The following is a 219,369-nucleotide window of genomic DNA, read 5'->3' on the forward strand; positions in this document are numbered from 1 at the left end:
TCCGGGGGGGCGGGGCTTCCGCCGCGCCCATTCATAGCCCGGCGGGCGGGGGGCGCCGCTGCCGGGGTGGTGCTGAGGGTTCCCGGCCGGTGCTGCTCCCGCGGGGTGGCAGCCAGTGAGCCCCGCCCCGGCGGCTGCTTCGCTCCGTGCCCGGCCCGCTGCGGCCCCCTGCCAGTGCAGCGCTCAGCCCCCGGCCGGGGGTGTCCCGACCCCGCTCTTCGCCGGCAGCGCCGGCGCCGCCGCTGCCGCCCCCTGCCGAGTGTGGCGCCGCTATGCTGGAGCCGCCCCGAGTGAAAAGACCCAAAACCGGGGCTGAGACCCAAAAACACTGTTATGAGGCGCCTGGTAACAAGCGTTCTGTGTGGTGCGGATAGGGCCTGGGACCGTGGTCGCGGCCCCTCTCCTCGGCAGGGAAGGCTTGAAGAGGCGGGGACGTGGCTCCGCTGCCAGCGCTGGGGCTGCCCTCGCACCCCGGCGCTCCCGCTGTCGCCGGCCGGGATGCGGTGTGGTCGGCGTCCCTCGGGAGCAGGCCCTCCGCACCACTGAGGCGACTCTTCGGGGCTGGCAGACAGCAAAACGATGCTGATTAACGAGTGGTCTGTAGGGAGCTGCTTAAGCGCCTAGCCATCCCTGCAGCTACGGGTTTGAGCTTAACCTCATCCAGCCCTTGGCATTCGGTTCCATCGCCAGCAGCCTGTGCTCCGGGAGAGCCCTCATCACTCAGGCAGGGTGGTCTGTACCGTGAACCCAGGCCGGGGGGATGGCAGGAGCACAGCTGGGGCCCCCAGCTTGCTTTGGCATCCACAGTGCTGGAAGGGATGATTGCAGTGCCGATGAATGTATCTGTTTCAGTCCTGCTAGCTCAGCAAATAATAGTGGGGAAATTACCTGGGATGGGCTTCAAGGTGCTTTCACAAGACCCTGGATGTCAAGTAACTATCCAATGCTAAATCCTGTCCCAACGTGCCTTCCTTGTCGCAGGTATCCAGCATTAAAACTGTAATGGATTTGCCTTTCCTGGGTTGCAATCCCTCTCTTCAGATATAGAGCTGCCAGATGTAGAGGGGTCTTACACCACCTGAGGGACAGAAATCCCACGCTGGCCAAAAGCTTCCCCATCACTGTGCTCTTCCATGCACATCCCAGGAATGAGCTGAAGGTGCTGTCGTTATGTCCTTTCCTCTTCTGCCTGCACTGATGCTGAGTTGAGGAGGAGAAACGGACTGTAATGTGTGTGAAGATAGTGTCTCTTCAGAAAATGTGGTGAGAGCCTACTGTGGAAGGGTGCATTGTGGATAGAAAATGAGGGTCAATCCTGTAGTTGGAGCCAAGAGAAGACAATTCTCTTCAGAAATAATTTGGCTGTGGGGAGGACTGTTGCAGGAAGAAGTTGGGAATAGTAAGAAGTCAGATTCTGAGAACAAAGTCGTATCTGTAGCTGGTGTAGATTTAGGTACAGGGGGCAGAAATTTTGGACAATGACCCAATAGTGGGGAAGTGTGCTTAATCTATTCATTAACCCTGTAGTCTTTCTCTGAAGCATTTGCCACAGTCCACATACCAGAACTGGGATGCCGTTCAGGAAAAGAGGTCAGCTTCTTGAAAGGTGAACCAAGGCAGCTTGCAGAGGCACCTTCTGTCGGGCGCAGGAAGGTGGAATCCCATTACTGCAAATTTGCTCTGCAAATTAAGCCTCTGGGGACCAGTTTCAAACAGAAAAGGAAGGCTGTGAGCTTTGCTGCCTGTGCCAAGGATGGTAGCTGTCGCAAATAGATTTTGAGGATGGGGTGCTGATGAGCCTGTGGTACTATGGTGCTGCTCCTGATGCCTTAAGAGGCCTTCTAGAAACAGAGACCAGACAGGAGTAAGGGAATAAAAGTAGCTATTTATTTGAAAGGCCTTCAAAGGTACGCCCTGGGGAGCCAGAGTCTTTCACCAAGATGGACCCCAAGATGGATGACAGGTCATGAGTCCTTCACACTTTTATAGGTTTGGTTCATAGGTTCATTTGGTTTATAGGTTTGGTTTGCATATCAGGGTTAATTCTCCAATTAAAGCTTCAGTTAATGATGTAGTTCCCCTCAGCTTGCCCCTCTTTAGCGGCTTTTTGGTTTATACTTTTTGGGCCTAGGACGGTCTGGGTGTCCTTGGAGAGCAGGCCTGGAGAGGCTTTGTTATCTCTACCTGGCATGAGAGAGCAGAAATTAACAGGCTACAAGAAACTTCAGAGTTACACTCTAGGTAGTATAGGATTTGAAAAATATAAAAGTTAAAACCTAAGGCATCACTCCCTGCAACAGGGAAGTGTAGGAGGGAAGTGAAAGCTGTTGAGTTTCCAGCTGAACTGCCCTGCACTTGAGGTACCCACACTGTTGCTGACTTCACAGCATACTGAATACTTCAGGTTTGAAATGTTTGGATCTGGAAAAAGGCAATGAGGTTGTCATTTTAGACCACCGAGAAATAAACCTCTACAGATCACTGCTAGCAGGTTTTGTCTGTAGGATTCCTGAGTTACAGGATGATTGCTCCAGAGAGATCTGGATCCCATCGTGCCAGGCAGAACCAACTTCAGGAGATGTGTGCGAGCCTGTAACTGAGGAGAGAGTGGCTATGGTGATCAGTTGCCTTTTTGAAGATGTTTCCAAACCAGCCATCACCCACTGTTTATAACTTTCCTGTGTCATGGACTGAAATCAGCCTGTGTCCATCCCACTTTATTGCTGCTGCTCAGGCCCTGTGGGCAGCGTGGCAGGAATCACCCAGCCAGCCTTCAGCTCTCCAGCTGGAGAGTGATCCGCAGCCTGGGCAGGCACTGGAGGCAGAGCGCTCAAGAATTGGAAGCCTACCTTTCTCTGCCTGCATCTGCTATCAGGCAGGTAGATGGTGGAGCAGAAACCAGTGTATGATAGAAATTCTGCCTGAAGATGGGGAAGAATCAGTGGTGAAAGGGTATTTCAGTGTATCCACATGGCAAGAACATAAGTCACACCCCCCGGTTTGCTCTGGCCACTGCTGCCTGCTAAGGGTCTGCAAGTTTGCAGGTGGCTTTTGACTCTGGTTCATTACCCATTGCACTCTTCCAAATAATTTATATCTTCATGTGGCTGGCAGTTGTCTGGGAATCTGTCCAAGCCTTCAAATGAAGGCCAGGAGAGGGAATTGGTTTTCTATTTCTGACTTTGCAACTTAACACCTGCCCAATCTGTGGCAAGTCACTTGGGGCCAAATTTTTAGAGAGGTAGTTTAGTGTGGACCCCTCATTTTTGGGTCTCTCTTGGTGTTCAGCTGTAGCTTTAGATGCCTTCAAAATTTAATTCCTCAGAGTTCCCGGCTCAGTTGTCACTTAAATCTTGAGGTACCTGTTACAGTGCAGATACTGCAACACACATACCAAACAACAAGGCCAGTGGAAAAGAAATATATGTGGACTGATTCTTGATAGATGTTTCAGAGATGTTTATTTCTCCAGCCGCATGGCCGGGGCTCTGCCGAGGAACTCTTACAATCCCGGGGCCCGAGGGTCCTTGCCCGCGCAGGGGAACACAAAACAACCGATGGGGAACGAGGCTGAGCAGGGGCAGGGAAACCCCGTGCCTCCCCCCAGGGCTCCTCTCACAGGACCCCACGGCAGGGGGGAGAGGGCCCCAACAGGTACCTTCTACTTTTTTAATGTGAAAAATTTCCTACTGCTTCACACACTTGGATGCATGTTAGTTTTGGTGCTGTTGAGTAATGTCCTTGACTGATCCACTGGGCATTAGACGTTTCTCCATCTATGGGGTTCAAACGTGAACACAGAAACTTGATTCTTGCACTGAAATCCACTCAAAACATAAAAGAAAAATGCTCTCACTTGCTTACCTGTCCCTATCCCCCTTTTTTTTAGATCTGGTAACTCTGTGCTTAAAGTGTTTGTCCAAGTAAAAGACCTAAAATCACCCCCGCACTTTCCAGGAGAGCATCCTCTCTGAGGGGGTAGAATGACTCCCCTCCTGAGACTGGCTTGTTATAGGTAACTACCTGGGGTAATCACTCTATTAGACTACCTGTGGGTCTTACATTTCCAGCTAAATGGGATTGATAATGTTTTCTTGGCTAATAGGACAGCATAAGAGCTGATTTATCACCACTGTCAAGAGTGTCATGATCCTAGGGAAAAAAGGATAAAAATACAATGGAGCTAAGATGTTTGAAAGAGCTTGTTGACAGGCACATGTGCAGTTAAAAATTGTTACTCTGTTCCTTGATTAGCTTAAACCACCATCCTTTGTGCCACACACATGCTTTTCCCTGGCTAAGTGCAACAAGGATTTCCAAAGAATAAAGCAAAGCCTTGCAGAACTGGCAGCCTGGAGCTCCAGGCTTGGCTCTGCATTTATAAGCCTGGTTTCCACAGATGCCAAGTACCTGCAGATGCCACTTTGGTTTGGGTGATCATATGCAGATTGAAGAGCAAAGCTTTTAGCAGAAGTCTTCACCTGAAGGCTGCGGGAGAGGAAGTGACTCCTATTTGATATTTGTTCGCCTTCTGGTGGGAGGCAAAGTCAGTGCTCTCCCTTTATTCAGTGGTCAACAGTGCCAGGTTAAACTTTAGAAAGCATTTTTTGAAGTCCACTCCCCAGTCTGGAAAGATAAAAGCTGCCTTAAAAACTGTCTCTGCCTTCGAATTGCCTTTGCCTGGGGTTTTGTTGCTTTATCAAAAAACAAAGGAAGAGGGGAAAGAAAGGGGGGGGAAATGCAACAGGCTTTCAAATAGTTGTCTGTGGAATGCTAATTTTCTGTTAAAATTATTCCTCATTGGGGCAAATTAAAGTGATTTTTGCTCCACAAATTAATACTAATGCTATGGTTGTTTATCATGTCTTGGTAATATCACACGGGAATGAAAATATTGTCTCTTATCCATTAAAATAGCAGAGATGTAACTGTTTGAGCTTCAACATTGCAACAGCTGTTTCTCATGTCCTCAGAAATAATTGGCTGTTTAAATGTGAGAAAATCACAGTGGTTTTATAATTAGTTTATTTTAAAGGAAAAATGGAACTGCCCTTTGTTAAGAAGGTGAGATTTTCAGGTGGGTTGGAGGGATAGTGGTGTAGGCATCTGATTTACCATGATATTAAATGGATAGTAAAACCAGAGGCTTATAAATATTAAGATCTTAATCTCGCAGCAGAGCTCTGCTGGGGAAAAGCCAGAGACAAACAAGGAGTTGCCTGAAACTTGCTGTAGGGTCAGGGCCTTGGTGTGCTGGGTACGGAGCAGAATGGCTTTGCTGAGGGTCTGAATACAAGCAGCTGGCTCTGACAGTAGCATTGTATGAGATTCGTGTGAGGGCTTACCACTCTGGCTATTTTGAGTGCATCAATTCATAAAAGTCTCTCTTTGGGTCCAACCTAATTTGGAAACAAATCCACAAACATCTAATGTGGTGGGGTGGGAAAGCTCCCAGGCTTCCTGAATGCCCACTCCCAGGTGTGGCCAGGATTGGAGGTGGCCTGGGGGCAACCAGTGGCAACTTTCCTGGGTCCCACCTGGCTCTCCCTGCACAGAGCTGGTGGCCCAGTTCTCCACCTGAGTTTAACTTTTCCCTCCATATCCCCCAGGAAGAGACTTGGCCAGCAACTTCTCTGGGGAAGGGCCTCCCCCTACACTGTCCTGCAGGGCAGGAGGTCTAGCAAAGGGGGACATGGGCAGCAGGAGAGCAGCCAGGTGGTGGGCAGCATCCTGCCAGAAGCCCTGCAGAGGTGCTGTGCCATGGGTTAAATCTCCACCTCCAGTTTTGGGAAAGAGCTGGCAAACATTTTCACTTGGTGAGTTTGTCGCCAGCGATCCCCAAGGAGGGGAAAGGGAGGCATTGAATGACTGCACATGACACCACTCTGTCCCCAGTATTTCATAAGGGCTTTTTAAATTAGTGCTCTGCCTATTGCTTCTCCTGGCATGTCCCTGGTATTGCTGGTTCTTCCCTCCGTTCCTGTGCTGGATGGGGAGCACGTGGGGGCTTGTGCAGCCTGCAAGGAGCCTGCATGTAGCCAGCTGGGCTTTGGCTCCGAGCCTCACTGGGACAAAGGGTCAGCTCCGAGGGCTCCTCAGACACGAGCCGCAGGGCTCTTCCCACAGCGTGTGTTTGCTCTGCAGGCTGCCTAATAATAACTGTGTCACTGCAAAGGCAGGCTGGTGAAGGGAAAGCTCCTGGGCGGGTGCTATCCCTGAGAGCACCGGCAGCCTTAGCAGAGCCTATTTATTGGCGCTTCTTTCTTTGAGGAGTAATAACTTCCAGATTTACTCCTTTCTAACTGAGCATCTTTCAAAGTGGGTGTCGAACTATTTAAATAGCTTCTGTGGAGGTGGGATGAGAAATTGCTCTTATTCCATAGTCTGCAATCAGCACCAAACAAGCACTTTTCTCCACTGCACACACAAACAGGAAAGTATCTGCCAGCAGCCTTAGCACTTAAGATCTGATTTTTCTGCCTGCTGGTGTAAGACCCAAGGAATTCCACTAACATTAACAGAGTTTCAATAGTGTAGTTTTATTTTATTTTATTCTAAATCCAGTTAAATTTCCATATTGTTTTCAGCCCAGGGACTTTTCAGTGACTGTGCTCCAGGAGGAAATGAACCCCCACCCAGGTGCAGAGCCAGTGCAGAGCTGCTGCAGCCCTTGCTTCCCAGCATAGCTGGGCTATGGCATGGCTCTGCACAGCCCTTTGCCTGGGTTTTGGATGGGTCAAGGAACAGCTCTGTGACCCACTTCTTCCTGGACAGCCAAATACATCCTGCTCTACCAAAGAGAGGAGCTTCCCTGGAGGTGGAGGCTATGGATGTTCTGAGGTGCCCTCCAGGAATATCTATTTGGCCTTTTGCATTTCCTGCTCACCTGTGGAAAGAGCCTCAGATCCAAGGGCGGCCAGAACAGGCCTTATGAAGGATAAAGAGTGCAAGGCCCCAAACTTCTCCCTGCTTGGGTGGAGCAGAAATGCAGTGGGGAGCAAGGAGTCCAAAGAAGTCCCAGGCCTTTGGAGTTGCCAGAGGGGAGCCAGGCTCCCTGGTGGCTTCCAGAGAGAGCTCCTGCCCCTACCACGTTGAAGTGTAGCCATTTACGCCAACAAACCGCAACAAAAGTTCGGGTCCTTGCTGAATCAATTCTGTAGCTGGAGATGTGTGTATTTTCGTGCATGGCTTTTCTTTTGGTGCAAACATGGGTGGCAATCTGATTAGCTTATGATTCATGCTTTGGCTAATGTCCCTACTTCCCCCAGTCCCCACCTGCTCAAATAACTACTACTGTAATGTAGGCTGTTAACTTGAAATAACTTTCCCAACCCCTTTGGTAAATGAGCTCTGGAAACTCTTTAAGTTTTTGTCCAGAGGCAGAAGTCATAATAATTTAACTTAAATGCTTTTCAAACCAATTCAACCTGGTGCAAAATTCTATGTGAGCATTTAGGAAGAAACAAGCTCACTTTGAGCTGTTTCTATTCAACTAGTGCCATCATCAGATATGCTGTTCTGGGAGTGCCTGGTTTCCAGACCCTAGTGCTTGGCACCACTTCTTGCCAAAGCCCATCGCCCTCCCCAGCTCTGCCACGCAGAAATACAGCTTCTCACCCAGCCCTGCTACCAGGAGCCAGATTAGCAAACCCTCCCATTCAAGGAGTCACAGCTGATCTGGAATACTGTGCCAGAGCAGGGTGAGGAGAGGCTGCTCCAGGCAGTTTGACAGTCAGACCCCAGCAGAGCAGAGGGAAAGCCTGCACAAGCAGCCATGGTGGATTGAGGCTGGTGACTTGAGCCACCTCTGCTACTGTCACAGGAGCAGGCCAGGCACTGCTCCTTTGGTCACCTGTCCCGTGCCCATCACTCACCACTGCGGTGAACCCAGCCCAAGGGGGATAGAGCAATGGCTCCATATGCCCTTTGCACCAGCTCAGACAGATCAATCAGGCTCCGGACAACTTCCCAAAAGCCTTAAATTATGTAAGCAATACAGTGCAATCAAAAAAAAAGAAGGAAAAGAAGGAAGTAGTGGTACTGAACTCACCAGAGGATTGATTTAGTCTATTCCTCAGCTGGCCGAGATATTGCTACGTAAAGGTTGGATAATTCTGAAGCACACATGCATTTCAGCCTTGGTGCTTACAACCCTCAGGAAGACCATCAGGCAAATCCTCATCTCACCCAGTCCTCTTCTGGCCATGAGTTCCTCTGCACTTGCCTGCTTCATTGTCTGCACAGCCCTCACCTGCTTGTTTGGTGCCCTGTAGTGTGTTTAGCTCTCACTTTCTCCATTGCAATGGATGTCTAATCCTTCTTCTGTAAATCCACCCTTCACTGGTGGCAGGTCCTCAGGCTGGGTCATCATGAGCACAGTGAAGAGCCTCTGAGCCTCCCAAAACCAGGTGGAAGGCAGCAGGGAGAGGAGCAGGTGTGTGACCATGGTGCTGCAGTCAGCACCCAGGTTTTTCACCAGGGTAGGCAGATGCTTTGCTTGTGGGTAAAAGCAGTAGGTTCACCAAGGAAGTGCCTCTCCATAGGTGGTGTGCTGATTTCACCCCTGGCAAACAGCATTAATATAATACATCAAAGCAAACCAAGAGAAAGGATTTGCTATACATGCTAGCTACTTTTCAAATGCAAATGTCTGTTTTAAATCAGATTAAGACAGAAGGAAGCCTAGAGAATGCCAATAATTGATACATGATAAAGGAATAAACATCCAGGGCATCAAAAGGTAGAACACAATCACCAAGATGAAAGTAATCCATCTTCTCCACACAGCCTGCTCTGCTGCACAGAGTAAGTGGGTGTGAGCCCCCAGCCCCACTTCCATAGATAGGTGGTGAATGTAAACCCAAAGAGGCTGCTGAGGAAATGAGAAGGCTCCTCAAGCTCAGCCGGGAAAATGGAGAATCCTTGGGTTGGGCTGGGCTTGGCTTGGCTGGGCTGAGCCCAGCTCAGCCCAGCTCTCCAGGCTCCCCAGGTTCAGTGAGCCATGCTGCTGCAGAAAGGGAATCTTTAGCAGTCACTTCTATTCACTGGCATGACCTTGGTCCCTTCAGGGTGTGCACAGCTGGCTTCTATGGTTTTAAACCAGTTAGAAAGGTGATGTTTGGGATCCTCACTGAGCCTTGAGTAAACCCCAGAAATACTTTGTCCTGGGTTCTTTTCCCCATGTGAAAAGCACACAAACCTCTCCCTCTCTCCACTCTCTCCCCCCTGCACATCGAGTTACAGTTGAGGTTACAGCAGGACCCTCAAAATTCACATATCTCCTCAACATTCAGTTTTAAAAGAAGAGAAATAGGAAACTCAAGGGAAAGTGGTAACAAATTCTATCCCCCTTTCGTATTTCTTACAATTCACATGGTGCTGCCATTGGACCCTGGCAGTGCCTTGTGCTTTTACTTCTTTCTTCAGCTTATGTTGGAACAGCAGTTCTTACTCTGTCTTTGCTAAGCTTGCCCAGGGCACCAGACTGTATCAGGCTTTGTGTACCAATGGTAGCAGAGACCAGCAGGCCCAACCAGCCCACAGCCCCTGCATGTGGGGGGCGAGCTTCGCTGAAGGAGTGAAGAACAGACATCCTGCTAATGTTTGGAAGTTCCTGTTCACCAGGGAGCAAGAAGCCCTTTGGCTGCTGGTTTCACTGACTGGTCTGTGTACCAGTCCCTGGATTTGGAGGGTACTTACATCACCAAGCAGTTGCTTATTTTCAGCTCTAGATACCAGAAGAGAAACAGAAGTATCTTCCCAGACCTCTTAGGTGTTGCATTGCTGACTTAAAGGTTTGCGAAGTGCCCCCAAATCAAAACATGGCCAAATCGTGGAGCGACAGAATGGTTGGAAGGGACCTTCAACAAATAGCTAGTCTGCCCCCCTGCCACAGTCAGGGTCATCTTGCAATAGATCTGTTGCTCAAAAGCTCAAAACCCCATCCAGACTGACCTTAAACGTTTCCAGGGGTGGGGCACCCATAACTTCTATGGGAAACCAGTTACGCTGTGACCACCCTCACAGTAAAGAATTTCTTTCAATATCTGTATTGGGTTTGCATGGCAAGACTCTGGTAGCAAGGGGGCTATAGAGGTAGCTTCTGTGAGAAGCTGCTGTAAGCTCTCCCATGTCCAGCAGAGCTAATCCCAGCCAGCTCCAGGATGGACCTGCCGCTGGCCAAGGCTGAGCCCATCAGCAGTGGTAGTAATGCCTCTGTGATAACGTATTTTAGAAGGGAAATGAAAGAGTTATTGCATGGAAGTAAAAGCAGCTAGAGAAGATTGGAGTGAAAATATGTGGGACAAACAGCCCTGAAGCCCCCAAGGTCAGTGAGGAAGGAGGGGCAGGAGGTGCTCCAGGTGCCCGTGGTGCAGACCATGGTGAGGCAGCTGTGCCCCTGCAGCCCATGGAGGATCACAGGGATGCAGAGATCCACCTGCAGCCCCTGGAGGATCCCATGCTGGAGCAGGTGGATGCCCAAAGGGGTCTGTGATACCCTGGGAAGCCTGCATGGAGCAGATCCCTGACAGGACTATGGATCCATGGAGAGGAACTCACGCTGGAGCAGGTTTGCTGGCAGGACTTGTGACCCTGCGAGGGACCCACATTGGAGCAGCCCGTTCCTAAAGGACTGCATCCCACGGAAGGGACACATGCTGGAGCAGTTTGTGGAGAACTGCAGCCCATGGGAAAGACTCACACTGAAGAAGTTCATGGACTGTCTCCCGTGGAAAGGACTCTCCCTGAGGGGGATCAAGGGGCAGAAACAGCCTGAGATGAACTGACCATAACCCTGCGCTGCTGTGGGGGAGCAGATTGAGAATAATGAATGAAGTTAAGCCCAGGAAGGAGGAAGGGGTGGGTGAAAGTGTTTTTAAGATTTGGTTTGCTTCTCATTATCCTGCTCTGATTTTGATTTGTAATAAATTCAACAATTTCCCCCAAACTGAGTCTTTTTTGACTGTGAGGGTAATTGCTGAGTAATCTCTCCTTGTTCTTATTCCAACCCACAAGACTTTCTTTATATTTTCTCTCTTCCTGAGGAAGAGAGTGATAGATTGGCTTTGGTGGGCACCTGGTATCCAGCCCAGGTCAAATCACCTCATATCTAGTCTAAATCTATCAAATACTCAGTTTAAAACCATTATGCCTTATTCTGTCACTACAGGCCCTGGTAAAAAGTTTCTCTCTGTCTTTCTTGTGAAACCCCTTTAGGTATTGGGAGGCTGCTAAAGGTCTCCCTGGAGCCTTCTTCTCCAGGCTGAATAGCACCAACTCTCTCAGCCTGCCTTCATAGGAGAGATGCTCCATCCCTCCGTTAATTTTCATGGCCCTCCTCTGGACCTACTCCAACAGGTCCATGCCTTTCCATTACTTGAGGTCTCAGAGCTGGATGCAGTACTCCAAGTGAGGTCTTGTAAGAGCAGAATAAAAGCTCCTGCATCACCTGCTGGCCATGCTTCTAACGCAGCCCAGGATACGATTTGCTTTGGCACAATATTCCAGGTTGAAATCACTGCAACAATTACAAACTGAAGGGTAGGGATACTCTGGGATTTCTTTCACTTTGTGACTCACTTCATATGGACAAAACCGTCCTGCTGTCCCTTGAAAGCCCATGAACACACTCTTAAAAATAAGCTGAAAAAATCATAATGTTTGCCACATGCTTCTTTTACATTTCTCTTTCTTTCTCATTTTAGTTCAAACCCCACATTGGGTTGAAGGGAGCCCCAGGCTAGGCCACAGTGTGGACAGATGGGCAGTGTGGGCAGTTGGCCCCTTGCACCTGACACGGCAGGGAAGGAGGTTACTGCCTCCATCACCCACTGATTTATCTGTGCTTGCTGCCAGCAGAAGCAAAGGCAGTTCCAGTCATTCTGGGAGAAAAGCTGGCTGCAGCCCAGAGTGGCCATGCCATCATGGAATTAAAGAATCATTTAGGTTGGAAAAGACCTCTTAGATCAAGTCCAACTGCTAACCCAGCACTGCCGAGTTCACCACTAAACCATGTCCCTAAGTGCCACACCTACAAGTCTTTTAAATACCTCCCAAGATGGGGACTCCATCACTTCCCTGGCCAGCCTGTTCCAATGCCTGGCCACCCTTTCTGTGAAGGCATTTTTCCCAATATCCAGTCTAAACCTCCCTTGGTGCAACCTGAACCCATTTCCCCTTGTCCTGTCATTTATTACCTAGGACAAGAGACCAACCTCCACCTGGCTACAGTCTCCTTTCAGGGAGCTGTGCAGAGTGATAAGGTCTCACCTGAGCCTCCTTTTCCTCAGGCTAAACACCCCCAGCTCCCTCAGCTGCTCCTCATCAGACTTGTGTTCCTGTCCCTTCACCAGCTCTGTTGCCCTTCTCTGGACACGCTCCAGTACCTCAATGTCTTTCTTGTAGTGAGGGGCCCAGAACTGGACACAGGATTTGAGTTGTGGCCTCAGCAGTGCTGAGTACAGGGGTACAATCCCTGCCCTGGTCCTGCTGGCCACAATTTCTGATACAGGCCAGGATGCCATTGGCCTTCTTGGCCATCTAGGCACACACTGGCTCATGTTAAGTCACTGTTGGCCAACACTTCCAGGTCCTTTTCCACCATGCAGCTTTCCAGGCACTCTGCCCTAAGCCTGGAGTGTTGCATGGGATTGTTGTGACCCAAGTGCATCACTGCGCTTCTGCAAGGGCTCCTGCTTTCCTGCACTAGGTGTGGTGTACATCACCGTTATCGTCCTTCCTCAAAGCATCCTCCAGGTACCTCCTGGAGGTCCCCCCAGTGCAACTGGAAAGCCTTACAGCACAGGCTGGGCCTCTCACAGGGGTGGAAGAGCAGGCTCCCAAAGGTGAGGTCTCTTGCTGAGCCTTACAGTGAGCTCTGTAAGTTCAGCAATCATTGCTTGCATAAAAATCAGAGAATCACAGAATGACTGAGGTTGAAAAGGACCTCAGAGGGCATCTGGTCCAACCCTCCCACTCAAGCAGGGTCATGTAGAGATGATAAAATATGAGCGATGCAGTCAGTGACTGTAGTGGTTGGGCTCTTAACCACGGGTAATGACAAAAATCCAGCCAACCCTCATTGGCTGATACTCTCCCACCAAACCAGTGGGATCAATCAGAGGGATTGAACAACAACCAATCAGTCCTTGTCCAGCCCCTCCTCACTGCAGAGTACCCTGGCAAGTGTGCAGATCCAGATGGTACCAACTCTGCTGTCCGGGTTGCATGAAGAGGAGATGCCAGTGCCACCAGCAGCACTGATGGAACAGCACACACATTACTCCCTTTCTGCCAGAAACTTTGTTCTGCAGAGGCCAGTGAAGCAGCCAGCAATGTCTGCAATCAGTAGTTATCCTTTGGAAGACAATCTGGGTCAGCAGAGAGGACAATCCTTTGGATTTCTGAGCAAGAAGAACATATCCTCTTGACCAGTGGTTATTCAGGCTTCATCATAGCCCTGTTGACAATATCAAAGCCTTCTGGCAGATTGCAGATGTCAGCATGGGCTCTGATCTTTGGTTGCTGCCCAGAAAAAATTATTAATCACTTTGACAATCACTGGCCTAAGGAAGTCTAAACAAGTAGTGCTCCAGCATCAGGATTACAGGTAATATCAAAGCCGTAAAAGGTCGGAATTTGGTCTTGTCCTCCCAATAGTTTGATCCGACTAATGAATGTAATCACTGTCACCAAGTATTGTAGAAATGCTTACCAGCCTTGGTCAAGGGGATATCTGAGGTGAAAATTACCCAGGGGTGGTGCTGAAGGCAAACACTGCTTCTAATACCTGCATGTACTTATAGGAACTAGAAGTGGGGTTTGTCCTCTGTATGTGTAGGTGATTACCATGTGCTGGACTAGATTACACAGAACCCTTTACCTGTGTGTGTTGGGGAGAAAATGACCTATTGAGGTCTATTGCAATTTTGCCCTTGATTTCAACAGGACTAAAATCCCACTTGGACAATTCCCACTGGGGACTGGGCTGCTGTAAGGAGCAGCCAGCCCCACTCCCTGCTGGCCTTGCTGTTGAACCCATATGGTTTCACAAGATAGCATAGTCTTCAAACCCAGCATTTATCAATTCTAATGCTATTAAGCAAGTAGGGGTTTCAGTGGTGAAAGAAACCAGCAGAATCCGGTTTGGGGACCCAACTTCACAAGCAATGAACTTTTGCTGTGTTTTTCCTGTAATTTTCACAACTGGAGGGAATGAGCTGAGTTTCACAACATTTTAGCTTCTGATTGGACTTCCATCACAGGCAAAGGTGATATTTGCAGGTTGAAGTACAGCCCTTATTTACCTTAGTAGCACATCTCCACCTACCAGGAAAGAGTTTTGTCCTCGCTGTCTTTCACTGGCAGGGGTTTTGTTCCCATGGTCAAGTCAATAACCTTCCCGTTCACCTCCAGCCCCATGGCGCGTGCTCGAGCAGCACCCTTGCTGTGCTCCCTCTCATAAATAGCCTCTTGTTTCGGATTGATTTCTGCCCTAAACAATATTTCTTCTTATAACTTAATTTTTACTTACTGCCTAAAATTCCAGATTAAATGCCATCTCCTAGCAACTGGTATATTTTTGTACCTAGTCTGCTAACTTTTAGTGTTTGACTATTGCTCTTCATTCATTTTGCTGTCTCAGAGAGAAAACACTGGTTTCCAGATACCTACTGGTATGTACATTTGTTTGTTAAATTTCTAAACAATTGAGTCAGTTAAACAGATAAATTTATATCCACCTGTTTGTTGACTCCATGGAGGTGCTCCAGAGGGAAAAAAAATACACAGTGTAGTCCTCCTGCATGGTGCATCTTTAGAAGAGAGACATGGGGCAGGAGCTGCCTTGAAAGGGGTGTCTCACCTGAGATGTTTTGGTATGGGGCTCTTTTTCCCACTGTGCAAACCCTTGACTTCTCTTGGCATGCTAAAGAAACATTGAGAAATGAGCTTTCCACCCTCTGCAGACAAACCACGTGTGGCCTCCCAACAGGCCATGGCAGAAGCCCATGTTGGCTCTCAAGAGCAGCACAGGACTGGGCTATGCTCACAGTAAACCTTACATGGACTCATATTAAAAATAAGCCATTTCTTTTTTGGCTGTTCAGCTCAGATTCTGCGATGTGGCTTTTAAAGGTGTGTGAAGAGGCATTTGCTGCTTTTATCTTCATAGGTAGCATGGCAGGATCTCAGCATACTGCAGAGAAGGGCTCATGCATCAAACTAGGTGTCTCTTTGGAAATTCTTAAAATTTTTAGGGACTTGTCTATGAATCTGTCTTCAAGAAGCATTAGCAAGTAGGGCTCCTTCGTGGTTTATTAATTTTAGTAAACCACAGTCTCTATCTGGGCTTTCTCAGGTGGTCAAGAGAGGGAAACAGCAGCTTTTAGGGTGTGTGTCAGTGCTGCAGCTGCCTGCTGCAGGCTGGGATGGGAATCCCCAGGCAGAGCCCAGACACAGACTTTGCAGATGGTTAGTACTGGTCAGGTGGATCCCTCTAACACAACAGGGTGAAACCCATCCTTAGATTCAGTTTCTTGTTGTCACTTTTCTATCCATGCAAACTTGACTTTAGCTATTTTTCCTGTTTGCAATGGCTATAAAAGGAATTTACATGTAACAAAAGGTGCTGTCCACGAGCATAGAGGAACAACTGATAATTCATGACTTTTATTTCTGTAACTTCTCACTTCCTGAATATTTATTTGACGAACTATGAGTCATATACATTGGCTTGGACAGATATGCTTAGCTCTGATTTGTACAGTGAGATGTAAATTATCAGTTAATTAAATGAAAATTTTCTCTGTGAACTACTGCTCCCCCTCTCTCCCTCTCCCCCCACCCCCCTCCCTTCTGCTTTAACTCACCAGTGTTTAAAGCCACAATGCCATTGCCTGATAAACTGAAAACATGCCATACACCTTCTCCAGCAGCACTGCTTCCTTCAGGACTGCTGGCGGGTATGAAGACTGAAGCCGCCCATGACTTTCTGCAAAAACAACATGGCATCAGGACTAGTTACAAACAATGGGCCATTTAACTTCACATCTCTGCTAAAAAAAGTACTTTTTGCCCCCAGGCTTCAGCTGTGCTGGCTCAGAGAGATGGGTACTTAGGACACTCTTTAATAACGCTTTGTTTGCCTGCAGAAGCCCCTGAAAGGTACTGGCCAAAGCTCTGCTTTGGCAGACGGGCCTCAAAGGGCAGATTTGCATCCTGCTAACTCTTAAAATTAGTGAAATATCTGTGTGAGGAAGGGTACGTGCGAGTGATTCCCTGACAGCTGAGTGGAACTGTAGATAGCTGTGATCACCTGATGAGAACATGAATTTTATCAGATCTTGCTGAGCTGGTGGGGTCTTGCCTGCTACATGTGATGGTCTCATTAACACCTACTAACAGATGTTTTCCTCTCAGTTTGGCCAGAGGTGCCTGCGTGTCAATAGGCAGCGCTGAGCAGAGAGGTGTGTCAGTTTTTGGCAATTTTATGGAGTTTGGCTCCAGAAGGATTAAACTCTGCTGTAACATAAAGTAAGGTAACCTTGTGCAGTTGTGTAGAGCAGTATTAGGTTAAAAAAATTCTGTGCACTGAGGCCTTGTAAAGAGGATGTTTGTCAGTTTTCACGGAGCAGGAGCAGTGAAGGCAGTAGATTCTCCTGTGCGTCCCTTCCCCTCACTTACCTGTTACCCCAGACAGAGCACACACACACAGAGGGCAAGGAGCTCTTCTCTAGAAAGCAGAGTCTGGGCTGAGCTACCCCATGGTCTGACTTTTCCTGCCTGCTCCACTGCTGTGGCACCTCCTGTTCTTTGCCCCAGCTCTCCCCTGTTCACAGTCCCATGATGCGAGTCTCCTGCACTGAAGTTTTTCAAGAAGGACAAAGGGTATTAAAATACAGGCTTTGTCTAGATGCAAATTGTACCACACTGTTGTATGCCTTGAAATGATATACAGACATTTAATAACTCACATGAATGAGTTATTAATTCCCTGCACAAGAATCCAGTGACAAGAATCTGCCACTGATACACTGTGTTGGGTTTGAGTGGCAGGGTTTTGGTAGCGGGGGCACTACAGGGGTGTGGCTTCTGTGAGAAGCTGCCAGAAGCTTCCCCCATGTCTGACAGAGGCAATGCCAGCCAGCTCCAGGGTAGCGAAGGTTGAGCCCATCAGCAATGTCAGTAATGCCTCTGTGATAATGTATTTAAGAAGGGGGGAAAAAACCTCTTCAGAGTAACAGCAGTGGAGAGAGGAGTGAGAATATGTGAGCAAAGCAGCCCCGTAGACACAGGGTCAGTGAGGAAGGAGGGGGAGGGGGTGCTTGAGGCACTAGAGCAGAGATTCACCTGCAGCCCCTGGAGGGCCCCACACTGGAGCAGGTGGGTGCCCAAAGAGGCTGTGACTCCATGGGAAGCCTGTGTTGGAGCAGGCTCCTGGAAGGACCTGCAGACCATGGAGAGAGAAGCCCAGGCTGGAGCAGGTTTGCTGGCAGGACTTGTGACCCTATGAGGGATCCACATTGGAGCAGTTTGGTCCTAAGGTACTGCACCCCATGGAAGGGACCCGTGCTGGAGCAGTTTGTGGAAAACTGAAGCCCATGGGAAGGACTCATGTTCGAGAAGTTTGTGGAGAACTGTCTCCCATGGGAATTATCCCACACGGGAGAAGGGGAGGAGTGTGATGAGTCTTCCTGAGGAGGAAGGAGTGGCAGAGACAAGGTGTGATAAACTGACCACAACCCCCATTCCCTGTCCCCCGATGGGTGTGAGTGCTCTGAGAATCTTTTCATTTAGCAGCACTGATGTGACTTAGGGTCCCTCCATGTGAATTGGTGCTACACCACATGAGGCTTTTTCAGGAAAAAAGAAGGGGATACAAAAAAAAAGGTAGCAAAGCAGGCCGTGAGAGGCTGGAGTGAGCTGATACCAAATGGGATGAACAGGCAAAGGTAGGTACTAGGAGGAACAGGAGATGTGTTGGTGGAAAGGCAAAAGTGAGAGCCAGCAAGGAGACACAGGAATGGCAAATGATCTTTGCGGCAGCGATTTGAATGGACATGTGCCAGGAAAGATTTCATTTGTCAGGGGCAGAGGGAAGAATGCTGCGGTGAGATGTGAGATGATCTGAAGTTTATCTGTGAGGATGGAGGGGAAGGCTGGGTCTTAGCTATGGTCTGAAGGAAGAATCTGAAAGGCTTCAGCATGGCCTGGAAGCAATTGAGGGATGCCTTGTGGCCTCTCTTATGTACAAGGTCAGATAGATATTCATGGTAGTCCCTCCTGAGTTTAGCATCTATAAATCTGTGAAACAGAAGCTTTAAACCATGCTAAAGGCCTGAGCCCTTGGAGCGTCATTTTGAAAGCCCAGAGTATCCTGAGATATTGGCTTTAAAACTGGGATTTGGGGATATAGGAAATCTATTTCAGGATTTTTTTTTTTAATGGTTTATTTCATCTACCTAGTTTTACAGGCAGAGTATATTAAAAAACCTCTAATAAAATATTTAAAGCCCTCTAAATATCCCTAAAAGAGCCTTTTCATAACATGTGTTGCATAAATAGGCAGGATGCTGCTGGTATGTGATATACAGATGTCATCACTTTGATAGTTTCATAGATTTCACAAGCAGAAGGCACCACCATGGTGGTTTCCTCTGCCCTCCTGCATAATGCAGACCATGGAGTTTTGCCCAGCAATTCCCACACCGATACATGAGCTACATCATGTAGAAAGACATCCACGCTTAATTTAAGTATCTTTTGGGGTGATGGAGAAGCTACCATGTCCCATGTCGGCTCCTCCAGCGGTTAATTACAAGACCATTAAAGAGAAAAATGTGTCTCTCAACTTGATTTTTTTAGCTCCACTCCTCCTGGTTTATATGCCTTTGTCTGCTAGGTTAAGTAGTCTCTGGTACCATATTCCTCCTCCATGTAGAGATACTTATAGATCAATTAATCTCTTATATTCCTCTTGGATGATAAAAATGGATTGTGCTCCTTTGGGTCATTGTAAGATACGCTTTCAATCAGCCTTACAGCTCTTCACCCAACCTTCCTCAGTGTTACAACATGATTTTTAAGTGTTGACAGTTGAACTGGACTCGTTTTGTCTCATTAATGTCATGTATAGAGCTAATATATTCCCCTACCACTCAATATTCCCATTTATACATCCTAGGGTCATATTAACCCCTTTAACAAGAGCATCACACATGGAACTCATATTCAATTGCTTATCTGTTGTGACCTTTTAGGTAAACAGCCAAGAACAGCTTCCCGGATATTCCCTCTATAAAAACTCCCATGGGATCACTCTTCATTTGCAACTTCTCTTTGGAGACTTGTCATTTAACTGCCTCATAATCCATTTTAAAAGTGCCATATTGATTTTTACAGTGCTACCATTCAGAACAAACTGAATGGCAGAATGCAACCCCCAGCATCACTCTGATCTTCCCAAGGACCTATTTCCATGGAGATGCATGCCCACGGCTTCTGGCTCCCTACAGCAGCTCTGTGCCTTGGCTGGCAGTGAGGGAGCATGCGGCCACCCCAGCTCCTGTTTCTGGTGGAGGTCTGCTGCTGCTTCAAATCTATAACTGGAAACATAGGAAATTGGAGCAAAAGCACCAACCATGAGCTCTGAAACATCCAGAGAGGGTAAAACTTATTTGCATCTTGCAGAGATGGCAGAACAGTTACTGACATGTTTAGATACCAAGGCTTCTTGATGGTTTTCAGGGAATATTTTGAGACAATATCCTACTCTCAGGAGGTCCCAAACTGGCCTGTGGAGAAGTATCAGTCTGAAAATCCCATACAAATGCCCTGCTGCTAGTGCTTAAAACCACACTGTTTTTAGAGTGGTTTTAATTTAAAAGGGAGGGGTGTGTGACTTGTGACCCAAGAGAAATGCTGAAGGCTGAGGGTGGTCCTTGGTCCGACATGTTTGGATAATATTCCAGACAATCTTGTTTTTCCTGTTGGTTGCCAAGTCCCTCATGGGATTAGCAGAACACTGTCCAAAAGGTTAATATTTTGAGATTAAGAGGCAGATTGTTATGGGACTAATAACATGGAGAAAGAGGGGAAGCATGAAGAAAGCCTAGTTTCCCCTGCGTAATACGACTCATGGAAATGGAGGAGGGCAGGAGAGATACTGCCTGGGGGTAAAACAAGCAGCTGTTGTCCCCAGGTGGACTTAGACAGTGGGAGCCTTGAATCCTGCAGTTTCTCACGTGCCTGACAAAAGTTTTACCTGCCAAGAATTGCCAAAGCCAGGCTGAGTCTGGGACCTGAGGGACATGGACAAAACCAGTTAGCATAACACTACCCTCCATGCTGTGGATTAAACCTTAAACAGAGGCAGAAATAACCCTGCAATGTCCCCAGAGTACTAAAATTTCTTGCTGTAATGACAACACGCAGGGGCTTATCTGGCTTTCCTGCATGTGGGAGCGTTTCTCTTGTGCAAATGCTCGCAGCTGCACTTTTCATGTGGGGCAACTGTTGCAGCTAAGTAAAATTGTTAAAATGAGTTAATCAGCTTAGTACAATGGTTTCCAATATTTTCCATAAAACAATTTGCCTCCCACATAGTCTGCTCTGTCCCATTTCACAGCACGGAGGAGAGCCAAAGCACCCCTCAGGCTGAGCATCCGGTGCTCAGCACCAATCAGGCTCTCCCGTCTCGCCTGGAAAGTGCCAGAGCAGAGTGTTCAAGCTGAGACTTATGATGTGCCCTAAAGTGCTTCATTTCTCTGCAGTAAAACTCCCCAGTGAAGGAAAAGCAGTTTTCCTAATCCGCCTAGAGCTGCTGGTGGAGGCTGGAGGTGGCCATGCACACCCCCTCAGCCTGCCCTCTGTAATGGATGGCTGAAGCTCTCAAGGCTTCAGCCAGCTGGCTATAAAGTGGTGCCTTTCTTCAGCTCAAACTGGGCTCAATATAATTTTTTTGGTTTGTTTTAACCCCTAATTCCAAGGCTTTTCTCTACCTATCCCTAATTTTCTGATGGTGCCTAGCAAAGACCAAATGAAAGCCTGGATGCAGGAGCTGGGCTGACCCTGGTCCTGCAGGGTGCCACCTGTTTGGTGTTCTCAGGTCTCACTGAGTGCTGCGTTTGTCACTGCACAGCACAGGAACTGGGCTCTCGCTCAGCCTGGTGACTTTGGATGGGAAGGTGGGCCCGGTCCCTGCTGTCACCCCAGGCTCTGGCTCTGCATCTGAACTGGCCACAGCAGGGGACATGTCCCAGTTTCTCAGATGACAGCCTGAGGTATTGACTTAAATGAGTCTGGAATTAGTCATAGCTACATAGCAGCATGTTTTCACCTGGAAGAGGTAGAAAATGAAGATGCAGTCCCATCTGAAATGTAAAATAATGATAATTAACAGTCTTTGTTTCCCATTCAAGTCTTACACGCAGGAAAATTGAACTGAGAAAGAGATTTTGGTAGACAACTCAGTCCTGTAGTACCAGAGGGTCAGGATTGCTGAGGCATGCTCGTCAAAGCTATTCTCCATCTCTTTTAAGCAGTTGCTACTGCTTCAGCATCCCTGTTCCTAAAAAGGATTTTTTTTGTTGTTCTTAGAAAGTGTCCAGTGTGCATCCTTGCTGCCATTTTAGCCTGCTGTTCCATCACTGACATGGAGATGAGGTTAATCCCCGTGTTTCCCTAAAACAAACCTGTAGCAATTCATTTCTCTGCTTTATCTCCTCCCAAGGCCAGTGCCTTGGTGCCATTTATTAAAAGGAAAACTCTTCTTTTTGACAGTGTGTTTCTCACATGCAATAATTCAGTGTATTTCCCATGTGATGCTAATAACAGTAGAAGGCAAGAAATCCCATCAGGTGCAGAAAAGCAGGAAGGCAATGACATGGCAGTGACATGAATGAGACAAAGGAATGCACAAAGGAGAAACAGACCTCAGACACGTTGAGAGGGGGATGATGCAACACCTCACCCATGAAAGTGTCATTGCATGCACAGATCGGCACCTGGGGACAGGGAGAGGGGGGCATCGGAGCAGCAGGAGCTGTGGATGGCAACTCCTTTTCTCCCAAATAAGGTGTCTCTTTTGTACCACACTGCCCAGCCTGTTCAACTTGTAACACAATCTCCTTAGAAGACTTGTAGTTCCTCTGTTGACTTTCAAGGTTTAACCGTGACAGATAAATGCAGTTCCAGTTCTACAGATAAGGAGATGAGACATGAAAAGATGGTGTGAGGAACTTGTCCTTTCACAAACAACAGGTCATGTGTTTCTAGGGTTGCACTTCATTCACCGGACTTCACTATGGACTAAGGACATGTGCTCACATCAGAAGGCTTTGCTCAAATCAGCACAGATCTGCTCAGCTAACATGATCTTAGTTCAGGAATCCAATTTTTGGACAGGGACATAGCATTGAGCCCAAGGGTCCAAGCAGCACAACTTGGGCCTGCAACCCCTGACAGACACTCAGGGTAAGGGATGTACTTGGGTATAACACAAGGTCAAGCAAGTTCCATCTTCATCAAGGACTAATTGTCATTGGCAGGAAAATGACCAGGAAAAACAAACTGTACAACTGGTTGCTCCACTGATGGCTTCTGAGTAACAAACTGTGTGTAAAGAAACTGCAACCCCATCCCAGAGATTTGTAACGCAAAACCTGTATGAGCACAAATGGAAACACACCTTGTCCACAGCTTCAAGTAACTATTTTCTCTGTCACCAGGGAGAAATATTTCATGATCATGACAGCTGCTGTTTCATTATAAAGCAGATCTGGCTTAGGTGGCATATTGTTTATAATGGAAATAACCCTAGTGTGCAGCACATATAGTTGTAAATATGGCACCACTGTAACCCCGAGGGAGACCCTGATTGTGAAAAGGGTATATGACATAGCAACTTTTTCTTTACTTGTATTATTGTTCTAATTTCCCTCAGCCCAAGAAGTAACATGCACAGATCTGTTCAAAACCAGAACTTTTCCTGCTAACATATTCTTCTCACTGACAAAGTTTATGGAATAGAAAGCTTTTAAAAGATATAAACAGAATTTAGTAAATTGCAGTCCCATCATGAGATGTTACAATAAAAAACATGATTTATGAATTTTTTTAGATGACAATTTATCTTGACTTTGTCAGTTATAGCTTACACGGTATAATTTTTTTCTATTATTTTGTATTAATCTAGTGTTTGTGTTTGACCAAAACATGTCATCAGTCTCTACCTTACAAATATGAGAATATTCAGAATTATGGCTGAAAAGAAAAAAAACCACATATATGGAAGAACATAGTACCATGCTGGAATTTCAGCATTTTTCTGAAAACTACCTAATCCATTGACTTTTAAATTGCTCACGTGCCATAAATACTGAGAATAAATGGGGTGGGTGGGATGGGAGTGAAATGCCTCACAGCATAAACAGTCTAATACTTGCTTCTTTTGCGGTTTGGTTCCCTTAGAGGATGCTTCACTGCTGACAAGGGCATCCCCCAAGTCTTGAGAAATAAGGGCAGTGAAAGGAGAATTCTTTCTCACCATGTGCTGTGTCTGCTCCCTGTTGCACTGCACTAAAGAAAAACCAGAAGAGTTGGTCTAGATTCACACGCAAACCCAGCCCAACAGAGCAGAGCCCTTTGCTCAGGTACAGCCTTCTTTGCTGCATTTAGGCAACCCCTGCACCCTGTGCAGCAAAACACTGCACAGACCCAGGGACTGCAGCTGGGGAAGGAGACTTGTGGGTGGGCAAAAAGCTCTGCCCACCTTCAGGTGCTGGAAACCACCCGAACGAGAATGGTCAGACTGTCAGGTGAGAGTTGTCGCTAGAAAAAACCTCTGGGTTTTTTCTCCTCCTGTTCATGACCTGGATCAAGCTTGACCTTGTTAAAATCAAACAAAATACTTTCAGTGTATAATAAAAATTCCATGTTTTAATACATTGCCATGCACAAATGAAGTCAAACAATGCAGAGTACAAAATTGTCAAATATACAAAATGATAAAGCAGATACCCAAAGCTTCCAGAGATCATGCCCAAAGATACCAAAAACTTGATATTGATTTTAATTTTATTGTTTAAAAGAACTCCTCCTTCCCACCCAGGCTTTATTTTTTGTTGCTTTTTGAAAACAGAAGGAAGTAAAGACTGAATATAAAACTGTAAGGTGGAATTAACAGTGATGGCCACTTTGTATACTAAAAATTAGATTGCATGATAATTTCTGTTTTGGGAAAAAAGCACTGCTCTGCAGCTGAACACCTTAGATGCCTGGGGGAATGCAGTGTACATCAAACAAAAAGGCACACTTTTGTCTCATGCCACCTCAATTGGCTCCATCATTAAAAAGTTCAGACACAGATGTACTGGGAGTAACAGTGTGTCACTTTATAAGCATTAGAGTGCTGGCATCTTCCTAGATTATCAACCAAGTTAACATTAAAAGGAGATCACTGGCTTAGAGTATTTCCTTAGTGAACGTCAACCAGAACTGAGTCCAAAGGCAGCAGGACCAGACATGACTTGCTGGCTTCAGGTGACTGTTTTGACCATGACCATGGGCTTGCAGTCAGCCTTTCTGCATCCAGCTGTTCTCCATCAGGTGACCAGATCTCCCAGGACCTCGATCCCAGTCTCCCTCAATCCCAGTCTCCCTCTCACTCCCTGCAGCTCATGTCCCTCATCAGCGGCCGATGCGCCTGGCACAGCCTGGCACAGCCTGGCACAGCCTGCCATCTGATTCTGTGCATGGGCTCCTTTTTGGGAGGCCACCTTTGGAGACAACTCAGGTGCAACTGCAATTCCAGCTGTCAGCTGCCTGCTTTCCTCAGGGTCATGTTCAAACAACTTTAAATTCAACTCCCCAAAATAGAGGAGCCCAAATTTAGAGCCCCCTTTGCTGGTTTATGGTGTCCAGAGCCAGGCAGGCATTCCTCCCATCTTACCCAGGCAGTGAAAAAGAAACAATAATTTCAAGGCAGGTCCAGGTAGCTGCAGTCCCTACAAGAAGCTGAAAGCAAAGCCCAGCACATCCCAAAGCACTGCCCTGCCACTTTCAGATTCTGCAGTAACTGTGAGAAATTTAAAAATACACCTCTTAGCCTTGCCAATTATCCCTGCAGCTTAGTGCAAAGCAAAGGACTCCTCTCCTCAGAGCATGCAGCCTTTTTGGGGAAATGCTGGTCATTCCCATTGCCAGAGTATTGTCCAGTCCTGCCAGGTCATGTCTCCTGCCGTGGCTGCAAGAGCTGCTCAGCACAGAGAGAACACTGGGCCCTGCTTGTGGGTTAGCCCAGCATGGCTCCATTCCTCCCCTTGGTCAGTGGTGTTGGATTCAGGGGAGAAGGATGAGATGTGGGTCTCATGCGGAGATGCTTTGCATAGGCTGGAAGCTCCTGTCCCTCTGTGCTTTTTCTACTGTCACCTGATCTCTTTTCTACCTTCCTCAGAAATGCAGAGAAGGAGCCTCTTACAAACAAAGGAAGCAGACAAAGTGCTAAAAGGACTCCAAACATTACTTTAGCTATTTGGTCTTGAGACCAAAGCCTGGCTCAGTAAGGAAAACTTCTGCCTAGATGTAAAGCTGCCCTCTCAATATTGAAAAAAACCCAATCAACTGATCGAGTCCCCTAAGCATCTGATGGGACAATTTATGGTTTTTTTTCCTTCCCTGCACAGCTTCTTATTGCTTACATGCAGTTTTGCTGCAATACCAATTTCCCTGCTTTAGAAAAAAAATCCCTGTGTTTTGCTATTTAATTTGGTGACTTACGATATTAAATAGATAAATTCAAGGCAAATGCTTAATAGAAGGAATGTGATTACAGGTGTAACAACTATAGAGGATGGGTTTTTTCTGAGAAACTATTTAGATATATTTGGAATTAGTATCAGAAAGGAGCTTTTTGTTTCATTCTTAGACTGAGCCTGGTCTGAGCCTGAGCTGTGCTGTGATAAAGCTGTCAGTCCTACTCTTACGGCAGAAGCAGATGTTACAGTCATGTGCAAGTTCAGCTTCGTCCCTGCCCCAGCCAAGTTCAGCTGGCCTCAGCCATGCCTGTCACAGAACACTCTCCTCCAGAGCTGCAAGGCGCCCCAGCAGCATGAGGACACCTGTAAGTATCACACCCCAAAGCCAGGGACCCCTCAGAATTTGGCAGGCAGCATATACCAATGTGCTTTAAACCACAAATCTAGTCCAAACTCATTTTGCTAGGATTTCACACTGGATTAGAGCAAGAATCCCCAAAGATCTCTATCTTCATAGCTATGGCCATAGCTAGTTCCTTCTTGTTTCAGCTCCTTGATGTTGATTCAATACCAATCTGCAGTAAGTATTGCTTTTATAGTTTCCCTTGTTTGTGTGAACTGTTTACTCTTTAGACCGCACATCCCAGTTTGTGCTTTTCCCACCACTTGATGAAGCACATGGAAGATGACTCCAATGGTTCACACTTGCCTTGCACCCTTTGACAGCGGTTTTGTGAAATCTGAATCAGACACCAAGTACTCCTCTGCTTATTTCCGAAGTACAACATTCAAACCAGCCAATGGTAACAGGACCCAATCTGGCAAAAACCCACTGCTGGGAGCAGCTGTCATTTCTCTGGGTAATCCCACTGATGTCATTTCACTTCCAGGGCTTTATTAACCAGCTCCAATGGGGCTCGTCATGAGAGCAGAAGTTTGCTGTCTTTGAAGCAAGGAACTTGTGTACAGTGCTCAGCTGCACAGCGATACAATCTCCCTCTCCATCAGCACTGCAGCTTCTCTGCCAGTTGTTGCAGGCAGGAAAATCTGTTTCTTGCCAGCAAGATGCTACCTCCTTAAGAGGCAAATGCACAGCTGTTATTCCTTGCTTTGACTACACATCCACATGGCCCCATCATTTGCATACAGCATTTTGTCCCATGCTGCTATCAGTGAAAGGCTACAGACTCTTGGTATGTCCAAGGGTTTTGTTGTCCTTTCTTGTCCATTTCTCTTCCCTTAATTATGTGCAGCAGAACCTTACAACTGTGAGCAGACCTACTGATGCTCATACCAAATCCACAGCTTTCCACAGAAGCTGTTCAAATTAATACCATTTTGTGGGGGAAATTAGGATATAGATTGCCCTGCCTTCCTGTAATATTGGAAACTTCAGGATATTTTTAATTCAGAAGTTTACATCTGATGATCTAGTCTAATCCTTGCATAACACATGCCTAGTAACTTCATCCAGTGATTGCTGCCCCAGGCCTGGATTTCAGTTTGAGGTAGAGCTTATTGACTTAGAAAAATACTCTGCATACATTTAAAGACTTAATGTGAAGGAGAACATGCCAAGTAACTAAGTTGTCTCCATGGGTAATCATCCTCCCTGTTGAGTATTTGCACTTAATTTCTAGCCTGAAATCAGTTTCCAACCAGTAGAGCACATCATTCCCTTTTCTTCTAAACAGAAGAGCTACGCCTTCAAACAGCACTTCCCTGCCCAGATAGAAGAGTGTGATTGCAGACGGAGATCAAGTCACCTCTTCAAATTGCCTCTGATGGATTAATAGCTTGAGCTTCATTAGTCTGACACTATAATAAGACCTGTTTTCCTGCCCTTGAATGACACTGGGAACTATTGAAAATAATCTTTCCAAGTTGTCGATACCCTTTTTGAAAGACTGACAGTGACCAAACAGACTGGAATGGCATCAGTATTGCCAAGTCCTACATCCCAGCTAGCAAGAGCATCTCTGGGGCTGATGCTGAACGGATAATTTATGACTCTGTATTATTGCAGACATATTCCCCATGCTTCTAATTTGGATTTGCTGCCATCTCTCCTGGATTTTTAACTTTTCTGTCCTCCAGGTTATTCTTCACCACTGACCTACTCAGATCATTATTTATTCCCCCCCTGTTTTTGTCATCTCTGGCTGTTGCCAACAGTAATTTTCTCTTTCTCTGGGGGGGTATATTGAAAATAGAGCATGCCTTGGGAGGAGCTAATCAGAAATAGTCTCACTGAGAATAATTCATATTTACAGATATTTTTTGTGATCTAGCCTGTAACCAGTTTTAATCCACTTAATATAGGCAATATTGATTTTGCATTGTGCTATTTTGTTCTTTATCAGATTCAAATGCTCTATAGGAGGCTGAGTATAGTATGCTAGCAGAGCTTCTTAACAATCCTTTGATATCACAAAAATAATAGCAAGTTTATTTGGCATGATACAGTTTTATAAAAATAATTTGGAGGGATTTATCAATTTTTAATAGCTCTAATGATTACACCATATAAACTTTTCCATGATTTTGCCTAAGACTGATTGGAAGCCAATGAGCCTGTAGTTTTCTGGATCAAACAACTCCTTCTTTGGAATTATTGTGGGTTTGGTGTCATTTGAAGCTTCCTTTATGCTTTCTGGTTCTGAGGAGTCCTAGGCAAGTTTTTCCTTCACTTTTGGATTCAGTTAATGGTTCTACAAATTTAAAATTATGTTTGGAGAGTTACTGCTTAATATTACTTGTAATTACTGATGGAGTAGGAGGAATTACATTTTAATGTGTAATCTGACTCTCTCCTTCCACTGCTATCAAATACAAAACAAGACTATTTGTTGGGTTTCCAATGTAGTGTGAGCAATCTCTGTGCTGGGCCTGTCTAACATCACACTTAGCTTTGCTATGACAGTATTTATTAGGATATATGTAAAGTCTTTGGTGTAACCTAACCTATTTGCTACTGACTTCCCATGCATTTTTGGCTTCCTTCATTAAGCATCTACTTTTCTTACTTGCTGATTTATCCTCATGAGCCTGCCTAATCACCCATACATTATGTTGGTAGGTTTTTTTGCACTCCAGATTACTTTTCTGAATTTTACTATAGGAGGTTGCAGGTAATGCTGGTAATATTTTCCCCTCACCCATCAATTTTAATTATACTAAAGGACCTTCTCTTTTTAAATTAAAATCTTATTGACAGCCTATATATACCAGGGTCAATTGCAGTCCTGCAGCAGAGCTGTTCAAGGAGATTCTGATGGCAGAGATGGTAACTCTTGAAGGGGACCAGTGTGAAAGATGCAGGGTTTTACTTTGCTTTATTTTGAATAATGCAGATCTTTTGGCTTCATGGCAGGTGGAGGGACGTTCATTTTAATGATGACACAAAACCCCACCTCAATGCTGGCTCCCTGGCTGGCACTAATCAACACATCTCTGGCGACTGCAATAGAGTAGTGCCAATGTAAGTCTGCTGGGATCTGGCATGAGGTCTTCTGAAAACTCAAGGCAAACCCAGAATTTTGTAATTCTTAATGGTTTCATTTCCTCAATGACATTTGTGCTGCCCGTAAAAGCAAAACCAAAGAGCTCAAAGAGCTTTTTCAAACTCCCCTCCTGGAAGGCTGCCTTGCCCTCAATAGAATAAATGGTGGGTGTTCAGGCACAGAAAGCCACACAGATGGAAAAAAAATGAGGAACAAAACAGTGCAAAGGATGCTCTCAGCTGCAGCGTGCTCTGTGGGGTGAGCAATTCCTTCAGGCTTCTAGTGAAGGACTTCTCATGGTGTGAAGCACTTGGAATGGCTGAGTTTCTGACAGGGACTCTGAGTGGAGTTCGATGCTGCAACCTGGACACAGAGAAACCAGGTGAGTGTGGAGGCAGGGGGAGGCTCCATGGTGGGAGGAAGGCTGCAGGTCTGCACAGGGAACAGGGTCCTGGTCACAACCCTGCCTCGTCTCAGAGATAGTAACTGGTGATCAGTGTAACAGCAGCATGGCCTTTATGAATTTATCTATCTCCACAGGCTGATAATGGCTGCTTTATGAAAATAGCATTAGTCTTCCACTCTTTTACACTGAACTAATGGCTCTGAGCATATTTCAATTCACTTCCTTTGCCGGAATAACTTATTTGCTCCCTTTCATGTTGACTTGGTCTTTGGCACTCTCGACATAAATGATTTATTGACTAGAGATAAAGCATTCTTTCCCCTGAACTGTTCCTGCGACCCAGGCAAAAGCGGATATGTCTGCTATTAATAAGGTGTTCGGCATAAAAAATGCAATAGACTTGATTGTCTGCACTCAACAGCCTTTCCGAGAACACAGTACCTGCCCCCATTCATAACAACAAAAATCTCTCCCACATGTTTATTTATATTAAAAAGTTTTCAGAAGAATACGCTGGGATCCAGATAGTTGTTCAGGAGATGTAGAACAATTTCATAAATATCCCTGAGGAAGCATGGCCTACTTTGGGAGAATAACAGTGATTAAAAAAACCCAAACACAATGAATAGTTAAATACAAGCCAAAAAGTACAGTTATTTCCTTATGGCTCTGGCAGACAGTTACACACGTGAGAAGTGTCACGGGGCTCGGGGGAGCTATGCTTGCAGTGATCCACATGCATAGGCTGGCTGCAGGATGGAGACCTACACCAGCTTCAAGGGAGGTTTGTCCGGTAGGCACCTACAGCAGACTTCTCTTGGAGTCTGGCTACTCAAGGGTCTGGACTTGATTTTCACATTTCTCAGGGCCTATAACACTGCTTTTCTAGGTCACCATAGCTAAAATCCTGGGAAGCTTTTAAAACAAACTGTTTTAACAGGAGAAGTGCACACATCTAAATTCATGCCCATATACTGGAAGATGTTCAAAACTAACATTGATACAAAAAAAGCTTCTAGTGGCTCTCTGCCTAATGCAACTTCTTCTCACACACCCTTTTAAGATAACACTCTCTGATAAACTCTTCTTTTATAATTCAAATTATTCTGGATTTTTTCACTGGGTAGTAAAATAAGAGAACTCATATTGTAGAAGTATAGCAGTCTCCTTTTAATTTAACATATCAATCAAAGTATTTTGTTTTTCATTGCTTTACCCACATGAAATTGATGTCAATTGTCAGAATGCATTTTTAAAACCTGTAGCAGAAAGAGCTGTAAAATTTGCTGAAGCTTACAGCGGACCTGTGCCATGCACATGGCCGGCTCTATTGGTATCAGATTCCAACCTGCAACCCTATGAAAAGCTCTAAAAAGTGCAAATGTTGCAATTGGCAAAAATCCTTATGTTTTAAGGAGAATTTTTACATCAATTAATTTGAAATTAGGGAGCAGGATTTTCAGAAAGAGAATGTAGGAGCTTACTGCTCTGTAATTCTTGGGAGCTCCATTTGAGAATCCATTGAAAGACCCAAACCATTAAAAATCACTAGCAACTTCTGAAAATCTTGGTCACCAGTAAAAATAATTTGCTTTTGGACTGAATACTACAGAAGTATCCACTATGCTGAATCTGAGATGGGTGGAGATCTGAAACCTAAGCCCATAACCATCTGAAAAAAATGAAACCCTGAAGATAATTATCTGTTTGTTGTACAGGCACCCTCAGTGGTTGACCTTCCATTCTCTAGCAATGAACTGCACAATAGTTTTTAAGAATTATAACAGAGGAGCTTCCTCCAGAAAGGTGCCTTTGACTTACTCTAGCTGCACATTCTCTCCATTACTGCATCTTCACACAACATTGTCTCACCCAGAGTTTGGAATAAATGCTAACAGCAACTCTACAGTACCTGTTTATCAGGTTGGAGAGAGTGACAGTCTTTAAGTACACAAAAAGCTACCTTTGATTTTGAAGAAAGAAGGAACAACAGAGGTAAGCCCCCTCAGTATGTTGATGACATCAGTTCATTATAAAGAGTGTGCCAGAAGGTCCTGATGTAAGGGACAGACACTAATTCCACTGAGTCCCCATCGAAGAAACAGTACCACAGCCAGCTGTGATACAACCAGTGATGAGGTCAGCCATTCAGAGACTGAACAAAAAACAACGTTCAGATTGAATGCAACAGTCTTGAGCCTGCTACAGTATATTGAAAGGCTTATTGGAACCATTTACTTATTTCCAGTTCCTACCAAAATACTGTTTTGAGTAGAAAGCGGAAAAAGTTAATGAAGAAATCTGCTGTCTCCAAAGGGAGTGTCTCACTCCTTAGAAGTATAGTCTTACACTTTACCTTTTTAGAGAGTTTGGTTTGGACTACAATTTCCCAGCCCTGCCCAAAACGCAAGTGGTGGCCAGCATAAAGAACCTGAATTCTTCCAGTTTATTGTGGTTTTATTGCAGACCAAACCCAGGGTCACACACACATCTGAGAAAGGCTCTCTCCCTTGCCTCTCCCTCGCTGAGTTAGAAAACACACTGGCACACCAGAAACGAGAACTGTTGATATTTGGTGGGTGAGAGGGAGAGCAGACACAGTGTCCTACAGCTCATTCAACCTACCCTGTTCTTGGCTACCTCTGTGACAGCTGTTCTTGAAGTCACATAAAAGAAGTCACATCTCTGCCACGTGCAAATCTATCTACACAACCTACTGTGAATCAGTGAAGGGATGCTAGTACTGGGCTTCAGTTTGGATGCAGTCTCAGCACAAACACTGAAACATATCCTCAGTATTTTAAAAAAAGACCATTATATATATATATGGACTGTGCTAGTTCTGTGAGAAAAGCACATATGAAGTGCTGATATTGTTTAACAGAATGCCATTAGACTGCAAAACTAACACATACAAGACATTTACATTCCTATCAGGGTGTAATATTGTGAACATATCCACTGAGATTGGACAATTGTTATAAGTTTTTCCTAAAACATCATGCCATCTGCATACATAATAAAAGAATCCAGTAGTTGCCATGCTAAAACAGGACTTCTAGTGAAGGGCATAGACAGTCCCCTAAAGGGAACTCAGAAGTTATGCACAGTGATGAAGACTGGAAGAAATTTTCCAGCTAAAGGTCTGTCAATGACCATTTTCAACAAATTAGCACTGGATGTTTTGCACCACATATTTACTCCACAGCAAACCAGGTCTCCCCAGAATGTATCAGCTGAGTGGGCTGATTTTACTTCAAGTTTGTCTTCCATCCTCCACAGCCATCTTCTGGCAGCGCCATTTATTGTGTTTTTTTCATGAAGGAAAGTTCACTTTCATATCAAGTGGCAGGACAGCAGCTTTAGAGGCTGGAAATGTTTATGGAGAGCTCTCTGCTGGGGCTGTAAGAAACAAAACAGAAATCCAAAACCAGACTGTGAGTATAGAACACAGCAAAGGAATTATCATGCATTTAACTAAAATTTAAAAAGTCAGGTTTGAGCTTAGTAAATGTACTCCCAGAATATATAGTGGGACCCTTGTACTTTTTTTAATCAACTTTACTCACCAACCAAAAAGCTCAGTGCTTAATCAATTCCTTAGATAAATATAAAGTGCAGACCAGCAATCATTTGCATGATTTAACAAATCCTACTTGAATTTTATTGCCTCATGTGAAAGCACTGCTTATTCTTCCTGTAGTCTGAGTCCCAGAGAGCAGGGCTCTTCTGTTTGGTTGGATTTGCATTAACTACTGAAAGCTTGATAGCCAAAGGCTGGAAAGGCTCTGTCAAATGCCCAAGTAGTATTTGATGTTCCTGCACCCTTTCTGCTGGTGAAGATCATAAGAACTGGCTACTGGTGCCCAGAAGATAAGAAAACAGCTCACCCATATCCTTCCCCCCTTCAGACCCCATAAAATAATGAGGAGGCTGCAGAGTTTCTCTTTTCCCTGCTAAGCAGTACAGCACACTCAGTGTTGGTGGCTGCTATTCTGTGCCTGAAAGCCCTTGCAGAGGTGTACAGTCATCACAATATGAAGGAAGAGAATGTGGAAGTTACTTGCAACTTCTCCTCCCCTTCAGCCAAACGTTTCTTTGAGAAGCACAGCAAAAGGACAAGAGGCAATGGACACAAGAAGCAACAAGAGATATTCCAGTCAGATGCAAGGAAAAAAATCTTCTCAGTGAGGGTGGTCACATCTTGGACCAAGTTGCCTGGCCAGGCACCTACAGCAATATCTGCAACTCAACCAGATGAGTCCCCACACAGCCTGATTTGGCCTTGCTTTGAGAATAGTTTACTGGAACCATCTCCTGAAGCCTCTTGCAACCTAAATATTTTTTAGCTTGTACATTTTCTGATGGGGATTTGTGCTCCTTGTTCTGCCTTTCTGAACAGGAGACGAGTGCCTGTGCAGAACTGCTCATGCTGAAGCACATTCAGTTGTTAATTCAGTGTGTAGCAAACAAATGCTTGTAAACCCATCAGAGGCTCAGGCTTCTGGGGCTGAGGAGCCATGCAGAGACAAGTTCACCATGTTATTCCATGGAATGATAGAATCATTTAGGTTGGAAAAGACCTTTATGATCATTGAGTCCAAGTGTTAACCCAGCACTGCCAAGGCCACCACTAAAATGTTTTGGGATGCAGCTTTGTTTATCACATAGCCCTCACCCATCACCAGTTTTACAGACCAGATCTCTGACCAGGGCAGTGCTGGGATGGGACTCATCAGAATGGACTTCGCACCCTTTCCAGCTGATATCCTACTTCTTTCATGAATGCATGTATCTGTATGTGCGGGAAGAGCTGGATTGTTGGGGTTTTGGGGCCAGATTCCTAACTGTGAAGCTAACAGGATACTGATTCTGCTGCCAAGCCAGCATTCACATCAGCTGAAACTCAGGCTGACAGTGGATTTCTGTGGGGTGTGGGCTGACTGCCTCTGCCAAGCTGTCACTTCGCCCGTATTTGCCTCTCCCAACTGCAAGCTTTTGTAGCAATGGACATGAAGGTCTGACTGAGCAGAGAAAGGATGGGATGATAAATCAGTAAGTATTGCACAAGACTAAAAAAACCACCCACTCCCTGCCATGACCACTTGACCCCTGAATATAAATATGCCTTACGAAATAGAGGAACAGTAAAAACCATTTTCCTTAATTATTTCCCTCCTTATGTGGGCATATATACCAGATTATGGTGCTACTCTTGATTTCTGTTTTTATAGCGGCTTTGCTTTTATCCTCCAGGTTCTCTAGGGCAACATTCCAAACACCACCTACTGTCATCTACTACACGAGATACCCACATCAGTAGTGGCCTGAGAAAGATGCACAGTTGGGACCCAGCAACTGGTTTCACTCCATGGAAGAACATACAGGAAGGCTTTGGTCTAGACAGACAGCTGGTCTAGACAGATAACTGACTGCATCCCCCAAGACACAAAAGAAAGCAGTGGTGACATCAAGCAATTTTGAAGACAAAGGGCAAATCTATGGGGAGGTTTTAAAATTGGAGAGCAGTAAACATGTACGTATCTCAAAAGTGTTTGATTTCAAGTGAACTAGAGGATGTCTCCCATCTGTGTAGCACCAACAGAGACGGGCCTGTCCCACAAAGGAGAAACAGGACTTTCTTTGAGCTCATCTGCTGCAAAGAAGGGAAAGTCTGAAAAGCTCTCCCAAGCAATGGAAAATACCTTGCCGAGCCACAGAGTTGGGGGGCTATAATAAAATGGTACACTGGCTAATTACATCAGGTCAGGCCTCAGGACTGCACTTATGCTGAAATTCCCCAGTCATCCCCATTGTCTCAGTCATTAGCTTGTACTTGTACTTAAGTTTGAAATGAGCCAGCTGGCCCTTCTGACAGAAACCCATGAACAAGGAGAAATGGAACTGATCCCAACCTGAGCTCCATCCACACCGCAGAAGGAGCACAGCCACTTCGAGCCATACAGGGCACATTGCAGAGGTGTCTGAATACAACTAGCAACACTGAGCAAAGGGACAGCAGTTCTGTCAAGCTCTGCATTTAGAGCAAGCAAACTGAGGATTTAGTGGTCATCTAGCCTGTTCTGTTCTCACTTTGTCTTTTGAGGACAGGGTTTTAGAAGCATCTATTCTTCCTCATTACCTGCATAAATTTTCATGCCCAGCTAGAGGCTCCTCTAAGGACCCTGGTTTTGTAACAGTACATATCCAGTGTTTTCTGAAAGTAAAGATCTTTGTAAAAGGTATCACAAATGAGCAGCTGTCTTTGAAAACCTTTCCTGAGACAGTAAGCTCTTGAAACAAAGACAGCCCTTTGCAGGGGGTGTGTATGCTAACCAAAACAACAATGAACAGATCTAATCTCACATGACATTTTCAAGAAGCTGATGTAGAAAGACAACTATAATTTCAAAGCCGGAGATTTATTTCAGTTTTTGAGTATCTGTGCTGTGTGATTTTTGTCTAACTGAGAAAGGGACATATTTTACATTCATTTTAAACACATGTTAATTCAACTCAACCTAGAGGTATTACCTATTTGTCACAATTCCGTAATTGAGGGATTCTGATAAAGAAAACAAGCATCTATTATCTTTACTAGGTTTACTCTCCTGGAACTAATTTTACACTGTATTTCTAAAATCAGCACATTTCAAACATAGAATTATAATGAAAAATGCCTACTTCCAAATATCCATCTACCATCTGTTCCTTGGAGTCTGTGAAAAATTGCATTCAGCTATATTTAGTAATATTTTTCCTGTGTTAGAAAGGCCACAGGTATCTCACTTCACGCATCTCATGTCACTTGAGACATTATAATATGCTGTACATTATTGCAAACTTGTTGCATCTTGCTATTAACTAATTAGAGTTCATATAACTGTTGAATGATTGGGGTTGGGAGGAACCTTAAATATCATCTGGTTCCAACTCTCCTGCGTGGGCAGGGAACTTTCCACTAGACCAGGTTACTCAGAGCCCCACCCACCGTGGCCTTGGCCACTGCCAGGGATGGGGCATCCACAGCTTCTCTGGGCAACCTGTGCCAGTGCCTCACCACCCTCACAGTACAGAACATCTCCCTAATATCTGATCTAAACCTGCTCTTTTCAGTTTAAGGCTCCTTGTCCTGTCACACCATTGTGAAAAGTCCCTCTCTAGCCTCACTGTACCCCCCTTTAAGGTACTGGAAGGTGTTATAAGGTCTCCCTGGAGCCTCTTCTTTTCCAGGCTGAACAGACCCAGCTCAGCCTGTCTTCATGGGAAGGTGTTTCAGCCCCCTGATCAACTTAGTGGTTCTCCTCTGGACTCATTCCAACAGGTCCATTCTTTCTTGTACTGGGGACTCCACAGCTGGACACTGTACTCCAGATGGTGTGTGTATCTCCAGCTCTGGGGTCCCCAACAGATACCACTACCTTTGAAGAATTTTGGACACTGATAAAAGAAAATGCCTGGCAGCCCATTCATAGATTTACCCTTTTCTTTATTGTTCATTGAATTATTATTAACACTGAGGTGTGAGAGAATGAGGTGTCTCTGTAAGGCTCATGAAGTTCATGTAAAAACAAAGTACCTTCTTGGGGAGCTGCTGATCCCAGTCAGTCACTGTGGTGGAAGGAGGATTGGCAGGGGCTGGGAAGTGCTGCCATGGGGCAGTCTTGGCAGGGACAGGAACCATTCACCTCAGTACTTTTCAAATGAAGTTGTACCAGCATTTGGTTTCACTCTATCACAAAGCCATCCCACTCCTGCTCTGGGTGGAAAACAGCACTGGTTCTTTTAACCTGTACATAAATGCAGCTATTGCTGCATATCCTCATTACGTAACAGGTCACTGATAACCAGAGTCAACAATGCCAGAGATCCGAGGTTACCTCAAACAATTGCATGTGTGGAGCCAGCTGGAGCCAGCACGGAGGGGGTGGCAAAGCACCGCCCCCGCAGTCAGCCCCATCCACCCACTGACCCCTCCTCTCATCGGAGCACAGCACAGGCTGCAAGTCAAGCCTCAGGGCTGCACAGAGAGAGTGCCACAGCCCAGCAGCCTGTGTTAAACAGTGACACATAAATCTATGGACTGAATGCAAAACCCAGCAGGCGAGAGAATACAGAGATGTGGATGCTTTTTGATAAAGCTGCCAATTTTGTTTTGATTCCCAACCAATCATGTCTTAGTCTGACTTGTCTGATTTTCCCCTCATTACTAAGAACTGGTATCTGATACAGTATTGAAGGTAATTTAATGTTGTTTGTCAAATGCAGTTGTCAATATGGTGGAAAAATACCAAGGGGGAAGGGAAGGAAGTCTCTTCTTACTTCGATTTTTTTATTTTGTTGCCAAGCAGGAAACCAAGATTTTGGTTTTGGAGCAGCTTGACAGAAAAGGTAGGTCTATGAGCACAACACCTAGAGCATCTAACACAGTAATCCTAATCCCAAGTACTTAATATTCTTTAATGAGTCCATGCAAAATAACTATAAAAGCCAAAAATACATAGAATTAAATGTTGTTTTCTCTTCACACCTACTTTTTTAGGGGACAGGTAGGACATATTTGTCATGAACTATAAAACCCAACCATGAAACAAGACATTTTTTGTTGAAATGGTCAGGGACATTGATGTACCATCACAAGATTCCAAGAGCAGAGTCTTTAAAACAACGAGCAGCTGACACATTAATTGCTATTTCTGCAAGGATAAATTCAAGGTTTCTTTTTCTACTTCTGGACAACTCGCTCCCATAAGCAGGTACTCTTAATCCTCCTGGATAGAGTTTTAATATCTGTTGATACCATCACCATAAATACTCTCCTGAATAAATACTCCCGCATGAGATCTAGGGAAGAGGATGACGTTACATGCAATAAACTCCTTGGTGTTATTTATGTATTGCTGTGCTGCTCTCTAAGTGTCCCAGGCCCAGACAAGAGCTTTGAGGGGCAGCTGGAACACAGCGTGGCACAGCCCGCTCGGGCACAGCGCTGGGCAGGCGCTGTGTGGAGGACACGACCAGCCCCAGCAAGTACGGGGGTATGTGGGATCCTGGCTCATCCCAGATGTGCTGTCCGGATCAATGGCACATCTCATCTCAAGGAAGGCTTCAGGGTGGCATCCAAAGGCAGTTTAGACAGGATGCTCAGAGCTTCAAGACAGATGATGAACATTCAACAAGGTCAGGCAAATCCCATCCTCTATGTTCTGCCTCAAGAGATAACTCCCTTCTTTCCTGCAATGCTGGGCTCTCCAGCCTGCATCAGGCAATTTTGAGATGAAACATTTCTGGGAGAATGGATGTCGTGGCAGATGCTCTCAGCAGGTAACCTTCCGAAAAGACAATTAGTCAGAGGTTATTGCAGCTGCTGTGTGGAACACAGTTGGTTCACACAGAATGGGTTGAAAATGTAGTTGTCCAAAATGTGTTTTGCTAAGCTATTCAAAGCCCTCAAATAGTCAGATTAGCCAAGAGTGTCTTCATGAGTCACACACAGCCCCAGCTTCCTTACCAAAGAAAATCTCTCAGCAACTTTACTAGGTTAAACAAAATGAGGACATGTATTGATTCTGTGTACAGATGATTTATGCAGGAATTTTGGTTCTTTGCCCTTTCCATCAAAAATCAGAGTTCTTGGTGGACAACCCTCTAAAGGGCCTGAGTTCACACTCTAGCCTTGTTCTGAAAAATATCTTAAAAGCCTTTTACATCTTCTGAACTTGATTTTATAGTGGAATCTGAAAACCTCAGGACAAAAATCTGTCCCAAGAGATTATGTCCTTTTTAGGCCTGTGCCTAACTAGCTTGTGAAATTTCCCAAGCTTAGAAGTTTGGTTCAAAAATCAGGAAAAATCCTAGGAGACACTCCTTCTTCTTGCAAAGTGGTTCATTAATCTCAACTCAAGATGCTTCATACATCCCACTACCCACCTGCTGCTGCAAACATTCAAAGAAAACAGAAAAACACTTGCATTCAACAGATTATGATGCTATTCTTGAACTAACAAACAGTTAAAATATTTTGAAAAAGTACATGCAACTGCTTCCTTAATGCTTATGGATTCTTTCAAAGAATTCTCTTGATCTACTGCACACCTACCTATCATTGTGAACAGTGAACTGGCTGTCCTGCAGCATTCTGCTCAAGAAATGCAAATTGTAGCAAGCAAAGGTTTAAAGGAATGTGATGCTAAGGTGTCTGATAGTCTCATCTGGTGCTGTCTGAAACTGAAAATGCATATGAGATTGCTGACTTAATGCCTTATCATGCGTCTCTCTCACTGCCTGCTTGTAATCAGTTGTCTCCCAAGCTCTTGTGGGGTGCTCTGCAGGAAGTGAAAAAGGTTGTCACAGATGAATGGCATTCCCCACGCTGTGGCTCTGTACAGCCATTTGCACTGCATTGTGAGCCTTTGCATATCTATTGCTTTCACCTCGAGAGACAGGATTTTAAAATGAAGCTCCAGGAACTGCACAAACTGAGTGAACTCAAAGAAGACATAGCCTTTAGTGGTATCTTCAGCATGCACAGAAGGTGCTTAACCACAGAGTCCCTGGTGGTTTGGTGGCTGCTCTGATCACAACCTGGAACTTGTATCGGCATTTCTTCTGCAGATTCTGCAGGACACTTTCAAGCCTACCCCACTCAGAAGTGTGCAGCAGCATTTGGGAATTATTCTGTGCATTATCAGTTCTCCTGCACCCCACATTATATCATCCTATTACTTGCTTTAGGATCCACAATGAAATATGCATTAAGAAACATATTCAAATGAAACTAAAGAGTTCACTGGAAAAATCAAAGTATTATGGCAAAAGGGTTTGGAAACTCTCTGGAGCTACAACTCCCTCACTGGTTATGCAGAGCTCATACAGAGCTTATGCAGGATTAATACGTAGAACAAACTATCCACCTTTAGGGAGATATTCACTGTGAGATTCCCTGAAATGAAAATTTCCATTCTGTGATGAACCAAGCGAAAAGGGAAATTATACCTACTAACACCACCTAAAAGACTGCACACATGCACACACACATTTACCACACAACAAAACAAAAATGCATCATGAAGCCTACAAAACCAGTCCCCACCCCTTAGTTAGCTGAACAAGCAACTCTGTTTAGTTTTTTGCAGGAATGAATCAATATATACCCTTTACCTGTATGACACATTGTGTTATCACTGTTTTCTCCAAGACCCTTGCACTGCTCTGAGAACCAAACAGACAGAATGCAGACAAAGAGCATTTTGGAACCATTTGCTACTTGCTTTATTCTTGCAGTTCAGCATGTGCCCCACCACCTCATTTAATGCACAATGTCCAACCTCTATCTGGAAAAAAATATTGCTATTCTCATGGACACAGTGTCTAAACATGTAACCAAAAAAGGCCTTAATTTCAAAATACCTCAGTGAGAATACATGGCCTTATTTTACAGTTCCTAGTTAAGGACAGAGTTACAAGGCTGCACTGGTGCTGCCTGTCCAGTCTCCTGTCTCCAGCAAGAAGTGCTTCAGGCTGTCAGAGCCATGTGGGGCTCCTGAGGAAAGGGGATTTGAGGAAGCTTCTGGAATACATACTCCAGAATGCCAACGATGCCTTCTCATAATCCGGCCCAAAGTCTGATTTTTTCTCAAAATTGTACTTTACTGATTGTCATCTGAAAGTGAAATTGCTGGACCATCAATGTTACAACCCAGCATGGCCCTCCACAGCCACTGGGTTGTACAGGAAAAAAGCAGCCACTATTTTAGCCTCATCAATCTGTTTGTGACCAAGTCTTCCCAGGCATCCTCAGAAAGGTCTACAGAACAATTAGCATGTTGCATACACCACTACTGTTTTAAAAATAAAATCAAATAGAAGGCCCCTGGTCTCATTCTCCCAGCTGCAGGACCAAGTTCAGGGAGAAAGCTGCAGTGAGGCCAGGTCCCATCTGAGGCAGAGATCCTCCTGCACTCCACAACAGATGCTGTGTCGAGGCAGCAAGGAGGGCTCGCCCTCTGCACATCGTGCTTCATGTCTCTGTCTAAACAGCTGGAAAGTGAACCACAGTGATCAAAATGAGTTACCACATTTGAAGAGTCCCCTAGGTGATTACTAAGACTGTATCTGCCTGTATGCCCAAAGGAGAGACCCTAAATACCAGTAATGCTGCTTTGGCAGAACTGCTTGATAAACAAAGGATGGGCAGTTTGCATCAAAGAAGTTCTTAAGTCATGCATCAATTCTAAGCACTGAAATTATGTGGGCTGTACTGACCACAGAGCCAAGCAAAGAAATCGGTCATGAAAACCTGACATGTATGAAACAAAGAAAACCAGTCTTCAGAATGCATGAACTATTCAGTCATTCAGGGTTTTGGGGAGTTCCTGCTCAGCACAGAGATTCTTTGATTGGTTGCAAATTGTGCTTTACTCTGATTTGCCTGTTTCCTATCATTTTAATTTGGAAGCTATCCAAAGCACCTGCATATTTTTCTGTCTCTTTTTGAATCCTGCACATGTTCCTGAAAAGACGATTGCACAGAAATGTATACAAATGGTGACAGACCATACTACGCAGTGGCGGTGATGCTGTGTGCGGTTGCTGCCATCCCAAGCAAAATGCCACGTAATCTCTCCCTCTGCTCAAACTAAGTGGTATCAACCATGTCCTGTGGGACAGTTTACAGGACCTGCCAGAATTCTCCTCATTGTCCTGTCTGCCTCCAAATCCAGTTTTTCTTCCCAAGGAAGCCCAGGCCCGGGAGGATGATACACTCCCCATCCTCACCCTCACATGCCATCGTCACTGGCCAGGCTGGGCATCCAGCGCCCAGGGCTGGGGCACGCTCTCAGGTGCTGTAGCAGAGGCATACCCAGTGTAAATCAAGGACAGGACCAATGTATTTGGTGGTAGAAAATAATTCAATACCAGGGAGAAATTGACCTTTAAAAGTCAGACAGAGGGGCACTGCTACACTTTAAGGAGAAAGGTTTGGGGCTAAATGTCATATTTGGGAGAAAGACTTTGATTCATCATTCAGATTCCTTCCTTGCAGAACATACCAGTATGGACTGATGGATGCAAGAAAGTGAAATATGCATCAGAGCAGCATCTCAGTGGTTAAGGCGAAGGCCTCATCTGCCATATCACAGATCACTAGACTGCCCTTCGCTGTCTAGTTAAATAAATACGTAATTGTTCTGCAAAAACTGGAGCAGCATTAAAAAAAAGACATACAGCATATCTCTTTCCCACCCAGAAGCTTGTCTTTAAGGTTAGAGATATAAACAAATAAACCTTGTGTGGATTTCTGAGATTATTCACTTTAACTTCTGCAGATAGACTGATTAAATCCAGCTGGGTATTTCCACACATAATTGCAGACTGGAACCCCAGATAAATACAAATCTCAGACAGAAGTGGGATGGGAGAATCCATCCCTGCCTGTGCTGAGCTATGAGAAGTAATTTGCTGTGCAGAGCACCAGCTCACTTGACTCTGAAGTTTGTGAGGTGGCTGAACAGACAAACTCATTCCACCCATCCTAGACAGGCAACCAGCCTACACTGTTATCTGGGCTTCTTCCAAATGCAGTGGAGAAAGACAGGGCCCTTCAAAGAGTGACCCACCTACCTACTTGTCATATTAGATAAACGATTCCTTGGCAGCTCCTCTCTTCTCTGATTACCAAGAAAGATGAATGATGAGCTCAGAGTAGTTATCCACCAATTAAATGGCAAACAAGAGGTGACAGGAATTGCAACTTCATGCTTAATTTGATTGTTACAATTTCCAATTAGCATGTGAAATGTAGGTACCACAATGTTCAGGATTAGCATGTTTAATGCTTACATTTCTACTGATATCAAGAATGATACAGATTCTGGTGAGGGATAAGAGCCCTAAATTCCTTTGAGGCCTTGGATACTGGAATTTGACAAGGAAATTACACACCAAATAATCTTCTTAAAAATTCATACACATAACTGAGATAATGAGATGTTTCCTGCAAAAAACCCACAAAGTTTTGTAGAGGAATTATTTACTCAGCACAATTGGTATCATTTTGTAGCTGGATAATTTATTGTGCCTATGCTGCCAAATTTTTTCGATTTGCCACTTATTTCTTTTCATTTCCACTTGCAATATATGAACAAATGGAAAGAAATTCACATAGGTAAGTAAAATTTGAGTAAACAAAAAAAAAATGGCTTGTTCGTTATTAAACACCTTTCATACTTTAGCTGTGGTAGGAAATTAGGTTGGTAAGAACTTGTAACTGGAAAACTTCTACCATTTTATCCCAAGCCAAACAGTTTATCACGATTCATGTGCAGACAAACTTTCATGCCTCCAAAGTCAGGGAAAAATATGTAATGGGATGTGGTAGTTCACTCCCAGTGCCAGAACAGTAAGCATCCCAATTAAATTTTTGCTTCAAGGAAGGAAGAAAGGAAGGAAGGATTTCTGTCACTGGAGCATAAAACAGATTTGGGCTAGAAAGAAGATGGACAAGATATTCAAAAACCCCCAAGTAATTTGCACACCAAAGTCTCATTAAAGTCAACAAGACTTTGATTTCAAAGTTACTTGTGAAAATTTTCTCTGATGATACCTACAAGTCTTTCAACATTTATCTCAAACAAGTGCTAACATATCATTCAAAAGCAGATCTGGGGTAGCAACAAGTTTTGGTAACCCCTCAAGACATTTCTAATGCCTCACCCACAAGAAACACAAAACTTCTGGCATGTCCATATGTCTGGAATTTTCAGTCTGCATCATGCATTTGTCTATTTAGGGTAATTAAGGGCATGCCTCTGTGAACACAGTACTGTGAGGGAACGGGCGTCTGGATTTGCAGCAGAACAGATGCTCTGCTGTAACCGCCCATGTGCCCTCGCCCTGTGGTAAACACAGGGCAGCGCTGTGCACTGCCACTGAAGAGGAGCAAGTTACACGTGCTCAGCATTCACACTCCATCTTCCAGTGGCCTCACTGTCACCTGGCTCAGGTAGCTATGCTGTCAGATTTGTTTCACAAGCCCGGCCACTGTCACACACTGCCCAAGAATAAACACAGCCAGATCATCTTTTGCTAAGCCATTTTTTAACTTGTTCTCCATCACCTCCAATACACCCTTCAAGGATTTTGTATTTGGTGCTCATCCCCACTTAGGCTGCACCAGGTTGGGTGCATCATGAAGAAGTAGATGCTGGCACAGGTTGGCTAAGAGGTTAGCTGGGAGGATCCATGCCCTAGGTTCCTGAAGAGACAGTATTTAAACATTGCTAAATGTTTATGGCTAAATGGATATAAAAAGGAAGCTATGATGTTGCAGAGACTGCAAAACTGAACAGCAGCCTTATCAGAAAAACAGTGTGAGATGCTCAGGAATAGCCAGTTGGTTTGCCCTACTAATGAAGGGGTTTTTTCTGGAAAAGTCTCAGATTTCAGGATTCTGGAGTTTGGCCCTGAAGGGTATGGGAACTGGGAGAGCTGTAAATGTGTTAAATATCAACTTCTTAATGACACTATCATTCAGCTTCTACTTTCCATTCTGAGATTACAAAGAGAAGTGATCTCACCTCACTAGGGCGTAACTACAACATGCTGCTGCAGCTCAGGTCTCCCTGTACTTTCCAGTTTTTTTCTGGTTAGAGAATCCCACAAGATTACTGTATCTGTGGCCTTAATGGAGCATCCTGGAGACGTCTCTGTGATCATTGGGAGCTGCCTGCCAACAAGAACTTTTGCCTAACCTCTGGGCCCAGATTCCAGATGAAAAATTCATTCTAATGTCTCAGGAAATTACATCTTCTGACATAGATGAAAGGTATTTCTTCATTGCATACAACTATTGTTCATTGCAATTATACAGACCAGGCCACGCCAATAAGCACTTCTAAATCCATTGGTACAAATCCACCCCAGATTTCAATCTAGCAGATACTAATGCCTTTATGTAGAAAGAAAGAAAAAAAAAAAACTTCTAAAAAAGCCTTTTTGCTTCTGATTCAGTTGCAAGAATTTCACCAGGAGATAACCTGTGAAATCACCCGTAAAAGGTAAGACTTCTGAATCTGGTATATAAAAAAGGTGATCCAATAGCTACCCTTCTCACCTAGAAAACAGGTTTTTATGTCTGTTCTAGCTTCTTATGCTAAACAACATGTTTTATACAATGCCAAGACTGGGAATATCCCTACCTATGCAAATTCCTCATGGCATTTTGGGGTCTCTGCTGTTAAGACTGTGCACATTCAGTGCTCCTTGAGGGTGCCTAATGGGAGTGTCATGTTTTAGCATAGTTTGGGTTTTTAGTTTAAGAGGGCTCCATCAGCCGCGGAAGTGATTCTTTTGCAAAGAGGTGCTTACAGCTTCCTCTAGACCCGACAGAACCGATCAACCAGCTAGTGTGAATAGCGGCAACTTTCTAAAGCCACTTAAGCTTGACACGCCGCTGTGATCCACATTTAAGAACGAACAAAGCCCGGGAAAGCTCTCTTGCTTCCAGCTTTCGGACAGGTAACTTGGGGGCCGCGGTGCGACCCCGCAGGGCCGGGCCGGGCCGGGCCCTGCTCGGCGCGGCTGAGATCTCAACCTCTTCTGCTCGCTGGACACCCGGCGCAGCCGGGACACAGCCACCCCGGAGCCGTGCGGCCCCGTTCCAGCCGCGGCCCCGCTCCGTGCGGGCCGGGCCGGCCGGGACACAGCCACCCCGGAGCCGTGCGGCCCCGTTCCAGCCGCGGCCCCGCTCCGTGCGGGCAGCCCAGCGGTGCGGCCGGGCCAGGCCGGCCCTCACCCAGTGCGGCCGAAACTCATCTGAGGCCGCTGCCCGGCAAAGATCATGTGAGCAACAGCGAGAGGCGAATTCCAGCTGCGGAATTAACTCTTTTAATGTTGTAAGATTCCTCCAGAGCAGATGAAGCCTGCAGACATCAATCCTCTCACAAGTCAGTGGAAGAGGGAAGGTGAAGGCACGTGAAGAAAACACCATAAAGACACCAAAGTCAGTGAAGAAGGAAGGGCTGAAACCGTGAGGGAGGAGAAAGAGGAGATGCTTCAAACTTAGAGGCTGAAATTCTGTTGTAAAGCTGTGGTGATGGACTATGATACATCAGAGTACACACTGTAATTTCATGAAAGCATGGGGGGGTGGAGTATTCAAATTGCAATTGTAAAAGTTGCAAAAGTACCTGTGCTGAAATAAGAAAATGTTGAAGTAGCTGTGATTTGATGAGAAGCTTGAACAGGGAGAGATGAAAGTGATGAAGACCCTTGCTCCCAGGGAAGAAGAAGACCTCTGTTCCTAGAGATGAAGATGCTCCCGGAGATAGGTGAAGAGAACCTTTGCTTCTGAACAGCTCATCCTTAAAATGGTACCCCATTAGCAAAGATTGGACCCTTGAAAACAGTTGTGGGGAAAGCTGTAAGACGAGGGGAGGGACTTTCACATGTGAGCAGAGAACCAACCTGGGCGGCTGTGTCGCTGTGACATTGAAGCCATGAGAGAACTGTTTCTTGTGGAGATGTCTCCATAGCATGAGCAAGAGAGACTCCTCTCCCTAAGTGAACTGAAAAAGATTATTATAGAGGTGGCATACTGACTGAAAATCTCAAGGGTTGTCCTTTTATGTTGTCAGTGGGAGAAGGGAGAAAGGTGGGGGGAAGAGAAGTGTTCTGAAGGTTTAGTCTGACTCTCACTTTTTTCTTTCTTTTAGTTCTGTTAATAAACTTCTTTATATTCTTTTAAGTTTTGTGCCTGCTTTGCTTTCTCCTAATTCTTATCTCACAGAAGAAAATAAGTAAGTAATAGTTATTTTGAACCAAACCATTACAGGGAGTCATTCTGTTCACTGCTAAACCAGCTTTCTTTTTGCACCTTCAAGCAACAGAAAGAGATTTGCCTTCTGCCTGTGGGCTGAAGACCATGGCTGTGCTTCCAGCATGCACACAGTACTGGGAGCACAGTTCCGTGTGATGAATCACTCAGTGGTGGAGACAGTTCTCCAGTCTTTCCTCCCCTTCCTCCACTGCCCTGCTGCTGGCCCAACGCTGCTGCACAGTACAAGGGACCTGTGAAATAAGCCCATCAGAAAAGCTAGAGCAAAGCTTTAAAGCAATTCATTTCCCAGATCTGCCTCAGAGCTCCACCATGGCTGCAGCGGTCCTGGCAGGGAGCGCAAGGAATGACTGTGGGCAGCAGCAGAAGCCCCTTCAGCCAGTTCCGAAATTTGAGTGTTCGTAACATGGAGTCCTGGCTTGTGTCTCCCCAAATGCTGACTATGGTCTCTCAAAGAACACAGATGTTTAATTAGATTTAGAAAGGTAATACAGAATGAAGCCAGCAGGCTGCAAATGGATGGACTGTGCTCTAGATAACAGGCACAGCTAATTCTGGTTTTAAATAACAATACGGGCAGCAGACCCACTGGCAACAGCCAGAGCCATTTCTTCAAATTATGCAGTCTCTGACTTTTCTTTTGCTACTGGAGGGCCCAACTCTGCAAACTATTTTTAGTAGTGTTACTTTGTCAGTGCCCAGCCATGAATTCGGGTTCCACTGTGCTATTCAAACACTTAAAGGCTGGTTTCTGCCCAAAGACTCTGAAATCCAACTTAAAAAAATCCCATAGGTTTAAATGGCAGAAAGAACTACATTAGCAGTAATTTGGTTTATTGTCTTTTATTATTTATTTTACTAAATATTATTTATTTCGTTTGCAGCAGTTGGAGTAGAATGATGAAAAAAATGTTTCCAAGCAAAATACTGGAACAACTCTGCAGTGCTGCTAGTGAAATAACAAGCCCTTTCAATGAAAGAAACTGTAAGCACTGAACAGCCCAAAATGGCTTCTGAAGAGCCACAGCAGTATTGTATGCAAATATGTAATTTAGTTGTTTTTATGTAACCTGGCTATTTTGTAATCACGGAAGTAGAGATTAGACAAATGGGGCATATGCCATTTGTAAAGAAACTACATGGGGAAAATATGCACTGCAGTTACAGTCCAGATATTTAAAATTAGCTACTCTAAAAACACATTGCCAGCTAACAGCAAATTACTCAGTTTCATTAATGATACTGATTCGGAGTAGAGTACACAGAAATGAAAGTCTATATATGTACATGATCCTAAAACAAATTTTAATGAACAGTGATTATTTTGCTTCTATCGAGTGCTGTTCATCCAGGTGTGCTTTACAAACCAACTGCACAATCACATACTCATTTGCCCATGAACAAAGGAGTTCACCGTGTCTATCACTAGACAGCCATCATCTCTGCTGTGACAGCATGAGATGCTCGGAAGCATGCACAGCACTTTAAAAACACTTTTTGCACAATAAATGCAAAATATAGAGAGGTTCTGTGTCTAGAATCTAGACAGGCTATGTGTCTACGGTAACTCTAGCTAAAATGTCACGAGAAACATATATATATACATATATATCACACAAAATCTACTGATCATGACTATATATATAATATAACCACAAGTGATTATGACTAAATACCTACACTCTACAAACCCAGCAACTCATCCATATCACCATGCCGAGATATCATTTGCAACGACCTTTAAAGAAGATGACCCCTATTCCCAGAGAGCAGACTGCCCGCAGGACAAGTGACTAGGATATTAGCTCAGGACTGAGTGGCTAATATCTTTACACAATTCCAGTTCACCTGATCCAACATGAAAAACAGTTTTCAGACCATGTTTTTGCCCCCTATTCAGACATTCGGCTTCCAAAACATTTGCAGCAGCTTTTAAGAGGTTTTTGGAAAGCTTGATAACCTTTTCCACTAAAACTAAGGCATTCTGACAGCCAAAAGTTTAATTTGAGCTCCTGAAAAATCTTTAAAATCTGTGGTAGGGATCTGGATCAATTCTGAAACCAAAGCCCAGGACAGAAGCACCACTAAAGGTGACAGCAGCTGATTGTTTGAATTACCTGTTCCCCATTACACAACATTAGCTACTTATATTATGTAACACATCCAACCCAAAGTCTACCTACCACACTTGGTATTTTTGGGCTTCTGTACCAGCAAAGGTCTTGCAAATGAAAGTGTGGCCCAGATTTATTCAACTATTTTTAGACACCTACTGCTGTTAACTATTTATATCTCCAGACTGTCTACAGAGTGCAGAGCCAGGCCCTGCCTCTGGTTCCCAGCACCAAACCTGACTACTCTCAGGAGATCCTTACTGCTGGCTACAGGGGACCACCAAGAAATCTGGGACATACCTGCAGGTAGATGGGACCTCAAAATTTGACTTAGTGATGCAGAAGAGCAAGGTTTTCACTGAAAGCATACTTCAGTTGGAGGGGACCTACAGTGATCATCTAATCCAAAGGCCTGACATGTCCAACCATAATCTCAGTTACCACGTGAAAAAATGAACTGTGAGCTGTGGTGCATCTGCAGAGCTGAGGGGGAAAAAAGTAACAAAACTGTTTTAGTTAGCCAAGGCTGAATGCATGGATCTCAATACACACAGGGAACAGGTTGAGTAACGCAGAGCCATTTTTACATACTGATGTGTAACAGCACACTCTAAAAATGTTTTATATGAGTTATTGTGAGAGACAGAATTAGTTGGGAAATTTTGCCTTTTGAAGACCATGACAACCACTAGAAAGGTGAAAAACAGTCTCCCTGAAATGGAGGTTTCTGATAGTAGCTTGCATGGCAGCAGAATTACTGACTTTCTTGGGGAGGGCCAAGATTCCTTGATTAAATACCAAGTTGTGATAAATCACTGTTAACTCTAGTGCTGGATATAAATTGTGGTAACATTTTATTCGAGATTTTAACGACCATACAAAGGATTTGGAAGACTGGAATAGAAGTTGTGCCCTGTTGACCAGTTTACCTGTTAATTCCATACAGGTTCCTTGATTGTTGGACCTCTCCTTTCTCTAAATAAAAATCTGTGAGGGTCTGATATCAGCTATCTGCCAGCAGTTAAATGTGCTGCTGTGACTGCACAGCAAATTACCTCATTCTAGTCTGACTGGCACTGATGGAGCTCTCTTCACCTAGAAGCACATCCATCCTAAATAGAGAGTAGCTCCCAATCCTCTTAGTTTTTTGGACTTTATAATCTTGGACTTTATTATCTCCCCATGCCATAGCACTTGCTTAATGTAAGAAAAGGACAAGACTAACACATAGAACTGTGTTTGTATATATGCAGACACTATGAATGAGGAAATAAGCAACTTTTCCAGCAACTCTGGGGGATCTAAAAGCATCCCCTGCAACCCTGCTGCATCAGAGAATAGCCAGAAGCTGTTTCTAATGTCATCCAACACCCTTTCCCCACATTACATATTTGGAACAGTCTGCAAACTTAATATTGAATGAAATCAAATTATGTAAACAGCCAGTCTCATTCCAGTAGCAACATTAAATTCAATTTCAAGGTAGGATATCTAGATTGGGGAAGATTCCATTTGTACTTCTAGAGGTTTATTCCCCAAAACAAAGGCCTTTTAATGCTCATGGTTTGCCCCAATTTGAGTCATTGGTGGCCAAGATGAAAGGGCCAGAAGAAGGACAAAAATACCTCTGAACATGACATCTGGGCCTATGGCATGAACATTGTACTTTGTACAGACAATCAAATCTGCTTCTTATTGACACCTGTCTATGTATCTATCTATCTGGATATCAGATTTTTATCTTGTCTCTCTGTGTTGGCACTGATTACTGTATACACCCACCTTGTCAGCAGCTCCAAACAAAAATATTTTTCACTCTTCCAGCTTATCCTTGGTGTGTCACGATACATGCCAGACTTACCTCTGAAAGTCTGTATTTAAGTCCTTCTGTTTTGTCTGAGTAATACATAGGAAATTTGCTCTTTGATTTCAAGGTAAGACTAAAATGGACTCACAGCGATACTTAACCAGGGATGATTTATTTAAAAACATACTGTCATCTCCATAACTAGCCCGTGCAAGCTAAATGTTTTAAAAGACTACTTTGGCTATTATTAGTGCACCTGAAACCTACTGCCATTTTTTTAGATTTTCTGCGATGTTTTTTCTCTTTAAGTAAGCCAGTCTCAAAACAAAACAAAATCCATCATAGGCTCCCACAGAATGGTAGAGAAAAAGGACCTAATTTCTGATTTGCAGAGATGCTCAACTGTGGCAGCCTCTTCCTTTCAGGAGAAAGGAAGTGAAAAAACAACCCCAAATATAAAAGAGACCAAGCATAGCTGCATATATATATATATATTAAAAAATAGACTGGTGACAACAGAGTTCCATCATTTAAGTTTACCTAAAAACAAGTAAGTAGAAAAATTAAGCAGATGTATGCTCTGTGTATACATTAATGTTAGTACTGCACATCTACAAAGTAACTCCCCATTACACACTCCTTAAGCAACTATGAATTTGGTTGGCATCTGCATGCCAGTGGAAGGAATGAAGCAGACAGTGATATGAATTGTTGTTAAAATTCTATTTAAAACAATTATATATTTATGCTAGCTGAAATTCTTTACTGTCCATCATCAGCTTTCAGCTCTAAAATCCAAGTCTCCAGGATACATACATAACTTACATTACACTGTTAGGCTATGGCTGTAAAAGAATATTAAGGAGGAACCTGTGCCAAAGTAATACTAAATAATTCCTTTCTAGTTAAGGTTAGAATTATAGCTAACAGAGTAGAGGCTTGCTAATTCATTTTAAGGATTGGGAGATCCACTGCAAATTACTGAATTTTCCAACTAAGTGAGAAACACATTAAAAAAGCAAGTGTAATTTATCACAAAATGCACTTTGCTCATTTATTTTGACAACTGTTATTTAAATTATTTATGCCCTTCCGTCATGTACTAGTAAATGTACTGTAGCCTGTTTTGTAAAAATAGTCATCAGTGAGATTAGAGTAACACAACATCCACTATTACCCTTTGCTTGGAGGTGAATAGAAACCAGCATTTTGTGCCCTGCAGGCACAAACAGGGTTTCAGAAAAGGGCGGTCATGGTGGTTCTTGGGTTTTGGTTTTTTTTAACACAATGCTAAACCTACAGCAGCTACCACTGTTTCAAACATTTGTAAGGAAACGTGAATGTTCACAGAAGTGGGGCCACTTATTTAAGCATCTTATTTAAAGGCTTAATAATGTGGTACTAGCTTTCCCTCACTGGAAATTTTCACTGGTGCCCAGGAACAAGGTTCTAAACCTGAAAGCAGTCATAGGAGCTTTGCTTGAATGGACTGATGAACATTAGTGAGTATCTACCTTTGAAGTAGTGCATTTCTTTAAAGGAAGAGAAATTTTGCCTTCTCCCTGTTCCTGTTTCAAGGCTATCTGGAGGAACAAAGCAGAAAGCCACACCTTCCTCTCCTGAGCTGTGGTTTGAATTTACAAACTTGGATCACAGGCACAAAATCGAAGTAAGTGCACATGAGGAAGGAGAAAAGTAAAAGCAGATTTGGCTCTAGTCATTCCCGGAATCAAGTTATGTCAAGACTGTGAAACACTCAGGGTGTTGGCAGGGGTTGCATCACAGTCAACCTACGCTTACGAACAGCATGTACTCAGGAAATGAGGGAGCTGGGCATCCCATGAGGATTAGCACAGCAGGCTTGCCAGTGCATGTGCTTCCAGCCATTCTAGCAAGTACTGCTATTCTGAACAAGGAAGGGACGCCCCCCCCCCCCCAACACCCAGCTTCCTATCCCCCTAGTAAAAGATTAACAATTGTGAAAGATGGTGGACTGACACCTGAATTAGGGATGTGTGGGGTTTGTGAGGGGTTTAGGCATTGGCAGCTGAGCAAGGTACATTACAGGAGATCTTTGGACGGGAGCTGGAGAACTTCTTGAGACTCTTTTCCTCCATTACACACAGAAATCAGATCCACCAGAGTCTAACCTTACAGTTGCATTCACCCCACCTAATTTATACCTTAACTAATGGTGATTATTAATTACCCTTAATTACATGAGATACCTGAATTAATGATGGTGCTTCTCAATTAGAAGTGCAGTTATCCTTGGCATTTGGTGCCTCAGCAGATGCTACAAATCCAGGTCCTGCAGTATTATTTTGAGTACACACACTCACGACCGAAGGTACTGAATATCCTTTCTGTGCAAGGCTAAAAAATAACCTTGAAAATGCTTACTGTGAAATGAAAGTTATTCTCTCCTGAAGCTAATAATTAGCAAATGAGTTTTAACATGTGTTTGGGGCTTTAAAATCTGCCTCCAGCCTATGGGCATGTAGCTCTGTGCCTCGCAGGAGAAGAGAGCTGACCTCTCCGCAGGACAGGGAGATTTTGGGCTTCAGGAAAGCAACAAGCTTTAAAAAGCAGAGTCATTAAACTGTAATTTAGGGGAAGAGGGGGAAAGTGGAAAAAGAGATTTACAGATAATCACATCAGTCATGTGCATCAGCTTCCAGTATGCTGACTCACCCTTAGCTGTTTAAACATGTTTCCTTCTACTTTTTCTTTGGGTTTTTTTTTTGTTTTGGTTTTGTTTGTTTTTGTTGTTTTTTTTGTTTTTTTTTTTAGTATTGATTTTACGGTTTTTTTTAGTGGTATAAACTTTTATTTACTTAATATGGTAAGATGCAGTCAAAGACACTCAGGCCTTCATCCTGAGTTCATTTATTCTTTCCATTTTTTTCTGCCTCCCTGGATCTGCGGAAATTTAATGTTTCCTCTTCAATGTAGCCTGTCTGAAGGGCATCCACAGGCAGATGAAGCAAGTTTATGCCATGCACTCCATTCAACCTGATCCTTCTGTGTAGAAAGACACTTTCAGATAAACAGGTTTCCAAGCAGGAGAGTTAAATTTAACAGCTGAAGGGTGGCTGCAGGAAAGTCAGAGGTTCAAAGCAGTCAGATTTCCATGTCAAACTGAGAGCAGCCTCATGAATGAGCTTCTCAGCCATGAGTCACATTTCTGTGCCATTTACAACAAAAAACATAACAGTTAATGTTCCTAGGTCTCTTCCTCTGCTCTCTTCCCATGTACAAATAAATGCAATTCAGTGACTATTTACTAGGTAACTTACACTTCTGTTGTATAGGGTGAGACAGCTGTGGATGTACCAGAGCTGTTTGCCTTCCCAGGTGGGACCCTTCCTGTCGGAGCAGGACTGAGTCCTCTTAAACCAGGGCTGAAGGCAGGTCTATTACCAGTGGGGACTATCAGATTAGTCTTGCACCATGGCCAGATGTTTTCCTCCAGATTTAGTTGAAAGCTCAGTTTTTCAGCCCGCATCAGTTTGTAGCCTGAAGCCTGGTGGCCACAGTCAGTCTTGTCTTCGTTACCTCTCACCAGCCCTCCGTAACAAACCCCAGCTCCCAGAGGCTGCAGCCACTTCCCAAAGCCCTGCTTTGAACAATAAAATAACCACATCAACATTTCTGGAGCGTGTGTGTGTGTGCATGGAGGGGATATTGCTCTTTTAACTCCTGGCTGGATCTCATTAAGATCAGGCTAAGATTGCAGTACAGAATCTCTAAAACAACCCAGAGAAAAAACAAAGATACTGTCCACTACTATAGATAACCTAGGATTGTAGCAGTAGTTTTATGCACCTAACAGAAAATTATTAAACACACTTCAACTATAGATATGAATAGAGAAGCAAATCTTCTTAAGGTCTGCAAGACTCAATCTTAAAATTTTAGGTGCATTTCTCTAGTCAAATTACAAAGCACTAAACCTAACATTAACTTGTTCTGGGCAATCTTAAAATAGTAGATTGCTGGATCTAAGCTTTTGGGTGTTCTCAGTTAACTGCTCCTGAAGAAATATAAAAATGGTTTATTACATCTATAATTATAGCAAAACTTTGCCCTGTACTTTTCTCTCCTGGCTGGAGGAGACAAGTTTGGATGTATGATGTGAAACCAAGCAAAAGGACAGGAATCTTAAAGTGCCTGAGCAATCAAAGGTCTTGAATTAAACTCCATACAGCCTTATCCAGGACTGTGCAGGTTTGTCTCTTCTTCTGCAAGACCAGTTGTGTGTACAACCACACACACATATGTATATATGTATATATATGTGTGTATATATACATACATATATATACACATACACTTGTATGTACATCCACAGTTACATATGTAGAGATAAATAATCCAGCAGAAAAGGAACTTTCAGGGCACATTAAAAAATAGAAGCTCTTGCAGACACAAAAAATTGCTTTTCAAAGTAGTCACTTTTTTTCCGTATTTCTACCATTGCTTTGTCTATCAACAGTTTTGTTTTTGTATAAAATTTGGAACTCTGATCTTGATGATACACATGATAAAATACACTGCCAGAGATCACAGAATATTGACAATATTGTCAGTCTCAGCAGAAGATGAGTCAGACTCCCCTCCACAAAACCACAAGGCTGGGTGAAAAATCAATCTGAGAGATTGACCCGCTTTCTGATTTCTCAGTTGTTACGAGTCACATTTCCAAGCTGTTCTCTCCAAACCATGAAGGGGCAGAAACTTCTTTTTTATTGCTTAATGAAAACTGAAAACTAATAATTTCACATGACTTCAGAAGCAGTGGCTCAAAGAGAAATAACAAATATTGTCACAGTCATGATAAAACCATACAATTGGTCACAGTTTTAAGATTTTGAGAGTTGAAATGCTACCTTCAGCAGCAACTCATGCAGACAGACTTTTAAACAAGGCAAGAGATGTAAAAAAAATCTGGAAAATAATTTTTTCATAAGAGAAAAGAGAGAATATTGCTATTCTATAAAGAAATTCAATACTGCATGGATATTTTATAAACTTTTCTGCAGGGAATGCAGCAACCACAATTTATTTTTAAATTCACCAGCTTTAACCCAGTACATGTAGAAATATTTTCAGGTAGGAGATTTTTCTTGGAGGAAGTAATGCATATGATATCCCATGCTCTTTCATGGAATCAGATGTAGTTCCTGGTTCTTGATTGCATTGCTACTGTATTGCAACATTTTATGATTAAGTCAGTAAACTTTACAATATTTAAACTACTGTTCTGATTAGAGATTTTAAAATATGTGGAGAGTAGGGGGGTTACTTTCAAAAGCACTTGGCTTAATTTTTCTTCCGTTGTAATACACAACTGATTTACAGAAGTAACACAGCAATACCAGGTATTTAGAACTAAAAAAAAATTAAACCCCTTCTATTTGCCCTCTAGTGCTTTTTCTAATATTCTCCAGCCTCCTGATTTCCTCAAACTTTAAAAAATTTCCTCTCATAAAGTGACAATTTGGACAAAAGATTTGCAATATGAAAACAGAAAGAGCCATTCCCACGAATATGCAATGCAAAATTTACAAAAAATGTCAATACTTCTAAAAGATCAGCGGACGCTTCTGTTGACAAAAATGACTTTTAGGGTCAAGACTGGTTCTGGAGAAGTACCATGTTTCTCTTACAGACTACTTTAATATTGAAGGCAAATTTTAAAATATTAAAAAGGAAGTAAAACAATAACAATCTAGACACGTAAAGACTCCTCTTTCAAACTGCTATCTAGAGAATGAGTCATATGTTCATTTACAGCTAAGCTTGGATTGAGCAGTGGATCTGAAAGGAGAAAAATAAAACCACAACTACTGTCCAAAGATTCACTTCTCAGAGAAAAAGTAAAAGGATTTCACTATATATCTCCCAGTGTTTGCTCTGTTAAGAAAAATGAATTATGAAGATGATGAAATTTTAGAAAACATACCTAATTTTTAAAAAGTTTTTGCTAGAACTTGTTTTATCATATAAAGGCCCTGTTTCCTGAAATGCACCAACTGCTTTACATTATTTTACACAAGAAATAATGCATTCAAACACCTGTTCTGCAAACTGTAATTTCAGGGACAGCAAAAGGTTGAAAAGCATTCAATAAAGAATTTCAGACCCATTCAATTCTCCATAGCCTGTGCCAGGTCTGGCCAAAAGGGGCAAGAGATGTCTGAAACATATTGATCTCAACCTATGAGAATCATAGAATCATTGAATGGTTTGAGTTGGAAAGGACCTTAAAAGATCATCGTGTTTCAACCCCCTGCCATGGGACACTTCCAAGGTAGGAGCATCCACAACCTCTCTGGACAACCTGTTCCAGTGTCTTACCACCCTCACAGTCAAGAATTTCTGCCTAGTAGAATCGAAATTGTTCCCTGTATTTCAGTGGACAGAAATGAAGTTACAGAAAATAAATGCTAAACCACAAAAAGTTTCAAAACTTAAAAGAAAATACTCAGTTGCTTTTGCCTAGGGATTGCATAACTCATTTAATCAGAAACTCACAGGATAAGAAGAGCTTGATCTAAATATGAGGTTGCACATTTGCACAAGAATTTACTTTTTGTAGTATCAAGATATTTTCCCTTTCATCATTATCCTTTGACAAAATGACACCAGGCAGCATTTCACAGGCACTGCAGGTGAGGTTATATGCCATTTGCCAAACCCACTTGCACAAACTGCTCCCAGGGTTTCTTGTTTTCACCAGATGGTGTTAGGGTGGGATCGGTGGCGAGCACCAAACCTGCCTATTTCTGTACTGATCCCTTCTGAAAGACTTGCTGACAGCAACATGTGAAAAGCAGAGCTGTGAAGTCGTGCCTCCTGTGCGTGAACTGGGTTTTTCACAGCATCAGTCAACTGTCTGGAAAAGATAGCCATCCCCCGTATGCTCCCCGTCTCCTTCCCTGAGCCCCTTCCAAACAGTTAAAAACAAGTCCTGACACCAGACAACATTTTTTTGAATATATATTATCATGCCAAGAAATCTTCATTCTTTGGGTTTTGTGTTACATTTCAAAACAATATACAGCAACACTGGTCCTGGGACAGTGAGCAGTGCATGTATTCTTTCATTTATAACAGACTTGCTACATAAAGATTTATCATAGATTTTGTTTCAAGGAGACCCAACAGAAAAGACAAGGCTTGTCAACACAGTGATGGACTTGCTGTGCAATTTTTGGGAGGGTTGTAAACAGAAGGTGACATAAGATAGAAACCTGATTTTAACTGAAATTACTCAGGATAGGCAAAAGTAAGCTATTCATGATGCATCATGCCATCATCCTAGATTAACTTTCAGCTAAAATGAAGGCTTACTGGGACTGTGAGTAATTTTAAGCCATTTCATCATGAGAGCTTCCTTAGGTAGAAGGCATTCCTTCATCACACTTTCAGAAGGCAAACTACTGAGTGTGTTTGGGCAAGTCTGAAGAAGGGACACCTTTAAGCCCTGCTAAACAGTTTTCTTGGAGAGCTGATATTCTCAGAGAAATATTTGGCCCAACTATAATCTAACATATTTGAGTCTTTAATAGCATACAATGCCTATGCATCTTAATATTTCTGACAATAATGATCTTAAATATTGAGCAGATGCTTATTCATAACCCTTTTGACTCCTTTTATCCTTTTTTTTTTTTGTCTTCTCCTCTACATTGCAATTCAGTTCATCTGTTTTCAAACTTCAGTTAAGCTGAAAACACACAAAGAAAAACCTGCCTGCGCTTGCTCGATACTATTTTGCAGTTAAGGTAAAAACAATGAGAGGTCTTTCATTGTATGAACAACACCTTCACTTGGACTGAACATGTCAGACTGCCTTCGAGCACTGGCTGTGAATGCCAGGAAAGCTGTAACATGGTGATTGCAGTTTTTGGGAGAGCTGCAGTACATTTGAGCTTATCTGGATATGAACATGTATCAGCCAAAAAGTGTTCTTTAAGTTTTTTGAAAGAAAAAGCTTGCAGAAAGAGGAGGTAAAAGTTAGGTACCCAGCCACACTATTTTTGGATCTAAAAATGACCCAGCATTAACAAGGATGGATCACTCCCACATTCCACCTCATGGAATGGCACCCACAGACTTCCAGCACTTGGAGGCTTAGGCTTCTTAATCAGAAACTTCCATCTGACTGTGAGAGCCAAATGTTGGCAGTTTAGCAAACGAGTTCCTGGTCTGCCAGTCTAGAGAATTACAAGGTTTAACAACATCATGGGAAACAAGTTGATCCTTTCATTTTATCTAACATTCAATGTATTCTGTCCACCTCTCCTTAGGAAACAAACCAGTTCCAGTGAGTGTCACAACCTGTTGTTTTAATGTCAGTCCCATGACCTTCAGCAAAATAAAGCACAAAATACGGCCTCCAGGGAGGAATAACTAACCCCAGGCACCAGGACACAACTCAGGCAAATGTCAGCAAAGCAGCTTTGCAGATATGGCCCTGGGAGTGCTGGTGGACGTCTAGCTGACCATGAGCCAGCACTGGGCCCTTGCAGCAAAGGTGGCCAGCAGCCTCCCAGGCTGCATCAGGCAACACTGCCAGCAGGGCAAGGGAGGTCATCCTTCCCTTTGCTCAGCACCAGTGACACACCAAGGTTGGGAATGCTGTGTCCAGTGTTCAGCTCCCCAGTACAAGGGAGACAAGGACTTCGTGGAGCAAGTCCAGCAAAAGGCTACGGAGATGATTAAGCGACTGGAGCTACGGTCATACAAAGGAGAGACTGAGAGCTGTGCCTGTTCAGCTCTGGTGAAAAGAAGGCTTGGGGGAACACATGCCTATGTCCAAACATCTGATAGAAGAAGGAAAGAAGATGGAGCCAGGCTCCTTTAGGCAGCATGCAGTGACAGATCAAAAAGCAATGGGCATGAATCTGACATGGGGGAAATTCTATTTAAAGGTGAGAAGAGACCTTTTCACTGTGTTGGTAATCCAACACTGGAACAGATTGCCTGAAGTGGTTATGGAGTCTGTATGCTTAGAAAGATTTAATACCTGAAAGGGCATAGTCCTGAGTACCCTGCTCTAGAGGACCATATTTTGTGCAGAGGGCTTGGACTAGACAATCTCAAGAGACCCCTTCCCACCTCAGCTGTTCTGTTTTGCAATTCGTTTTTCTAACAATGCAAATTAATTTAGGATTTGTAGCTGTACTTTACTTAAAAGCCTCTTATTTTCTAAGTGAAACAGTGTGATATTTTAGGAATTAAATAGGAACATTTAATGCTGATTCAACTTATCAGGTACCCTATTGTGCGCTTATGGTTGCACAGTTTCCTCAAGTCCTTATTCTTTCTGTATCATCCTCCAACTTCATAATCTAGGGCATTTAGTCATGCAATTCAGCATCTGGTCCTCAATCTACAGATCTGAAATTGCTTAGAAATGTCTTCAGAAAAATTCAGAAAGAGAACTTACAAACCCTATGAGACCCATAGGAGGCTTAGGATGAGACCCGAGACAAAGAAGGCCAGGAGTCAGAGTGTGAATGTGGAAGACAGTGACCAGAACTACAACCCAGCCCTCGCCCCTGCAAAAGCTATGCACACAAATTTTAGTCCTTATCACACAGAGATACTCACAAATGTTACAGTTAAGTGCTTTTTTTTGTGCATGTTATGCAGCTCCTCACTTTTCTGCAGCATTGTTTCTGTGCATTACTCCATGACCACTGAGTTATGAAACATCCTGCAATTGTGAATATCAATGAAATCCCACCTTGACCAGTGCATTGAAACATCTTTTCATCTACAGCAGAACTGTGCTTTGGCTTAAATTCTGAGTGAATGCTTAATAAAAAAAATTTTTTTTTTTTGAGCCATGACTTATATTCAGGAAAAAGCATTTTTCATGTACAAATGACTTTTTCTAATTCACTTGCTTTAAAAAACAAGCAAATCATTTTGCATGTTTAATGTAAACTCTCAAAAATGCAGATCTTTACAATAGCACTAAAAACAACTTTATAATTAAGTCCATTCCAAACTTAACTCACATTTAGAAATTTATGTTAAATCATACTTAAACAGTAAATGGATTCAATTCCTACTAATTCAGTATTCAACTATCAGCTGAAAGACTAACTTAAAAAAAGTAATGTTAGTCCTGATATTTGTGGTTAAAATAAAAACTTCTACTCTACAAGTATAATGAATGTGGCTAAACAGCTGCTAGAGCCACTGCTGGAGGAAAAAAAGCAATTTAATAAGGAGTAAAAGGATAATTATCCAGTATCCTGATTCATTTTAAGATATAGCATCTTCAAGCAACAGAACACCCATACTTCCCTTAATTGATAACTGAAAACATTTCCTTGGGCTAACTAAATATCTAGTTGACTGAATTTTCATTTAAAAAAAATGGTGATACGATCCCCTGGGGAGAATGTTCTTCAATTATAAACAGCCATGCTTCATTTTATATTCTCCTCTCATACCTTATTGAGAAGCCCACATTAAGCTCATGCCATAAATCTCTTCAGAAGCAGACAGTGTTTACTATCATTCATACTTTTTCCAGATCAAGAATAAATAAGAAGCCATTCTCCACATCTGGACAGCATCACACGCTATGTATTACCAGCACTACTAAAGCTCAAATCTACCCTTAACAATCTTCCTCTATAAATGGCATCAGCCACATTTCACAGTTCACAGGGAACATATTTGTTCTGCACCTTCTAAAAAGCTGGTAGAGGAAGTGCCCTCAGGAGGTGACCTCCCATTATGCCACAGGCATAGGAAAGAGAAAGCAGGGCCAAAAGGACATTCATGGCAAATTATGGTAATTGTTTTTGTTCCTGTCTCATTCCTCAAGGTTTTTTTTTCTGGGTGTAGAGGGAATGTAGCAAAGGCAGAGGAATTAAGCTCAATGATCTCTCCCTGCCTCATTTTACCTGTGTGCTGCTCTGTCAGTTCTTCCTATTGCTGCCTCCCTTCTTAAATTCCTGTTTAGTTGTGCAGCTCTCTTAGTGACAGCATTTGGTGTCAGCTTTATCAGTGCAGATCCTGCTGATCTATTAATCCATATGCTGTCAACACTGAAATTTATCCTTCACTCTCTGACCACATCATGCCTTTTCTGCTCACCACCTGCTCCTCTTCCATTCCTACTGCCCAGCAATTTCCTTGTGCACTCAAAAATGTTGCTGTGGGGGCCATCATCTTTATATACCTCTGGCAGCTCCACCCTCGTACACTCGGTATCTCATCCTATCACTGACTTTCCCAAGTGGAGATGCCCTTGTGACCTGCAAAATGTGCCTTGAAGAGATCTTTCAACTTAAACACACATTTTATCCTGGCTTGCTTTTCCCCCAGTGAGAAACTCATGGTCTGAATGGAGAGAGCACCAACAATTGCCCAATGCCAGGGCTCTTTTTAGCATTAGCCATAACTCCTGTTGATCAATACCATTTAATAACAGCCAGGCAGGTGGTAACTGCCATTTCTCTGCCTGCTGCTTCTGAGTAGATCCCTGGGTGGAGCAACTCCATGCCCAGGGTACAACTCTTCTTCCCCCAGTTCTCACTCACCTGATTGCCTTCAGGCTGTAGACTCTCTTCAGCTGCCATCTACTGATTTGTCAGTCACTGAAGCTGACTGCCCCTGGACTGGTGCTACAAACACCTGTGTAGCTGCTAACCCTAGTGAAGAACGAAAGGACAGCTGACACCTACCTGGCACTTGTGTGCTGTGGGGAGAACTGGAAGCAGAGCAGAAAGAGGCAATATAGACCAGTTCAGAAGAGACACAAGAAATGGAAAGGTGAAGAAAGCGAAGCAGGAAGAAAATCTGTCATGTTATCTATCATAACAAAACTTTTGCTGCTTTGTTCTATAAACCTTTGAACAATGGACTTTGGGAGCAAAGCCAAGCATTAAATTAGTACTATCCTTTGTGTTGATCTATGCCTGAGATGAACTGTATCACCATGGCCCAGTTTATAATATAGGGCAGAAACATGTTATAAAATGCACCTGGCACACAATTATCCTGTGTTCAGTTTTGGGCCCCTCACCACCAGAAAGACATTGATGGGTTGGAACTTGTCCAAAGGAGAAAAACGGAGCTGGTGAAGGGGCTGGAGCACAAGTTTTACAAGGAGCAGCTGAGTGAGCTGGGATTGTTTAGCCTGGAGAAAGAAGGCTCAGGGGTGACCTAATCTCTCTCTACAACCACCTGAATGGAGGCTGTAGCCAGGTGGAGGGTCACTCCTCCAAGCAACAAGCGCTGGGGGCAAGAGGAAATAGTCTCAAGTTGCACCATGGGAGGTTTAGATTGGATATTAGGAAAAGTTTATCTACAGAAGGGCTCTCAAGCGTTGGAACAGGCTTCTCAGGGCAGTGGTGGAGTAACCATCCCTAGAGGTGTTTAAAGATATGTAGTGGTGGCACTTAGGGACATGGTTTAGTGGTGGACTTGGCAGTGCTGGGTTAAGGGTAGGACTCGACAATCTTAAAATTTTTTTCCAACCTAAACAATCCTATGATTCTATAATTATTCCCCTCTGATGGCCAACCTGAGGGGCCCACTGGAGCGTTCTGTGATGCTCTGCTACTTGGGCTTTCTCTATATATAAACTGAAGTTTTTGGGTCTACTGAAAGAAGGAAGTAAGAGCCTTCCACCACTGTGGAGCTGAGAAGTACCTAGACCCAAGTGCTGGAAAGCGGTACCAGATCCCCCAATATCGATGCAGTATAGATACCACCAAGGTTATTAGTGGGCAGAGAGGTTCGTATCAATGGATCACATAGCAGGAAAGTAAGCAAAACAGTAATTAACATACAACCCCTGTTTATTTCAAGCTGCTTGTGGAGTTTTCAAAAGTGCTTTTTGGCATGGGCTTGATTTAAAAAACTCAGCTGAAATAAACCCAGTAATAGATGCAAATCATATATTCAAACCATAAACCCATTTAAAATCTAACAGTAGACTTTGTTCTTCCCATAAGCTTTGATATTCAGATGCTTTAATCTCTGCTATGAAGCCTCCTAGGACATGCCCTTACAGATTTACTTACTTACTTTCAATACCATGAACACAGTTATTTACTGACCGTTTTCAGGCCACCATTCAATCCCCTTAGGAAAGGTTTCATTTAGCCAACAGCAGCTCTCCACAAAGCAGAACAGCCAAGAGGTCAGTGTCTGCCTTCCTTTCTTCCACAATAGAGGGCACCAGGTATTTCTGGTGTGTAGCTCATCTCATTCCATCTGGAGGTAGACATTTAAACTAGGCAAGATGTAGGTCCCGTCATTAGGTCTACAGCTAGGACAGAAGAGCCCAAACTTAGTCTTTATCAGATCCAAGTTCAAACGTGCTTCCCTGTGCCAAGTAGCTCCTATGGGTAAGAGCTTCAGAAAACATTTACTAGGAAATACAGGGCTTGTAGGAAGAATTTAGGCTGTCTCTGTCTGGGCTTTTCAAGTGTAACACATCACTAACCATGTAACATAAAACTGTAATAAAATCCAATCTCTTCATCAAGTTTTTGTCAGAAATGTAGTGGCATTGTTGCAACCACTGCAGCCACCTTTGCTTGTATTATAAAAAAGAAGTTATTTTTACAAGGTCCTGGAATTACCAAATACCCTCCAGTCATCCATTTTGTGTCAACCAACTGCACAGACATTGATTAAGGAAAAAAAGTAACAAAGTTATGTGTCTGGAACACAAGAGCAGATCCTTTAAAATACTTACAATGTACTTCATTTGACAGAGGCACTGCTGCCACTCAGACCTGCTTGTTCAGCCACCCTGGCCCATGGCAGCTCATACCCAGAGCCCCATGGAGTATTGCAGAAAATCTGCTGCTGGCACAGGGGAGCCCGGGGCTGCCTGCCTGCCTGATCCCCGGCAGCTTGTCGGTGCCGGATAAGGAGGTGTCGCAACCTTCCTAAAAGCGTCTCCAAAGCGAAGCCGCTCGGCAGGAGCGCCACACACACACGTGCATGCACACACACACACGGACAGCTCCTTGAAATGGGTCAACAGCAAAGAGGCAGGAAGGGTCTTCGTACAGTGTTCCATGGGAGAGGTTTATTGCAGCCACACGTGTGAAGGATTCCAGGGACGAAGACAAAGAACATGGGAGGGTCCAGGTTTATATATGGGAGCGGATTGAGCATCCAGGACCAATGATCTGAGGGCACGGGGGCGGTACGCAGGTGGAACCAGGGTAAAGGAGACAATGGGAAAACTCTGAGGGAGTGACGATGGGGCAGGGCTAATGGGGGAACACGGAGTGGAGAACCTTCTAGGGCATGGGACATATAAGGTACCAAAGGGCAGGGAGGCCAACGGGCCAACCAGGGAAGCAGAACTGGGGTACATTAGCATACCAGAACAATGCATCCTGGGGGAAGCCTCTTCTGTTCACCCTAACCTGGGGAGGATCTTTTGGTACTAGGGACTGTCCCACCAGTGGACTCTCTTTGTCCCTTGTACCACAGGCCCACCAGCCGTCACACCTGCCGTCACCCTCCCTGTTCTAACAGGATCTATCACAGTCAGATCATGCTGAATATCCCTTCTCCAAAGGTTTTTCTGAGTGTGGGGAAGGAAGCTCTTGTGGACACTGCCATTAATTTATATGCAGTAGGTGACTATTTTTGTTTCTAATCTTCTGCACCTGTGCCCAGCATGTTGGATTGGTGAATTTTAAATAAATTACATTTTGCATACTCACCCCTTTTGTGATTTTATTATGCAAATAATGCTCATCTTTTCACCTCTGAAACCATCCACATGCCACAATTTCAAAGTCAGACTAATTTATAAATACGCTGAGAAAGGCAGATCTTTTTTAAGTACTCAATACAATAAGAACTGATTTCTGTTACTTTGTAATCTGGAGGATAAATGGGAGAGCCCACTGTTTTCACGTGGTTTTTCTCTTTCAGAAAATAGAAGTTTAATTGTAATTTTTATCTATGGTTATATTCGGTTCTCTCCAGATTTTTGCAAGTCATCTTAAATCCTGCCTGTTCAACTGGCTGTGGCTATTTTATGATTTTATGAGACACAGATTGCAATTCTGAAAGCAAAAACCACAATCATTTCTTCACATGGTTGGGGATGGATGAATTCCCAAGGTAAGGAGGGCCAGGCAGGGGAGGAGGAGAGTAGGACAATGCAGAGGACAACAAGAGGGAGAGCTGGCAGTTTTCTGAACATTTGGATTGCTCTCTGGAGGTTGCCCTGGAAATCGGTGGAGTTTGCAGCAGGATGTATTGGAAAGATATTGAGCACATAATCCTCAGCTCCTTCATAAATGCTGATCCACAGCTGGGTCACATCAGCTGCTGCAGAGCAGAAGCAGTAGTAACAGATGTCACCAGTACGAAAATATGTTGGCTTTGTTAAGCCTCATCTTTTGCAGAGGCAGACACAGACTGGTCCCACACATCATGCTCATTTTTGACTCCCTGTGAGGTTTGAGTGGAGAGGGACTCCCTTCACTACTCATTTTATCTACAGATTCAAACAGCAGAACCCGGTTTCTCAACATTTGGGACCATATTGCCTAACTGCAGGCATTTATTACAGGCTTTTGATGTATGCATACTGCTTATTTATCACTCAGAGCAAGGGTCGATCATTCTTGGCTAGAAGATTATGAATATTGCTCAATGCTTTCTTGACCTTAGTCTCAAGAATTAAGTGAGTCAGCTGTCTTGGTCGACTGAATACAGTCCTGCTCTAGTGGAGCTGGTCCAGTTCCAACTCTTGGAGGATGTTTTTCTATTTCATTGGTTTCACATACTTTTTACATTTGAGCCTCTCTTTTCAGCCTAACTAGGAAAGTAAGTAGTCAAAATTTCTGGTTAGAAGTACTTTCTTCATTATTGTCTTCAGTTAATACATTCGCTTATTTTCTCTAATGAGTGCCCTGTCACCTCTGTGTTATGCAAGACTTCTTTGGTACACCCAAACCAACCAGTAACTACCAACCCCAAAGACACCCACTCTAATGATGACTCCAATAGATCAGATAGATATAGAAATAATTCAAAGGAGTCATTAGCAATCTTAGCTTGCACAAAAAATAAATAAGGAAACACAATAATAAAAAAGTGTATTTGATCTGTTCACATTTAGCATCAATTATAGAGATAACGTAAAGTCAACAGATTTCAAATTTTAATTACCTTTAAATTTGCATAGTGGTTTACTAAATGTCTTTTTGTTTAAGTCTGTTTAATATGGTATTTAATTAAATCTCATTCTAGGTCAAAGTAATTTAATTAAAAAAACTTATTGCCTGTAGGTCCTACATAAACAGTGTTGAGCACACCTTGTGCTTGGAAGCCCATATGATCATCAACAAAGTTGCTTCCTTGTTCAGGAATGAGCTGATTACTTATAAACCTCAATTACTGGAAATGGGGAAACAGGGAAATGCTTTGCCATTGGTAAATCCCAATGCAAAATACAGTTGTACCACAGGACAGCTCTTCTCTACAGAGTGGCTGTTGTGGTGTAAGTGGGATACCACATGAAAGCCCAGCACACATATCCTTCTCTGAGAAGGAGTGAAAGGATACAGTATTTTAAATAATGCTCCAAAGATTTTACTACTAAACACTGAAAAAATCCCAAACACATACATTCCTCTTCTCCAGGGTGCACCTAACATGAAGCTTGGATAGCATTAGGATAGCTTTAGATATCTGTACCTGACCCAAAGGATGTAAAATTTGATGAACAACAATCCAGTCATCAGTTTAAGAGTTCAAACAGTGTTCCGCCAAGGATCTGGGCAATCTTGAGCAGATTAAAAACATATTTAAGTCTTGGCAGTATTTTCCTCTTAGCCTTACAATATTTTTCATTTCCAAATGGAAATTTGTCCAAGCTTGCGGCTATCTTGAGAAACAGGGTCCATCAACTGTGGGTTGTAACACTTCACATATTCTCCTGGTCCTGCTTTCCCTCCACTCAAAATGCTGCCATGGAGACTATTTTGTTTCCTTGCTTTGATGATAATGGATTCATATTTGCAACAGCAGACTCACAAATGTCTGAAGACTCTCAAGGTCCCTCTGAGCAGAACCTATCTTTACCCACCATTTCTCATTTGTTACTGAGCTGTTGATCCTAACTCTGACAGAGATACCTGCCTCTGCTACCCAGTCAAAGAAATCTCAATCAGACAATCAGATTTTCCCCCAAGAGGCTCCCACTTCTGGGCAGAATTTGTTCATAACACCTGTGAGGCCACAACTTATTGTCTTCTTAAAAAAATCTTGGAAGAAATCTAGAAAGATTTCCCTTCAGCATGATGTCTACAAAAAAAATGACAAGATTTGTTGGGATCATGGCTTACTTTAAGAGAGAGCTACTGTCTTATTTCTCTCTCATATCTATTTGTTGCATTTACCTGCTGCTTTCTGACATAGTTAGCATATGCAATCTTTTGCAGTCTTTGCAGTACATACCCATAAAGCACTGAGTGCAGCGGGAAGGGCCCACAAGGAGGGCTTCTGAAATGCTGTCATAATATAAATAAGCACAAAGAAATAACAACAGCATGTGAAAAGGATTTATTTTACCCTCTGCTTTCATCAGTGAGAAAAAGAGGACTCTAATATCCAGACAGAATAACCAGTGCATATTGCACACAGACTACATGTACCAGTCAATGTGCAAAGGATTTCACAGGATGCCTGATTACCTTCACAGGGAATCAGCTGCATATCTGCAGAAGAGTTTCACACTTCATGATGACACCATAAAAGAGAGTCCAAGCTGAAGCACACTTAAGTACCGTCACATCTGATTTGCCGCATTCTTGGTTCCTTCACTGCAGTTCTCCACTAGGGGTGGGGACACAGGTATCCCAAAAGGTCATTCAGCTCCACATCTGGATTTGTGCTCTTTGGTTCAAGATTGTTTAGAAGCGTAGGTTAAGGATATTTTCACAAGTGGCATGCACTGTCACACAAGCCATCTCTCTCCTCTATTTATCCTATTCTAAAACTACCTAAAATATAGTGAAGAAGGGAAAATATGCACTTGATAAGGCAGACTAGGAAGTTTTGAAGGAGCATGGTTGCTGCTTGATTTTCAGAGGTATGAAGCCCCCAGAAGATCTTTGCAGGCCTTGACTCTCAAAATAAACCTTTAAGTATTTAACACTGATCTTCTGACACCTTGAGGAAACCAGGCTACCCCAGGAAACACGTGTATAAAAGCAGTCACTATTTTTTGTAGGCTATGTGGCCATGTGCAGCTGCTTATTTAAGGCAAGCTTTGAACTGTGAATGAAATGCAGAGATAGAAAATCTTGCAACACTGTGGCAAATTATGTAAATAACATACACAAGGAAGCACTCTCAAACAGTGATCTTGTGTTCTCTCTAAATTTCCATCAGTTGGATTCTAACTAAACACTGTTCATCTTGTGTTGTTATTTGGAGAGAGAACCCAGTGGGAACTCTGCTTCTCTGAACCATGTCCTCGATCTTTTTAACTTAAAACCTCCACCACCCACATCCCTGGACATTCCTACTTTTACCTGCAAATATTAACCCTTAATTCTGCTCTACCTTCTCAGATCCCAAGGCAATTGGTTACTAGGCAACCACGCCCTATTTTCCCTAGGCTTGCTTTTAATTGGAGCCTGTGCTAAATAACATCACAAAAGAGGAAAGGCACTTCCTAACGGTGAATAGCCATTACTAAAGTCATGGGAGAGATTTGGTGTGAGGGGGATGGGTACAGGAAAGCAGCCCCTTCCCTAAACTGTGCTGTTACCACCACCAAACAATTGCTAAATGTACAAAGAACTTTTGTCTCTTTGTCTTCCAAGCACAAAAAGAGGCCCACATGAAGGTGAGCTCTGTGATGTCTGGTGACCTGCCCCAGGGTTATCCCATCATTCCTTCTGCCCACTGGCCCATTTCTCATCCACATCACCTGACAGAGCCCTCTGTGGATGGAGGAAACCACTGACCTGCTCATCCTTCTCTGGGAAGAGGCCAACACCTGTTTCACCACAGACAGAGCCTGCAGCTGATCTACCCTGTCTGCCTCCAGAACAACAGGATACAGAGGACCCTCGGGAAGCAAACTGAATTGACAGTGCTGCTGGTGTTACAGGGATAAGCCACTCCACCACTGGAGTCTGGATCCACCAGACCCAAAATGAGTTCAGTTCAACAGCAAGTATTTTGGCACAGATTTTCAAAGAAGGCCAACTCCAGCATGCTCCATTCCCACACCAATACACTGCACATGCAGCAGGGTGGTCTGGAAACAGAGGAATTTTTGCAGCTATTTCTGAAAGCTCAAATACAAAAGGTGCCACCTTTCAAAAAGTACAGGTCCTTCTGCCTTTGGCAGTACTGTCTCAGAGGAAAGTGGGAACATGCACCAGAAACCCTACAGTTCCACACTCCAAACAGAACATGAACAAGCCTGTGTGCATGCAGGAGGTGAGAACATACTTGCATGATGCGAAGCGTGGTAACGATGAATGTTTCAGTACACAACCCCTCTAATGCTTTAGTAGTCATTAGTTTTTACAGTGACTATTTTCTGCCCAGATCAGCTCATTAAATCAGTTCTCCACACTGCTGTATGAGTCCCAAAAGAAGAGTTAGAAACTTGAAAGAAGCTGGGATAGACAAGCTGCAGCAGCATCCACCAGATGACATTAAACTGCTACAGAAACATCTCAAAAACTGAACTAATCTACCAAATATTCCCATTGTTGTGTTACATGGAAAGTAGTGATGGGAATTTTGCTTCCACCATAGACATGTCTACAGCAGCAGGGGCACAGCACTTGAAAGCAGATGCTGACTAGACCTGCTCCAAGATGCTGACCTGACCTGGCCTCACAGATGAATTTATGCAACAGTCACAGCGGAAATAAAAAATAAATATATTATTTTCCTTATTTAATGAATGGAAAATGAATGATGCAATTGATTTTTTGGAAGAGTGTTTAACCAGAGAAATGACTGACCTAAGTATTGGGCAAAGGAGTAGTGGTACCAAACACTTTCATGAAGTGAGAGCTGTGGAGCAAGCTCTTTTCTTCTAAAGAGAGCTCTGCTAGCTTCTCCACGTAACTCTTCACTGCCTAGAAGCCAAATGGTCCAAGCAAATTCAGCCAGGCTGCAGAGACAGATCTCACAGGCTGGCTTCATCCCACCAAACTGAAAGCATTTAAATAAATTACTTTATAAATTTACAACCTGATTACTTTATATTTACTGGAGGAACAATACTGCCTCAAATGTGAACTTCCCTCTGGAAGCCTATCTGAATCGGTGGATTAAAAGGGGTTTCTTGACCCCCAACTCCAGATGTAAAACGCAAGTCCGGTGGGAAAACCCCGGGCGGTACTATGGCTGTGCACCAAGTAAACAGTTCTCCATTGTGCCTCATTTGCTCCTCTGTGCCAAGAGAGATTTTCCTAAACGATAAGAATGAAATACTTCACTCAAGATCTTCAGGAACTCAGAATTGGTTTGTGATACCTGAAATAGCACTACTTTTACAGTTCCTTTATACCTCATCCTGAGTCGTGACACATATGTTCATGATATCCCCTGCCAGACAGCCGATAAGACTTGGTCCAGAATATCCCAATGACTAATTGGTAAGACTATATCTTAAAGAGAATGACTTCTTCTAATTTAATTATGTGTTTGACATCTTTATATAAGTTTTGTGAGATGATAAATACATTTTCACCAGGTTTCCACTGATGCCATATGGTGGCTCACAAAAAACTGAACAGATGAGGTGTAATGAGGCTCATAAAATAAAATAACTAACTAACTAAACAGAATAATAATAAGAATAACAAGAGGAAGACCTGCTATTAAATTTTAGAATTTGCAAGATGATGTACCATGTACCTTTCTCCTCTGGTATTTCTGGTAGATGGCCAGAAATGCCTCTGCCCTTGTCAAAGGAACCAGTGGACTTGTGAAGAGAAGCAGTCCCAGGAACATTTCAAATACGAATAAATGGCAGAACAGAAACACCTTTCACAAAACAGGTACAAGCCAAACATCTTTTCAAGTGGGAAAACTGTGGGAGATGCCAGCTGATGGACATGGTAATACTGACTTAGAATGAGGTAACAGCTTCAGATGGTCAGGTGACTAGTTAGTCAAAGGCACCGGGCCAGAAGTCCAGCTGTTGTAGTAGGGTGAAAGAGCTACAGGCAACAAATGGGAAGAAGCTTCAGATGGGATAGTTGCTGCCTGTCCTCTCTTCCCTTGAAAGTGGAGGAGGGTCAGAATATGTCTTGATGCAACAGAAAAAAACCTCAAACAACCCTGAGTACTGCAGATCAGTATTAAAGATTCGCAAAGGGATCATCAGGCTCAGGGCAGTACTGAAAGCAGCAGCAGCTGTTGCCTGAGGAGGTTCTTCAGGGTTGATTCACACTCCACCAAATATGCAGCCACCCCATTGCCAGACTAAGCACATTTGGAGGGCCAGGAGAATCTCTAAAAAAATACATCAGCCTCTGCCTTAGTGCCCCTTCCACAGTTCAGTCTGGCAGAGTGACTGAGTGTCCTCTGGAAACCAAAGGGCAGCCACTGGACACTTCTGGAACTGCAGCAGTCCCTAAAAACTTAACACAATCCCTACTATCATCTTGTGACACATGCAAACAACTAGACAGCGCTGTACATTTTCCATCAGGGTTATCTGAGTATTTACTCAGTAAGTAGCATGAAAAATGCTTTTGTGTGACCCCAGTTAGAACATGGACACAAACAGCTCAGGATTTGTCTGCACAGGGGCCAGTTTCACTTGAGCTATGCTAGAGAAGAGCATCTCTGCAGTGAAAATCTGTCCAGAGTGTTAAAGGAAACCCCAGCTAGTATTACTGTGGGAGACATCCACTGGTTAGTTATTGTTGGAGCTATGGCTCAGGAAGATGGTGGGGCTTAATCACAGTTGCTGTCAGAACCAGCCTTCCTCCACCCCTCTTTTCACTGTGAGTGTGTGCTGCTTCTCTGACCTGGCTGCAGGACAAGCCCAACAACAGTGACTCATCTGCTTTGGAATGGCTAGATTAAGAGCAGGATGTTTTTATTTTATTTTTGGTTTAATGGTGAGATTATTCAAGAAAATGGGCCAAAACGGATGTGCAGATCAAAGGAAAGGACTCTGCTGCCACTTATTTCAAGGTAGTCTAACTGATGGTAAAATCTCGTATGAGCACTTAAGCCTTTCTTCATGTCTTCACATTTCCACTTCTCTCTGGTTTTAACAGATTTGTCAGTAACAACAACTATTGCATCTCTAACCTCTGGGCATTTCCTAAAGCCTACTGCCTCCACCTAAACCCATCACCCTGCAAGACTCCTCTGTAGGATTCCTGGTTTAGATATTAATGTCTAAAATAATGTCTTCAAATAGAAGCAGCAGAAGCGCAAGGCAGAAATAAAGACACACAGAGCAGGAAAGAGGGAGGACAGCACTGATTAAGTTTTGCTGTGTTACAGCTTGTTCTCCCAGAAAGGCTTGCTGTCAGCTGTTCCTAGCACCGTGCATGTGTGTCTTCTGGCTGGAAAACACTGCCTTGTGTGTCAGATGCAGCATAATTTCTCCTGTCTATGGCTCACTAATTGCAGACCCACTTCAGGGTCGTTCAGCCTCCCTGCTCAACAACATGCTGCATTTCACCTTAATAAAAAAACCTTCCTAGGCCAGACCCTACAATGAGAAACATGATATACTGATTAAGTTACACCAGCTATATATTTTCTTACATCCCATATAAAAGAATGGTGCACTTCTCTAAACGCTCTAAGGATACAGACCATACTGTAACCAGAGGGGGAAAAGCAAGGGCCCCCACCTCTTCTGGCCATATGTCCTTAATAGGTCCTTTCACAAGGAAAGTACTGTTAGGCTGGGAAATGGGAAATAAAGCATATTGATTCAGTCTGGTCATAAATGGGCAGAAAATAAGGAATAGATATATCAGACATTATCAAAATAGGGGGGAAAAAAAGACAATTTTTGTACATATTTACACCCTGTTCAAAAATCCAGAGGGAACCTGTGTAGCTCTTTCTTTAAATTCCCCAAGCTGAAGAGATGCTTATGAGATTTCACTACCCTGACTGTATTTACCCTATTTTATGTTACCACAAAGAGGACTTAGAGCTGATAAAATATACTTCCAAAGAGCACATTAGTCTCCTTTTGGAATGATGAGCTGCCATTAAAACTGACAGGTATTTTCTATAATTTCCCATGGGAAAATATCCCCTGACTCCTCTAAAAGCTTTTCAAACCCCAGTGCTGCTGCCATTCACAAGGCACAAGCAAAACACCCCACTCCTGCTGTCCACTTCCAAGCACTCTTCAAAAACAAATGACAAATTCCCCAACAAATTGCTACTGAATACAATTTGCCTGCCCTCCTTGATTTTGCTTATAAAGAAGAGTGTTTTGTTCACATTACTCTTCCTGCCAAAACCATATTATCACAATTTAAAGGGGGAAATTACTTTGTGGGACCCTTTAATTAAAAGAGGGTCACATTTCATTGCCTTTTTTCTCTGTGATAGACATTGCTATCCCTCCCCTCTCCTTTCTCTATCTCCCAAAAACCAATACAGAACAGGTTGGCATGATTGTCTTTTACTGAACCTATATCACCACTGAAATTCACTCCTTTTATACACTGTCAGAATGTAGCATTGCACAATGCAATAAAAAACTGTTTTATTCATCGAGGGCTTACCTGGCACAGGTTATCACACTGCTCTTTTTAGTACTGTGCAATGATTACATATTACAATTTTCTCACTAGTGTGTTTATTTAGCATTAAAAATAATTGCAAGGAGCACAGTATCACAGTCTTGCTTTTATTTTTTTAACAATTATTTTCTTGTCCCATTAATTGCATCTAAATTGTTCAAATTTTAATGTGTTGTTAAGAGTAAAAATTAATTAAGAGCATATTTTTCTATATTGTTAATTTTCTCTGAACTAGGAAACTAGTTACTCATCCCTGCCATCGGTCTAAGTGAACTGCTATGTCCATTTTCTCTCAGAAGAGAGATAATGTTGCATGAGCATGTGTTTTTTGAATGATTAGATTCCTTACCTCTGCTTCACTTCTATCTAACTGAAATATCAGTCAGGAGGCTGCACCAGACATACAGTGCCTTTTATGATCAGATATCTTTCTGCCTGGCAGACCACCGCAAGATTTTAAGACTTTCTGCAGTAATTTCATTTTTTCCTTGAAAGAAAATTTTCTCCTCTAAAGGTATCCCCTCTTCCTTTTGAGGCTGATACACATCTATGAAGCATCTTGCTTTCCTTGCTTAGAAACTCCTGGATCAGCAGAAGTGTCTTCAATAGTAGGTGTTAAGGGTTTCTCTGACAGCATGAGGCATTTGGATGGCACACTCCTAAGCTCATTTCAAAAGAAACTATGGGCATTTCATTTTCACTGTTATACATCACAAATTTATCACAATTGGAATAAAAAGACTTAGCAAAAAACCCCATAAGCACCTCCTTGTCAAGAAACCATTATCTAAATAGCCTCTGAGATGTATCACAAGCACAAACTACATTCTTTCATTGAGCAATGCCTTTCAAAGCCAAGAGGTAAAAAAGGCATGATAAAATACAGGTTCAGAAAAAGATGACCCAAGGTCTATATACTATAATTCAGCCGACATGAACTCCAATTCAAAACATGGGAACACTGAGGAAAATTAAGATAAATCACCCTAAAGAATGAAGTCACTGTGTAGGAGGTTGTGTCCCTCAAACCGACATGGGGATGCTTTCATTCAAGCATAAAGTAGTCATAACTCTCAACATCGTAATTCTGCTTAGAGAATTTTATGAGTTTTATCACAGATGCATTGACTTAAAGCATTAGCCGATTTGCCATATCTTTCTCCTATGTATGTGGGTATATATGGTCCTGCTCAGTGACAACTGATTTGAAAGTTGAGCTCAGATTTAACATGGCAATTTGCTCTGTTGCTATAAATTTCTCACCCAAAAATAACTGCAGGAAGGGTGAGGAAAGGAGGGAAGTCCTGAGCACAGCCAGTGCTATAGAAATATCTCCTGAATTCACTTTGAACTGAATTTTAGAAATATTTAAACCCCCTGAAGTTTTAGTTATCTCCACATCATCTTTCTCAGGTATTTCTGTGAACATGACAGGTTACAGCCAGAGCACTGTGCTGTCTTGGTCGTCTTGATAAGAGAGAATTGCCATTACAGGACAACGGAAGCTAAGGCTGTTTAAGAAACAACATTATAAAAGGCATTTTAAGAATCTGGGTTATAAAAGCTGTGGTTCTAGTCTAAAGAATGAGTCCATTAAAGAAAGCGCCACTAGATGTTTCCATGTTTATTATGTGCTAGTAACTCTGGGCTGAATGTGTGCAATTTGTGAGTACAAAGACATTTTTCTTCTAACAGCCAATCTTAAAAACTCAAGCTGGGATCTGAGAGGTGGGGTGGGCTTTTCATTCTCATACCTCATTACCAGGAAACATCAATTAACATATACTTGCTTATGCAACTGTAAGTGATCCTTACTATTCTGTTTTTTAATCCTGAAACTGGTTCGAAATCAAGAGCCAAAAAATGCAAACTAGACTACAGAGTTTACACAATGATGACCCAGTGCCCATATGCTGTAACTCGGCATATGTGAGCACAAATCGAAAACATCTGACTAAAGCCACAAATGTTGCAAAATTAGTAACTCAGGTAAATGGTGAAGATTCCACTGCTTAGAGTCAAACTCTCCCTAGAAAACTTGTTAGGTTGTTAGTGTCCTCTGAACTTCTGCCAGTATCTTTTCAGGAATGAGAGTTTGGGGTGCAATGTATTGTCTCAGACAAAGTCACAAAAAGCCAGATAGGAAGGCTATTACCTCCCTGTATTATCATGTAGTATCTCTGTCATCACTTCCCTGGTCGCAAGCATATAGTATTCTGAATTTATATTTAACCTATGGCTTAAGCACTAGAAGGGCAGAAGTTTATCAAAAAGGCTTTGAGCAACCACTTGTGTTCCACCCACACGTGCTGTAAGCCACCAGCACAGCTTACATGAACCCCGCTTGGAGCTCCTGCCTCTCCCTGGGATCAAGGAGGGAAACAATTAAGTCAGTAGCCATTCTCTAATGAAATGAGATTTTTAGAAGACTATCTGAAATTACAATTAGTTCATAATAATTAGCAATGAATAACAACAATAAAAATAGCATTCATTCACTTAAAATTATTTTTAATGTTATAATGACTGGTACATAATTATACCAGAGAACGGCTATTTAAAAGAGGGGAAAAAAGAAGATAACTTCAAAAGAAGAGAATTCATTTGCTGTTTATTTGTTTCAGGGTTCTAATTACTCTGGAAACCAGCAACCCTCCTGATAGGATTACTGACACGAATGCAACTGCAGCTGCAAGGAATGCTGAGCACATCAGTTTTTTAGCACCATTAAAACAGTCCTCTATAAATACCAGATGCATCTATCTATTTCTCTCCCTTCTCAGCACTTACTAGTGGAGCAGTCGCAGAGCATATCACAAAAATGAAATGTGTAGCTGTGGCAGAACTGGCGCAGTAGAGGAAGTAATTTGTATCAGGCTGTATAAGAGTTTAAGTTTTATTATTAAGTATATGTCACAGATATACTAGCATCAGTTCATCTTCTTTCCCCTTATAGTTCAGATTTACACACTTATTAATAAAATCCAGACGGTAATTTCAAAACCCTCATTTAGCAAAATAAGCCAGTCAAATCTGGTCAGAGTTGCCTGGACTCCATGTGGCAATGCAGAGAGCCCTGGCAACTTTAATTGTTGCTGTCTAAAAGAGATTTATGATGCTATCCATCCTGGTCCTAGCTAATAAATCACATCTCCCTCCAGTCTTCAGCAGATAGGTTGGATGAAAAAGGCTGATCGGTCTCATTAGGGCTCCTGCAAGCAGCGCAGAGGTAAGAAGGAGCCACTGGGCTTGGCACTGCTTTTGCTTTTGCCCATATGGACTCTCAGAGAATGGGCTTTGCTGATGGGGTTTTGAAAACCATCAAGAGGAGGATTTTTCCTCAGGAATGGAGGTTGGAGGAACCTTGAGCTGCCATTTTGTTCTGGTCCCAGCACCTAAAGCCTTTGGTTTGGTGCCTCTATGCCTCATCCTCCATGGAGCAACGCTCAGGTGACAATTCCTACCATCTGCCTTGGTTAGTAGGCAAGCTCTGCAGGATAGCCACTGCCTTCTACCATGCATACTGCAGCCATTCTCACCAGGGGGTGGCAAGTACAACAGCAATACAAAATAATAGCTAAAGGAGCTAGAAAATATCTTCAAATGTCAAGTTTTTGTATTCTGTCCCTCCCCGTTGCTTTTCTAGCCAGCTAATAAGAAAAACCAATGTTGCAGAGCAATTTGGAATTTCTTAGGTCCAATGTGAACAGCATCAAGGAGGAAAAAAGTGGAAATGTTCTCTAAAATAACACATTTATCAAAATACTCAAGACACAGGGAAACACCAAACCAGCAGTTTCCTTATGAGATCATCCCATAATGGTCTTTGGGCAGCAACATCAGAAATAAAAATTGTTACATCATACTCTTAATAAAACTATTATTGTAAGATATGCAAGGGCGACAGGGAGCTACACTTACAGTACACTATGTGTGTCCTGAAGATTGGTAAGGCAATCAGATGAGGTACAAAAAGCACACCAGTGGGAAAAAAAAAGGCATTTCAATGTTTAGTATCTTCGTAAGAGATCTGGATGATGGGACAAAGTGTGCCCCAATGACGTTTGCTGATGATACCAAACTGAGTGGGAGGTGGACACTTTGAAAGAGAGAGACACCCTGCAAGAAGACTGGATAGGCTGGAATAGTGGGCTAACAAGAGCCTTATGAAGTTACACAAGGACAGGTCTGTCTGAGGAGCAGCTCCGTGGAAAGGGTCCTTGTGGACAACAACGTCAATTATGAGTGAACGGTGTGCTGCTGTGGCAAAGAAAGCCCACAGAATGCTGGCCTGCATCAGCACATGCATCCCCAGCAGGGATGAAGAAGTCACTATCCTGCCCTACTCAGTGCTTTTCAGGCTACACCTGGAATACTGCTTTCACTTTCGGTCCCTGCTATACAAAAAAGATGTGGACAGACTGTAGAGGGTCTAGAGAAGGCCCACAAAAAAGGAAATGCTGAGATAAGTGTTTGTTCAGCCTTGAGATAAGAAGGTTTAGGGGAGACCTTACCACTGTGTCTCAGTATTTAAAAGGATGGCTATAAAGAAGATGAAGACTGCCTTTTTACAGGGAATCACAGGGAAAAGGGGAGAGGCAATGGATACACATTATTTCTGGGGACATTCCAACTGGACACTAGAGGAAATATTTCCCAATGAGAACAATCAGCCATTGGAATAATCCCCCCCAGGGAAGTGGTGAATTCTGCGACATCAGACACATTTAAGATTCAGCTGAGCAGGGTGCTGGATCATTTTGTCTAGACCATGCTTTTGCCAAGAAAGGTTAGACCAGATGATCCTTGAGGTCTCTTCCAACCTGTTTTTCTATAATTCTAGGTTTTTTCCTGTCAGTATAGGGCATGTCTCTAATTTATAGAAATATATTGCTTGTCCAATTCATGTGAAAACATATCTATCTATTAATAATGGAAACATTCCCCTACTCCTTATGGCAAGTGCATTCCCAATGCAAAACAGAGAGTCTGTGAACTAGAGTTTCATGTACAGTATAATGATGCAAATCTAAATGAGCTGGCTCAAGAAAAGGAGCTACAATGGCAGAGTAAAACGCTTTTCCTCCTATAGGTAGACTCCTCTGAGCTGCCTAGCTGGGTCATCTTTCTCCATGACATACTGCAGAAGGCAGTACAGACGTACCCAAAGACAAGACAAACAGCAGATGCAGAGACACAAGAAAACAGTGAGCCACAGGTCAGCAAGGCAGCAAGTAGTCAGCACGCTTCAGTAGCTCAAATGCTGGCAAACTTTCAGCCAGCAAGACGCAGTCTTCAGGTGAGGTTTGAGGAGAGCATGGAGTGACTTTGTGGTAGAGAGTTCTTCCCATGGAAGAGAAGAGCACAGGTGATATCATAACTTAGACGTGGGAGGTGGGAGGTGGCATTGTAGCAATGGGGAATGACCTCACAAATCCATAAAGCTGCTAGGGAGGGAGAGAGCCCAAGAAGGGCTGGAATAAAAGAGAAGCATCCTGTGTTTAATATGTACACAAGAATCAGGCATGTAAAGGATTCCTGATGGCTCTGGGGGGCAATTTCCCAAAGATTGCAGAAGTTCACTTTGCTTGTGCTGACAGGCATCACAGAAGCAGGTTCATAAGGAATGTAACACTGGCCTCAAAATATTTGAAGTTTTCACTTATTTCAGTTACATGTGTAACGAGAGGAAAAGACTCTATCATATCTTTGTTAACGACCTCATTAATGACAAGAGAATGAGACTCAGTGCTGCAAATCCTAATTACTGGCTAATGCTTAAAATAGCAAATAGTACCTAGTTCTTGAGCAGTCAGTCACATTAAGCATCAAGCTTACTTCTCTCTCACATTTCGAGATGATGTTCAGCTTTCACAGGGGAAAAGAGGGAAAAAGAATGCTACCTGCAGTCTCATAATAGCATCGGCTGTGAAAAAGACTCAGCTTCATGTTTTCCAACGTTGCTATTTTTGTACATGTTTGGAAGAAGTGCAGTTTAACAAAACTTCACCATCAGTGATCCTCACAAAATGTTTGGCAGGTATTTGCCCACTCTTTACTAAGCTAATTCCTTTTTTAAAAGCAGCTCAGCAGAGAAAACCACTCAGATTTAGGTTTGAGTTCTTGTGTATGACATTTGTCAGTAGAAATTAAGTACTTTGGAGATAAAAACAATCATATTGTTTCATTAGCCTGACCTATTTCAGATGGGGACAGCAATAAAAGCAGATAGCTTTTACATACAAGCACAGCAGAAAAACTGTGTTTCATAGTGAGAGTTCAGAATGACTGGCAAATAACCTGCTCTTCTAACAGAAAAAGTGGGAGTAAGGTCAGGCCAGCACATGGACTGCCTTGCCCAGCTGATGAAGGTCTTGCTGTTCTTTGAGCTCTCTGTGTTGTGCATTCTTATTCACTGAGTTTCAATGCTTTCCAGTGGTTGCTTTATCTCATAGGGAAAAGCAAACACAGTGGCAAATGGTCCATAAACTCCAACGACAGGGCCAACCTTATGATCTATACACATAATTTTCCCTGAAGGCAACTCAAATAGGATGCCATTCACGTGGAGATGTCTCAGAGTGTTCTTCCTCCTTCAAACTCCTGATGAAACATCACTCCTGATAGGAAACATTTATGAATGTCCCTTTTTCCAGGTCAAGAATTAAGGAAGGTTGAAGAAGTCAGTGTGAGCCCCAAACCAGATTTTAATCAGTACTTGACTGACCTCCTAATTTCTTCATAGAAAACTAATTTCTTCATAGAAAAGCTTAACGTTACTTGAATTTAAAAACTGGCATTTTAGAACCAAAGCACTATTCTGTAAAGCAAGCAAGAAAACTCCAGACCAAGTATGTTTTAATTCCCTTTCATCCCGGAAAGTTACTAAGACTTCATTAGAATACAATCTGGTTTTTTAGCTTGACCAGCAGAGTACCCTGTGACAGACCATAAAGACAACTCCTTGGTGTTAACATACAGGAGACAACTTCTAACTTAAGTTCTAAGGGACAACTTTTAACTGAAAAAAAGAACTAAACCAAAATAAATTATATACTGAACTTCAACTGCCTTTCATATTAAAATGTTATTGATGTATATTGCTGAGACTTAATTTTTAAACTTCTGAGGTACATCAGAAGTTATTTTGGGACCTTAACTTAAGCTATGAGGCACAAGCTGACATTTTGAGGTATCATCAGAAAGATTACAATGAAATGTTAAAGGGAGGAGTTATTCCCTCTAGGTCAGTTGAAGCAGGAATGGCACATCCTCATCTCTCCAAGTCCACCACAAGCCCTAAATTGTACAATAGCACGCTTCAATTATTTCCCTGCTTTCAGTGTGCTAAAAATAAAACTGACATCATAAACCAATTTTAACTAGTATTATAAAGTTAAGTGCATGCCGATGTCAGTAAATGAAATGTAAAATTAATTGTGCTGCAAGAGAGGAAAGCCTTGTGAAAGAATTACTGTAGTAGTAAACGGTGAGCACTTTGCCCTCAAGCTTCACTGAAGTCATTACTACTTAGATGTCATGAAGATAGTTTCACAAAGTCTTCAACACAATGTTAATTTATTTTCAGACAGACACAAAAACCAGGCTGCCAACCCCAAGACTCACTAACATTAGCTTCTGATGATTTCAAGGGGCAGTATTTGGCCTCAGACATGTGGATGGGAGGCTGTGTATAAATAAAGTTTTGATGGAAGACAACACTGTCTCTAGAAAAACAAATGCATCATTTTCTGAAACAAATACAAATGTTGCATTCTCAAAATGAGTGATCATTAACTTGAGGAGCTAAAATGAACATGAAAGTAAACAGATCAGGGGAACTTTTAAAAGCTGGCACTGAACATACTGCCTTTCTACACAGCCTCAATCACTACTGCTTCCTTTCCTGGCCAAACAAGATTTGACTGCTGTTAGCAAATGCTCCCAGTACAGCTATGGATGGGCAAAGTGACTTTTATATGCTACCCTCATGCCTTAATTGCAACACCGCCAGATAGAGTAACTCTCTTTTGGTGGTGATTATGTTAAGAAACATGGGGCAGGCAGGTAAGGTTGGCAGGACAGCACAGCCAGGGACGAAGAAAGCACTTGGTGACTTGTAAAAATAAAAAACCCCAAAGAAGATGTTGCAACAATCCACAGGAGAGAACACATCCTTCAAGACATCTTCCTCTTTAAAAGCCTCTTTTTTTCTAACAAACATGACAGTTAATGAAGCAATAAGGGAGGACTGAATTTGATGCTCAATAGTTTTAGGACCCGGAGCGGAAAGCACTGAGATAACTTGTTCCATGCTTCCCCGGGGTGTGCAAAATGCAGGTCTGAGTGAGTCACCGGACAGGCAGGGGATTTCTGGGACATAAATGGCCAATTTAACAAGTATGCTAATGTTCACTGAAGGGAATGACAATTAGAAGAGCAAGTTGTGTCTTAAGGATGAGCTGAAAAGACAATGAGAAGATGCAGCTGTTTGGAAGGAAATGTGTTGATTTGGGATCTTATCTGTGTTCTCTACCACAGAGATCCTGACTCTGCTACAGAAACGGTACTTTAGTGGAAGATGGTTTAAAACCAATCTAAATATCACAAGAATACATTTTTGTACATAAACCATGGTCTTTGAACTCCCTGCATCTTGATCCTATTCAGTAGGTGGAATATTGCCCACTACACAGGGACAAACACTTGTGTTAGTAAAATGCTGTGACTAGCTGGTGCTGCAGAACGATGAAGCATTAGGAGCCTTGTTCACAACATTGCTCTTGATCGAAAGAGATTACACTAAATATGTATAAATATAGCAGTTCTGTAAGTAATATGTGTAAGAATAATAATTTTCAGAAAATCTGTGGCCATAGTAAGGCCACCAGTTCCTCAAACACTTAGTGAGTAACTTGGCTCTGTAAGGTCAACCTCTGTCATGTTTATATTCTAAGGTCTTTACATATGCATTTATGTTTGAAGAAACAGTTCTCAACACCATGCCGCAGAACTCAGTCTCCATCCATAATTTAACATGGCCATATGAAACTTAGTTTATTATGCAAAGCAAAGATCACATGAAGTGATAAACATTTAATGTAGTGGAGTTGAAGGTGACACACTACCATAAAACAAAAACATACAGAGCAGTATTTGTTCTTCCTGTCATCCTCTGCTAGACAACTTGATAACAAAATGACATACATGTATTTCCTGACTTAATCTAGATGCACAACAAAACCTAAAATTTAAATTAACAGCCCCCAAGGATCTGGATCCAAGAATATATACTATGCCAAGAGAAAACAGTGAAATCTGATGATTATACTTTTCAAAAGAATGATCCCTCAAATGTGTCATGCCAAGATTATAAATGTAACTGAATATCCACAGAACCTACAGGCAAAATTTAAAATAGAAACCAGCCTTTATATACAAGAATTTCAACCTGAGCCAAAGATGAGTATATTTTTCTAAAAAAAAGAAAAAAAAATTTTGCTAGTTGTTTATTTTCAGCGTTTTAGTCACTAATGTGACACTGAGCAGTAGTTTCTTCTTGCTTACACACAATTTAAAAGAAATTATAACAATAATTTAAAAGTCTTACACCTACCAGAAAACAACTTTCTTTCCCTACCAATTTTGACCTTTTCTGTTTGGGAGACATTGATTTTTTTTTTACTGCCTGTGTTTCTAATGGAGCTTGAAATTAACACGGCTTTTTGTTTACCTCCTAATTTGTGCACCACCATCATCAGTGCTGTCAGCACAGCTTTGGGAATAGGGCTTGTTTACTGCTTCTGCATAACCAGCAGTAGGAGCATGGGAGCAGAAAATGGGTTTGGTTTAGAGTTTTTCCTTTATTTATTCTTTTTGTCCAGGTCCTTTTACAGGTTACATATTAATCACTTGAGTGATAATGCGGCCCGTTTTGTCAATTTTCCTTAAATAGAACATAGAAAGACTTGAGCTAGTTCAGGGATGTGTTGAATTCCTCCAGTACACGTACCATAAAAAGTTGGTATTATTATTGTGTCAGTCCAAAGCATTTGTCAGTGGGGACTTTCAGGAAGACCAGCACCACCTGTCTAATGTGGAATACCAGCTAAAGAAGTCCCACAGCAACTCATTCTCTGAGTCATGGCTTTGGCATGATATCCCAATCTCTGCATTAAGACAGCTTCCAATATCAGAGTCCCTCCAGTGATGCCTTAGGTTTTAACATTTATGTTTTTCAAATCGTGTACTGCCTAGTGTGTAACTCTGAAGTTTCTCGTGGCCTGTTAGCTGCTGTTCTCTCATGCTGGTTAGATATAACAAACCTCTCTAGGTTTCCACCTCAAGGACACCAGGCCCAAAATGTGTAAACTAAAAGCCTCTGAGAGGGGGGCAAACTTGGGGTAATTACATCATGAACTGAAGTTATAATTGGACAATTAAGCGTGATATGCAAATGAACCAAGCTTATAAAAGTGTGAAGATGGATGATCTGGGATCCATCTTGGGTGCAACCTTTGGCCTGCCCAGGGTGTATCTTTGAAGGCCTTCAAATAAATACCTACCTTTATTCCCTTATTCTTGTCTAGTCTCTGTTTATAGGTGGCCATCTCAGGCATCACAGTGGTATAGCAAAAATGTCATTGAGTTGCATACTCAGGATCAGTACAAAGGCTTGTATTCTTGAAGCTCTGTAGCACTGTCATAGCTGGAAGAATAAGCTTATTTCTATTGATCACCACCAAAGTGCATGGCCAGGGGTTGGTGACATAAAAATTAATTTGAGTAAGTTACCATCCCATTATCATGTCCTTCAACAACTGTATGGTTGCTACATGATATGTCCACTTAGTATTGTAATGGTATAATTGACATTTGTGATATGCTATCAAACCATTAATATTGCCAACTGAAAATAATTCTATCCATTTTCCAGACAGAATTACAAATTCTATGCCCTGATTTTGTTTCACTGCAAAGGGATGGACTATATGGCCCGTGAAACCTGGGTATCTGTTTTTTCCTAAGAAACATCCCCATGCCATGCTGCCATCCACATGCTTGTATGAGCACTGGCATAATCTGAACATATAAGAACGCTATTTCTTCATAAAAATATTATTAACAGTTTTAGAACAGCTGTTCTAAACCATCCACCTCTTTGAGTATTATACTCTCAAAAACATAGAAGTCTGGCTGTCTGCCTCAAAATAATCTTAAAAACAGGAGTTTCTTGTTGTTCCTGTCAGAAATGTATCCCTCTTCCCCAAATTCAGTACAACCTCTAACTATGCTCCCCAGGTTCCTCCTGTATATACTATTTCATGATTCTGAGAATTTAGTGCTGCACTGATTCAATGGCTTTGATGATGTGCATGCAACACATCTAGACATTGGGCATCCATTAATTAAAATCCTGCTTTATTCTTTGTGAAGGATCAAGAGCTGTGTTTTAAATACAGTAATGTTTTTGTACTTTACCTACTCTGTCAACTGTGTTTCTATGTCAAAATAATAACTTTTAGTTAACTAGAACATACAGTGTATTCCAGTTGTTTCTTTTTCTATATTCTCTCCCAGATGACAGCCTTGTTGATTTCTGCCTGTATCTTCATGCCTAAAGCCTTTTTCTCCTACAGAAGGTCATTAAGTTTCAGAGGGGCTTTTTCTTCTGCATGAAGCTACCAAAATTAGTTTGTCTCTCAGCACCGCCTTTTGTTGGCATCTCAGTGACTAAACAATGCTTCTTCCTCTGGAGACAGGAATTCAGAAAGCTCATCTCTTGACCCAACCAGGTCTGTGCATACGCACTTTGTATCCTCTAGGTTTTCTATGGGCTTAATAAATCATTACCAAGTACTAGAACGATAAAAGTTAATCTGATTTTTAAAACACATCTTCTTTAGGGGGATTCAATGTATGCTGGAAGGACTTCCACAAGTGTTCAGTAAAGGTTTACTAAACAAAGTGGTTTTGCAACAGTATGGAAAGATTTGCCATGGCACAAAATTAAAGAATCTTAAAGACATAATCTTAAAATCAGGAAAATTATTTAAATTTGTAGTCTTATCCACCATTATTACAATAATTGTCTTAAAAATAGACTCATGCATTTTGCTGTTTTCATTTCAATTTTTGTCAAAGACTGATGTACCAGAATGTTAATGTTATATAATTATATATTCTGTAAATTAAAGCAGCATGGCGTACTGGTTGGGAATAGCACATTTCACACTTCATTACCTCTGCTACAACTCAACCAATCTTCTCTTTCCAGCAATTCAGAGTTGCTCTGCTTGTTAATTTCTTCTTTTTCAAGCGTTTTTGCTCCCCAGTTCTTTGTTGCTTATCCACAAGCTACACTGTCCTCAGAGATGGACGTGTAGATGGCGATGGTGGAAATCTGGTGGCTTCCTCTAGTAACAAACAGAACTAACAATGGAAGTGAATGGCAGGTTTAGGAAATGTATATGGCCATCACAATGAGCATTGGAGAGAGGACAGAACTGCCACCAGTGGCTCGAAGTTCAGATTACCATGGAAATATTACAGGAAATGGACCCAAAAGCCTGACTATTTTAAACCACAGCATGTGTCCTAAATTCATCAGATTAGGACAAATACCATGTGGCAAGATTGCTTCTAGGTTGTGAAATTGGTAGGGGAATTTTTAAACACAGAAGATTATTCTAACTGATCTGCAGAAACATGTACAGAATAAGCTTGGTGAATTAAGAGAGTCCTGAAACACTACTAACAACTATCTCCTACTTTGACACCTCTGAAAATGTTATTTGTACTGGCCCCTCAAACTCACAATAAGCATCAAGGAATGTACATTTTTGCTAATATAGCTATAAAAAGATTAAACCAAGATGCCACTGAAATCCACATCTTTTTCCTCTTAGCATGTTTCCGTACTGATTTGGAGACAGTTTTGATACCAGTAGTAAAAACAGAGTATCTTTGGTTTATTTTGATTGGAACTGCAGAAGGAAGTTGCAGCACATTACAGACTTTTCATTAGTCTTAAAAAATCCAGATGTGCTGGGTTCAAATTGGTAATGTTGTTAGTGGCTGAAGTATTAAACTGTAAACATAAAAGAGAGTTTAAGGACTTGTGGGTCACCTTTAAAAGATAAAAATATTTTAATTTATTCATATGGGTTTAAGAATTTATGAATGATGGAACTAGCCATCTGTATGACACCAGCTCTAACCATATCAGAAATGGGAGCTTTGGTAGGTTACAATGCTTATTTAGTAGCTTAAAGCTGCATATGTGGATTTTCCAGGCAGCAGCCAGGAGTGCCCTATCTCCCACTGATCACAGCTTCTTACTATGTGCCACAGCAGAAGCACCCACAGAGATGTGAAATCTTCCCCCATCCAGACCACAGACAGCTCAGCTCAGAGCCTTTAGTTTGTTTGGTTTCTAACTAGCAAGTGGATTGTATGCAACAAAATCTGCTGCTTTCAAAATCTGTGCAACGTGCACAGACAGCGTCAGCAGGCAGAGCACAAGGTCACTCTGAAGCACTCTGTCACTTTACACCTTTTAATTCATTCTCAAGTAGGCCCCTTACTGAAGCTGCAGGTTCCACTATGCTAACAACAAACTGATTCCCCAGGGGTGCAGTTATACAGTGTTTCACAATGCTTCCCGTACTTTAAAGGATATAAACTCTTTTTAGTATCATGCACAAAAAACTGCCATCACTGCAATGCCACAGCTGCTTCTATTTAGGTAACTGCTATCATTTCCCTGTGCTTTCAAGCAGTATGAAACACCAAAACTCACAATACCACCACATTTTACATATGGACCATCAAAGCAAATAAGGGTTAAGTTTCTGGTCCGGTATCACCCAGGAAGCTCAGAGCAGATTTAGAGCCAAGATGTCCCAAAGAGCAGTACTACACTATAATCCCAAGCACATCCTTCCAATATAGGTACTTTATTCCAAGATGCACATTTTTCTTTCCAGCTTGGCAGTTTGACTTCTTTTTAAGACCTTCAATTATAGCTCAAATTATGTTCAATTTATTTTTCCATGGCTGTTTTTTCCTGTCTAGTACTCCACTGGTTTTTCCTCTCTTCAGAAACACCAAATGCTTTAAAAATCTCTTCTGTTGTTAGCAAGCAGGAAAGGAGAAGAATTTCTTGAGAGCGTCTCTCTCCACTGAGGAAACAAAACAGATGTTGTGCTCTCCTCAGGGAGAAGGATCCTATCACAGAGCAGGTGTGAGTGAAGGCTGCTTTGTGTGTGAAGAGGAAAAGAGCTGCATTACAGGACCGGGAAGGCAAAAGGATTTGGTTTTTTGAGTTAGAGAAAGAAGTTCATTCCCCTAAAGAAAAGAAGGGATATGGGGAAAGCAGTAGGGAAAATAACACCTTACTTTGCATTGGCAGGAGGAACAAGGGCTACTGCCAACTTTCCCAGTATTAATCTAGCATTCGCCTTAAAGCAACAGCTCTGCAAAACAGGGAATGGCGCAAAAATGTCATTTGGGTATATAAAAGTTTAATGCTTCAGCTTCAAACCAAGAATAGGCTATAGACTCCACCTCCCAAAACATCCAGAGCAAAATGTGGGTTCCTTTTAAACTTCATCATTTCTGAAGGGGGTCAACACTGTGTTTTTAAATACCTTGACATTACTGGGTAACTTTCACAATCTGAAAGATCCCCTAAGCCCTTCACTGTGACCTCAAAAAATAATTTTAAACATTCCCCAGCATAACAAGAAACAACTACTTAAATATAATTTCACCTTTTGAAACACTTCCTTTGTATATATGTGAATACACAGTGAAGAAATAATAATGTTTGTGTTAACACCAGTAAATCTTAGACAACTCAGACTTAGGATGAAACAGTGATGCTCAGTCTCTAATACATGGGGGAAAAAAGGTCAGAGCAGCTTTCTACATCTCCATGAAGACTGGTCTACTAATGGAAAGAAAAAAAAATTTTCTTTAGAGTTTAATGGAGGTTAATTTTTGTTCTCTTACAGATTAAAGAGTATCTTCTCCTGCATGAAGTCAAGTTTGCATAAATGCCAACTCATTTTTAAGGACACCCTTGCATTTACAGGCAGCCAGTTTTATCTGCACAGCTCAATTTAAAAAAAGGAGACATCAAATGAGCTGGTCCCAATGCTGCTTCCAAGATCAAACTTAAGAAGGGACAGGTGTTCATAGGCATTATTTAGACTGAAACGCAGACCCAGATGTATCCCTAGAAACTCCAAATTTCTTCTGTCACCATCCCCTTCCATCATTTTTCTTTCATGTTGGAATAATGCTACAGCATACAAAACCCTGTTTACTTGGGAATAAAAGGGCTATAGTATTCAGGTACCCTTTTACTTGTTTAATTTATTCATTTAATTTTGATGGATGCATTTTTGACAAGTCCGCGGTAAGCAAAACTGGCTGGTTTACCTGGGGGGCTAAGGGTGCTGGAGGACAGGCAAGACTGCTGCATACTCGCATTTATAAATAGGCACAACCTTTTTGTACTGCAGGTAACAGTGTCAGAGTATTACAGAAAAATCCCTATTCCTCTGAGGACTGAAAAAATTTAAAAGATACATGTTTTTGTTTTGAGCTGCTCTTGTCTGACAAGTGAGGCCAGACAAAGTTTGTAAGTGGAAACACTGCCTGTAATAACTACCAGCAATATTCTAAGGTTCCAATTCAGTTTTACATAGTAACACTATTCTAAAGCAAAGGACAGTTAAAACCATGATTATTTTCTTTTTGTGGCATCATGTTCTAACTGCAAATAGCCATTGTGGCCTCAGTGCCACCTTTCTGACAAAGCAGCAAAGGGACAAGGGTACAATCTCTGCACTGTGCCAGTATTACTGCCCTGCAGTAGCCAGGATAGCAGTGGTTCAGTCTCCTTGGGTCAGTGGCAGGAATCTCAGCAAAGCAGGTGACTTTATCAGATCCTATAGAGCTATGATTCACAGGAACAGAAGAAAGATCTCAAGTCCACCACTGTCTTTACACTTTACCTTTTTACTTTCTTTGCAGTGGAATGAAACATGTTCTAATGTATGGATGAACCTCTGGAAATACTGAGGAGCCAGGCTAGGTCTGTCTCCATTACCTAAATGCACTCTGTATTTTCTACTTGAGAAATAAACAGATTAATAAGTTTGGTCCATCAAACAATAAATAATTTGTGTGCACAAATAGATTTGATTCACAACAGCCCAACAGTGCATGCCCAATGCAGCAAGCTGCCTGCTGTAAAAGCAGTGTGCTCTCCAACTATCAGAAAGCAAAGGGTACAGCTGCTGAAAGATGATGTGAAATTAAAGAGGGAATGAAACGTGTGATCTTATTTAATCACACCTGGTGCTTCAATTTTTCAGTAACAGCACCCTGCTAGACTGTGTCAAATCAGTTCTACAAAGAAAAAAATTATGGATGGAAAAATGAATTAACTCTTTCATTCCTGCTGTTAATACATTATCCCAGTCAGAAACATCCTTAGCAGTGGCTGTTAAGGACCCTTTTTTCTCAGATGAAAGGTGCTCACATCTGGCTAAATGGAGCTCAGTGGACGACAGGGCTCCTGTGCCAGCAGGTGAGCATGTGCCCCCCACACTGAGAGAAGCACAGGATTTGGAGGTGTGAATAAACTATTATTATACACAAGAAATCTTCCTGGCCAGAATCAACTTGAAGGACTGAAGTGCCACACTGGGACCAGTCGTTTCTATTTCTTTCCTTAGGTGGGTGGCACATATGTGCAGAGAGAAGAGACAGAGGAAGGAGGACAGCTGGGCACAGCAGAACACAGAAGGGCAAAAAGCAACTCTTCCCTTGCCTTGGACACTCTGCTCAGCACAGATTTCCTGTAAGAAGAACATTTATCCCAGAAATTCCCTGGTTTCTGTTTTCTTTTGGGCTTTCCTTTTTTGAGGATTTTTGTTTAAGTCTTATTTAATAGTTTGGGTTAATGTTAAACATCAAACATAATTTGATTCTGCAGGCATTGTGTGGTGTGATTTTTGTCTCCTGTTGGCTGATCACTGCTCCTCAGTGTGACCTATGTATTAATAAATCACTTGCAGTAATAGACAGCAAGGTTCTCTATCTAATGTAAAAAATGGCATCTGTGGTCAAATGTTCCATTCTTCAGGGAAAAGAGGAAAAAATAATCCTTCTACATGATTTCACTCAGCAGCAGAAAACAAAAAGCCAAGGTATAATTAGCTTAACATAAACATCTTTATATTAAATTCACAGAGAAGAAAATCAAACATGAAAAATAACTATTACGCTTCCATTTTGGTCCCCTCATTGAATTAATGTCACCAGTACAACACTGGATAAAGCAAGAAATACAAGGCTACTGTCTGGATGAGCTGCGTGTTTGGAGAGCAGCTAATTTTTAAAGGGCAGATACTTTTTTATGCAAGTATTACGTGTTTAAGAAATTGGCATTTATTTGGACATATTGTTTCACAAGATGTCTAGTTTTTACAGTATGGATTCAGTCACTTTACAGCAAGGAGTATTTTTTAATAAATAAAAAGGCATTGTAAAAGACCTCCATAAACGGATGATACTAATACTGCAACATAAGAGATTAATTTAAACCAGGAATATTTGAAATGCTGAATATAATCACAGTTCAAATTAACAAGACGGAGCCCTTTAAATCAGTTTAACTCTGATTTAAAGGTTTAAATCAGTTTTACTCTTGTTTTACATTTTTAATCTGTATTTTCCTTTAGTGGACCGAACGACAAGAGAGAACTGAAATGGACTCTAAAAAATCATCTAGTCTACTCCTTCACTCGAAGGAAAGACAAATATCCACACAGGTGACTCTTACTTATTCCTCACACCTACCACTCTACTCCAGTTCTCCCAAATACTCCATTATAATATGCTTATGCCGCGTTTCTAATACCCAAACTAAACCTCCTTAGGTGCAAACTGAACTAATTCCTTTTCCTCTTACCTTTGGTTAGCTGGAGATGGTATGGTAAAACACCCTATGATTTTATATTAAAAAACTTTTAATATACATCAAAGATTGTCTCTCTTTCCATCTTTGTCCTTGCATCCTGGACCCAATTCTTTCAATATTTTTTCACTGGTCTTTCCTAAATCTTTGCTCACTCCTACTGCTCTTTTTCTGGCATTCTCCAATTTGTCTATACTGTTCCATGGTGTGAAGCCAGCTCTGGACACTCTCCCAGCAGAGCGACAGACAGCCAACAGAAAAGAGTGAAGGATGTCCTATGGCTTACACACAAGACTCTGACTTAGATTAAAGTCTGGTTTCTTCTCCATCTTCTCTGCCAGCCATATCATAGTGTGACTCATATTCAGCTTGTGATATCCCAATATCACATGCTCTCTCACTGTTACTTACTCAGATATCCCTTGTCTGCACACACACATTTGTTTTCCCTTCCTGGGGAAAACACTTCACTGAAGGCCTTACTTATATTTGCTGAATTCCCATCTCACTAATTTTAACCATTTCTGCATTTTATGAAGATCACTCGGGGCTCTAAACCTGACCTCCACAACATCCAAAGCCTACTGGAGCTCTTAGTCCCTTGCACACTGCTCTCTCCAGCCCATTGTTCAAGACACTAATGGAAACCATGAGCAGCACCGACCTGGGGCAGAATGTAACAACAGCACTGCACTTCAGGCTGCCTCCTCATCTGCCAAGCAAACAATAACTGTTCCTTGAATACAGTATTTCAAGGAGTCCTGCACCTGCCTGCCCCACAGTAATCTCACCTAGGTGATTTTTTAACCTCTTTACTTGTAAAAAGGCTACATGGCTTTCCACAACACTGCCAAAAATTGTACTAAAGACATACCTACTACTTCTATCTCCTACACCTCTTATTCTAATCAAAAAGAAAATTAGAAAGGCTTGACACGTGTTTTTTCCTAATAAATCCACACTGGCTGTTTTTCTATCAGCTTATTGTCCTCTAGGTGTTTACAAATTGATTAATAATTTTCAGAAGCATTTCACCATGTATCAAGTTAAGCTGACAGGCTTCCTCATTTTCATGTTTAAATTTGCCCTTCCTCATCCTTCCCAAGTTCTTAAAGATGAAAGCTAAAAATTAGGGATGGTCTCATCTGAGGCACACAAGGGTCATTTTCAAGACACCCAGGTAATTTGACTGTGTCCAGCTTCCCTCCATTATTTCATCTCCGTCCCCCATTCTAGCTTGTGTTGTTTTCCCTCTGTGTAAGTTAAACTATTCCAAGCACCCCGTCACACTTAGCCTGTTTGGGAAAACTGAATCCAAGATAGGCTGGTGTTCATCCTCCTCTTTGTGACCAGCTTTCCCCTCGTGCACAAAGTAAGAGAACTCTTATTTCCTACGTTTCCCTTATTTCTATAGTATTGAAAAACCTTAATTTTAACACCCATTGTAGTTGTCACTCATTGAACTAGGTATTAGTGTAACTTTTTAAATTTTTCCTTTAGGAGAGCATTATCCTGTTGTCATTAGTTATAGAATTCCTGATTTTCAAGTAATTGCAGAGGGCCGGAAGTACTTGTGATATTTTGTGTTTTCCTTCTTCACTGGAACAGTCTGCTGTCATGTCTGTAGTATCTTGTCTTCCAAAACCCTGTCATCTCCCGTGAACTTTCTTCTCCCTCCCTTCCTAGCCCCTACCTATCAATTCTGGAGTTCAAAGAAACAAGCTCTTTTAAAGTCCTTTGACATTATTCAGCTGCTTTAATTCATTCCTTCCTTTCCTCCAGATCAGAAACTCTTTTGTGATCATTTTCACTCAAATTGTCTTGTGTCTTCAAATTCTCAACCACTTTCTTCCGATGACTCAGAATAAAGCATAAAGTAAATTCTTTCACTAATTTCCTTTGCCCCAGAAGCAAAAGTAATCCTCTTTAGATTTTAACTCTCCTTAGACAGCTTGGACAAGATTCACTTGACCAAGGGTAGGCATCTATTCAGCTTGTCACCCCAAAGAAGAGACCAGGCTCTCCCAGACTGAGATTCAACTTACACTGTAGTAAATGCCTAAAGAAAATCACATGAAACATCTTGAATGGTTCCTGTTTTTCCTAGAGTAACCCACAGTGCGAAGCTCTGGCAATTAGCTCACACACTGGCACCTATCAAACACAGAACTGTGCTGGCTGGAAGGAACCTGTGGAGGTCTCCAGTCCAACTTCCAGCTAAGAGCAGAAGTAGTGCTAGAGCAGGTCATCCTGGGCTGTGTCCAGTTGAGTGGGAATATCTGCAGGGATGGAGATCAACACCTTCCCTGGACCCCTTTTCCATTGTTTCATCACTCTTTCTCCCAATCTTATATTTAGTTAGAATTTTCTGCATTACAACTCATGTCCATTGTGTCTTGTTGTAGTCCTGTGCACATCTGGGAAAAGTCTGGTTCTGCCTTTTCTCCACTCTCCCAACAGGGTGCTGCAGATTAAGACCTCCCAGAACCTTGTCTTCAGACTGAGCAAATCCAGTCCTCACCCTCTTTTCCTGCATCATGTGCCCCAGACCCTGACTGCCTGGGGGACCTATTCCATGAACCCACTACAGTTTGCCATTGTTTTTCCTGTGCCGAGCACAGAACTGCACAGACTGCTCAAGATGTCATGGCACTAGTGCCAAACAGAAGGAAATGATCAGTTCCCTTGACCTGCTGACTACATTGCTGCTTGTACAGCCCAGGATGTTCTTGTCCCCCTTTGCAGTGAGACACTGCTTGCTTGTATTTAAATCATTGTTTATCAAGACTCCAAGGTATTTTTCAGCAAAGCACTATCCAACAGCTTAATGTCTTTTTTATACTGTGGTGACCAAAACTGCAGCCAGGACTTGAGGTGAGGCTACCCCAGTGCAGAGCAGAGTGGGACAATCCTCTTCCTTGCCCAGCTGGCGATGCTGTGCCTGATGCCTCCCAGGTCAGGGTTGGCCCTCCTGGCTGCCAGGGCACTGCTGACTCATGTTCATCTTTCCACTGACCAGGACCCCCAGGTCCCTTTGCACAGCTCTGCTCCAGCCTCTCATTCCCCAGAGAACATCCAGGGCTGACTCATCTCAGGTGCTGAATCCGGCACTTGCCCTTGTTAAACTTCACACAGCTGGTGACTCCTAGCCCTTTAATTTGTCGAGGTCTCTCTGCAGGGCCTCTCTGCCCTTGAGAGAGTCGACAGCTCCTCCCAATTCGATGTTCTCAATAAACTTAGTATTCTTTCCAGTCCTGCATCCAGGTCATTAATGAAGGTATTGAAGAGCACAGGGCCAAGGATGGAGCCCCATGGAACCCCCCCTAGTGACAAGTCACCAGTCTGATGCACCCCATTCACTGTAACCCTTTGTGCCTGACCCGTGAGCCAGTTGCCCACCCATCATGTAACATGATTATTCTGATATCTGCTGAACATTTTGTCCAGAAGGATCCTGTGAGAGACAGTATCCAAAACCTTTGTTATTTTTTTTTTAATTATGTTTTACTGGCTTTCCTAGGTCAAGTAGGTGGGTTACCCTGTCATAGAAGAAAATCAGGTTTGATAAGCAGGACTTCTCTCTCATGAAGCCCTGCTGGCTGTGACTGACTTGTCCTAAGCTTGTCAGCAGTAGAAAACAAATGTTAGTGAATGTTTCAGCTTGTTGATATAAACTTAAAGACACCATGTATAAATAAGTATGGCATTTCTTATTCAGTTAATACAACCTACACATATTTATTTACACGACTCTTGATTGATTTCCATTCCTTACAGTTTCATTATATTTGGACATGGGTAATGACAGATTATCTTAGGTAATTTTTTTTATTATTTGGGATTCATGTTAAGCTCTAGTTATAAAATAGATGTTAGTGTAAAAGTGAAATGCAATAAAAATGCTGAAGAACAGTATTTTCCAAATAAGCTACAAAATCAAGGCAAAAATAAGCTTATCATTATACTTTAAGCAACCAGTCTCATTAAGCAAGGAAGCATTACCCTGCTGAACTGCATGTCAGTTCTGGGTGCCATATTTCTCAAGAGCATAGAACTGGTAGATCTCATCCTCTACCAACAGGTTTTGTTTATAGATTCAAAGAGGAAAACAAGCTTTTCAGCTTTTTTTTCTCCTCGCAAGTGGTTTCTTATTTTTGAATGAACTAGTCACTGAACTGAAATAGCAGAACAAACATGAAAAAGATATTATCTCTGCACCTGCAGAAGTAAAAAGAGTTTAGTTCTTCAACAACAGGTGTTTAACCAGTGACTTTCACCAAGCCTGTTGTCTGACTTCCGCTGTGTTTCAGCAGCAGCCACTGCTATACATGGAAAAATAGAAATTTAAGTAATTACAAGAACCTGTATGATCTAATTTTGCTGTCTGAAGTTCAAATAAATCCAATGTACTTTTCTTTAAAAAAGTAAATATGTAGCACAGTTTTAATTTAAAATCACATTAAATATTTCATACCCACTTTGCACTGCACAGTTTGCAACTGTTGGAAATACTTCAGTATGTTAATACAATTTTTAGTCCTTTTATTTTTTTTCGAAGAGGAAGAAAAAACCAACCCATGACAGAGACCTTGCTGTGAAAAAAGGCAGAGAAGCACTTGCTGCCTCATCCCCCATAGAATCCAAGTGCATGCTGAGGGGAAGAAACAGTAACGGGGTAGTTGTGAATAAAATCATCTTTCAATATTCAGAACTGTGTTGAAACTAACTTTTGAGCAAACATGTTGCTGTCTTCAGAAATATTTTATTCCATGTTTTTGCAATTGTTACACAGGTTTTAAAATATCAAGCTATTCAATCTGTAACATATACATCGTGCTTCACTACTCCCAGTATGGTTCAACCTGGCCTCTTTGCATCAAATCTGACATTTTTGCTCTCTCAGACACAGCTCTGAACCAAAAAGCTGAATGTGTCAAACAATGCTTTTAAAGCTCACAAATTGGTGTGCACTTGTAATAGTTTATTTGTCTCTATCTTCCCTTAATTATAAATGAAAATTCCTCCTAATTTTTGCACAGGCTAAGTTGGACAATAAAGAGAACAGTTCAAAATAGAAAACACAGATGCTAAAATACATAACTCTGGGCATAGATGGATGTTATTTTCTGTTTGGCACATCTGTCAAGTACCTAGATCTGATGTGCTGATAAAACAAGACAGCTTATGGCAATAAACATGTCAGATCCATCTGTTCTTCAGGACACTGAGAAGAAAAAGAATGGCTCCCTGTGGTATTCTGTACACTTGAGACCACTCCAGAGAGGCTTCCCTCTGCTGCTGACAGCAATTCAGCTCTACCAGCCTAAGCCAGTGGGTTTCCAACCTTGCTCCCTGTCTTCCACCAGGCACATTGTGTATCTGTGGCTTCCTCTCTCTAATCCTACAGCCTCAGAATTGGTAGCTGGGACAGAAATGTAACTGTATTGTAAAGGCCTTGGCAAAGTCAAGAAACAAAACCCAGAAAACGAGAGTGAAGCCAATACTGAATCTACCTAGCCCAGGATCCTGGCTCCTGCTGTGGCACTTGGCAGCTGCAGGCACCTCACTCTGCATCTTAGACCTGGTTTGCACCCATTGTGTCCTCTACTTTCTCAGAGCCATAGCATCCCTTCTCACACTATTTTCCTGCTACTTGCAGAAACTCACACTGTAAATACACCAGTCAGAGCAGCCTGTATATCCCTCAAAACATAGTCAGTGGTCCAAAAAACTGAAGGTGACCCTGAGCAGACAACAGCTGCTCCCATGTGTGCCACCATTTGCCCAGCTTGCCAGAGAGTAGCTGCAGCCAATGCTGAGCTACAACACTGGCAGCTACCAAAGAGCCACCCACTGCATGGCTCCAATACGGACCACACCAGCTGGAGCAGAACAAGCACAAAAACAGCTGAGAGGGCTGAGGTGTTAATGACAGAAATCATCTTCCAGCAGTGCTTTAACAAAAGCCACGTTTCAGCCACCTGCAGCCACATTCATGGGGTTTGGCAGCCATTCAGGGGATGTGCTACTTTCTCACAGGAAGGTAGAATAAAATATTTTTTTTACAGGATATATACAATCCTCTGATACTGGGCAGACTATAATTATCTTTAACTCAAGAAACACCCATTCATTTCTTGATTTTGACTGGCCGGAGAAAAGAGGGAAGGAGGTCTCCAGCCTAAATGAACACAGCAGCCCCAGATAACATGCAAAAAGTTCAGCTGCTCTCTGGAGAGAGAAGCCCTCAGTTTCGGCCATATGAAGGTAAGAAGTAAGTATGCAAAAGCTCCTTTATACCATATACTGGTCAAATATCCATATTATGCAACCCAACTGAAAAGCAAATATTCAAGAAATCAGAGCTTACTAGAAAAGATCCTGCTTTGCTCTGCCCGTCCAGATTAGTCCCAATTTTGAGAGGTTTTTAAACCTTGTTTCAACTTCCCCCTAAATACTTAAAGCTCCAGGCTGTAACAGTTCTCCTGAGAATCCCTTGCTCTGGCTGGAAACATGCTAATTCTCACAAAGCAGGATGGCCAAACAACCTGTCATCCAATACACTGGACTCCACATGCAGAACACACAAGAGTAGGGCACAGATGTTATGAGATGGGATGGAAAGGGCCCATGGAGTTGGAGGGGTGCCCTTTCCAAAAATTGCAGCCTCTGCCACACATTGCCAGGTGGAGCTGCTCTGGAGATCTCAGGTGCATGTGTGGATGTGGCACTCAGATGGGCAGGTGAATTTGTATAAATCAGCTTTGCCCTTTAGCTTATCATGCAGTGCGTCCATAAACAGCCAGCAAGGTGGGTCCCAGAATGGGACGGGGCTCTGGCGAAGCCCTGCGAAAACACAGGCAAACCACAGAAGCCTTGCAATGCACGAGAGAGGACAAAGCTGGAGCAGACCCGTACTGACTCATTCTGCTAAGCAGCAGAAGCAAAGGATTAAGTACATCACCCACTGTAGTTAAAGAAGGTCATGCACCTTACCAGTTACTTAAAAAAGGCTGGCAAAAATTGTGAAGGAAAAAACCAAGCAATCAGAGCTGAGGATCTGATTACTGAAACTTTCCTTTTAGAAAGCTGGCCTTATTTGCTGCAAATCAGCTTCAGCAGGCAATTTGAAGCTATCACACCAGCATACTGTTATATGTAAGTTAATAAGCATTTACTACTGATGGTTTCTGCAGTGGCTGTTTAATTTTTAATCATATCTTTAATTTACTGTTTACAGTTTTATCCAATTAGAGTTTGTGCATGTGTGTGCATCTGTGACAGGGAGAACATGGAAACCTGTGTTTAATCAGAAGCACAAAGCCTTGCTCTCCAACTGAGGAGATACATGTGTCTCCTGCTTAAAATTTTTTCACATAGCCCTCTTATTTTCCAGGAGAATGTCATCTCAGGCTGTTATGTTGCATCATTCTGCTGTTAGAAATGGGCACCACTGACCTCTCTGTGCAATGCTGTAGCAGGAGTTTGGAACTGAATGTCATTAAAATAGGCAGTGCTAAGAACTAGGCAGTATTTCTGGCACTTTCCTGAACAGAAATCCCACCAGCATTGCTTTTTATCTGTAGATCAGGCATTTAGGTAACACCCTGGGTCACCCTCATCCTCCTCATCCACATTTCAACCTTACATTAGATTCCTACAGTCATAAAAACTAGATGCACTGAGGGGATGGAAAATGGATCATTTATTTTTAAGCACTGCAAATTTCTCATGGTGATCAACAGTAAAGTTTTCAATTACAGAGGGAGGTTACAAAAACCAAAGGATAGAGCTCCAAAGAAAACTGGGTGATGATGGAAGGACAGAGATTAGAACATCTCAGAGCCCAAGAGATGAGCTAATCACAAATAAAATAATATTACATTCCTATTACTACCTGACATGCTGTTTGGTGTAATGCCAGTAATTAAATAAAATATCAAAAAAGGAGTGCCAGAAATGCACTCAACAGAGGCATAATGTGGTTGATATGGATCCTGGCAGAGCCCTCAGGAGGTGATCTGACACCCAGCCCAACTCCCTGTGCCTTCCACATTTACACTGCCTCTGGTCACAGGCTCAGCTGTACAGCAAATTAGGACAGGCAGCAACAGGACTGCATGATCCTCAGACAGAGGCTGCTCTCACTCCCAGCAGGCAGACACTGAAAGGAAAAGGCAGGAACCTTTGTTTCTCCCATGTAGCATCTACTTCAAGGAGAGATGATGGCAGGCTCCTGAAGAGCTCCACAGCAAAGGTTTAAATGGAAGTACATGACCAGAGCTCACAGCCTTCTCTTGCTGTGTTCATGGCTCAACACCTGGATACTCTTATCCCACTACAGCTGTATACCCTGCATCCTTGAGAGCTATGCTGAAAAACCCAGATTGCCATCTGCTTTATTTTGCTCTCAGGAATTAAAAAAAAAAAGAGATGCAATTCTATCCCTCTGCAAATATAATACCTTCGATTTCACTTCTTTTTCTCTGCAGCACAAGGAAGGTAAAGATGGGAAATCGATACACTCATAGAAAAAATAAACATTCAAAGTTCCCGTAAGAGGAAGAAACTACAGGGCTATGGCTATAGATGTCTTAACAGTGGCAGAACAGGTTGGATTAATGTGCTGAGGTAAAAGACTAACAAACAGAGAGGGATAAACTGCTTTTAGAGTAAGTGCTACAGATTACAACACCCTTTTTGAGAAGCCATTGCACTCTGCAGCCAAAGCACAGAGCAGTTGCACATGGCCTTTGCACAGGAACTGTTCCTAAAAACACCCACCCTGGGAATGTTGGTGAGGAGTCTGTGCAGCCCTGCACTCCAGGAACTGGACTCCAGTGTTTAAACAAAACCTGTTGGCATCATCCAGGCAGCTCAAAAAGGCAGCTTCAGCTCTTGTTTTCTTCTTTGCCCCTGGGAGCAGGAACTTGCAGCATGGAAGGAGGAGACTGTGTAATAAAAAGGAGACAGGAAGGTCTCCAGTAGGCTCCGAGTCCTAAAGATAGCAATGAAACTAGCATGAAGGGAAGGAGGAAATCACCCTCCCACATAAGAGGAAACCCCAAAATAAAACCTTTTGGCAGATGGTAAAGGCTTTAGTATTCAACAAAAAGAATGAGCTGCATGAGAATGCAAGAGAGCTTTAAGGGAGACACAGGAAGCCCAAACAAAAGACACATGAAGGAGCTTGGTTTTTTTCAGTCACTCTTCTGTGTCATTATTCAATTTTTGATAGGTTTTACTGGCTTTTCTGTTTAATTGAAACTATGCACTAATTAATTATATGAAACAGGAGAAATTTTCAGTAAATTTTCTGAATTATAAGGTAAGAGTTCAGCTCCTAGGGGGCATTCCATCTGGGGCTCTCTGCCTGGTCCTTGCCTTCCTGTCTAAGACTGGATCCAGCTCCACAGAGGCAACAAATCCACAATCATAAAAAAATAATAAATATGATTAAATATTTGAATCAGGCGCAACCCCATTTAGATGAAAGAAGAACTCAGAGGATTAAGATCTAACTGCAGTTATTAAAGCACTCATGTCTGAGAAAAATTGGAGAAGTTAAGGTAAGTTATAAACCTATCCCAAGGCAATATATAAAATGCATCCTTCTCTGCTTCAGACTAAAGGATCATTTAAATTACAGCTGAGAAAACAACCCCAAAACCCTTAACCCAGAACATGCAACTCCTTAAATGTTCACCTATGAACACATAAATGATGCTTTAATTCTATTACCAGCGAGTAGTAACTAGGCTCATTTAAAAAAAAGTGAATAAAAAGTAATAGAATATGAAAGATGATGTTATCAATTGCAGAAAAAAAAAGGTGTAATTTAAAGGCATAGCATAACCAGATTTTGCTAACAGGTACAGATAAAGAAATCAAATTACTATACAAAGGCAGAGCAAGTTTGCTGTCAAATTAGCAGTGGGTAACATCACTTGTTATATATGCTTGATGCTGAAAAGCAAAAAGTAGGAAAAGCTACTGCCTACTTTTCCTCTGTTAAATTTAGGAGTTCCAAATTAGATGGCAAGTCCTCCATCTGACAGAGGCAGGAAGTTCCAGAGGGCAATATATTGCACCTATCATGGGCACCTCTTTTAGAAGGGCACAGATTATCTCTGGGGGGGGGTTCTGGTCTTTGTTGATTATTTGATGAATGTGAACAATGAGTTCAATTGGACACCAAAGTTTTAGCTGGATAATGTAAGATGCAACAACAACTACTCAAACTGCTTAAGCTAAAAGACTGTATAATTGTTTTTATCTTCGATTATGCCATTTTAGTATAGAGCATGACTAAAAAGAGTAAGATAAAAGTGCAGCTTTTACTTTCATTTCCAGCAGTGATTATGAAATTAGGATTGCAAATAACACAGGCAGTGCACGTCATCAAAAGAGATTCTGAGACCAAGTGAAAAATAGGTCTTATATAATTAAGAAAAAGGTTCTAAATATAATAAAATATCAAAATTGCATTTTTTATTCAATAAAATTGGCAAGGGATCATATTTTTCAATTTCACAATGACCTGTCCTGGCTTAGAGAACAGAACCCTTATGTTTCTGTATTTGTGGTTTTAAGTTATAAAAAGGTTTATGGATTTGATCCAGAGGTCAGCAAAGTCATTGGTACCCTTCACTGATTTGAATGGGCTTTATAGTCTCATGCTTTAGAGGAAAAATGGGGTTGATCCTGTTCTCATTTTTACTAGTTTCAATTTCTCTGCAACCAATGAAGCATTACTCTTTCATTTGCCCTCACAGAACCAAGAGCAAAGTTGAGGTCTCCAATTTTCAAAGGCAGATAATTTGGATAAAACCAATTCATAGCTGGTGGTAGACATAGATTTACATTCTTCTAAGAAGAGTAGCTACTCTTGCTATTTGTTTACTGTGCTAGAACTGATACAGAATCTGTGGACAAAGAGTAAGGATCAGTTTTAAGTTAGCTATAGACTTTTCCAAAGACTCTAGCCAAATTAATTACAAGCAGCAGAAACTTAAGGAGGATACTATCTCTAGGTGCTCCTAATTCCTGATAAAAGAATTTTTCCTCTGTTCCCAGCATCTATTTGCATTCCTCACTTAAACAGCCTGGGTTCCGATCATCTGGATCAAAAGAAAACAGTGAAGAAATCAGTAAAACGTATATTCTCATACCAGAATTATCCTGTGATCAGCTAAGCCACGTAGAAGTAAAGTAAAATTCCCACAGTGACATTTCCATTACTAGAGAAAACCAAAAAGATGTCAAGAACAGCAGTAACAGCAGTAACAGTATAATAAGGAAAACATGAGCTGCTGACAAAGCAATGGTCACACATTTTAGTGCTTATCACAGCAGCTGATATTTAAGAAGGGAGAAAGAAAACTTACCAACAAATCTAGGAAGCAAATATCAGTAAAAAAATAATAATTCACTGGGAAAAAGCTTATTAGGATTAGAAGAAAATAAACCACAATTTTCATTATGCTATCTGAGATAAACCTCCACACCTAAAAGGAAACATTTCTAGAAAAAGAAAAAAAACGCCTCATAGGTGTCTCAGTGTATGAAGAGACATCCCAGCAAAAAGACATTCATTACCTTGATGGGCTGTAAAGGCTGGGTGCCTTTCTATGACACTCAGAACCTTCCACATTTAAGCAGAGACGTACAAAAGTCAACCATATCAGTGGTTAGTGTCACAGCCAACTACTGTAATGGAATGGATGGTACCACGCAGATGGGCATTAAAGCAACTCTGGAATCTAGAGAAAGATCTGTTCAGAACCTACCCAGGTGACAACTGATTTCTCACTGGAGCTTTAGAGGTAGAACTATCTACCCTTCCCTTTCTCTTTCCTATCCCTTTCATCTGAAATACAATTCATTTGCGTCAAAGTCTTTCAAGTTTAGACTGAGAATTATAACTGTTGTGATATAACTGGGAATGATCAGTGTAGGGAATTTTCAAAGGTTTATCTGCATCCTTAATTGCCTGACACTTTTAAAACTGGTCCATTGTCTAAGATGATTGCTCCTTCCACCATCCAACATTTTTAAAATACTCATTAAATACAGCTGGATCATCTTGGCACTTTATGACAGAAAATTACAAGGAACTGCTGAAAAGTGTTTCACATAGCTACACTCTCTGGAACAAGCTAAAGAAATTCCTCAGCAGACAACTGTAGTCTAATCAGCCCTCTAAATATTTAGACTACAAGGCAATAAAATAAAACTAGAGCAGGAGATATTAATCTCTCAGCCCAACTTTAACAACAATCCTCAGTTCCTCAGGAGTTCTTAAAGGAATGAAAACCAAAAGAAAGAAGAGTAAGAAAGAAGGCTTTCCTCTTTATTCCTAAAGAAGACTGGAATGACCTAAGACTTTAAAGAATGAAGGAAATATGATTATCATTCCTTCTCCATCTCTACCTCTGACACATGCCAAAGTGGAAAGAAAACAAAAACCATAGGACTTTGGAGGACTTAGAGGACTTTGGAGAGTAAACTTTAAGAACAGAAACTTTGCATCACTGAAGAAGGCAAAACTGGTGAGTAAGAATCTCCTCTTTTTGCTGTGCAAGACTTTCTTTTCTTGCAGATCTTTCTCTCAAAATCCAGCTCCTGAAAGTCCTACACAACAGTGCTCTTTCAATGCAGACAAACAAGAGTCTGCTGACTGATGCTACCAGCAGTAAGCCTCTTTACTGGTCTCACTAAAGAAAGAATATGACAAAATTACTTGTTTCAAGGTCCAGGTGTTGGAGCTGCTTCAATTCCCTCTCATTTCATGAAATGCCATCTGATGGCAGCTGGGTGTGCCAGATGAATGGACCGCAAAGACGTGAATCCTGTTTCTAGGGGAGAGGATTCAAAACTCCAAGACCACGTCAGTGTACATGCCTTCAGACTGTGCTCCAGCTTGCAGGGGAACCTCAACAGGCCTTTTTGCTCACATACAAAAGTCTCTAACTTGCTTATCCCTACAGTTCCTGAGGAAAGAGATCCAACCCTCTTGTGTAGCTGAAAAAGTATACCAAGTCAGAGTCCTGACATATTATACCAGGCTGGCTGGATATAATACACTGTGCCCTTCCCAAGTCTGGGTGTTTTCTAATCAGGTTGTCTTCAGGTGGAAGCCATTGTATAAGCCAAATGTATGTAAACAAACTATTCCAACAATGTGGATAAACTTAACCAAGAATAAGCTCTAAGATGTGGATGAAAACTTACTGGGATTGAGGAGCTTCAGAACTGCGGCATTGCCAAGTACAAACCACCTACAACTCCACTTATCACCCTGACACTGAGAAAAATTGTCCAAGACTGACTCACTGCCTGCCTTCCAGGTGATACCTTTGGAAAAACACTGAAGTTCTTACAGAGCAGCTCACTGCAGATTTTTTCAATGTATCTTTTCTTTGTACAGGTAACTTCTAATAATTCATGTGACCGGCAGGCATTTTTACTGATAAAAATATTTTTCAATTTTAGGACCATACAATACAGCTGTAGCTGAACTGCCAACAGAGTAGTAAGTTGTTTTAAAAACAACAATTCTCTGCCACATTTTCATTCACATTCCTGTTGCAAATTAAGGCTGCTGTACTTACGCTGTCATCTACTGGAATCAACACTTTAAAAAATTACAGGTGCTTCATGAGTACTTATGCTGTATAGAGGTAAATCACATATTTTTTTAAAACTGTTCAGAATTTTGTTAGAATTCAGAACTTGAATGTCAAGGACCCCAAGATCATTGTTAATACACTTCAATTTATTATTTTATAGGGAATCAATTTCAATTAAAATACACTGAAATAGTGACTGGAAAAATTCTACAATATTGATCTTATGGGGGAACCAGCATAGTTAAAATTATTAATCATACTTGAGCATGTCATAAAACACCAGGCTAGTATCCATGCTTTGTGATCAAGTCAAATAAAGGCTTTAAAATAACCCACCCTTTCCTTTGTGGAATATGCCAGAGATCTGCATACTGCTTAGTAATAAGGAAACAGTTCATAACACTGCTGACTGCCTATGTATAACTAAGTAAATGAAGGTGCTCTATCATATGAAGCATAAATGCCATTAAGGGTAAACTTTTATTTGAATAGAACCACATTCATTTTTAAAACTACAATACAGAAAAGCTTTTAAAGAATGTGAATTAAGAAAAAGAGGAGCTTTTAAATAAAACAGGTTCTTTTTACACAACACAGAAAAGCAACTTCACAAAGGCATAAAAAGAAGAGGGTTTTTTCCTGGCTCCCTTGAATCTTTCCAGTAATTAGAAATTTTTATTGCACAGGCCATAAATGCTAGTAACAACAGGAAGAAAAATGCTTTTGAACTCTTTGGCAACATTCACCTTCAGGGATTCAAAACAGCAAAACTTTATTCTATATTTTCAAAAAAGCTTTTAGTGACTTTCATGTTTGTTAGAACTGCCAATGTAGTGAAACACTTTACAAACAGGACACATTCATGTAGGCGCAGCAATACCAGTTCCATAAAATCAGCAAGATGATGCTACCAAAACTCATCTGAGTGAAGAGGGCAATTCATCCAGCTTTCAAAACAATTTTTTTTTAGCACAGGAGTTTACATCTAGGCTTAGCAAGTGGGAATTTATCTGATCCACATTTAGTCATCTACTGTATAGACAAATACATCTGCCAGCCATCCCAAGTGTCTGTAATAATCGGTGGAGAACAACAGGTATAAATCATCTGATGCATCTGAGGTGGGACTGCTAGATCTCACATACAGAGGACGTGTAGCTACTACTGCATGCACATGATAGTAGGATTGCTTAGAGTCTCTGTGGAAGGCAGAAGTACCCAACTGAAGGCATGCCAAGTTAGGCTTTGGCACTTTCCGTCACCACTGAGGCTGCCAGTGACTGTATTTTAGTTTGTAAAAAACTTCTTGTGAACAACTTGTTTCTTAAGAGTGTGAGACAGATTCTCAATGGATACTAAAGAATTAGGCAGGGCAATACTCTTCCAAATACAGAAATTCTGAATGCTGGGAAGCCCAAGGGAATGGGACCACAGAGAGGGAACAGGATCCTGGGATCTGCCTAAACATCATCTGCTACTGTTAGAGGCTGAGTAGTGGGACAGAGGGATACTGGATCCAACTGAGAATGGCATTTCTTACCTTCTTATTTCCAATGCTATACACTCAGTTTGACAAAAAAAAAGGTGTTAGTTGATGAAGACAGTCAGGTTTGAAACAGAAGCACAGCAGTGAAAATGTCTGTGTTCTTTCTAAGGGGTCAGAAGTATAGTTAGGGCTCTGATTTCTTCAGTTCTTTTATAAAACAACTATCAAAGGCATGTAGCAACAGGACAAGGGGTAGTGGCTTCAGACTGAAAGAGGGTAGGTTTAGATTGAACGTAAGGAAGAAATTCTTTACAGTGAGGGTGGTGAGGCATTGGAACAGGTTGCTCAGAGAAGCTGTGAAGGCCCATCCCTGGAATTACTCAAGGCCAGATTGGATGGGGTTTTGAGAAAACTGGTCTAGTGGAAGGTGGCTGGGTGTGCCTACATGGCAGGAGGGTTGGACTTAGATGGTCTTAAGGTCCCTTCCCACCCAAACCATTCTATGACCAATCCTAATTTTATTCTGCGTCTGATTCTGGAAAAATCTCATTAGAAATCACAATTATGTTACATTGTAAATGGCACCATCTTACAATATGATACATTTAAACTCTGTGTGAAAGACTGTACCTATTCCTGGAATCTCTTTTACCAGCCTGTTCTTTTTGAATGGGTGAAAACAAGTGATTTCCACTGGCACTGATCACAAACAGCTGTTGTTAAATAACAGACTGACTGCTGAAAGCTTTCCTGTTTAGCTAAAAGTCTTCCATGACTGGCTGCAGCACAAACAGCAATATTTTACTTTCTTTCTTAAACTTTGAGAAAAATTGTTTTTTCTCTTTCGAATTTACACATGAATGAAAAAATACATACATAAATATGTGTGGTTTTATATATATGTAATACATATTCATCAAACATGTAAGGCAGTTTTGGGTATGCAAAAGTTCAGAAGGACTAAACATTCCAGACCAAACTGACCAGCAGGCTGACTTCTCAGAAATTTGAAAAGCAGGAATGAAAAAAAAATCAACTTTAATAAAATAATAAGAAAACCAGTCAACTGCCATCGTGATCTTGCAATCGTACAAAACAGCTAATACTACATTACCAGTAGACTGAGTTGCAATAATATTTATAGAAGCACATAAAAATGCAAGCACATCATAATATTATACAGCTAAAATCTTGCCACAGAAGTTCATCAATACAAATTTCATAGGTGCTGTTTCCTTATTTATATTCCAAATTAATATACTACACATATTGAAGGACAATTCTGTGCTAAACCTATCCAGAGTGCATTACAATGTATTGTCCAGTGTATTGGAACTTATTTTATTACCTGTCAGCTGACTCACTTGGTTATTTGATATGAATATGTATTAACATCACAGCAATAGCTATAAGGTAACTAACAGTCCCACAGCAATGCAATGGTCTGCCAGGGACCACTGACTGCATTGCAAAGTATATTCTTCAGGTTAGAAACCAGACACATGATATTCAAATAACTGAAGCCAGAGATGGAATTTGATATTTATCATCACTGATGCATGTATATTAGATATTTTATCTTTGTTCAGATACACACTCCACATATAATACTGTGTTTCAGCTAAAACAAATGAAAACCATACAGAACCCCTCAGTGCATACTTGTAACCTGAAAAAAATATATTTTCAGACATCTTAACAGTGCCTAAAGTCTGAAAATCCTCTCACGAACAACCACGGCTTCTGATTCCAGAGCCTACATCCACTGTTAAGTGCTGAAACTGTCCTTGACTGGAATGGGAAAAATACAACAAAGACTGCTCTTTTTTAGTCTAATGGGTGGTAATGAAGTCTTTTTACAGTCCTAGAAAGCAGTGTTAAGAACAAGTGCAATGATTCCTGCAGTTGTACAGGAAAAAAGGACATACAACAGAAAAGAGTAAAAGGGATATAGACGTTTAGTGAAAATAAACCCATATTGAAAAGAAGGTTAAGATTTCTTTACCTGTAGTCAGGCAATTTAGCATGCTGAGTTCTAGAACACAGTTTTCATGCAATGATAAGGGAGAAACTACTATTATTGAGTAATTTCTGACAGTGTTTTCATGATACACTTTGTGTTCAACTCACAAGGTGTCTCAGATATTTTGGAGCATAACAGGAGCACGGAGCAAAGGAAACCAGCTGGGAATTAAGCTTGCTGGAGCTCTTCTGAAAGATCAAGTATTTTTTTCTGTGCCTTGGATAGATGCCATGTATGCAACATATGCAAGAAACAGTTGCATAGTACTCTCTGCTTTAGGAAGAAAGGCCCTTCCTGACTAGCTGGAAGCTTCAGGGTTAGGCAAAAGAAAAAGGTAAGGTCAAAACAATGAAAACAAAAGAAGGGATGTCTGGTAAGAAGACAGTCAAGATTTCAAATGCTGCAGGCCCTGGAACACCACAAGGATATGAAATCAAGATTCCTTGGGTCAAAACCTTGAGTCCAGAATGTACACAGGGGAGAAAAAAGTACATCCTAGAAGTGCAACAGATGACTCTCTATCACAAACCTCAGTTGTTCTGACTTCTTTACAGGGTTGACAAAGAAACGTGCTGATCTCAAGCAACATTTCTTCAAGGAACATGAAGGACAGTAGGCAACAACAGTTCAGGTATCACAGGATCCATAAAGTCTACAGCAGGGTGACAGCAAGCTGCAATGGCCTTCTCTTAACTCATTGACCTTCCAGTCCTGTGCTTGGCAAGGTCCCATGTTCTCAAAATTTCTGACCACTCAAGTCCCTTTTCAGCCAGGTATGTAACTCCTAATCATTCATGCTGTGTACTGGAGCCACCACAGCAGGAAAGGTCTTATTATGTGGGAAATCAGAAGATGGGACTGAATCTAGTACTTCAAAATTTTGATTATGGAAAACGACAACAAATCTCACATGCAGTCATGAAAGCTGGTACGGCAGTGCTCAGGTTCCCCCCAACTTTGACATTTGTATGGAAACAGCAGAGAGGGCAAACAGGAAGTAGCATCATGTTTCTGACAGACTGGGAGGGTTCCATGACAAATTTTCATCAAGCCTGCCTTTAGTACTAATAGGCTGGTAATGCTGCCAAAATCCTTGCAGAACACTTTGGCTAAGGAGGGTTTCATGGTTCTGACTTACTCACCACACATACCCTGAAGGCAATGTTTCTGTTACAAAGTTCCTCTAAAACCCAGAGAATGATCCATCACTAGAACACAAGGCTCTTACTTGTTCTGCACTCAGCTAGAGAATTATAGAATGTTTTGGGTTGGAAGCAACCTTAAAAGTTGTCTAGTTCCAGCACCCCTGACATAGGCAGGGACAACTTGCACTAGACCAGGTTGCTCAAAGTTCCACCCAACCCAGCGTTGAACACTTCCAGGGATGGGGCAGCCACAGCTTCTTGGGGCAACCTGCTCCAGTATCTCACCACCTAGTCAGTAAAGAATTTCTTCTTTATGTCCTATCGAAACCTACCATCTTTCAGTTTGAAGCCACTACTCCTTGTCCTATCCTTGCCCTTGAAAAATCCCTCTCCATCTCCTTGTAGGTCTCCTTTAGGTACTACAGAAGGCTGCTGTAAGGTCTTCTCTCTCCAGAGCCTTTTCCAGGCTGAACAATCCCAACTCTCAAACCCTGTCTTCACAGAAGAGGTGCTCCATCTCTCTGATCATCTTCATGGCCCTCATCTGTACTCACTCCAGCACATCCATGTCCTTCTTCTTTCAGCCCCAGAGCTGGATGCAACACTCCAGCTGGGGTCTCACAAGAGCAGAGCCGAGGACAGGATCACCTTCCTTTTTCCTGCTGGTCACACTGCTTTTGATGCAGCCCAGGACATGTTTGGTTTTCTGGGCCACAAGTACACATTGCCTCATGTTGGGCATCTCATCAACCAACACTCCAAGCCCTTCTCCCTAGGGTTGCTTTCAATCCATGCTCCACCCAACCCATATTTATGCTTTGTCCCAACCCAGGTGCAGGACCTTGCACTTGGCCTGGCTGACCATCATGACGATTGCACGGGCCCACCTTTCCACCCTGCCCATGCCCCTCTGGATGGCATCCTTTCCCTCCAGAGAGTCAACTGCACCACACAGCTCAGTGTCGATGGCAAACTTGCTGAGGGTGCACTGGATCCCACTGTCCATGTCACTGACAAAGATGTCAAACAGCACCAGTCCCAATACCAACCCCTGAGGAATGACACTCATCACTGGTCTCCATTTGGGACATCGAGCCATTGACCACATCTCTTTCAGTGTGGCCATCCAGCCAATTCCTTATCCACTGCTTAATCCATCCATCAAAACCATGTCTCTACAATTTAAAGAAATGCTTTGCACAAGTCCAGTTAGATCATACCAGTTGCTCTTTCCTTACCCATCAGCCCTGTAACCCCATCCTAGAAGGCCATCAAATTTGTCAGGCACAATTTGCTCTTAGTGATGCCGTGCTGGCTGACACAAATCACCTCCTTATTTCCTATGTGTCTTAGCATAGTTTCCAGGAGGATCTGAGTTAAGGAATACATTCAGTGCAGGTAGCTCAGTGAGCAGATGCAATGAGAGCTGCAGATTGAGCTCTGGGTGGCAGGAGCCTAAGGCAAGAGGCTGAGAACTGGCACTGACCCTTTGCACAGCAAAGGGCCCAGGGATCTGTGGCACCAGCAGGTGACTCAGAGACACAGCAGGAACCAGTGACTCAGCAGGAAGACCCCAGACTTTCCAGCACTTAGACATAAGGATACAGAAGCCCAGCGTTTCCTTTGTTTTGAGACAGCAGCTTGAGCTGTTATTTTGTTGCTGTACCATGAGAAAGCTATTTAAGGAACCCAGAGGTCAGAAACTCTGCTATGGGAAACCCTGGGCTGAGCTGGTAAGGAAATTTGTATGCACATGAGAGTGGTGTGTATAGGGAGGCAAGCTGTGCACACACTGGCCTGGAGCCACCCACTGCGGAGGGGCTTTGCTCCCAGCACTGAAAGTCCCTGGTAGTGAGAGTGTGACTGCCCGAGAATGGTCAGACAGAAAAGTTCCCTTAACATCTGTTCCATGATCTCGCTGGGCACAGAGGTGAGACTGACCAGTCAGTAGCTCCTGCAGTCCTCCTTTTTTCCCTTTTAAATAATTAGGGTTCCCATCACTGGGAACTTGACTGGACTGCCACAACTTCTCAAATATGATGGATAGTGGCTTAGCCACTTCATTTGTCCCTCGGGACCTGCGGATACACCTCACCAGGTCCCACAGACTTGTGCACCTTCAGGTTCCTTAGACGTACTTGATCCTGAGCTCTCCAGCTGGTTCTTCATTCTCCAAGTCCCTGCCTTTGCCTTCTGTGGCTGGAGAACTTGCCAGTGAAAACTGAGGCAAAAAATTTGTTGACTACCTTTCTCCATGTCCTGGGTAACCATATCTACCATTTTCTTCCCGAGAAGACTCACATTCTCCCCAGTCTTCCTTTTATCACTGACATACCTGTAGAAGATTTTCCTGTTCCTGTTGATGTCTCTGGCCAGCTTTAATTTTATCAGAGCTTTAGCTTTCCTAACCTGATTCCTGCTTCTCACTTTCTCTGCATTTCTCCCAGGCTACCTGTCCTTGCTTCCACTCTCTGTAAGGCTTACTTTTTGTGTTTGAGTTTGCCCAGGAGCTCCTCATTCATCCATGCAGGCCTTATGGCATTTTTTGCCTGATTTCTTTATTGTTAGGATGCATCACCCTACATTTAGATGAAGATGAGATGCAACTTTGAAGGCCCTCTAATTCCCCTCCTGAAAGAATACAGTGCTAGGGTACCGTAACAGGTTTTGAATGGGACTATGTTGGATATGGGAGGGAATCAGTCTTGCTGTGACTGTCATTGGACATATATGTATTTCAGCAACTGAGCATCAGTGCAGGATGAGCAGAAAACTTAGTGAAGAAATTTCAACAGCTATCAACTGCTGAGATGATTTTCAATAAAGCACAAAGCTTTATTCTAACATGTTTTGCTAGGAGGAGAAATACTGTCCTGGCAGTATATTCAAGTAGCACTTTGCCCTATATGAAACTCACAGAGGAACTTAGAAGGGGGCCTAACATCATCTTAAATGCAAGTGTCATTTAATCCAAACCCAAAAATGCTTCTCAAGCTCAGCTCTATGAGTAGATTGCTGTCTGTGGATACTTTGCTCAGAAATACACACAGAACTGTTCTACCACTTTGAAGACAGTCTCTTCTATGCTAGCTCAAAGCAGGACTCACATTGAAAAACCTCAGAATAACTTCTTCCTTCTCTGTGTAGTTATGTAAGGCTTTTTTTAAAAAAATGATCTTTCAACTCAGGCTTACAGTGATAACAGTATAATAATGGTGTTTCCAACAGTGTGCAGCTCTCCCCAAGAGACACTGGAAGATATTTTATCAAATTAGTTCTTCAACATCACTAGATCTGGGGAAAAAGCACAGATCAGTAGCTGGGCCTGTGCCCTTCTATCCTACTGGAGGCAGGAATAGCGTGTCTGCCAATAATAGCCTCAATTAGGCGGTTCTTGCTCCAAAGAAAAGTCTTCCTAAAACTCAAGACAAGACTTCAATTATACAGTCACATACTATTCTGGCTTTAAGAGACTGGATGGTGTGTCTTGAATGAAGAAGAACAAAATGGTTTTAAGTCATTTTCTGAGACAGGAGTAGAAAAGAATGCTATTGAGTTTTTTAAATGAGGTTAACTTTCTCTGCAGACAACAGAACACAAAGCCACTTAAAATATCTGGTAAGTATTATATAACGCTTTTTTAAAACTTTCCCTGTTCAATCCAGCTTCAACTGGGGTATGAACTAAAGTCAGTGGAAGTCTTTTTGCTGACATCAATGGGTTCTGAATTAGGACCTCACTGCTTGCAACCCAGCTTGTGTGCTACATTAATTCAGAAATGGGTTTTAACAGCTTCTTTCACCTAACAATCTCTTGAGCTGTGCACTGAGAGACAGAGGGCTTTTTTCCCCCCTCTTTCTGGAGGACAGCAAGGTACAGCATAGCAATAGCTATTGACCTGGACTTCACAAGTGGAATTTCCAAAAGGCAGAAACTGTTTTTCACAGAAAAAATGTTCTCCAGAACAAAAACCAGTTACAGAAAGCTATTCCAGCAACAACCTGGATCAGGAACATATGAATCATAATAAGATTATGAGTGGACACAGTTTGGAGAAACTGGGAAAGAGGACAGAACCAGTTTTGGAGAACAATTGACATACAAAGAGCTTTACAAGTTGTACTGTAGTTGAGAAATAATATCCTAACCTTAGTATTTCCAAACAAGGACTTTCAACAGACACACACTCAAGCTTGGTGCAAATGAGGTTATACGGACAGGAGTACTGCTGTCTTCCTGTCACTCATTGTCCCCTCACCCTGGGACAATTAACACAGCTTTGCTGCACAAGGGAATGTTCTTATAAACTGTTGCTCTGCCCATAACTTCAGCTCTGTTTAAGAAGATGAAAGTAAACACAGTTTTGGTTCCTCTAGCTTTTTAAATGAAAGAGTCTGCTTAAGCATTCTGTTTTCATTCACATGGGAAAGGCCTGCTTTCACACTATCCTTGGTGGACCGATAGCACATGAAGATTGCTGGCTTTCAGACAGGAGGTTTTACAGGCCATCAAGTCCATTCACGGATTTGTTTATTAAAATGGTATGTGTATTGTTTTACTGATATGAGTTTGGATTAGTGCCACTGTTTTCTTCCCCACAAGGACAGAGCTTCTGGCTCCTTCACACAGCCATTCCCAGCTGAGCTCTGGAACACAGGGCAACCACAAGTTCTTGTGGCTGGTGGTCACACCAGTGGCCACCCAGCCCTGAAAACCATATCTTTGAATGCAGCATGTTTTGTCTCTCTGAACTGACCCACTCTACTACCAGCTGTGGGTACTGGCTCACATGTTTACACTGTAACAGACCCCAGCAAAGAGAGGAATAAATTCTTTTGACAGGAATTCTCAGATTGAGCCACTTCCCCAAGGATATATTGGAGTGACTCTGAAGTGCAGCACAATGGCCAACACCACTGTGGGGGAAGACAGCCGGAGCTGCAGACCTCCAGCTTTTCGTCAAGCTCGTGCTGCCTTTCACAAAGCACATGATGCCTTGCCTTTACAGGATGTCATGGTCTGACACACTACAGGGATCAGAGTAAATAAGAACCCTCTACATGGCAGGGAGAGACTACATTAAACACACATCCATGCATCTAGCGCTAATCTGTCCTTCACAGTCCAGCATGTGTTTATTCATTCTCGTACCAAAGTCCAAACTTGTATCCTCAACTGCATGGGCAAGGAATAGATCTCAAAGGATGCTGCCCTGAATTCCTTGAAATGGCAGTCATTGCTGCCTGACTGAGCATAAGTCATACACCAGTTGATGTGTCCAGAGGGGAACCAGACAGAAACAATAAAGAAGCCAGGAAATACAGAGTTCTCAATGCCAAATACAGTTTATGCAGGAATCTATCTGGACTGCACTGATCAACTGATCCAAATTTATAGCTAATGAGTCTTCATTGTCCCATATCAAACAAATGCCAACTTTCATAAGCAGGCCTGAAACAGTGATGGTGGATGACCAGAACTTAGCAGTCCATCAAACTCTCAAGTAACGTTCCAGATGCAGTGGAAGAGAGAACCTGGCCAACACTGAAGAAAAGGATGTAGGAATAATGGATGAATGGACAAAGGGAAAGAGAAGAGTTCTAAACATCTGGGGAAGATATTTATGCTTCAGCACATGCACTACCTTTGACATGACACCAGATGAGGTGAGCTTGTATTTACAGCTCATGGCAAAACAAAGAAAGCCTACAACTCCTCAGCACAATCCACAAGACATCAAACCTGTAGAAACAATTCAGTTGAGACATCAGCTCTTCCAGATAAAATGTAGCTTACTCAACTAATCAGGGCTTTTCCCCAAATGCAGTGAGCAAGGCTTAATTAGGAACACAGTGTAATGTGTGAACGACATTTTGTTAAAAATACACTGCATGTACTGAAGAACTCTATCTTTTTCATACAGTGTGATACATAACAAGCACTGAACAAAAACACCACAGAAGTATGTGGTTTATGCTATCCCACTGGACTACCAAACAACATTTAACATTGAAAAAGTATTGCAGATATATAGTAGAGGATGTCTAAATGTTCCTTTACAGTATTGCCACAATGACTGCTTTTCTTCCGTGTTACCATAGCCATTACTAGAGAGCTAGCAACAAAAGTCATCATAAAACATCCCAACCTCATTTGGAAAAAATATATAACTTTTCTTGTTATTCCTTCTTCTCTGTCTTCTAATCTAGACTTCATATTGAGTCCAGTTTTGTATTTTCTTAGCAGCAAAAATTAGAAACAACTCTATTCAAGTCAATAAAATTATTGCAACATGAAGAAGGAATCAGCCATCTGCAAAAAACAGTCTAACAGGTAATTTTCCACTGACATCTCTTACCATTGTTGCTGCCTGTTCTGAGCTTCCCCTCCCCCTCCCAAAGACACATGCTCCTGCCCATGTGCTCCGAGCTCCTTTGTTCCAAGTGCGGGCAAAGCCAAATGTAACTCAGACTCTTCAGCAGTGTCTGATTGGCCGCTCACCCCGGGTCCGCCCCCAGTCCTCCCCTTTCCCCTTCTCCAAATAAAAGATGGTCGAGGGGAGGCTCCGCCCTCTCCCTCAGCTCAGCTACTTTCCTGTGAACATCTCTGGTTGTCTGTCTCATTTGAAAGCTTCTAACTGCAGGGAATTGAGCGAGCAGGGAGCTATATTTCTCCCTCTTTGCTTCTGCTGATGGTATTTGCTCTGCAGCTGATTCAGGTACCGATTTTAGAGCTACTAAAGTGCTAGATCGCCCGTGCTACCCCTCTAGGCTGCTCGAGGCTTTCTAAGGCATTGAAATACAAGCGCTAGCCGGTATAAAGCTGAAAAGATACCTTCCACATTTGGCGCCCAACGTGATACCATAAAACAGGTTACAGAAATTACTTTTACCTAACACTGAAAGTAAACAATTAATGCAAAATGTACAATGCTTTTAAAGACAGTAAGTCCTCCACCCGTGCCTTTTATACATAATTATTTTCATCTTAGTAAGCAGACAGTTAAGAAAGACTACCATCAAATTGTAGATGGAGCCTATTCGTCACACAAAACAGGCAGCTAAACATCTCTATTTATTTATGCATTATTTTACCTTTTCTCCCCCCCTGGAGAGCATGTGGAATCCATGAGACATTTTCACGCACCATTTCTTGTCAAAGAAGTCACCTTTTATGCCCTCAGGCAAACTTCTCCTATCTGATCTCAGTAACTGTCCATACCAAAATTATTTTTCATACCTTGTGTAAGCAGCTGGAGGTTTCGGACTTCTTCTCTCACCTTCAGCTGAAGGACTTGCTGCAGAATGTGCTGTCGCAGGCTTTCCTGGGCAATGCCCATTCGTTCAAGCTTTTTGTCAGTAAGTCTCAGCAAAGCACGGCCTGAATGCAAAAGCCAAAAAGAAAAATCACCCAAGGATTTCCATTAGTGCAATAGGCTCACCCTGACATGATAATTTGCTACAGAAAAAATTCTCAGCCCTGAAATACCTCATTCTGAAAGGATATTGTTCCATCAGTTAGGTACTTCCATACTGTTAGAGATTTATGTGCCACTCCTCCCTTTTCTATTCTTTTTCCGTATTATTTTGGTACTTTGTGAGAGATACAGGCATGTAAAACAGGTATCTTGTGCCATTTTAGACAACCAATTACTGTGCTTTAGTTCCAGTGGGTTTCCCATGGGTAGGATAACACCTAAGTCTATAGCTGACATAGGTACCTAAACAGACTCTCACCTATTTGCAAACATCATGTCAAGGAAAAAGTGAAAACCAGTGACCATGGGTTTTACAAATAAAATCAATTTAAAATATAACAAGGATTAATATTGTTGCAATTCAGATATGTCTATAGTTTAGCAGCATCATTTCCCAGGATGGTGCTGTACTTCATGATTCAGCCTTCCAAATCCCTCTCAACAGCAAACTATCACAGCAAAATTGGAAAAAAATCCCCAGAGATTTCTATCAATTATATCTAAATCATTCCTGAAAAATATTTTGTCCGACTATAAAAAGACACATGCCCAAGTATAAGGAGCCTACGGTCTTTCCAGGCATTCACTCCCAGTTTGTGACTTATCTTTAGTATTACATTAATGTTGAAACACAGTCCCAGGCAGATTGTAGATGTTAAAAAAATCAAACAATCTACATTCTACCAATTTTGCTAGTGGAACTCTGACTCCATCTTTTGGGCATGGCTGTGCTATAAATAAACAGGAGCAAGGCTGTACACTAGCTGAGCAAACACTATGGAAGTATTTGGACCAAGCAGAGAACCAAGGCATCAAGCAGAATTTTACCCTAGGAAGAAAACCAAAACTTACTTTCTTTGGTCTTCACCACTGGTGTGAGGGAGTACAGGGAGGAATGTCTTGCAGCCCTCTACTGACTCTTGATTCCCACTACACACATTTGCTATCTAAAGGTGCCCTGGCCAATACCAACAAATCAAACTGGAGTTGCATTGATGCTTCCTTGAAAATTACATGTTTGGTTCACTTTTTTAAACAGCTTCAACTTTTTACCTCCTCTAGTTTTTAATTGTTAAAAATCCCTTCTTTGACTTCTCAGGCCTCATTCTGAAACCAGAAGATAGCAAAGAGCAAGTCATTCCCTCTGCAACACAGCAACCTCTGTGCTACCATTACTGTGGCTTTTGGATGAATGGTACAATTTAGCTCATCAGAAAGTGTTACTCAACACAGCAAAATAAGGCCCTTATTCCATCTCTTCCTTACAAAATAGCAAGGAGTACAGAATTTTTATAATTATTTTAATTAAAAAAATTAAGATAAATGCCAAAAATTTAAAGGGGCACAGAACATCTGCCCCAAACCAAGGAGTTAGCATCACGCCTTTCACAAACTGCTAGATTTCACTCACAAGAAGTTCCATAGGATCTTGATATGATGCAATGCAAAATACTGGGATATTACTATTAATAAAGTATAATGTTATTGATCAGACAAAAATGACAGCATTCATAGATTTTCTGCCCTTCTGTGTCTCTCAAACCCTACACGATACAGAGGATGACCTTTGATTAGGAAACCTTTCTTTGAAATCGCAAGCAAGAATAATTCTAAGGGTTAATGCAATAACAAACTATGGAAATTAAGTCTCTTGCAGATCAATGCCAGCTGTCCAATTCCCCTGGTGATAAAGGCAGCAATAATGACTTCAATTTTTATATTGTCTTATCACACTAAAACATCTTAAAGCAATTTATAAAGGACGTACAACAGTTCAAGAGTATGGTCTGTACTGTCAAATTAGCAACTGAAAGCAAATAAAAATACAAGACACCAGTTTAAAGAGTGCCAACACGTGTCATCTTAGGGCAGGGAGTCAGCAACAGTAATCTGAAAGACAGACAGAGGCCATGCATGTCATCCAGTGGCCTCCACCTCTTTTTGGCCATGAATATAGTCATTACTCTTTCCTTCCTCCGGGCAACTCTTTAGCTCATATTCAGTTTTTCTACCCCAGCCACTGCCTTTGGAAGTTGAGTGTGCACAAAACAGAGATGTCTCTTTTCAGCTCTTGGCATGTCAGTTCCTTTGTGGCTTAGGCTCCAAGCATGATGCTATTGACTCATACTATCTATAGCAGCTTGCACAATTTGCCTTAAATTAACTCTTTCTTGCACCAAATCCAAAGTGACATGCTGTGGCAGTGATGAGGTGAGAAAGCAAACATCCAAATGCAGCATTTCAAGAACGCAGTAAGGGACCTGAATATGAAAATTCAATCCTCCCCATACCTTCTTCCCCTTCGACACTTAAAACAACAACATCCAAGACAGAACTGGAATAATTTTCATTCCGATACTAATCATGCCTTTGAAATTATATTTTTAGCGCCTGGACCAGTCACTAAAGCCAATTAGTCACTAAGGCCAAGATCTGACAATCAGCTAATGATTTTGGATACTTCCCTGTCTTGCTTCCTGTATTATGCATATCTGAAAGAGTAATCATTTCGTGCTAAGAGCTCTGTGTTATTGAACATCAAAACCAACTGTCCAGAGAATTTGTGGAGTCTCTCTCTTTGGAAGCATTCAAAACCTGTTTGACAAGGTCCTGAGCTATGCTGTCCCTGCTTTGAGTAGATAATTGCCAGAGGTGCCTTCCAACATCCTCTGTTCTGTGAAATAACTTGCATGAAGGATCTTAATCTAAAGATCTATTTTCTTTAAAAAAACTAAGCTTAACAAAGGAAATTAATAAGAATACACAAAAGATGGTCATTTTATCAAGCAACATGGTTTAAACAGAGACCAGCTATACAGTAAAAATTGGGGGTAGATTTTTAATTTTCAGAGAGTGCAGATATATTATCAAAAGCAGAATGTGACAAAAGCAACATTTTCTAAAAGCATACACTGATCTTTTCTAAGACACAAGTAGAATGAACTTAACTACCATTGTAGGAAAATTTCCCAACACTACAGAACAGGCACAACCTCTTAGATGTAGGAGCTACCTGCCTAGAAGAGAACAGGACATTTTTTTCAAAAGCACCTAACCCAACAGAACCATAAAGGTCCCAGTGACAAACACCTAGGCCTTGTTCAAGCTAGTTGCAAGGCTGGAAATCAAATGTTTTAAACAAAACTCCACAACTCCCTCAGTATCTGTACACATCTTTTAGCACCTAAACCCCAGCCCTCTCATACTCAGGGCAGATCAGCCATGGAATGTTCTGAGACACCCTGAGGGCAAACACAAAATATAAACTACTTTCCAGCTTAATAATAGATTGATGGCCTAATTCTTTTTAATATAACTTAGCTGCTGCAGATCTCATTTGATCAAGCTGGGATTAGATGAACATTTGAATGGAGGGAGAAACATTGCATGCCACAGAACATTAGCATGAGTATAAGCATTGGTCCAATGAGGCTGGCATTGGCCCTTGAGCAAGGAAAGCGGCACAGACTGCTCTACCTAATCAGAAATGCTCAGAACTCCCTGCACTGGTGTATCCTACTGCTCTTTCCCCCACTGCAAGTTCAGAGACACGGAGGGATACCTCGCAAGAAGCCTTGAAAGAACACTTGTGACACAGGCAAATGGACAGGTGAGAAAAGGCTTATTGAACATGTACAAAGAACTTAAGAAATCCAGGGAAATGAGCAGATAGCTAGTAAGAGGCTGATATGACACAAAACCCTGAAGAAAAGTATGAGTAATTTAAAGCTGATGAAAATGATAAACCACTAGTGGGAACAAATGATGGTGTAAAATATGGCCAAGAGAGGTGACCTTGTCTTCTGAGTACAATATAAAAGGTATACCTGATTATCAAGACAAGATGTTCAGTTTACTTACCAGCAAAACCTGAAAAAACATGAAAATGAGATTCACTAAGCCCCTAGATTATGCAAGATGAAAAATTTATCAAGTTTATACTTAAATGCTGCAAATGCCGTTTTATTCTTAGTTAATGGATTATAGTGTGCTTATCTAGTTTTTTAAACGTGGTGCTTTTGTGTTTACTTGAAATAGTCTGGTCACAGCTTTCCTCTTGCTTATACAGGCTGATTGTTGGCTTCTCTTGACTTCAGTGCTTAAAAACAAGCCTCCTTGGACACATCACGTAAGAAATTTCCATGACAGAGACACAGACATAAATATCATTGTTCAGGTGCTGGTGAGACACAGGTATAAAACACTCATCATATACTCAAGAAAGAATGCAAACAAGAACAGGCAGAAGGAAGGTATGATTTCATAGTGAGGAATGGCAAAATTATGAGAGGAGGCGAGAAAAAGAACAGTCACCTACAGAATGAGAATGGCCTTATGATGGCAGTGGAGGGAGATGAACACTGGGAAAAGAGAAGAACTATTAAACTAGGGAACTGATTTGAAAAGAGAACAAATGGATATGAATAAAATTGAGGACGCTGAGTTCACAGATTATTTTTTAAAAGAAACAGCACAAACCAGAAATCAATCCAGTTTTCAGAGCAAACTTGGTATGACTTCATGATGCTTTTCTGGATAATCTATCAGATCTTCTACAGTCCTACATTTTCTGCTTTTCCCATGAGAATTTAAGAGCCCGTCTCTCCTTCTCATGCCTGTCTCATCACTAGTCAACCAGACACATCACCCACTTTGTCAACAATGCTTTGTGGTAAATCTACAGCTTTTCTTGCAAAAGCATTTAGAACTGATTTGTCTTACTAATCATTTTAGCCCTAAGACTAATGCAGACTCTTGGTAAACTGCAGCTTGCATTACCACCCTCTTTGTCCCCCTTCAGATATCTAATATGTCACTAATCAGGGAAGAATTACTTGCTTTAAAAGTAAAAATGGATTCATTTTTCATCAGACTCACCATGGCAGAAAACACCTTACTGATCTACCTGCTAGCATAAGGGCAGCTGCCAGCCTAGGCAAAGGAGATTAGCTCCCAAAATTGCTATTGGCATGTGCCTGGTACTTCTGATCCGACGAACAAATCTCAGATGGGGACCAGCTTAAACAGATAGGAAACACAAGGATATTCTTTACCAATACTGGTAAAGAAATAAAGAAGAAGGAACAACAGTCTCAAATGATAGGGACCAGGAGGAGCAAAACCTTTAAGGATATTAAACATCTCCAACTGAGGAAGTTCTCCAACATCTGAGCCAGCGTTCTTTTGCTTTCTCATCCTGTTAACAAAAGCAGTAAACCTCCATGAGGCCATAGGAATTACCTTCTGGTAAAAAACATGAATGGAAGAAGCCTATGACTCCAGTACTCCAGTATGTCTCCAGTGGAAGCATAGGAAGGCTCATGTATCAATCTGCTCTTGTATCAAATTAGCTTTGGATAGGCTTTTATTTGTTAGCACCATCAAAGACAAGTCTCTGTCTCTTTCTCATTCATTATTTGCTGGATCTGGATGAGACCTGCTCTATAATACAGTTTCTCAAAGAAAACACTGTCCTACTGGTCAATACATGTCCGATCAAACCCAAAACAGCAGCTATGTAAACAAAGGCACTTCCTGAATAGTATCTGTATCCCTTGTTTCAACATCATGTCTGTTTATAGTTCTGACAAGAGGAAGCCATGACCAGTTTTACTTCTGCCAATAAATCTACAGTAAAACAAGCTTATTTCCATAAAACCCCTCTCAGGTCACAGTTTTCTTGCACCATCCTGTTCTTCCTCCACACTTCGGAACCACAAGCATGAACAGAATATGAAAGAAAAGTAACTCAACAGAATCTTTAACTTAGCTGCATTATCAAATATAACACTAGTAACAAACAAAACATGGCTTTGTTTCTAAATTTATTTCTGACAAACTTATTAAGATGTCAGTGTTGCATCTGTGAAGCTATTTACCTCAGATTATTTCGTTTGGTGTAACTTCCTCTCACCTGAGTGCTGCCTTTCGCAACTTCCTCTATATTCCATCATATACCACTGTCATTTTCTATTCTCTTAATTCTGATACAGTCCTTTGAGCTATGTATCTGTCGCGGGTTCGGTTTGTAACCGGGCAGAAACACCAATTTAGTGTAGTGGTTTGGTCCAAAATACTCATTACTGTTTATCTGCTGTGAGATAAGAATTAGGAGAAATGCAAAACAGGCACCAAACTTGAAAGAATATAAAGAAGTTTATTAACAAACCTAAAAGAAGAAAAAAAATTATACCACCTTCAGAACTCTCCTCCTCCCCCCACCTTCCTCCCTTCTCCCACTGACAATGTGAAAAAACAACCCTTAAGATGTTCAGTCTGTTTACCACTTCCATAATAACCTTGTTCAGTCCATTTAGAAAGAGAAGTCTCTTCTTGCTCATGCTATGAAAACATTATCACAACGAGACAGCCGCCCACTTCCAAATATTGTTCAGTCCATTTAGGAAGAGGAGTCTCTCTGCCTGCGTGTGAGTCCTTTCCCCCGACTTGCAGCTTTTCCCGCAACTGCTTTCGAGGGTCCACTCTTGAAGTTTTTTGGGGTACAATTTTAAGGTTGAGCCGTTCAGAAACAAAAACAGAGGCCCTTCTCCTTCCCTGGGAGCAAAGGGTCTTCATCATCTTCATCTTTAGGACTATCTCTGGGAGCATCTCTAGGAACTGAGGCTTTCTCCTTTCCCATTTGGAGCAAAAGTCCTCATCTGGTTCATCTCTACGGACTGAGGTTTTCTCCTTTCCCCTTTGGAGCAAAGGTCCTCATCTGGTTCATCTCTCCCTGTCCAAACTTCTCATGAAATTACAGCTGCGTCAGCATCTGCCTATCTCAGCGCAGGTGCTTTTGCTCACGAGTTGAACACTCCACCCCCCATATCTTCATGAAATTACAACAGGATACTCTGATATATCATAGCTTCACAACAGAATTTCAGCTTTAAGCATCTCCTCTCTCTCTTCCCTCAGGTTTTCAGCTCTTCACAGCAATAAAAGGGTTAATCTCACCTCGGCCTTGCAGCTTTGCAGCTGGAATGTTGAATTTTTCTTATCGCAGTGGAGAGGGGGGAGAGCCGAGCCGCTCCGGCTGCCCACGGCAAGGCAGTGGGGGGGGGTTCCACGGCTGGAACAGGTCCATGGCTCCCGGATGGCCGTGGCCCGGCCCGGCCTGGCCCAAGCAGGGCCTGGCCGGGCCCGCTGGCCCCCACACGGGGCCTGCAGCCACTTGTCCCAGCGCCGGAAACGAGAGAGAGCTTGGAGGGGGAGTTTGCCTATTCTTAAATGTGGATCACAGAGGTGATCACAACTTTAAGTGGCTTAGAGAATTGTCCATATTCAAACTGGCCAGCTGATAGGTTCTATCAGTTCCCAGAGAAAACTGTAAGCACCCCTTAGCAAGGACGTCCCTTCCGGGACTATGCTTGCTAACCTATGACAGTATCTCTCCTGTTCAACGATGGTCTCTGAAATTTCAAGTCAGGAGATATCTTTGTGACACTCAGTTTTCCTTGGCTCTTCACAAGGATGCCTCTCAGCTAGCTACTCCCAGCTGCTTCTCCCCAGGCCACTATCTTTGAGGCTCCTATGCCCTTTACACAGGCTCAAGCATGTCCAACAGCTCAGTCACAACCGCGTTGGATTTATTCTACTGAACAAAACTAAAAAACCTGCAGTAATGGTGAAGTCATGTAAAAATACTGAAAGATAGTGAGTTAACAGAGCATGGATCTGGAATATTCAATTTAGGAACTGCAATTTAAAATTATGTTTATTTGTCCCTGGTAGATACTTCTAGCCAAGTAACTCAAAAGAGTCCAGGTACCTTGAAAATTAATGCTGAAGACAAAAATCCCTCTCCAGAAGTGAAATTCTCCTGACACCCAACTCCTCCCACAAATAAAGCGAGCAATTCCTGCTCCTTGACTTACCCACACATTTCCAAGGAAGTATTCAACTGCATACTTTGTGTGGGAGCACCATGCATCCTTATATTATAGAATCGTTTAGGTTGGAAAAGACCTCTCAGATCAACCGTTAACCCAGCACTAAACCATGCCCTAAGAGACACAGCCACATGCCTTTTAAATACCTCCAGGGATGGTGACTCCACTACTTCCCTAGGCAGCCTATTCCAGTGCTTGAGAAACCTTTTTGGGAAGAAATTTTTCCTAATATCTAATATAAACCTTCGCTGGTAGGGTTGTTGTGACCCATGTGCAGGACCTGGCACTTCGCCTTCTTGAACCATACACTTGGGCTTGGACCATCAATCCAGCCCGTCCAGATCTCTTTATAGAGCCTTCCTGTCCTCCAGCAGATCAACACTCCCACCCAGCTTGGTGCTGTCTGCAAACCTACTGAGAATGTCCTCAATCCTTTCGTCCAGATCATCAATAAAGGTATGAAACAGACTTGCTACAGATACATAAGAGCCCTAGTTATAAAATTTTGAATTAATTACTCTAGTGTCTAATGATTTACAGATACATTCAAAAACATTTTTATTCTAAGACAACATTAGAATACAAATCTCAATACAGAGAAGGGAAAGGGTTAATGAGAGACTGTGTATCATGATTACTGGAAGGGGTTCAGTTGGTAATTTACTGTACTGATGGGAACTATATTGATTTCTTACAAGTCTTGAGTAAAAGACTGTTAGATGGTCCTGTTTTTCAGATGAACATATTCAGCACCTGATGATTTTAATAGGAGGAAATAGTGATAACTTGAATTCCCTTCTGAAATATAAATTCAGGCACAAATCATATTACAGCACTTTTCAAGCGTACCGTAAAATGTGAGACAACCATTTTTAGTGCTCTCAGGAAGGACACAATAGGATCCACAAAGTAAATTAAGGATAAATGTAATCCTTTAGCAGGCAGTCTATAAATCCACATTGTTTGTTGTCTATACATCTGCCAACCTACTTCCTGGACATACAAAATTATATATTATCTACAGCTATATATAAAGATAATACAGACGTGTAATAATGAGCTTTTATTATATTGCACATCATATTTTTTAAGAAAAAACCCCAGGACTATTGTTTGTTGGTACCTGTGTGCTAGATTTATGGTCCCCCTATTCAAATAAACATACTCAAGGTCTTTCCTGTTCGTGATGGAGTGAGTGAATCTGTCAACACCCTTGAGTTTGTTCACCATCAGCAGGACATGCAGTTCTTCAATTTCTAGTTAATATAATGTTGCTCCCTGTGCAACACATTATGCATTATATATCCCATTTCTTTATTAATTTGAAAAAAAAATCACATTAGATCATACTTGCCGGCAAGAGTCTTGTTAATTTATTCAAGAGTAAACATACATTCATATATTATAATGCACAGCTTCTACACAGAACAGATTTGGAAAGGGAAAGACAATTTAGAAAGCATTAGAATTGACTGAAGTCTTTAAAGCAAACTAAAACAAGAACCTTTTCTGTAACTCCTAATGGTGGACCTTACAAAAATCATATTTCTTGCAGAAAAAAGGGATCATTTATTACCACAAGAAAAATAACCACACAAACACGCATACCAAAAGACCCCAACACTCATTCTTGAAGTGACCAACCCAAGTGGAACTGGGAAATCCCTGAAATCACACTGAAGACAATCCATTTATAAGCAAAATCTTCCACTGTTTTCAAGCATTGGGTCTGGCTGAGGCAGAGCTCATTTTCTCCTCAGCAGCCCTCAGAGCCTGTGCTTTGTAGCAGTAGCTGGGAAGCCACTGAGAACACACAGGTTTTGGCTACTGCTGAGCAGTGCCCCCACAGCATACAGGCTGCCTTTCCAACATTTGCCCCCACACCGGCAGGCTTGGGATGTGCAAAATCTTGGGAGAGGACATAGCCAGGACAGCTGACACAAACTGAGCAAAGTGATATTCCATTCCACATGACATATGCTCAGATGTAAAAGCTAAGAAATAGGAAGAGGAAGGGAGGACATTCATTATTTTACAATGTTAGCCTCCCAGAGAAACCACTACATGTGCTGAAGTCCTGCTTCCCAGGAAGTGGCCAGACATCACTTCCTAATGGGAAGTAGAGAATAAAATCTTAAGAGTTTTTCCTCTGCTTGAGCATCACATTTTAGTAAACTGCCTGTATCTCAGCCTACGAGGTTTTTTCCATCTTACTTGCTTCCCCCGCCTTGCTGAGGAGAGGAGTGACAGAGAGGCTTGGGGGACACCTGGTGTCAAGTGAAGATCAACCCACCACAGTCATGCCTTGGAAGGAGATCTTGGGGGCCATCTGACTCATTCTGCTGGGGAAAGCCATTCCCTCTTCCTCCTCATTACTCTAACTGCCATACAGCATTTAGGCAAAAACCTACACAAAGAAGAAGTATTCGAAGCATGTTTAATTCATTTTCTGAGTTTCTTTTAATGCCAAACCCGTGGGAAGCAAGGAGGACCGATATAATGTGCACAGACAGCTTACTGTACTGCATTGCGGAAGGTCTGTGGGCCATCAAAGCTCCAGCACACCAGAATTTGAGAACTTACATTTTCTAATAAGATTTTCAAATCACTGCTTTGTTTAAAAGAAAAAGAGAAAAATTAAAATTTTATTAAATATTAAAATAAGTTTTCATATCCCAATGCTGAGGTACATACAGTATTAAAACACTTCCCAGTCTGTATCCCTAACTCCCTCCTGTTCCACATTATCTCCAAGCAGCTTTCAGTGATGCTTTCTTCCACACCCATACCAGCTTCATCCTTCATTTTTTTAATAAAAAATTAAATTGAGAAAGGTTTTGTGTTAATATTCATGAGGTTAATAATTCATACTAATAAAAATGGAAAATTAAAAGCAACATGCTCATAGGTTAAGCACTGTAGACTGCTTCGACTCTCCTCACCTCAAGGAGGAACCTGCCACATCTATCCAGATGCATGTTTTGCTCTAGCATTTCTCTTTGTGGGCTTTTAATTAGAAGCCTGGCACCTGTCAAGCTGCACACACCACCTCTGATGGGCCTTGAACTTACTGTCTATGCTGCCCACTTTATAACCAAGAGAAAGATAATTTTCCTGTTGTAGAAGTTACCTCCACTCAATTATATGCACCGTCTTGCAGACACAGGCACTAATCTGTTGCTGCATTGCTGGCTCAGTAGTACACCAAACTTTGCAGAACTCCTTTGCATTTCTTCCAGCCTTTATTACAGTAGCTGTGAGGAGAATCAGGACATAAGGATTTTATTCTGCTGGTTTATTCCTCCTATTTAATAGTTACACTTGACCTGTATAACACTGTGAGACAACAGTCATTTTGGATCAGAAAAAAAACAGATACCTAAGCAACAAATTATTGTATGCAACTCATCCCTATAACATAATCCAGACCTTATTTTTTTTTAATTCTGTCCTCTGTACCACAAATATTTTGCTCAACAATAACAATAATATTAATAATAATGATGCAACTCTGATGTGCAGGAGCCTTACCAGAGGCAGCAGCCTAGCACTGTGGCCCAGATGGAACGTGCAGCCCAGCCCCTGGCTCTAGCTTTGGGTCTCATTCTCCCAAGCAAAAATAAAAGCTCATTTTCCACTACAAAGTGCAGGAAAATGTTGTGTGACCTTTTTTATAAAAATAACTGCTATAGCTAGGAGCAAGGGAGCTCTTCCAAAAAGAGGGAGACAGGTCATCTTCAAACTACCAGTGGAACGTGCTGTGAGGCCCAGTTCCTGCTCCAGGCCAGGGGGCTGGCCCCCAGTTCTGCCAAGCTGCGGCTGCACTGACCTTGCTGTGATACACTTGGGAATCTGTATGCAGGGTGCAAGGGCTCCAACCTCTGTCAACTTCCAGCCTCTTTCCAAGACCAGACACAGAGAACCCACTCCAGCCCTCCCTTTCCTACGTGCTAGGGAAAGGGCCAACTGCCCAGGTGGATAGTTTGGAGGCAGGATTTGAAAGCCATCAGCCTGAAGGGGAAACCAGACTTATTTTCCTTTCTGCTTTTCTGCTCACATTGGGACCATTTTGGGCATGCATAAAGAATCGACTGCAGGCACTGAGGTAAATCATGGCTAAAATAAAAAGGGAAATGGGATGATCAGGTGCCTCCAGGCTTTTTCAGAAACCACACAAGGGACTGTTCTGGATGATAATTTAGGAGTTCACTTTTCAATCCAGAGCATCACATCTAGGTCCTGAGTTAGGCATAATGGGATCTGTGTGTGTCACTCACTCTGGCTGTTCAGCAGCAGATGTCTAAAAAAGAGCTTGGGACAAAATACTCTCTCATTCTCAAAAAGCTTGTAATTTAGCAACTAATTAACAAAACCAGAGTTGGCTAATTTTAGCTACAGCTGAGCCTAAGGTCAGTGGATGGCTTCCAGTGACTATAGTAATACTTGGAGCTGCTTGTGAGAGGAATCTCACCAACATTTTAAAATGGCAGAATAATTCTGCCATTTCCAATGTGATTTGATTTAGCAGGAAGGGGCAAAACAAGAAAGAAGTGCTGCAAGGTAAATCAAACTAATTAAAATGAGACACTCATTAAATGATGAGGCTAATTCACAATCAGAGCCACCTAGCAGTGAAATGGGTGATTCTCAGGTCCTTATGGTCTTGAAATGGAGGTTTTGGAAGAGACTGCTCAGAGGAGCTGAGGTTATTGGGGTCTGCACAAGAGGGAGGCAGCAGTACTGGAGGGCTCTTTATCTCTGCATGAGATCTAACATTCAAAAAGGCCTTGGGAAAAAAGTGTGTGACAGAGTAAAAGGAAGAAAAGGAAATTCATATAAATCAAAAAAAGTATCAGTAAACTCCCAAACCTCAGGTAATACGGGGTGATTTTTTGCTTTATATTAAATTGTCTTTCTGATAGCTTCAGTGGGTTTTCTTTCTACTATAAACTAAATTTTTCCTTTCAGAGAGAACAGCAAACATTAAATCACTGTATTATGTATGAATCTTCAGTTACACCTTGTTTTTAAGAAAGAGTAGATGGAGAGGACACATTTGAATGCATGACATGATCCACCTTTAAGTCTTTCTTTAAAGAGGCACTGAGTTGAACAAACACTAATCAACCAATAAAATCAGATTAGAGAAAAAGCAACAACTGTGGCTAGTGAACGTATTATAATCCTTATCGACAATTTGCCTGTAGTAATTTATATAGAGGAGAAGACTGGAAACTATCATCATGGAAATTTCCTGCAGTAATACTGCAGACTAACCCTCTAAGCAGACCCAAAGGGCAGATGTCACTGTTGAAGCACAGTGCTTTTACCCACAGAATAGCATTAGGAACCAGTGATACAGTGGTTAAGTGCAAGGTGAGACACTTTACTGATGCAAGAGGGACTATTCTGACAGGTTGAATGAAGATGCTTTCACTCATATCAGAGCTCAGACACAAATATGCAAAATCATTTTTCCACTGGTTTATACACACACATACAAAGAAGACAGAGAAGAAAAACATTTTCAGCCTGGCAAAACTTTTCTAAACCACAAGAGTCTAGAGAATGTTTTCTGAGTACTAGCACTGAGCCACAAATTGAATCCTCAGTCAAGTACTAAATTGTTTATCTTCATCTCCATTCATTACCTTGCACTCAGTCTTCAACACAAAGGCCAAATCATTTTAGGGTTAGTTTCAAATGTGATTTTGGTTATGCACAAAACACAATTTCTTGTTTCTATGTGATAAATAAATATTTGGGCTTAACTCTCTTTCCTGGGTTGTAGACACATGTCTTATGAAACTCCAGCAAGTAACAATGTTCACATAGCAAGAGCTGAATAGCAGCAGTACAAACCAAAAAAAGTGACAACAGATACTCAAAAATTATTTACTTCATCTTCCAGATTTAAATTCTAAATCAAATATCCAGATATGTAAATACTCTTCCCTCAATTCACTTATATTTTTTTGTAATGTTCTCCTTTGAGTCATCTTTGTCATACACGTTTTGCTTGGTTTTCCTCACAATTTTTTTTCTGTTTTCTTCCCACTGGAACAAATTCTTTTTTCCAGTTTTCTCACACTGCAAAGCTTCCCTGGTTAAGCCATATGTGAGCACTGACAGTATGAATTCCTGTCAATACCGCTGAATTAAATCAGCTGGATGGTAAGTAGGATCACAGCTGTCTATAGATTGAAGTATCAATTACAAATTCTGCAGCACAGTTGCATAAGAAGCTGATCTAAATCAAGTTATTTCCAGTCTGCTCCCAAGCAATTTTCTGATGATCTTTGAAGATGGGCAAGCCAAGATTCTTTCTGCAACATACAGCAAGGCATGGGCACTCCCAGTCATGGCCTCAAGACCTTGTATCTGCTCTCAGCAGCCATGTCCTACTTAAACAGTAAGGATGAGATCACATAAGATCTATTCCTAACGGTGTAAGAAACATTTTTGTTATTCAGTGAGCAAGAAAAGACCTGGGATCCTGGTGAATATCAAGCTGAATGTAAGCCAGCAATGTGCCCTTTCAGCAAAGAAGGTAAGCAGCTTCCTGGGCTGCAGGAGGACAGCATTTCCAGCAGGTCAGAGGAGGTGATCCTTTGCTTCTACTTGACCCTGGTGAGGGTGAGGCCACATCTAGAATACTGTGTCCTGTTCTGAAATCCCCAGTACAAGAGAGACATAGACATACTGGAGCAAGTCCAACAAAGGACCACAAAGATGATTAATAGATTGGGGCATCTGTAAGTTAAGGAAAGGCTGAGAGAGTTGATATTGCTCAGCCAGGAGAAGAGAAGGCTCAAGGGGAGCTTTCCAACATGTGTAAACACCTGACATAAGGAATAAAGAGACAATGGCCACAAACTGAAACACAGGAAATTCCATTTAAATGTAGAGAACCTTTTTTGAGTGTGCTCGAACACTGGAACAAATGTTCAGAAAAGTTGCTGAGTTTCTATTCTTGGAGATACAACTCCAAGGACACAGGAGGCAGGACACAGCCCTGGACAATCTGCTCTAGAGGCCCCTGCTTTGAGCAGGAGGTTGGACAAGATAACCTCCAGAGGTGCCTTCTAACCACAGTGACTATGATTCTATTCCATGAAGGTACAGAGCTGCAAACCAGGCTGCCTGAACTTCAGGCAAGGTCACAACTAGCAGGTACTGAATACAAGAGTCTTACATAATTTGTATATGGATGTATTCAATTGAAATGCGCAAACCAAGGAGTCAGGTGCAAACATACCTACCTACATGGAACCTCCCTCAAAATTGTTTAGATACAAGTGTACACCACCTGCAGTATCCCTCAGCAGCAGCAGCATCCAGACATTTGATTTCTCTAAAGAAAATGCTATAAGTAGCAAGGTTAGAAAGGCAGAAGGATGGCAGCTATTAGGCTTGTAATGAGGGATTTTTCAGCCCTTTGAAGCTCACCTGATGTCACACATTCTGAAATGAGGACTGCATCTGGTTCCAAGAACATCCATTCTCTACTGCTGTCCACTCCATTAAATTAACCAGTGCCACCAAGGTCCAGCTGCTGTAACTCAGTTGTACTATCAAATCACCCCTGAGATTTCATGAGATGATACTGGCCTGGGCCACTCAACAGTTCCTCAGAAACTTCCAGGTATACTTCAGGAATGAGCAGAGACTGGGGGCTATTTCCCACAGGTGGCATGAACACAGTCACCCTGTCCTTTGGAGTAAGAACCCCTAGCAGCATGGGCACGAGTTGTCATAACTCCTTACTAACTAGCCTCAGTGTCAAATGATGTTTGAGGAAACATCACTGACATCAACATGGCAACATTATGGAGCCAGAAGTTCTTTTGGCAAAACCCCACCAGCTCTACTAACATAGTACATCTGCTGCATAAGGGTTTGTTCAATCTAAAAAGACAAGAAGACTTCCAGAATTCATTCACTCTTTCTGAAAAGTAAAAGCATAAGCTGGTTTCTCAGAAATCAGAGTCAGAGGAGAGACAAAATTATTTCCGTCCTCATGAATTCTATGTGTCCATTGGCACAAGCCAGAGAAGCTGGAAAGGATTTCCTCTGCTGTTTCTTACCTGTTCTACACTTCTAAATGACTTGGTTCTCTCAACAGGGAAAATGATGAAAAGCAATGGGAAAGAGATGTCTGGTTAAATTTTTAATGACTATGGCAATTCTATGTAGATTTAAGTTTCACTTCTAGGCATTTTAAGGATTCTGCTGGCTTTAGGCCATGTCTCAGGTCTTACTTGTGAGAAAGTTGTTCCAACATTTTCAAATACAGGAAATGAGAAGGAGAAAGAGAAGAGGTGTAAATGACTGGGATACTGTGTTTGAGGAAAGCAACACATTTCTCCAAGGAATGGTGCTTCTGCAAAGTCCTGGAAAAGACAATGTGTGAAAAAGAGCCCAAAAAGCAGTAATGTCAAGTCCAATTTTGGATTACTTCTGAAGGGCAACATGCTGCATATCACATTGCACTAGTCAGAACAGCCGTCAAGGATTTTTACACATATATTCTGCCTGATTCACAGGGACCATTAATTATAGGTGTAGGATATGCCTGTGTCAGTTCACTTGTAATTCTTGGAACACCTTTAATGTCTTCTGCAATCCTGACCTCTAAGCCAGTACTGTTTCTCAAGCACTGTCAGGACACATGGAAAAAATGCTATTGGTCTCCTCCCACCCGCAAGCACAATTAGACCACTGGCACAGTCTCCACAGGAACAGCTTTACAGCAAGGGCAATAAAAGATCTGAGAAAGGAAGACTAATAAAAAGCTGTTACTTCTAGAGATAGGCACCAGGTTTTGGTCTCTACCCAAGCACAGTAACTAACGGGATATTGTTCCAGACTTGGGATAAACACTATGTGATCAAAGTAAATCACATTCCTACAACTCCGCAGACAAACACCTTCGTCAGAGTAACTTCCCCAGTACTGGAAAGCACCTCCTCTTCGCTAGCCAAGAGCCTCTTCCTGTTACAGAGTGGCTGGGTAGCAGCAGAGTTGCTACAGGACTGCTGTAAGAGACAAGAAAACTACTCTGCTGTCACAAAAGTGGTCAACACAAAGACAGCTCTTAATGGTTTGTTCTGTCAGTGTTCCCAAATGGTACAAAGCTGTTAAAAAGAAACACTGCCACTTCCCACTCTAAGTTTTTAGATTCACCACAGATAATTTCATCAAGCTTTAAAGCACCACTCTTACCACTGCAAAAAGTTTACCTGGAGAAGTGAGGAAAGAAGTTAAAAAGTACCACAATGCCGGGACTTTAGAAAGGTCCTGACTTACACCCACAGACATGCTGACAAGAACATTTACATCTACAGAGAGAGGAGCATCTCCTGAGATGAGTCTGAACTTGCAGCATTTTGGGACTGCCAGGCATTCAATGCACTCCCCAAGTTTGCAAAACCCTTCACTGAACCCTTGTCCAGAAAAGAAAATCAATTCAAGTCTGCCTTAAGAAGTCCCAGAACAATCAGGGAAAATGGCTTCTTTAGAGAGCAGCTAACCAGGCTCTTAACATAGAAATGTTTCTTGCTATGACTGACTTCTACAATGTAATCAAGAGTTCTCTGAAAGCAAGAGAGACCTGCACTTCAACATGCAGTATCAGATCATCTCAGTTACAAGAAACCACCACTATGAAATGAAGTGATTTTAAAAAGAGAGAGAGAAGGACTCCTATTTCAAATCCAGAAGGGGTTAATGGGAAATCCATGTTCTTAGATAAGAAAATTTTTTTGTGTGATAAAGTAAAATGTTGCTCCATATACACTGTTGTGGTTTAACCCCAGCTGGCAGCTCAGCACCACGCAGCCATGGGATGGCAAGAATGAGGGAAGGAAAAAGCCTTGTAGGTTGAGACAAGAACAGTTTAATAACTGAAATTAAGTAAAATATAATAATACTGATGATAGCAAAATATACTACTACTACTACTACTAATTGTAATGGGAAAAAAATAAAACCCAGGAAAACAGGTGATGCTCAGTACAGTTGCTCACCACTCACAGACCAACGCCCACCTCATTCCCTAGCAGCCACTGACCCCTCCTGGCCAATTTCCCATGTTTATATACTGGGCATGATGTTTTATGGTATGGAATATCCCTATAGCCAGTTCATGGCTGTTCTGGCCATGCTCCCTCCCATCTTCTTGTGCAGATCCTCAGGGACAGAGCTTGAGACACTCGAAAGTCCTTGACCTGGGGCAAGCATTGCTAGGCAACAACCAAAACACCAGTGTGTTACAACATTACCCTCATAGTGAAACCAAATCACAGCAATGTACCAGTGACTAAAAAGAAAACAAACTTTGTCCCAGCCAAAACCAGGACAACACTTACCTACCTGAGTGTGAACTCATACAAAGTGTTACTCATAACTGAGGCATTCACAGTCTCATCATACTGTACAGCGTCAGTTTTAACCGTTATGTACAAAGTTATTTTCACATAATTCTTGTTCTCTATTTGTTATGGGGCCTGCTTGGATATTATGACAGTTGTGCCTCAAAACAGAAAGAGAGGAGTATAAAACCATCAAATGACAAATACAACGACATGTCAGGATACTATTTATTATTCTTAATAATAAAACCACAATAGGTGTTCACATTAAAGCATTTTTATTGCAGAGTCCTAAGGCTGTCCAAAGCTAGAACAGCATTTGCTTAAAATGGCTAAATTATTTCTCTATCAGTTACATTTCTATCTTCTCTCACTGATTCTACAATGAAAAAAATGAGCTGTCTCCAGTGCCTTTCTTAAGAATCTTTCAATCAGGTGATACGGTTATTTTTTCTCCTTTATTATTATTTTTGGATTGTGGTAAAAACCCAAACAGTGGAAAGACAAGTATAACTTTTCTGAGCTTTCTTGTCACCCTAAAAGAAGAATAAAGAATTTGCATCACCTCTAAATGCTACATTCAGTCCAGCGGTGGTGTGGCAGGAAGGCTGTAAGTCCGTAATTTCTCCTTCCATTATGTTCTCTTTCTAACATAGTCTTAAATACTTAAAGGAATTGGAAACATTATTGGTTGAGGTAGAGAGCTACAGTCCAGGTTTTTCTTGTTCTAACTTGGGGTCACTAAAGATTTCTGTGACTCCACAAGCTTCAGCAGCACATGGTTTTGGATAAGAGATATTATTCACATCACCACAAGGTTTGAAAGCAATATGGCACCTCTAACAAGAGATGTAGAAGATTTTTAAGTTACAGCATCACACCCATCATTGTATTGTTGAGAGGCAATAGTCAATATAGTGTGACCACAGCTACTCCATTTTACAAAGGCAGAGAGCCCTGGCTGCCTCCTTGCTCAGAACCTGCCTGACTCCTGACTTTACAGCTCTGTTAAACTTCTGCCTGACGCCTGGCAAAGACAAAGCTCCCCTCTCCAGGGGTCAATTACACTGAACATTTCCAGTACATGACCACAATACAGTTGCCTGAGGCATGACTGGGGACCCATCAGGACAAAGGTATGATCTCCCCACCAACCTGAACTGCACGGGATGGTCACAGTTGCACGCTAATATTTAAAACTGGAGATTGAAATCCTGCCTGGATGCCCCTGGAGCAGGAGAGAACACATCAGTCTGTACTGAGCTACTGCATTACTGGCTGTATGAGTTACAGGGAACTACTTAGAACACTTAGTATGCTTGCAAGAATTTAAAGAGGACATAGGAGCATCCACCCCTACTTTGTGGAAGGCAAATCCAGCCCACATCTAAGTTAATACACTTCCAGTGTGGTTTGACAACCAGATGACACATAAAGTTTAGTCACAGGGCTTGTTAGTGCAAAACAATTTGAAGTTGAGTTAAACTAATTTGTTATCCATGTTGGGCCACTGCAGTTGTAATCAGTTTAAGGACTTCTCAATAACTTCCTACAAAGGACAATTACATGACTCGTCACTGTGGTTTACATAAAACAAAACAAGTTCCATATTCCAGCTATGATTTTGGTCCAAGGTCAAATTTGGCAACTTCACTTTTTTGCACTCTAGAAAGCCATTAGGTATTGAAAACCAGCAAGCTGCATGCTTGTTTTTTAAAAATCACATTATCAGTCTAGAATTAGGAAGTCCTCAAATTCTTTGGGAAATCTGTTTAATCATTTTGATATATTTTTGAGAGATTCTATCAAAAGGTACTGCCTCCCAGAGTCTCTTACTACCAATTGTAACTACAGGTTTGTACAAGAGAGTGTTTCAGACTACAATTGTTTATACTATTCTTCTACTGTGGGTAATTCACTGAGGTACAGAATGGATCCAGCACATCAAAGCTTCTGCTACACAAAATTGTTAATGGCACTGCAGTTTACAGTGTTTTTCTGCCAGATGGATGATCATATTGGTGTAACAGTTCCCAGCAATTCTTGCAAGTCAGCAATAGACTGCACAAGATTTAGTGGATGCTGTTTAACTAGAGCTTGCTTACATAAAGAGTATGCAAATAGTTGCTTACTACTGAAGGATTCACTCAGATGGAATGTAAAAAACCATATTCTACTTTGCCTTATGTGTTCAAGACTACTATGACTAAAAAGAGATAAAGTTTCCATCTTTTTTCTGTAGGATGTATTCTGACATCTGGCATTCCAGAACAAGCAATAAATGCTCAGATACTGTAATTGTTATTTTACTGACAACGAACTATCTCTCTAATAAAGGAGAAAAACAAACAAACAGAGAGTCAGCCCTGAAGCACACCTGGTGAAAATAAACAGTCTGTCAGGGAAATGAAAGCCAGGCATCATTCATCAAATTCAACAAAATAAAAAGGCTCTGTGAGCTCTTCAGAAGTGGTGTCTCTGAAGGTCAGAACTGGATTGCAGCAGTAGGGATTTGTAAGTAAATGCTGCAAGTTCTTCAAAGCTGACTTCCATCAATGTTGACAGAAATATCTCAATCTGTGGTTGTTCAGCATATAGAAGAGAAGGCGCCAGAGAGACCTTATTGCTGCCTTTCAGTACTTAAAGGGGGCCTGTAAGAAAGACGGGGTCAAACTTTTTAGTAAGGCCTGGTTTTTAACCTGGAAGAGAATAGATTCAGACTAGATATAAGGAAGACATTTTTTCAGTGAGGGTGGTGAAAGAGTGGAACAGGTAGCCCAGAGACACTGTATATGTCACATTCCTGGAAACATTCAAGGTCAAGGCTGGACAGGGCTTCAAGCAACCTGATCTATTTGAAGGTGTCCCTGGCCAAGTCAGGGGGGGTTAGACTTTCGGGATCCTTATGGGATGACCTTTAAGGGACTCTTACAACCAAAACTATTGCATGAATCAAGCACCACAAACCTGGATCATGTATGAAAAGTGAAAGAGACTCACAAGAGCATTTTGGTTGCATTTTCTGCTCATTCAGGGCATTTTCTGGACAAAAGAGTATTTGTGCCATTAACTAATCCAGAAAATAAAATTTTTAATGAAAATACTAATGAAATAGCAATAAAAACAACAATCTCAAGGGACACACAGTTTTGTAATTCATCAGCCTGGTGGGTTTTTGTTTGTTTTTGTGTTTTGTTTGAGTTTTTTTTAATACTTTTATTACTCCCTTGCATCTTTAAATATTCTTTTCTTCTAGTACAAAACACACCACCACCAGCACACGCGAAGTCAGTGTTAAAGCTGCACTTCTCAGATCTCAGAAAATGTCAGCTTTCAGGTTCCATGTCCTTTACTCATACATATTACCACAGACATTTGGGATATGTGTTCAAATAGAGGCTGCTCAAACACACGAGTTATGCTACACCGTGCAAGACTGTGAACACCAAACTGTTGGAAGGCAGGAAGGTATTAGGAGGAAATATGCTCTTCCTGTATCCACACTCCTTCCTAAGCATTACCTTTGGACAAAGAGAGGATTCTAGGCTAGATGCATCTTCAGCCTGATGTAGCACACTCATTACTACAGCTAGGTCTCTGCTTTAAAGATGCAACTAGAATAGATTTGAAAACCATCTATACTTAGCTTTGAGAGAGAATCCATGAAAATCATTACACACAAAAACTGCATATACAACACATTTTGCGTAAGAAATAAAAACTACTGCTAATTATTTTCTGTATAAGGAATGATAGTGTATTTCTAGTTTGAAAAATTCATTGTTAAATAAACCAATATGAGAAGAAAATTAAAGCTTCCATAAAAGTATACACTTGATTCACAGAATAGCAACAGTTCCTCTAAACACACATTCCCTTTACAGACAGAAACGTGCAACGCAGCCAAATACAGAGACTTGTAACAATGAGCAATTACATATATTCCTTACAAAAGAGACCAAATACATGTTTTGGTACACACAAACAGCACAGGTGTCAATGACTATGATTATAGCTGCTTGACACCTTTCATAATCATCAAGTGTTGCTGAACCTCAACCACTGGGGCTGAAAATTTCCATGTTAGTTATTTTAAATCAGACTGATTTTTTAGGCCTAATTATTGTTACAAAAATTTCAATGATTTTCATTACAAGGTCAGGGAAAATATTTGCAGTTCAGTTAAAAGAATTAAGTAACTGTTGGGAAGAAGAAAAATATCGCAGAGTTTCTAACTGGAAAGCACAACTTGATAGTAAGCCTTTGTGCCAACATACTATCTTCATGAAGATCAATGTAAACTTGTTCGTGTTAGAACCTTCAAAGCATTTCAGTCTGCAACCACTCAACAGACCCACTCAAAGAGCCATTGCAAGAGACTGTGCATGCTCCAACCCCAGGTTAGGGACAGAGTCATCCAAGCCAGGTAGTGCCTTTGTGGAGCTGGATACAATGAGAGAACTGTGACGCCTGCACTTCTAAAGGTTTCCACTACTGGAAAGGAAGATTGTTCAACAGAAGGACAAAAAGTCTCAAAACAGAAGAAAAAAGAGGCTAAGCCTAGGACACAAAAATGCTGGAAGGTCCCAGTTAGGTCCTGAATTTGCAGTGCTTTGAATGGACATTAATCAGTACCTGAAACAGAAGATACTTCCTCTACTGTCAGCCAGTTGCTGCAAAATTCACTGGCAAAATAAAGCCCACATTGTCCTCCAGTGACTGGTCCCTGTAGAAGATTAGAAACCATCACCTACATCTCTAATCACTGTAAGCAGTCAGGGACAGCTCCACTGAATTAGCTCTTATGATGAGCAATGTGGGAATCAATGCAGTTCAACATTTTCAGTTGAAGTTGCAGTCTGCAGGTGCACATGAATTGAAGAATTTATTCCTCCACTGCAGTATCACAGACCATTGCCTCAAAGCTCCACCTCGCTCACAGCCCAGAGAGAAGACTGCTCATGAATACTCCATGTGATCCTTCACTAGCCTGAGAGCTGTGCTCAGGCAAAGCTGTGCTATGCTGCAGCAGTGCAGATATAAAAATTACGAGGCCCAGGAAATTAAGACTCAGATGATTCAGTTTCTCTTTCAACCATTTATGCAGAAGTTCAAGATTTAGCTTTAAAAAAGGGATCTTGTACAGTTTACAGACAATATTCTCTGACCTGAGTAGGTAACTGTTTCTGCTTTTGTCAAAGAAAATTCACACCAAAAGTAAAATCTCCTGGAAGCCTAGTCATTGAACAACTTTTCTGAATGGACATCAGAGAACACCTGAACTTCACAATCTGAATCCCTCAAGAGTTTTTGCAAAATCTCAAACCCTGAGATTATGTAGTCTATTTAAACCCAAAGAAGCCATAAACCCAGAAAAAAAGCAAGGACATTTGCACAACTAGAATATACTCTTGCCTAAAAATGTAACAAACATAGCCAGTGTGAACCTTGCTTTCTGTCAGATTGATTTGATGTCTGCACTTTGCAGCTCTAAGTCCCATCCCAGCAACACACTTAGATCAGCAAACCTTATGGCAATACTGTATGTAGCATATGGAGGCCAAACATAGTTCCATGGCTAAAATCCTGATCTGATCCAGGCTACATTAGTTGATGGCCACACATTTCTGATCAGAAAACACACTCGAAGGGTTGTGCTTTCAGAAGAAACAGTCTTCAATAGTTATTTTTCATTATCATTTTTAGGACAGTGCAAGAGCCACTTCTGAAGTGATACATGTCAAGAAATTCCCAGGCAACAGCTCAAGAAGTCAGAGTCTCCTACCAGACTGCAGGTTCTGGTACCTGTTCCACCAAAAGAGTATCACATGCAGCTTCAGCAGCAAATGTTTATCTGCTCTAAGAAGAATGGGTACATAGACCTGGAAAACAGATGGTATTAACAGGCTATGTGGGGAATCTTGTACAGAAATGATGCCTAAGAACAGAATTAAAGGAATGGTAGTTATGTGAGCATGCATCAGCATTCAACTGGGCTCGTAAGAAATATGTAATAGATTGCTTACAGACACCATCTTTGCACATCACATTTGGTACATTTGCAAAATGCAAGTCACAGGAGAATTCAAAGAGAAGACAGACAAGAACTTCAAATCTCAGATTTAGATTTTCCATACTATGTGTATCTAGCCTAGCTTGCTCTCTGATCAAACACAGGAAAATATAAGAGATTCAAACGATAGGAGAGAGCTGCCAGGAAAATACCCCATAGTTTCCTAAGTTCAGGTACTTACTCCAAATGTGATGGTTACAACAGGGCTATATCTAGTAGTATGCAGGACTGCTCACATTCAGCCTGAAGTGCGAACGCCTCTGTATCAGAAGTTTTACCCTAGACCTAGTCTGACCTACTGATTGAACAAGTAGGAAAAAACATGTGTTTTTTCCTGTGTAAGCACAGGAAGAAAAATTGGTAAATTGTTTTACCTGTAGTTTTGCTAACTAGTTTCTTCTACTATGTTGGGTGCCTAATTCAAGGCTCACATGAGCTTCTGAGGGGTGTTTGCTTCTAAAGGCATAGACCCTCAAGAAGCAGAAAAATAAAACTGCAAATACAAATCATCCCCTACCCAAATTCACACAATGAAGTTGCAGAGTGTGCTGAAATCTAGAGATTGCAGATACTTCTGCTGAAGGACCACTGTGACCATGCAGCCTGGGTACTGCACGTACACATGCTTACCATGTGTTTTTCCACCCACCTTTCTCACCTTTTGAAAACTCGAATTTTTTAGTCTACCCTTTCTTCTAGTAAGTACTTCCACTGCTAAATGACCTGCAAAGCCAGGATTCGTTTTCCAATTACTGAATAACTCAAGCTTCCAATTTCAGCTTTTGAACGCACACTGTTGTCCTGCTAAATCCCTATATCCAGTTATCAAGTCACCTATCAACCTTCCTTTCAGCAGCTTCATCTCCTGTAACATGACAACACAAGGCTCACCTTCCAGGCTTGGGAAAAGGCTGTGCTCTGCTTTCTATATACTTCTACTCTTAGAATTAAAACATCACAACTGGACACAGCATCCTTGTAGATTTAAGCAGCCTGGCCTGTGTACATTACAACAATCCCTGCTATTCAATTCAACTTTTATAACAAGAGATTACATTAGTCCCATTAGCTCTTCATTTAGAGTACATGTAATGCGTCTACCTACACTAACTCCCAACTCATCTTCCTTGACAGTCTGCTTTCCAAGGGAGAAGAGGCTGTACCTGTGGGATGAAGGGGTTTCTCATATACTGCACTACATTTGGCTCAATAAAACAAATTTTCTCAGAACAATTTAGCTGGATTATTTATACCACACCTGTACCATTAACCCACCCTGCTGACTGTTTGCTACCACATCAGCTGCTACACGTAGGCAACCAACACAGAAAGGCTGAACGACGCTGCACAACCAGCTAAACCAGGGGACACCAATAAAGGCCCTTTTCATTAGTGTCTCCCTACTGCGTGCAGGCATCTGTCAATGAACCAGCCTCATTCCAGCATGCAGCATATGGAATTAAAAGGCCATGTTTAATTAAGATGTCATGTGATCCTAAGCTGTACTCTTTCGGGGCAAAAAAAGGTACTGTATTCTGCATGCTAGCTGTTAAATACTAAACTTGTACCCTTGCCAATGGTAAAAAAACAAAAGAAAGAAAAATGTACCAGGTTAGTTTGACAGGCTGAGCATCAAGATAACTGGTATTACCTATACAGTGCAATTCTTTGTTGACAGAAGCCCAAATTAACTGTTCCATTCTTTTAGCAGAATTGGTGAGAGGCTAACAGGTCTGTAGCTCCTTGTGTTGAGAGTAATAAAAAAATCGCAGACCACCATTTATTAACAGAAAGAAGCTTTCTCCATGAGATAGACTTGGAATGAGTCGCTATGATGTGAGTCTGCATATGGCTTAATGTGACATAAAAAAGGACTGCACACATCTGTGAACGGCAAATTCAGCAGTAGATTAGCCTAGGATAATGGTTACAGGTGACATTCATCACAATCAAGCTGTCTTTTGTTTGTATTTGATAAGCCAATATATGACAAGCTTTATCTATATGCACAGAGCATCCATAAACCAATGGACACAAGCAATTTCGCATGGCAATTCAACTAGAGCTTGACAGCGGATTGGACTGCAGTACTTCATAGGTTTGATATGTTCATAACAGATTGTTACATTCCTGGCATTTCTCCAGACAGTGTTTATACTTAAAAACAGCAACAAAAAATTGGAACATTCAACAAACATTTCCTTACAGGCCATTTGGGATCATTGCACATTTGGCACTGTTTTTTGAATAACGTTATTAATCCATCTTCAGGTTCTGAGATGTTATATTTAGATCAAGAAGAAGTACTGTAACATAAAAACTACATAACCTATGCAAAACAAACATTAAAAAGTATACCTTCAAAGTTATAGTCGAGGAAAACCTTGATTAAATAAAACAACTATGCTGACATTCAAAACTCAACTGCACACACTCCTGGACAACCTGTTCTAGTTGAACCTGCTAAAGCAAGGGGGTTGGACTAGATGGTTTCAAAAGGACATTTCTAACCAAAACAGTTACAGAGTCTGGTGATTGTGACCTGCAAACAGATACATCAAGTCAGCAATTCCCTGCACCCAAAAGAATATGAGAGAAAGTGACTTGAGTTTATTTATACACATAAACTTGTTTAGGGGATCAAACATTTCAGTAAAAAACCTCCCTGTAATCACAGCACAATGTCACCAGGGCCTGTGCAATGCAGGTGCCCTGTCAGTACGGCTGACAGGACTGGGATTACATTGACAGCTTGTCTCAAACACATGGCACACTGACAAAAGATACACATTTCCTCAAGGGCATCATTGTTCATCATTTCACAAAACAGAACAAAACCTCAAATTCCCCTTGGGAGAGCATTTGGGTTTTTTATTCAGTGATTAAGAAGCAACACTTTTGTCTGTGGAACTTGGAGGCTTCTCTTACCAGCCTGGCAGGCAGGAATTCCTCATGCTTCAAGCAGAAATACTGGGAGCAGGGTAAGGTCTGCACAGCCCAATGGGTTGCAGGCTCTTGAGAGTCTGAAAACTACGGGACAGCTCATGTTTTGACATGATTTTTTGTTTTCTCTGGTTTTCTTGGTTTTTTATTCAGGTTTGTTTGTGGTTTTTTTCCCTATCCTTTTCTGCAGGGTTAAAAGACTAAAATCAAGACTAAAGAAAGACTGAAATCCACAGCAGACTGCAGCCACTGAAGAACAGAGCGCCTGATTTTCAGCAGCAACATAGCTATCAAATATAAGCACTCATATATCGCATTAAGGTACATAGTAACTGTAGTTAACAAGAAACCATCAGAATAGGAGTCCCCCAAGTTTTATCTGAGGCCAAACACTTAGTGTTGATTGCTATATAACAAGAAATTGCCTCTAATAAGTACTTTGGGGCTCAGTAACATTAATGAAACCTCAGGGGAAGACGGTATTCTGTCGTGGTTTCTTTTAAGGAGTCACGTCTTTAGTCCACCTTGTTAAAAAAGTTTATGGATAAATCCCTATGCACACGCTTCAGACCAGTCCTGAGGTTTTGTCTCAGTAGACTCACATCTGTAAGTGTGGGGTTTCGGTTCACAGATAACAGAATAAATTAAAAGATATAAGTTTCTCGCAGTTGATTCCTCTTTCTGAGAATAAAGCATTTGTCTGGATGCACAGAGAAGGACAGGAAGCCTTCTTCTGCATTAGTTCAGTGCTGGTCACCACCAGGATCTGAGAAATCAGAAAAAAACTTCTCAGGGTGTGCAGATCCTTGCTGGGTGAAGGGATGAAAATAAATTCCTGAATGCAATAAGGGCTTGGACAGAATGCAGCCGTTTTTGGGGTTTTTCTTCATTCTGAGAGCTCCTTCCACAGAATCTACAGGAAAATTCTGGAGCTAGGTCCTTACATGTTTGCTGAAAAGCCAGGTATTTGCGGCCTCCCCGCAGTGTGCATTCTGCTATAACAAGGATGAAGCTCGGGGTCAGGTGCACTGCCCCGGACACTGTCAGACTTTCAACCTGTTCAATTAACTATATCAAATCAAACAATTTCCACAAGCACTGAGAGGCTCTTCCTTTTAGTGAAAGCTATTCCTTTGGCAAACCCTGACTAGTAGAGGGCAGCTGCTTTAGCACTTCAGCAACCAAAACGAAAAAAAAAAAGCAAAAAAAAAAAGCAGCTTTGGATTTTATTTTTATTGTAATATGGGGGAGGTAGAGAAGGGAGAAATCCTTTCTCCCCCGGTCTCTTTGCTCTCTGCAAAAGGCTCAGCTAGCTGGGCTGGCATTTCCAAAACCAGAATCAAAGAGTGACATGACAGACGAGGCGCTGACAAGCTCATTAGCAGAGCGGGGAGGCTTCGGGAGAGGACGGCCCTCCCGAGCGCAGCGGTCACGGCTGCGCGGGGCTGCACGAGCGCCGGGATTCCTCCGGGATCGCAGCTCCCGCACGTTCCCGGTGCGGCGGCGCCCCCTGCAGGCGGCGCGCGGGGCTGCACCCGCGGGGCCGGGCGGCTCGCGGGCTGCGCAAGGGGAGAAGCGAAACCCGCAGCTTTCCCAAGGGCATCCCCAGGTCTATCCAAACACCGGCCCGGAGCCGCTGAAGTGCTGAAGTACTGCAGAGAAGTCCTGAAGGCTGCAGGTGGCTGTTTGCCCGGCCGCAGCGGGGGAATTCGGGAGGGGGTGGCTGCAGAAGCCAGCCCAATTCCCGTGGGCTGTGCCTCGAGTCCCGGCAGAGGAACCAGAATACAGCTGAGAACACAGGGCGGCGACAGATGTGATTAATCCAGTTGTCAGAGACCTGGTGTAAGAGTGGAGTCGTTTTCCACATATATATTAAAAACCAGAGGCCATGAAGAAGCTGGAATCACAGCGTAATTGGTGGAGGGCATCTGGAGGCAACAGCAAGTCAGAGGTGAGAGAAGGAACACAGGGTACTGCAGACCAGCTGGATGAGAGAGATTAAATACACACTTAGAATCATAGAACCATTAAGGCTGGAAAAGACTTCCAAGATCAAGTCCAGTCTTTGACCAAACACCACCATGTCAACTAAACCATAGCACTAAATGTCATGTCCAGACATTTCTTGAATGTTTCTGGGGATGGGGACTCCACCACCTCCCAGGGCAGCTTGTTCCGACTCCCGACCACCCTCTTTCAGAGAAGAAATTCTTCCTGTTGTTCAAAATACAAGTCAAACTCTCAGCCATGGCTTCATCCAGGTTCAGATATCAGGAGCTTCCTTCTGCATTTCACCATGAGGTTGGATGTGTTATTAGACTGAGGAACACTGCCAAATAATTATAAGATTACACTATGACTAAATTCCTGTATCATGAATAGCACATGCTGGTAAGTAACAAGCTGAAATAAAAATAATCAGCTCTAGCTGCTCACTGATATCACAAACACACACCCACTAAGCAGCAAATTAATTCACTTTTTCAAAATGAAGAACTGTATGGTCCTCTAACAACTCCTCCACTTAATCACTCTAGTTTTCCTCATCTAAGTTTTCCTTATCTACAACTGAGCCATAAAATTGACATCATAGTTGCACAGCAAAGGCAAAAAATATTTCTTCCCAGACAATAGCAAAAGTTACCTGAAATGAGACTCTGCAATATCTCCCATTTCTTTTCCTGGTACACCAGAACAGGATCCAAAACTTCTGAAGTGTTGCAGAGAAGCCTGACTTGATGGGAAATGAGAGCACAGCAGCTCTAACCATCAGTTTAACCAAGCTGGAAAAATAATTTCCAGACTCCACAAACACAGCAGAGTTTTTAAAAAGCAACACAGAATAACAGCATAATTAGACTTCAGTCAGGGCACAACACTTGGAATCAACACAATTCATGCAAAGGTCTAAATATTCAGTGGCCAGTTCTAAGCTAAGGACCCATCCTTCGAGTGGAAAGACTCCAGACCATTATGCGCCATCTTGAAGTTGTTCATCAGTATAAATCAAGTGGGGACATTAAAGAAAGGGAAATAAAGAAGTGCCATCAGAGTTAAGAATGCTGCATTCCATGGCTTCAGGCTATTCCTTGGAGGTCTTACAAATAACAACAGAGCTTCACCTTGCCCAGCTTCTAGATAAAGGGCTCTCTCACAGCCTTTATTGACCAAGGAACATGGTAAAGCAATAATGTAATCACTAACAGCTAGTGAGAGATCCAAAAATGTGTAGAAAAAGATTATCCTAAGAAATACAATGAGAGGGTAGAGCTTTGATATTGACCAAAATGTTAGAACATTTAATAAATTAATCAATACTCCTGTAAAGCAGCTAAAGACAAAATAGTTGATAAAAGCAGGCTTCATCAAGAACATGAGAAGGGTCACAAAACAAAAGGCGGATAAAGGAAATGGGGTAAACATAAAAGAGTTGTTTTCATAACATCTTCTCTTGGCTATATGAAGTCCACTAAATTCATCTGTTTGGAGGCAAACCTTTCCTCTCCACTTACTACTTCAGTAATTCACACTCTTATCCTTGGTTTTACAAATCCCGCTGAAGCTGGATGCCTGATTTACCTAAGGTAGACAGGTAAGCACCCAAAGGCTACATCAGTAGTTCTTAAGCTTTTTGGCTCTGTCAGTGGGTCACAATCAGTGCTCAGTTCTTCTTGTAGATACACTGTGCAGCCGTATCAGCAAACCAGGAAATATCAAAGCTTTACAATATGGAATGAGATTCCTGAAAAAGGCTTTGCTAAGACATTTGATACAGTTTTCCATATCTTACCCTAATTCACATTTTTAGATCTCTTCTGAGTAAGGAACAGAAATTTATTTTGAAACTGGCTGCCATGGTGAGAGTTTCTGCCAGTGCGTTGTACACGATATTGATGTGAATCAGTGTTCTGTAGAGAATACCGTGGATCAGGTTTACAAGGACTGTACAACAAAGATCTTTCCAAGGAGAACAGTAAAACATGATATGATCTCTAGTTAAGAAAAAAATTACTTAAATAAATATAACAAGATTAAATTAAAAATGAAAAAACCCTTGTGTTAGAGGGAAGGAATAATCCAATTATCACTGCATGTATAATTATGAAACATTAATTCCCCAATATCTGACAGCATATGAAGAGTAAGTACCAAGGAACAATTAAACACTGCTTCAAATGAAGAGCAATGTACCTTTTTCTTGTCTCCCCTAAATGCTCATACTCTAAGAGTACAGAACTCATCTATGCTAAGTTGATGAGGAACTTCAGATCTGAAGCTAAAGGACTGGAATTACACTTTTCAGTTCAAAGATTATTTGGATTCTGTGTTCTACATCAGGCAGGAGTAACAGCTACAGCAAATTTGGCTACCATGGCTCTACTGAATACTGAAGAAAAAGAGGCAGCTAGAGTGAGATTCACTTCTGAGTATGCTGTAGAGCAATTTTTACTGAGACCCTGAGAGATCTTCCCAGATAAGGTGGAGAAGCGTACCAAGGAAAAGCTGCCTGACCCAAAAAATATCCACTAAGACAGGAAACTGTGCAAAATGTTCACCAGCTACTTGCACAGCAGATCTCACAGCTGATAATAGATTAGGAGCATGGAAACTTCATTCTGAATTTAGTAGACATGGAATTTAACATCATTGACAAGCAAGGCCACAAATGCCTCAATTGCCCTTTATCAAGTTCCCTTTTCTACCAAACAGAATGGATTATATTAGCACTTCTTCCACACAGAATTTTATGTAACAAATAAGAGCACCAAACACTCCCCACTGGTTTGTGCACAGAGGGGAAAAAAAATCTATTTCATTACTAATTGATGAACTCCACAGATTATTTATCACAGAAAAGACAATTTATGAGAAAAGAATCAACTATATTAATACTGAAGTCACAACTCCCATGAAGTGTTTGAATGCCTCACTGTCTCCTTCTCGACTGCAGATGAGCCTTCCTGGTCACACCAGATCTCTCAGCAGCCATTACAGCTTTGTCTCATGCTGTGGAATTTTGCCATGTATTTTATGAGCTATCATCTGACTGAAAAGACAGACCTAGAAACCATTGCTGAGACATGAGAGAACATTACTTTCACACAAGATTTTCTATGTCAGTAGGAGGCTGAATATTGAAAAAAGATTTCTACTTTTCCAACTTCTTTCAATTCTACACTATATAAACACAGGGCTACATTAATATATTTCTGATACTATTTTCCATGCAAAAAGAACAGTTGCCACATATTATGCAAACAGAAGCCCTATCCCGACACCCATCACTCTTTGATGTGTTCCACATGTTAAAAATTTGAGAGGAACCAAGTATGAAACAGGGAAAACTCTTCAGTCCCTCACATCTTCCAATACAAGCATCACAGCTCCATAAAGAATGCTGCAAATAGGCCTGACCTTACCCAGACAGCAGAATAAAAGCTCTCTCCAGGGCAAAGCAGTGATTTTATTTTTTAAACTGCAGATGGATGTAGTCAGGATTGATTTGACAGCCCACCAACCAACACTGCTGTTAAGATCCCACAGAAAGAGCATGGAAAAATGGCATAAATAAGGGACTGAGGGTAAGGCTGGTTTAAGCCTTGCACCATGGAGAAGAGAATGGCTTCGCAGAGATGGCTGGAGATGAAAGTTGCTTCTGCTCTCCACTATCAGATTAAACTGCTTGGCAGAAGACATCTATTGTGCTGAAGAGCACTGTCATGTGCAAAACAAGGAAGGTAACTAATACTTTATTGGAAATACCCTCCATTTAGACACAGTGAAGGTGCTTTCTGAGATATATGACAGTGCTGAAGAATGCTCAAAACCTGCTACAGTTTGGGACCAAGCAAAGAAAAATGTGGTAATCAAAACTTAAATAATGTTTTAAAGGAGGCTTAAGTACTTTTCCTACAACACGTTGCCCTGACCCAGGACTTTCTTTGCTTGATCTCAATCCTACAGCTGACCACAAACATGCCTCTACCAGTAACAACCTAGAGGGTAGGCTGTGACCAGTTTATAAGGGACAATAAAACAATGTCCAATAAAATAATCTAAAAAAAGGTGCCGGTTTATGTAGTCTTCTCTAATGTAACTACAGTAGGATTTGTGAGAAAACTCTTGAGGGACAGGTGTCGGGAAGCAGTTGGGGAACAGCTACAAAGGCTACTTTACAGAAAACCTCATTTTGCTTCCTGCATCAGGCCTCACATTAGGTGTGTTATGTCACTGGCATGAGAAATATTTTGAGTCAGTGTAATACTCATCAATAATGGAAGAATGAAAGGTAACGTTGGAATCACTTGCCAAGGGAAGGGTCAGGAAGTGGGCAAAAGTTGTTCCAAATGAAACAGACCTGTTAACAGGAAGGCTCAGCTCACTCAAACAGTATCTTTTATACACATATTACAACACATTTAACAACACTGGAATCTTTATCTCTGTTGTACATCAACCAAAACATATGGCAAAGGATGAACATGTTCAGGAGATCTCACCACAGTGAATAAACCCACCTGGTTTTAGTCACCCTTCCTGCCCTGGAGCCAGGAATGAAACACAGGACTCTGCACTCCACCACATACCTTTCATCCCCAAGCCACTGTGCTGGTTGCACCACAAAACTCACCTGAGGTCCATGAAACAAAGGGGAGAATTAAATTATATACGTTCTAAAAATTGAAAGATATCTCGCAACACTTCGATTTTAAAAACAAACCCTTTCTCTGTGTAGAGAGAGAGAAACTTAGACCCTGAGGATTCAGTGTGCTTCCAAAGTAAACTTCCAGTGTATTTCCAGAGTAAACTGAAACAGAGACAAGGTATCTCGAAATTCCAGTGTAGTATCTTAAACCATGAGACTATCCCTTCACCAATATGCTAAATAACTTAGCATTTCATTGGATATGACAAACCCTAACATCTACAAATACATTACTGAAGTGAAAAAAATTATTCAATGCTGATTTTAAAAGCATGATTTTGTATGAATTTCAGAAAAATATGTCAATAAAGCTTATTTAATGCAAGCATCTTTAGAATATATAGAATTAGTCAGATTTTAAGACTATTTGCAGCAGGTTTTCAGTAGCAGTTCATATTTCATTTCCCAAGGTGCTGTTTGGTATTTAATGAATATTCAGAAGTTCTGGTCCCTTCTAAAACTAAAATGAGGTTTTCTTGAGTCCTGTTCCTTTCCTTCTTAAAAGTTTAATTTAAAAAGGCTTGAGTCCTTTCAAGTACCTCCTATCAAATTCCTTCAATTGGACCAAGGTACCTCTTGGGTATTACTTTGACAGAATGAGGTTTGTTTAATGATCATAGCATTAAAACCTCTTGCTCTGAAGACATGGACTAACACACTGGGGAACATGGTGTAAAAACAAAACATGAAGCAGGGTTTCCTTCCTTTCTTCCTGCCTGCCTTCCCACCCTCCCTCCCGCCTGCCTTCCATCCTTCCCACTTTCCTTCCTCCTCGCCTTCCCACCTTTCTGCCTCCTGCCTCCCTTCCTCCCTCTAAATCATACATTCATAAATAATTACTTAGACATCTGCTGTGTTACTTTGTCAATGGACCATTTGCCCCAAAATGGTTATTCCTTAGTCATTCTTTGCCCAGTCTTGTTCCTGCTAATGCTGAGACATTGGAAAAATCTTCATTTGCTTCAATGGTACAGAATAAGGCCATTAAAGAACTCATCTCTCTGGAACTCCCCAGTCATCTGAAAGTATTGCTGCCCAGTAAATTCAAAGCCATAAATACACACAGAGCAAGGTCTATTTCTCAGGTTTATCTCCAGGAATACACCAGTATAAAATGAGTGGGAAAAACTGGCAGGTCAATACAACTTTTTATGTCTCCTACTGGTGTAAACACCAACACCCGTTGTAGAGCCTCCAGTAACATGACCCTACCATGGCATTTCCTCCATTTTCTTATTTTTCCCATCACTGCTAATTCCTGTCAGGTGCCCTTGTATCTTGCTCAGTATTACTCCTTCCAGTTCTTTCCGTCCTGTCTCTGCGTCCATGTGGTAGTTTAAACTTAGTTCAATGGACAGGTTGCTAGACCAGTGAAAAAGCTGGTACCGCCTCTTCAATTTACATATTTAAAGGAAGCACAAGCTCGAGAAGTTTCCTTTTGTTCCCGCTTCCTGCTGAGGGGCGGTGAAGAAGGGCCCCCCCCGGCGCAGCAGCGTGGGGCCGAGCCGCCGGGAAAGACAGGCCGGAGCCGGGAGCGGCCGCACGGCCGGAAAACCTCCAACGGAGCCGGGACCGCGCGGCCGAGATGGATCCGAGGGGCGGCAGGGCCGGCGGGGCCTCCCCGCAGCTGGCACGACTCACGTCGAACCGAGCAAAAACATCATGCGGCCGACAACAAGAGACATGGCGAGTCTTCCTCAGCGCGGAGCCCAGACAAGAGACAAGATCAACTTCTTAGCCACAACTTAACAGGCACTAACTTTCTTCCAGGTCAGGGAGAAAGGAAAAGTGAGATAATGTGAGACGAAGCCAACATGGCGGCGCCAAGGTCAGCGTGGGGGAAGGGAAGGAGAATGTAGGCACTTCCAGCGCCCGGAGCTGAAATTCTCCGTGCAAGCTGTGGTGAGGACTTGGACTACAATACAGTAATTTGTTTTCCCTATAATTTATAAGATGAGGTACATGGGGGGATGCAGAAATCCACACGCAGCTCGTGAAAAAGTGCTCAACGCCAGAGCCCATAAATGTTGTGAAAGGCTTTTAAAGATTGAAGAAGAGAGCCTTTGCTTTCAGGTTGGAATAGGTCATCCTTAAAAGACTAAAAACCCTATGGCTATTATGACCCGTGATGACAGTGTGGGAAGAATGTAAGATTCATGGGAGGGGTATTTTTTTTCACTGCAGAAGATTCGGGTGGACTGTTGCTTTGTGAAGAATCCCACAGCACAGCAGAAGAAACTCTTTTCTTTAAACATAAAGATTCTTAAGAAATGAAACACTGACCAAACTCCATGTTTGTTTTCCCTTGTGCGGGTTGGTAGAAAAAAGGAGGTACTGGAAGAGGAAAGTGTTCTCAGAGTTTGCTTTAATTTCTTATTACTTCTTTTTACTTTGAATTCTGTTAGCAATAAATTTTCTTTATACTGTAGCTATTCAAGTGTGGACCTGCTTTGCCTTGAAGTTTTTCTGTTTTCCTCAATAATCCTTATTTCACCTTATGAAAAAGAAGTTTTAATTTCCCCCTCTTTGCTTAACTATAGCAGAGAGAAGTAAATAAATAGATTTCATGGAGCTTGGTGCCTAACCAGCATCAAACCACGACAGTCCAACACCTTAAAAACACTTCTCACCTGTTGCTGAATAAGTCAACCACATGCTCCACTCCCCAAATCCAAGGATTTTACGTATTAAAAAATCTCCCAGTTTCTTATTAGACTTTTCCATATGTAATTCCCCTTACTGGCTGCAAAATGCATTTCACTGGCTGGTTCTGAGGTATTCAGTAAGTACTCAGCAAATCATAGGACCATAGAAGAATTTGATTGGAAGGAACCCCAGAAGACTTCTAGCCCAACCTCTTGCTTAAAATAAGGTCAGCTATGAGATCAGATCGGGTTTCTCAAGGTTTTATCTATCTGGGGCTTGAAACCTTCCCAGAACAGAAATTGAGCAACCCATTCCAATGCTCAAAAGTCCTCACTGGGGAAAAAAGTTTCTCCTTATATTCAGCCTCAGCCTGGTGTCTCTCATACATCACTGCAAAGGGTCAGGTTCCATCTTTTTGATGACCTTCTGCATAGTGGGGGCTGCTGCTAGTGCCCTCACCCCACCCCAACAAGCTGCCTCTTCCCCAGATTGAACATGCCCAGCTCCTTCAATCCACTGTCACGGGGCAAGAGCTCCAGCCCTTAGCATCTTTGTGGCCCTCACCTTAACTTGCACTGGAGATCTAACAACTGTAGTCTAAGAAGTACAGAATAAAGGAAATAATGACTAATCTTGATCAGGTTACTATGTTCCTGTTAATAGTGTCAGCATTCTTTGCTGAAAGGCACAACACTGGCTCATTTCATCTTCCTGACTATCAAGATCCTCCCCACCAGTGCTGCTTCCCAGCCAGTCAGCCTGTCTGAGTGGGGTGCAAGAGCCTTGGCCTTCCCAGCTGAACAAGCTTCTTTAAGATATTTTCCATCATATTTTTCCATGTCAAAAAAGCCTGTAAATTCACATTAATTCCTGAGAAATTTTCAACAATCACATCTGTTTTCCACAGCCATATCTGGGAATAGATACACTACCTTGGCTTCATCTTCACACTAGTTTCCCTTCTCCTTCCATGCTCTGCTTTTTCTGAGCCACAAATCCACTGTTTTCTCCCTTTATTAGATTTCAAATAATCAGCATCATGGGGACCAACAGCACTGGAAATATCCTCCTGAGTTAATAATTTCACTTGCAATATTATCACAATATACTTTTATAAAATCTGTACAGACATTGATTGTCTTTCTTCTTCGGTATTTACTGAAGTTCTTTTCTTTCCTGCAGATTTACTTTCTAACACTCATACCAATATTTCCCCTATACCTCTTTTGTGTAAAGTAAGAAAGATTGATCTTGATTCTTCTTTTTCATAGAGGTCTATAAAGTTCAACGTTTTGCACATCAGCAATGAAACTACAAGGTTTCCATCTGTGTTTGTGTTGAAATGAAAATGTCTTCCTTTCAACTTCATCTCACAGTGCCTTAATTCTAGACGGAGAATATAGTACAGCAGTACTAGAAAATATTTTAAAATAGCTTCATTTTCTTCTGGTAGTGTTCTGGATGCAGTCAGCTCTGTACACATGGGTGGAGACACAGGCTACATTCCTACAGACTGCATTCAGCAGATGGTGACTGAGAGGAAATGGGCACAATGGTTATGTACTAAACCTTAACACTTATCAAACCAATACAAACCACCTCTCACGTGTGTATGTGTACTCATGGCTACAAAGTAAACATATATGGGTAGTTTGCCATGTTTGAAATCATTCATATATTATTAGAAAGAAAATAGCAACAGAAATGAAGGTAAAATTGGAAGCAACACAAGTACACGTGTACATGATCAGATACTGACTGAAACACACATTAGTTAACAACGCGTTATTGTTAAGACTGAAACTCAAATCCCTGCTTAACTTTAGATGGCTGAATGCCAATTTCCAGTTTTGTAAACCACCACTGCAGAGAACAAATCAGTGTTCCATATTAAACTTTTTACAGATTAATTACTGTTTGGTATATGAGCAAAAATGCTATTTAACTCCCAAGTTATATTTGCTAAACTCATGTCAATTCAAAGTGATCAGCCAAAAGACAACTACAGCAAACTGAGTAGGAGTTAACAAGTCACACAGATCAACAGAATCAATATCAACTTCTAAAGTAAATAAGAAAACAATACCATTTTGCTTTCAATATATTCTTTTAAGAAAAGAGACCCAGATTTGAAGGTTTGGAGGTTCTGTGTGTATTTGGGGAGTAACCATGATAGAACAAATATTTTTTAGACAAGGCAAGGAAAGTATGTGCAACTGAGAAGCACCCTACACAGTTAAGGAAAGACTGTAAGAAATAGTGGTTGGTTGTACTCAAGCCACATTTGGGACAGAAACCAGTTTGGTTGGCTGGAAATAATAGTTTAGATTGATCCTAGGAAAATACCAACTTTAAGAACCATAAAATACTGGAATAGAGAGATGCAAAAATCTGCTACATTGCAAGTTTTCCAGAATAAAGTTAGACAAACATCCATCAGAAATGAACTCACTGTACTGATCCTGCTTCAGGCTAAGGGAGGGACTCAGTTGGGATCACTTCCCATCCTACATGTTAAGGACACTAAGATTATTTAAAAAAAAAAAAAAAAGAGTGGGGAGAGGCACAAAAAAAGAATATGAATTCAAGGTCAAACACCTCAATGAAAAAGAAAATTTACATAAATTACATTTTCCTCATAGGATGTTTCTTAATTGGTTGGGTTTTGGGTTTTTTTATTTGGAATGAATAGGCTGAGGCCTTTACGTACATACAGACTAGGTTCTTTCCTTTTTATAGTGACCTTGAACTATCTGAAATCGTCTTTTAAAGAAATGAGGTTATCACTTACCACATCCCAAGAAAGCTGAAATACTCCCTCTGCTCTAAACCTTGCAACTCTCTAGTTATACAATCAAGAAAAAGCCCTCAGTGCACAGTCACAGTCTATTAACAGCAAAGTAAAACAATTCGCCACATTTTAAGTAAGTAAAATATTTCTGATAGTGCATACTTTACCAGTTATGTCATGTTGTTTGAATGACTCACTGTAGATTTGATACTGATTCGGGCAATGTTTCTTCAGCCATTTGCAGACATCCTGCTGGGTCCATAACGCCACAGGCTTGGTCAGCTTCACAGTCCCAGACTAGGAACGCAGAATGAAGAACAGAAATGATGTTTAGTCTGCACACAAATTTCAGAAATACTAATCCGTGACATCTATATATGATATTAAAATACTAAATGCAAAACAGGAGCTGCTTTGACAGATGTCCAGTAATAGCCAGCACATTACATACACATGCCCCACTGTTCAAATATATCACACGGGAATCACACACAGTGAAAGGTTCTTTAACATTATTTTCCATCAATGGTATGCATATTCCCTGCATCACAGAACCATACTGCACTTGAATAATTCGTTTTAGGAGTGACCAACTGACTACAGACAGAGGGTAACAGATGCATGCTTGGAAGACTTCAAACTCATGAGAGACATAATACATTTGTGTCCCAGTTTGGACATAATCACGGAAGGCCAGGAGTACCCTCAGGCCAGGCATGGTCCTCAACTACAATTACAAAAGATCTTGCAACAAAGGCCTTTAGTGCCAACAAGCCTGAAGACTGGTTTTGCCTGGGAAAAGGAGACTACACACCAATGGATGCAGAGCTGGTGATATTGATTGATACTGAGCATTTCAGCTGACAAAATTCCTAATTTGAATGATGTTTACAAGCAGCTATAGTTTTTGCTTCCTTTTCACCTTTAACTTTCCTACAATCGCCTTTACATGAAATAAGTAGGACTCTGACTTAAAAAAGTTGATCCTTTATAAATGAAAAATAATTTTTAAAAAGAATACTGTTCAATACTTTCCTTAGAATTCAGTTTTATAGTAGATTAGCAGTTTATTAATAAAATACTCATAAATTGATTGTGTTATTGTATGTATAAAGTTACATTTAATTTAATCAAACCACCTTTGCATATACACTTTTTAAAATAGTATAAGAATGCTGAGTTCTAAGCTACCTGAACTGCAGGGATTTAAAACCTCTTGTAGGCAAAAAACCAAAAAAATATATTGAAAGTGATTTAATCTTTTTTTTCGCAACACAGTCTGCCCAGAAGACTAAGGAAACTTTAAACATATGGGCGGTTATTACCAACAGTAAATGTTTCACACTGGACACTGCTGATATAAGTGGGTGTGAACATCAGTGTATACACTTACTTCATATTTTGCCAAAGAATGAATCTAGGGAATAAAATCCAAGTGTCTGTTTCAATGCTATGCATGCAGAATACTGTCCTCCAGCTCCCTGGTGGTGTAAGTTTCAACAGAAGTGTCTCTGCACAAATTTGAGGTGAAGGGGAATGTCTCAACCCGTCTTCTCTGCTGGGCTCATGGCAGACTCCCTCAATGTCACTAGCCAGGGTTTATCCCAGTACTTACTCAGATGCCTTTTGTCAGACAGACCTTTACAAAGTTACTTTGAAATTTTTCATTACTAGAAGCCCTAAAGACCAAAGCAGTTTTAAGCCAGTGCTTTGCATGTCCTATTAAGTCCATAAAGTATGTCATGAAAAGATAGTAAGTTAGGGCCAGGGAATATGGCAGACCTAAAAATCCAGCAGGCATATGTGTCTTGAATTTCTCATGTCCAGTTGTCCCTACCTCTTTTATATTGCCTTGCAGAAGTTAAATAAACAGCAGGAAAATTATGGTTGAATATATAATACAATGCACATCCCCTAGCTCAGCCTTTTTTTGATTAGAATAAAAATACACTCATCAGAAACATGAATCCTGTTTCAAACACACTAATAGGCATCATCCATATTTACAGGTATCACAATAATGCACAAAACCACCACAAAGAATCAGGCTCATCTTTGCTGCTACCCATCAAGATACAGAAGCTTAATTGACAGACTTGGTGTCCATAGAAGAAGAAACTTGCAGAGGTGTTGAGGGTGCACAAAACCCAGCACAGCACTTGCCCTACCACTACCCCCCTTCTGAGCAGCTCATCCCTCTTCTACACACACAGGATCCAGCACAGGTCTGGAGAAAGGGCAACCTCTGTAGGGAGAGCAAGTGCCCTGTAACTCCCAGTTCCTCATGCAACTACAAAGATCAAAGGGCCCTCTTTGAACTTCTCTGCCCTTCTTGTTACTGCTATTTTGAGTCAAAGAAAAAACTGAATTTCAATGAAGAGTCCAATACTATGGAATCAGCTAGATGATTTTTTTGTTACATGCATATATAAATGCGTGTCCTTCTCAAATTACATCAAAGAAATAAACGTGAAAATATCCACATGACACAAGAAGTCTCTCTGATTCTGCAGAAATCCCTTGAACAACAGGCTCAAGACTTCACTGTCTATATGTGTTACTGCTTAAAGTTTTATTGCATTGGAATTTTTGAAGACTAGAGAAAAGTCTGTCAGGCCTTGAAAAACAGTTAATGGTTTTTCTTGTACATCACAAAAATACTTAAATGACAAAATATTTGTATACAGATATATACAGCTAGCTATAGACTTACAATATATTTATTCCTAGCTGAAAGTACACAAGTAGTGCCAATGTTTGCTTAAACCAAGAGGCTGCTCTTTTCAGTTAAGCAACTATTGTCCTCTTAAAAGGTTTAAGCACCATCATGTTACATATCTGAAGTACAAGTTTATTAACAATTACAGTACAAATTTAACACATCCCTCTGTGCCTACAGAACTGAAAGATGGTTTCAAATGGAGCTTCTATGCCATGCAATATACAGATCACTGCATAGCAAACATACATGCTGACTTCTTACTGTCCAATGTTTGGAATTCTGATAGAAACATTTAAACTTATAATTGCAGTCCAAAGAGGACATTTTTACATTGACAACTTCAAATGTTAGGTTTAGTTTTCTAATTCATGAGGACTTCCTGAGTTAGAGGAATAAAGAGGGTTTAAAGCAATGGCTATAGAAGTATGTCTTTGCTTTCATTTTTGGAACATCATACCCAAAATATTTCTAACCAGATGCTCCAAATGAAAGGCTCTTAAAAATATCCTTCCCTCCCACAAAATTCATTTCTTAGTTTCTTCCCTGCTCTGAAGGCAAGATCTCACACAAAAAGCCTTCCAGTAAACCAAAGAAAATTAACTTTACCATAAACATACCTACTAAAAGACACCCCTGCCATTAACTACCTAGACAGGTGAAAAACATACTATGTTTTACTTTATTTCTGTTTATCAGCTTAGTCAAAGAATAGGCCCAAACTGATTAAAATAAAAGAATGTATTAAAAAATACCTTTGTTCTGGCCTTTCTTTTAATTTTCCTGACATAAACTCATCCTAGGATCACCCTTTGCTGGCAACTCTTTAATAGTTTTAATCTTGCCAAATGCTATGCCATCTCTTGTGCCAGATACAGATCTAATGAGAATAAAAGTGAAGGAAAACCTGTTTCTTCAGGATTTTGTGAAAACTGACAATGTTTTCTTCTAAATTGCCCAACTCCAGTTTTTGCTAGGTATATCTCAAAATATAAAATGACTCCCAAGAAGAAGAAAAAACAAACATATTTACTACATGACAAAATTTCACACTTTGTTCCATGATGCAGAGAACATAGTACTCAACATCACCAACTCAAGAATAAAATAAATAAACAAATCAAACTTACAGCCTGTGCATTACTAGAAAGTGTATTTCAGTGTTCAGAATAGCATTAGCAACCAAGCCCTGCTCTTCCTAAGCAATGATGGACAAGTTATCTCTTCAGCCTTCCAGGTGCAATTTACCAAGCCTGCCAACTTTGAACATCAATTTATTCACCAGAATTTCTTTGTTTTTATTTATCATATTTTACTCCAGAAAGAAAGGGCTTCTGTATTTTTGAGTGATGAAGGACTCAATCTCATCATTTAAACTACATTACATACTTTGACATAAGCTATTTAAAAGTGCTTGTCCAACTCTAACATTTTGTGTATTTACAAACCTGCTCAGATTACAAAATCCAGGGATTGTGGAGATGAGGGTGCTCAGTCAAACAGGGCTGCAGGTTTGCCAGAAGAAGTCTGTCTCATACTATTTGTAACATCCGGTTTGCCAACATACTGATCCTGACATACATGCATAGTCAATGCATATTTACATTCAAATTTACCCAAAGTCAGGCCCTACAGTTTCTTGTATGAAACAGATGGATAAAAAAGGCACTGCTGAAAGAATTAAGGCAGATTCTGCTCCAATATACATCTTCAGAGACTCTGCTCTGGGGTTTTCAGTTTAACTAGAAAAAGACAAAGCCAAACCAATTTTATTACAGCTGTGCTGGTCAAAGAACTGTCACGGTTTAGATTCTGCCAGCAAGTAAATACCACACAGCTGCTCACTCACTTGCTCCCCCAGTGGGATGGGGAGAAGAATCAGATAAAAAAAGTTAAACTCATGGGCTGATTATAAGAAGAGTTTAGTAAGTGAAACAAAGTAAAATATAGTAACACAAATGTGAATAGCAACAATGATCACAATGATGATGATAATAATAATAATAGCGATTTAAAGGAAGAGGAGAAAGAAATAAACCCCCATAGAAAAAGTGATGTGCAATACAATTGCTCACCACTTGCTCAGCAATACCCAGCCCATCCCCAGTATTGGTCCCTTCTGGCTGTTGTGCTTTAACCCCAGCCAGCAGCCAAGCCCCAGGCAGCTGCTCCCTCCCTTTCCCGCTAGCGGGGTCAGGGAGAGAATAGAAGGGTAAAAGCCAGAACACTCATGGGTTGAGATAAAGACAGTTTAATAGGGAAAGCAAAAGCCACACAAGCAAAATAAAACAAGGAATTAATTCACTGCTTCCCACGGGCAGGCAGGTGTTCAGCCATCTCCAGGAAAGCAGGGCCCCATCACATGCAACAGTGACTTGGGAAGACAAACACCATCACTCCAAACATCCTCCTTGGTCCCTTCTTCCCCCCACTTTATATCCTGACCGTGATGTCATATGGTCTGGAATTTCCCTTAGGTCAGTTTGGGTCACCTGTCCTGGCTGTGTCTCCTCCCAGCCTCCCAGGCAGCCCCAATTTCCTCACCAGTGTGGTGGTATGAAAAGCAGAAAAGGCCTTGGCTCTGTGCAAGCCCTGCTCAGCAGTAACAAAAACATCTCTGTATCAATCAACCCTGTGTTCAGCACAAATCCAAAACATAGCCCTGTACTAGCCACTGTGACAAAAATTAACTCTACCCCAAGTGAGACCAGCACACTGGCCAACACCCACCCGAGTTTTCATACTAGAAGTGACATCCTGTAGTATGGAATATCCCTTTGGTCAGTTCAGGTCATGTCCTGGCCATGCTCCCTCCCAGCTCTGGTACAGCTTCTCACAGGCAAAGCATGAGACACTGAAAAGTCCTTGATTCAGGGCAAGCACAGCTTAGCAACAACCAAAACATCCATGTGTTACCAACATTATCCTCTTACTGAATCCAAAATACAGCACTGTACCAGTGACTAAGAAGAAAACCAAGTCTATTCCAGCTGAAAACAGGACTGAACACAAGCAAGGCAAGGCTACAAGGAGAAGCTCCACCATTTACTAGACCAGCAGTGTGGCTTCTTTCAGCTGTGCTTCAGACACAAAGAAATCTTCTAATGGAGTAGAGGTGGGTACAACTACTCAATATGGAACCATTATGTTAACCCAGATAGGCAGTTTAAGGGAAAAGGGGGCTCATAGTTGCAAGGGGCAATATGAGAAGAGCAAAGAAAAGAAGCAGTAAGGTCATTGCCACCTAGCAGGGACAGAGAGAGAGCAGTCGGGTGGCTGTCACAAGAATAAGAGAGAGTCAGCTGGGGCAGGAAACATTAAAATGGGTCAGAAAACCATTGACATGTCTATGCTCAGAGAAAGAGACTGGAAAGAAAGTAATGGGATTGATTCATACATCAAGTTGAGAATGAAATATTTCTTAAATCAAAACATAATGCCTTCTGCAAGCAAACTATAAATGGTCAATGATATATTTAAAAATTAGAAAAATAAAATTTTATGTGTATCTGACACAGGTACATAAAGCAGAGAACTTAACTACACAGCTCCAGGAGCCATCTAAGTTACGAAATCTTTCAGGCTGCTCTGGAAACAAGACTAACAGCATCATCTTCATCATTTTATGACAAGAAGCAGGAGGAGCAGCAATGCCAAGTAAGAATTTCGAAAGCATGATTTTTTTAAAACATGCTTGAGTTATATTTCTAAAGATGAGAAAATGAGAATCTCTCATATATTCCAAATTACTTCTCAAACATTAAACTGCTTATACAGAAATCAGAATCAATGGCTAACAAAAATGTGGCTTCATGTTCTGGAAAAAAAAAAGAACCAGACTTGTGAATGTGTTATCTTAAGATATTGAAAAATCTGGAAAGGGCACATTTTTGTTTATAAATAAATTTTCTCAGGTACTTAGATAGTTTATACTTACAGATTTTTCCAGCAAAGACAGAAGAAAATTACAGTAATGAGGAGACATGCCATGAAAACACTGGAACCTCCATTGTACTGGGTTCCCATCTGTGCTGTTGAGAATTTTAATACTAAGAAAAGATGAAACAACAAACCAAAGAAAAAGTATTTATTACAAAACAAACAAGGAAAATACTGTAAGACAGCTTATATTTTGTAAGATTGAATGTTAAAAAAATTGCTGATGAAAGATTGAATGTTTAAAACTTGAAATGGATCAGAAATCGAGCCACTGAACAGATGGGGACAGTCTTTGGGCATTGGAGGGGAAAGAAGGAAGTTGGAGAAGAAGATGAGGACACTGAGGCAGCACCAGCTCAGGCCTCTGAGCACTCGGTGAACAGGACTAAGACAGCCCTCTTCAGAAAGGACCAGGTAGGGCAAAGACTGGAGAGGCAGGGAAGTCATGGGAGGTATGAGAGAAGTGAAAAAATTCCTGGTAAGCAGATTATCTGTTCCTATCCTTCCTCTTCCTGGAGGAAAAGGAGAGGAACAAATGCTCCTGCTACAGGGCCTCCCTCCTACATTAGCAGCAGAGGTTCACTGCCTCCTGTCCCTCCCTGAGTCTCTTCATCTTTTCACACCACCGAGGTCCAAGTCAGTCACCGGTTGCTTTTCGTTGCCTCCAGTGGACTATAAAGGGCTGTCCCTGCCAAGACAATGTTCTGGCAGTGTTTAAAGGCAGCTCTGCCTAAGCAAAAACTTCTACCCCAGGGTCCCAAATCAGTGTAGCACCACCACTTGTTCAAAGACTAAACAAAGACAGAGGCTTTACCTGGCCTTCAAGCAACACCAGGACTGACCCAATCCAGCACCTTCTGTACCAGTGCCACAGGTACTGGTGTGTTACAAACAGAGTGCAAGGGGGGGTAGGAGGGGAGGAGAAACAAATTATAAAATATAATGAGATTCATGTGAAATTTATCCTGATCAGGATAAAGACAGAACCAAACAACAAGCAAAGATAAATAAGGTGACGTGTCTCCCGTGAGAGTTCTTTCGTTCCGTGAAATATCCCACTCTGAAAGCAAGAATCATGACTGGCAGATGCAGGTGTCGATATAAATGGCAGTGGCACTATCAGCAAACTGTGAGGAACTGAAATGTCAGAATGAAAAAGGAGAATACAGAGCACTCCTCAGAATTGTCAAGAGCCTTGCCTAACATCATTCTAATTGCTATCAAAAATCCTGAAAGCCACAACTGGGACACACAGGCCAAAAATAAAATCACAGGTAGGACCAGGAGCACCATCAATTTTAGGTTTTGACCTCCAAATCCAAATTAAAGCATATAATGTTTTAAAATCCACTTCACGTAAAGAAACTGTATTTTTAATCTTGCCAAATTTAAGATCCATTTCACTCACCGCAATGGATTCCTTCCAGTCCAAAAATTAAATATTTGCTTTTGGATATTTGCTGAGAAAACACAGAGAGGAAGAGCTGCTCTATTGGGGTGAGAGTGGCTACCTCACAAGGTATGTCAGTTGTTTGATATTTCTTTATTGATGTGGCTCAGATTCCCCTTCTCTACCAGAGACAATTCAAACCTGTCCAAATCTGGCTCCGACCACCACTATCTTATATCACAGATTACTGTCTTCACAAGTAAATACAAATCCTTCTTTTTTTACAAAGAGAAACCTACTCTGTATCCTGCATAGATCTGGAGAACAGACAATTTCTGCTTACACAGCACGTGCCCTACTAACCTGCCTTGTCCAGCTATGAAAAGGTTCCTCCTTGCCCTTCTCTATCCTGCTTGCTACCACTCTTCAGCCAAAGAAGAAACAGAATGAATTTTAATTAATGGTGCTGGATTAATGGTAATTTACAACAAGTAATTAAGTAAGCTTTACTACTAGCACACATTTTTTACTGCACTTAACCATCCACCTCAGCAAAAATAAAAATTTGAGACATTCATCCTTGACATGGCACATGCAACTTGCAGGTTAGTTTGTTTTTTACCCTGTCTCGAGGACTAAGTACTGCACCCACTGTGAAGAAGATTCATGGCATAAGTTTTCATCACAGAATATTCTGCTCAGACACAGAGCAGCCACAGGAGAGTGCCCCATCTTGGTGGAAGCTGTAAGTTCATATCCATTCAGGTACATACAGGAAAGCAAACAGGAATATGTAATAACTAAGATGGTGATGAAATGTAGCTCCCTGTTTCTTAACAGATTCTCCTGAACTCAGAAATACTGTTACAGCAGCTGAAATTCCAATTCTGAGGAAGTTCAGTATTTGTAAAAAATATTTTCTCCATGTCTAGATGAAAATAAAAATTAAAAGAAATAACCACACCCAAAACCTACCTGTACTACAAAACTGACAATTACAAATGAGTCTCCATTCCCACTTCTTTTTTTTTAAACCAATTCCAGCATCTCTGCAAGTTACAGCTTAGGCAGCAACATCTACAGTTGAACTAAACCAAGACTGCTTATCAGGATTTCCATTAAAATAAATACAAAACAGGTATATAAGTAGGTACACTGATTTTCTTGGAATTTCTCACATACTTATTTAACAATGATCACACAGAAGAATTTATTACCTAAAATACAGCCTGTAGAGCAACAAAATCCACTCTCCAAACTGAACTGGAAAAATGTTCAATTTGCACAAAATTAGAAATAATACATTAAAATCTTGTTGCCCTTTACTTATAGAAAAATAAGCAGCTAAAACCAAGAGCTAAAAATGTAGAGATCTGAAGGACAGAACAAATTCTTGATTTACACTTGCAAATTCAGTAAAAAGAGTTAAAGGATGCTGGTCAGCCTGTATTTGTTTTCCAAATCATGAGATTGCATCTGACTCACAAGGACATGTATTTGATGATACCTTATCTACAGTTCTTCAGTCACTTAACTGTATCCTTTCAAGTACAGCTCAATTACCAATTGTTAGCAGTACAAATCACAAAACAAGCTGCCCTGAAACGAGAAGAACTAGACAGGAGCCTGACAGTTTTAAATGTACTTGCTTCATATTCACATTATCCATATTAACATGGCTATGAACTGAAATGTGGCAAGTAAAAATTATGATATGTAGATTAATAGCAGAATTTTCTAAAGCTTATAAAAATTAATTTTCTTTACTAGGGATTAAACTACAATACAATTAGGTCTTTAATGGGGAAAAAAAAAAAAAGGTTGTACAGAGCAGTACTCTAGTCTTTCCAGAGATTTCAGGTAATACTGGTAGCAGAACAAGTATTCCTATGCTTCTAATCGGTCAGGGTATTCTAATCAAAAGATTGTTCAAGTACAGGCTAAGCCTTACCTCAGAAACATGTACTTTAGAGTGTCAGTGGGGGTTAGGTGGTTTTTGGTGACATGCTTTTTAAAGAAATACACATCAATGTCATAATACTGCTTTTGCCGAGGCGGTATTACCTTTCTCTGGGGAGTTGTCATTAATGATACTGGCAATTTTTATTATTTTTTATCTTGGGGATTTACTAATGGAATTGCCCTGGTATAATAAATCTGAGCAGCACAGACCACACCTCACTTCTTCCATTTATAATTACAGTGTTCTGTTGAGAAGATACTCAGCACTGGGGTTTGAGTACTTGCTGGGTATTTTTTAATAGCTGCAGTGTATCAGGTGGAAGGTTCATTTTTTCATCTTAAACACACAAACAGTGAAGCATTTCTATATGAGAAGAGTTATAAAAGCTGTTACTTAGCAAGTAGTGACTCAACAATAGTACATTTGTACAAGGATGTTCTCCTTGTACAAATGTACATCCAACATCCTGAGAGGATCTTAATCCCTATTAAATGACAAGCTGCTTTCTTACAAGGGTTACTCCTTCCAAGTGAGTCACATTTTTGGCACCTTTGTTTCCAGCAGATGTGCCAATTGTAAGGTGCTTGCACTGTAAGGAGTAGCACAACCTTTCCATGCCAACTTTCAGTCTTTATGGATAGGCTCATTCATATGCAGAAGGCAGGTGTAGCAGCCAAGGCATTTTATCCCCCAGAAGCAATCAAAGTTTTCTAGCTATCTTTGCCAGTTGACTCTTAACTATGTTTTCTTAAGCCAAGCACATTTTGAGGAGAACAACTTTATAGTACATAGGTACGACTAAGAAAAGGTCTGAGCCCAACCTGACAGGTCAATCTCTTGCTTCCCCAATAAGACATGCCTTCCAGCAAAAGCAGGAGAAAAAAAAGGCAGATATTGATAGAAGAGTCAGATTGGCCCAACCATCTGATTCATGCAAGAGCATTGCAATGCCTGTGTATAGAAAGTCATAATAGATTTCTCACATAAATTATCTAGAAGACAGATCCATCACTTAGTTTTCAAAACAAGCAGAGCACTTCTGATGTCAATGTAATTTATTGCTAATTACTTTTGAGAAACTAGTCTTCTCTCCCTAATAAGCGAACTCCTGTATTCACTTATCATCTTTATGAAGTCCTATATCCATAAAAAGAACTTAAGCATTACAATGCCCTTTTATCCCCCACACTGAGATCCATGAAGGCCAGGCCCTTTTGCTATTAATACTGTTGTTTTTGTGCATGTCTTATTCCATTGCTTTGGGGTTTTAGCAAATTGTTATAAGAGACCCACAGCCTCTCCTTTTTTGCCCCTCTTTTCTGGATGAAGAATGGCTCACTCAGAGTTTGATTTCTTGCTATATTAAAACCAGCACACATAGGAAAAGGGGACTTTCCCAGGAACATCCAGCAGGCACTACAGGGAGGCTAAGCAGGGCAGGAATTCCAGTGAAGATTTGCATCTTCAGTTCCAGGTATCATTAAAAAATAAAGCCCAAATAAGCCCAAAATGTCCCAGCACCATCTTCCTGGAGAAGGCACCTGTGGGATGTGACAACACAGAAATGTGAGGTTTTCAATAAAAATATTATGCCCACCTGGCCTCAGTATAAGAAACTTACGTCATATGGAGATGAATGTGAGAGAAGGGCTAGAAGAAGGTAAATTAAGCATAGTAAGGAACTGTTACAGTGCAGATACTGCAACACACGTATCAGACAACAAGGCCCGTGGAAAAGAAATATCTATGGACCGATTCTTGCTAGATGTTTCAGAGAGATGTTTATTTCTCCAGCCGCATGGCCGGGGCTCTGCTGAGGAACTGCTCAATCCCGGGACCCGAGGGTCCTTGCCCGTGCAGGGGAACACAAAACAACCAACGGGGAACGAGGCTGAGCAGGGGCAGGGAAATCCCGTGTCTGTCCCCCCGGGGCCCCTCTCCCAGGACCGGCAGGGGAGGAGGGCCCCAACAAGGAACGATATTCATCTGCTGTAATGTGTTGAGTGCATACAATATATATATCTTTTCTGGAGAGAAATCTGTGAAGGGATAACTAAATTAATGGCTGGTGAAAACAAACTGGCCCTGAATAATAACTGGAAATATTTTAATTAGATTTCTGAAAGAAACTCAAGTTCCCTTCTCTTTCTTGGACCATTTGATTGCAGTTTAAGATTACATGAAAAATTCATGCTCATCCTTCAGTTTCTGTTTGCAGAAAGACCAGTAGCTCAGGCAGTGAACAGCAGGCAGTTCTCAAGATTCACTCCAGGGGCAAATTCATCTCACAAGCCAAAATTTAACTCTTGGCTAAGTAGCTGATATTCTGTAAGACCACCACATAAAGACACACGTAACTTCAAACATCTCAAATTCCCCATTAGGTCTGCCATGCTGTTCTGCTGCCCAGATCAGGGCTTTTGTCTCAACAGCAGCCTCTGGCAAATGATATTTTTAAACAATTAACACATTTAACATCTTCTCCTTCAGATGGCATATTTTTTGAGTAATAAAATACACAGACAGGTCCAATAACACTCCAATCACATTAATAAGGAAATCTTCATTTTTATGCAGGTTTTTATATCCCTCCAATTACTGATGCATAAGTGACTCCAGGTAAAAATCACAGTTGCACTGATTCATTTAAGTCCTTTCTAAGAAGCATTACATTTAGAAATAAACTTATCCTGTCTATCCAGAAACAGCAGGTAAAACTACAAAGTTAATGTGCAAAAGAAAACTTAAAAATCGCAAATGACTTGACAAATCTGCTTCGCAATTTTATTTTACACCACATTATTGCAGTTTTTTACAGGTCATTTGCCAAATCAAATTAGTCTGCTATATATTCTACAATCCACAATGTTTGTTCAAGGGTTTTATGCTGGAAGCTTCTGAATTTGTCCAAATTCAAAACAGTACACAAACACAAGCAAAAGTCGTTGAAAAAATTCAAGGATGGAGGATGTTTCAAAGGAACCTTTTTTTTTGTTTGTTTGTTTGTTTTGGCAGTCTCTCAAAAGACTCCATTTTCTAATCTCCCAGACATCAGAATTCAGAGAAATGTACTGTTAAAGAATGTTACCAGACCTTTTACACAAAAACACGGCCAAACACGGGCAGCATGAGTAAGTATCTGATATTAAGAGCACCATCTACTGACAGGCAGCACTTTGACAGCCCCAGCTTTTAAGGAATGCAGCTTTCTCTAAGAGGTGTGTAGTACTTTTCACATTTTCTTTCTCACCTGCCCTATCTCATCTATTACATTTAGGCTGTTCTCCTGCTTGTGGATCACCAGAGCCCAACTGCTCCAAGATACAGTAGCACAGTCAACCCTTCCACCTTCCCATTTCTTTCCCATTTCACTTTGTGACTGACTCATCCCACATGGAGATGATTACATCTTGTACACAGCTGCTATACCACCACCTTATTGTTATTACCAGCTGTTTATGAGGACATTTCCAAAACCTCCTTAGGCAACAAGGGTTTTCCACTAAAGTGAAAAACTTCTGAACTGTCCCTAGATGAGAAGCAATCACCTCCTTTGAAGGTTTACTTCATGCAATGAAATATCCTTCCATGTTGTCATGGAGAAGATGACATGGAGATCGAGGTTTCTTCCTCACTTTTATCCTGCTGCTGTTTTATGTCTTTGAACACAGAACTATAACGTTTTATTATTTTTCTACACAAAATTATTAGCAGATGCACAAAAGAAAAGGCTGCTTTTTGACAGACAAGAAAATATTATCAATATCCACAAATTCTCTTGGCTAGTATTATCACAAATAACCTCTAGAATGTTATCTAACATCTTGATCACTTCTAAACACAGGCATAATACACAGTAAAGATGCTCTGAAGTACTCTGGCACATTTGAAAGTACTTGTTAGCACTATCACAATTACTTACCATGTAAGATTTGCGTTACAACACTGTAAGAGCTAAATCCTTTATATATATATCTATGCTTCAAGGGAATAAAAACAGGAAATCAGAATAACTTTTCTAACAAATTCAGAATAACTTTTCTAACAAAATTCACTGGTCTTAAAGACTTTCACAAATAATCATAAAAGCCACCTGTGATAATTAATTTCAAAAGCGAAAGTAGAGAAGAAATATTCAATAACAGACCTCAAGCTCACCACTGACATTCTTATATTTCATGCTGATTCCAAAGGTCAATGAAACTCAATTTACTGTTCTTACACAATAATCCTTGTCAATCTATTCAGACCAAGATTAAAACAACTGATAGGAGCTTTGCTAAGGGAGAGGCTGCAGTCAATCTGCTTATATATGTGGCAGATTAAGAACAATTAACAAAACTATGACAGGAACTTTCTAATAGGTAGGATAGTTTCAAGTTCTGCCTTGTTTCGTAGTCCTACTTGCTTGTCAGCATGGCAGCTTTAGTCTTCTTATGTATTTGCATGCAGCAGCAAAAATTTCCTGTTTTTACCTCCTCCTCAGTTCTAAGATTTATAAATACAGTGGGATATTCACACTTGTCCTAGAAATTATTCTTCCTTTGCACTATATTTCATCCTCTGCAGTCAAATTCCCTCTTGCTGCACATAACCTGCTACCTTGTCCAATCTCCATTGAGCAGCCACTATCCCTGCAGGCAGACTATGCTTTCCTTGGCTTTTTCTTTTCATACCTTGAGCTCAATCATATATTGAAGTGTATGAGATGGATAATTTCACTGTTTCCCATTATATTGTTTACATAATTGTAACACTGGATGCACAGGGGTGCTACATTTCTCCAAATAAAGAATACTTGCAACGTTTCACTGTAAGATCATCCAATTCTCATCTCTTCTGCATTAGGAAAAACTGAAGCATTTGGTAAAGATGGTTATATGGTGTAAAATCAAAATACATTTGGTTATTAACATTACTACTCTTAGATTGATATCCCCTGTTCCTCCTCCCAATCTGATTCAGTCACCCACTAGCCCTATTTAGATTGCACTTCCACAGAGTTTCCTCTCAGCAGCAAAAGCAGCAAAGCAGTACTCTCCATAACTACTGCCAGCATGGCAAAGTGATTAAAATAAGCCAAATTAACAAGGAAATGTTGCCAAAGGGGACAGCTCTCACTGGTTGCTCTCGATCCACCAGTACAGAGTACTCTATTGCTAATAAAAGCCAAAGTGAGGTAATTCAGGTGGATGACAAAATGATCAACTCACTGAAGTCAGAGCTGAGCTGCCAATTCAATAAAATGAGAGCAAGTAGGGGCTGGGGACTGAAACGTGCTACAGCACTAAATGCAGTGCTCCATCATCAGCTTAGTTCAGCTAGGACCGACTTCCATTGCATCCTGTCTCCTCTCCAGTCTTGTAGAAGTCTTTGTAAGATCCTGAAGGGAAGCAGGTTTGTTAAAACAAAACAAAACAAAACAAAACAAAACAAACTCCAGGAAGATATGAACATGACAACACAACAATCCACAAATCCAGAACAAAAACCAAACCATGGGAGAGGGGTCTGAGAGGAAGAAGACGATGAACATGCAGAAAAGAGTTAAATAAGAATTTCATCAACAATGACCCAGTTTTATTTGTCATCACTGTGCCTCGCATAGAGAAGCTAGCTTAATTTTCAAATTCAATTTCATCTGTTCAGTTTATTTTGTGGTTTTAGAAATCACTTACATTTTGCACAAAATATCGTAGAGCACAATATTAGCATGCACTCTGGTGTGGGCTTTTTTCCCCCAAATGTCAGCCCTGCTCACATAACCTGACTACACAGTACAGTATTCTTTTTTGAATGAAAAGCTAAGACAAATTCCTTTCCAATTATACTTCTTTTTGGCTTATATCAGCATTCTTGTGTCCTTTGGAATCTGGAAATCAGAGCAGGGAATAAAAGGTCAACAGGAAAAAACCCAAACCAAAACGAAAAAAACCAAAGCCAAACAGAAAGGTAGTATCTTACACTGGTTTCTTCCCAGCAAAAGGCAGCAGGCACAGTACATAAAATGGACACATGCAACTAATTGAATTTCATCTGAATTTGACAGTTTAATCAACATGCTGAACACTTCCCTGATGTAAGCATTTTATTTGGCACTGTTCTTTATTTTTTTCTCCCCCTAAAAAATACTCTTTAAAAACTAAGACCTTCAACAGAGAGTAAGGGAACATGAAACAGTGGCTAGGAAAAGCAAAGCTGGTAATTATTCAGGAAAAAAACTTTTCCAAAATAATCTGCTACCAGTCACCATGGACAATTAACTACAGTTTGCAAGCCACAAAGTAGCCTTCCCTACAGAAAAAGAAATCCATGGTGACAGTTAAATAAGCATGAACCTTAACAAGCACTTCAAATTCTTCTTCTACAGTCAACAATTAAGGCTTCAAGAAAGCTTAGTACACTGAAGAACAATCTCAGTTTTCCCCATCAACTTCACACATTACCACCTAAGGCTGAAATGTTGACAATTAAGCTATTTGCTCTTCCTCAAACCTAAAAAAAATGCAAAAATTCTTACTAAAAGAGAAGTAAGTTTGAGACAGTCTTACATCTGAAGGAGAACATATTATTGTGATAGCCTTTACCTCCAGAAAAAGCTTTTCTATTTACTCAATAAGAATATTGATTATTTAAAAATACATCTTCAAACCTATCACAAGCTTTATTTAGATAAAAGAGTGTATTTTCAGCATAGGTGTGCTGAAGTTCAGTCACATCTACCCTTTAATAAAGAAAATACATTCACAACATCTTTCACAATCTAAAGCATACTGCTAAGATTGAAAGCAATCAGCCTTGAATGAAAGATGGATTAATAGCAGTTCTAAAACCATTAGGTACAGACTCTATTGTCATGCTTTTGTTTAAAGCAAGGAAAAAAAGGGGAAAAAAAGTAGAGTGTCTAGGTCAGTAAAGTCATCAGTAGTTGATGGATGCACTTACAGACATCAGAGAAAAAAGGAAAACTGGCAGAACATTATACCCACTTATGAGATTTTCTACGTTAAAGATAGAAAAAGGCCTCAAGATATGCAGTAACTCTACCTTGTTCGGTGCTGAAGGTTTTCTATTTTTAGATATACATGTCAAAGACACATTTAACCCCAAAAGTGCAGCTTGATGCATCATCACAACATTAATTCCTACACATTGGCAGAATTAGAAATATTCATTCTACCAAGTATATCTTCTGGCAACATTCCCTACCAGTAATAACTGTGATCTCTGGGTAAGGAACTAGGAGGTAAGGGAGATGGAAGAATTGATGCAGACCATTTAGTGACTGCTAGCAGTTGTGTGAGCAGGAAATGCAATGTTTAGATTAGCAAAAACAGCCAATATAACAGCTTCCTGTAACCCAAAGAGCTGCCCCTCTCCCCAGCAGCCAGGGCTGTACACTCTCGCTGCTTCTACTGTTGCAGCTCTTGAGGTTCCAAGAAGGGTCACATCTGTGAGCTGCTGAGGGACTTGAGATGGGCACAGCTGCCTCCTGAAACCCATGCTGAGCTTCTCCCATGCACACTCGCTGTCAGACTGGTGGGAAGCCCTAAGCAGATTCTGCTGGTTATTCATTCTGAATCAGGCATAGATGGTGGGGTTCAGTAGCACTGCACCACAGGGATGAGGATCAGCATCTCCCATTTCAGGAAACAGTTTGCAAAGCAAGATTGAATAATACATTGGTCTTAACTGTTGTAGCTAACCCTGACTCAAGTGAACTCTTTGCTCTCCACAGGAGTGTAGAGGAGAAAAGACACTCCTCATCTAGGCTCTAGGGGTGACAAAATCAGCTTTACCTTGGCAGGTAAAGTGGAGACTGAACTGGCAGGAAGGAGATGGCTGTGTGTCAGTCTATAGGGTCTGACAAGGATGGCAGACTGAAGATGGCAGCTGGAATATTCAGAGAATAAGAAAACATCACAGCTTTGCACAAACAGAACGAGAGACAGTTCAAAAGCTAAAGTAAGTAAATAGCCTAAAAGGTAATCTCTTTTCCCTTCTTAAACTGTTGATTTGTTGATAGAATTGGATTCACATTCCCTAATCTCTAAAAGGGAATTTACGTGTCATGTTTCATGCCACATATCACCAATAGTATTTGTCTTTTCCAAGTGTTCAGGAATACATTCAGTGCAGGTAGCTCAGTGAGCAGATGCAGTGAGAGCTGCAGATTGAGCTCTGGGTGGCAGGAGCCTAAGGCAAGAGACTGAGAACTGGCACTGACCCTTTGCACAGCAAAGGGCCCAGGGACTTGTGGCACCAGCAGGTGACTCAGAGACACAGCAGGAGCCAGTGACTCAGCAGGAAGACCCCAGACTTTCCAGCACTTAGACCATAAGGATAAAAAACCCAGGGTTTGCTTTGTTTGGGGTCTTTCCTAAGAGGCAGCAGCTCAAATTATCATTTTGTTATTGCAACACGATTAAATTATTTTAAGGATCTGGATGTCTGAGACTCTGCTATGGGAAAGCCAAGGTCGAGGCAGTAAGGAAACCTTGTCTGACCATCTCAGTGTGGGGGGGTGTGGCTGTGAAGGGGCCGTGGTCCCAGCTCAAGTGGTGTGAGTGTTATTCCCACTCCAGTGGCACCTGGATGGTCAGATAGGAAAGTTGCCTCAACACAAGTGCCAAAGGCCTCAGCTGCACATTAGCACCTCCCAAACTCAAAGAAACATGCTGTTGTACTGCTTCCTCACTCCACCTGCCCTCACTGCACACTTGCAATGCTTCTTTCAGTTTAAGAGTCTGCCATACTTGGACATCATTCTCAGTTTTGAACTAACTCTGCAAATTCCCAGAGCAGGTAATGACAATATAAAAGCACACCATCAACATAACTAGATGCACAGAAGTACCAGAAGTAGGACACAGGCACTTAAAGCCATCCCCAGGCTGAATCACTATATCAAAGTTTCACTTAATGGCATCACAGCCAAGGAAACCCCATGCTACTTACAAGTTAATTGGTCCAAAAAACTAAAGAGGGAAAGGGACGAATTGTCTCTCATTGTACACAACATTTGCCTTATATTCTGCTTGCCCCACAGATGATACACAGCTTCACAGAAAATGCATGCTTTAACATTTGGGAGTTGTTTCCCTGCTCCCTGCAGTGGCACATCAGCAACACAATAATCTGCAGTTGACTGTAGAATACAGATAAAACCAAAACACTTCTGACTGAAGTCCACATTCAGAAACAGCTAAAAAGAACTGGTATTTGCAAAGTATGAAATGAAAGAATACTGAAAATCCTCCCTGATAACAGAGGTCATTATTGTTGGCATTTCTGCAGTGCCTAGAGGCCCCTCCAAACAGCAGTTTACATCAGTCTCCATCCACCAAATAGTTCCAATCAAAACTAGAAGCATGAAAAAGACAAAGCACCAATGCAAGCTTCTACCAGTACCCACCATGGAAAACAGATTAAGAATCTGTTCCATGGAGAGGAATGGGAACAGGCAGCAAACATATTGCTGCATTTATTAGACTCAGACAGCCTGACCTGGCCAATCAATTACACGTACATACACATGCAAAAGACAAGATTTCGTTAGCAAATTTATTCCAGATCTCAGATTTCTACTGAAACAATAGTTTTAACTGGTCCTAGTTATCAACATATATTTGGGTAAACTGAGCCAGAGAGCAAGAGCTTCACTTCTAGAGAGGAGCAACAGGCTTCTAAAAGTCCAAGACCAATTAAACAAAATGGGTAAAAATAAAACACACATACTCCAATAATTTGCTTTTAATCCAAAAGATAAGACTTTTTTCCCAGATTACACAGTATTTTCTTGCCAGAATATCACTTTGAACATAACCATATATATATGAGAGTAGTCTATCCTAATTGTTCCAAGTATGATTTTTGAGGTAAATGCAGCTTCTGAAACACAGTCTCCTAACGCAAGGTTTCAACTCCATCAGACATGGATAACCATTTCAATACCAAACGCAGAGGCTGGTTAGCCAGTAAGGTAGAGGAAAGAATCAAGTTTGAGATCCAAACCCGAAACTCAAAGTGTCAAAACAATCCCCAAAATGTAGACAGCTTCATGTGAGGGGTGCTCACTTCAGACCGAGCCTGATTCCTCTCTGTGCTCCTCTGTGCACGCTGACTAGACTCCACCAAATGTAAGAGGAGTTTACATACCTAGCTTAGACAAAGACATGCAATTTCAGTTGCCTTCATCAGCAAACTGAACTCTACGAATGGAACTCAGGGAAAGACAGACCTCACTGCCCCAGGCCACCCTTTTCCAGACTCTTCAAATAAAATTCCTTCCCTTTCTAATGCTGATAACACAGGAAACTCCTTTCACATATTATCAAGGCTACTACAGTCGCACACTCTTTTTGTGACTGTGACACTTCTCACTCCCAGTGCTCCACAATTATGTTATTTTTCAAAATGGAAAGGACAAAAATTCCCACTTGTAGAGAAAGGTGGAGGTGATTCTGCCACTCTACTCCACTCTGGTGAGGCCCCACCTGCAGTGCTGCATCCACCTCTGGGGTCCCCAGCACAGAAGGACATGGACCTGTTGAAGTGAGTCCAGAGGAGGTCACCAACATGATTAGAGGGATGGCACACCTCTCCTGTGAGGAAAGGCTGAGAGATTTGGGATTGTACAGCCTGAATCAGAGAAGGCTCTGGGTGACCTAATTGCAGCCTTCCAGCACCTGAAAGGAGCCTACAAGGAAGATGGAGGAGACTTTTTACAAGGATATATAGTGACAGGACAAGGGGGAATGGCTTCAAACTGAAAGACAAGAGATTTAGATCAGATATTAGAAAAAAATTCTTTACTGTGGGGGGATTGAGGCACTGGAACAGGTTGCCCTGAGAAGTTGTGGATGCCCCACCCCCATAAGTGTTCAAGGCCAGGCTGGATGGAGCTCTGAGCAACTTGGTCTAGTGAAAGGTATCCCTGCCCATGGCAGGGTGGCTGGAATGAGAGCATCTTTATGGTCCCTTCCAAAACAAACTGTTTTGTGATTTATAGCGACTACAGCAACTGCCAATCAGTTTTGTTCAGAAGTGTCCAGCAAACACATGAGGCAGATTAATAAACTGTTATAACTCAGGTGAAATACACCTTTTGCAGACCTGCGCTGTCAACAATGGAGCATTTTCCATTTTAAAGGCTAAATTTGTTCTATAGTACATTTTGTAATCCCTCTAATCATAACACTATTATTTTCTTGACCAGGGAATTCTATATTTTTCTGTCCCCAACAAGGCAGCTGTGTCATTAAAATACTGCTTTAATTTTGAAGACCTTAAAGTAGCTTCAAAGTGGAAGCAAAGGGTTTAGACAGCTTTGTGAAACAGCTTCACAATGAGGCAAGCAGCAGAACTGGCACTGTAAGTACATCATGCATCCACAGGCTGTACTGAATTGCTTTTTCCTCTAAAAGCTGCTCCATCCTTTTATCTACATTTCTTTTTCCCCGAAGTGAAGTTCTTTTAAATAAGGTGTCTGTGTCTACAGTATTAGCCATCCCACTTATTACTAGAGTACGACCACAGCTTTTTACTGCTTACGTTTGCTAATATGTACTGCAATTGCTGCTCCTTTTCACACTAGTGTAATGGGAAAGAACACAAATTTCCCATTGATAATTTTCACAGGACAACAGAAGCCAGACCAGACTACACTTCCCTCCTTATGCTCCCTCAGCTGCCTCTTTGTAACCATCTGCTCAAGGCAGCCCTATACAAGGACTGGCTCCCTGCAGCAGAAGCCCCCTCATTGCTGTGCATTTGTGCAGCCCTGAGCACAACTCAGGGTCACAGACTGCACCACTTCCCAGGGGCCAACATCCCAATGTCCTCCACATGCAAGCACTTGTGTGCATGCAACTACTGAAAATGTTTTCATCCTTATTTTTTTCTGAAAGTCACAGTCCAACTGTTAAAAAGTCCAGCTGTAAAAAGCCTAACAGAAATTCTTCTTCCTAATATCACCTGATGGACTGAAGTCATAAATAGAGAATGCTTGTACAGGTGAACTTCATAAAGGCCCTTAGTTTGGAAAGTCAATCAATAGTGTCTTTGTGAATAAACTTCACCTGTTCTACTTATACTACCTGAAGAGCTAAGAGTTAGTCTGAGCTCATTATTTTGATTTCCTGTGGGGAGAAAAGCAGTAGGAAAATAATCCCACTTTGAGATGAGGGGCAAAGGAGAAGGACACAAATAATGATCCTTCCCACCTGCCCTTCCATTCCCTCACTGTCCTGGACAGAGTACAACACACTAACTTGTCAAGATCTCCCACTTCCAAATGGCTGCCATCAGGGCAGATGACATTTTTGACAATCCCCAGGCAGGCAGTCATTGTGAACAGAATGAACAGGAGAAGCCAGATCTTTCATGCTGAATGGAGAAACCTTGCTGTAAAAATGTGGGCCTCCATATTAAACTATTTATAGCAAGAACGGATGATACAACAATGGCAAAAATCATGCTACAACAAGAATACACTTGGATTTTGAATCAGACATTTGTCCTCCTGTGGTAAGCTGGCTTACAGGACCCCAACAGAAGAGAGATGTTTCTTGTTTTTCTTGCTCGTGAGAGTGTGGATTCTGAACTAAGCAGCTATATTTTGCCCTACAGGTAGGGTTACTTCAGCACTTCATTCACTCCAGTGGAATCACAGAATGATAAGAGAAGCATCACTCTCAGTGGCTTGAAATGCACAAAGTCACCCAGCACTGCTGTGTCACAGCTCAGGATAAGAGGTTTGTTCACTGCACAGTTCTGAAACTTCAGGCTTCAGCCAGAGGTCACAATCATGAATGACAGGCTGAGAGAGGAAGGGATGCATACGCATCAAACATTCCAGCCCCCAATTTACATGGATACTTCTAACTACGCAACACATGAAAAAGTCTATTGAAAATGAAGATAGAAGCAGGCACACTAATTACTGTGTACTAGTAATAATAATCACAGGATGAGACACTAGAAAGGCAGATTGCCCTGAAGTGTAATTATTTCAGCTATGTGATAGCAACATTTACCAAATATTTTTAAACCCACTTCAGACGTACTGTACACTGAGATTCTGTGCCCAATTTTGTTAGTCATAAAGATGACCCAATGCAGTAAGTGGTGTTTTGTCACTATTGCAGTCAGAGTTGGGAGAGGGGGAAAAAATCACATTCACACCGTATCTATTGACTTTCGTTGTGTTGATCTGATGTGGACCCTGGTAATCTGTTAACTACTTCTCCACAAAAGTAAGCTAAGAAAAGCAAACTATCTATCAGTAAAGTAACATTTCCCCATCCAGGGTCAGCACCTCACTCAGAAACACAATGAGATCTGCAATTCAAACACCCTGATACACAATTTTAAAATTTTAAAGCAAAATCTGGAGGAGTGGAACAGCCCAGCCGGGGTTTTGTTGAACCTTCACTTCAACAGAAAAATGTTTCTTAACTTCAGTCAGTCCAATCTGGGCTTTTTTTGCCATATCCTGAGGTCCTGTGGCCAAGAGAAGTCTCACAAGAGGAAGATAATAGGAAGACAACACAAAATGGCAAAACCTCACTGCCCCGGTTCAGTGGGCATTGGTGTTTCTCAAATGCAAAAAAAGGTTAAAAAAAAAAGGGGTGGGGGGGAGAGAGAATGGTTTGGGCTGGAAGGGACCATAATGATCATCTAGTTCCAATCCCCTGCCATGGGATCAGACTGCTTAGTCTGGTCACCCAGACTGGTCTAATATTGCCTTTCTCATCCAACCCATCTGATAAGCTTGACCAGACAGGATAAATATTGTGAAGCAGAAGCCACTGATTACAAAACTGGAGAATTCTTCTAGAAAAATACTTTTCCTTGTCTCTTGTTAGAGAACAGTACTGGGACATTTCTTTATTTAAATAACTGACAAAATTTTAGTATTTCTAAGAATCCTGTAACACCCCTATTACTCAAAAGCCTTACTCTTCTGCTTGGACTTTTCACCACACACTTGACACACTCCACGCCTCCCAAATACATTCCGATTGAGCAGATCCCTCCCAGGCAAGCCAGAGGAGCTGTTTCCACCCCAGTCAGTCCTGAACTGGGCCCAGTAAGCTGAGATAACTTTTTATCCTGTTGGTACTGAGTTCAGTCAGCCCTTCAGTGTTGTTCAATATAATTTTGAAAAAACTGGTTTTTTAAGAGAGCAAAAGCAACCAAAAGAACTAATGAGCAACACTGCAACAAAACATAGTCTACTGGTGACTATGTAGCACTTATCAACAGAAGACAACGTAAAAGCTTCTCACTTCTTTTACCAGTTTCTTTTCATAGTTTTCATGAACATTTTAAAGGACTGTTAATTTGTCTCTAGTCAGATAAAAAAAACCCCTGCAATTGCTAACACAGCATAAAAAGCCTAACAGCAGTGGTTGCCATTAAAAAGCCTTTAGTATTTGCTATTGCTGCTGCCACATAATGAGACAAAATGTGTCACCAGATATGCACACCTTACTTAGGGATAAAAACTCCCTGAATAAATAACCTCCTAATGAGCGACAGCCCAGATTTGGGTCTCACTCTCACCATTAACAAGGCTTTGTGAGTGCAACATGTGGGAGGCCTTCACAAAAGCCAATTCTGCTGTAAGAGATCATTTTCTGAACCTCCTTAGAAAAGCTGCCTTCTGTTAAAGTCTATACTCAGAGAAGTACAGGACTCCAAAAGTATAGCAAAACTTGTTAGTTTGTTTTTAACAAAATTCTACTCTGTGACTATGATATTAAAACCAAACAGATCAGACATAAGAGGCAGAAGTAGCATTTCAATGAAAAAGATAAGAATTCCAGAAGACACACATAATAGTGGTTAAATATAGGTGGTTAAAGAAATAATTTATATTTTTAAAATGTATATTAAAAACCATCCTTGCTTTCTCCAGTGAATTCTTCTGCTCTGTAAGTGACCACTCAACTGCCTGAATTGTTTTTATATACCATGAATGCTGAAAAATCAATTACTGATCAAGAAAATGTGTATATTGATATACATAAATAAAAAATGAAGCATTTTTACACTTCATATATTTTCCTTAATTTGTATTATATCCTGTACATTATCAGAGTCTGACTGGATTATGCACATCAGTTTAGCTATGAATAATCTTGGCCATTTTTGGACTTGCACATATTTGTAACAAGGTGGTTCCTTAGGGAACCAGCTGAGGGAGACTAAAATCATTGTTCCATTTTCCATTATAATTCTACCTCAGTCAGCCTACAAATACTAGATTCCATATTCATCAGGAACTTATTTATAAGTGATCCTTCACTGAAGCTATACCTTCTGTTGTCTGCATCCCAAATATACAAACACTTGTACTCCCATATTTATGTTACAGTAGCTGCATGAAAAGGAACTTTAAATCTGGTTGTAATCCATGAGTTACTACTGTTCTTTAATCCCATAGCTGAGGACGGAAAAAGAAGGACACACTTCATTAGAAAGAAGATTTTGTTTGTTTCTTTGGACAGCAAAACCAGATGTTTAAAGTGCTGGAAGTGGTCTCAATGAAAAATTAGAAAGCTGAAAGCAGGAACGAGAGCCTAGGAGGCATCTTAAATAATATTCAATACATTGCATTGCTTTGTGCAACACAGGTCTCACTACCATGAATATGAGGTATGTGTTAATATTATTTGAATATATAGGATTACAAATAAATCCTTTTAAAAACAACTGCGCAATGGAAATATAAAACAAATGGCTCTGCTCACGATGTTTTATTTACAATACTTCCTTGTATTCCTGCTCATCTTTCCACACTGTACATACATGATTGCATGGATGAAATTTCCTAGTGACAGCTTAATTCAACTCTTAAAGCTACACAAGTTAAAATCCATATTCACATTTTAGAGGATAAAGCAAAGCAATTTTTAAATTTAAGGCAGAGCAAGCCAGAAAAGACAGGCTACCTCAGGCTATAACATATAAATCCAGATGAAAAACATCACTAAATTAATGCACACATAAAAGACAAAGTTACTAACAAGGCAGCAATACATTCAGAAAAATATTCCATTCCATTTGCTTGATACTATTATGCTACGCTTATACCATTAAGCAAAAATTCAGTATGTTTGTTTGTTTGTTTTTAAACCTGAAGTGTGCCCAGTTTTCTCAATAAAGTTACTGCAATCAGATATGGGAAACCAATCGTTGATTTCAGTCCTTTGAGAGCTTCCCCTCTTACCCAGCTATCTCCAGCAAGGACAGCCTGTTTTATATCATCAGTCCAACAATTACAGCTCAAGACAGTGAAAACAGGCTCCCTTACATTAAATCACTGATGTATTTCACTCTGATTTTTCATTAGGATAAGTCTTTTGCAAGCAAAGACAAGTTTGATCTGACTATATTCCATGTCAACTACACACGAGCCCATTCTCAGCTGGGAGCCCTATTGCACCATTTAGCTTCTTCACTCCCAAGCTTGTAAGACCTGCTCCAAGTTTAACACACCTCCTCAGCTTTCAATATGGGGCAGATTTTCATCTGGTGATGTTGAAACATGAGCAGGGTTAGCTTGCCTTTGTGAAAAGCTGGGCAAACGCCTTATTAGCTGAGCTTTGTCTCCAAACGCATCCAAAATCTGGTAGTCTTGTAACCAAATGGATATTTCAAAGCAGTAAGCACAAACCTGTTCCCCAAGGGTTCATGAGAAATCAGCAAGGTGCTTGATAATTGACCACCAAGATTGCAAGTAGCAGGGTTTTTTAAATTGTTGTAAGCCTGTAATGGAGGATCTATTTTGATGCATTAAGTCAGAATGAGTTAAATTGTATTAATTTTAAACTAGGTATTTTAGATAAAAATCAGAATGGAGAATTCATACCAAGCCTTTATTGTCAAGGGTACTGCTCAAAACATGTTATGCTATTTTATTCTAAAAGTGAAATACATCACAACCATATGTGTATTATTTGTTGGATTTACTGTACTACTGGCAGTAGGAAATACTCCTATTTGTTCAGTCATTGAAATAATTTCTATTGCCTTTTTGAACCTGTAAAAAAAAAATACACTCATTTTATTTGCTTTAATAATTCCCCAAGTGTCAGATTCAGTAAAAACTCAATTCTCCTGCACAACTTACCCCCAAACTCCTCATTTTAGGCCTTTAAGAATCAAAAAGACTGAGATGGCTTTTAAATAATTTTAATTTTAAAGAATTTTAAATAATTTTAATTTTAAAGAATTTTAAATAATTCCCAGTTATTTTATAACATTCCATTATCTTTCCTTTGACCCTGAGACCAGCTTCCTTGGTTAGAGCCTTATGCTAGGAACGCCAAGCTTGTGGGTTCAATCCCCATACGGGCCATTCACTTAGGAGTTGGACTTGCTGATCCTTGTGGGGTCCCTTCCAACTCAGAATAGTCTGCGATTCTAGTGAAAAATGTATCTAATATGACAAATTACTGTCCTATACCAAAGTATCTGGAGTACACACATTCACTTGCACTTGGTTGTCATGTCTGCTGCACTCACAAAAGAAGTAGAAGCTTGTGAGTAACAACAGACACTACATTTGTTTTCAGAAACTCATCTCCGAACTATGTTTGTTCACTGTTGTATCAGACACAGAAGAACTGGCCTGGTATTTTACCTAAAATCAGTTAACAGTTTATTAAAATCAGTCACCCATATAAAAATCCACATATTCATATATCCATAGAACTTTCCTCCTCCTTTACCTGCCCCAGGCAAACAAAAAAAAACCCTCAAGAAAAACATTTATACCCATTCTGCTTGTTACCCAAGTCATTTGGAAAAAGAGTTTCCATAGTGCCTGAAAAAGAGAGATTCCATTATTTTAATTATCTTCATTTAGAGAAAAATAGAATAGTGCAATATCCAAGATGTGTGTGTGCTACAACTCCATAGCAGTACCTTGCTTCTGTAACACCCGCCTCCTCAGACTGATATTTTTACACCTTTATAAGAAATGCTTTTTAAGAGAAGCCAGGACTTCAGGAAGCCTGGATTCTTAAAGGCTCACCAAAACAAATAAGAAGGCAATCACACCTACCTTAGATATTTCTGGCTCCACTTGTCTCTTGGGTGACTCTTTTGACTCAGGCCCTTTTGGAGTACTAGTGTTCTTTACCGCAGGTGATTCAACTCCTTCGCCTTCAAGTTGCAGATTAATACCTTCTGTGGGGACTGGGTGATCAATACCATTTGGATTCAGATTGCAATGGATAGCTGGGAAAAAAATATGAGAAACACTGCTTTAGGAAAGAAGAATCCAATGTTTTAAACATTTAGCACAAACTACTGGGAAGTGCCATGTGGTAACCAGAGCTATGTCAGACCAAAGCAAATGAACCATCTGCACCTTGATGCGGATTCAAGGTGAGATATTTAAGAAAGAAAATGAGAGGAACGCAGCACTGTATAAATTTATTTAGTGCAGGCTACCGTGTGGAACTGTGCTCTGCTGGAGTCACTGCAGCATCCAAGACCCTCAACTTAGAGCTTTTACTAAGTATTCATCATTCAACCATACCTTTTTTCCTTTCTAGGCAAACTAGTTAAGGGTTTTCTACTACATTTTCAATTCCTACAACATTCTAGGTCTTAAAGAATGTGGAATAAATAAGCTGTGCACAAAAAATCAGCAAGTCAGTCTCTGCACAGAGTAATGACTTATCCAGCTGATTATCTCTCCCTCAGTCCTTTGTACCACTCCAAGTTACCACCTACACCATCCTAACAAGCAAAAGAGATGTACTCCCTGGGAGTATATAATGAGATGCAGACTAATGACAGCAGAATAAGGAAAGCATCCAGAGAAAAAAAAACCCAAATGCAAACAATACAACAGAAATGCCCATTTAGAACTATGGCAGTAGCTTGTTTCCTGCCCAAATTTTCACAGTTCCAGCACTCACATAGATAGTAGTGATTTTATAAATGTGTGGATCCTGAGGAAACTTCCCCTTTATGCAACTGACTTTTGCACTTATGTTCCTGCATAACTGGGCTACTTTTAGCGCTACTGGTAATTTAATGGTCCCAACTTCCCCTGTGTGCAAAGAACTTTGCTCAGATACTGTGATGCAATGTTTGACAGATCTGAGTAGAAACAATGTACATCCAAAATAAAAGCTGCCCTTTTACTCTTGCTTGGCTTAGAAGCAAAGGGTGGGGAGCTGGGGAAGAAATCAGAACTGCCAGTTTCTACCAGCTACAGATCAGCCCTTGAAAGCCTCTCACAGGAAACTGACTCAAGCTGCAGTGAAAGCAAAGGGTTCTTTAACTATAGCACCTTTCAAAAATCTATTCACCTTAAATCCTAGAGTCTTAATTGAAAACTTTGAGCCTAAGTTACAGCAATTCCTTGGTACAGAAGTAAAGCAGAGGCCAAAATGTTGACCTTTTTCCTTTGGGATCTTTAAAAACATCAAAATATTTGTAAAAGGTAAGTGATCTCTGCAACCACTACAATACCTACATCTGCAAGCCAGGGACAGGAACACCTCCTATGAAAACTTAAAAAACAATTTGATTCTGTGGTTTCTATTTACATCAGTGTGCCTCAAGACACCAAAAAATTCTCTCTCCTAGATTATACCCACCTACTATTATCTAGCTCCTCTAGATCACATTTACCTACCTGAAAGAAACAACTACTAACAACTTCTTTGCCTATCCTCCAGACCACAGAAAAGACAGATGTTATCCAGTAAGACCGACTATTTTCACAGCCCAAGGAAAATGAAAACCATTCTGTTAGTAACCAAATTAATTCCCTCCTTTACAAAAAATGTAAATGTATCTTAACCAACCTGTAAAAGTACTCCCAGCACACCCTGCTCCAGCAAGGGCTGATCAGCAGTGAAAAGACATTTGATACTAAATGTGATCCATAAAAATACTTCCAACTGTCTTCTGCAAGGATCTTGCCTAGCTGAATAGGAAGACTCCTAGAGACACCTTTGAAACCTTAACACACTACAGCAACATCCGGAAAGAGGCAGTTTTTGGCTGTCAGCCCAGTTCCAGTGCTCACCAAAGAGAAATTACATAGCACAGTGGGACTTAAAACTGCCTGGAAGAACACTGCCAGCAGCAAGTTTCCTGTGAATTGCAACTCCTCCCCTCCCAGTGCCCCCAGGCAATAGAGATTAGGGAGAAAGGTTGCATGGGATGAACAAGGAGGTCGTTGTTGGTTATGGCACTAATTTACCATGCATTAGAGGGAGCAAATGATACAGGTTTTGATAACATGGCAGCATGATGAGTAACCTTATCTCCTTCTGTGTATAACCACATGACACATTTGGTGGATGAGGGAAAGGCTGTGTATGTTGTCTGCCTGGACTTTAGTAAAGCCTGTCTCCCACAGGATTCTCCTGGAGAAATGGCTTTTCATGGCTTGGATTGGTGTACAGCCAGGTAAAAACCTGGCTGAGTGGCCAGGCCCAGAGAGTGGTGGCAAATGGAGTTATATCCAGCTGGTGACTGGTCCCAAGTGGTTTTCCCCAGGGCCAATTCTATTTAGTATCAACAGTCTGGGTGAGGGGATCAAGAGTACCCTCAGAAAGTCTGTAGATGACACCAAATCAGTTGGGAGTATTGATCTGCTGGAAGGTAGGAGGGCTCTACAGAGGAATCGGGACAGTCTGGAGTGATGGGCCAAGGCAGTGGCATGAGGTTCAATAACACCAGGTGCTGGGTCCTGCACTTGAGTCACAACAACTCCATGCAGTGCTACAGGCTGGGGAACAGTGGCTGGAAAGCTGCCCTTGGAAAAGGACCTGGAGGTTGACAGCGACTGAACATGAGCCAGCGTGTGCCCAGGTGGCCAAGAAGGCCAACAGCATCCTGGCCTGTACCAGAAATTGTGGTCAGCAGGACCAGGCCAGTGATTGTCCCCCTCTACTCGGCATTGCTGAGGCCATAGCTTGAGTGCTTTGTCCAGTTCTGGGCCCCTCACTACAAAAAGGACACTGAGGTGCTGGAGCGTGTCCAGAGAAGGGCAACAGAGCTGGGGAAGGGTCTGGAGCACCAGTCTGATGAGGAGCAGCTGAGGGAGCTGGGGGTGTTTAGCCTGGAGAAAAGGAAGGTCAGGGGATGGCTTATCATTCCCTACAACTCCCTGAAAGGAGGCTGTAGCCAGGTGGGGGTCTGTCTCTTCTTCCAGGTAACAATAGGGCAAGAGGAAAAGTCATCAAGTTGTGCTAGGGGAAGTTTAGATTGGATATTAGGAAAAATTTCTTTATGGAAAGGGTTGTGAGGCATTGAAACAGGCTGCTCAGGGAAGTGGTAGAGTCACCATCCCTGAAAGTCTTTAAAAAACATGTAGACATGGAACTTGGGGACACAGTGGTGAACTTGACAGTGCTGGGTTAAGGGTAGGACTTGATTTTAAAGCTCTTTTCCAACTTCAATGGTTTTATAAATTTATAAGCACCTGGATGGCTTAAAAATGAAATAAGTCACTTGGCAAGATGCTGCTTGACCCTTAGCCCATCATGCATTCAAGAGTAATGAATGCTAGTGCTTTTTCAGCAATGCTTTTTACTGGGCTCCTTCAGGTTAGAAAAGAGGAAAAAATGGAAGAGGTTGCTAGCAATTGCATAGATGCCCACTACCTTTTAATTGAAAACAGGCGAGTGGTTCAAAGAAACACAGGCTGCCTCAGGGGACTCTTCGAGAGTTGTTAATATTGGGAGGGAGGGGGAGAAGTGGGGAGAGACAGCTTTTTTATTTTCTAGGGGTATTTATTTCCTAAGGAGAATAAGAATCTCAGTCACTTGGCAAAGCTTATCTTTCTTTGTCATGACACATCTTCAGGTAGCCAGCTCTACTACTTTCTTCTAGTGCTACCTCCAACCCTCAGCTACACAGAGAAGAGGAGGAAGGAGTATTTGCTTGCATGGGTCTGTTACTTCCTGTTACCACACAGAATACCTAGATCCATCTTCGTGGCGGACAGAGGTGGAGCTCCTGCCTTCTTTTAAATGTCAATACAAACCAAAATTGTTCCCTTTCAAGATTTGTTAAAAGGCAGTGAAAGAGATCAATGTTTGGTCAGTAATTTATTCTTATCTTAAATCCATACCTTATATAATTTTAGCTAGATTAGGTCAGCTCTAAACTCAGGATCAACTATCAAACCTAATGGGGCTTGGGGGACTGACAGCACCCAGGGCTAGCATCTCATAGAACTGAGCCTAAACAGCTCTTAGAAAATAATCACAAATCACTAACTTTACCACAGCCCAAGTGCTCCGAACTCTCTTAGCTGACATATCTTAAATCTCTTTTAGGACTTAATAGCATTCATCTGGAAAAAAATCTTCCTACAGACAAAGTAGTTTCTGGCTAAAATATTGTCCAGACCATTACTCCTCCTTGCCTGCGTATTGGCTAATGCTAGCTCATCCTGCCCTCTGCATTCAGACCATTTTCCCACACTACTGCTTTGACAATATCCCTACTCCCTCAGCACCTCTTCATTCTACCAAACTACATCCACCTCATCAGTCCCAAATTTTAACAGTACATCAAGACAACAAACACTCTCCAAATCAGCTCATAGTATCCAATACCAGCAGTATCATTAAATTTTGAAACAGAACCTCTTCCAACAGTCTTCCATACAATCTCGATACTCATGTATCATCCATGTCTCAGTAATACAACTATTCATCCAGTTTCAGATCACCTGGATTCACCTTTCCCTGCTGAAAACCCCGCCTCAGTTGATTAATGTCATGTCTCTCTTCATGGTCCTCTAACAATTGTCGTTCAACTTGCATTGAAAGCTTTCTGTGGTGGGAACTTGTTTCCTTTTGTGGAAGGAGGGTGGATGCTCTGTAGAGCTCTGACTGCACAACAAGCACATAATGAATGGCACTGGCTGACAATAACACAGATCCACAGATTACATTTATGAAACAAACTATTATTTAAAACAAAGGTACTTGAGTACTCTTGTACTCCTAACCTAATGGTAGAGAGGAATCTAATGGAAAATATCCTCTTTTCCAGAACTTAAAGAAAAGGCTGCTGAGATCTGCCAGGTTACGAGAGTGAAAAGCTCTGTCAGAAGAACAGTAAGTGGAGCACCCAAAATGGAAAAATGACCCCATATCTGTTCTAAAAACTAGGGAAATTAATGCAATACACAGTGTACTTTTTACATACGGTGGAACACAAGCTCAAGTCCTTTCCATGTATATGGAGCAAGATAATTTGTTGCCCTGCAGAAGCTGGCTGATACATGTGAGCCAGTTCCATGCCCACACAGATCCTTACAGGGTGCGCATGCATTTGGACAGGAGAGCTCGCAGGGCAAAAAGAATGCTCTGCCCCCCCTCCCTGCCACCACCTTCCTGCCATGCATGCCTGCCTCCCAGATGGCAAGCAGCCAAGAGACAGCTTGTCTGAGCATGCTTGATGGTACACAGAAGTTACCAAGAGCCATCCTAAGTTACTGGCATCTGGGGCAAGCCTTGTCTTTTCCTAGAGGGTACTCTGTGAATCCTGTCTGGAAAAAAGCCTGAAGGCACTCTTCAAAACACAGCCTTGATATATCCAAATTTTTGCATGGGCAGATGGGAAGTCTTTGTCTCTCCATCTGTAGGCTCAAGGCTTAGCAGATAAATCTATGATCAATCACTACCTCTGTGCACTCCCTGCCTACTGTGTCAAACATTTCGTAACTATGTGCTTCAGTGGGAATACTGCTGGCTGCTTAATATTTTAAGCAGATCAATTAAGGCTACATTAAAGCATATTTGGCAAGTACTTGAGTTACATGCAATAACAATTGTTCTATTCTAAAAAGTGATCGAGTAAAAATAGCATCTTCTTACTCATGTGCCCTGTTCTGCATGCATCATAGTCATATGCTCGCTTTTGCTATTCAGACACAAAAAGCAGGCACAGGAGATACCCACCCAACCACTAACAATCCTTACAAAACTTTCATGTGTCAAATACTGGCAAACTTGCAAGCTCCATTTTACGTATTCATTCCACAGACTTAGCTGCACAATGCTAAGAGGTAAATCCATACAATCCACCTGCTACTCCCACCATAAAATGCCACACTGTTGAAAAGGACAGACAAAAGTTCATCCATAGAGTTTGAACACTAACAAACTCAGGCTGGACATAGCAGGAACCTTACAAAAAAGGTCTAAATATCTCTTTTCAGTCATCTCAGTAGTCACAAAGATTTAACAGGTATTTCCAGGGCAAAAGACCTTTGGACAGCAGCTCTCACTGGACTTCTTCCTTCCATCTCTTGCCATTTCTTTGTCAAAAGCAAATCAAACCTCCAACCACAATAAATTTTGCAGTCAGCATTTTTAATGAGAGTTCTATACACTTCCAGATGCTGCATTTCAATCCAGAGTAGTCAGACAGCATCCCTGAGGCTTTTTGCTTGCCTTTACTCACAGTCTGCTTTACCTGCATTGATTAGAGAGGAGACAGTCACACTGAGAATACTGAAGTCTTTTTCAGATTGAGATGCCTCCTCACACTGACCAAATGAGCAAGACGGATCTGCACTGCAAAGCCCTTCTTGTATTTCAAGAAGCTTATACTTCATTAGTAGCTCTGCATATCCCTAGGAAACATGGGATTATTTCAAAGATGTCTGACCTGAGCAGTTAGTACCACTTCTACACTAGTAAAAAACAAGATTTAAAACAGCGAATAAGGATGGCTTTAATTTGTACTATAAAACTTAGGAGTATTTTGACTACTTTGTCTGGCGGCAATTTCTTCCACAGTAATGAGTTTCTATAACTCCTATGGATGGTCCATCTGCCTCATCAATCAGCTTCTAGTTTTGAGAAACAGTCTAGCTTTTGCCTAGCAGACCTACTTCTCCATGCAGACCTCTCTCCACCTAATGTAAATTTGCACAGTTCCCCCAATACATCATGTTGGACCAGCTGAAAATGCAGTCCAAGTTTCACATGAATACAATCTGCTGCTTATGTTGCAACCTAGTAAATATTGCTGGCAACCTGCTGAGCTAGTAATTTCCAAGATTTTGCCCGCTCTGTTCCTCAAACTTGTCTGTCTAATGGCCACCAAATCAGCAGCATTCACACAGAGCAAAGAAGCCCAGCAAATCAGTCAGGACCTTTTCTACTTCAGTACAAATAACATGAATTTATCACAAGTTCCTGTAAGGCTGAAATCCCAAAGCACTTAACTGAAGTAATATTGGTGTCTAGCTATCTGCTTCTGTTGGTCAGCATCAAAAAGCAGCATTAAGCAATTACAAACATGCTGTGCCAAAAGGCAGGCCAGTACTGAGCTGAGGAGTGCACTGTGACCTGCTGCTACTGATGAGCTGTACCCGTAGCTTTGAGTACAAAGCTCAGATAGACACAGGCAGCAAGGCCTGGCAGACACAGACACACACCTGGACCTGCAGGTCCCTCCAGAGAGTTGCTTGTCTTTCTAGCTACTCGTTATCATGACTACTAATCATTAATTAATCAGTTTAACAAAAAAGCAGGCTTCTTACAAGAATTTTACAGTCAAGTCTTTGTTAAAGCAGTGGGACATGCCCAAGAGTGGGTGGTATCTTGAAGGGCAAGAGAAGTGACAGCTCAGCAACAAGGAAGTGGACATTGAACCAGTTCAAGAGGGCAGGAAGGGCAGAGCAAAGCAGAGACAGGTGTAGGAAGGGGATAGAGGCAGAAGGGGATAAAGGGTTCAGAGGAGGAGCGTTCATTTTAGTTTGTAACTGTGACTTGTGGGGCTTTTGCCTTTTTTATCCCTTTAGAACTATTATCAACAAGAAAATTTAAGGTAACAGCATTCCTGAGGCAACTATCCCTGAACATCTCTAGCTAGGCAATGGGGTAGTCATCTCATGGTATCAAGCCAAATACTACTATAAGCCATTCACTCTCTCCAGAAACAATGAAAAAATAACCAAAACTAAAGCCAAAGAAAAACACAGAAAAAGTATGTTTTCTGAGACAAGCTACTACACTTCACATACATCTCTCAAACAAACTTCAGCTATAAGATGGTACAAAATCTTGTACAGCATCAGAAATATATCAAGAAACCAGAATGAGTAACTTAACACTTTAGTATCTGGAATCAAACTAAACTCATAATTTGGTTGAAGGCCAAACAAATCTTGAGTGTAGAGAGAAAAGACCCCTTAGTTCTCTACAGAACAGAAACATTATGCCCAGAAAAAGAAAGTCTCTTCTTGTATCGGTTGAGTTTGCCTTCGAAGACCCTCATCACACCAGGATATGTATGTAATTAAGTTTCTTCAGCTAAAAAATTTCCTTATGCATTTTTTACAATTTTCCTACTGGAAACTATTTATTTTATGTATGGCAATATCCACTTGACATCTCTTATTTCACAGACTTTAGCAAATGCTGTAAACAGTTTCTTTTACACCTGCTCTTCAGGAGACAGACTGCATGTCATCACTATGCTGATAGACCTTGGAGTCTCAGCAATGCAAGTTCAACCTTTATAACAGCAACAGGATTTCATGGTAAAAAGCAGACACAGTGACTGGACAGCCAAATTATTTCTGAAGCACTTTCTCATTCCTTTTCAATAAAGGTACACTTGATACAAGCAGCTCTTGAATTCACGCTAGCAACATAGGCTCATTGAAACATGAACCCATTCAGTGAATAAATAAGGCCAGGCTACCACAAATTCTGTACAGGTATAGATGAAGAGGAGAACAGACATAAGGGGACCAAGTGAGCTATGCAATTAACTTAAGAGCAAAATGGATCTTAGTGAACAAAGTAATAAAGGGCAGTAAGTAACATGCATCACATGCACACGAGAAAATAATTTAAGCTATGGATTAAAGTACAAAATAGTTGCTCATTTGTTTTGCAAACTAGTAAGTCAATAAGCAGGCTTGTGCAAGCATCTACAGAGATTCTCTTGAATAGTGAAGAACTCTGGATTTCAAGATTGTGAGATGCACAAAGTTGCATGCAAAGAGGGTGCTACAAGAGATAAGAAGTGTAAGTACAAAAAGCAAAGAAAACCAATTGGTGGATAGAGAGGAAGAGACCTAAAATAACTCTCTCACAAGGAAAAGTATTCACCATAAATTACAATTGTCAGTCACCAACCTACTTAGGCAAACTCCAAACTAGGTACCACTGCTGCCCTAAGAATTTCAGAGAGAATATGGAGAGATAAAAAAGAGTAATAAAGCACCTGGGTATGCAACAAGTCTTCATTAGTTGCACTGATCTTGGAAGAAACTTGTCTTGTAGTCACTGCTTAGAAAGTTGGCTAGTCATGCTTCACCACAAATTTTTTTTTCTGAGAATGCCTCTTTCTCAAGTCCTAACAGTACTACTATTCAATTCTATAATCAGCCAACATTAAATCAAAAACTTTTTTTAAACACTAAAGTACCTATCCAACACACACAGAACAGCTCAGACACACAGTGGTTAAGTCTTTATTATAGCATCAGAGGTGCATTGACCCACACACGCATCACAGATCTCTGCCTTTGCCCTACTCATGAAAGCTGGTGTCTGCTGAACATGTGGCACAGAAATGGCTGTGATTCAGCTGTCGATCCAGGCTTTATTTCTTGTCCCATGAATGATGCACAGTCATCAAAATGCAAATGAAAATATCTTTATTCATTCTCACTAGCATAACTAGTTTGCTATCTGGCAGTTGACTTCTGTTTTCAGTCCTGGCTTTCCCTCAACTGCCTAAAAGTTACCTCCCTTATCACTGTTCAAGGCTATCCCTTCCCTGGTACACTTAACTGAAGAGCCTGGAAACGCCTTCTTTCCTTCCCCCAGTAAAATTCTTCACCTCCTACTGCTTACTCATACCACTGTATCCTACTCGCTCTAGTACCCCAGATGATTTGTGTAGCAATGAACCATCAGCCGAGAGCACGCAGAGGACAATCTGAGAGAAAGCTTCTATTGACGCACATTACAATTCTCTTTCTTTATGTTTATGAAACAGCATTATTAAAAGTCTCTTTCTTGCTTTTACTAGGTTATGTGCAGAGAAGCAAATCAAATCAACCAAAATCCCCTCTGGGGGAAGAAAATAAAATTTAAAAAGAAAAGCCACAAAGATAGGGCAGAGAGCAAATGAATGGGGAATGGAGGAAAATAATAACTTGATTGTTCAGCTGAAGAATAGGAGCTAGCAAAGTTCCACATTATACAGAGATGGATAGGGCTGCACTAAAGACCAGCTAAAATCCTCACTGAGTGTCTTCCTCATACCCTTTTTTTTGTCAATCACATACTCCCTGCAAGCATATTAGATCATGTAATTGAATGCAGAGTTCACTTCAGCCCAAGTTCAGTCCCCTGCACACCTCCTTGCTTCATCCAGGAGGAGCACAAACTAGGGAGAATTCTTATTGTTTTAAGTAATGAACCTGCTCTTTAATGCCAAGTTTAGCTCATACTGCACAGAGAACATGCAGCTATTCACAGCAACTCCCTCACTCTTTCTGTAGTCCTTTTGCAAGAGGACACTTCTGGAGAGAGAAGGAGGACCCTATGCAAAGGTGAGGGAACATAAAACTTACTCAAGGCAGAAGCCACTGTGGCTGAGATCTGTAGATCTAATCTGCTTCAGCTTTTCCTGAAGGTCTCTCTCAGACCATACTTCGCCTCATTTATAGAAGTTAGTACAGGTGTTTCCAACCCTACCTGCTGTGGAGAATCAGTACTTTCCAGGATGGCATTTCTACAGCTGCAGCCTAATGCAGGACCCCTCCTTCCCCCAAATCCCATTGACCAGACAAAGCAGGGTTCCTCTTACAGAGCAGTATCAGTTCTTATATACTAGGAAAATGAAAGCTACATATCTTATGCATCATGACCCTGCCTGTTAACATTTTTATGGCTCAGTGCCTAATTCCCCATCTCCTCTCTGTTTCTGGGTTGTCCTGGCCAAATTTCCCTCTTAGCTACTCGATGCAAATCAAGTTCTTGTGGTGAGTGGAATTGTTCTGGACACACAGATGAGCTAGACTTTGTCATAAAAGTGATCAGGCTGGGTCAGACTAGAAGTCTAGCACTTTATGCCACTGCTTGAGAAAACAGCATGAGAGCAGGGCGTACATGAATTGATCCTTCCTTGGCACCTTAGGAATAACCCGCAAAGGTAAAAGTGCACTTCGGGAACTCTGTGTTATACGAAAAACTATTTCCTTTTTTTAATTTAAAGCACAAAACCCGACAGCTTCATCGTTCTGCCTTGTGACCTAGTTCCTTTTTCCACCTTCTCCAAACTATTCATCAAGGCCTAAGGATTCTCTCCATGGTCATCTCTTCCGAGCTGAAGAATCAGAATCTTTGTAACCTGCCCATCTCTTTTCCAAGCTAAAGAATGATAATATCTGTAACCTGCCTTCAGAGACCACGTCTCTGACCAACTGACTGTTCTTTTCTGTATTCCTTCTAGTCCTCTCCTTCTTTTGGGGTGTGACAAGCAAAAGCTGCAGGGAGCATTCACAATACAAGAGCAATACGCAATGATACAGAAACAAAGATCTTCCTTGCCTTTTTCTGAGTTCTCCTCATAGTTCTTGAAATCTTGTTTGTTATTTTGACCAGCACCAACCAGACAGTTTCAGAAGACTTCAAAATTACTCAATTTTTTAGCCCTTTTCTCCACCTTTGCCCTTGGCACCTTCCAGAACTACACCCTCTGCATTCTCTGCATGTTTTGAGAGATAATTGAGGGCTGAGCTGTTCAACTGTTAATCTGCAAGGATAAATACCTGTATCCATTCAAAGGCAACAGCTTTCATGAGAAATAACCCACAACAGGATTGCTCAGTTTTAAACTGAGTATCTCTTGATCACAGAAAGGGCATTGCATTAGAGATCACACAGTCTGGACAAAAGGAGAGACAGTGAAGAGACAAAACAGGGCACAAGAGAGTAAAGCTGTCTCAGCCAGGACAACAGAGAAAATTGGCTCCAGAACCAGGCACAGTATCCTAACAGACCCACAGACTCAATACTTAGTGAACTTAAAAGTAGCCTTTTAACAGCTCTACTACCTCTGCAAACTAGCTGTATTACTTTCAGAGACAAATGGGCAAACCAAAACCTTACAGTGCTCCACAGACACCTAGTTCTGCATCCACCACCAAGCCTGCACAGAAGATGTTTTGGACAGAAACCTCTCCATGGTTATCAGCTCAACAACCAGTACCAGTCTGCAATTCTGACTCCATCCAGCTACAGTGCCTTGCTCTGAGCCTGTCACTGCTGTTCTCCTGCCATAGCCCTTGTGACACAGCAATACTGGGAAGCACTAGAGACTGGCTCTAAGCAGCCTGCCCTGAACCTCATACACTCAGCTGTAAACAAGAGGAACAAAGCTACACAACCTCCTTGGATGTCACGTGCCATGCTTGGACATAACAGAAGAACAAAAAAACCCTCCAAAACCTCTCAAGAACAGTTCTATTTTATAATTTCCATTTAAGCATGAGATCTTACATTTAATTTCCATTTAAGCATGAGATCTTACATCCATTTAAATAAGATCTTACAATGTCACTACAGGTTTTGTCAGTACTTTCCAGTAGTACGTTAGGAAATGCATCCAAAGTCTAACTCTTGTCATTTGCTCACTTGCATCTCCTTCTTGGTGCAGAAAGCACATGAACTTTCAAAGCATGACTCCTTCCTTTTGCCCATATATTACCACCACCTGACAAGTTTTAACCTTATGATGGGATTCAATTGTGCTGAACGAGTAAATTTATATTAATCAACGCCATCCTTGAGCTTCTAAGTCTTCCAAGTATTTTAAAGGGTAAGGTCAAACACTCAAGGAACTGTATCTAAACTAGTTGACCTGAAAGTACTTCCGAGTTTCCAGAAACACTCTTATTCTACAACCCAATTTAATCCAAGGGAAACACAGTGTCACACCAAGTCTATACTTGGTACCTTGATTCCTGCCTAGTATACGTTCATTTGTAAAAGCAAGAAGGGTAAAATGATTACATAACTTCCATAATATCCACCCTCCACTCAATCTGAGTACACCCAAAGACACTCCATTGCAGTGACCTTCTTTGTTTTAGCTTCATTTTGGGGTTTCCAATTCCCACAATGGAATGCAACTTCTGAACTTCAGCTCACAGTCTCCCTTTCAAATGTAGCAACATAGATTGGAAAGCTCTAAGCAGTAGTTCAAAGCAGAGAAGCACACGCAACCACCAGGCTATATGCACACTGTGGGGGCGGGCAGGAGGTTGTGCTGCTGCTGAGCAAGAAATAAGGGTGTAGATGTTACAGACCAACAAGAAGGCTGCCACGTGAACGTGGGTAAGGAAAGATCTGTGTTCAGGTCTGGAATTCCATAAATGCTGATGCATTTTTACAATAAATGGTCAGAAAGTAACATACAGAACACAAGACCAAAGGCTGATGTTCAAATCTTATGCCCCACTGTCCAATGCACTTCCAGCATTGGTCTTGCCAATCGCCTCTGCTATGGCCCAATGTGATTGTTTCAACTGGAGAGCTGAATTGAGATGTGTGTCTCAGTCCTGCTTCCAACTGGCAGCTATTTCCAAGCCACATGTCTGAATCCCTCAAGCTAAGAAGTGGTTAGAAATCAGTGAAGAAACCAAAAACACTGATGGAAGCATGTCCTATTTTTGAATCACAGGGTTTGTTACTTCTCTGGTCCATAGGAAAGTAAGTGTGCTGAAAGACCATCTATTGGATCACGTTCCCTGGAGACTTAGATATGGAGACATATCCAGTCTGAGCTTGAAGTGCATGTAGGAATAAGACAAAGTTGAACAACTGAATACCTGTCAGAAGAGTTGTACTTTTGGGCACACCCTGGAACAGCATGATAGGTACCTACACTGAAAGCTGCTTCAAAGCTGTCCTCTGGATGATCCTGAACTCACTTTAACATTCTTGGCAGAGTTAGCATAGCACATCTATGAGCTCACCGTATCTCGAGTCCCTGAAAAAACACATGGCAGCATTCAATATCCATGGAGTTGCTAGGCACTGAAGGCGTTCAACCAAGGTACATCACATAGCTGAAATTCACAGGATCACTCTGATACAAGCTGGTTACAAGCTGCAAATAACTTCAGTCCTGCAGCAGTTAACCTGGATGCCACTCCACAGAATGCCCTAACCTCCTTCGAGTCTCAGTCTCTTTAAGGATTACCAAGGGGTAAGGCCAGTCGTTGACATTTTATGCCAGCAAGGCTCCACTTCTTAGTAAAAAATATCCCATAGGAAGACCCAAGGTCTCAATAGCATGAGCCCACTACAGAAGAGCCACAGGAGACTGGAAATTTACATAAACTTCCAGGAGGAGACCTGCAACAAATGTTATGTGGCACTTTCCAAACCCTATACAAGAAAGGTGTTAGACCAAACTTCATTAAACACTTACCATGAAAGAAATCCATGATATCATTAGCACTTTTTCTTTGCACAGGAATCTGAAAGACACCACAGATCAGAGCTGCAGGGGATCCAACAGAACTGTGTGGGATCACCTGTATGCAGACATCATCTGGTAGGTGCTGTCAGTCTCTCACTTTCCTGTGCAATAAACACTGGGGGGTAAGGAAATCACCATTTCTCTCTCTTCCCCTTTACCTCTGCTGCACAAGAGCAAACTGAAAAAAAAAAATTTGAGAATACTGTTCCAGAGATCAAAAGCCTTTTTCTACTGGCTCTGACCTAGTTCTTTCATTCTTACTAGAAGGAAAAAAAACACTTAAAGGAACATTGTCAAAACTGTTGAGTCTAAAAATAGACTTACCTTGGCAGTGCTCCCATCTCGATGGGCTCATATTAAGGAGTGCAAACTCACTTTCCTCATACACATACCAATCCTTTAATCAATCTGGAAGCACTGATACTATACAGCCCAAAGGACCTCCCAGTCCACAGAATCTCTTTTGGGACACTAGAGTATGTATAATATATAAATGGCAAAGAACTGTAGTATTCTCCAAATTCCCACTTCATATTTGAAAGTCTACCACTGTCAGCTATCCCAGTAAAAATGTTTGGATGTTTTCCTTAAGTAAACCAATGGACATTTGTTGCCATAGCTAAACACCATGCTAAGACAGCTTTAAAATAATCAGATTTGAGGAAGATTTCAGAAATTTGTTACATAAAATGAACAAACTTTTCAAAGATTCTCCAAAAAGTATAAGCTACAAAATATTTTCACCTTAGCCACACGGAGCATTTCTGAAAGAAAAAACAAAAGAAAGACTCTGGGTTTGTGGCTGAAGCTGACAAACGAGCAGGTTCCATAGAACAATAGCCCTGGTGGAGCTGGTGGGGCAGTGGATGTTGGCTCAGGTCAGGAACTCTCCGTGCTGCAGAATCCAGGCCTCTCTTGTGCCCCAGGGACCTTTCCACTCTCTGCCAGTTGCATCCCAGAGCCAGCCACTTGCAAGTCTGTGCAAGAAGCCAGCTGGCCCAACCATTCAAAAGCCTCACTTCACTCTATAAAAGAAAGCCCAGGAAGCCCATCCTAGCCAAGCTCCCAGCTGACTACTGCAGAGACTGGAAGGCCAGACAACCTCACCTTAAACCTTATTACCAAGCTTCCAGAACTGATGTACAGCAGGTTTATGCTCTCAAGATCCCAAGCTGAAAACCAGGAAAGCATTTTTCCGAAGAAAACTATCAAATCAAACAAACAGAAAACAAAAAAATCCCAACTGTTCTTCCTGAGTCCAGGACATTTTTCTACAAAACTATCTATTTAGAAAATTCAATGGCAACCTTACTTTCGACTAAAGCAGGGTCTGTACACTGTGGTCATCGGAATCATGAGGAACAAGTAACCTCTCAGCTTTCCAAACAGAAGCTGTAATGCCACATGTTCATTGCCGAAAGTCACAGTTCAGGAACAGAGCACAGCTCACACTCAGGGCTCCAATACGGCAGAAGATGCATTAAGGGAAAAGCAAGCTTTTAAGCACAGTCACACAAAGAAACATGGTTCCAACAGTAAATGATGGATAATAAAAGGCCTGAAATATGGATGCACTACACACACACAAAGTAGTTATGGCCACATGGCTACTTGTGCTGAAATAGTCATACTGCTGTGTTAGTGTGAGGGCAACAGAATTATGCAAAGGCAAGAAAGTTGAGGGAGAAAAAAACAAAATGGGAGGAATGCAGAACACACAGACAACAATGCCTATTCTGAGACACCACAGCAGGATGCATCCTGGGGGAAGGAAATGCGAAGAAGGAGTTAAAGAGAAAAATTACACCTCAGGAGAAGGGAAAGGCACTGCTTCTCAAAGCTTTAGCAGAGCTTTCCTTCATTAATATTTACAAAGCTTTTAGAGATTCTCAGATGGAGGGCACTGCAGATATGACAGGAATTATTACAGACCTGAAAAGATCTAGCAAACAGACTGAGAAGGACTTCAAGTAAATAAAAGAGGATGACATTAGTGAGCACACTGAAACAGGGGTTGCTGCTGGCATATGAACCATCTGGTGCATGGCAGTCCATTTCATTTACTTACTTACCCACTACTGGGCACGCATGCCCAGTTCATGTCACTATGCTTTTGCCACCAAAGAAGTAAAGCTTTTATTCAGGACCTTCCTTCTTTGTATCATTCCAGTCTTCAAAACTGCCATTTGACAAAGCAGCCTGGGCATAAGAAATGTTTGCCTCATGGAGAGGCCTACGCTTAGGAAGAACAACTTGGGATGTTGACAGACACCTTTTGAGACATAGTGGTCTTGTTTACGTTTATTTGAATTTGCATAGGAATCTGTTTTCCAGGGATGTTTAGCTCCCCACTGCCTCCAGGAAGCATAAGTTTTTGCTGGACTATCATTTGTGCTGTTCACTTTAGGTACCTAGCAAAAGACAGCATCAGCATGATTTTCAGCAATAAAGTGTCTCTGGTAGAACTGTAGATTTCGGCATAGCTGAGAAACAAAATTCATAGTAGTCTCAAAATGAACACACAAAAACACCAACATACACTAAATTAAGCACAGCAGAAGGGGTCAGATGGCTGGTTTACACAGGATTCTTTAATTTTCCCAAGGGCACCAAAACCAGCAAGATGAGGCACAAACCCCAGGACTGTCACTGCCTCACTCTAAAGCACTAGAAAACCAAGTGAATTTTGAAAGCAGAGAGCAGTAAAGCGGATTTGCCATTTCCCATACACCTCTCTCCTCCAACTTCCCAAAAGACCCAATGGAAAGGGAACACAGCCAATGTCAGACGGCTAAAAGGAGCCCAGCACTAACTGGAAGACCTAGCAAAGCATCCACCTGTCTTGGTAGTTATCGCCTCAGTTACCGGGGTACTTCCCCAAGAACTGGGCATCTTATGAACACCTCACAGCTCCCGGCTGCCCAGAAGCTGAGCATCTCGGCCCTTTGGCTTCTCCATCCTTCTGAGGGAAGGAGGGGCCGAGCACAGCTCTGCGCCCATGCGGGGGACGGCCGGGGGCTGCTGGAGCTACGCGGGCATCGCGGCCTCGGGGCACTTCAGGGATCTGGGCAGCAGCGAGGGACGGCGGCGCCTCGGCGCCCGCGGGAAACCGACCGGCGGCGGGGCGGGGGAGGCGCCCGGGGCTGAGCGCGGCCGCCGGGGCCGCTCCGGAGGGAGGCGGCGCAGGTCGGCCGCCCTTGCCGGGAGAGGCGGCACCTCCGGGCCCGCCGGGAAGTTGCCGACCGAAGCCGCCGGGCAGCCCCTGCCGCCTACCCCGCCGCGGGCGGGGGCGGCAGCCGCGGCCCGGCCCCACGGCACCTGGTCCGGGGCAGCCGCGGAGCTGCGGGCGGCGGGGCCGAGGGGCGCGGGGTCGGCGGGTACCCCGCGGGCGAGGCCGGGGCAGTGCGCGGCAGAGTGGCCCCGCCGGCGGGCACTGCTCTCCCACCGGGCCGAGCCGGGTAGCTCCGCCACGGCGCAGGTGAGTGCCCGGGGGAGGAGACAGGGGAGGGACCCCGGGGGCGGCGGGCAGGGGACGCGACGCCCTTACCTTCCACCGCCATCCTCCCGGCCTCGCATAGTGCGCCGGCCGCCGACCCGGCCCCGGCGGCGCTGCCCCGGCCGCCCCCCCGCCCGCGCGGGCTCCGCTCATCTGCAGCCGCGGCGATCAACCTGCAGCGCTCGCTGACAGCGGGCGGGGCCGCGCCGCGGATCCCTGGGAAACGTAGTCCCGGGAAACGGGCGCCCGGCCAGGCACCGGCGTTGCCCGCCGCCGGCGGGGCCCCGGGGCGCCTCCGCGTGTCCCCGCAGGGCAGGGACAGCAGCACGGGGGCGGGCCGTGCGCTGTGAGAGGCGGCAGGGCTGGGGACCCCCGCGAGGCGTTTGTGTGGGACAGGGACTGTGCGGGCACCCTGCCCCAAGGAGCTTCATTTCACAGCTCTGGGATGTTTCTCTCCAGGATTTCAGTCACCTCAGACATCCAGGCTGACGGCTCCAGGATAAGCCTGTCCCCGTCCCACCCCGCTGCACGCCCTGGCCGGCCGGAGGAGTTTGTCCGCAACGAAAGAAAAAGGCACACACAGCCCTGGGAACTACCAGTCAGCACCTCACCCCGGAGTGAGGCCCTCAGTTTTTGTCCATTCTCCACCCTATCCCACACTGTCAGGTCCTACAACAAATCCAGAAAACGAAGGAGATTAGGGACACAGTAGCGGAGCCAATGGCACCCTCGAGATCTGTCCTGGGAAACAGCGTTGGACTTTGTACACTTTTCAGTTTTATTTTGAGATATCAGAAAGGTTTTGAAAACTTTTTTCCACTTCAAAAGTAGCCATTTTTTTCATTTTGAGTGTACCAGCAAATATTAACTACCCAGAAAGAGTCTATGAATTACTCCACTCATCAAAGTTATGTCATTATTAAAATCAAGAGGACAACAGCAAAGAGACTGAGTATACAAGGGCAAACCCAGATAGGGCATGAAAACTTTGCCACATGTTCTTTTTGTTTGTTAGCAGTGGCCATTGTGGCTAATAAGTGTTATTTGACACAAATTTTTGCAAAACAAACCTTCAAATTAGAGTGCAAAGAACATACAATATGCAAGTGAATACAGTCTTCATAAACCCCAGGAATTGTGACACTTTTGAAATATCTAAAGTAATTAAAAACTGGGTTGTCATTATTTATTTTAGAAAGGAAACTCAGAGCCAATAAGGAATGTTTTGAAGCCCAACTCTTTCCTTAAGCTTTCTAATAAACAACTTTGCCCTGAAGAGCTGACTTGTTGTTTGCTCTCATAAGCACTTGAACTATTAGCCTTTTTGTTGTACATGAGTCAAGATACAAGTTTCCTGGAGCAGCAGCCTTATCGTTCATGTGTTTGCAAAGTGGGAGGCATATGCAGAGTGCATTATAAGTAAAAAAATTGAGAGGATATGCTGGTACTCCCAAGTGCAATACAGTTACACACCTGATCCCACATGCTGGCAGAATGGACTGATCTTCACATGCTTTCTGTCGAGCAGATAGGATGATCTTAGATATCACAGTTTTCAAATATATGTAATACACACATACAGCCTTCAATACATAATAAGCTTCTGTGATTTTGATGGCATTTTGTATTAAGCTTATGTATTCAAATATTAATAATTTATTTGACTGTGACAATATTTGGAGACATGTTGGAGTAATTACCTGACTAATGCATATGTGAAGCAGTGCTTTCTTTGAAATGAGTTGGGAGCCATAGAGGGAATAAATCAAGGCTCAGAGTTGAAATGGCATGGACATGGAGAGCTGGAGTCGTATCCCCATTGGTATGCTGAATTTCTGACTGGTAACTACATTTCAGCTCTGGACCCCGAGGACATCCCCAGTGAGTACAATTTTACTAAGCCCTTTAAACAGTCCTGTAGTTTTTAATTACAACTTCATGCCTGCTGAAGAACAGCAAAATTACGGCTGTGACTAGATAGCAAATAGGGCATGACAAATGTTAAAAGGTGTAGTGTGTGATACCTAATAGCTAGTGAAACCTAATATTCAACAGTATCTAAAACCATCAGAAACTTAACAAATTCTGGTCAAAACTAGACAAATTGTAATTTAATGTATGTTGCTCATTAGAGAAAAAAGGCTGTGAATTGATTCAAGAGGTTGTGTGAATTGATTCAATTAATCTATGGTAAAGTACAGTCTGTTTTGAGAAAAGCTTTCAGAAGCATCAGGTGAAAGTGAGCTAACTTTCTTAAAACACCCTGCTAAAATTATAGTGTAGAAAAAGACCATCTTTCTCTGCTAAGAAAGAGCTATTTCTTGCTTTCTCTGCCTTGCTTTCTTGCTTCTCATTTTACCTTGCCTTTCTTCGGAGAGATTTCTTCTAAACTTTCTCTTAAAAGTGTAGCAAATTCCTTTTAAACAGACTTGGTTTGTCACAGCCACAGTGAGTTTGCTGTGTACTTTGCCCTAGGTCACCAGATGAAAAGGCAATACTGACCAGAGGCTCCTCAGCCATTTGAATTATTTCTGAATAGGACTTCTGCCAGCTAACATCAGATGAAAGTACAGTTGATGAATGTCCATCAACAGTATTGCTCTATTGCAAGAGTTCTGAAGTCTAAACAAGATGTTAGACTTGCATACTTCACTACACTGTAATCCATCATCATTTTTCTCTTTTTATTCCCCTTTCACCTTATAGAAATTCAACAGTCATTAAGCTTTAAGCAACTGCTTGTGTTCCTAAGTCTTTTCTGTAAAACAGTGACATTCTCACTTATCTTCATCTAATGATCTTGTTAGCAAGGTACTTCTGCCATATCACTGTGACCCAAGATTTTCAAACATGATTATTTTATTTTGGGTGCCCAAACACACGCACAGGAGCAGTTTTCAGGGACAGTTGACCTCAAGTCAGGCACCACGTGTCTCTGGCAGTGAACACACAGTGGCACAGCTGTGTCTGAACATTTTTGTCTGTGATTTGCTTTGCTGAGTGGGTCTAAACTGTGATGGTTTGTTGTCAAACTCAAGGATGACAGAAACAGGACCACACCATCTGCCTAAAATTTCATTATCTGGACTCCTACATTCCTGGGAAAGAATATGTATTTCAAAGGTAACTGATGATAAGTACATTTAGTTTGGGAAAAGGTTTGGGAGGAACATATGTAGGACTATACAGATTTGATACTGATGGGGAAGAAGTGGGGTTTTCCACTTCAGTGCCTCTGCCAGTATGGAGGGCTGGAAGAGGAAAAGGGAAGGGCTGTATGATGGTTCGGGCCCACTCTTAGCACATGCCCTGGGCCAGGAGCTGCACTTGTTTGCTAATGAAAAACAAGGATGTTTCGGCAGAAATTTTGTGGACGCTACAGTGTAGGAGGTAGGTGAAAATTCAGATGTGGAAGCAGTGAGTAGAGAATTCCCTTCCAATTCCCCTCCCTTTGTCACAGTCAGCCACATGGCTGGAAAAACAGCCTGAGGAATTGTGGGTGCCAGATCTGGAGTGAGAGGAGGAGGGTGTGGAGTTTCTCTGCATTCTCTTTTTTTTCCAGGAAGTGGCATTTCCTAAGAAACCTGAGACTCATGCAAATACCTGAAAGGCACAGGGAGAAAATGCTTGGTGCATTGCTGCTTTTTTTTTTTGTCTTTTAATTAAAAGACTCTCTTTAACCCATATAGGCATATACTGAGAAAAGGGGAGAAACAGAGTTTCAGTCTAAGTCCCATGCTCTTATCCATGGAAACAGATTCTTAGGCTAGTGTGGATCCAGGCTTACTACCACAAAATGACTGAAGGTATGGTATATGTCGCAGTGTAAGCACCAATGTTCAGAAGGAGTTTTCTGGGGTCTGAGAATGAGTTCAGAAGAGCTCTTAGGCAAGGAAAATATAGATAAATATGTTTAAATATATGTAATAAGATTTTAACAGTGTCACTAAGGCAAGGATATTCAGGTTTTTCTAGTGTAATAGTCTAATTACACAATTAATATTATTTTGTTTATACAGTTGCTGAAATACACTCTGAGTATTGTTTATCTTACATGCCTACATTTCCTAATTGTCAAAAATATTTTGTGTGATAATCCATAATACTACAGAAAGTGCATTTAGGGATTTGTAGGAGACTCAGAAACAATCACAAGATGTCTGCCAGGTGTATTTTATCATTGCTGTAGTATTTTCTGGTGTTTTCTCTAATTTGGGGGTTTTTTTGGTTATTTATTTATTTTTTAAAATAAATTAAAATATTCTTAAAGAACCATGTTCTCTGCTCTCAATTTCGAGGAAAGAAATGGTGTGTGAGTGTTAAAATACCTAGAAGATTCATAGAATTTTTTGTGTTTTACTTTACTTGATAGAAGATCAGGGAAGGAAAGTGGGTGGGTTAACATGATCTGTACATGTCTGAGGCAGTTAGCACTACATACAAATGTCACTCCTGTTCTAAGTGGGAGGTCAATTCCACTTTCCAGTAACACCTATGTTTTATGCACAAAAAATGGTACTGACTTTTGCCATCATCAATGTTTTGATGGGTTATTCCATTCATTGCTTTGTGGTGAACTATAGATAATTTTTATACAAATGTGGAAATATGCCACAGATTTTCCTCCCAAAGCAAGTTTGTGACAACTCACCCAGCAATACAGTCCAAAATCAGCAGCAGGGCTGCAGGCAGAGACCCCAGCTGTGACTGCCTTGCATGGCAGCTTTTTGAGTCTGGCTTTTCCACTCGTGTATGGGGGGAGGCTGGAAGAAACTGGGCATAGACTGAAAAAAAGAGAGGTTCAGGCTGTTTATAAGGAAACCCTTTTTCACCTGGTGGGCAGTCATTTATAGGAGCAGGTTGGTGCTCAGAGAAGTTTTGCAGCCATCATCCTTGGTGATTCCCAAGCCCCCACTGGCATGAAGCCCTGAGCAACCTGCTCAAATCTTGCACCTGATCCTGCTTGGAGCAGGAGACTGGGCTAGAGACCTCTTGTGGTTCCTTTTACTCTGCATCATCTTGTGATCTCATGAATGCCTTCAGCTGCCCTGGACTAGCACTTCTATCTAAAGTGGTGGATTACCTTCCTGCTATCATTAACCTCAAACAGCCTTCCTTTCTTTTGGAACCTGGCACAAAGCCCATTGAGTGTTACACCCCTCAGTTACCTGCTCTCATTCACTGGTGACTGCCCAAACAGTGTGGTAGCACAAGGAGTTGGGTGGTGTGAGGTGGGAACAAGTGAGGGTAGTGTCACTGATGCAGAATTTGGCTGTTTCAGTGATAGCCTCAGATAAGTTAGTTTGTCCTGGAGATCTGAGAGCAGCGAATAAGATTTGTGCTTGCCTGAAAAATTTTTATGTCCCTTTCCTGCAGAGAAAAGTAACATATTGAGTGCCCTCCTTGCTCATGGTTGGAGAGTGTGACTCACTGAGCCCTAACACATAAGCATTCCTCATAAAAAATGGAAGAACCATACCTAATAGAGGATGTGTATTTAAACAGAACTAGAGAAGCAGTCTACTATAGCAGGTCCATGTGACCAGTTAGCAAACAGTTGAGTAACTTCTTTAAACAATCCTGACTAATGCTGTTGTTTGTTGAATGGCAACTTGATGTGGACTGGAACAATTCAGTGCTGTCAGTAACCTGCAAGCACTGAATTACAGAGCCATTGGGGGCGTAAGGCAGCTCTAGAGATCATCCTGTCTAAACCTGTGCTTGGAGCAGGGGCAACTAGAGCAAGTTGCTCAGGGTCATGTCTGTTTATTGGTTTCAATATTGCCAAGGGTGGATACTGCACAGCCCTTCTGGGCAACTTGCTCCAATGTTTGATCTCTCCTCAGTTTCTTTTTTCATTTAAATGGAATGTTCTGTATTTCAGTTTGTGGCCACTACCTTGTTTCTGAGACACTGCTGAGAAGAATCTGTCTCCACGTTCTTTATTCCCCACCATCGGGTATTTATACACATTGATGAGATGCCCCCCTTCTATGATCTGAACAAGCCCATCTCTCTCAGCCTCTTCTTGAATAAGAGATACTCCTGAAGATGGTACTGCTTAATCATCTTCATGGCCCTCAATGGACACACTCCAGCATGTCCAGGCTCCTCTGAATGGCAGCATAACCATCCTGTGCATCAGCCACTCCTTCCAGTTTGAGATTATCAACAAACTTGGTGAAGGTGCACACTGTTCCATCATCCCAGTTCATTAATGACAGAAGGGTATTGGCCCCAGTACCAACCCCTGGAGTAAACTGTTGCCGTGGTTTTGGATGGTACAGTGCCCCGACCTTTCCAAAAGGCGTCTCCAGGAGGAAGCCGCTTGGTGCAGCCACCACACTCGCACACACACGTACACACACACACGTACACACACACACGTACACACACGCGTACACACACACGTACACACATGTACACACACATGTACACACACATGTACACACATGTACACACACAGACACGTACACACACACACGTACACACACACACACAACAGCTGGCAAAACAGTCCGACGATGAAGGAGCAGGAAGGGTCTTCGCATGGGGTTCTATGTGAGAGATTTACTGCAACCACACTCGTGCAAGGTTCCAGAGAAGTAGCCCGAGAACAATGGGGGGTCCAGGGTTACATACTGGAGTGGAGAGAGCATCAGGGACCAATGATCTGAGGGCAAGGGGTGGTATAAAGGCAAGGCCAGGGTAAGGGAACCAGTAGGGAAACTCTGAGGGCCCATAAGGTAACAAGGGATGGGACAGCCAACAGAGCCAACCAGGGAAGCAGAACTGGGGTACGTTAACGTAGCAACACAAGGCATCCTGGGAGAAGCTTCTTTTCTCACCCTAACCTTGAAAGGAACCTAGGACTTGTCCCACCATAGGACTCCTTTTGTTTCTTGTCCAGCAGGCCCACTGGCCTGCACAGTAGACCAGTAATGTTTGGCTTCCAAATGGACTTCGTGCTGCTGATCACAATTCTCTGAGTTCAACATATCAGCCAGTTTTATCCAGCTCCCCAACCACTTACCTAGCCTGTACTTTATCAGTTTTCTAAGACAGTGTTATTGGACACAGAATTGAAAGCCAGCCATTTCATCATGGGAGGCTGTCGGGTCAGGCATGTCAAGTCAGGCTTGATTTCCCCAGTGCAAATCCATTTTTGACCATGGATTCCAGTACAGTGGCATTCCTATCCTGAATACGGGAAATGGTTTCCCAGATTAGTTGCTCTGTCACCTTCACAGGGATCAAGGCACGGCCAACTGACCTGTAGTTGTCCAGATTTGCTCTGTTCTAGTCATCAGGAATCTTCCCCAATTGCCATGAGCTTTCAAAGATAATTGAGTCATCCCTCAGCACTTGTCAGGTGCAAACCATCAAGCCCAGTGTGTTTAAATGTTCCCTGACCTAGTCCTCATCCACCCAAGGGCTTGGCTTCCTTGTGCCAGACTTTGTCACTGCTCCCAGGGGCCTGCGATTCCTGGAGGCTGGTCCTACAAGTAAAGATGAAGAAGGCATTGAGTACACTGGCTTTTTTGATGTACTTTGTCACTACAGCCTGTTTCCCATTCAGCAGCAGGCCCATATTTTTCCCCAGTCTTCCTGTTGACAAAGATGTAGAGCTCTTCTTGTTGTGCTTTATGCAGATACATCCCCAGGTGGGCTTTGGCATTCCTAACACCATCTCTGCATGCTTGGACAGTGTCTCCTGCTGGTTATAGCAATTTTCTTCTCTGCTGTTTTGAGGAACCTGGACCAGGTTTGCAGTGGAGCTACTATACTGTTTTTTACTGGCTGAGCATTTAAATCACTCCTGCTACATTCACACATTAGACACTGGCTAGTGTGTGCACTGATATTTGTGCTCAGTGTGCTCAGATTTGGGTAACATATGTGCAGCTTTTCCTGATGGGCAGGCAGCTGCAAACGTTTCCACTTATGCAACATAGATTTTAAATTCATACTTGTAGCTTTTGTTACAGGTGTAAATAACTTAAGAGAAATAAAGCTTTAGGTAGTACTATCATAGCTGTTCTGGGCCTCCCTGGCAAGAAATACATGAACCTGTGCATTGTGGGACTTGTGCATCTGTACAGAGCCTGCCTAGAACACGATCTGTGTATTCCCAGTGGGGCTGCCACATCATGAGCATAGTGCACTTACAACCAGAACATGTAATTTGTACAATCACAGTGCCCCATTCACACTTGGACAGAATTATTGTGCTAATGGAAAAGGGACATATCTAGATAATTCCTGGTGTACAGAAACTCCAGTCACGAGGAATCTGAAATACAGAGCTTGGGATCTGACCTTTAACAACAGTAATGTTTGTCACTTACCTTGATGCCATTAGGAAGAAGCTACAAGTAATAACCAATACTGTGTTGACTTCAATGTAATACACCTAGTGTGATCCTCTGAATGTCAGAGCTGTCATGGTTTAAGCTGAAACCAGGACAGAGCTAAAAAAAAATTACATCCCCTTTAAAGTTCTTTTATGTGCTGGATTTGGAGGGAAGCAGTTGTGTTGTTGCAGAAAATAACAACTTGATAATGATGAGAGTTGATAAGGTCTTAGCATGATGACCTTTACCTGCTTCTGAATGACTCAGAACAGTGTTGAAAACTTGAAGTGGCTGGCAGTGATTTGTGAGCATTTATTAAGGCAAATCAGATAATTGCATTTAACATCACAGATGGCTGGTATTTTCTAAAGTGCTTTTACTTCAGTGCAGTAAGATGACTCAGAAGCTCAGTAGGATATTATGGCCCTGATTTTTTATTGCCTCACACCTCATATAGTAAAATTCCCAGTGCAGAGGAGGTGTAGGTCCAGTATTGCTGGATTTTATCCTTTTACTGTGCAAAAATCAACTCCTAGGAGCAATGCAAAATATCACAGCCCTATCCTCTTTCTTATGCTAATTTTCCTTATCAGTTTCATATTTTGAGATCATTTGTACAGCATTAATGTTTTCCCTTTGTACATTACATGCTTTTACTACCTGGAGGGACAAGGGAATTGATAACAATCTAGCAGAACATTAAATTGTCTCTGGTATCCTGGAAAAAACACCTCTTCCACATTCCTAAAAATCTTTCAATTTTTTCTGAACAGGCTATTTTGGTTGTCTTTTTAATAGAAAGGGAATTCCACAATAATCCAGAGCGCTGCTCCATATGGGGAAACATAATGTCTGCTATTTCTTGGCAGAGGAGCACCAGCATAGGTCTGCTTCCTCTTGGCAGAGAGCAGGAAGGGTAGGATTAATCTCACTGAACTTTATCTACCAAAGCATCAAGCACTCAGTAAAGCTGCATTTCCTAGAAGTCACCAAAGGGAGGAAAAGCAGCATTTTTTGAAGCTGCTTGCCTTCAGCAGCCCAGGTGATCAATGACCTTAAACATGTAACTCACAGGGGACTAGGTTCACAGAGAGAAATCTTACTTTCACTTCCTACTCACTTTATTTTCATTTGCCCTCGAACAGAAATGGTCACAAATACAATGTGAGCACATACTTCTCTGGAGCCCCAGACTTAAAACTAGGGTTATTTCCTAGGAAGCTTTTGCATGCTGAGAAACATCACTCCAGAAACAGCATTAGCCAGAGAATCTGAAATAGGTCTCTGCTGGAGTGATGACCAAGAACCAATAGTTTCTCTCACTGACATTTTCAGCACCATGCAATGACCCCAGTACAGGCTAACAATGGACTTTGCAGCTGGTATGGACCTCTGACATGTAAGCTGAGGGACCAGAAGCACTGGCTGAAGGCAAGGCTGTGAATTACAAACCACCAGGTACAAGCATGCACAGGTTTTGTGTATGCAAATGCATAGCGGGAGCTGTGGGTGCAGTGGGGATACATCAGCTGGAATGACAGTAAGTAATTAACAGTCTGTCCAGCCACTCTGCTAATCTAATCACTCACACTGCTAATCAAATCACTCCAGTAGCTGGAGTAGTGTTTCCTGAATGCCAGTGCTCCCTAAAGCTGGGCTAAGTACAAATGAAATCATTCAGGTGTATTAAGTTAAACTAATGATTGCAAATGAAGACAAGCTTTGGGAGTGCCAAATCCTCAATTCCTACTTTCTCGAACCCACAAAGCATCATCTGAGGAAAGTAGCTGGAGTTGATTTAGATTATGTTGGCATAGAAGCAAGAGGAGGATTCAGCTGCAGTATCTTGTCCACGGTTGACACACAGACCCAGACCAGCAGGGAATCCGAACCGCTTGTTCAAAGCAATCAGCTGGTTTTATACACTTTTCTAAGGCACCGTATTTGCTTATATGGTAATTCTTACTACGTGACCTATCCCGTGTTGCCACATCAGCAGCACACTTCCTTCTCTGGGGTGGTCACTCGCTGTTGACCCGTCCGGCAGCTCCCGGCGGGCTCCTCTCTGCAGGGCTCTGCCGTGTGACACCTCCTCCCCCAGGCCCGGTGGAGACAAGCCTCTCTGTGCCACCGTGTGCTCCTTTGTGCTGCCATGTGCCTCTGCAGGCAGGTTTTACAGCTTGTAATTCAACTTTATTCCATCTCTTCCCACAATATCCAGCACAAGTTAGAGAATCTAAGCACACCTCAGGAGAATAGAAATCTCTGTTCACACTGGCTGAATTGGCTGTACGTGGGTCTTGCTGTCAGTGCCAAGGACAGGTCACAGACCTGTGATGTAAATAACCCGAATAATGCCCTGTGATACTTATTTTCCTGTTCTAGCAGGCTAAAAGACTGGCTTGGGGAACAGCACATAGCCATGTGACCAGCTTAGGCACTGCTGCTGTCTGGGCAGGAATTGGGATGTGAGAGATGTTGGTTTCTGGGGGAGGAAGTGCACCTTTCCCATTACCACCCAACAGCAGAAGCAACAAGTCCAGCTCACCAAGGCCCTTTGGAGCTGTCCCTCCAGCTCTCTGGCCTCTTTTCAAGATTCCCCATGGCTAAAGATGCCTGCTGTCTCTCTCTGTCCCCAGAGTTATGTGGCGGTGAACATGGTCTGTATGGGGACAGGGGAGGAAGTTCCTTCAGTGTTGTTAGTGAGAGAATATGAGGTTCTTCCATTTCCATCTGTATGACTGTGAAACCTCCTGCAATCCCCTGACATTTTGCTTCCTTGGCCCAGCATTTTATGGTAACTGCAAAACTCCATTCTACTGTAAAGTTGGATTTTGCCATCCTAAAGATAAGCACAAAATAAGTTGTAAGTTATTTTGTGCCCATCTTGGCAAGTGGCTTTGTGTGAGCTGCTGAAAAGCCTTGGGGGAGAGGACAGGGAAAGGGAGGAGAGGGGAGGGGAGATCACGGAAGGCAGATGTGCCACGCAGCATTGCAGGCTGAGTATGTTACTTCAGTGCCCTTGCAGATATTATGCAGCTGTGCCAAAGTCAGTGAAGGTGTCCCCAAGTGCCTTTCTCTGACACATTGCAATGGAGAAGCTCTGAAATACGCAGTAAGCCCAGAAATGCAAGTGGTGGTTGAGACTGTGGTGTGTAGAGGTTCCAGCATCAATTCAGCTGTCTAAACACAAGTGTTCGGTGTCGTTTGACATTCTTTCCTTGACATCTATGACAGTCCTTGTGGTAGACTTTTCCATCACAGTCCAGCTTCCTACTGAGCAGCAGAAGCTGTGTGACTTGGGCCCTGGGGTGGAGGCTATGCCCAGCAGTTCTGTACTTACTGTTGTCCCAGCTGCACAGAAATGCCTGCCAGGAATAACAGAGAGCTGGGAACTGCTCAGTTCTCTCCTCCTCAACCCTGTGTGATGGTAGCCTTTAGAAGCTGCTGGTAGCCTTCAGAAGGTGCTGGTAGCCTTCAGAAGGTGCTGGTATCCTTCAGCCAGTCACCCTGTGCTCCTCCCAGCACATACCACAGAGGAGCTGGAGGCCACCCGCATCCCCAGCATGTGTGGGGCTGCAGCCAGACCTGCTGGAGGTCACAGTGCACAGGGACACAGTTCTGACCCATGCTCAGCCCTGGTGAACACATTTTGTGTGTAGACCAGGAAGAAACTGCAGTCAGCCATGTGGATGCTCTTGGTTCAACTCATGCAGCTGAAGGAATAGTAGCCTGAGCTGGTGTTAGATTACTGGTGTGATTTTTGAGGGCACTAAGCAGCCATGCTCTGATCTTAATAGCTTTCACAGCATTATTTGTCCAGGATAACAGACAAAAGGAGTCTTTAACTTTGTGTTACAGGTGAGAAGTCTGTGTATTCTCTCCAAGATTGCTACTGCAGATTATTTTTAGAAATGTCAGTTGTAATGACTTCATTATTTTTAACACACAGGAAGAAAGCAAAGAACAATCTTTTAGTTATGCTTTTATTTTTCCACTTTATTCCCTTTTTTCTACTAGTTTGAACACATCTGTTTTGCAAGCTTATAGCAGCAGAAATCTGAGTTATGTGACAGGACTACAGATTCCACATATAACTTTTTCGCTCTTTCCCCAAGTAAGAGTGAAAAGAAAATATATTGTAATACACAACAGCCTTGTAAGGGGTTTAATGTTTCTTTTTTCTGTCTTCTACTCCAAAAGATGTTTTCAAAGAGTTTTCTTTTATCTGAGTCTGGAAACCATCTGCTTTTAATGAGAACTTACTGACACCTAATTGCCATCTGCCTCCTTCAGTTTCTTTCATAAGACTGCTTCATTTTTCCTTTTTGCTCTGAACCGCTCCTCTGTTGCTGCTGTGGTTAGTACTCCAAGTAAATTCTTAAGTCTTCATAATTTAAGTTTTAAGGCCTTTATTGTATATTTTACCTCTGCATATACCAGAACTACACTAAAAAGCCCTTAGTGTTAAATACCTATTAGCTGCAAAATGTAGATGCAAGATTCCTACCACAACATGGGTGATGCTTGCTGGTCACCTGTTTTACAGATCTCTTCTTATCCGATGACGCCGTACAGAAAGGCAATGCAGTACACAGCAATATGGTGTGAGAAAAGTTCTGCAACTCTCGCCAATGAGGAAATACATGGTATCTTCCACAAAATTAAAACTATCCTTTTGTTGTGCAAGCCATGCCTTTACTAAGGCTGCCAAAAGAGCTACCAGTGCTGCCTTTCCGTGACCTTCAGCCCCATGGTGAGTTCACCCATGTCGGAAGCAAGGAATCTTTTACTGACTGAGGTCTTTCAAAAATGGGCAAGCCACATCTTAACATGCCTCTTACTATTATGCCATAAAAGGCTTTATAGAAAGTCTCCAGTGAAGACCTTCCTGCTTTCCTGCAAATAATTTCTTTCAAAATTCTACTGACATTTTCAAGTTCTCTGGTTTCCTGAAGGTAAGTTTCCAATGGTGGCCCTGCATTGTGCTTTTCTTCCTTAAGAAGAAATTCACATCCTAAGATGGTGAATTGTGATCCTTGGTCAGATGTTGATTCTTTGAGATTTTCTTCCAGGCTGAAAATAGCAGGAAGAAAAGTGACCAATAGTAGCAGGTGTGTCTTGTGACCTTAAAGCCATTTCTAGTCACTTCCTACCCGGAGGGGAGGAGAGCAGAGCAGCAGTTAAGTGGTGCATCAGCTCACAGGCCCATGTCAACCATGCCTTGATGAACATTCATGAGAGGGGCATATTGGTCACTGTTGGCTTCTTAAGAACTCTGTAAGTAATTAAATATTTCATATTAATTCAAACTGGAGCATCCAATACACACACCACTGTCAGGTTTTTCTTCTGAAAATGAGTTGAGCTTTTAGTATGAGCCAATTTTACATATTCTGTGTGTCAATTTAATGAAATAACAAGATCGTGAGTAACGTACACTGCACAACTGCATTCGGGGCAAATCCATTTGCAATCTTAAATTAAAGTGTTTGGGGTTGTTAGGCCATCTTACTGCCAGAAAGCCACTTAACTTCTGTGGAATCAGATGTGATAAGGACTCTCTTTCAAATAGTTGCACTAACAATTCCAGTACTGACAACAATTAGCTTTCATTGTCCAGACACCTAGTGAAAATAAAGATGGGTGAAACATCTGTCCTGTGTTCAGTTTCTGATGGGCTTTTTATGTCAGTGAAGATCTGAATTTATGCCTGTAAATTTAAGTTATCTCACTGACCATTAGGCATTTTATATCTCTGTTAATTTGAATCCCTCTGTTGTTCACAGAAGGAAATAATCTGTATGCTGTTTGAATCTATGGCTTAAGGGGTAGTTTCTCTATTTTTATGTACATGAGTCTTTGAAGAGCAATATACTCTCTATTGGTTTTATTAAGTGTTCTTGCATCAAGTATAGTAGGGCTGTAGTAAGCAGAGCTCTGACTTCGTAGTCTGAGGCATCAGAGCTGCAGTAGCACAAAATGAAATAAGTAAGTGTTGTGCTAGCTGTGATCCAGGATTTCACTATTTCTGTGGGTCTGCCCAGGACGGGCTTGAAATTCTCTGAAGTGGTTCTGATTTACACCTCAAGCAGAGGCAAGGACAAAGTTTCTTCAACAACATGCATGAAATAAGCCTGAAAAACAGTTTGCCTGTCATTTTTCTGGCAGTTTTAAACTTTGATACCTACAAACTATTTGTTTGTAATGCCAAGATTAGATTCTTGTCCTGCTGGAAAATTTACATTCCTTAGAAAAGATGACTCTCTCCATCTGAAGTGTTATCTGGCAAAGTTCAACTCTGTAATGCTGAGTTGGTGCAGGTTAAAATGATTGGTTCCTCTACTGCTTGTTCTTCTGTATTCCTTCTGAGTAAATTTAAAAAAGGAAAAGGAAAAGGGGAGAAGGGGAGAAGGGGAGAAGGAGAAGGAGAAGGAGAAGGAGAAGGAGAAGGAGAAGGAGAAGGAGAAGGAGAAGGAGAAGGAGAAGGAAGGAGAGGAAAGAGGAGGGGAAGAGAGAAGAGAAGAGAAGAGAAGAGAAGAGAAGAGAAGAGAAGAGAAGAGAAGAGAAGAGAAGAGAAGAGAAGAGA

General features: G+C 41.9%; 1 protein-coding gene and 1 long non-coding RNA gene across 3 annotated transcripts; one reads left to right on the forward strand and one right to left on the reverse strand.

Moving 5' to 3' along the window:
• Window positions 1-23,917: 23,917 nt before the first annotated feature.
• On the reverse strand, window positions 23,918-204,839 carry SAMD12 (sterile alpha motif domain containing 12). 2 transcript variants are annotated; one of them, XM_042035695.1, is made up of 6 exons: window positions 204,478-204,839; window positions 186,484-186,659; window positions 158,564-158,693; window positions 118,735-118,875; window positions 62,997-63,107; window positions 23,918-33,065 (listed from the first exon to the last, which is right to left on the reverse strand). In XM_042035695.1, the coding sequence occupies exons 1-5, from the start codon at window positions 204,488-204,490 to the stop codon at window positions 63,025-63,027; spliced, it is 543 nt and encodes a 180-aa protein (XP_041891629.1). In that variant the 5' UTR covers window positions 204,491-204,839; the 3' UTR covers window positions 23,918-33,065; window positions 62,997-63,024. The 2 variants fall into 2 exon arrangements, with proteins under 2 accessions (XP_041891629.1, XP_041891628.1); XM_042035694.1 differs by lacking the exon at window positions 62,997-63,107 and having other exon boundaries at window positions 204,478-204,612.
• LOC121668191 lies at window positions 204,137-206,584 on the forward strand. Its single transcript, XR_006017296.1, has 2 exons — window positions 204,137-204,408; window positions 204,886-206,584. It is a non-coding gene; the product is annotated as an uncharacterized LOC121668191 (long non-coding RNA).
• The last annotated feature ends 12,785 nt before the right edge of the window (window positions 206,585-219,369 follow it).

The sequence above is a fragment of the Corvus kubaryi genome, unplaced genomic scaffold (genome assembly GCF_017639235.1).
Source record: "Corvus kubaryi isolate FWS band 111438036 unplaced genomic scaffold, C.kubaryi_AGA036_p1.0 37385, whole genome shotgun sequence".
NCBI classification, from domain to species: domain Eukaryota; kingdom Metazoa; phylum Chordata; class Aves; order Passeriformes; family Corvidae; genus Corvus; species Corvus kubaryi.

What these genes read in the sequence shown, in the direction of transcription:
- SAMD12 (XM_042035695.1), bottom strand. An exon ending in CAAACAACATGACATAACTG is followed by an intron (nt 118,876 to 158,563) that starts GTAAAGTATGCA and finishes TTTTGCATTCAG; the next exon opens with GCCGTGCTTTGCTGAGACTT. An exon ending in CCTCCAGCTGCTTACACAAG is followed by an intron (nt 63,108 to 118,734) that starts GTATGAAAAATA and finishes GTTCTTCACTAG; the next exon opens with GGTTAGCAGCTACACAGGTG.